We start from the raw sequence: 262,111 nt of genomic DNA, 5'->3' as shown, positions 1-262,111 counted from the left end.
GTTTACATTCCAGAACACCAAGCCATAGCACCAAACTTGGTCTTTTAAAAAATTTGTTTGATCACATAACTAGATTGTTTCTCGGCCTCCCTCAGAGTTACATGCAACAAAGTGACTGAATTTTTGCCAGTGGAAAATCAGCAAAAGGGTATGTGCCACTATCAGGCCTGGACTGTACAAACCTCCATTCAAAACCCACTGTGCTTTCCCATCTATTGGGGTGCCCTTGAACATCACTTATTGAAAATGACAAAGCACCAAGAAAGAAGCAACTGAACTACCATTTGTGGTAAAGCTGTACACTTATCAGGAGTTCCTCTTTTGACTTTATATGAACAAGAAAATAAAAACGAACCATTATATTAAAACCACTGATTTGGGGGGAAAGGGATTTTTCTGGTACTTGTTAGTGCTACCATAGTATTCTGTTCTTTCCTGAAACAATTCCTCATTCCTTTATAGCTGCTCAAACAAATGAAATATATTTCAACATCAAAAAGTCTGTATTCTTTCTGTTACACATGTTTATTATAAAACTGATGTTGGGAGCATTTAATGTGATGAAGCTGTACAGGGGCAAGTTACAGACACAGGTTTGGGAGTCAATCAGACCTTAGTGTGAGTCTCCAATCAGCCATGTACTAACTGTGTGACTAAATCATAGTTTTATTATCTGTGTGATCAGAATATTTACTCTACCTTAGAGTTTTGGTTTTATTTTTTTTAATAAGGCTTGTATAAGACACTACATGGAGAGTGCTTTGCTCAGTATCTTACATGGTAACATTAAAGAGTAGCAAGTACTATTATTCCATCTTCTATATGTTGTTGATGTAGTTCATTTAATAATTTAAACTGTGTCTATTATAACTCAGATATGCCATTGCTAAAGAGTAATTATAATTTAAAGATTTTTATTAATTATTTTTCCTACATGAAAATATGCAGAATATTTTCTATGTAGTTTACAACAGGGTCAACTTTATATGGAACATTAATAAAGTAAATAAACAAAACCTTTCTTTCATAGAAAGGTATCATCAGTTTTAAAATGAAGAGAAAAGTTCAGATGTATTCTTAATTCTGCGGTTTGCAAACTGAGTTGTGGTTCAGTTGAGAGGATTACTTAGGCCTCCAAAGGCCCACCTAGTCTTATCAGGGAAGAGATAACTAGAGTGAGGAAGTGTTTCCATGCCTTCACCTTTAAGTTATAAAAATATTAAAGGGTCTTATCTTTAAAAGTGTCTGCCAAACTCCCTAGTTCTTAAGATAAAGTCCAGTGGAATGTTTGGAAGCTCAGATTATAGTTAAACCCTTTTGATATTTTCCCAAACTATCTCCAGTTGGGCTCTACAGGACTCTGAGTCTAGGCCTCCATTACTACAATTAAAAAGTGTTTTTTAATAGCCAAGCTTATCACTCTGTTCCTATTAACCATATTAAAATGCTCATGTCATTTCCAATATTGGATCCTTCTGTGACTGGAGGATGCATCCAATTATAAGCTGATGAACTAGAGTAATTATTTAAACCATTTCTTATAGTGAACACCACACAAAATAATGTAGAAAAAAATTACATCTGTATTACATCTGTACCTTTAGCACAAACATACACATACATGAGTGTTTTAATATGTTGCTATGAAGTTTTTATCTAGCTATTACATGAGACCTGCAAATGAAAAACAACTTTATTCCATAGGTTATCAAGTAAACAGATTGCACCAGAGGGAAAATGCTGAATTGAAAAGATATGCTCCAAAGAGAAGGTAAAGTTCAGGATGTAGCTTTTTTGGTGTGTGTGTTTTGCGGGGGTGGGGGGAGGAGGGCGGTGGGAGAAGATAGAGAGATAGAGAATATTAATGAATTATAAAGGAATCATAACTTGAAAAATTGTGACTGAAAGGAAATAAGAACACACTGAAGATTATATACTTGCTATTGAGAATTTTCTATAACTTTTTAAAAAGTCCTTCCAGACTGAACTTTATTATTTTTAATGACACTTTTTATTGTTGTTCAAGTACACTTGTCTCCATTTTATCTCCAAGGCTCCTCCTGCCCCACCCATCCCCACCTCCCACCACCATCCTACCCCCTTTTGGCTTTATCCATGTGTCCTTTATACAGTTTCCTTGAAGACCCTTCCATTTTTATCTCCTGTTATCCCCTCCACTCTCCCTTCTGGTTACTGTCAGTTTATTTTTTATTTCAATGTCTCTCGTTATATTTTGCTTACTCATTTGTTCTGTTGATTAGGTCCCACTTATAGGTGAGATGATATGGTATTTGTCTTTCACTGTCTGGCTTATTTCACTTAGCATAATGCTCTCACATCACCAGCCATCAGAGAGATGCAAATTAAAACCACAACAAGATGCCACTTCACACTGGTCAGAATGGCCATCACAAACAAATCAACAAAAAACAAGTACTGGCAAGTTGGGAAAAAAGGGGAATCCTAGTGCACTGTTGGTGGGAATGCAGACTGGTGTAGCCACTGTGGAAAACAATATGAAATTTCCTCAGAAAACTAAAAATGAAACTGCCTTTTGACCTGGCAATTCCATTGCTAAGATTATACCCTGAGAACCCTGAAACACCAATCCAAAAGAACCTATGCACCCCAATGTTCATAGCAGCACAATTTACAATAGCTGGAAGCAACGTAAGTGCCCATCAGAAAATGAGTGGGTCAAAAACCTATAGTACATTTACATGATAGAATGCTACACAGCAGAGAGAAAGAAGGAGCTCCTACCCTTCGTGACAGTATGAATGGATTTGGAGACCATTATGCTAAGTGAAATTTTCTATAACTGTTATGTGGAGAAATTGAAATATTAAAGTAATCAACTAGCGACAATAAAAAATTATGCAATTTGGATTCTTTTATGTAATTAGGTATTCTTCCCTTTGAATAATTGAGGGATTGTTCAAATAATTTAGAAGTGCTGTAGGAGACTTTTTTCCTTTAATAACTACAAATTTTTATTAGACTAGATCTCATCTATACTCAACTATCAGTTAATCAGTTTTTTAATATGTGTTTATAATTTTATGAGATAGTTCAGACAGGTGAATATAAGATAAAAACTCACAAATCAGGGTGAATCCAACTAACTATTCCTGTTTAGTATCAAAGAAGCAGGACTTTTTCTTTCTACCTTTTCTAATAATTAAAACAATTCTGTTGACTGACCCATGTTGTTTTAACCTCTACTTTATACTGTCAAGTAATTCCTTCACTTCAAACTCCTGTTATGAGGGGAGGCGGCCATCTAAGTGTTTCAAAATCTGATGAAGGCTTTAGTTTGACTTAATTTTAAAAACACAAAGATGAGAGTAATCAGAACTAACAAGCTTCCTGTTTTAAAATATTATTGTATTCAAGGAATGAAAATTTTAGGAAACAATAAATATAAAAGTTTATATTCCTGAGTAGTTCCATTTTGAAATTTTTCATTGGGATTTACCTAGCTTCTTGTTTCAAAAAGCAATTTTTAAGAGGACATAAAGTAAAGAAAATAACTGCTCTTTTATCCAATTTAGACTTCAGAAGGCTAACCATGAAAGAACAAGTTCCATATCAAAACCTGCTTATCAACAGGAGGAACTGATTATCTTGAAATAGCTGTATAAGGAAACTAAATCACAGGTTGTTGAAACTAGAGACATTACTTCTATATGAGGATATATATTTAATCAATTATGTTTGTGAATGCACATCTCTCACACACTAGTTTTCTAATTTAAAAAATCAACTACAAATTCTCATGTGTGATTAAAACCACACATAAAAATGGCAAAGTATATGGGAATAATTGGGGCATGTTTAAGAAGAAAAAACTGAGTGGAATATTTTCATTTGGTACCAAGCAAAATCAAGGTAGAGAAAAGTAGGTTCAGCATTTTATAGAACATAATGAATTTAAAGAAAAAATGCTTCCCATCAAAAATGGATAGCTATAAATTGACAGCTAAAAGCCTAAATTATTTCCACATTTTAATAGTTTTAAAAAGGTCACAACAAATCAGTACTAAAATTGGGTTCCTAGAGTAGTTATTATATTACAAAATTGAGATATGAATATCCATTGTTGAGCTCCTAAGTATTTAAGTTAATCACTTGAAAGTTAAAGTTCAAAGTAATTTTTCATGTGAATATCTAAGACCTTTAATCTCAAGCAAAAAGTTATAGCATAAGGTAATATAAGTAATGTCTTTATATATTACAGAAATAGTCATGGAAAGTTTCCTTAGAAGAAAGTCCAAGGATCTCAAAAAAGAACCTCAGTATTTTTATGGAATCACACAGATGAGTTATTATACCAGGTAGGGTTCTCCAGAGAAACAGAGCTAATAGGGTGTGTGTGTGTGTGTGTGTGTGTGTGTGTGTGTGTGTGTGAACGTTCGTATTTATCCTATAAAATTGATTTATGTCATTACGAAGGCTGATTAAGTCTTAAGATCTACAGGGTGAGTCAGCAAACAAGGGATCCAGGAGCGCTGATGGTGCAGTTTCAGTCCAGAGGCTAGCAGGCTGGGGAAGCACGAAGATGAGATATCCCAGGAGACAGGAAGAATTCTTTCTTACCTAAGGAAGGGTCAGCTTTTTGTTTTTCCTGTTCAAACCTTTGATTTATTGGATGAAGCTCATCCAGATTAGGAGGGATAAATCTACTTTACTAAGTTTAACTATTTAAATGTGAAACTTACCTGAAAATACCCTTACAGAAACCCCCAGAATAATGTTTGACCAAAATCTGGGTACTCTGGGGCCCAGCTCATTAACCATCACAAGTGTGATGAGTGGAGTTTTTGGTCACATTTTCTCCCGTCAAGTGTCCCTGCTTTGAAGTGTAGTGCAGTGGGGAAGTTATAATGTGAATTAAGTGTAAAATGTCTGTGTTAGAATCCTGCCTCCATAACTTGTTCCCTTGGTGACCCTGCACAAGCTGTTGCTACATCCTTCTGATTCTTGAATAGTAAATTAGGAATAATAACAGTCCTTACTTCATAATATTATTTTTGGGAAGAATAAATGAGACTTCCAGCCAAGATGGAGATGTAGGTAGACACACTGTGCCTCCTCACACAACCAAAATAAGGACAACAAAAATTTAGAAACAAAAAAACAACCAGTACCAACAGAAAATTGAACTGTATGGAAGTCCAACAACCAAGGAGTTAAAGAAACATTCATTCAGACCAGTAGGAGGGGCGGAGTCAGGGGGCCAAACAGAGAGGGGTCCCAGCAAAGCAGCTGCAGGCAGAACCAGCAAGGCGGCAGATTGTGGAGGGGTGCGACACCCAGGGTGGCTGGCGGACCAGGCAGTCCCACATTTGTGCACAGATAAACCAGGCAAAACTGGGGAGCAAGACAGACCACGCAACCCAGGGTTCCAGCACAGGGAAATAAAGCCTCAATGCACCAAATGAAAACACCTGTGGGGGTTGAGGTGCTGGGAGAAACTCCCAGCCTCACAAGAGAGTTCATTGGAGAGACCCACAGGGTCCTGGAATGTACACAAACCCACCCACATGGAAATCATCACCAGAAGGGCCCAGTTTGCTTGGGGGAAGCGCCGGAAGTGACTGAAATCCGGTAGAGAGTGGAACAAGTGCCATTGTTCCCTCTTGGACCCCTCCCCCACTTACAGCATTAGAACCCAGTCACTGGGTTGACCCACCCTGGTGAACACCTAAGGATCTTCCCTTCACTACATAACAGGAGATTCAAGACAAAAAAAAAAAATGGCCCAAATGAAAGAACAAATCAAAGCTCTGGAAATAATACAACTAGGTGACGAAGAGATAGCCAACCTATCAGATGCACAGTGATCAGTATGCTCAAAAATTGGTTGAATTTGGTCCCAAATTAGATGAAAAAATGAAGGCTACACTAAGTGAAATAAAGGAAAATGTATAGGGAACCAATAGTGATGGGAAGAAAACTGGGACTCAAATCAATGGAGTGGACCAGAGGGAAGAAAGAAACAATCAAACAGAAAAGAATGAAGAAATAAGAATTCAAAAAGATGAGGAAAGGCTTAGGAACCTACAGGACATCTTTAAATGTTCCAACATCTGAATTATAGGGCTACCAGAAGGAAAAGAGGAAGAGCAACAAGTGGAAAAGTTATTTGAACAAATAATAAAGGAGAACTTCCCCATTCTGGCAAAGGAAATAGACTTCCAGGAAGTCCAGGAAGCTCAGAAAGTCCCAAAGTTGGACCCAAGAAGGAACACACCAAGACACATCATCATTACATTACCCAAGATTAAAGATAAGGACAGAATTCTAGAAGCAGCAAGAGATAAGGGGACAGTCACTTACAAAGGAGTTCCCATCAGACTGTCAACTGATTTCTCAAAGGAGACCTTGTGACCTTGCAGGCAAGAAGGGCCTGGAAAGAACTATTCCAAGTCATGAAAGACAAGGACCTACATCCCAGATTGCTCTATCCAGCAAAGCTTTCATTTAGAATGGAAGGGCCGATAAAGTGCTTCTCAGATATGGTCTGAGAAGTTAAAGGAATTTATCATCGCCAAACTCTTATTATATGAAATGTTAAAGGGACTTATCTAAAAAAAAGAAGATAAAAAACATGTATAGTAAAATGACAGCAAACTAACAATTATTAACAACCACACCTAAAACAAAAAGAAAAACAAACTAAGCAAACAACTAGAACAGGAACAGAACCACAGAAATGGAGATCACATGGAGGGTTAGCAACAGGGGAGTGGGAGGAGGAGAGAGGGGAGAAGGTACAGAAAATAAGTAGCATAGATGGTAGGTAGAAAACAGACAGGGGGAGGGTAAGAATAGTATGGGAAATGTAGAAGCTAAAGAACTTATAAGTATGACACATGGACATGAATTAAAGTGGGGTAATGTGGGTGGGAGAGGATGTGCAGGGTGGAGGGGAGTGAAGGGGGGAAAGTAGGACAACTGTAATAGCATAAGCAATAAGCTATATTAAAAATAATATTTTTTAAAAGAATAAATGAAATTATTACATGTAAATCACCAAGAATTACTGGAACATAGTAAGAACTCCTCAATTATGCACTATATTACACAAAATTCTGGGAAATAAAATCCTTTTTAAAAATCATTTTTTACATCTTTTTCTCTTACACTTGACTTTTTACATTTCATACAATAGTCCATTATTTTTCACTTGCTCCAACACTTTTTCCTAAATATTAGGTAGCACATATAATAAAAAAAGTTTGGCACATTTATAACACAAATATATCTTATATGTACATGAATAAAGTAGCTTTGAGTGACCATTACAGCCATTAAGAGAATACAAAGAAAAGAAGAGTAAAACATTCTTTTTTCTTAAAGAATCTCTGGCTCAATTCAGAAAATAAATTAATTTACAGGACTTGAAGAAAATTAGAGCAATTCAAGGCATTAAAGTATAATGGGAACAAGAATTACTAGCTTTCTCTGATACTCTCCAGAGTTACAGATTTGTAAAACCAGATGCTGGGTTTTGTTTTTGTAAATCGGGAGAATGGGTAAAGTAAATAGAAAGCTTAAAAACAATAATAACAAAGCCAGACAAGTTGGTAGATCAACATAAGAAAAAGGAGGGACAGAGAGGAAGAAAGGAGGTAGGGAAAGAAAATTTTTTAAATGAAGCCTCCAGAGTGAGTGGGTGGTAGTAAAGGTCTTGAGAAGCTAAAATATAGGAGATTCAAATGGATGGGCTGGCCATATTCTCTCACAAGTCATCCCACCCTTTCCTGTTTCATGTGTCACCCCTTGCTTCATCTTACACTTTGATTTTGCTGAAACCCGAACTTGAAGTTTGATGCCTAGCTCAACTTGTATTTGTTCCCTCGGTTCTTTGAGCAGACTCATGGTTTGATGCCCTCCTGGCTCAGTGCAGTCACTAATCCGTGTTACTGAGCAAATCATCTATCTCTGGGGTGACCTCAGGTATGAGCATCCTTATATGGCCCTATCTCCACAGTCAGCTCAGGCTGCACTGGGAGGGGAGTGCCCAGACTTTTACCTTTCAAGCCCTGCCCCCAGGTGTCTTGGGTGTCCGAGTGTAAGAACAAAGGTTGATTACTTATCATACAATAATAATACCTTACATTTACTTTTACTGTGGCATACAGTTACAACTGTGTTCTTATATGTTACTCTAAGACATATAGCATTTAAGATGATTAAAGGTGAGAGAAGCTGAAGGGCAAAAGATTGTAATAGTCGATGGGTGAATTACAAAGGCTTGTAAACGGAACTGCTCTGAATGGAAATTGGTGCCTGTCAAAGAGATACTTGTAAAGAGAACCAGTGAGCTTTGTTAACCACAAAGGTAACATAACCAGGAGCACTCAATGGTGACTTGGAAGTTTTATGAAGTAACCAGATAGCATGAGGTCTGGGTGCTTGTCACTGTGTATACACATAACACTAAGATTTATGTGGAAGGAAATAGGTTTTTATTAACAGTGTTTCCAACTTTGGAGGGCTGGGAGCATTTCCTCTCTAAACCCTTCTCTTCCACAAAACACAGAACTTCCGTTGCTCTCCAAAAGACTGCAAACCAAAGCCATGCCAAGAAGTTCCCCATTATCTGTCCTTTTGGAGCTTAAGCCAGTCATACAAACAAGTCTCCATCATCTTTGAGGTACGCACTTATGGGGTTCAGAGTTGCCATGGTTGTCATCACTCAGCAGCAGCTCTCTCTCAGGGTCTGGGGTGCACTGCCAAATCACTCCAGATGGTCGAGCTGGGGAAGCTCCACCCACCAGGAACTTCCTGGCTCACACCTCTCTCTGCTGCTCTGTCTCTGTTTGCTGTTCTCAGGGCGAGGGAGGAAAAGCAGTCCAACCACAAGCCATACTCCATTGGGCCGTAGCATCCCAAAGGCTGGAGCCCGGTGAGGCACACATCCCAGCACGGGACCCTGCCTCCGGGGAGCAGGCTCTCATCTGTGTGGGGTGAAGCAAAGGCCCAAGAAGACAAAAAGCCAAGAAAGCAAAAGCCAAGAGCCCAAGAGCCCAAGAGAGTGAGCCTTTGCTCAGCTTCTGTTTAAAAGTCCTCTCCCAGAATCCCATGAGTTCTGGACGCCAAGTGGCAGTGTCCAGTTTTTCAACCAATGAGGCTGATGTTGACCGTGTTTGCCTTCGCCCCTTTTTCAGCGCCCCTCTCCCAGCCACCAGGTTCTGTAAGGGGACAACATCTGCAGTCTCTCATGCTCTGCACAAGCTCCCTTCTGCCCAGTCCAGCTTCTTGGTTGCTTTGGGCATCTACCCCTCTGGTGCCCCCCCCCCCCCTTTAAAAGGGAAGGCAAGCCGCTTTTAATCTTCAGTTCCACCTCGAGGTGTTCTCCCTGTCCCCTGCCTTCTCCAGCGATTTGGCCTGACCTCTCTGGTACCGTAAAGGCCGACAGTAACATGTGATGGCAGAAAGTGGTAGATTTTGATCAGGGACCAAAACGGACGCAACAAAGTTTGTGCTCCCCATGACAATATCTTGCAGAGCTGGGATTATGTTGGAGAGAGAGAACAAGACAAGCAGATTTCTTTGCATATCTTTCTGAACATTTGCTGAAACCACAGGATGGGAACTGCTCCCTCAGTTGAGGGAAAGCGAAAACAATTCTACTACATCAATGCAATGCCTCTAAAGAGGCATTCCTGACTTATGAAAAGCTACATCAAGACTTTAAAAAGATACGATGGTTTCTGAAATTCCCACAAAGGGAGAACAGAAAATTCTAAGTTGACATTTTGCAGGTACTGTCACTTAAATCCTGATAATTGGCCCATACTCTGTCAGTCTTTCCCATGTCTCTGTTAACATCTCAGCCTCATCACAAAATCATCAAGAACTATGAAGGACCTGAGATTTTATGAAGTTTTTAAGCTAACATGTTAGAGAACTATATTTTTGTGGATACTATCAGAAAATATGAGATTAATGGATCAGAGACAAAGGACAATTATTTATTACTCATAGTAACATCAGTAGCCAAAATACTGGCACTGTTGTGCCAGTCCCTGAGCCTCACATGGCTGTGTGAAGAGAGAGCTGACAGCTGCGCATGCAGGGACTGCATGACAGCAGAGCACCAGCTTAGGAAATCCAGATATTTTATAATGATTATTAAGCCTGACTGCTCTTCCTTTTGAAAGGAGAAAAAGTTGTTCATTATATGATCATTCTTGAAAACAAAAACAAAAACAAAAACTCCAGAATAAAGGGCAGCTAACACCTTGCTTAAAATATGTGAAGAAATGTGAGAGATTCATTTAGAATTGTTTCCCAGTAGTAATGTGTTCTTTGACTCTGGTTGCTTTTATCACTGGTTTTAAAGCAATTTAATTGTGATGTACCTTGCAGTAATTTTCTCTGTAGCTGCTGTGCTTTGATTTTGTAAAGCTTCTTGATTTGTGAGTGTATTGTTCTCACCTAATTTGAAAATAAATTGCCCTTTATTTACTCAACTCTTTTTTGCTCCTTCCCCCAGTCCTCTCTCTTCTCATCTGGAGATCTAGCTACTTACATATTTTGCCATTTAAAGTTGTCTCAAAACTCATAGATTCTTTGTGTATGTATTTGTTCTTTTTAGTCTTTTTTATCTCCATCTCTTTTTGGATAGCTTTTATTACATCTTTAGATTTGCTAGTGCTATCTTCTATAATGTCAAATCCAATGCTAATCCCAAATAGTGTATTTTTTATTTCCAGTGTTGAACTTTTCATATCCAGAAATTTTAGTAAAGTTTTTTTCTTTCAATCTCCCATGTCTCTAACAGTATCAATCTTTCATTTGACTTTTTTTTAAAGATTTTATTTATTTATTTCTGGAGAGGAGGGAAGAGAGGGAGAAAGAGAGGGAGAGAAACATCAATGTGTGAGAGATACATTGATTGGTTGCTTCTCACACTCCTCCAATTGGGGACCTGGCCTGCAATCCAAGCATGTGCCCTGACTGGGAATTGAACTAGCGACAGGCTGGCACTCAATTCACTGGGCAAACTAGACAGGGTTGACTTCTTACATACACAGGTTATAGCTTTAACAACCTTTTAATATCTTTGTTGATAATTCTAGCATCTATGTCAGTTCTGGATTGGTTTCTATTTAATTTTTTGTAGTTGTAATTTTTTTTCTTTAAGACATTTTGATGAACAGTTGAAGTTTCACAGCAAAATTGAGAGGCAAGTACATAGCTTTTTCATATGCCTCCTGCTCTCACACATGTATAGCCTCCTGCATTACCATTGTCCCTCACCAAAGTGGTACATTTGTTACAATTAATGAACCTGCATTAGCACCCAAAGTCCATAGTTATATATGTGTTTATTCTGGGTGTTGTACATTCTATGGGTTTGCACAAATGTATAATAACATGTGTTCATCATTATGGTATCACACAGAGTATTTCACTATCTTAACTATCCTGTTTGCTTTGTCTATTCATCCTATCCCTGCCCCAACCCTTGTCAACCACTGATACTTTTATTATCTCCATAGTTTTACCTTACCCATAATTTTATACAGTTGAAATCATAGAGTAGGTAACCTTCTCAGATTAGCTTTTTCACTTAGTAATGTGCACTTAGGATTCCTCCATGACTTTTCATGGCTTGAAAACTCATTTTTTTTCAGTACCTGGATATGCCACAATTTATCCATTCATCTATTGAACAATATTTTGCTTGCTTTCAAGTTTTGCCAATTATGAATAAAGCTGCTATTAATATCCATATGCAGATTTTTGTGTGCATATGGTATTTTTCAAAATGTTTGGGTAAATACCAAAAAGCATAATTGTTGGATCATATGGTATTAGTATGTTTTGTTTTGTCAGAAACTGCCAAACTAGCTTCCAAAGTGGTTACACTAGTTTATATTTCTGCTAGTAATGAATGAGCATTACTGTTGTTCCATATTCTCATTAGCATTTGGTGTTAGGGTTCTGAATTTTGGTCATTCTAATGGGTGTAGTGGTACCTCATTGATTTTTAATTTACATTTCCCTGATAACATATGATATGGGGTATTTATTTGTATGCTATTTGCCAACTATAGAACTTTTTCTGTGAATGTCTATTAAGCTCTTTGTCTCACTTTTTAATTCATTGTTCTTTTCTTACTGTTGAATTTTAAGAGTTCTTCATTTATTTTGGGTAAACAGTTTTTCATTAGATATGTTTCTTGTGAATATTTTCTCCCTGTCTGTTGCTTCTTCTCACTTTCTTGACATTTTCTTTTTTAATTTTTAAGTATATTTTATTGATTATACTATTATAGTTGTTCCATTTTTTATCCCTTTTTTGCCCCTCCACCCTGCACCCCCCACCAGCATTACCCGTTTATTTCATGTCCATGGATCATACACACAAGTTCTTTGGCTTCTCTATTTCCCATACTGTTCTTAACCTCTCCCTGTCTATTTTGTACCTACCATTTATGCTTCTTATTCCTTATTCTTTTTACCCCATTATCCCCCCACCCACTCGCCGGTGATAACCCTCCAGTGATCTCCATTTCTGTGATTCTGTTCCTTTTCTAGTTGTTTGCTTTGTTTTTGTTTCTTTGTTGTTGTTTTTTTAGGTTCAGTTGTTGGTAGTTGTGAGTTTGTTCTCATTTTACTGTTCCTAGTTTGATCAACTTCTTTTTCTTAGAGAAGTCCCTTTAACATTTCATATAATAAGTGCTTGGTGATGATGAATTCCTTCAACTTGACCTTATCTGGGAAGCACTTTACCTGCTCTTCCATTCTAAATGAAAGCTTAGCTGGATAGAGTATTTTTGGGTGTAGGTCCTTGCCTTTCATAACTTTAAATAATTCTTTCCAGCCCCTTCTTGTCTGTAAGATTTCTTTTGAGAAATCAGCTGACAGTCTTATGGGAACTCCTTTGTAGGTAACTGTCTCCTTTTCTCTTGCTGCTTTTAAGATTCTCTCCTTGTCTTCAATCTTGGGTAACTTAATTATGATGTCCCTTGGTGTGTGCTTCCTTGGGTACATCTTCTTTGGGACTCTGAGCATCCTGGAAGTTTATTTTCTTTGCTAGATTAGGAAAGTTCTTCTTTATTATTTTTTAGATAAGTTTTCAATTTCTTGCTCTTCCTCTTCTCCTTCTGGCACGCTTATGATTTGGTGTTGGAATGTTTAAAGATGTCCCAGAGGTTCCTGAGCTTCTCCTCACTTTTTGGAATTCTTGTTTCTTCATTCTGTTCTGGTTGAATGTTTCTTTCTTCCTTCTGCTCCAAATCATTGATTTGAGTCCCAGTTTCTTACCCTTCACTGTTGGTTCCCATATATTTTTCTTTATTTCTCTTTGCATAGCTTTCACTTCTTCCTCTGTTTTGCATCCATACCCAATCATTTCTGTGAGCATCCTGATTACCAGTGTTTTGAACTCTGCATCTGATAGGTTGGCCATCTCCTCATTGCTTTGTTCTTTTTTTTTTCTGGAGTTTTGATCAGTTCTTTCATTTGGGTCATATTTCTTTGTTTTGGTGCACCTATAAGGGGCAGAGTCTTAGGTATTCACCAGGACAAGGCAACCCACTTGGCTTCATTGTGACACTGTATGTGGGGGAGGGTTCAGGCAGGGGTCAGGGACAATGCTGCTTGCTCTGCTCTCCACTGGCCTTCAGTCATTTCCCCCACTACCCACAAGCAAATTTGGCCCTTCTCGTGCTGATTCCCAGTAAGATGGGTTTGTGTATGTAGTAGGACCTTGTGGGCCCCTCAATGAACTCTCCTATGAGGGTGGGAGTTTCTCCTGCCACGAAACCCTTATAGTTTTTTCCAACCAGAAGTTTTGAGGCTTTAGTTTCCTGGGCTGGAACCTTGGGTTGTGTGGTCTGTTTCACTCCTCAGTAGTTCCTCCTGGCTTATCTGCACCTGAATGTGGGATTGTCCAGTTCAGCTGTGGCTTGCCTGCCTGGTCAGTCTCCTTGCTACATATCTTCTCTGCCCTGGCTGCAAGTCTCTGCTCCTCCTACCAGTTTAGATGAGTATTTCTTCTTTAACTCCTTAGTTGTCAGGCTTCCACACAGTTCGCTTTTCTGGCATTTCTGTTTTGTTTTGTTTTGTTTTGTTTTGTTTTTAATCATTGTTGTCCTTCTTTTGGTTGTTCAAGGAACCAAAGTGTATCTACCTGTGCCTCCATCTTGGCCAGAAGTTCATTCTCTTGACATTTTCTTTTGCAGAATTGTTTTTTTTTCTATCTTAACAAAGCCCAGCTTATCAATTATTTCTTTTATGGATTGTGTTTTTGGTACCTAGGCATTTATAACTGCTTTGTCCTTCACAGACTTCTAGCTTTATTGCTTTAACTTGGTGAGATAGCCAGAGTTTCTCTGGATTCTTTCTGTAGTATGCTCTCAAAACTTTATTCAAAGAGTTAGCTAGGGAAATTGTAGGGTTCACCTTCTGATATCTGTTATCCCTCAAAGAGCTCCAGATATTATTGCTTTATATCCAATAACTTAAAAATTATTGCTTCATGCCATGGCTGGTGTAGCTCAGTGGATTAAGTATGGGCCTTAGAACCAAAGCATCACTGGTTCAATTCCCAGTCAGGGCACATGCCCGTGTCATGGGCCATATCCCCAGTAGTGGGGCGTGAGAGACAACCACACATTAATGTTTCTCCCCCTCTCTTTCTCCTTCCTTATCCCTCTCTCTAAAAATAAATAAATAAAGTCTCAAAAAAAAATTATTGCTTCACATATTTTATTTATTTTTTTAGTTGTTTTCACTAGAAGTTTAAATCTGGCCTCTATTTACCCATTTTGACCATAAGTGAAGTCAGTAATATGAATGTTTCCCTCCACATTAACTCAATTAGGTTCTATTAGCATTAAATTGAAATTTCTTGTGGCTAGAAACCAAATCTGCATCTACTTTAGTATATACTGAGACTGGAATAATTTAATTAAAGATGTTTCTGAACTTCTTGGATGAGGGTAGTTTGTTGATATAAGGGAAATGACTGTGGATGTCGCCTACTGTGAAAGTGGATGTTTACTTTTTATTCGGATTTCAGAAATAAACTTTAGTTCATGCCTAAGAATGTCTCCCACAAAGTTCAATAATCTAGGGCAAGGGAAGATCAATACCACAAACTAGGAAACATTTTAAGTTCTGCAAAACCAGGACTGACTTTTCTGAAATGCTGATGTTGATTCAGTGTATTAGAGAACTGAGTAACTTGTGTGTTAATTAAGGTAAAATCTTTAAGGGTTTAAATCTTGCACTCATGTGCCAGTGCTCTCTGAGAGTAGCAATTTTATAATGAAAAGTCATTTGCTGCTTTAACCATGAGTTATTTATTTTCATGATCAATGAAATTCATTTAAAAATACCTTTTAAAAGATTTCAAAATGACAGTTATGACACACCCCATGTGAAAGTCTCTTGGTGAGTACTTTTACTAAGGGATAAGGTTTTTAAATACTGGTCCTTTACAGTGTAAACAGGAAAGATTGGGAGGAGGTGGATTAATCAGGATGGCACAGGGGAAAGCGTTTGGTGTTGGAGGCTTATCATGGAAGTCTGAAGTGAGAGAAACATTTCTTGGCTCAGTTCCCAGTATTGTTTGCTGGACACAATTTGCATGTGAACTGAGCGGCGTTCACACCCAACAATCTCTACTTTTCCAAACAACTAGTAGTGCATTTAAGTTTATATGTGACAGTGCTTTGGAAATTAAAATGTCAAAAGAGTTTATTAGCATTTGGTATGTTTGCCTAAAGAACAGAAACCGCACTGAAGAGCCTCCTGTCATCTGTATCAAATGAATAGGTTTTGCAAAAGCAAACCAGTAACTTTTCCTTATTCTGCTCTGAAGACTAACTTAGTTCACTGTAAGTGACAATATGTGTCCCAAAATAATTGGCAGTGAGTTGCAAAATGGTCTTCTATGGCGTATAGAAGTATATGCCACGTAAGTTGTATCCCCCAATTGTAAGGCTAATTTTTCATGTCCCTGAACTGTAATCTTATTAAGTTAGGCTACAGGGAAAAAAGGGGGGAGAGAGGAGGAGAATAAATTACATCCAGCTGCAATCATTCTACATACCTCTACTTAACCCTAGGGATGTTTATGAGGCTCAGAGGTTTCAGAGGACATGTGAAAATTGATGCAAACTCTTTCTTGTTTACATTGAATTTCTTAGTAAGAATTTGAGAGTGCAACAACTAGGAGAAAAACAGGAAAAGTGGCCTCTTGTCAACACTTAACCTCTTTTGTAGCTTTCAGTGGCAGTGTATTAGGGGAAATGACATGGGTCATTCATTGGGAGAAGTTTGAGAAAGATGTTTTTACATTTAAATTTAATGTATTCTCTAAAATTACTAGCAAAGATTAGCTCTATTGTGACAAACTATAGAAATGATCCCTTAAAGTATAGTCTTCGATTAGCTCTATTGCAGTAACTAGTATAAAACTGTGATTGTGGAGGCATAAAGACAATTAGGATATAAGATAGAACTGCAAGTTTAATAGATTAAATATTCTATTAACCAGAACAAGAATGCACACTTTAAAACATGGGAAAATATTGTCTGTGTCTAAAGAAAATACAGATGAAGTATTTCCAAAAACCAAACGGACTAGAAATAGGACTGAAGCTCGTCCCTGATACTGCTTCTGAGCTCTGACCCTCTTCCTCCTTGTTCCTTGCTTTATTCCTCAATTTAGGCACAAATGAAGGGCTGAAGTAAGTCATTCTTCTAAATTCATCAGAGGAGGGAGTTGAAGAAGCTTATCAGTTTTAAAATTTATAATCAGTTAAGTTATTGTCCATGTATTCATGGACAATGTATTAAGTCAATTGGTGCTTCATGTACACAAATATTATTTTTCTTAATAAGTTAGGAGTCACTGCTATCAGACCTTCATTAAATGTTGTCAACTAGAGTCATAGTTTCTTTTTAGTTCCTTCCTAAATTAGTGTGAGATAAGCCTACCCAAGAGAGGTTTAAAGCCTCCTCCTCACTCTCAAGGATGCTATTGAATTAGAAAAAGCTGCCGTGACTGAGTATGCTATTTCTTACATGGACTTGAGAAGAGGACTCTTCAAAGACCTGTGCTTGGTGATATTGTGCCAGCTCAGCATTGGCTCTTCTCAAGGGAAAACATTGTGAAACTCCACAAACCTGAGTTAGGGTTAGCCATTGTGGGTGCCAAGTCATAGTTCATGGATGAGTGTTGACACTCAGGGAAGCCTATACCAGGATGAAGGACATTTACGGAGATAGACCACTAAAGCTAGAAGGTGAAGTTCTCCCTCCCAACCCATCACACACATTTAAGTGTTTTTTTTCCCTTAAAAAGAAATTAGAAATGAAAATTTGAAATGCAGAAGGGAAAGTTTCCAGAATAAAGTAAAAATATCCCACACTTTAGAGCATAAAAGAAATAAAACATTTAAAACATGATGAATAAAAATAAAGTTTGGGATGAAGAAAATGATAGGATAGGAAAATGGGAAAAGAAAGAATGGAAAAAATTAGAAAAACAAATAACATACAAACTATTTCTACAAACAAATGTTGCTATAATTCAGGCTTCTTATTTTTGTCTTTTGAGTACTAACTAAATATGAAATATTTCTAATAATGGTCAATATAATATTTTTACTGGAAACTTAAGTTTCTGGCTAAACTTCCTAGAAATATTTATGGAAATTTCCCCTCTCCTGCCTGTAAAAATAACTCCCTGGGGTATTTTTAACAGCAAAGCCTGGATGAGACAGTCCACTTTCTTGACCTGTCATGTACTTGTGGCTGCTTCTGAGGAGCCTCATTTGTAAACCCTTGCTTGTGTTTTCCCCCCTCAAAACTGGCATCATTTTTATTTTTTTTAAATGTAGTAGTATGTACATTAATTTATACTACACATGTCTAGAATTCCACTTTACATAATTTCATGTCACTGCAGGCATTTTGGTTACTTCCAGAAATAATTTTTAGATCTAAGTAATCCTGAAGAAGGATCTGCTTTCTCCATCATGTAAACCAAGACTGCTACTATGTTCTTTTTCTTCAGGCTTCAGCATGGTGTGTGTATAACTGGAGAGCAAAAAGGAAATATAACCAAGTTTTTCATAAAATGAGCTATAGCAGAAGGTTTTAGGGGGGGAGGTTATAAAATACCATTATCTACCTCTAAGCAGGAATGTACTCACATCATATAGATCAAAATGGTAAATAAGTTTCATTGTATGTGTCAATCAATTTTCATTGATCAATTACTAGGTTGCATGGAGAATCATATTGATAAGGGTTCAGAGGTTTAGTTCAAACTCAGCAAGAAACAGTGTTTGTTTTTGAAATCTTCAAGCATTTTTTTTCAAAAATGTTAGTGAATTTAGGGAAGTTATGGTTATATTTGTCAAGAAGAAATGTTCTAGTGGGTAAGCCACAGAGAGACACATATCTCCACTGATCAAATAATATTCTTTTGGATAAATAAACTGATTTTTTAAAAAAATAAAAGGTCTCTAAGACATTGGTCCATCTGTTAACATTAGTCACTCACAGTTTTGCGGTAATTAATAAAGAAATCTCTTTGTTGAGATCAGCTGAGCTCTGGCAATGAAATAAAACTTGATTATGGGAGAAGATGAATAGTGACTTGTGGCCGGGAGATACATTCCTAAAATGTTCAATTCTTTTGAGAGGTTTGGGCACTTCAGGTTGCCAATGTCTTATCTAGGTCACTGACAAAAGTGTCAAGCAGAACCAGGCCCTGGTTTAACACCTGCTAAACATTATTTATGTCTGGCGTCTGACATGAAACCATTTGTAACCGTTCTATTTATTGATATCCTGAGCTCCCTTCTGTGTTTCCAGATCTGGAGTGTAGTAGTGCTCTCGGCGTTCAGCTGATAGATTTGCCTGAATATATAGTTCCCTGAATTAGCATAGGAATCTTCTTTCAATGACTCTATTTGCTTTTATTTATAGTTCTGACATAGTGGAAATTGTATGAGACAAAGATGAAGAGACTTGTATTTTAGCTCTAGCTGACCCTAGCTAATTGTGTAACTTTGTACCAATTGCTTCATCTCTCTGGACCTCAGAACATGAAGGTTAGCCCCGATCAGCATTTCCCAACCCGTGGCCTTCAAATTCCAGACGGTCCTAACTACTGCTAACTGCCCACGACTGCCCAGAATTGTCTGACTGAGTGCTACCGCTGCATGTGAAATATGGTGGACTTATAAGGTTCCTAAGAGGACTTTTGAAAAGGGAGAGAAACACTGGCTTAGGTTATGGGTAAGCTTCTACCTCTCTGTTATCTTTTGACTCACAGACTCTGCTTCTACATTTGACAAAAGTAAGAATATTTGACAAGAGTAAGAATAATCACTTCTATTTTACAGTAAAATAAATTTTAGGCATAGAAAAGTGTAATCAATTAATTTTCTCCATATTATATAATGACTTCTTAGCATTTTCTTTTGAGTAAGTCTGTTTTCTTCAGTTTAGTATGACATATAATCTTTATTATGTTTGGGACCTCTCTCTGACAATTAAACAACCATGGACGTGTGATTATGTATTTGATTTAATTAAAATGTTGTTCTTTAATTGACAAATTTCAATGAGAAGCAGGAGCAGACTATTCAATAAGTTATTTCCATAAAATACACAATTCGACTTCTCCCAGATTTGCGTGGTAGAGTTGCACTGTCATCTAACCGAGCTGTGGAATCCTGGCGCTCTGCGGAGCTACCTGATGCCAGGCCCTCTTTTAATAGGTCAGGAGATATTTCATCTATGATGTCAAAATTCACAAGACATTTGAACTGAGAATGCTTATTACGTACTCAGAAGGACACCAGGTAAATTTGCTTAGGTCAAACAGACAAACTGTATTTGGAATTGACGTCTTTAGAGATCAAGCTTCTATTGATATTTTTAAAACTAACCTTGGTAAAAATCACAGGTAGGACACATTATAGGGAGCTCTAAATACACACTGATGTGGCGTGTGTTGCTTGATGAATGACAGGAACTGTGGCATTTCTTAGCTGCCTGGAGAAGGATACACTTTCTAAAAGCTGGTGAGGTTTTAAAAAAATGTAGCCAGAAAATATGATGTTTTCATCTTAAAAGTGGAAGTTGAGTGGTGTAAAACATAATTTCAATGATTCTCTTCTTTCAGATCCCAGACCGTATGTTGTGGGTAAGGGTTACACTGTGGGTTTATTTTAAGGGGTTCATGAACTTATTTAGGCAAAGTACCTTAACTATTGACTAATATACTTTGTATATTTATACTGATTTATTTTAATCTACAGTATTATGACTAATATAATATTAATTCAATAAAATGTCTCAGTGAAGTTATTGTATCTTTTTACAGTATCTTTTCATGATATAGATAAGTATTTTAATCTACTGATCTTAAGAGTTCAAGAATTATTACTTGAAGGGTCTATGACATTTTATTCGTGAAGGGCCCTCACTTTGAAAAGGCTGGGAACCACTATCAATGTGTTTCAGGTGGAGCGACAGCCGGGTACAGAGCTGTTTTTGGCACAGGGCTCTGCCTCAGCTGCCTGTGTGCGGTGGTACAGACCAAAGTGTGCCTGCGAGGAAGCAGTCTTAACTAGTATCAACAGGCCACAGACTACACTTTAGTTATAAGAACAGTGCTTGGTGTGAGGATTATTTTTCTTCCAAATTCAAAATAAGGTAATGATTTTTTCTTGCAAATTCAAAATAAGGTGTTACCTTATTTTTGAATTACTAGACCAAAATAACAATAAAAACGGCAGATTCTAAATGTTTTATTCAATCTTACACCTGTAAATTACTAGGATTTCAAAGTTAGTGAAACCATAACAGATATTACTGTGGGAGGAAGAACATGATCAAGTATTAGCTGGAAGAAATATGAAACAGCTATATGTATAGGCAGCTATGCTTCAGTGAAACTTTAGTTAAGGCAAGTGAGGGGGCTACTGCCTTCTAGTGGCGCCTTCTCTCTCTCACTTAAGTGCCTTAATTGTTTCCCTAGAGAGTTTCCTCTTGTTTATTCAGAGTACAACCATTTAAAAAAAAAAAAAAAAACAGTCTGCCTTCTATTGTCAATGTAATCTTTTTTAAAAATAATGTTTCTTAATTATAGTTGACATACAATATTATCTTCATTTCAGTGTACAGCATAATGGTCAGACATTTATGTAACTTATAAAGTTAGCACCCTGATAAATCTAATACCCATCTGAGACCATACATAGCTATTACAAAATTATTGACTGTATTTCCTGTGCTGTACTTTAGATACTTGTGACTGTTTTTATAACGGGCAATTTGTACATCTTAATCCCTTCCCCCTTTTCGCCCATTCCCTCAATACCCCTCCGATCTGAAACCATCAGTTTGTTCTCTGTATCTATGAGTTTGTTTCTGTTTTGCTTGTTGATTTTGTTTCTTAGATTCCACATATAAGGGAAATTATATGGCATTTGTCTTCTCTGTCTGCCTTATTTCACTCAGGGCAATACACCCTAGGTCCATCCGTATTGCATACACAGCAAGGTTTTATTCTTTTTATGGCTGAGCAATATTCTATCACATGTATGGGTCCTGCCCATATGATGTCTTTGACCCTCCTGCTACCAAATTCAGTGTGGGTTCTTCTGTATATCCTTAGTTATTGGAGTTTTGTTCAGCTAGTCTTCAGATGGTTCTCAGTAATGGTTGTTCTACCATTTAGTTCTAATTTTGATGTAGTCGTGGGAGGAGGTGTGCACAGCATTTGCCTACTCTACCATCTTGACTAGAAATCTCTCAGTGTATTGAGTTGGCTAGAAATTCATTTGGTTTTTCCCGCAAGTTGGCTCTAGCAGTGCTTAGTTGTCTTGAACTTCATTTGAAAAAATTTTGTTAGCTTCTATTGCAACAGATGTTGTATCAGTGTGCATTTTTTAAAAAATCAAAATTTGTGAATTTTTGTGTAGCCATGTTAGTATTGAACATGGAAGAAAAATAAAATATTTCAGTGTATCACACTTTATTATATCAAGAAATATAAAAATGCAACTGAAATGCATAGAAAGACTTGTACAGTGTATGGAGAAGGTGCTGTGACTGAATGAATAAGTCAAAAGTGGTTTATAAAGTTTTGCGCTAGAGATTTCTTGCTGGTCGATGCTCTATGGCCAGGTAGAGCAGTTAAAGTTGATAGTAATCAAATTGAGACATTAATTGAGAACAATTATCAGTGAGCTTTGTTTGCTGCTATCATAGATTTTTACGTGCAACAAAAAAATATTTGTTGAATATCTGTTATGAAACCACCTATATGCAAGTATTCATAAAAGAAGTACAAGATGATTCTTACCCCTGAAGGAACTTTTTACTTATTTTTTAAAAGATTTTATTTACTTATTTTTATAGAGAAGGGAATGGAGAGGGAGAGAAAGGGAGAGAAACATCAATACATGGTTGCCTCTCACACACCCCCACTGGGAACCTGGCCTGCAACCCAGGCATATGTCCTGACTTAGAATTGAACCCACAACCCTTTGGTTTACAGGCTGGCACTCAATCCATTGAGCCACATCAACCAGGGCCCTGAAGAAACTTTTAATACAGAAGAGGATATGTACTAACATGAAATTTATGGTCATTTTCTTACCACAGAGAACAATGTTTAATAATGTTTTATTTATTAGAAAAATAATTATTTGACATTATGTGCTTGATTCATATTGGTCACTGAGATGGTTTTCAGTGTTTAGCAAATTTATTTTTTAAAAGTTATAATGTTAGAAGACTTACAGTGTTAAATAAAATTGCCATAGGTAAGTGTGATGGGATGAAGAGAGGGGAGAAGTATATTCTTGTCTTAGCTGTGTCCCTTAACTGTCCTATTTACTTTTTTTCTGTCTCATAAGAAGAAGAAAGGCTGTTAAACCATCCCTGATCATTTCCTTTCCTTTCCTAGGTCATTAGAAGAGCATTGAAGGACCAGTTGTCATTGCAGTGCCATATTTAATATGGTGCTCACACTGGTGTGAGCACCTTGTCTCATACAATAAATGAGTGTCCAGAAAATGTCCGGCTTCTCAGTGGAGTTATTTCTCTTGATTTCAGATTCCTTGCTCCTTAGAGATAAAGTTGTATGTTAAGAACCAGAATAGAGATTTTAGAACTATTTCTATAACCATGTTCAGGAAACTCTTATCATGCAAGTAAAAGAATATAATTTGTACTAAATAATGCATTTGAATATGGACCCATGTATTATAGTAGTGATTTTCAACTTTTTTCATCTCATGGCACACATAAACCAATTTTAAAATACTCAGCACACCAAATATTTATTACACTTTTGGCCGATCTGACAAAAAAATTAGGTATAATATTTATTCATTCATACTGGATGGCTCTTGTTGTGTTGGCTGTTGTCATTTTTTATTTGACACCTAAGGAAAATAAGTCAATGTCCCTGACTGAATAGTCAGGTAGTGTATGTTTTAAAAATTCTTGAAGCACACCAGTTGAAAATCACTGTATTATTGGACTACGTAGTGGCAGTCAGATAATAATTTGAAAGGGTACTTGGCAGATTTAAAAATATCCTTAAATATTTTTAAAAGTTTGCCCATGTTATTAATGAGTCTTCTTCCAATTTTAATATGCATACAATTTATTTTTTAAAAATATTTTTGGATAATAATTTATAAACACATTTGAAAGAAAATCAATTTTGAAAATAGCCCAACTTTGAATACCTTAATTAAAATTTCTAAGGTATTTAGTTGTTTTGATAGAATAAATAATAGCTGATCATATGATATAGGAAAAATATGTGATGTAAACATTAACTGAATTAATGTATGTGTGATATTCAAATCATACTGCACTCTGGGCCAGTCAGGCACATATGAGATACTGTGTTCTAGTCTAGGCACCAGAGTTTAATGCTATCAACAAATTACAGAGTATACAGAAACAGAAAATGATGAAAATCCTATGCAAAATAGCTGAACTGGGGCAAAATACTGAAGATGTAGTGATACTTTCACTTTTTCAACTATGTAAAAGACTATAATGTAGAAGAAAAAGGAATGGGAGTGGAAAAAGATATTGTATCTAAATCCATAGAGTTAAAAAATGCCACTGTTTTCTATATAAAATATATCTCAAATTTGTACTTTTCTTTCTTTGTATTTAATGTCTCCTAGATTTGCCCTAGACTCTTTATTCTCAATATTTGTACTTTAATTTGAATTACTGTAATATACATGTATCTGGCTTTTAGTTCATTCCCTGACTTCATTCATCTTAATACTGTTACTCAATGATTTTTCTCAAAATATTGTTGATGTCGTGGAGCTACAACCATTCTGAACTGTGGCTGACCTTTAAAGTCCCCCATTCATAATTTATGCTGATTTGACCCTTTAGTCTTACATTCTACTATTTCCGATGGGCTGTCTACTCAAGTTTGTTCCTTCATTAGCTTACATATATGTTATGTTCTTTGTCAGTTCCATGCCTTTTCTTAAGTTCTATCCCTCATTTACCCATAACTTCCTCCCTATGCACTCAACACCTATCCATTCTTTGAGAGCCATTGCATGTTATTCTTTACTTGAAAGGCTTCTTAAACTAGTCTAGTCATAATAATTTTGTATCATAATTCTTAAAGTGTATTTTAACTATTCTTTAGTATTTGATTTTTTAGTAAGGTGTAGTTACAAAATACTTATTCTGTGATTTTGCACATCAATCTCATTCTAGTTAAATTTTATGCTGTTAGGATAGGTTATTGCAGTGATGACCTCAATTTATCCATGCCTGCTTATATCCATGTCATTGGATAGATGCTCATATTATGACCCTGGATTAGGCCATTTGCTATAATTTAGCCAAAAAGGTGATGAGCAAATGCAAGGGAAAAGAGACTTGAAAAATGTGCACTAATCTACTCCATCTACTCCTGGACTTGAGTAGGTTGGGAGTGTCTTTATTACTGCTTCAGTTTCACTAGGTGTAATCTGTCTATTCAGATTCTCTGTCTCTTCCTGATTTAGTTTTGAAAGATTGTATGTTTCTGGGAATTTATCCATTTCATCTAGGTTGACCAATTTATTGGCTTATAGTAGTTCATAACATTTTCTTACAATCCATTGTATTTCTTTGGAGTCACTTGTTATTTCTTCTCTTTCATTTCTGGTTTTATTTATTTGGGTCCTCTCTCCTCTTTTCTTGATGAGTCTGGTTAAAGGTTTATAGTCTTGTTTATCTTCTCAAGAACCAGCTCTTGGATTCATTGGTCACTTGTATTATTTTTTTTAGATTGTATTTCATTTAATCTACTCTGATCCTTATTATATCCTTTTTATACTCACTTTGCGCTTTCTTGTTCTTTTTCAAGTTCTTAAGTGTAAAATTAGGTTGTTCATTAAGCTTTTCTTGTCTCTTGAGATGGGCCTGTGATGCTATGAATTTCCCTCTGAGGACTGCTGTCTTGTGTTCCACAAGTTTTGGGTTCTTGTGTTCTCATTTTCATTCATTGCATGGTAAAAATGTATTTTGATTTCTTGCTTGATATCATTGTTGACCCACCCAGTGTTTCATAACATGTTATTTAGCTTCCACGTCTGTGTATTTTTCAGTTTTCTTCTTGTGATTGATTTCTAGTTTCATGACACTTTGGTCAGAGAAGATACCTGATATTGTTTCAATCTTAAATTTATTGACTTGTTTTTTGTCCTAATATGTGGTCTAGCTTAGAAAATGTGCACTTAAAAAAAATGTATATTCTGTTGCTTTGGGGTAAATGCTCTCTAAATATCAATTAAATACATTTGATTTAGTGTGTCATTTAAAGCTGTGGTCTCTTTGCTGATTTTTCTGTCTGAAGATCTATTCATTGAAGTCAATGGAGTATTAAAATACCCTACTAAGACTGTCTTTCTGTTGATCTCTCCCTTTATGTCCATCAAGATTTGCTTTACATATTTAGGTGCTCCTAGGCTGGATGTGTAAATGTTTACTAGGACTATATCCTCTTGTTGGATATTACCCTTTATCATTGTGTAGTGTTTTTTTTTTGTCTCTAACTACAGCCTTGATTTTAAAGTCTATTTTGTAAGATATTAGTATTGCTACCCCAAGCTTTTTTTCCCTTTCCATGGGCATGCAATATCTTTTTCCATTCCTTTACTTTTAGTCTCTGTGTATCTCTCATTCTGAAATGGATCTCTTGGAAATAGCATATAGGTGTTTCTTGTTTTCTTATCCATTCAGCTACCCTATGTCATTTGATTGGAGCATATAAGCCATTTAGATTTAAAGTGACTATTGATAGATATGTATTTATTACCACTTTAGTTGAAAATATTTTCCTCCTTTTTTTTCTTTCCTCCTCCTCCTCCTTCTCTACCTCCTCCTCCTCTTCTTCCTCCTTCTTCTTCCTTCTTCTCCTCCTTCCTCCTCCTCCTCTTCTTCTCCCTCTTCCTCTTCCTCCTCTTCCTCTTCCTCCTCTTCCTCTTCCTCCTCTTCCTCTTCCTCCTCTTCCTCTTCCTCCTCTTCCTCTTCTTCATCTTCCTCCTCTTCCTCTTCTTCCTCTTCCTCTTCCTCTTCCTCTCCTTCTCCTTCTCCTTCTTCTTCTTCTTCCAAGCCCTTTAACATTGTTTGCAATACTGGTTTGGTGTTAACAGAATTTTTTGCTTTTTTCTTGTCTGAGAGGTTCTTCATTTCTCCTTCAATTTTAAATGATAGGCTCGCTGGGAATAATAGCCTTGTTTGTAGTTCCTTGCTTTTCATCACCTTGAATATTTCATGCCAATCCCTTCAGGTCTGAAATGTTTCTGTTGAGAAATCATATGACAGTCTAATGAGAGATCCCTTGTAGGTAACTAACTGCTTTTTTTTCCTGCAGTTTTTAAGATTCTCTCTTGTCTTTAAGCTTTCCAATTTTAATTATGATGTGTCTTAGTGTGGGCCTCTTTGGGTCCATCTTGTTTGGGATTCTCTGCACTTCCTGGACTTTTGTGGTTTTTTCCCTCATCAGATTAGGGAAGTTTCCAGTCATTATTTCTTCAAATAGGTTCTCAATCCTTCGCTCACTCTCTTCTCCTTCTGGTATTTCCATGATGCAAATGTTGCTATGCTTCATGTTGCCCAAAGTTTTCTTAAACTCTCCTTATTTTTTAAATTCTTTTTCCTTTTTGCTTCTCTGCTTGTGTTTTTTTTCTACCTTGTCTTCCAAATTACTGATTTGATCCTCTGCTTCATCTAACCTGATGTTTATTTCTTCCAATGTATTATTTACTTCAGATATTGTATTCCTTATTTCTGACTGATCATTTTTTATGGGTTCTATGTCTTTTTTCATGCTGTTAAGCATTCTTATAATCATTACTGTAAACTCTATTATATCTGATAAATTGCTTGCATCCATTTAATTTAGTTCTTCTCTGGAGAATTCTCTTGTTCTTTCAAATGAAGCTCTTTCTTTGTCTTCTCATTTTGGCTGCCTCTTTGTGTTTGTTTCTATGTATTAGGTAGATCTGCAAAGGCTTTGGTGCAGACCCATATCACATGCTGCTTGTGATTGGCCCTGGGCAACCTGTTTGGAACTATCAGTGATCCACAGTGTTTGGCTCCTTCTACTGAGCCTGGATGTATGTTGACAGAACCTTGCTGTGAACCAAGTGTGGTTTTTACCAGCACCGGGTCTGGGGTATGATGAGCTAAAATCTCAAGAGCTCCCGGAGATCTGCCTTGGCCTGCACCCTTTCTGTTACTCTTTGTCTCTGCAATAGCCTCTAGCTGTACTTTTCTAGCTGTACATAGAAACCATAAAAAATGAGCAGCCAGGTTTAAGCTCCATAAGGTGGGGTAAGAGTGATTCCTGTGGGTGGGGCTACTGCTTCTCCCAAGGCTGATGCTTCATTCAGGGAAATGTTGCCTGAGAAAGGTGGCTGCTGCAATACAGGGAATGTCTCAGCAAAGGAATCCTAGCAGCTGACTGTTTGGCTCTGTCCCCAGAGCCACCAATCCCAGATTCTCCTCATGCTTCTCTAGTCAACTTTGCCCTCCCTCTGCCAGTGCCCAGGGGAAGTTGCTACACATGAATTTTTGTGTGTTGCCTTTTTAAGAGACTCTGCATCTTTAGCCTTCTTTCCCTGGTGGACAGAATCCCTACTACTTTTCACAGCTGGATGTTATTTGGTTTCCTTTTCTAGTTCTGGGCTCTGCACTCAAGAGTCCAGCTTGGTTTTTGACCTTACACTTCTCAGGGGGAACCCCCAGCTACTGACATATGCCTCTGGAGCTTCAGCTGTTGTCCATGGGAGCCTAGCCAGGCCTCTCACATCTCTGCACTTCCTACCAGTTTTGTCATGGTAGTGCTGTTTCTTCCATAAGCCCTTTGTTACAAGGCTTCTCTCTAGGTAGCATTCAGTTAGTTTTTCAGGACAATTTTTCTATAATTTAGTTGTAATTCTATTTTGGTCTTGGGAGGAGGTTAGTGTAGCTTCCACCTACTCCGTGGCCATCTTGGATCTCAAAATATAGAATTCATAGTAAGTGTAATCCTGGCTTGCACTTTGGGTTTTTAAAAAAATTTCTATAAAGAAGGATACTGAGACAATTGGCAAGATCTAAATGTGGACTATATATTACAAAATAGTAATTTATCAATGTAAAATTTCCCAAATTTAAGTAAAAGATTTTGTTTATTTATTTTTAGATAGAGTGGAAGGAAGGGAGAAAGAGAGGGAGAGAAACACTGATGTGAGAGAGACATCAATTGGTTGCCTCTTGTATGTGCTGATGTGTTCAACCTGGAACTGAACCTGCAGCATAGGCATGTGCCCTGACTGGGAATCATATGGGTGACCTTTTGCTTTGTGGGAGGATGTCCAACCTGCTGAGCCACACCAGTCAGGGCAAAATTTCCTAAATTTCATAATTAGGTTGTGGTTATATAGGAGAATAATTCAACAAAAATACTAGTACCAAATTTACTAATAATAATTATGTGTATATGTACAAACACACACATATACATATATAGTAATAAAATTACTACTCTAAGAGGGAACAGTGGGTGGAGAAAGAAAGAACAGAGTATGATGAAATGCTAAGAATTTGGTGAATCTTAGGTTAAGGGTAAAAGGGAATTCATTATACTATTCTTATATCTTTTTAATATATTTGGAATTTTTGTTCAAAATAGAAAGTAAGAAAAAAGAGGTAAAAGCCAGTACTCACCAAGAAATTTAAACACTTTAATTTATAAAGGATGTAGGTCACTTGTTTAGAGTGGAATGTCTGTTGAGCACTAAGGATGAGCTTCTAGGTACTCTATCAACTCCAATGTTATCATTCATTTTCCTCAGGAATTTGTTCTTTAGTCCATGATGAAAGACTGGGGAGGGAAAATGGGAAATGTTCAATGAATGCGATAGACTGAGTGGCCAGAAAAAAAACTTGGAAATCTTCAAGCTTACCGGATCTTCTTATAGATACAAAATTTACAAGTAGATTCTAAGAACAAATTTATTCCAACATTGTTTCTAAAAATAGTGTAGCATGACCTATCATTCCACTGGAAGAGTTTGTCTCACTGCAGTGGGAGCTGTTTACTTTACTGTTAATAGCAGATAAAAGAGGAGAGACATTGCACTGCATTTTTTCCTTTGGATAGGAGACCCAGAAATGAAACCTAAATCATTCAGTGGTCTCTAAAATGTTCAGAGTACTTTATTGTGCAGATTGAGCTATGGAATGCTCAGGAATTTAGCATAATGACTCTGGTTAAAATTTATGTGGAATTCTCTGATTTCTTTACCACTGTAATGTGTACAAATATGCAAAACCACTATTTTTCTGGAAAAACTCTGGAATGCTACAGAATAATTTGAGATATTTACTATTTCAGGGAAATGTTTCACAGCAGGAAATTTAATAATTGGTTACAAGATGTTGAAGATACTCTTTCAGTAAAATACACAACTAAAATAAGCACAACAGTATGAAATTAAACTACAAATGTTTAGTTCCAAATACTGTAAGAGGGTGAATACTTTAGGTACTTTAAGTATTGATTTCAACATCTTTTTTCAAAGTACTGATTTTGGTAAGAAGTACAGCCAAAAAAGGTGAACTAATTGCATGTATATGATAAGTTCGTCTCAGTTAAAAATAGTGGCCCTTTTCCTAGATAGTTTCAAATGAAAACATTGGATTGAAAGATAGAAATGTAAAGCTTTGCTGTAATTGAGACTACTTGAGGATAAGAGATAAACACATAGCTTAGTAATAAATTTATTGGTTAAATAAAAATCAAAGAGTAAATTTTGGTTGAAATAGAACTTTCCTTAAAAGTATGCTATGCTTTTTGTTGTTGACAGAAACTAGAGCCACAGATATAAAACCTTCCTTCGCCTTCACTGTCCAACCAGTGTGCTTAGTGCAGAGGCAAACAGCTGCAAAGTACCAGAGTTCTTACTCAGCATCAGTTAACAAAATCATCATCAGAATACGTTTGTGTGAGAACTCTCTTAACAAGTCTGAAGCATGTAGCTCTAGTAAACATAACAAAGAGTTAGTATACAAAGTACACAAAGATTAATGCTCTCTTAAGAAAAAAAATTTTCCTGCAACTTGAACCAGGGTACAGGGGAAACATTTTTCTCTCAAAATGCTCAAAAATCTGACTTTTTGTGTGTTTCTGTGATTTTTTCTTGTATAAATGAAATAACTGGGTCATAGCTTGTCATTTTTAGATATGTTTTATCCTTTCTCACTGAGCCCAGGTGCCATACGATTAACACTCCCTGGTTTAGCCCCATTCCTTAGCACTCCAGACTGTCACTGGTTAGAAGTGATGAAGTGTGTCTTGGTTTCTTCCTATTTATAGAACAGAGGTGATGACCAAAAATGACAGATGGGCTTTATACTAGTTAGGGTTTAAGTGAAAGTCTTAAACTTCAAGCTTATGTTAACATCCCCTTATCCTTTGCTAATTAGTTTCTATTAATTAACCATACATACACCTGGAAACTGGAAAAGGCAAATTATCTTCTTTACTTACTAAATAAGAGCTTCTAAATAATTGTAAAGCTCTAAATTAATGAACCTTAGTATATCCTTGTAACTGTTATTCAGGGAGCTTTCCCCCACACAGCATGAATCATTAAGTTTTAATATTTTATAATTACCTAAGAAGAAAGAGGCAATCCATTATCCTGTTTATATTCATTTGTATCTTATACCATCCTTATATGAAAGATTATAAGTTCTATTAATATCTATAGGTAAAATTTTATTAGGTGCTATGGAAGCATTAAAAAGCCATACAACTCAACCTTTGGAACCAGGAAAACTTCCAGAGAAAGTAATGTCTGAGCTAAGAACCAAAGGAAGTAGGAGCAAGGAACTGAATACCAGAAGTGAAGGGGGAAGGAGGAGTCAAGGACTCCAGATGGGAGAGCATGTTAGTGAGAGTCACCAGCATGAGCAAGACCCGAGATTAGAGACAGCATGGTGTGAGCCTAGACACTGGTGTGGCATGAGAAGAGATGAGCTTGCTCATGTCAAGTACTGAAGGCAACTTCTATCTTTCTTCAGATTTGGAGCTTTACCTTAAAGGCAATGAGCAGCCATTGTAGATTTTTATAAGTATGACAGACAATATTAAAATCACTCTGTCTGCATTTGGAAATGGATCAGAACAATGAAAGAAATACTGTTAGAAATACAGTTGACCTTTGAACAACCTGGGGGGTACCGCCCTCCCCACCCCCACAGTGGAAAATTCACATATTACTTTTGACCCCTAAAAAACTTAACTGTAACTGCAGGAAATTGGCTCTAGTACCCACGCAGATACCAAACTCTGCAGATACCAAACTCTACAGGTGCTCAAGTCCCTTCTATAAAATGTTATAGAACAATGAATGTAACTGGCCTTCTACATGGTGGATTCCCAATCACAGATCAAAACTACTGCTCTCCATCTGCGGTTGGTTGAATCAGAGGATGTGAAAGCCAAGGGTATGGAGGGCTGGCTGTATGTTTATTGAAGAAAATATCCACATATTAGTAGACCAAGCGCAGTTCAAGCCCCTGTTGTTCAAGGGTCAGCTGTACAGTTAAGAAGCTGTTGTACCAATCCAAACAAGGATGATAAAGATTGAAATCAAAGGATGGAGAGAAGTTGGCAGACATAAAAGAGATTTAAAAGTGGATTCTAAAGGACTTGGAAATTATTTGGATATAGAAAGAGAATAAGAGGGTAAAAGAGAGTATGTGTGTGTGTGTGTGTGTGAGAGAGAGAGAGAGAGAGAGAGATTGAGATTAAAAACTGATGTCTACAATTCTTACCAGGGCAACTGGTAGATGGTGGACATATTGCTAGTTATATATGTGGATATGGAGAGAGAGAATTCAGGTTCCAGATAAAGATTTGAATGTCGTCAGCATATACTGTAATTAAAACCCTGAGCATGCATGACCATCTGGGTTGTGTGTTAAGTGACAAGAATAGGCCTGAAACATAAAAGGACAAACATTGAGAGAATGAATTGAGCAAAACAAACCTGCAGAACAAGCTGAGATAGAATGTCCAAAGAAATATGAGGAAAATCTAGGTTCCATGGTGACAAAAAAAAAAAAAAAATCGAAGCCAGTATTATATGGGACTGAGTAATATAAATATCAAAGTATCTTCATGCTTATAGTGGCCCATACTTCGAAGACAATGCTTTTCCAGCCTTGACCATCTACTTGGCCACCTCTTAAGAGCAATATTTCAAGCTAAAAAAAAGTGTTATTCCATCGGTATTTCAATTATGTCACTTCAGTATAGGTTTTATGAGGTTTTTTAAAGAAAATAACACTACCAATAGCCATTTTCATTTGAGCAACCCATTTCCCTCCCTGTCCAGGTCTCAAATTTTAATTAGAGACATTTTAACCCCCAGTACTAAGAAAAGTTGCACTTTACCTACCTACATGACTAGAATATTTTAATTTTATCAATACTGAATTTTGAATTCATCATATTTTATTCTGGGAAATCAAGGAATTTGTGGCTTACCTCCAGTATTTGTGTAAGAACTTAAGATTTCCAGGATATTAGCTTCATCATTGTACTATCCTACTTTTTCTTGCCTTGATTTAAATTTTCTATTTATTTTATAGTCCATTATATACATTTATTTTTGCAGTGTCAATTATCTTTCACTATATATGCATGTATGTGTGTATATGTATTTAATTGTATGTGTGTATATACATATGCACACATATATATATATATATAATTAAATTCCATTTCATCAGTACAGATCTGTGGGATTAATGTCCATTTAATAAGAAAACTGAAATCTATACCTTTCTTTATGTTTCATATGTACTACCTAATTTCTAGAGAGCAATTCATTTTTAGTTCAGTAACCAATGTATTCTTATTTCAGTAATAGTAAATATTTAATAGAAATAGCCACAACTTAGTGCTTCCACTTGAAAAACTCCTTCAGGAAAGAGGTAGACACTGAGCAGACTATTGACGGTAAATTATTTGCCTTCCATTCTATCTGCTTCTCACCTCTGTGATTGAGGAGCCCAGATGCTGCTGCTCCATCATTGGCACAAACTCCTCTTCTCCAAGCACTGCTTTCACCTGCCCTGTTGCCACTCTGGTGAGGTGATGGATGTGCTTCTTCCAAACCTTACAGGCTTTACTCTCCAGAGGCAAGATTGGAATCCTTTCTGCTCTCCATTACATCTCTGAGACTGTTCCCCACCCAATTTCTTAGAAAAGTAATCCTACTTCTTTGAGGCTTCTGAGACTTGGCCTCTATGGCCTGCTTATTTTCTTTGTCATCTATCACTTGGCCACTCTCCTTTGTTCACCAAAAGCTGTGGCACCAGACTCCCAGTCTTGGCTCTGCTCCGATCCCTGCCATCACTGTAAGTTGCTTCAATATCCACAGTGTCCTTTCAACACTCTGGCCTCTCATTTTCTTACCTTCCTCATCTCCATGACCTTTTCTGTGCCATCTCAGCTACAGCCACACTCTGGACCTTTTAATCACCATAATCACTGATTTTCCATATTAGTGGTTTAAACATTGAGCACTCCCACTCCCACCTTTCCTCTTTCTGGCTTGCTTCTTCAACTGCATCTGCCTTGACAATTCTTTGACCTATTTGGACCCTCCGATGAGGGACCAGTCCCCATATCTACAGCTTTCTCTCTGTGTTTATCTTTCTATTCAATTTATTTTCCATTGTCTCTAATTGTAAGAACAGTTTTATCAATGCCATAAACGGTTTCTTTTTTTTTTGTCTTATCTCTTCTATCTGTCCAAAACACGTCCAGTGTGACCTCAGCTCTTCACTTTTTTTCTATATTTTTATCTGGACAGTGGAACAATTATGGAAACAAATCACCAGACAGGGCATATCAGTACCACCAGAGATTTACGGTCACCAACTTCAACTGGGTTGTGTGGCCCTGAAATCCTAGTGTGTTTCCCTATGGAACTTGCTTTCTTATTTGCTTAACTATTTCAAATTTCTCTAGTCTCCTGAATTCCTTAGACTATTATTCCATCTTCCCTTTTAGCCAGATAAAATCTAAACGATCAATTCCTGGTTTCCTCCCCACATCCCACCTACTCTCTGCATTCTTGCCTGAAGCATCTGAAGAGAGTCCTCTTCTCCTGTCTTGACCAATTTTCCTTCTGTGCTCAGAAATCCTCTTGTCTTTCAAGAACTTTTAGATTGGCTTAACCCTCCTCCTCATTGTATCTTCAACCTCTGTGCTCTTAAGGAGATTTTCCAGTTAACATTTCCACTTGATCTAATCATTCCCATCTTTAAAATAATGCTCTTGGCTCAACTACATAGCACATTTTAACATTAACAAGTTCAATCTATAAGTCGTAAGATCAGTAAAATCTATAAAATATTTTGAGGTACAACCTCACCAGCTGTACTTTTCTTGAACATGTGAATGTAACTGTGTTCTAAAATATTATCAAGGTTAACTCTCTACTGCCAGCAGGTGGCTCTCTGTCAAAAGAGACAGAATCATTACTTTCTTCTCACTATAGTTTTGCTATACATATTATCACTATATATATAAAATAAAACTTTATCAAAGTTTATATTTGTAAGTTTCATCCATTTTGAGATATGTATTCTATTGCATAAACATACCACAATGTATTGTTGAACTATCACATTTGATTAATGAAGAACTTAGACCAACTGAATGCAACCAAGGACAAAAAGAATGTAAAATGGATATTAGAAAAAGAAGCTATAAGTACAAATTTTGGCCTCTGATCAGTTGCAAAAATGGTGATTATAGTAGTTATGTATATTTCATCTTGTTATATCATGTATACCTTTTGTGTATCTATGAGAGGAGACCCCTAAATTGAATTATCTTCTGAAGGGTGACCCCTTGTAGTACAGGCTTCCCCCACTAGGTGGCTGTTCTAGGAACCCATCTATATCAAAATACCAGCTGGTGTTGTTGTAAGAGGCTGCATTTGGCTTCAGTGAAATTTTCTGAAGACTCCTTCAATGTGTTTGCCCACTTCATGTTGGGTGATTTATGAGCACACTTGCCCATACCATGCTGAGTGTTCAGCAGCTTTCAACCAAAATGGCATGACCCCCGTGCCCCACTCTCCCTATTCACCTGATCTTGCCCTGAGTGACATTTTTTTGTTTGTTTTCCCAGATGAAAAACATCCTTGAAGGGAAACATCCTGCTTATCTGGAAGAGGTGAAACAAAAAAAAATGGCAGAAGTACTTCCCAAATAATTCAAATGACAAATTATTTGAATTATTTGGGAAATACTTTATAATATAGCAACTTATTAAATTCTCAAAGACATTAGTAAGGTAATAGGTAATGGAAAGTTCTTATAGCCAATATTAAACATGACATTTTATAGGTAAAAAAATCCTGACATTATTATCATAAATTATATTAAAACTCACTTGTTAAAACAGTAACTATAGCCAATATCTACATTGCCACCTTAGAAAATTAAGAATTGGACATTAAATGTTTAATTTTTCTTGCATACATAAGCATGAACAATAAACCTCATACTTACCTTGTCTGATTTACTCAGATAAGAAGAGCACAAATACAGAGCTAAAATCTTTTGCCCAGGGACAAAATTTTCTTCTTTCAAATGAGAAAGGCTTAAATACATGCAAACTGAAGATAACACACCATTGTTTGTATAATCCTGTGAGTCATGCTCAAGCCTCTTGTCTGGACAGTGAGAATATCTCCACCACACGAAAATAGACTGATTCAGGGTTTCTTAGAAATAGTGCTCTAGCTACAGTGCAATAACAATACTGGGGCAAAACTATCAGGTCTCATAACACCTCCTCTTGAGTGATGGGTAAGGTAGTATTTAATTGTTCAGAAGTCCTACGAGGCTGAAGTACTTTTAAAGCTTAGTGCAAATGAACCACACATATTTTTAAGTGAATTAGAGGGAAATATTTTTAGCTTTCATAGAAAATATACTGATGTAAGTAAAATTCTCAACTACTAAAAACATCACTTCTCAAAAAAAAAACAAAACAAAAACAAAAACACCCCAAACCAAATACATGAAAATCTGCTTGGGTAGAAATATCACATCAGATTATATGAACTCATAAACACAGGATTTTGAGTTATTGCCTATTCTCTACTCACAGCGCACTCATTGCCCGCAGATGGTAAAGCAGTTTACATCCTTAAGAAATATCCGGGGGAGGAGATTCTGTAATGCCTCTGGGAATTCTTTTAGTACTTTATAACCCTTGCTGTCAGGAAGCTATTCTTCATATTTACCCTAAATCCCACAAACCAAAGTTTAGACCCATTTCCTTTGGTTCAGTCCTCAGTGGACATGGAGAACAGCTGGTCACCATATGCATAATATTCCTTTATAAATTAGAAGGCTGAAGTCATTTCAGTCTTTTCTATCGGATAATCATCCCATTCATTTAACCTGTCCTCTTATCACCTATTTACAAGTCCTTAATCATTTTAATTCATGCCTGTGAATTTGAAGTTTTTCATCTCTCATAAATTGTGTACAAGACACTTCAATATTTGTACTAGAGCTGAGAGTAATTCTTTTCTTTTTACAGCTATGACCTTAAATCCCTAATATCATATGCACTGTTAAATAATATTATGCATTTTTAATAGGTTATTATTTGTGTTCTCTGTGATTACTGTCTTCTCTTTAGCTAAGCCACACATTCTTGAAATTAATTAGTGTATATTTTCCTCTTTTCCTATTTTCCTGTATTTAGATTACTTAATGAATATAAATCTCTTTTTAAAAATTTTTCAATTACAGTTTACACTCACATTAGTTTGTATAGTTTTAGGTATGCAGCATAGTGGTTAGACAATCATATATTTTACAAAGTTTTCCCCCTGATATTTCTAGTACACAGTTATTACATGTTATTGACTCTATTTCCTATGCTGTACTTTACATCCCCATAAGTATTTTGTGACTATCAATAAATATTTAAACTTAATTTCATTTTTTTTCTGACTGGGACAAATTATCTGATTATAGTGGCAAATATTCTAATTTGAAACTACCTATGATTTTAAATTATGTGCCCTGTATGCCAATGGGATAATCAAATAAAATATAAAAAAATGAAAATTCAACATAAACTGTAAAAAATACATGGCTTACTGGTCAATGATGCCTTTGAAGATTTTTCTCCCTGGGAAATATTTCCATTGAATAGTAACATTAGCTAGGCAATCTTTGGGGGCAAACACACACACTCTGTTTGGGATGTGGATTTCCATTGATGCCACAGTGAGTTCATCCTTCAAGCATCATTATCTTTGTTTGTTGTAGACAGATCAGAAAGGACCCTCTGTGAGCTTGTGCCATTTGGCTATAGTGTATGCTGGCCTGTTCTGCAGTAGGGTTTTATCTGAATTATCTCACTTCTTTTGTGTGCCACCAAACTGGGAATCTGAGCTGCAGAATTCTTGCCAAAACCACAAAAAACAGTGTGTGCAGAAATCTCACTTACAGTCTGACTAGAAACTGAAAGAAAGGGCTGACACTCATGCCAGATGGCATTTTTCTAGGGTCATGGTTTCCATTCCTGAAGTGGTTCTATTCAAGTCAAGATAAATTATAGCTATTCTAAGCACTTCTGTCATTCTGCAAAAAAAAAATGTTAGAGTGGTCCCAAGAGAATTTTTTTCATAAAGCCATACCGCTAATGATTCTGTTGTTCCTAAAGTATTTGACAAATGATTTTCTAATTAAATTTAACTATTTGGAGGGAATTGTTGTTGAACTTTTAAGCCTACAATTTCTAAGACGCATTTGGAAGGAAGAAGCATTAACTCTTAACTTTATAATTTCTAAAGTGCCCCTTTCTTTAACAACAACAAAAAAAGACAGCAAATGCATTGGCTCTTACAACAGAATTTACATTACCAAAGAAATACTAAAATTGACATTTAAAAAACTAAGGAATGAATCATTCTTGATTTTGTCTTTTTAAAAAAATACATAGTCACTTAGTATGAACTTTTGCAGGGTACTTCTCCATTCTTTTTCAAAAGCAGATGTACAGAGAATATCCTATTTTAAGTTGTTTGTGAGTTAGGTAATAGTTCCTCATTGCTCTGAGTTGAAAAATAATCTGTATCTTTTAGTGTTCATTCAGAACTACATTTAACAAAATGACTTAAAAGTCTCAAATTTACTCAAGAAATATTTTTTGAGCACCTTCTATGGACAGGTGATATTCTTTGTTCTTGGGATGCATTGGTAAGTAAAATAAACCAAGATTCTCAAGCAGCTTACCATCTAGAAACAGATAATAAGCATAATAACTAAATTAAATATATTAGAAGGTGACACGTGCCATGGAAAAAAAGAAAAAATAGAAGAGAAAAAAGTAGATCAGGAATACAAATGTACAAAGAATTGGGTAATTTGTAGTATTGATAGGACTTGAGAAATGCCTTAAAAGAGGGGAGAAGATGGCCAAGTAGAGGAAGAGCATTCTAGACAAAGGGAATAGCCTATGCAAAGACCCTAATGCGGGAGCTTGCCAGGCACGCTCATGGATTCCAATACTTCTGAAGTATGGTAAGGGATTGGGGCTGGGGTTTGAAGAATAGGAGTTCAAAGAGGTAATGGGGGTCAGATCCTGAGGGGACTTGGAAGCTATTAAAAAAACTTTGGTTTTAACTATGAGTAAGATGAGAGAAGAGGATTTTAAGCAGAGAAATGACATGGTCTGAACTATTTTTGAAGGATAATTCTGGTTGCTTTGTTGAGACTAGAATGTATGGCAGTAAACAGAGAAGTAGGGAAACCTCTAAGAAGGCTATTGAATAATTCAAGTGAAAAACGATGGTGTCTTAGAACCAGCTAAATGGTCTGACTATGGCTTTTTTTTTTTTAAGGTGAGACACAGGATTTCTAGATGCAATGGATACGTAACATGAGAGAAAGAAGAGTAAAGGATAACACACAAGACTTCTGATACAAATATACATATATAACATAAAAATCTACAGATAAGCCTGAAGTTCAGAAAAGTGGACTGGAATGGGAACATACATTTGAGGGTCCTGGACTATGTTATTTAAGGCCATTAGGTTGAATGAGATCATGAAGGAAATGAGTGTTGAGAATGGTGGAAGACCAAGAACTGAGCCATGTGGTAGACCAACATTTTGAGGTTGGGGCAAAGAGGAATTAAAAACAAAGGAGACTGAGAAAGAGAAACTAGTAAGGAAAGAGAAACATCAAGTGAAAAATTTTATATAAATATTTATGTCAAGGAGGAAAGACTAATCAACTATATTAAATCCTGCTGATATTTCAAGTAAGATAAAGCAGAATTGATCATTAGATTTAGTAGTGTGCAAGTCATCAATAAACTCTTTAATAAAGTCATAAAAAAACAATAAACTTTTGATGTAATGATGGGTAAAAGCCTAATTTTGCAGCACTTAATGGATTAAGGACAGAATGGGAGGAGTCAGAGAAAGCAAATACATATAATTTTTTTGAGGAGTTTTATTAGAAATGAGAGCAAAAAAAGGAGGGTAGTTTTCAGAATGAGTGAGGTTAAAAGTAGGTATTTTTTTAGTGTTGTTTCTTTAATTTAATCATTATTGCATTTTTTCCAAAAAGCAGAGTTTTCTAAATTGTATTTTATTGATTATACTATTACAGTTTTCCCAATTTTTCCTCCTTTGCCCCCCTCCACTTAACAGTCCCCACTCCCTTAGTCAATCCCCACACCATTGTTGATGTCCATGGGTCATACATATAAGTTCTTTGGCTACTCCATTTCCTATTCTGTACCTTACATCCTCCTGGCTATTCTTTAACTATCTATTTGTACCTCTTAATGCCCTCATCTCTTCAGCCTTTCCCCCACATCCCTGCCATCCAGCAACCATCAAAAAACTTTCTCCATATCCATGATTCTGTCTTTGTTCTTCTTGTTTGCCTAGTTTGTTTTTTTAAATTCAATTGTTGATAGGTGTATATTTATTACCATTTTATTGTTCATAGTTTTGATCTTCTTTTTCTTAAATAAGTCCCTTTAACATTTCATATAATAGTGGCTTGGTGATGATCAATTTCTTTAGTTTTTTCTTGTCTGGGAAGCTCTTTATCTGCCCTTTGATTCTAAATGATAGCTTTACTGGGTAGCACAGTCTTGGCTGTTGGTCCTTGCTTTCCATCACTTTGAATATTTCTTGCCAATCCCTTCTAGCCTGTAGTTTCTTTTGAACAATCAGCTGACAGTCTTATGGGACTTCCCCTGTAGGTAACTAACTTCTTTTCTCTTGCTGTTTTTTTTAAAGATTCTCTCTTTATCTTTAACTGTTGGCATTTTAATTATGATGTGTCTTGGAGGGGTCCTCTTTGCATCCATCTTGTTTGGCACTCTCTGTTCTTCCTGGACTTGCATGTCTATTACCTTCAACAAATTAGGGAAGTATTCTTTCATTATTTTTCCAAGTAGATTTCCAATTTCTTGCTCTTCTCTTTTCCTGACACCCCTATGATGCAAATATTGGAATGCTTGAAGTTGTCCCAGAGACTGCTTACATTATCCTTTATTTTTTTTTATTCTTTTTCCTTCTTGTTGTTCTGATTGTTTTCTTTTTTTCTCCTTTATCCAATCATTGATGTGATTCTCACCTTCATCCACTCTATTGTTGTTTGCCTGTAAATTGTTCTTTATTTCAATTCGTGAATCCTTTGTTTCTGACTGGATCTTTTTTATGCTGCTGTGTTCCTCACTACGTTCCTCGAGCATTCTTATAACCAGTGTTTCAAATTCTGCATCTGAAAGATTGCTTATCTCCATTTTGCTTATTCTTTTTCTGGAGTTTTGATTTGTTTTTTCATTTGGATCATGTTTCTTTGTCTCCTCATTTTTGCAGCCTCCCTGTGTTTATTTCTATGTCTTAGGTAGAGGTTGCGATGACTACCTGTCTTGGTAGCATGGCCTAATGTAGTAGATGTCCTGTAAGGTCCAGTGGCATAGCCTCCCCTATCATCCTAGCTGGGTACTTGTGGTATACCCTTCATGTGGGCTGAGTACACCCTCCTCTTGCAGTTGAGGCTTGATTGCTGTGGCAGGTCAGTAGGAGGGATTTACCCAATCTAGTCAGCTGCAGGGATAGACTGTGACCACTGACTACTAACCTCCACCCTCCATGGAGGATCAGCTATGCCGGGGCTGGGATGTGGTGCTCCAAAGTGGTCCATAGCTGTCCATTAAGTGCTCAGGCTTTGGGATTTCCCAGGTGGTGCAGGCCAAGGTCAACCCCCACATGTGTTCTACCTGGGAACACCCTAAATGAGTTTTAAAGCAATCTAGATGGCTGCTACTTGTGCTGGACTTGGAGATTCCCAGGTGAAGCTAAGCTTTGAATCTAGAGAGACTGCTGCCAGTGGTGTGCCTGGGGTCATTTAGTAAGGTGTGTGGGGGCTAGAGGCTCACTGAGGCCAGCTGTTGCATGTTCCAGGGGATTTAGGAACTTGTAAAGCATAGGCCAAGATCAGCCATTCATATGGAAAAGTCTCTGTTAACAGCTTGGGTGGGCCCATAAGTTGGGTGAGACAGTCTCAGGAGATCTCCTGAGTGGTTCACACAGTGTTAGCCAGGTTGATAGTATCTCAGATATGGTACCCTTCTGCTGGCTCTGTGATTCTATGGGGGTATAATGGCCTTTACCACTTTTCTGTCTGGAAAAAACCCATTCCCCAGCTCCCACTTTGATGTCAGACACTTAAGCCCCTCCCTCTGTGCCAATGATTCCTTTCAAGCTGCTACCCCCATGCTGGAGCTCAGAGGAAGTGAGCCTGAATAAGTCTATATGTCGGTTCTTCAAGGGGAACTGTTTGGGATTCCAGAATTTTCTCCCACCAACTCAATCCCTGCTGGTTTTTGCAGCCAGAAGGCATGGGGACTTATGTTCCTGGCACTGGAATCCTAGGCTGGGGGGCCTAATGTAAGGCTGGGATTCCTCCATAGGAAGACATTCCTGCCAAATTTTCTCCCACCACACATGGGTGTGGGACCACCCTGTTCTGTATCTCTGCTCCTCCTACCAGACTGGATAGATGTGATTACTTTAATTCTGTAGTTATCATACTTCCATTTAACTAGACTTCTGATGGTTCTGAGTGATGGTTGTCTTATAATTTAGTTGTAATTTTGATGTGGTTCTGCGAGGAGGTGAGCTGTGTTTGCCTATGCTGCCATCTTAAAAGCAGGTAGTTTTAAGACAGAAAAATATACGACCAGGTTTGGGTACTGATAGGATACAGAAGTACATGGTAGAGAGTAAAAAAAAAAAATTGACTATGTACAAAGGGGTGGAATTGCTATTCTTAGTGCCTGTGTAGGGAGAGAAAGGATGGATATTCATCCAAGCAGAGGAATTGGCTTTCTGCCATAGCATGACAAGTGGGAAAGCAGAGTATATGGTTACATTTATTGGTCAGTAGATATCTGTGGAGGTGGGAGACTGTGGAGACCTGCAGTTATTGGAAATGACAAGGTCTAGTTCATGATCCTAGAAGTTAAGGGCTAAGAAAGGGTGAAGCACAGGATCATTGGAGAAGAGTTCAAGAAACTGAATTTGCTGATTCTGAAATAAAGTGCTGTCACTTTTGTATACATTACTGATGCTGTCTTTGCTTTGCTCTTATTGTATTCTTCCATATATGAAATATTTGTTGCCTATAATTAAGGGAGGGGAAAAGAAATGATCATTAAACAAAACTGGTCATCACTCTTGCTACTCCTATTCTACAATATATCTAAATTCAGAACATTCCAAAAAGGATCAAAACACTCCATTGCTAACACCATTCACAGAAACATGTCTAAGATAGGGAAATGTTGTGGATTTATGGTGCTTTGCTTAAATGGGGCTTCACTGATAGCAAATGTTGGGCTTTTCCTGTATTTGGCACTTTCAGGGATTTTTACACCCTGATACAATGTACGTAGTAAAATTCAGAATGGCTGAACTGTTCACCTCACTTTTTATGCAGTGAAAGGGAAGATGGGAGAGGAAAATTGGCATGACTCCTTGAAAACAGTCATTTCCAGACAGATCAGTTTCAAGAAAAAGTACATATGAAAGCTGAGAATAAGGAAGTTAATTCCCTTAAAACATTTCATGTACACATTCCCCATGAAAAGCCTTGGTATGCCTTGGTTTGCAGACCACTGGTATTGATAGTTGAAAATTTAAAACAACCTGTTCTATCAACTTTCTCTCTGGAAAAAACCTACCACAATTCAACATATTCGAGATGCATATTTAAGTCAATTAAAGCAGAATGCAATTAAAACAAAAGAAAACAATTTGGACCTCTTCAGAAGGGAAGGGGGACTCTTTTGACTATTTTCTAAATGAAGAACTGTATTAGCCTTCAGAGAACATTTCCATTTGCTATTCATTCTTAAACTTTTATGATACTGTGTGGCCCTGGACTGTCCAGAACAGTAGATCCAGGGACGGCAATAAACCCATCCTCCAGAGAAAACCTACCTCAACTATAGTAGTTAATAACACAGATTAGGTCTTGCAGGAAAGCCCGTATGCAGGGGTTTCAAGTCCTTTCAATTACAGTTCAAGCATATACCAGCAAGGGTGTCAGTACAAACTGAAGCACCTGGGTATTCCAACAGGCTGATGGAGCCTACAACAGAGACTGAAGCAAGACTTTTTTGGAATCTGAGTCATACAGAGAATCGCCATCAGGGAAGGGTATCCATGGACCACTGGGCCTCCAGTCAACAAAACCAACAACCTATAACTTGACTGAGAACTTACTTGGCAGCTATAACCAAGATATATTGATCTTTATAAGGAAATGATGACAACTCTCACTGAAAAAAGGAGAATATCTAGTGGAAACTATTTGCTTCAGTTAAAATTGAAATTTCTGGACATCACAGGACATTTCTGTTCTAAGTCAGACCAACTCCTCCTCTGGTAGTGCTCTAGTAATGGAACTAATTAGCGCACATTCTGCTTGAAGGTAACTGATGGGGAACAACTAGTGGCAACAGCCACCATGAATTTATCAGTACTTTGATATTTTATTACTTTTAAGGGCATCTACATAAATTTGAGAATTATTAATACATATGTTTGCAAGACATTATTTATTCTAAATAATGTTAGTGGTTAATGTGCATATAAACTTCTCAGTTTTAAAACCTCCAATGGTCTTATGGACTAGAGACTGAAAGCCACTATTCTAATTCAATTCTTTCCCAGTTCTTGTATTATCTCGCTTCAAGTAAGTCCATTCTTCAATGGTCAGTCTTGAAGTCTGTCATCTATACTCATGATTCTAAAACTGGGGTTCCTGGGAGAATTAACAGAAAACCATCTCCACGTGTTCTGAAATGCAGTAGCAAGTGCATAGTCTCCTTATAAACTCAGTCTGAGGTTTTTATTTGAAAGAGACAGTATGAAATTTATAAACACATAGTTTATAAAATGTTTCAGGACCTGTGTATTAAAAAGTTTTGTCAGGAGTGTCAAAGAAAATTATAAAGATTAAAAATGACAGCACTTTAAAAAATCAGAACATATATTGATTTGTGTGGCATGATGTATAAAAGTAGGTATTTCTTGAGTTAAAGCTGTAGTCTTGTAAAAATGTTTTCCTTCATAGAAAAGAGAAAATTTTATAAATAGTGTACTGGAGGGAAAAATGATTACCAGTGTTTTCTTGTCTTAAATCAAAGCACCACCAGAGAGCTATAAAAGTTTCTTTTGTGCTTATCCAAGCATTGGTAAGAATGTTCATCATTGGAAAAATTCATTTCCAAATACTTTTACATATTTATTTTGCCATATGTTCAAAAAATAGTCTTATAACTATCTCATTGGATGCTCCAATGCACTTATAACAGTGCTTATTTAAAAAAAATCTTGGAGAAGTATAAGAAAAATAACAGTAAAAAACCACACACGTGTGTTTTTCAAATGTAGCTAATGTCAACTGAAGGGCTTGGTTTATTCTCCCTTTCTTAAAGTCTTCAGAATAATTTTAATTGTAAAAATTAAAAAGAACGTCTAATCATGTGTATTAGTGTTAAGACATATGATAGTCTATAAAGTATCTAAGCTTAATGAACAAATTGTGCTTACCCAGGAAAACCTGTTATGCAGTGCTGAGCAGAGATTCTCATTTCCTTCCAGCTGCTGATCTTGAGACATCTCTTCCTCCTCTCCCCCTCAGTACCCACTCCTGCCTTCCACTAGCTAACTCTTCATACCTATCCTCCCAGTACTACTTCAGCACAGAATCTATGGCAAGTGATGGGTGAGGGCAAAGCCAGAAGGGGAGCCACTCCAACAGCTCCTCTTGGACTCCTCTCCTTTCCACCCCTGGGCTTGTGTTATCTGCAGCGTCCCCAGGACTAGTCTAAGATACTCATCCACAGTCTCCATTCAATTATTGCATAATTTCCACTTTAACTCCACAGGTGAAATGCTTAATATGGTTTTCCTTTTTGGAAAAGGAAATGGTTGAGGAAAAGTTCTGAATTTTTCCTTTGAAATGTAAATGATCTTCCTGCTGCAGGACAGGGAGAAAGAGAAACCATGAAACAGAGCGGATGTCTGTCTCAGATCCGTACTTGGTGGTGAAACTGGCTGACCAGCCACTTGCCCTACAGTCTGTTCTTCCGTTGGTTGCCAGAGACAGAGCTGGGAGAATACTCATCCGAAGCAGGTGGGTGAGGATAGAGTACTTCATTTCTGAAGCAGACCATTGCTGGCATACTCCAGGAGTCATTTCCGAACCCTGAGCTGATTGATCTGATCTTCTGTGGCCGTAAGCTAAAGGAAGACCAGACTCTTGACTTCTATGGCATTCAACCTAGGTCCACAGCCCATGTTCTATGCAAATGATTGATCAGAAACTGTGACAGGGTGCAGCCAAGAGGGGGCCCTAAAAAGGGATTTGAAGTGGTGTAGAACTCAAGGTGTCCAGGAAATATTAAAAAAATATACAGGACATCCTCCCGTCCACACACAAGGCTAAGGTGGGGGATGGGACACATGGAACAGGCCCATTGGGAACTGTGTTGTATAGCAACAGCTTTGCAGCTAACCTCTGGTGTGGTCATTTAACATATCTATAACCCTTAACTGGTTTCATAGATATGTTAAATAGCTGTGGCCATGCTTCAAGTCAGGGGGATGGAAGTGACTTCCACCCAAGATGTAACTGGGAGGCAACTGCCCCTGGTTACAGTGCCTGTGTGAGAGCTTGGAGAAGGTTGGCTCCATGCCATGGGGCCACACCTGCCCAGACTTGCTATGGCAGCCTAGTAAAACTGGAAGAATACAGGAATGCTGGCAGGTGTAACCGATTGTAGGAGGAGTCAGAAATGGGGCTGCAGAGGAAGATTGGCGTGCAGGGATTTAAACCCAGGCATGACAACCATGTGAGAGAGAACCACGTGCCTTTGGCAGAGTGGGGACCCAATGTCTTTGGGGTGCTCCCTTTTGCCATGTACCTTAGGAAGCAGGAGAGACTTTGCCTGGAAGAAGAGGGGTGAAAGGACTCTTGCTGGTGGGCCATGAATAGGTGCCACATGGCTTTGGATTAACTGGATATCATGGCAGCAGCACAGCTGATGGTTCCGGGAGACCAAATCACAGACTTCTACTTCTTTTCCTGAGAGAGAAGGTACCCCAGACTAGGGCAGAGGGATAAGGAAGGACTGTGTGTGTCTGTGGGTATTCTAAAAGACTTTCGTATTTTAATGAAGACATTAAGTCACTACTCATAGTTTTTAAGTAAATAATTCTTTTCCTTTTCACAAATCTCTGGCATTGAGAGACGTCTTTCCTCTGGTGGCGGACATAGCGAACCTAGTGGGGGGTGTTAGTATATATATATCATACACCCCCCTTGGGTCTGTTCTGTAAGAAAACCAGTACCTGTGGACAAAGTGGCTGCCCTGCAGGAGTGCTGGGGGCGGCACGCTCCTTGCACAGTAGCTCCTCCTACAGAAAGGTGATCTTCAAGATACTCATCAATAAGGAGTGGTTCAGATCATTGCAGCCACCCAGGCCTCAGCAGTGTCCCCATTACTCTCCATGTTCTCTAGGACAAGGACCTTTTCTCTGTCTTCGCTGATCCCAACATGCTTGGTACCCAACCCTAGTCAATGATATTGTTCTGGTTTTGCACTCACTAGGTGGCAGACAGCGTGCAGCTGTGGGGGTGGGGGGCTAACTCCTCTTCCAGGAGCACTCCTTCCAGCTCATACAGGGACATGTCAGGTGGCTTCCTGTTTGAAGGGCTCTCTGATGATGAGGATGACTTTCACCCCCGTGCCAGGCCCATGCCTTCTTGCAGCACACTCAGTTGCCATTCAGCCTCCCTGGGGTACAGTGGAGCTGCTGGACCCAGGCCCATCACCCAGAGCCAGTTGGCCACTACTCTGGCCAGCTCTCCTGAGAGCAGCTCTCACGTGCTTGCTCCTGGCACCCAAGACTATTCCTTAGGGACCTCATCAATGTTCTTCAGTGTCTAGTCAGGAACTCCCATCACCAATAATCTCTTCAGCCAAGCCCTACAGTCTTGAAAACCACCCTGCCTGGTTTCAGAAGCTGTAACCCTCCATGGCTAAGGCTGAGGGAGCAACCTTCAGACCAGAGGCCACTAAGGAGACAAAGCTTATCTCCCTGGCAGGAGCACCGCTTCTGCTCCTTTTAGTTCATCCATAACTGGCCCCCAATGCTTGGTCAGTTAGCAATGACGGGTAAGATTCCCCAAGGGGGGAATGACCTAAGACAGGCACAATCATGTGGGAGGCCCCTAGAGAAGGACTTGGGGGGCTACAGCAAAAGGGGGTGATGGACCCTTAACCCTTGGCTTTGACATAGCCTGAGTTCTCATTCTGTCCATAAGAAGTCTCCTAATCTTTTGGCTGCCTTGCTTCCCCTGCCTGACTTAAGCCTGAAACAATGACAGAGGGTGGTGCAGCCCTGTGCTGGAAAGGGCAGGTTCCCTAGGGCAATCAGACCTAGGAAAGAATATGTAAAATCCTGTGAAACCTGCTTTGTTTAGAATGCTCTCAATTAAATAAGGGTTCAAGCAAGAAGTAAGTTTGTTCCTCAAAGTTTTACAGCTCTTTAGCTATCTGACCCTGACTCAAAATAGGCTCTCAGAGTTCTTTGTTATCTATTATTTGACCCTTACTGCCTGACAGTGATTAATGGGCTTTACCTGTATTCTTGTGCAAATGAACCCAATAAAAGCCCACTGAGGAAAAGGCTCTTGGCCCTTCTCCTTTGAGAGATTGGCCACCTTTCCTACCCAAGCAGATCATGTCCTGGTAGACTTATTCTCATCCATGGCGACTGAGGGGGGCGGGGCCCTGCGGGTGGAGCCCCCCCACACTACAGTATGCCCTGCAGGCCTCTGGGCTGCCCAGTATTCACAGCTGGTGGCAGCCTCAGCTGCAGCAGCCACGAGATGGGGGCACTCAGAATGCTGAGCTGAGCCTTCAGGCCCTGCAGGCCACTGGCACCAGGGCGGTTTTTTGGGGTGGTGGTGGGGGGCCGGACATCTAAGTGACTCTGAGTTCATCTTTGTGGGACAAAACCCATGAACTTCCTGCTCCTCCTGAACCCGCAACAAACTGTCAAAGCACTCCTGAACGTGCCCCATTTCTCCTCTCCCCAATACACCTGATGGTTGACCTTCAAAAAAAAAAATGTAAAGGATCTTACTTCAATCCTTATAATGTCAGTAAATGCAAATAAGTAAGAGGCAGGAAAGAGTTTTATTTACATAAGAAAAGGTTGAGGGGAACATGACTTAAAATTTAAAACATTGTAGATGGGTTAGAATAATTACTTCATATAAAATATGACGTGATCACTGACTGCAGTGACTGCGGAACACTGTGGATGGCTCGTCAACATGTGAGAAAAACATACACAAAGACAACCAGGCCCTGTGGGGAAGTAGAAACGGGATGGCCACTCTCTCTAGTGGGGAGCACCATTGCCACCCTCCCTAGGGAAGAGCGCCCCTAAGGGAGAGTGCCCCGTTTTCCCACCAGAGAAGGTTTTTATTGGGCTCATTTACATAAGAATTCAGGTAAAGCTCACTACTCATTGCTGGGAAGTAAGGATCAAACAATAGGTAACAAGGAAGTCTGAGGGCCTATTTTGAGTCAAGGTCAAAGGCTGTAAAAAACTTTAAGGAACAAACTTACTTCTTCTTTGGACCCTTTCATTCAATTGAGGGCATTCTAAACAAAGCAGGTGTCACAGGATTTTACATATTCTTTCTTAGGCTGATTACCTGGGGCACCTGCCCTTTTCAGCACAGGGCTGCACCACCCTCTGTCATTGTTTCAGGCTTAGGTGGAGCAAGGGAAGTAAGGCAGCCAAAAGATTAGGAGATTTTCTCTCAAACAATGAGGACTCAGGCTTTGTCAAAGCTGAGGGGTGAGGGTCCATCACCCCCTTTTGCTGTAGCCCCCCAAGTCCTTCCCTGGGGGCCTCCCACATGATTCTGCCTGTCTTAGATCATTCACCCCTTGGGGAATCTTACCCGTCATTGGCTAACTGATCAAGTATTGAGGGCAGTTGTGAATGAAGTAGCAGTAGCAGCGCTCCTGTCTCTTTGGTGGCTTACAGTTCCAAGGTCATTCCCTCAGCCTTAGTCTTGGAGGGGGTTTAAAGCTTCTGATACCAGGCAGGGCGGTTCCCAACAAAAATAAGGAATGAGTAAGTTTACTTGGAGATTATTTCTTCCCTCCCTCCCTCTCTTCCTTCTTTCTTTGTTTTAACAAGTACTTATAGAGATCTACTATAAACCAGGCACTGTGCTCTATTTTAAGTTTATAAAATGAAAAAGGAAAAATTTCATGCTGTATTGGTCAAGATAATTTTTTCAATAACCTAACACAATAGTGATTCATTTCTTACTTATGTCAAAGTCTGACTAGGTGTTTTGGAGGTGCTGATTCAGAGCTTCTGGTCTCTTTGGAGTCCAACCCTGGGTACTTTGCATTTACCACGCTCATAAAGAGAGCAAGGAAGAAAAGGATAGCACAGAATGTCCTGTGCCAACCTGGAAGTTGTGTGCATTATTTCTACTATTCCATTAACCAGAATCCAATTGTGTAGCTGTACTGCAACTGCAAGAGAGGCTGAGAAAAGTAAACTCCCCCCAAATGAATTGGAAGAGAAAGTGAGACTGCCTGAGACTAGCTTGTGTCTGCCACATATGCCTTCAGTAATATATATCATAAGACATTGAAAAAAAAAATAGCTCCTGGCACCTACTATGGCTTTCTGTAACTATCTACTAGATGAAAAAGAGAATTCAGGGAGTGACTAGAGGATGGGGTATGATGAGGTGAGATGGAGAAAAATAGTGTGATAGTGCAAAAATAAGTTGGATAGGTTTTTAATGCTTTTTGATGGTGGACTTGAAAATTTGAGTCAGGCAATTCTTCACTGTCTTAACTCCCCTTTGGACTCCCAGAAGTAGCTCTCCAGGATTCTGTAATAGTTACGTTATTGTGTCATGGCCTAATATGAATGCTTTCTGTGTATTTAGCATAGGTTGTGGTCTTCACAACAATCTCATGTGATAAATATTATTATTCTCATAACAGTAAGGAAACAGATATAGAGAAGCTAAGTAACTTGCCAGTTATGCTTCTAATCATTGTGGAAGTAAAAACATTCACCCACATTTCCACATGCCATCTGAGGGTAGATAACTAACTTGGTTGCTGACAGCTATATATCATTCCACTCTCATCTGGCATTCACTATGGCGGTTGAGAACTCAGTTGATCTGTATATTAAGATACCTACATCTAAGATCTTCCCTTTGGTATTGTGAAATTTCATTATAGTGTGAGAAAGAGTGTATTTCTTTTGACTTTAAATAATTTTTTTATTTTTCCATTGTAGTCGACATAAAATATTGTATTTGTTTCAGTTGTACAACATAGTAATGAGACGTTTATATACCTTGTGAGGTGATCGCCCTGGTAAGTCTAGTGTCCACCTGGCTGCACACATAGTTATTACAATATTATTGACTATACTTCCTGTGCTGTGCTTTAGATACTTGTGACTGTTTTTAAGATGGCAATTTTCACATCTTAATCTTTTCCCCCTTTTTTTATCCATCCCTCATCCCCCCTTCCATCTGGAAACCATCAGTTTGTTCTCTGTATCTATGAGTTTGTTTCTGTTTTGTTTGTTTCTTTTTGCTTTTTACATTCCACATATAAGTGAAATCATATGGCATTTATCTTTCTCCATCTGATTCATTTCACTTACACTACTACCCTCTAGGTTCACATGTCATAAACAGAAAGACTTTATTCTTTTTTATTAGCCATTTTTTAATTAAATTCTCTCTCCCATTCTCTATATTTTCTCTTAGCAAAACTTCCATTATATGTATGTAGGGTTTTCTACCTCTAGCCTGTATTACCTACATTTTTTTTCATATCCTCGAGTCTCTAGTTTACATTTTGGTCATTTCTTTAGCTCTGTTAACTTTCAGTTTACTAATGATCTTTCCCAGCCATTTCTAACCTGCTATTTAGCCAAAACATTGAATTTGTAATGTCAGTATTATATTTTTCATTTTTTGATATTTATTTTGGTACTTTTTACAGATTTTCTTTCTCAATTTTGATAATTACTTGTTCTTTAATTATAGTTTCAATAAATTATTTTGTATCTTTAAACATACTTATTGCATTGTCTCCTTTGCTGTCAATTTTAATATCTATAGTTTTTAAGTTGTGAATACAGTTGTTTGTTATTCTGTTGACTCTCACAGTATCTTGTTTTCATGTGCCTTCAATAATTTTTTTTTTCAACTGATTTTCCTTGGAGAATTTATCTGTGAGAATCCTTTGACACCTAAGTTTAATGTGCTTTTTTTCCAGAGAGCTCTACCTGTAGGATTGCTTTAAAATAAATTTTTGGTCTTTTTTTTTTTAATTGGGGATTGTTGGGGGTACTAAGATAGTGTGAATTTCAGTCAACAAATCCATGTGAGTTCAGGTTTGAGATTACGGATTATTAGAACTTTCCTTTTTTGTCAATTGTCCTAGAATGTAGCAGGCATTTCTCTCTAAAATGATGGTTAATTTTACCCCTTAGTTCACATATTAAGAACACTGTGATTTAAGTGCCCAGACTTTATGCCAAGGTCTCAGGTCTAAACCTTCATCCTGGTAAGGGCCCCAGCTTTGCCTCTTCACCACACAGGTGGTCCATTAAAACCTAGTGCTCACTTTCCACTTTCCCGTTGGTTTTAGCCTATGAAGTTTCCTTAATTCCTCTGCCAGCGTTAATCAGTAATCCTTCTGAAAAATATTTTATGCACTCTTGTTAGGTGTGTCTACTTGGAAGGATTTCTCTAACACCAAGTGGCCCTCTTTCCAGAAACAGAAGTCAAGATTGAGTGTCTAATCAGGGACTGACTGCAGAGTCCTTGCAAGCTGTATATTGTAGACCTGCTGATGTGAGCAGATGGACTTTATAGCATATTTTAGACAATTATAAGTGGACAATCCATGAAAAGATTCTTGCAAAGAAACTCTAAGTGGGAAATACTAAAATGCAAGCACAGACAAAGGAAAACCACAAGGCTGACTTTTCCCCTGCCCTTCTCTGACAACCAAGTTAAGCAAATGATAATCTAATCAGACATGAGAGGAGGAGGTGGTCTGATACAGTTAGTCAGACAATCAGGAAGGCCATCTGAGGCATGAATTTAAACCAGGATGTTTAGCAATAAGTTCCATGCTAAGAGATAATTGTTCTTTAAGATGTTAGATAATTATGGCAATACACATATAATTTTATAGAGAGGAAATTTGTGTACTTAATTTTTTTGGAGACCACTACTGTAATCAACTGCCTTACCTTTATGTAGACAATAAAGGGTTAGTGAAGGTTTGAGGCAAAGAGTAACATGATTATATTGTCATTTAGAAAGATTAATCTAATTGTAAAGGAGCAAGACTGGAGGCTGGAGATTGATCTCTAGCGATCTAACTTAATGATCATGAGGGCTTCCTCTTTCTATATCCTCGAATATCATCTAAGTGGCAATTTCTATCAAACCTGAAAAGTCAGATTGGCAGTTAAATTGGAATTATCATCAGTTATGAGATGTCAATGAGATTGCTTCCTCAATTGTGCTTTTAAAATCACAATCCAAAATTATTTCTGTTAAATTCATAATCTTAAACAAAAACCAATTGATCATATATTTTTAAGTTCAAAGATAATCTAAAAAAAATATTATCAGGCCTGATTATGCAGGCCTGATATGCAGTACATTCTAACTGGTTGAACATTAATTTCACTTTAAGATCATCACTGCTGTAGCCATTGTACTGTGGTCCAGACTAAGAATGAAACTTTAAGCAGAAAATTTAGTAATTTGTTTTTTGTTTCTGTATGGTATGTTTTATATTCATTCACAAAATTTCCTATTCTTTCTCCTACTCTTTTCTTTTGAGGAGATTAAAGTCAGTAGATTAAGGACAAGTGTCCCATATTTGCCCCCACAGCAGTGCAGTGTTGGCCCTTCTTTCCACATCGTGATGCTCCGTCCTTGGGGCCGCCCGCTGGAGATGGGAGGTTGCACTGCTTTTGACCACCACTGTGTTCAGAGACTGAATGTGTTGCTAAGCATCTCCATCATTTCTCCAGAAGAACAGCTATTTTGATGAAAGACTCAGAGTTGGAGAGATAAGATAAAATAATAATACTAAGATGAAATGTATCTAGAATTGATTTTTTTAAAGCATACAAGATAAAGGAGCCAGTAAAAGAGGTGTTGGCTGGACTGAACATGTTTAATGTGACAACAATGAGGGCGGTAACATTCTTGGTTAGTCATTAAGTATTTTGAAAGGCTAAAAATGAGCAAAGCAAACACAACCAACTAAGGAAATCAAGAGGATAATTTACTAGGTGCAAGTGTACACACACACACAAATGTCAATGATTCTCAGTCAATTAAAATATACCCAAATATGTAGATCCAGGACATAAAGATTGTGTTAGTTCTGCAAAAGAGTGACTCTGTAAAGTAAAACACTGGACTACCCAGATAATTAATGATAAAAGTAAAAAGAAATTTCCAAGGGTCTAAAAATGGCCCTTTACTTTAGAAACCAAACTAAGTGATTGCTGTATCTTAATGTATAAGCTAAGTATATTATTGCAAGTATATGATATTCCTCCCATATCACCCACTAAGATTTAGGCCCTTTGTATGTTCTGTGGGTGGTTTTTCTTTATGAGGAAACAGAAATAAAGGCCTTAAACATTATTTCTTTGTAACATGTGGCAGAAATCATCTCTCATTTGTTTTTATCTCTAGAGATTGGCACAGTGCCTGACATACAGAAGTTAAGTGTTTGATAATTTTCCTTTAATGAATTATAACTTTCTCCATTATATTATTTCTCAGCCAAAACAATTATTCAAAATATGTATTATACCAACTAGTTCTTTACAGAAACTAAGTATCTTTGTAAAGGAGAGACCTTTGAGGTCTCCCTGCAGACCTGGGGGAAGAAGTTCCTTGAGAAGCCTGGCAGTCCACATGTGTAAAAGGGGGCAGGGGGGAGGTCTGGTGGGCTTTTCCACCCAAGACAATAATGAGCTTCTGAAAAAATTAACTCCATGATAATTTTTAAAAAGAGGGAAATAATAGAAGTCAACATTCATACACAACAGATGATGTGAAAAGCATTTTATTATCTTTTCTCTTGGCACTTATTGTGATATGTTTCCTCTAAGGAGATATGAGACTTGGAGTCAACTCTGCATGTCTGAATTTTAGAGCAGCCATCTTCTAACCAGGGACCTTGGATGAATCACTTATTCTTTCTGTGCTTCGATTCTCTCATGTGTAATTTATAGATTATATGTGAAAATTAGCATGAAAAGTTTTGCTTCCATGAAGGTAAGGCATTATACCTCAGTGCCTTTGAATTCTAGTTATTGTGACTAAAAATTCAAAGTGCTATTTTGTGTTTAATAACTTGATTAACATAATTTATATAAAGTGATTTTGTATCATAATTGTTTTATTGAAAAATAAATAACATTAACTATAAAGTAAATAAAATAGAGATTGTAATAGTACTAATTTTCTGGAGTCATTTGGAGGACCAAATGAGAAAATACACTTGAAATATTTAGAATATTAGTTGACATGCAATAAACAATTAATAAATGTTAGCTACTACTATTATTCATGAAACAATGGTTTAGATAAACTCACCAATGAACATGTTAGCCATTAGAGTTAAATGCCAAAGAAAACTTCTGAGCAAGTTAGCACTTTATCATTTATCCAAATTATTTTTTCAAGGACACTGAGAATATAACTTCAGAGCACTGTCTCAAATGAACTTTTCCCGGGGAGAACTGATTGCCCCAGCACGCTCTAGACACAGTTGCATAACAGCACCTATGGTCTTTGCTTTCATTAACTCTTCCGTGTCCCTCATCTCCTCTATAAACACTCAGGAAGCAAGGGTGGGCTCTGCTTTGCTTTGTCTCTGAATTCCCAGAGCCTGTCACACTACCTGGCACTTTGTACATGCTCACTAGATGTTTATTACATGGATGATTGACAGTCACATATCTGTCTCACTTTTGAATAGTCTCCTTAGCATGGGACCCACAAAACCTGTCCTATATCAACTGGATGTCTGCCTCATTGTGAATCTCCTAGTGCCTCCTCCTTCTGCATTTTGGACTTACTGGCATGCAACACACCCCTATGGCATGTGTTTTTACAACATCACTGTTTCCCTACCACCTCCAGACTTTGCTTTGTTTTCTCTATTACACTGCAAGTTTCCTCTTGTCTCTGCATCCTCCCCTCAGTCTTTCCAGTCCTCTCTCCCCACTCCAGAGTCCAGTGCAAACTGCCAGAGCACTTGTTCTAAAATGCAAATCTAATCACAACCCTTCTTTGTATAAAATCCTCCAGTGTTATTCAAAAAAAGTTTACTTAAGTTTAATTCTTCAGTATGGCATAGTAGGTGCTGATTTTTCTCTCTTGTCCACCTCCAGCCTCTTCTTTCCCATGTTCCAGCTTACCCAGACATCCTGAGCGAGTTGCAGTCTCTGACCAGGTACTCTACTCTCCAGGATCTGGGACTTTTAAATATGCTGCTCTCACTGCATGGGGCATTCTTCCCTTCTCTTTACCCAGTCAGCTCTAAGGTTTTGTACCATCTCTTTTCAGAAGCATTTTCTGGCCTCTCCATTTAGATTCCATTTTCCATCCTGTGCTCTTCTTAACGCATTCCCAGTTTTATTACTGTTTCTTTTATTTTCCGACACCCACTGTGAGATCATGAGTTCTTGAGGGCAGAGGGGAAAGAGCACTAAATAGGGAATCGGGAGATGTACCCCCCATTCTTGGGCCTGCTGCCAACTCTAAGTTCCACCAGAGTCAAATTAGGAGGAATGCTGGACCTCAGCTTTTATTTCCATTATTACAGTGCTCACCTAGATTATCTTTATATGGACCCTCAATGATTCTATAGGAATGCTTTAAAATATATTTGTGATATCTTTTATTCTATGGCATTGCTGCAGAAACTGATTTCTATATGACAAAGTTGCCCTAGCAATCCCTACTCATTGCTAGTCACAACTGACAAGGAGACCAATACCCAGTAACTCAGAGCAAAGCAACTGAATCAGAAACATTCTCCTACCCTCTGCCATATAATTTTCATTAACTAAAATAAATACTATAAAGGCCCAAAACAAGCAAAACAAAACAGCCAAGAGTCTTGTACAATAATATATGAGTATAGGGTACAAGGAGATGAACACAAAAGATAAATAGATACAGGTAGTAGATTTATCAGGATGTGCTATAGTTTGGGAATTAAAAATAATGCTTTTGAAGACAGACCACCTGGGTTCAAATCCTAATTCTTTTAATTATTAGCTATACAAATGTGGGAAATTCTGCGCCTCATTTTCCTTACTACTAAATAAGGATAATAATAATATATAACCTATGGTAGTGTTGTAAGTATTGAATAAATTAATTCATATTTAGTGTTTATAAAATGACTGGTGCCAGTACATTAAGTAAACTATGAGTATTAATAACAGGAAATAAAGGACAATAATGCAATCAAACTATAAAATGTAGCCACTCTTTCAAAACAGAAAGTCAAACATGATGTTCTGAAAAATTAATCTATTTGACCAGACATCATTACATAGTAACTGATTGAACTGTTAACTAGAGTCATCATCAGCGGTGGTATTCGGCATGATATGCCATTAATTATATGTATGTCATAAGCTACACTGGAGAAGAATACAGGGTTTTCTTAAGGGGGAAAAAACCCTTAAGCATTACTGAAGAAGAATTTGCAATAAACCATTTGAATTTAATTGGATAGTAATCACTTTATATATGAGCAAAACTAAATACACTTAAATTAATAAGAAATACCTATAATCAGTTGAAATTATATTAAATTGGCCATAACAAAAAATTGTTAAAATAAAAACAAAATGAAACCAAAAATTTTATTACTGTGTACCTAAACTCACTGCGTAAGAGCTTATGTCTATCATGAAAAAAATCTTGGAAAACAACACCCTGAGTTTAAGACAGATATAAACCTAAGTCAGTTTTGCATGGAAAATACATAACCACTTGGCTTAAGACTCCTACTTGAGATATTTGACAGCAGCCTCCTGGATCACAGGACCAGTAACTCTGTGTTGAGCATTGATCCCCACAGACTAAAACTGAACATAATTTGGGCTGTGTACACACCTTGGCTCAAAGATGGATAGTGAACCATTAGCCAGTTTTCTGTACAAATATTTTTCATCTGATTTGGACATCAAATAAAGCAGCCCAACATGTTCCAATTAAAAGCAGTCATAGGCTATCTCTGGAGGAGTGATTGTTTGGCAAATACAAATACAAGTATTGAACACATATGCTAGAAAAACAATAGGCATTTTCTTGGAGCTAAAGATAGGACTTCTAATCCAAACTGTGCATTTTGTTTGGACTGTGTATTTATTTACTTATTTTAATGAATCAGTAAGGACATGAGTTATATTTTATGTATCCAATAAATGTTATCCTTCAAAACAAAGCCAAACACACTCAGAAAGATTTTGGCAGGGATTTATGGACCACTGGTGTAGATGTCACTCAAGACTCAAACCAAACAACATACAATGAAAGTTCAAGCTAAGGTTGGAGAAAATTGTCAAATTTGGTTTTATTCAGGATGCACTGTTTTTTTAAACTTTTTTATTGTGACAAAATATGTGTAGCATACAATCAATCATTAGCTGCTTCTCATTGTACAGTTCAGTGTCAGTGAATTCACATTGTTGCGCCACCACCTGTCTCCACAACTTTGCCGTCATCCCAATGGCTGAGTAGTTTTAGAACACATGTAGGTTTGGCTTTTTTCAGACTCATTCCCTAAACATGTCTTTTTGAAGGAAATTTTAGTTAGTTCACAGTTCATTTAAAAGAATGTGTATCTGAGTTCACCACATGAGTTCAATTTATTCAACTGCAAGCTTTACTATTATGTTTTTTAATTCTCTACTCGGGAGCACTAGAAAACAGCCCTACCAAGAATAAGAGGTAAACCAGTCCTGATGAGCAGAAACTATCTTAGATTATGTCTTCATCCAATATAAAACAGTGTAAGAATCAAAAACAGTGATAGCACTTAATGCACATGTATGATCAATATTCCACTTTATCAAATTATTTATCAAATAATTTTTTAATCTACTATCAGAGCGGTCTTATTTTATAAGGAGGTTTATCCTAGACATTTATTTTCATCTGACTTTAAAAGAAATTGAGACACCCATTTCTTGGGTGTCTAAAAGTGTTATATGACCTAGGTAGGCACTGTGCCTTACGGTACCTAATAGAATTATTCAGCCTGTACTTGGTCAGTAAAATTCTAGGTGGTGTTTGCTAGGCTTCTGGGAAACCTAGTAAAAGGTTTGGGGGCAAAAAGAACTTTCGGATGACACCTGCCCAGATATTGTGACCCAGAAGAGAAATCTGGGAGCAGCTGGAGCCTGAAAATGGAGCTAACCGAAAGGCAGCAGAGCTGGGGGGTGGATCTGATCTCAGCTCTGAACCTAATAGCCTCTCAAGCAGAAGTACACAATGACCTATACAATTCCTTTATTCCATGAGCCTGCATAATTTAGGGGTTTTGTTTAAGAGGATGTTCGCTGGAATCAAACTGCTCAATTAAAAAAGAAACAAATATTTTGCTTATACTGTTACTCTAGAACCAGGTAGATTCACATAGACACCTGGTATTATGGAAGAGGCTTTATAATTCTATTTAGCCTTTACAATTGCCCTGGTGTCCTTGAATGAGTTTTCTTATTTCTCTAGTCCATACTGTGATTGATCACAAATAAAAAGCATACTCCTGTCACTTTCTTACATAAAATCCTTCAGTGACTCCTCACTGCCTTGGGGCATGACCTCCCTAGCATTTTTAGACTGGTGGGTCAGGTCCTCTCAGACAGCTGTCTCCACCCCTCACTTCCAACCCATCTGGTGGTTTACATATTAAATGTCTTCTTTGCTCTTCAGTGTCTTTATTCAAACTTTTGCTCTGCCTGTAATGCTTTTCTTCTTCATCGTTACCTCTCATCTTGAATTTGGCTACTTGTATTCAATAAAGGGTAATCAACTTGGGTCACGTCTGAACTCAAAAAAGGGAAAATCGAAAGGGATCTCTGGGTTACTATAAATGACAACTAATGCACTAAGATGTGAATATGCTTGTCCCCATAATTGTTTGTAAATATAAAATCAAAGCTTAAGACACACCCAAGAAACAGTGGTAGAGCAAGATAATTCTGCTACTGGTTTTATTGATGCTGGGGTCATTTGGAGGACTCCCATGCAGATCAATGTCATAGGCTGCCTGTGACTAGCCCTAGGGTACCTGTTTGGACCTACAAAATATTCCCCAGTTTGTGGCTACCTCTGCTGGGCCTGGGTGTACATGGGAGGGGCCTAGCTGTGCACACAGGTGAGTTTCCACCAACACCAAACTCCAGGAGCAAGTCAGCAAAAGGCACAATTCTCCCCAAGATCTACCTCTGCTTCCTTTCTGCCTATTAGGCTCAGTCACTGAAAGAGTCTCTTGTCAATATGTAAGTTGTATGAGGTAGGTTCTCAGTGAGTCACCAGGTAGGGGTGATTGCTGTTCACCAGACTGATACAGGTTCAAACTTAATGCTAAGTGCTGAGTATGGGGCCACTCAGCAACAGTGTCATGGTATACCAAGGTCAGCCATCATGCACTAAGTGCTTGCAGTGTAGCTCTGGGGCCAGCCTGGTCCTACTGGTGAAGAGATCTGGGCAGACCCTGGAAAACACTGAGTTGTGTGGTTCTTGAATGGGTCCATTATATCCTTGAATGACCAACCAGCATCACTGTTCCTATGAGGAGCCCTCCCTTCACAGGGACAAATCTTGGTCTGTTTGGGCCTGATGGATTCTGCTGGCCTCACCCTGATGACTCCTTGTAACCACCACCACAAAGGTCTGTGAGCACTCGGTGCATCACACCCGACCTCGGTGTACCCTGACACTGTTGTTGAATGGCCCCATTCAACAGAGGTGGAATCTTGGGGAGCCTTGTGCCTTTTGCTTACTTGCTCTGGAGCTTAGTGTTGATGGAAACTCACCTGTGTGCACAGCTAGACCCCTCACACACACATCCAGGCCCAGCAGAGGTAGTCACAAACGGTGGGTCATTTTGTAGCTCCAAACAGGTACTGTATTGGACTCTGACTGACCCAGGACCTAGTCTTCTTTACATCAGTTACTTCAATGCCCTTATATCAGGCTTGTTTTGATACATACCTGGGTTATACCAAATTTAGTCTTATGATTAATATATATTTTTAAGTCTTTATTGTATTTTTTCCATCACTATTTAGTCCCCTTATGCCCACTTCCCTTAGAAATCAACACACTGTTGTTCATGTCCATGAGTCCCTTTGTCTTTTTTGCTTAATCCCTTCACCCCCTAGTATCCCCACTCCCAATAGCTGTCATCCTCCTCTCCATCTATGAGTCTGTCCCCATTTTCCGTGTTAGTAGTTTGCTCATTAGATTCCACATATGAGTGAAATCATATGGTATGTGTCTTTCTCTGACTGGCTAATTTCACTTAGCATAATGTTCTCCAGGTCCATCCATACTGTCACAAAGAGTAAAATTTTCTTCTTTTTTATGGCCAAGGAGTATTCCATTGTGTAAATATCCCATAGTTGTTTTATCTACTCATCTACTGATGAATACTTGGGCTGTTTCCTTAACTTGGAGATTATAAATAATGCTGCAATGGACACAGGATGCTTATGTTACTTTGAATTAGTGTTTTGGGTTCCTTCAGATATATTCCCAGAGTGGGATCACTGGGTCAAAAAGAAGATGAATTTTTAATTTTTTGAGGTATCTATATATTGCTTTTCACAGTGGCTGCACCAATCTGCATTCCCTGCAACAGTGCAAAAGGGTCCCCCTATCTCAACATCCTCGCCAACACTTATTTTTTGTTGATTTATTTATTGATGATGGACATTCTGACAGGTGTGAGATGATATCTCATTGTGGTTTTAATTTGCATTTCTCTGATGGTTAGTGATGTAGAACATCTTTTCATACATTTACTGGCCATCTGTATGTTCTCCTTGGAGAAGTGTCTATTCAGCTCCTTTGCCCATTTTTTACTTGCGATTTTATTTTGGTGTTGAGTTTTGTAAGTACTTCATAAATTTTGGATATTAAGCCTTTATCAGATGTATCAGAGAATATGTTCTCCCATTCTGTCGATTGTCTTTTTATTTTGTTGATATTTTCCTTTGCTGAGCAAAATGTTCTTGGTTTGAAGTAATCCCATTTGTTTATGTTTTTTTCTTTCATTTCCCTTGTTTAGGGAGATATATCCCACAAAATACTGCTATGAGCAATGTCTGAGATTTTGCTGCCTATGTTTTCTTCTAGGATTTTTATGGTTTCGTCTAATATTTAATTCTTTAATCTATTTTGAATTTATTCTTGTGTGTTGTGTAAGATGATCTAGTTTCATTTTTCTGCATGCATCTGTCCAATTTTTCCAATATCATTTATTGAACAAACCTTCTTTAGCCCATTTTATGTGCTTGTTTCCTCTGTTAAATACTAATTGACAATAAAGGTGTGGGTTTATTTTTGGGCTCTCTAATCTGTTCCATTAATCTATGTGTCTGTTTTTATACCAGTACAATGCCATTTTGATTACTATGGCCTTGTAGTATACTTTGATATTAGGTAGTATGATTCCTCCAACTCTGTTCTCCTTTGTCAAGGTTGTTATCCTATGCCGGGCTTTTTGTGATTCCATATAAATTTTTGAAATATTTGTTCTAGTCCTGTGAAATACATTATTGGAATCTTAATAGGAATTGCATTGAATCTGTAAATTGCTTTGGGTAGTATGGACATTTTGATGATGTTAATTCTACCCATCCATGAACATGGTATACGCTTCCATTTGTTTGTGTCTTCCTTAATTTCTTTCTTCAGTGTTGTGTAGTGTTCTGAGTACAGGCCTTTTACTTCCTTGGTCAGGATTATTCCAAGTATTTTATTATTTGAAACAATTGTGGATGGATTGTTTTCTTAATTTCCCTTTCTATTAGTTTGTTATTGGTTTATGAAAAGGCAGCTGATTTCTGGATATTACTTTTGTATCCTGCTACCCTGCTGAACACATTTATCAGTTCTAGCAGTTTGTGGTAGAATCTTTGGAGTTCTCAATGTACAGTATGTCATCTGTAAAGACAGTTTTACTACTTTATTTCCAATTTGGATGCCTTTTATTTCCTCTTCTTTTCTGATTGCTGTGGCTAGGAGTTCCAGTACTATGTTGAATAAGAGAGGTAAAAGTGAACATCCTTGTCTTATTCTTGATCTGAAGGAGAATGCTTGTAGTTTTTGCCATTGAATATGATGCTGGCAGTGGGTTTGTCGTATATGACCTTTATTATATGAGGTATGTTCCCCCTATTCCCACTTGTTCAGAGTTTTTATATAAATTGGTGTTGGATTTTACCAAATGCTTTTCCTGCATCTATTAATATGATCATGTGGTTTTTATCCTTATTTTTGTTTATTTGGTGAATCATATTTATTGATTTGCAAATGTTGTACTAGCCTTGCATTCCTGGAATAAATCCCACTTGATCATAGTTTCTGATCTTTTTGATGCATTGCTGTATTTGGTTTGCTAATATTTTGTTGAGGGTTTTAGTATCTATGTACATCAGGGATATCGGCCTATAGGTTTTTTTCTTTGTAGTGTCTTTATGTGATTTTGAAATTAGGATAATCCTGGCCTCAAAAAGTGAGTTTGGCAGTTTTCCCCTATTTTGAATTTTATGAAATAGTTGGAGGAGAGGTGTTAGTTCTTCTCAGGATGTTCAGTAAAATTCACCCATGAAGCCATCCAGATCAGGGCTTTTGGTTGTTGGGAATTTTTAAATTATCACTTGAATTTCACTAGATATAACTTGTCTTTTCAGATTCTCTGATTCTTCCTTATTTAGTTTTGGAAGATTGTATGTTTCTAGGAATTTACCATTTCATCCAGGTTGTCCAGTTTGCTGGGAATAGCTGTTCATAATATTTTCTTGCAATCCTTTGTAGTTCTGTAGTATCAGTTGTAATTTCTCCTCTATTTCTGATTTTATTTACTTAGGTCCTTACTCTTTCTCCTTGATGAGTCTGGTTAAAGGTTTGTAGATATTATTTATCTTCTCAGAAGCAGCTGTTGGATACATTGGTATTTTGTATCAGTTTTTAAGATTCCATTTCATTTGTTTCTGCTCCAATCTTAATTATTTCCTTCCTTCTACTCACTTTGTATTTCATTTGTTTTTACTTTTCAAGTGCCTTTAAGTGTAAAGCTAGATTGTTTATTTGAGCTATTTCTTGTTTTTGAGATAGGCCTATAATGCTATGAATTTCCATCTTAGGATTGCTTTCCCAGTGTCCCACACATTTTGGATGGTTGCATCCTCATTTTCATTTGTTTTAAGGTATCTTTTGATTTCTTCTCTGATCTGGTGGTTGACCCATTCATTGTTTAATAACAGGTTATTTAGCTTCTATGTCTTGCATGTATGTAGTGTTCTTCTTGTGGTTTCTTTGCATTGTGGTTAGAGAAGGTGCTTGATATAATTTCAATCTTCTTAGATTTACTGAGATTCATTTTGTGTCCTAACATGTGGTCTATTCCAGAAAACATTCCATGTACACTTGAGAAATATGTGTATTTTGCTGCTTTGGGATGAAATGCTTTGAAGATATCACTTAAATCCACTTGATCTAGTGCGTTGTTTAAGGCCACAGCCTTCTTATTGATTTTCTGCCAGGAAGATCTATCCATTGAAGTCAATGGGGTGTTAAAATCCCTGAGTGTATTTCTGTCCATCTCTTCCTTTATGTCCATCAAGATTTGATTTACATATTTAGGTGCCCCTATGTTGGATGCATACATGTTTACTAGAGTTATACCCTCTTGTTGGATTGTTCCCTTTATCATTATGTAGTGTCTTTCTTTGTCTCTTACTGTAGCATTGGTTTTAAAGTCTATTTTGACAGATATAAGTACTGCTACCCCAGCTTTTTTTCTTTTCCATTTGCATGAAATATCTTTTTTCATCCCTTTACTTTTAGCCTGTGTGTACTTTTCAATCTGAGATGGGTCTCTTTGAGGCAGCATATAAATGGGCTTGGTTTTCTTTTCCATTCCGGTACTCTATGTCTTTGGGTGGAGTATTTAAACTATTTACATTTAAGGTTATTATTGATAGATATGTATGTAGTGCCATTTTGTTAGGCTATTTTTCTCTTTTTTCCCTTTATCTTTGTTTCCTTTACCTTTGTTCTTCTTCTTAAAGCAAACCCTTTAAATTTATTGCAGTGCTTATTTGTTATTAACAAACTCCTTTAGCTTTTTCTTTTCTGGGAAGTTCTTATTTGTCCTTCAATTTTAAATGATAACCTTACTGGGTAAAGCAGCCTTGGTTGTAAGTTCTTGCTTTTCATCACCTTGAATATTTCACACCACTCCCTTCTGGCCTGAAATGTTTCTGGTAAGTAATCAGATAACAGTGTAATTTATGCTCCTTTGCAAGTAACTACCTGCTTTTCTTTTGCAGCTTTTAGGATTTTCTCCTTGTCTTTAAGCCTTGTCATTTTAATTATGATGAGACTCAATATGGGCTTCTTCGGATCCAACTTGTTTGGGACTCTCTGAGCTTCCTGGACTTGTATGTCTTTCTCCTTCACCAGATTAGGAACGTTTTTGGTCATTATTTCTTCAAATAGGTTATCGATTTTTAGCTCACTTTCTTCTCCTTCTAGTATTCCCATGATGCAGATGTTATATTTCATGTTGTTCAAAATGTTTCTTAAGCTCTCCTCATGTTTTAAAAATTCTTTTTTCTTTTTGCTGCTCTGCCTGAGTGTTTTTTTCTATCCTGTTGAAATCCTGATATGATCCTCTGCTTCATCTAGCCTACTACTTATTCCTTCCAGTGTATTATTTCCTTTATTGCATTCTTTATTTCTGACAGATCCTTTTTTATGGTTTCCATGTCTTTTTTCATGCTGTTGTGTATCCTTATAATCATTACTCAAAATTCTCTATATGGTAAATTGATTGCCTCCATTTCCTCTGTTCTTCTTCTGGAGAATTCTCTTTTTCCTTCATTTGTTGTCCATTTCTTTGTCTTCCCATTTTGGCTGCTCCTTTGTATTTTTTGCCTTAGTTGTTAATCAGTTGTTACACTAATCAAGCTGTAATTAGCAGCCCAGCTTAAGCTCTACAGAGTGAGGCAGAGCAATTCCTGTGGGTGGGACTCTTTCTTTCCTTCAGGCTGTGCCACTTGGAGAGGAGTGCTCTGTCTGAGAAAGATGGCTTCTGCAGTCTGTGCAATGACTCAGCACAGGGATCCTGGTGGCTGTTCCTTCAGTTCTCTCCCCAGAGCCACCAACTGCAGGCTTTCATGTGTCTCTAGTCCATTCTGCACCCCCTCCCCTGCAAGAGAACAGGGTAAGTGGATGCACACAAAATTTTGTTCGTTTGCCCTTCAAGAGGCTCTCTACATCTCTAGCTGTCTCTCTCTGGTAGACAGCTAGATGTTATCTGGGTTCCCTTCCAGCTTTGGTGCTGTAAGCTAGGGAACCCAGTTTGGGGTTTAGAACCTACACTTCTCAGGGGAATGCCCCAGTCTCTGAAATATCCCTTGGTACTTCAGTTGCCCTCCATGGGTGCCCAGCCAGCCCTCTTGCACCTCCTCTGCACTCCCTACCAGTCACATTGTTGTAAAGTGGTTTTCTCTGTCTGTCCTTGGTTATAAGGCTTCTCTCCAGCTAGTGTTCAGTTGGTTATTCAGGATGATTTCTCTACAATTTAGTTTTAATTCTAAATTTGTCTTGGAAGAAGGTTAGTGTAGCCTCTATTTACTTCTCTGCCATCTTGGATCTCTCTCCTTATGATTAATATTGATTGCAAAATGACTGTGATGGCTAATCTTATCTGTCAACTTGACTGGGCCACAGAGTTCTTAGATATTGCCAATTACTATTATGACTACTTCTGTGAGGCTGGCTTTGGATAACATTAACATTTAAATCAGTGGTCTTTGATTAAAGCATATTACCCTATTTAATATGGGTGGGTTCCGCCAATCAGTAAAGAGTCTGAATAGCATAAAAATACTAGTTTATTTGAGGAAAATTCTCCAACAGATGGCTTGTGGACCTCATCTGTAGCATTGGCTCTTCCTGGTCTCCACCCTGCCAGCCTACCAGTCTTTGGACTCTGCAGCCCCCCAAACTGTATGAGCCAATTCTCTCTCTCTCTCCTATGTATATGTTATATATTTTTTGAAGATGTATTGATTGTTCTGACCCTGCCTCTCATACACTCTGGCTACACTGGCTGCTTTGCTGGAATCTCTTACTTCTCTTGCCAATCTTGGCAAACATTTATGGGCAAAATGTTCCTAGGATACCTCTTTCCTTAAAAAGGAGCAGTATTTTTCTATATGTTATTTTTAGTTTTTAAAATTTCTCCCCTCTTTGTAATTAGCTGACAGGATCACATTAATATTTGGAGAAATCCCTCACAATGCTGTTAGGCAGTTATTGCTGCCATACTGTCACATAACAGATTCTCAGATGCATAGCAAATGCCCACAACAAACGTAGTTTCCTCATTCATAAGTAGACTGCAGGGCAGTGGGGCTGGATCTGCTTCAGGGTTTCTATGTTTACATTCTGGGACCACTGGCTACTCAGAGCATGTTCTTTTTATGGCAGAGCACAGGAGTACAAACGGAAAATCCAATCTGCATGCATCCTTAAAGCCTCTGGTTGTGTCACATCTGCTAATATTACATTGGACATAGGAAATCACATAGCCAAGTCCTAAATCAAATGATGGGAAAGTATACTTTAAAAAAAAGGTTATACAAAGATTTAGGTACAAAATATTTACTATGGTGGTGGGGGGATGGCCAAATGAATTGAAGTTCTTTGCTCTCTTGCTTTTGCCTGAACATTATTATTATTATATGCATGCAGGCCTAAATTGATTTTTTCTTCTGTCATATATAATCACCATTTTTGCACAGTGACATACTAGATTACATTTACCAATAAAGTAACAAATTTATCACCAACAACATAATGAATTTTTTTTCTGCAATAAGAAAATATGCCTTTACTGTGAAACATTAAAATATATCTCTACAGGAAGGATAAAATGAGATATAAAAAGAAAGATAAAGTATAAAAAACAAAGAGAAAGGTTATCAGGCAATTTATTTTAAAAATGCTTTCAGGATTTCATGGTGGGACTGTAAAAAGTTTTAATTTTTCAGCATTTTACATAGATTGTAAACCTTAGTACCTAACACACTTTGTCAGGAATTTATTTAGTTGGTGTTATGAACCTGAAATAGAAGGAAAAGATGCGTGCAGCATAATTGATATACAGCATTTTCAAGCAATTTCCAATAAGAAGTGACCTGGAGTGATCAACCAAAGCTCATAATTTTGAGGCAATTGGACAAGCATGTTGGAGGATGGTGGGGGAATAGCTTCCCAGGTGCTGCTAACAGGTTATGGAGGTTGAAACATGTTCAAGAGCATCCCCTCCCACCCCAACATCATCTTACTTGTACTGTGACAGGACATAACTGAGTGGTAGCCATTCTTAAATAGCAGACGTCTAAAGGTCGCATGCTAACTTCCACATTCTGCTTCTGTAAACCCGCCTCCTGCCAGAGACTGTGCTCCTCTCCTCTCCTGCTTCTGCCTTTGCAGCAAGAATATAAGTAAGCACCAGCCTGAGCTCGGGGCCCAGAATTTGGAGACTGCCTCCTCTGGGTCCGCACGCGTGAATAAAACTCCACTTTGTAAACCCTGAAGCTGTCTGAGTCGCCTTTTCTGTAACAGTACCTGGCAACAACGCCCCTCCCCCACTTTTGTATTATCTTCACAAAGCATTTTGCTATGCAGGTTTTTTCCCTCCATACTTTTGTTTTTGATATACTTTTAAAATTAAATTTAGCATGCCTTAAAAAATGCTGGATGTGGCAGAGGGACAAAAGATTTGATGTAAAGTTTTTCCTTCTACGTCTTCACACAAATCCATGCCTCTACCTACCCACCAATTCTTCACACCACCCTGCAACCTCAGCCCAACTTTCCTGAGGGATGGCTCTGCCGAAGTGTTCATGTAGAGCAAACAGGAACTTTTCATATGTGAATATGCAAATTCTATTTAGACTACCTGACAAAGGTTGGTAAAAAATACCAAAAAATATTAAGCTCGTATTTAAATGGGTAGAAATCATACTAAATACTTTGGTCCCAACTATTAGGCAGAGCAAAACTTTCATAAGGAGACAATAAGTTCAGAACACATTAGGCACAGAGAAAAACAGTCTCAGAGGAAATGACTAATGGAAAAAAGATAAGCAACTCTTGGTAAGATCAACAAACATTATTAAGTTTAATTTGTATTTCTCAATTTTTAAAAATTCTCACCAGGGGATATGTTCACTAATTTGAGAGAGAGAGAGAGAAATTCCAGTGCAAGAGAGAAACATCGATCACTACCTCCTGTATGTGCCCTGACTGGGGATCGAACCTACAACATTTTGGTGCATGGGGCATTGCTCCAAGCAACTGAGCCCCCTGGTCAGAGCTGTACGGTATTTCTAAATTTAACTTTGTGTATTTGCAGCTCTAGGGGAAAAAGTACATGTAAAAATATTTATACTAGCCATTACACTTCAAGTTCATCAATCTAATTAAACAATGAAATAATTACAAGTTCTAAACTTGTAAACAGTGTTCTGCAACATGTTTTTCTCTATCCTGAAGAAACTTCCCTCTGTGCAGAGTGGTTGTAAACTGAATCTTTGAGAAGTAGAATCACTAATAGCTGCATTACCTTGAGTAAGCTACTTAATCACTCTAAAGCCTTACATTTTTCATCTGGGTCCAACAATATCCACATTATAGACTTGCTGTGTGCCTTAAGGAGCACCCAACTGTCATTATTGTGAAATAAGCATACCCAATATTTGAGATGACTGTTTTTTTTCACTTTAACTTTTTGTGGAAATTATTTTCCAAAACTACATATTTACAAGAAAAATATTCAATAATTAGAATTCTCAATTTTGTATCTCATATTCTACATGGTCTCTGATTCCCTAAGATTCTCCCTTCTCCTTTTCTTTTAAAAACTAAGGGGTTGGTCAGTCTGCAGTGGGGTTAGAGAAAGGGTCGGGCAACTGGAGTCCATTGATTTCTCTGCTGACTCTTATCCACTCCCCCTTGTTTTGGGTCCTGCATCTCAAGTACACTCCCGTGGGCCCTGGGGCCTTGGTGTCTCATGGGTTCTTCAGGGTTATTGGGATGGCTTCTCCTTAGTGTATGCCCTCCTCCCCAACCTCAGGAACACTTGGGCCATAACTTTGACTGATTGAGTTCCATCGAGTGCCACTCCTCCACTTGCCAAAGTGTTTTTTGAAATGTTCCTTATACTCCTGATGTCTTCCTTTTCTCTTGATGATGGTACCTTTTGCAAGCTTTTACTCTCTTTTTAGTGGGACTTGAGGATGTTACCATGTGTTGTTGATATGTCATGCTTAACCAGCTTGGAAATTTGGAAATTTAGAGTTTGGAAATTTAAACAATAGGATTTAAATAAGATATGAATAATAAGAAAGAGAAAGCGATTTTTAAAATGTTAAGTGAAGGATGTATAAAAATTGTGATTTTTCAGTTTCTGGAGGTCAGTCCATACATTTAATTTGAGCATTTCCTTTAGATTATTCTTAAGACAATGCAGGAAAAATCTCAAATACTTATTTTTAAAGCACATTTTTCAAGAATTTTGCTGTCTTTATTCTTTGAATTTATAAACAAGGCCTAATAAATAAGATCCAAAGAATGGGAACTAAGATGAAACACTCAACTGGCTGAAGGTAAAACTTCACTTTTTGAAGTTCAAAGGGTGTTAAAAGATGCCTTTGATTTAAAAAAAAAGAATGTAAGACTTTACATTTGCTAAAATTAAAAAAAATGAACTGTAAACAGCAGCTTAATCTTGGTAGCACATATGCGTGGCAACCCTGCTTTCTGGAAGTGTGACCGGAAAGGCGGTGCTGTTGTTCGGAGCACACTCCCCTCTGCCCTGCTGTTCTGCAACAGGAAACCAGGGGAAATTTAAACTCGAGGTAGGATTACCACCACATCCAAAGAAATAAAAGACAAAGAATTGATTCTGAACATGAACAAACCATAGTAGCATACTAATATGCAGTTTAAGACAATATAACATAATTTCATATGAATTTCTATTTATTTGCAGCAAAGAAAGCCAGCATTTTCAAGTGGGGCCTAACAAAATGTCTGCAGTTAGTAAATCTCTGGTAAGCTAAGGTCTGCTCCTTAGTTTGCCCATTTTGGAAATTGCATGGGGTCACTCAATATTTCATGAACCACTAAAAAAATAAAATGTAAATTCATTAGAATATACTAAGAAGTACATTTGCCAAATAAATCACAAAATTCTTGTCAGTTGTTTAGCAAATCCTCTTTCCAAGTGTTGCATCAAATTAGAGAGGACTGGGTCGTGTTAACAAAGAGCAGAACCAATAAAAGGGAACACTTTCACCTGTCTGTCTTAGTGATGGAAACCTGAAAATTGTCTTACAAAGTTTTCTTTTTCAAGTATTCCTACCCAACCCCCAAAGCATATGTCATAGAAGCAATCATTACAGGAGATCTCTTGTGGTCTTGGTGTCAGTGTTCAGTACCCACTGGTTGCCTGACTATTAACTGGGTGATTATCTCATGTGTAACAGGGTGAAGCCAAGGGGGGTGGCAAATAGGGATTTGTAATAGGGTCCAGAACTCAAGGTGTCCAGGAAATATTAGAAGTGTATATGTATAGGATGTCCTCTCCCCCACCAGTCTGAGCTGGGGGATGGAACATATGGAACAGGGCCATTGGGAGCTGTGTTGTATAGCAACAGCTTTGCAGCTAACCTCTGGCATGGTCATTTAACATATCTATAACTCTTAACTGGTTTCATAGATATGTTAAATAGCTGTGGCCATGCTTTGAGCCAGGGGGATGGAAGTGACTTCCACCCAAGATGTAACTGGGAGGCAACTCCCCCTGGTTATAGCGCCTGTGTGAGAGCTTGGAGAAGGTTGGCTCCATGCCATGGGGCCACACCTGCCCAGACTTGCTATGGCAGCCTAGTAAAACTGGAAGAATACAGGAATGCTGGCAGGTGTAACCGATTGTAGGAGGAGTCAGAAATGGGGCTGCAGAGGAAGATTGGTGTGCAGGGATTTAAACCCAGGCATGACAGCCATGTGAGAGAGAACCACGTGCCTTTGGCAGAGTGGGGACCCAATGTCTTTGGGGTGCTCCCTTTTGCCATGTGCCTTAGGAAGCAGGAGAGACTTTGCCTGGAAGAAAAGGAGTGAAAGGACTCTTGCTGGTGGACCATGAATAAGTGCCACATGGCTTTGGATTAACTGGAGATCGTGGTGGTGACACAGGTGATGGAGCCAGGAGGCTGAATCACTGACTTCTACTTCTTTTCCTGAGATACAATGCCCCGGACTGGGCAGAGGGATAAGGAAGGACTATGTGTATCTGTGGGTATTCTAAAGCGCTTTAGTATTTTAATGAAGACATTAAGTCACTATTCTGACTCTGTATAGCTTTTAAATAAATAATTCCTTTCCTTTTCACAAATCTCTGGCATTGAGAGATGTCTTTCTTCTGGCAACGGGCATAGCAAACCTAGTGGAGGGGGGCGGAGAAAAAGGGGGATCCTTTTGGTAATACTATATCATTCACCACCTCCTGAGTCTGTTCTGCAACAATGTTAATTATTCATTGATATGTATACTTTTCATTCCTTGTTTGAACAGAAGTACCTGGTGGAGGCAAGTTGCTCTCTTTGAAAGAATATAAAACTTTGAGAGAAAATCAATGGATTTTGATGAAGGAAGGGAATGAACAGATGGCAAAACCACCTTAACTAACAGTTAACCAAAATGCTGTGATCACAGCACCGTGGTGTCTGACTGACATACATTTCATGGGCCATAGAAACCACATGAGTACTGAGGAAGCATTCAGTCCCTTACAGAATCACACTTCCACATCATCTTTCACTTGGTTCACAAATGACAAATCCCAGACAATTTTAGGTCTTTTCCCCAGACTATAGTGGTTCATCCTAAATGAGGCTTGTAGCTTCCCATGAACTACTGAAACTATTTGCATCAACAAAATACACTTACTGCTGGGAAATGCTATTCCAGCCTTTGTGCATTAGGTCCCAGAATTTTGGAAATAGCAGATATTTTCTCTCCATATGGCTCAGACTCATGAAGAAACACAGTACTCATGTAACAAAAATGTATCACAGAGGCCAGAAAAATATTTTTAGCATAAATTTGTTCATTATTTTCTGGATCTTTTTGTTACTCTGGTATAAATGAGAACTGCTTCTTTTTTTCTTAAACAAATTATTTTAAAAATATTCTTGTGTAAGTCTATGCTGTAAAGGACTGAAGCTTCACCTAACTTCTATAGCCGTCTCTCAGAATTCTCCTCCCACTAGAGTTCTGTTTTCCTTACAGGCACAGCGCAGCAGACACTACTTGTGTCAGCAGAAACAAGGCTTCCTTTGTTCTAAGCAATTTCCTCTTTTGGCATTACAGGCCAGTCTGAAAGAATTCTGCCAGAAATCCAAAGGTTTGATATGAAGGCACACAAAATCAATTTCTAGAATAAATGGTGAAAATGTCTGCTTACAAGAAAGAATTTGTATCAGAAATTTACTTGATGTGTATTGTCAGGCTAAAGAGAGTCACATATATATGCAAATATCTACCATTCTCAATTATTGGATCTGCTGCTTGCTGATTTAGGGGACTTGGAAATTTAAAGCATTGAGTGCCAGGTGGAGGATCAGCACAAGTACCAGTGATTGCTATCATTAGGCCCCTGTAGTCCAGGAAGGTTTCTGATACATTCTTATTCTCCAGAATCTTCTCTTTCTGGATTTTATGAGGAAAACACACCTCTTCAGATTAATATATTTTCAAAATATGTGTAACATACAAATATACAAATTTTTAAAATATATATACTTTGGTTGCTGGCCTTCTTGATAACTCTTAGGAATATGCTTTAATCTCACACAAAAAAGTCTCCTAAACTGCACTTTGGTCTGCATTACTTCAGTGCCTGTAAAACAAACGTAAGTCCATGCTGTGACCTGGGATCATCACAGAGGGTGGCCTTCCATTGATCTGAGTATCTTGACTTTGTTGCTAGATCTGGAGACAAAGAACTCTATGTGGCTTTGGATTTAGTTTTTATGTAAGACAATGTCTGAGTTGGGGTGGGGGTTGAGAATTATGTCATTGAATAATAGAGCAGAAAGTAATTCAGAGGTAACTAGGCCAACCCTTTTGTTTTCCAAGAACTCAGGTTGAGAGAGAAAATGAGACTCTTCTGGGTAACAAGACAGAATAAAAGCTGGGGTGGGATTTAATGCATGGTCCTTTCTCCTACCATGAATGTCATAATGATACAGAGGAAACAGTAACTGGTAGTGATTCTGGTAGACTCTTGACAAACAAGTTAACTTACTCTTTTTGCCATTTTTGACAGAAGACTTAAAATGAAATCTCATGAATAAGATTCAAATGTTTGAGAACATACATGCAGAAATGCTTTCAAGACATGCCCTAGTCAGTTACACAACTGTATTCAAGGATATACACACCATTTGTAATGTTGTTTTGTGGCAAGCACTTGGTTCAGTGCCTGGCCCACAGGAAGCAGTTAACAAATATTAGCTATTTATATTACCATTATTTGCTTAGGCTAGTCCTCTTATAGCCAAAAAGCTGTGCATAAAAACATTTACTCACAGCTTTGCAGATAATTACTGTATCATTCTCTACAATATATGAAGGGCTGAATTAAAAAAACAAACGAACAGTATTATCACCATTGAAACCTGGGGAAACACAGACAAAAGAAGATTAAAAGAATACACTGCCACCAAACCAGTGTTGCAAGACATGCTAAAGGGACTGCTTTAAGAAGGTGAAAGCATAGAGCAAGAGAGAGAGGAACACAGGTACAAAAGGAAAAATGGCAATGAATAAGTATCTTTCAGTAGTAGCATTAAATGTAAATGGATTAAGCACTCTGATCAAAAGACACAGAACAGCTAAATGGATAAGAAAACATGACCCACATATATACTGCCTACAAGAAAGGCACCTCAGAAAAAAAAACCCACGCAGTCTGAAAATGAAGGCTCGGAAAAAAATATTCCAAGCAAATGAACAGGAATAAAAGGCTGGGGTAACAATACTTATATCACACAAAGCAGATTTCAAAACAAATGCCATAAAAAGAGACAAAGAAGGCTATTTCATAATTCTAAAAGGAAGAATCCAACAAGAACCTACAAACATTGTAAATATATATGCACCCAACATAGGGGCATCCAAATATATATATAGAAAATCTTGGAGGACTTCAAGAAAGATATAGACAGCAACAAACCTATGCGAGGGAATTTTAACACCCCACTGTCAACAACGGACCAATCTTCCACACAAAGAATCAACAAGGATATTGTGGCACTGAATGACACTCTAGATCAAATGGGCTTAACTGATATATACAGAACCCTTCACCCAAGAGAAGCAAAATATACATTCTTTTCAAATGTACATGGAACATTTTTAAAGATAGACCATGTAATAGGACACAAACCAAGCCTCAACAAATTCAAGAGAATTGAAATCATACCAAGCATTTTCTCAGATTACAATGCCTTGAAACTAGAAGCCAATCTTAAGGAAAAAACTCAAAAATAGTCAAATACATGGAGACTGTATAGCATGTTATTAAACAATGAATGGGTAAACAATGAAATCAAGAAAGAAATCAAAAAGTTTCTGGAAGCAAATGAGAATGAGCACACAATAACCCAAAACCTATGGGACACAGCAAAGGCAGTCCTGAGAGGGAAGTTCATAGCAACATGGGCCTACCTAAAGAAGATAGAAAAATTTCAAATAAACAACCTAACTCTACATCTACAAAAACTAGAAGAACAACACAAACAAAATCCAGAGTGAGTAGAAGGAAGGAAATAGCCAAGATCAGAGCAGAACTAAATGTCATAGTGTGTTGGGAACCACCCTGCCCAATTTCAGAAACTATAACCTCTCTTGGCAAAGGCTGAGTAAAAAGACCTTGGGACCATAAACCACTTAGGAAACAAAGCTTATCTCCCTGGCAGGAGCACCACCTCTCTCCAATTTACTTCACCCTGGCTGGCTCCCAGTGCATGACAAGTTAGCCAATGACAGGTATGATTTTTCAAGGGAGGGATGACCTAAGACAGGCATGGTCATGAGGGGGCCCTCAGGGAAGGACTTGGGGAGCTATGGAGAAAGGGGGTGATGGACCCTCACCCCTTGGCTTTGACATAGCCTGAGCTCTCATTCTGTCTATAAGAAGTCTCCTAATCTATTGGCTACCTTACTTCCCCTGCCTGACTTAAGCCTGAGATGATGCCTTAAGCCTGAAATAATGCCAGAGGTGGTGTGGCCCTGTTCTGGAAAGAGCGGGTTCCCTAGGGTGATCAGGCCTAAGAATGAATGCATAAAATCCTATGAAACCTACTTTGCTAATACCCTCAATTTAAATGATAAGGGTCCAAGCATGAAGTGAGTTTGTTCCCCAAAGTTTTATGGCCCTTTAACTATCTGACCCTGACTCAGAATAAGCTCTCATAGTTCTTTGAATGTTATCTATTGTTTAATCATTACTGCCTGACAATGATTGATGAGCTTTACGTATACACCCTGTATTCCTACACAAATTGAATCCGATAACAGACCATTGAGGAACAGGTTCCTGGTCCTTCTCCTTTGAGAGACTGGCCACCTTTCCTCCCCAAGCAGTCCTGTCTTGGTAGACTTATTCTCATCCGTGGCAGACAGGGAGGCCCTGCGAGTGGATTCCCCCCACAGTAGAGACTAAAAGAACAGTCCAAAGTATCAATAAATCCAGGAGTCAGTTCTTTGAAAAGATAAACAGAATTGATGAGCCTTGAACCAGACTCATCAAGAAAAAAAAGAGAGGACCCAAATAAACAAAATAAAAAATGAAAGAGGTCAAATAGTAACTGAGACCATAGAAATACAAAGGATCATAAAAGATTACTACAAACAACTGTATGCCAAGAAATTTGAAAACCAGGGCAAAATGGACAAATTTTTAGAAACATTTAATCCTCCAAAACTGAGTCAAGAAGAAGCAGAAAGCCTGAATAGGCCAATAACAGTCAGTGAAACTGAAGCAATAATCAAAAAACTCCTGGCACACAAAAGTCCTGGGCCAGACTGATTCATAGAAGAATTTTACCAAACACTTAAGGAAGAGCTAATTCCTACCCTTCACAAACTATTCAAAAAAAAAAAAAACAAGAAGAGGGAAGACTCTCAAACTCTTTTTATGAGGCCAGTTTATCCTAATTCCAATACCAGGTAAAGACATGACAAAGAAAGAAAACTACAGGCCAATATCTCTGATGAACACAGATGCTAAAATTCTTAACAAAACTTTGGCAAACTGCATCCAGCAATACATTAAAAAGAACATGGGTGGGCAGGGATGGGAGTAAAAGAGAAAACTGTACTTGAACAACAATTAAAATAAAAAAAAAGAGAGAGAGAACATACACCATGATCAAGTGGGATGCATCTCAAGGTTGCAAGGATGGTACAATATTCACAAATCAATAAACATAATACATCACATAAACAAAAGGAAATATAAAAATCACATGGTCATATCAATACACATGGAGAAAGCATTTGATAAGGTACAGCACCCATTTATGATAAAAATACTCAGTAAAGTGGGAGTAGAGGGTGCATACCTCAACATAATAAAGGCCATATATGAGAAACCTACAGTCAACATCTTACTCAATGGGCAAAACTTTAAAACTTTCCCCCTAAGATCAGGAACAAGACAAGAAGGTCCCCTTTCACCACCTCCATTCAACATAGTATTGGAAGTCCTAGCCACAGCAATCAGACAAGAAAAAAGATATAAAAGCCATCCAAACTGGAAAGGAGGAAGTAAAACTCTCATTACTTGCAGATGACATGATAGTGTACATAGAAAACCCTACTGACTCCACTAAAAAACCACTCAACCTAATAAATGAATTTGGCAAAATGTCAGTAATAAAAGTCAGCACTGAGAAACTGAAGGCATTTTTGTACACCAACAATCAAATATCATAAACAGAAATTAGGGAAAAACCCCATTTACTATTGCCACAAGGAAAATAACAGACATAGGAATAAACTTAACCAGTTAAACTTAACTTAAACTTAAACTTACTTCTTAAACTTAAGAAGTAATGACCTGTACTCAGAAAACTACACAACACCGAAGAAAGAAATTAAGAGAGACACAAATAAATGGAAGCATATACCGTGTTCAAGGATTGGTAGAATTAACATCATCAAAATATCTATACTACCCAAAGCAATTTATATATTCAATGCAATCCCTATTAAAATACCAGTGATATAGAAGAAACATTCCACAAATTAATATGGAACCATAAATGACCCCGAGTAGCCTCAGCAATTTTGAGAAAGAACAAAGTAGGAGGGATATTACAAGGACACTATAATCAAAATAGTCTAGTACTGGCATAAGAACACACACATAGACTTTATTCTATTTTATTGAATAGAATAAAGTTAATCAGTTAGTATTTGACAAAGGGGGCAGGAACATAAAATGGAGTAAAAATAACCACTTCAATAAATGTTGTTGGGAGATCTGGACAGGTACATGCAAAAAAAATGAAACTAGACCATCAACTTATACCATACACCAAAATAAACTCAAGATGGAGAAAAGACTTAAATATACATCATGACACCATAAAAGTCCTAGAGGAAAACAAAGGTTGGAAATTTTCAGATATCCCATGCAGCAATATTTTCACTGATACATCCCATAGGTGAAGGGATGTAAAGGAAAGAATACACAGATGGGACCGTATCAAACTAAAAAGCTTTTACATGGTCAAATAAAACATCAACAAAATGGAAAGGGAACCAACCATATGGGAAAATATATTTGCCAATGATACCTCAGAAAGAGTTTGATCTCCAAAACATATAAGGAACTCACATGACTTCACACCAAGAAGACAAGCAATCCAATTAAAAGTTGGGCAAAGGGCTTGAATAGACACTTCTCCAAGGATGACATACAGGGCGCCCATAGACACATGAAAAAATGCTCAACATCTCTAGTCATTAGAGAGATGCAAATTAAAACCTCAGTGAGATACTACTTCATACCAGTCAGATTGGTCATCATTAGCAAGTCAACAAATAAAAAGTGCTGGCGTGGTTGAGGAGAAAAGGGAACCCTAGTGAGCTGTTGGTGGGAATGCAGACTGATGCAGCCACTGCAGAACACATTATGGAATTCCCTCAAAAAACTAAACATGGAACTGCCTTTTGACCCAGTGATCACACTGCTGGATTATACCCTAAGAATACTAAATCACCAATTCAACAGAACCTATGCACCCCAATGTTCATAGCAACACTATTTATAGTAGCCAAGAATTGGAAACAGCCCAAGTGCCCATCAGTAAATAAGTGGATCAAAAAATGATGGTACATTTACACAATGGAATACTACACAGCAGAAAGAAAGAAGGAACTCCTACCTTTCATGACAACATGGATGAAACTGTAGAGCATTATGCTACGTGAAATAAGCCAGGAGGTGAAAGACAAATACCATATGATCTCACCTATAAGTGGAGCCTAATCAACAAAATAAATGAGCAAAACAGAACCAGAGACTTGGAAATAAAGAACAAACTGACAGTGACCAGAGGGAATGGGGGGAGCATAATAGGGAAAAGAAGGGGAAGGGGCAAGCAAACGAACACGATAGAGGACTCATGGGCTTGGACAATGAGGGGTGGATTGACTGTGGGAGTAGGTGGGGACAGGGTAGGGGAGAGCAATGGTGAAAAAGGAGGGACAACTGTAACTAGACAATAGTAAATTAAAAAAAAAATTCTTGCAGAAAAAAAAACAGAAAAGAAAGATTCCCAAACAACAACCATCCCCATCAAATTCAGAAAAGCTCACTTGCACTCTGTTAATTGCACAATATATTTGCAGAGTTGGCCTCTTTGGCACTCACTCCCTGATGTGTTCGTCCTTAAAAATTCAAATTTGTTCAGTTTGGATCCTTGGCAAAAAGAAAGAAAAAAAAAGAAATCTAGGAAAGCAACAACACTAAACACTTGCAGATACATTTCAATTACCAAAATATGATAAAAGCAGGAAGGGAAACATATTCTTCATCTCCTGCTTCCTCCTCCTGGGTTTAAGTGCCTTAGTTTTAGATATTTTAGTTTTTCAAATCACTGACTGTGAAAAAGACACAGTGAAGCTGAGTAAAGAACGCTCTGTGGGCTTCTCTTGGAGACTTCCTTCTTTCTCCATCAGCAGAGCAGCCAGACCAAGTACAAGTGGGTTTGTTTGAACACTTCCCTTTTACCAAAATACATAAATAAAGAGGAAATAACATGTGGGCTAATTTTTAATATTATATTAATTTTTCCATTATTAAAGAAATAAGCAATAACCACTAATACTTATGAAGCAGTAAGTGCCTGCCAAGCAATGCACTGAGTGCACTAGCTTTTCCATCCCAAACTCCTGGGCAACTTACCTAATGTCCCTATATCTCTGTTTCCCCATCTAAAAAGTGGTGATTAAACATGACTGAAGAGAGGGCAAAAGATTTTTTTTTTAAGATTTTATTTGTTTATTTTTAGGGAGGGAAGGGAGGGAGATAGAGAGAGAGAGAAACATCAATGTGCAGTTGCTGGGGGTTATGGCCTGCAACCCAGATATGTACCCTGGCTGGGAATTGAACCTGGGACACTTTGGTTCCCAGCCCGCGCTCAATCCACTGAGATACGCCAGCCAGGGTATTTTTTTAATGTAAGTTAAAACTCAGTGAAAGATAATAAATACAATGTGTTAATTTTGTATAGCTCCCTCCCATTCCATTTGTACTTGATTTTGACTTTCACCTATCTGTCTGGCAGGCAAGGGGCTATAACTATGTCTTTGTAATTAAACTTTGTATGGACTAATATTTATATTTACTCCCATGTCTTAATGTTTACAATAAATGGATGTAAACACACTTTCAAAGTGTAAAGTGCTTAGAAATAGAAAATGTTACATTACTGATCAGTTACTATTGTTGCCTATGAGTAGAATTTTCTGGAAGTTGAAAACTAGCCTGTCATTCACATGTTTCATGGATAATCTACAAGTCCATTAATGCACAGGTGGCTGTTTTATTGTATCTTTTCACTGACCTGTCCTAATAGTACAACTGGAATTAATTTTTGCACTAAGGAATAAAAAATGTGTTTTTTTAAAATACATACTTGTAACCTGTAGAAAGATTATCAACAGTATATTGTAATATTCCACTCCAGTTTACTTTAAGCACCATGGCTCTTCTCAGAAATGAGTGTAAATAAAATATACTAGCAGCAATGATCATTTAAAGAGTCCCTGTAACAATATGAATTGTGGGGGAATATAAATTGAGAACATCCATTTATCAAATATATACCATTGCCAACGATGTGACCTGCATGCCTCTCAATTCGGAGGACACAATAGTAAACTAAACAATGGAATGCCTGCCTTTATGAAGGTTACATTGTATTGGGGCAAATAAACACACTGGTTATCAGACACTGTGATGAATAAACATACAGCAAGTAAAGGATAAGACTGTTGGAGGAGGGTTCTGGTGAGGAGGAGGTGAGTCCAGGATTCTCCAAACAGACCTAGTGAAGTGAGGAAGCAAGCCATGTGCACGTCTGTCAAGAGGGTTTATTGGTACTGACACTTCCTCATTCTCCAGAAGCCCATGCACGAGACCTTAAAAATAAATGGGCATGTAGCAATAGACACACATCACACCACTGAATTTGACTTTACCAACTATATGCAAATATGTCAGGTTAGGTATACACAGAGATCCTATAAAATTCCAAGAATAACCAGAAGTCTTTGCAGGCTTGAACTGTTTGGCAGGGATATTGCATCTAAGAAATGAAAGAGACTTAGGTGGAAGTAAGTTGCCTCTTCTCTCATTGGCTTGTGACCATCAGTTACTTATCATATAAACCCAATTTGCAGCCACATACGAGGGCATAGAAGACACTAGAGATTCCACCAAGACACAGCACAAGTAAGTGATATGATTGACCTCTATAAAGATAAGAAATGAGATAGTCTTTACTCCTTACTTTAGGGTTTTATTTTTATTACAGTCATATTCTGTGTGTGACTGAGCGACTGCCTTACTACTTTTTTTTCACCATTTCACTTACTTGGATCTTGCCTCATTTGGAACCTCTCTATGTTAGTGGCAAAGTTGAAATCAAATGATAATTTCTAAAAAAAATGTAAGTATAGGAGATTTTAAAAGATCCTTAAAGTGGATTTCAACAGAGGAAATACTGTCAATGCTGGAGGGAAAATCCTGTCTTAATCAGGGTTTGTGAATTGTTTCGGAACTTTCCCAAGTGATATTTTCAATGTTTGAAGCAGTAAAGAATTTCATAGTTTTTCACTTTCTTTTTCTTTTTTTTTTTAAGTTTAGGGATTTTATTCTTCCCGGTCACCCTGTGTAAGAGTATTATTATTATTATTATTATTTTTGGAAGGAAGAGGGAAGATGGGCATGGGTGGGCAACTTTGCCCTGTCTCTGTGGAGAAGAATTAAAGACTTAACACATCGAACATTCTTAGCATGGTGACTAGCACATAGTGAGTGCTTAGTAAATTTAGGCCAAAACTTTGTTGGAAGTCCTCACCACCAGGGGCAGGACCAGGAGGGGGCTAGTGAAGTGAGTGAGGCACCTAGGACACACAATTTACGGGGGCACTTACTCTCGGGGTAGTCAGATGCCGATCCTGCATGTAGAGGAGACTTGAGTATCTCCTCGAGAGAAGAGCCACTTTTAGGCAAGCAAAAAAGAAAAAACAAACCAAAAACCAGGTATTTTATTTGTAATATTTTCTACCACTTTAAGGCTCATTTTGTTGAAGTGTCCCTATGTGTTGCTGAAAATTGCATCCTATCATCATTTGTTTTTGAAGATCAGTTAAGGCATTTATCCCAGGCCAGAAATTTGAACTCACGGCCCCCTGCCCAAAGATATTTCAATGATTCCTTTTGCTTTGGATTTAATGTCAGGCAACTGTTTTAAATGATTATTTAGTTGGTCTTTGATAGGAAATTAGATAACTTGCCTGGCTAATTCAAAATTAAACATCTGATGTTTGATTAAAATCTATAACTTAGTTAAAAATTCTTATATTTCTCTATTTTCCTACAATTTAACTCCACTTGGCAACTTTTCAGAACTGAACTGGAAATGCTCAAGTACACTGTGAATGAGGGAAATCAGCATTCTTTACCACCAACTGTTAGTGGGTTATACATTGCTGTTATTCAATGTAGAATATGTGCAAGAAATGCATGTGTAGACAATAACATTTCACTTGATCACTGTCTGAATCCAACTGTTGTATTCCAAAACACTCTAGTCTATACAGTGAGAGTACAAACATTATGTTCTAATTATTACCAGTCATGTTAAGATGTTAACAAAGATCTGTTGGCATATTCACAAGTACTTAAACTTTTTTATACTTAAAACTCATAGGCCTTGGCTGGTCTGGCTCAGTGAATTGAGCTCTGGCCTGTGAACCAAAGGATTGCCAGTTCAATTCCCAGTCAGGGCACATGCCTGGGTTGCAGGCCAGCTCCCCAGTAGGGAGTGCGTGAGAGGCAAACACACATTGATGTTTCTCTCCCTCTCTTTCTCCTTCCCTTCTCTCTAAAAATAAATAAATATAATCTTTTTAAAAACCCTCATAGGCATAAAATGTAAAATAAAACTCATAGGCACACATAAAACTGTATCCAGAATTCCCAAGTATGTTTCAAGTTCCTTTTATTTAAAAGTAAGAGCTCACTCATGTAGGCCAACACTTTCATGAATAAAATAAGATAAATAACATTTAAGTTCTGGATTGAATTATAAAATGGTTAATAATTCCTTACTTGTAAGTTTTCTATCCATCAAAATTACTCCAAAATTTTTATCCCTTTTTTTAGTTACCTGCTGAAATCTTTAAAGTGCACAACATAATAATTGAATATGAAAGCCTGCTTTGCCAGAGTTATGTTTGGATTGTCGTCACCCTTCTGGCACAAACACTAGTTTTTTTGAGACTGTTTCACTGTGCTCTTACAACAGTGTACAAAATAAAATATTGGCTTAGTTAAAATAAAATAGTTTTATTATTATAGTTCATATTTTATCAAACTGCAACTACAATAAACTATCAAACTACTACACTGAAATGTATTACTGTTATATGAAGTAAAAAGAGCTACATGCCTTGGAGAAAGAAAGAAAATACCTAAGACAGAACTTTTCAAAAATGCCATTAGTTTCCATGTGAAAGATTTATTTGTGATGTATAATTTTTTAGTCTGACTTGCTTTATCACAATTTTTGCTTTAGTGCAGTGGTTTAGTGATTTGCTTTAAAAGCAAATCCACAACAACTCCAAGCTATGCTTCTACAGGTTCTCATCAAAATCCCACCAGCAAGATGTATGTGTAGATAAGATTATTCTAAAATGTATATGGAAAGATAATGGAGTGAAGTACCTGAAACAATTTTGAAAAAGAAGAATAAAGTAGAAGCAAGTAGTCTTTGATACCAGGCCTTACCGAACAGAGTAATTAATACTGTCTGGTGTTGGTGAAGGTTCAAACATACATCTCAATGGAAGAAAATAGACAACCCAGATACAGACCTACACAGAAATGTTCAACTGATTTTCTTCCAGTAACTCTCTTTTGTCCAACTGGTTGTTATCCTATGTTCTTTTCTATAAGTTTTATCGTTTTTACAATAATTTCAAGTTCATGATGCTTTATCAATTTTGTATGAAACGTGAGACTTATGGTAGATCTAGGTTCATTACTTTGTCTATATATATCCAGTTGTTCCAACACCATGTTCATTGTCTTTGCTCCATGTAACAGATTTAATTTCTAAACTAGCTTTGCATTTGTTAAAGCTAAATCTTCTTTTGCATTCAATGGCTCAATTCATATAAGTTCATATGTGAACGTTTCTATCCAGGGTATCTCTTAGTCATTATTCATATGCTTTTTAAAGAAACTATGTATCTTATTTTTCAGACAGCATTCTAAGAGGGCTTTTTGTTTGCTGAGTCAGGAACTTCACACTACCTTCTCTGGAGTGGAAGGAAGCTAGTGGTTTGTTTTAGGTGTAAAGGAGATCTTTAAGTATGATCAACTTTTTAACGTCCTGTTTCTGTATGATTTCAGGAAATATATGCAGCTTTTCCTATCTACATGGGATTCTTATCACAGAATGACAGTGAAAGGACTCAAAAATGAAGCTAACAGGAAATAAGAGGTCAACATGACACTAGAATTTGCCTAGGCCAGTCAAATCATATCTAGGTCTATAATCTACCCCGAAGTTATTTCCATGTATTATGTAAAGTTGGTATCTAATTAAGTATATTTTTTCTCTTTTGTCTCAGAACCATTTTAGTCCAGTCCCCTCAGGTCCCCACTGTAATGTCAAGTCTATCGTGTATATCTGAGGTTCTGAGATGCTCTGCACCCATGTATGTCTAGTCCTGAATTCCAAGGTTTTCTACCTCTTGCTATCTGGTAGGTCCAGTCCTTTCCTTCTGTTCTGTTAATTTGTCGTGGCTAGTTTGTTCCTTAGCATTTCCATTTGAAATTTAGGATCAGGTTTATCTGTAGACTCTCTTAGATTTTGAATATAGGCAATCATTTTGATTGCAAATGAGGACAATTTTGTCTTTTCTTTTTCACTCCTTACCTATGTTATTTATTGTTACCTTATCTTAGTGAGTTAACCGGGCCATCCAAGACTATGTTGAATAGTAAGGGTGATAGAGCAGTTCTTGTTATTTCTGACATTATAGAAAATGCTTCTGTTGGCTTTCCATTATGTATGATGTTTTGCTCTGAGTGTTTTATAGAGACTCTATTAGGTTTAGGAAGTTTTTCTCTATTTCCAGTTTGCTTAGAGTTGTTTTTTTAAAGATTTTTTTAGCACAAATGAGTGATTAATTTTATGAATTTTTTTAAAAGCATTTATTTGCATCTAGTAAGAAGATAATATAAGTTATTATCTTTCTCTTTTAATCTATTACTTTCATATATTATGCAGATAGGTGTTTTGGAGTTGAAATACCTTTCATTCCTGGGATAAACCCCATCTTGTTATTGTATTTTATTTCTTTTTATACACTACTAAATTTGAGTAGTTAATAAGTTATTTAGGATATTTATATCTATGTTTTAAGTAAAATTAATCTGTAATCTTCCTCTTTTGATTTGACTTTTTTCCATTTTTTAATTCTCTGAAACTGCTTGCAGAAGACAAGGATTATGTTTCCCTTGAAGATTCAGTAAACTTACCTTCCAAGGCATCGAGGTCTTTTTATCTTTCATGGGTGTAACTAATTACCAATGTGGTTTCTTTACTGGTTATTGTTAAATGCAGGCTGTCAGTTTCTCTTTGATTTGATTGTGTTAATTTATATACCTCTTAAAATTTTGCCATCAAGGGTTCAAATTCAGTGACATAAAGTTATTTGTAGTGGTAGCTTATGATTTTTCATGATTTGCTTTATCTGCTATTATGACTTCATTTTTTTAAAAAGATCTTATTTATTTATTTTTAGAGAGAGGAGAAGGGAGGGAGAAAGAGGGAAAGTGAAATATCAATGTGTGGTTGACTCTAGCACACCCCATACTAGGGACATGGCCTGCAACCCAGGCATGTGTCCTGACTAGGAATCGAACTGACGATGGTTTGGTTTATAGGCCCATGCTCAATCCACTGAGCTACACCAGCCAGGGCTATTATGACCTCTTTTTATTTGTAATATTAATTATTTGTGACTTTTCATATATTTTCTTCTTTATTAATTATACCAGAGGTTTGCAATATGACCTTTTAAAACATTTTATAGAAATAGCTGCCAGACCCTAATTTCTAACAATACATCCCTCCAGTGCACCCCTCCCGCCCTTGTGTGTTCGATTTTATTCTCCTTTATTCTGAAGAAGCCAAACTCCTGCCTGGCCCCCACCTCTCAGAATGTGGGGTCCTGTTCACTGTATTCATTTCTGTTCATTTTGGCCCAGGCAAAATTTATCTTGCTTCTAATCCTAATTATATATTTTCTTTTTACATTTCATTTTTTATTTTTATGTGCTTGCAGAAGGTTAGGTTTATTAGAGAAAATGATCTTGAGGATTTGAGTTCAATCAAATCACACAAAGCTGGAGTCTCTCTACTAGGATAGGAACTGTACCTCCCTTTCTTTCTCCCTCCCTCTTTCCCTTTTAATTCTCTCCTTTCTTTTCTTTTTTTTTCATTTTTACCAAGAGGAGTCTCCTACAGGTCATCATGAGGTCTCAGGAAATGAGCTGTCATTCTTAAGAAGTCACGAGGAGTTCACTATCTATTCTTTTAGTTGTATATTGTTTTTATTTATGTTTTAAAATGTATTATTGTTCAGTTACAGTTGTGATGCCTTTTTCCCCATTACTCCCCTCAACCCGATCCCTCCAACTCCCACAGTCAATCCCCAACATTGTCCATGCCCATGAGTACTCTATTCACATTCCTTTGCTTGCCCCTTCCCCCTTTTCCCTCTGTTATCCCCCTCCCCTCTGGTCACTGTCAGTTTGTTCTTTATTTCCAAGTCTCTGGTTCTATTTGCTCATTTGATTGTTTTGTTGATTAGGTTCCACTTATAAGTAAGACCATATGGTATTTATCTTTCACTGCCTGACTTATTTCACTTAGCATAATGGTCTCTAGTTCCATCCACACTGTCACAAAAGGTAAGAGTTCCTTCTTTCTTTCTACTGCATAGTATTCCATTGTGTAAATGTATAACAGTTTTTTGATCTACTCATTTACTGATGGGCACTTAAGTTGCTTCCAACACTTGGCTACTGTAAATAATACTGCTATGAATATTGGGGTGCATAGATTCTTTTGCATTGGTGTTTCAGGATTCTTTTTTACTTGTTTGTTTTAGGATTCTTAGAGTATAATCCAAGCAGTGGGATCGCTGGGTGGAAAGGCAGTTCCATGTTTAGTTTTTTGAGCTAATTCCATACTGTTTTCCACAGTGGCTACACCAGTCTGCATTCCCACCAACAGTTCACTAGGGTTCCCTTTTCTCCACAACCCCGCCAGCACTTGTTTGTTGATTTGTTAATAATGGCTATTGTCATCAGTGTAAAGTGGTATCTCATTGTGGTTTGAATTTGCCTCTCTCTAATGGCTAGAGAGGTTGAGCATTTTTTCATGTGTCTATGAGTCCTCTGGATGTCCTCTTTGGAGAAGTGTCTATTCTCTCTTCTTTTTCAACGTATACTGTGTGTCAAACACTGTATTTTACACACAATGTTTACATTACCGTTTTACAGGTGAGGAGACTAAAGCTAAGAACAGGTGACATGCTCAAGACCATTCAGGTAGTAAGTGGCAAGGGTGACTCCACAACCATACCTTCCCTTCACCCTTGAACTTGTTCTTTGCTGAATCCCTTTGTGGAGGCTGGCATATATTTTACTTCCTTTTAGTCCATCATTCTTATGAAATAAATTCTTCAATACAGTGAAATTATTGTTACAGAGATATAGTGCTAAATGCAATAAGAGGGAAAAATATATATTATTCTAGACACTATCTTCTATACTTATCTTTGTTGTAAATTTTCTTGTCTATTTGCATTGGCCATAGAAACATTTACTGGTAATTCCTAATGTTAGTTTTTATGCAAAAGGTCCACAAAATATAAAAAGGATTTTTAAAATCAGTAAATATCTCCAACTACATTTACCTTTACTCTTTATTTTATTTTATTTTATTTCTTTTTCTTTTTTCTTTTTTGGTTACAAAAATGTGCACATATATCCTGAAAAACAAAAGTCTTCAAGTTTGGGATTTGTAGATGTAGAAATCAAGAAAACACATTTTTGTTCAGTCGAAAATATAATTTTATGAGTAAATACAAGAATGTGATGTGCCAGTACAGCTTCATTAATGAGTTCTGACTGTTGAAAGGATGTTCTGGAAAGCAAGATAAGCATTTGTCAGATGTTCATGGACCTGTGCCAAATCTTAGATTTAAAGGTATATTTGCAGAGAAATGTAGATAACTATGCCAATCTATGCCAAGAGTTTTAAAACATCTTCTTTACTTGAGTGAAATACAATATAAAATAGCATTATGTTGCAAATTAACAATGAGCAACCCCTTTGTTTTCATGCAGAATTCAGGAGTTATGCTTTGATATTTGTGTGGCATTTGACCAAATGAGAAAAAGTTACATGTTTAAATTTTAATGTTGACTTTAATGGACACATATGAATCTATGTATACATAAACTGTTTATAAGAAAAATGTGTAATTTCTTTATTGCCTTGAAACTATTGACCTATGGCAACAAAAGTCGATTTATTTTTTCTTTTTTAAAAATACATTTTATTGTTTATACTGTTACAGTTGTCCTAATTTTCCCCTTTTGCCCCCCTCTCCCTGTACTCACCCATTCCCTCAGGCAGCCCCCACACCATTGTCTATGTCCATGGGTCATGCGTATATATTCACAAAAGTCAGTTTAAAAAAATATGTAAAATGCTTTTCAAATAGAAACCACAACAAAGGATGACACTTGCCCCACTCTGAATATTTGGGGGGGAGGAAGGGGTTGAGATTTAAAACATAGACAAAAGAACTGTAATAACTATGCTTTTTATTTCCTAGATAAGAATTTTTCCTTTATTTTGATTACATAAAATCTTTATTTACAGAAGGAAATCTACTACTTCACATTTTAATTTATATTTTTTTACTCTCATATCTTTTCCACTATTTACTTCTAAGCTCAGCATTTCTAGGGGACTTGAAAATACTCTTGTTGTTGTGACGGGCAATTCATTTAGTTCCTGACTTTGAGCTTCCTGTATGCATGCTTACTCACCAAAGGAATTTAGGGCTGTAAATCTTGGAATACTTGTTAGTTTAGTCCAGTGAATTCTTCTGTCTTTGAGAACATTCCCTCACATGTTGATATGTGTGGCACGCACCACATTTCACTTGGGTGGAGACCAAACTGGCTAATGGGAGTGGGACAGGACACAGAATAACTAGGGCAACTCTTTCTAACAAGAAGCGCCGTCTCCTGTTCATCACATCTGGACATGGAGGACCTGGACCCAGAGAAACGAACTCCATAGGAATCACCATGATCCTCCCTTCTTGTATCCTGAGGGGGTCTAGATAGGCAACCAGACAGTTTTTTCTCTCTATTATCCTCTCCACAGATAGACACCATGAATGCATGAACTTGAAATATGAACTTGGTAATGTAGATTTTTTTGATTTGTGTTTGACCTTTTATGTGATGTGATTTCAGATGGAACTTTGAGGCTTGAGCTCAACTTTTCTTTTTATTAATCCCATTAATATCTTTGAAGACTTACTTAGTAGAGAATAAAATATTTAAATTTGTGGCTTTAAATAATTGTTATTTATGATTTTTGTTTATGAAATTACTATAATTATATTTATTTTTAGTGTGTTGTATTCACAGTGTTTATTCTCACTATAGAACCAGTTCAAAATTATTATTATTAATAGCTAGTAATTACTAAGTGTTTAGCATTGTTCTAAATGCTTTGCATGTATTACCTCTTTAAGTCCCCAAACCCATATTAGTATCTTTACCCATAAAAGGTGAAATTTAAAATTCAGTGAAATTTTGTTGACTAGACCAAAAGTACACAGCAACTAATGGAAGAACTGAATTCCAAATGAAAATGTTTTTTCTCAGTAATTATTATAAAATTACTATACAGCCTACTAGTAGTGCTTAAAAAGAATTAATTGTTTAACAACAATGGAAATGGCATTATACAAGTCACATAACATTCCCAAAATTAAAATGACCTACATCTAGCCAATATAGTTAGTATTAGAAAACTCTGAAATAAAAAGAAACTTTGCTTTCTTTCTTCCTTGCTCCTCTAATGAGGAAATGGCAAAATATGTTCCGCATTGCCCCATCCCAATAGAGGTCCCCAAGACAAGGCATATTTGCATGGTGCAAGCAACCCAACAGAGCCTGAAGCATGGATCAGTGACAAAGAAAAGGGAGCGATGTTTCCCTAAGCCCTTGATTCCTAGAGGGGAAAGCCACGGGTGAGGAGAGAGAGGGAGTCACAGATTGGCATGGCTGGCTCGTATTCCTGTCCCATGTACCCTGCCCTTGCCATCCTTACCCAGCTGTCCTCACAAACTCAGCCATGTCGGCAAAGCAAACTACAATACAAATGTCAAATACCATCCATTACAAGTAACTATAATCAGGACAAAAGCATCTTAAAATAAAAACTTTTGACTCCATCTTCTAAAGGTTAGTTTGCAGATATCCTCCTACTGAGAAGCCTTTTTATAAATAAAATTTGAATGTGGTTATTTCACTGGAATGTTCCAGCTAGTTCTTAAAAAGAGAGTCACAATCTTCTTTCAAGTCATTCCCATATGCTATTATGATGGTGATTTATAATTCTGGTTTTAAAATACCTTCTAATGTCTTCCAGTTATCTCAAAAGATGCCATAAAAGTTTTCAAAATGTTCCCGAACAAAAATGCTGAAACATCTCTAGAGGGCTGTAAAAATAATATCTCCACTTTTCTTTTTCCAGAATTACATAATGCCAAGCTATAAACTCACATATTTTAATATGAGGGGGAGAGCTGAAATCATTCGTTACATATTTGCATATTTGGATATAAAATATGACGACCACAGAATAGAATACGCTGATTGGCCTGAAGTCAAACCAAGTAAGTAGGACAAATAATAGTTAATGAAAATGTAGGGAAAATATGTTTTCAGAACGTTTACTTTCCTCAGGTAAGTGAAAAAAATAAAGGATTTTAATCTCACATAGATTTATATTGAAAAACCACAGTTCAGGCAAGTTAAATAAATGCTATAAGACCCAGAAAATTTCCTGTTAGAGGTAAAAATACAAACATCACAGAAAGAGAATATACAGACAAACCAATATGAAGTTTTGTCATGAGAGCTGAAATGGGGGAATACCAAAGTCAATATCCTTGGCAATGGATATCTACCTGGAGTTGGATGGGGTTTCTACTGATATCTATGTTTTGTCAGTGATCAGATGTGCTGCTCCAGCAGAAAACCAACTCAAAATGGCTTAAATAATAAGGAATGAATTGTATCACGTAACTGAAAATCCAGAAGTAGAACAGGTTTCAAAGGATGGCTGTATCCGTTTTCCTCCTCCGGGTGTTGGCTGCATCACGGGCCTGGTAGCAATGTGTGCACTGCAGCCCCAGCCGCAGAACCCTGAACAGTGGTAATAAGATGATACGTGAGAAAGACTGAGAGAGAAAACTACTGCCGCAAGTGTTTCCAGAGAATTAAGAAAAAACTTTTGCAGAAGACCTCAGCTAATTTCTCATGTTTCACTGGTTCATACTGAGTCACGTGTTTACTTCTGAATCAGTCATTGGGAAAGGGGATGGGAAGAACCTTAGAACCATCTAGTCCCCTGCTGAGTTGGGGATGGAATCAATTTTTATGAGGCACGTGACTGTATGAAAGAGGGGTGGATACGCAAACAAAATTGGGACCTGCTTGATGAGAGAAAAAAGAAACAAACGGGCAAATCAGGCTGGTAACCCAATTAAAACATGCTACTTAGTGCTCAGGACAATGAGGAAGAATTGGAACTATCATTACATTGAACAAACAACAGTGTGCATTCTCAGTAAGCTGTAAGTCATCTATTAGCTATGTTATCTAGAAATACTAACTAAATATTAATTATATGTGTAAAATCTACATATTTCTGACTGGATCGTTACAAAATCACATAAAGAGGAAGATGAAGAAAACAACTGTTGAGTACTCGAAGACTGTTTGGCACTTGGTAGATACTCTACAGACTCTCCTTCATCTAATTTCTCTAGCATGCCTACATGGAATGTATTATTTCGATTTCCTGTTAGAAATAATAGCATACTAGAGAAATTAAATAAAATATTCAGTATTTCAGTTAAATATTTCATAGTTGGGATAACTATAAGCACACAGAGTTTAGGTAATTTTTCCAAGGTCACAGCCCTAGCAAGGTAGAGTTGATTTTTAAACACCTGTCAAGTTAATACTAGGGCCCAAGTTTCTTGCACTAGTAGATACTGCCAATAACAATAATACCATGATAAATGCTATATTAGCAATAAATATTCCTACATTCCCTTTGGAAGCATGAGCTCCTTAAAAGTCATTGCCTCTATAATCACTTTTTTTTCTTAGAATATTTTTTTCTGTCTTAATGAAACTTTGTTATTAATGTCCAAATATTTCTTCCAATATCAGAATTTTTATGTGGGGTTTTTAACTCTGTGAATATAATGAATTCAAGATGGTTTTTGAGTTGTAAAAATAATGCATATAACATTATCCATTTTATTTATTTATTTATTTATTTATTTATTTATTTATTTATTTATTTATTTTAGATTTTATTTATTTTTAGAGAGAGGGGAAGGGAAGGAGAAAGATAGGGAGAGAAACGTCAATGTATGGTTGCCTCTCATGTGGCCCCCACTGGAGACCTAGCTCAAAACCCAGACATGTGCCCTGACTGGGAATCAAACTGGCGACCCTTTGGTTTGCAGGCCTGCACTCAATCCACTGAGTTATACTAGCCAGGGCCAAATTACACATTTTAGATATAAGGTTTTAGAATGCCTTGTATCCTATTTTACCTTAACTTTTCCTTATGTTATTGAAAATGGAATTGCTGTATTTCGTTAATATTTTTATAAAATTGAAAGGGATCTTAAAGTTTGGGATAGCTATGTTATAGTTTCAAATAACAATAACATAGTTATAGAGACCCAACACAAAAATGGTTTAAAGAGGATAAAAATTTGTATCTTTTGCATAAACTCTCAGTTATATACACTATAATTTAGTCTTTTCAAATATATATGGGAAAGCAATTAAATACTAAAATGGTTATAATTATGTGGTATGCTATTTTTATTTATTTTTAATATAGAATATTTCTATAATATGTTACTTTCTGACAAAAATATGACATGTTCAGATTATAAAACAAAGACTTACCAATAAAATATTAATATGATATCTGCTATGAGTCTGTACTATATTTGTACAAATATGTTTACTGCCTTACTCTATAGTTCAAATAGTCCCTCATCAAAAAATGATTTTCTTTTTTATTACTTTATTTTAATATTTTACTTATGCTGTTACAGTTGTCCCATTTTTCCCCTTTAGCCTCCCTCCACCCAGCCCACCCACCCTTCACTTCCTTAGTCAATCCCCACACTGTTGTCTATGTCCATGGGTCCTTCATGTATGTTCTTTGACTAGTCCCTTCATATTCTTTCAATCAGTCCTCACCTCCACGCTTCTCTCTGACCACTGTCAGTCTGTTCCATGATTCCGTGCCTCTGGTTCTATTTGCTCATTAGTTTATTTTTTCATTAGATTCCTCTTATAAGTGAGATCATAGGATATTATCTTTCACTGACTGACTTATTTCACTTAGCATAATAGTCTCCAGTTCCATCCATGCTGTTGCAAAAGTCAGGAATTCCTTCTTTTTTCTGTTGCATAGTATTCCATTGTATAAATATACCACAGGTTTTTTATCCACTCCTCTACTTATGGCACTTAGGCTGTTTCCAAATCTGTTGTAAATAGCATTGCTATGAACACAAGGGTGCATAAATTGTTCTGAGCAGATGTTTTGGGATTCTTAGGGTATATTCCCAGGAGTAGAATTGCTGGGTCAATACAAAATATGATTTTCTAAATCATAACTCAACATAAGTCAAACTCTCCATATTACTCAGACTATGGCTTTAAAGAATAATTAATATGACCCCTGATTAAGGCCTGAAAAATTAATGGAGCATTAAAAAAGGTTTTATAAAGGAAATTAAATGATAAGCATATATAAGTATATGAAATAATATATGATATAATATAGAGTTTCACTGTAAATCTGGGCTTTAAACCTGGTTCTGTCATTAACTTTATAGTAGGTCTTCTAACAAACAACTCTATTTTTTAAAAATTTAAAAAATGTAAAGATTATATTAGCAGGTGCTTTATGTCCCCTTTAGAATAAATATTCAAGAATTCCATGATTTTAAAATCATGTTTTGTAGCCCTGGCTGGATAGCTCAGTTGGTTAGAGTGTTGTCTTGATACACCCAAATTGTGAGTTCTATCACCAGTCAGGGCACATACAAGAACCAACAAATGAATGTATAAATAAGTGGAACAGGAAATCAGTGTTTCTCTCTCTCTCTCTCTCTCTCTCTCTTCCCCCCTCTCTCCCTCTCCCATTCCTCTCTCTCTCCCCTTCCTCTCTCTCTCTTTCTAAAAAAATCAATATGTAAAAATTTTTTTTAAATAAAATTATGCTTTGTTTTCACATTTATCAGTAAACAACGGAAGTATTTTAACTTTCGATTTTATTATGGATCTCGATTCTTTGCTTGTTTTATTTTAAGCTCTCCCATTTGGCAAAATCCCCATTTTGGAAGTCGATGGAGTTTATCTTCACCAGAGCCTAGCAATAGCAAGATACTTGACCAAAAACACAGGTAATATGTTTATTGTGTTTTAGGATTTTTGATAACATATATACACATATATATACATATAAAATACACATATATGTATTTTATATACATATATACATATGTATAGTACATATATACATATGTATATATCCAGTATTCATTAAATAACTTTATTATTGAACACCATAGTGCAAAGAAGAATGGAATCAATGCTAGGGAAGTATGAATGTACCATATGTCCTGATTTAACTTTGTTTTCTTTTTCTTTTTTCCTTTTTTCTTTTTTGTGATTCAACACAATTTATTTCTCCTCTAATTAAGGCACTGACTTTGAAAAAAAACAGTTTTATTAGAATATAAGTAAGTGATGTCTCTGCAAGTAAAAAAGAATCTTACTGAGAAAGTAAGTTTCAGGAGGTAAAAGCAATCTTTAGTTTATAAAGTGAGTTTCCCATCCCATCCCTGAAGGACTTGCCTTTTTTTTGAGAAAGAAAACCAAAAAACTTTGGGGGAAAACGTGTCCTCTGTCAGTTGGAGCTGAGTGACAGAAGCCGCCTATGCAGTAGCTTCTCTGCCTTGCCAAGTCCCACCTCCTGGGGATGAGCACATGCCGTCAGTGGACATGTGGTATTCAGTGACTGCTAGGAGAGTTTGCAGCATTCTGTGTGCCGTTCCCATGTGCACCCTTGCCTGTCAGTTATTGCCCATCTTACTTGTAGATGGGAACTAAGGAGTCCTTTCTTGAAAAGATATAAAAGATGTCCATATGGAGAGAAGTCAGATAGTAATATAACCTGTATAAGGATGTGAAATCTGTTCCAAGCAGTCCTTGTGTAAGTATCTCTTCCTTGTTCTTTTTGGCTCTGAACGTAATTTGCAGCACTTGGTGGGTGGGAGGGGAGGGAGTTGCTCTTTTAGTGCCACCTTGCTGTTCACCCCGAGGAGGGAACATGGATCTGATTGATTAAAATCCATATTATGGTTTCTATGTCTTTTTTCATGCTTTTGAGTATCCTTATAATCATTACTCTAAACTCTCCGTTGATAAATTGCTTGTCTCCATTTCATCTAGTTCTTCTGGAGAAATCTCTTGTTCTTTTATTTGGGATCTGTTTCTTTGTTTTCCCACTTTGGCTGCTTTCTTTGTATTCATTTCTATGTATAACGTAGATTGTAAAGACCCTGGTGCAGGTCTTTCTCATATGATGTTTGTGGCTGGCCCTGGGCAACCTGTTTGAATCTATCAAGGATCCACAGTGTGCACCTCCCTCTGCTGGGCCTGTTTGTGTGCAGAAAGAACCTGGCTGCACACTAAGGTTGGCTTTTACCAGCCCCTCTTCCAGGGGAGGGTCAGCTAAAGTCTCAGAGATCCACCTTAGTTAAAGTTAATCAGTGATGTAGCCTTAAACTGTAATCAGCAGCCTGGTTTAAGATCCACAGTGTGGGACAGAATAATCCCTACAGGAGGAACTACTGGTTCCCTTCAGGCTGGTGCCACTTGGAGAGGAGTGCTCTGCCTGAGAAAGATGGCCTCTGCAGTATGGAAAATGACTCAGCACAGGGATCCTGGGGGCCGTTCCTCCAGTTCTCTCCCCAGAGCCAACAGCCCCAGACTCTCCTCATACAACTCTAGTCCACTCTGCTCCCTGCTCTGGCAGAGCCCAGGATAAATGGCTGCAAACAAAATTTTGTGCATTGGCTTTAAGAGGCTCTCTTAGTCTCCAGCCATCTCTCTCCGGCAGACAGAAACCCTGCTGTCTTTCATAGCTGAATGTTATCTGAGTTCCTTTCCTGGCTGTGTTGCTGTAGGCTGGGGAGCCCAGCTTGGGGTTTAGACCCCACATTTCTCAAGGGATCCCTGTGGCCACTAAAATATCCCTTCAGCACTTTTTTGTCTCTGTGTGATCTTTCAGAGGTTTCTCTATCTTATTTTTAAATAAAAATTATTAAATTAAAATTCTTTAAATTCTATGACTAATCTATTAACCTCACAAGTAGTAACAATCTACTTAAAATTCAAATATAGCAATGATCATATTTCTACATAGGGACCATATATGTTATTCTACACAATCCCCATGAATGTATAAAGTATTGATCATTTAATAAAACAAGACCAATTCTGCTCTTCTTGTCCTTTTTCCCTATAGTCTAAAGTGTATATGTTCATGTGGGTCTCCTTGCAGATGTATGAAGCCACATGTCACTTTTGCTTTTTTTCTCATCTCAGTTTCTGGTCTTGAGATCTGGCATTGAAGTTTCTTCTTTCTTTCCAGATTTCCTCCTAAGTCTTTTCTAATCCTCTATTTCCCTCTCTTCCCCTTCTGCTCCCCATCTCCCTTTCCACGACTTCCATCTAGACCCATCTATTTCTCCTCCTTTTCCTTCAGGCCGCCTAATGCCATATTTTGAGTCCTAGTTCTAGCCATCAGTATCTTGACGAGTTTACCTTATTAGGAGTTGTTTTTGAAATGTGGCTGTCTGGGAAAGCATCATAGTGTCTTTGAAGTTAATGTGATCTTGAGTGCCTGCTTAGTTCAAAGCTTGTTCTAAAGACTAAGTGAGGAGACATCGTTATGTTTCCTTTGCCTGTCCTTGGTTATAAGGCTTCTCTCTAGCTAGTGTTCAGTTGGTTACTCAGGATGATTTCTCTGCAATCTAGTTGCACTTCCAGATTACCATTGGTCCTGGGAGGAGGTTAGTGTAGCTTCTACTTAATCCTCTGCCATTTTGGGTCTCTGTCCTGATTTAACTTTCCATGAGTTCCCCAGACAATTAATTTTATTTTATATCGCCCCCTACCCTTCCTGCCCCACACCTCCTTGCTCCCAGATTCTTGTTGGAATGTAGCTGAGAAATTGGACAAGTGTGTCTGAAACTCCTCTTGCTAGCATGTAGACCATAAGTTATCAGAGGTGATTAACAGGAAATTTATAAGGCATATGAAGTTTGAAATTCTTTAGACCATTTAAATCATGTACTCAAAGTTCTTCATCCTAATCACACTGGAAAAATGAAAGAGGCTGTTTGCTTTGCTTCCACTGAATGCCACCTGAGGCATCCTAGAGAGTAGTTGGCTTCTGGATTGGTTTGTTAGTACTTGTACCCATGGCATTGCAAAGAGAAATTAAACTGTTAGTTCTGGTCTTTGCCTGAAGCCCTTTCTCCCATCCTACAGTCTTTTGACTTCTCTCTCTCCTCATAATGCCCTAACATTCTTTTTGAGTAAAAAGCTACATTTGGCTTCTTTTAAAGTCTTTTTTTCCTAATCAATCTACAGAATCACCGTGCCCTGATTCCAAGCCTACAACCCCGCACCCCTGCTGCAACCATTGTTATCCAAGCCACAGACACACGTTTAGCTCACAAATAAAATAGGTCGTAATTACTGGGCCTTTATTTCTGAACCCAAGTAATGTGTGTATGTTAAAAATATAAAATTTCTATGCACTAACACATATTTCAACAAATGAAATTCTTTGGAAGTTTAGAAGACATGGAAATTACTTCTGACTTTAAGGAAATTTGGCTTTGAAATGAAAATGACATGTGAGTTGAGCATAAAGGATACCTAGAATTTCAAAAGGAAGACTTGGGCTTGGGTAGTGTTTCTCAAAATTTATGTGTGTCAGGATAACCTGGGGGCTCTTAAAACACAGGATGCTTAGCCTTGACTTCAGAGATTGTGATTCAATAGTCGTGGGGTAGGGCCCCACAGTTTGCATTCTTGACAGTTTTCTCCGTGATGCAGAAGCATGCGGCCGGTCCATGGACTTCTCTTCGAGAATCTCTGGGTTAGAATGCTCCAAGCAGAGAGAAAATGGCATGAGACAAAGAACACTTTAAATTTGCAGAGTGGAGTAGCAGAAAGAGATAGAAAAATAGATTGGGATCTGGTAAGAAATATTCAGAGTATGGATGTCATTTTTTAAGCAATTGTAGGTTTTTATAATTGAGACATAACTAGCATTTAACATATTAGTTTCAGGTATATAATATAATGATTCTATAAATTTATATATTGATAAATGATCACCATAATAAATATAGTTAACATCCATCACCACACATAGTTACAAACATTTCTTATGGGACTTGTTGAAGGAAGTTCAGGGGCCAGAAGGATACATGACACACTATCCAAAAGGAGGCTGAGCCGATGGGCCTGGACTTTAGGACTAAAAGTGCTGATGAGGAGTCAGCACTTTTGGCCAAAACTGATGGCCAAAGCCTTGAGCATGGAAGTGAATGCAGGGATAAAAATAGATGAAGAGAATCCATGATGTATTTGGAAGGACTTTTCAAAGTCAGAAAGATTAGCCTCTGAGTATCACATATGCAAAATACAGAGAGTTTGTAGAAGGACTCGAAAACACTAAAGCATTTCTTTCCCTTTAACAGCTTTGCTGAGGTATGATTTATATATAATTCACTCATTGTCAGTATACAGTTCCCTGATTTTTAGTAAATATACACAATTGTATAAAAGCAATCTATTTTAAATTCTTCCACACTGAAGGATTTTGAATTGACACCAGTGAAAAAATAGTTAGGATGACCAATGATTTCTTAGTAAAATGATGATCAACGAATGGCAAGAAAGAAAAAAGAAACACCACTTCTATTATTTTAAATGTATAGCTTCTAGGAACAAATGCTCTTGACAAAAACTGTCTGCAAAAATGAAAATAATTATTTTTTACAAAATAAATGAAAATATATGTATGGGTTATTTATTCTGGTATTTCTTATATTTGCAAAAGATTGGAAGCAACCTAATCAGTGGAGGGTAAATAAATTGTAGCACTTCTACTTAGGGGAACCCCATGGAGCTGATAAAATAGCAAGGATGGCCTTAAGTGACTCGTAAAAAAAAATCTCTAGGAAAAGTGGTAGAGGTACATATGGAGTGGGATATTACTCTTATTTTCATAAAGAAACAATGAAAGCATACAAAGGAAACTAATAAAAACATGGTAGTAAGTAGGAGTAAAATGAGGTGGGTAGGGACGGTGGTGGAAGTTAGTCTTCATTGTCTACTGCTCAACTTGTTTTGAATTTGTGAACTATATGAATATATTGCCTACTTTAAGATTAATATTTTAATGTAACAAATTAAATTGAACATATTTGTGAGCATAAAATGGCCTCTCTCCATTCCACAGATTTGGCTGGGAAAACAGAACTGGAGCAGTGCCAGGTCGATGCTGTTGTGGACACACTGGACGACTTCATGTCACGGTTTCCCTGGGCTGAGAAAAAACAAGATGTAAAAGTAATGTGATCAGTTTGCGATTACCGTTATTAATCATATCCACTTGCCAGACATTATGTTAGGTGCTTTTTAAGTCCCTTTTTCATCAAAGTTAGACAAACCTATAATTTAAAAATGTCAAATTATATTAAAAAGTTTAAAACAAAGTACAGTACAATAACCCCCAAGATGCAATCTTATTTTTAACGCTTTTAGCTGTTTCTTTAAGATTTTCACATCTCCATAATTCTATAAGATATGTAAAATGGCTTACTTTGATTCACTAATTTTAGATTTTATGAACCTGTTATTATAGTAATAAGAATTTCACTCTTACATAGCCATTCTCTTTGCTTCTTATTTCCCTAAACTCCTGATATAGTTGTATTAAATTTTTTTGGTGAAATCACTATTTGATGATGACATTAGTGTCTCCATGCTATTGTTATACAGAGCTGTGCACTGTAGTATGCTTTGATAATATTTCTTCTCTCACTTTCCTCTTCAAAGTTAGTAATTGTCTTTCTTTGCTTTGTTTTTGTTTCCCACCCTTATGATAAGGGTGACATTATACTTTTGTATTAGAATAACAATGCTCTTACATAACATTGACCTCAAAAACATTTTACAGAATATAATCCAAGTTCATGACTAAATCATATGAAGGGATAACCTGTTTCAGAAATATTGGAAATAGCTATAGACTGTTAGATTAATAAGCAGAACCTGGCTAGTATACAGAGAAAACTGCATAGTGCTTTCATTTCATCCCCTAGTCTCCTTTTAGTGGGTTGCATTACTGCCACCTTGTGGTCAGGTAGAATTTTCAAAAGCAGAATATTGATTCAATAAAGATGAGCAATGAATATAGTTCTCTTATAACATGTGCTTTAAAAATCTATCACATGTTTTCAGGAACAACTCTAAAGGACACACAGACAAAACCAAGGAGCGGGGAGGGTGGAAGCAAGGGAGGGAGATGGGTTTGGCTGGGGTAGGGGGGAGTGGTGGGAAGAAAATGTGGACAACTGTAATTGAACAACAATAAAGTAATTTTAAAAATCTATCACATATACATAAGCAAAAATGTTTTCATATTTGTTGTTAATAATTCCATTTCCTATTTTTAAAATTAATTTAAATTTAATTTAAAAGGTAAAATAATGTCTCTGGACATTGGTCACCCTGATAATCCTTCATCTTAACACTACATTTCTTTGGTTTTACAATGTCTGGTTCAGTTTCCTCATCTGAATAACAAGGGTGGGGGTGGGATGGAGGGTGAGCAAGATTGAAGGAATGCTCCTGGCCCATTTCCAATATTCTATGATTTTAGTAATGTGGGTTAAAAAATAATGCTTCTAAAAGTCATTTAATAGAATACTCTAGTAATGCCTTCTCAGGATGAAAGCCCCCCCGCCCCCCACACACACCTCTTAGCTCTCTGAAGGAGGCAGTACATTACAGAGTCCACCAAATACAGGAGTGGCTGTCTAGGATCTGTAAGAAAATGCATTTCAAAAAGTATGCACCTGGGGGAAGAAAGGATGTATAATCCAGTTTCATCTTCACTTAATTTATTTTGGTGAGTATTCTTTAAAATGATTCTTACATACTAATGATGATGCTGTTTGCTTATTCATTAGACTGAGATGACTCACCAAACCTGTACAGGGAGCCTGGGCTGAAGGAGAAGTCAATAGCAGGGAGAGGAGATTTTTACTCCGCACTGCATGTGCACAAGCATCGCTGTCCCTTCAGCCCTGGAAATGCACAGAATTAGAAAAAGCCACAGAATTATCCTGGGGAGCAGACAAGAGGTTTTAGAAAGCTATCCAGCAGCTACATCCCATTCCGCTCAACTCCCTCCTGTTTCTAGCAATTCTGGGACAGCTATGTTGACCGGACATTTCCAGCTGATGCTGAGCTGAGCTGAGCTGCGCTGAGCTGAGCTGAGAGCTGTGGGAAGTGCCACACAGCTCTGGGCCCTTTGTGCCAGCTCAGAAATTCTGTGTAAGGGGCAGGAGAACTCACACTGTTTTATTTAAAACTAAGATTATGTTAATCATGGAGAACCTTATGTACCAAGGTGTTATAGAACAGAGGAAAGAATATAAAGTCAAGATAATGACAAAATTTCCAGCTTCAGTTAGTTTACAAGATCTGGCAAATGTGTATAAATACGTAATGATGCTCGTGCAAATATAAGGCATTATGTTATAGTAATCTGTATTGCCTAGCAAAGTCATCATAATAATAGGAAGTAGATCAGCAAATTGGTGGAGTAGTTATCCACTACCTGAATTACCTTAATAAAGGCTGGATTTTATTACCCTCAGAGATATTGTGCGTTCAGCTCCAGACCTCTGCGATAAAATGAATATCTCAGTAAAGCAAGTCACAGATTTTTTGTTTTTCCAGTGCAAAAAAAGTTATGTTTATACTATACTGTATTCTATTAAATGTGGGACAGAATTATGTCTAAAAACTGTATACACTTTAATTTGAAAAATACTTTTTTGCTAAAAATTGGTGAACATCCTCTGAGTCTTTAGTGAGTCGTAATCTCTGGCTGGTGGAGGGTTTCGCCTTCGTGTTGACGGCTGTGGACTGGCCAGGGTAGTGGCATGGCCGTGGCACTTTCCTACAGCAGACAACAATGAAGTTTGCCCCATTGACTGACTCTTTGCTTGAACTTTTAGAGGCCATTGTAGGTTTGTCAATTGGCCTAATTTCACTACTGTTGTGTCTCAGGGAACAATGAGGCCTGAGCAGGGAGAGAGACTGGGGAGCAGCCACTTGGCAGAGCAGTCAGGACACACAACGTTCATTGAACATGTTAGCAATCTTATTACATGGGTGCAGTTTGGGACACCCCCAGATAAGTGCAGTAGTAATATCAAGGACCACTGATCACCTCAGGTCACCATATCAAACACAGTAATAATGGTGAAGTTTAAAATACTGTGAGAATTGCCAAAGAGGACACAGAGACATGCAGTGAGCAAATACTGTTGGAAAAATGGCGCCACAGACTATTCAACATAGGGTCGCCACGCACCTTCAATTAGTAAAAAGCATACTATCTGCAAAGAGCAATAATGAAAGGTACAATAGTACAAGGTATGCCTATATAGGTCATTTATGAATATTAATACATTACATACATTTTCAATAATATCATTGAGTTGGACTTACTTTTCTTTTTAATTTTTTAAAATTATATTTTATTGATTTTCTATCAGTTGTCCTGATTTTGTCCGCATGGCCACCTCCATCAAGCACCCCTACTCCCTCAGGCAATCCTCACACTGTTGTTCATGTCCGTGGGTCATGCACATAGGTTCTTTGGCTACTTCATTTCCTATACTGTACTTTACATCCCCATGGCTATTCTGTAACCACCTATTTGTACTTCTTAATCCCCTCACCTCTTCACCCATTCCCCCAAAGGCCCTCCCATCTGGCAACCATCAAAACACTGTACCCATGATTCTGTATCTATTCTTGTTTGCTTCGTTTGTTTTTTAGATTCAACGGCTGATAGATTTGTATTTATTGCCATATTATTGTTTGTAGTTTTGACCTTCCTCTTTTTCAAAAATAAGACCCTTTGCATTCATATAATAATGGTTTGGTGATGATGAACTCCTTTAGTATTTTCTTGCCTGGGAGGTGCTTTATCTACCCTCTGATTCTAAATGATATCTTTGCTGGGTAAAGTAATTTTGGCTGTTGGTCCCTGCTCTTCATGACTGAATTATTTCTTGCCAGTCTCTTCTAACTGGTTTCTCAAAAGAAGTTTTTAAGAAAGCTTTTGATGGTCTAAGGCACAGGTGGCAAACACAAGGCCCGTGGGCTGAATCCGTCCCTCCACCTTGTTTTATCCAGCCCACACATTGTTTTTACCCAGCAGCAATGCTGAGCTCTCACTTAACTGTTAAGGAGTAGTTACATTTATCAGTCCTAAAATTACATTTGGCCCTTTGAAGGCAACCTCGAGGCTGATCTGGGCCCCAGTGAAAATGAGTTTGACACCCCTAGTCTAAAGGGACTTCCCCTGTAGGTACCTAACTTCTGTTCTTTGGCTGCTTCTAAGATTCTCTTTTTATCTTTAACCTTTGGCATTTTAATTATGCTGTGTGGTCCTCTTTATGTACAATTTATTTGGGACTCTTTGTGCTTCCTAGACTTGCATGTCTATTTCCTTCACCAAATTAGGGAAGTTTTCTTCTATTATTTTTTTTAAATAGATGTCCAGTCTTTCTCTTTCTCTTCTCCTTCTCACACCCCATATGGTGCAAATGTTAGAATGCTTAAAGTTGTCCTACAGGCTGCTAACACTATCCTCATTTCTTGGACTCTTCTTCTTGTTGTTCTGATTGATTGTTTTTTGCTTCCTTATGTTCCAAATCATTGATTTGATTCTCAGTTTCATTCACTCTACTATCATGTTCCTGTGAATTATTTTTTATTTCAATTAGTGAAACTTTCATTTCTGACTGTATATTTTTTATGCTGTGGAGGTTCTCACTAAATTCCTTGAGCATCCTGATAACCAGTGTTTTGAACTCTGCAGCTGAGAGATTGCTCATCTCCATTTTGTTTAGCTCTTTTTCTGTAGTTTTGATCTGTTCTTTCATTTGGGCCATGTTTCTTTGTCTCCTTGTTTTGGCAGCCTCCCTGTGTTTGTTTCTATGTATTACACAGAGCTGTTATGACTCCCTGTCTTGGTAGTGTGGCCTAAGGTAGTAGGTATCCTGTAGGGTAGAGTGGCATAGCCTCCCCTATCACCCAGACTGGATACTCGAGGTGCACCCTTCATGTGGGCTGAGTACACCCTCCTCTTGTAATTGAGCCTTGATTACTCTTGACAGGTCAGTGGGAGAAATTTACCCAGACCAGTCAGCTGCAAGAACTGGCTGTGATCACTGACCACCAACCTCCTCCCTCCATGAAGGATCAGCTGTGCAGGGGCAGGGTGGTGGTGTTCTAATGTGGTCTATAACTGTCCACTCAGAATGCAGGCTCTGGCTGATGCAGGGCAAGGTCAGCTCCTACCTGTGCTCTGCCTGTGGCCACCCTGCCTGAGCTAGAAAGCAATCTGAGATGGCTGCTACTTGGGCTGCTTCCAAATCTTGGCTATCGTAAATAACACTGGAATGAATGTAGGGGTGCACATATTCTATCAAATGAGTGTTTCGTAGTTCTTTGGATACATTCTCAGGAGAGGAATTGCTGGTTCATAAGGCAGTTACATTCTTAACATTTTGAGGTATCTCCATACTGCTTTCAACAGTAGTTGCCCTGGTCTGCACTCCCACCAACAGTGCAAAAGGGCTCTCCTCTCTCTACATCTTTGCCAGCATTTGTTCTATTGATAATAACACTTTACAAGTGTGAAAGTGTAATCTCATTGTGGTTTTAATCTGTATTTCTCTGATGATTAGTGACGTTGAGCATTTCTTTCATGTCTATGCGCCATCTCCTAAGAGCAGTGTCTGTTCAGGTCCTTTGCCCAGCTTTTAATTGGATTGTTGTTTTCTTTGGTGGTGAGTTGTGTAAGTTCTTTATAAATTTTAGATATTAACCCCTTCTCAGATGTATCATTGGTGAATATATTCTCCCATTCAGTTGGTTGTTTTTTCATTTTGTTGATGGTTTCCTTTGCTGTGCAAAATTAATTTCTTTACCTTCAGTTATGTTATTTAACTTTAAAGGGAATGAGGCTAAGAAAATGGGAATTTTAGAAATGTAAAAACATAGTAAAATCATATTAACAAAAATTAAGATAAAAATCATGAAAATATTTTATGGGTGAAATATTTAGTCATTATATAGAAAGAAACTATAAGAACTGGTGACAAAAGTACTTATTTTTAAATTCATGAAAAATAAAGATTTATTGAGAATTAGACCTCAATCTCTACAATGTCATACATTTAAAAAAAAACACTTAGCTACTTTTCTTCCTTTCTGAACTCACATGGAAAAATAAAGAAAAATCTAAATCTTCAAATCATATTATTTATTTTTCTTCCTATTATTCTTGAAGTAATCTTTTTCTTCCTCTCTTAGGAGCAGATGTTTAATGAGCTCCTTACATGTGATGCACCTCATCTTCTGCAATATTTGGACACATACTTGGGGGAAAAAGAGTGGTTCATTGGTAATTCTGTGAGTATGTTTTACATCTTAAAATATACAAGTAAATTATAATGTCTTCATTTATATGTGAAGATAAAGACTTATAAAACCTTACTGGAAAAAACAAAAAGTTACCCAGAGAGAGAGAGAGAGAGAAAGAGAGCAGTGATAAAAGCTAAAATCCTTTGAATTAAGCTTTTATGGTAGATTTAACTTTAAAACCATAAATTAAAATATTTTATATAATTATATAACAATAGCAAAAACATTTTTAAAAGTTATCTCTGCAAAGCCAAAGCAAAATGAAACAAATGAATGTGTGTCAAATTGCTGCATGGAGTATGTAGGGAAGTACCTCTTTGCCCTATTAGTGAAGAACTACTTTAAGAAATAGTATTACATGTAAAATACAGTAATTTGACTACATATCTCATAGATATACTCTCAGAACAATAAATAAAAATTGTACATCATTTTCAATACTTATATTTTTGGTGGTACTGTGACAGTGGTATTATTTTTCTGATATCAGTGTATCTATATTGTGGCTAAAGTAATAAGAAATTTCAGGATGTCATTGAGAAGCAGGATCTTTTATGTGAGAGAAAGAAAACAGATGTAAGATCGGTGAGGTTAAGTAAGCACTCTATTTCTGAACGTGAACTAGGTGCAACAGTATGAACTCATGATGTACTTTATCCTGGGATAAATAAAAGTGCACTTTGTGTCTCTTTTTCTTGAAACAATGACCAACACAGTTGTCCTGGGCACCGTTAAGCCCGAGATTCTGGTCTTCAAACACTAAAAGGAACTAGGGCTTCCTAGAGAAGGGCTCCTTCTCAATTTGGGACAGGGAATGTGAAGATGAACGAGAATTCCTTGTCATACCAGAGGGAAATAAATTATCAAAGACAACGGGGGCTGTGTCAAAAGGTCTGAGTCAACTTGAAGAGGCTCTTCCTGTCCTGGCCAAAGACAAACCAAACTGCGATGAGAATATTAACTACATGGATTGAAACAAATCAAAATGAATGACTCCATGAGTATGATGTCACCAGTACAACCAAACACACACACACACACACACACACACACACACACCTGGCTAATTTTAGAAGATGCTATGGAGCCAAATTATTGTTCTGAAAACTGTCTAAAACAAACAAAAAAGTGGGAAAAGGGGTTGAATAAAATCCATTGTATCTCAGGATAACAAAAATTGATAGCCAAACTTTGTCTCCATAAAAGCATTTAATAAGTTAGAAGGAGAGATTAAAATACCACCATTTTCCAACCCCTGGTGGCTTAATGGACCTAGGCATTGAGTATCAGTAATTATAAATATAAAAAGTGAGACAACCAGATATTATGGACCGACTGACAGAGGAACACACAACCACCTATGAAGTAGCTATGTCAAAAAATTCAAATCTAAATCTGACATAGATTCTGTGGTAGGTCTGGGTCCTTGCCTTTAAGGAGACTGCATTCTAAAAGACAAGACACAAACTGCTTTTGTGGCTCTTGGTGACCTATTCTGGTCACTGTCTGCCGAGTCCTGGGGTGACAAGCGAACTTTCCACATCTTAACTCACAACTTCCTACCTCACCACACAGCCCTGCATTTCTTCCCACTGACTGCAATAGTCTTTCCTAAAATGTCCCTCTCCCTGCCCTATTGATCAAACAATTTCCGAGGACTTGTCGTGTTTCTTGTTTTGTATGCAATTTCCCTTGTGGACTTTCTCCCGAGTCCATCTCTTCCCGCTCTCTGCCTTCCTCACCGTGTTCCAAACACTCAGGTGTTTAATTTGTTCCTTAGACACAAGTCCTGCTCCCGCCTAAGGGCCTTTATACTTGCTGTCCCCTCTACCTGGAATGTTTAATCCCCAGATGGCTACACATTTGGGTCCTTTTTATTGTTCAAACTGTGGCTTAAGTGTCACTTCTTAAAGGTCTTCCCTCCCTGACCACCCAAGAGTCCCTCTCATACTTCACTTTTTCTTCACGACCGCTATCACCATGTTTGTCTGTCTTCCTGCTTCTAAAATGAAAGCTGCATCAAAGAAGCAGGGGCTGGCATCACCTCTTGTTCTGCCGTTAATCCCAGCACTGGGACCTGAACGGAGCACACAGTAGGCGCTCCAAAAACACGTGTTCACTGAACTCTGACCAACACTCTCCTGGTTGACGGATGTAAGGAAGTTCATAAAATACTAACAATAAGTGTTATCAAATTCTATACAAAAACAAAGCTACTAGTCCAGATTTAAACTTTACTCTTTGAGCGAAAGTAATGTCATTCAGATTAGTTTTAGTCACAAAAGGGGAAAAAAGTATACAAGGGTAGGGTGGACTGTCATCACCCTAATACAGTGGCCAAACCGATGGTTCCACCTACCGCCAGACACCCTCATCTTAAGTCTTCTGATGTGGTGCACCCTAATGTGTGTGAGCCAGAAATACTAACGAGACAGTGAACTCTGCAGGGATAACTTGCACCCTGTTCCTTTACACTCTGTGGTATAAAGGAACAAGGTAAACAAGAAGACAAGATCATCACACGAATCCTGAAGACAGGACATCGTGTAGGACTACTGCAGAATATTCAGTAATTCAGTGACATGAAAGTGCTGTTCTGAGTTAAGAGAGTCGAAGAACAAGATCAGATGAAATGCATGGCCCTGGCATTGATTCTGCTTTGTCCTATGAGGAACATTTTTTTGGAGCAGATGGAAAAGTACTGATTGGGTACTAGGCAAGATGAAAATGTAGTCAGAGGGGTGGAGATTAATCAACTCACAAAGAAATATATACTGTAATATCTCGTTAGTAAAAATGCCCACATACAGAGAATACCTTACACACAGAGGTGTTAATATTAGTAATTTTTGGTGTTAGGACTATGGCGTCATCTGTAATTTTCTATCATACACGTTACCAGACCTTGAATGCCAGATTCTTGAGTCTCAACATCATAGAAACGAGCACTGAAAACTCAGCACAGGGTCGAACAGACCGAGTTTACTGAGAAGAGCTGTGCACAAGGGAGTCGACCTGAGAGGAGAAGCCGAGCTCCCAGAGGGGCTCTGTGGCCGGCTTGCACAGGGGCCTTCGGGTGGGCACAGGACTCAGGAATGCAGATGAGGTCAGTTGTCCCACGATGGTCATTGGTGGTGGTTGGTCCCTGGGTAGTCACAAGGTGTTTTCCACGGTCAATGGACCACTCAAAGGGCCTCTAAAATAATGCTTGCTCAAACATTCTAGTTACCATTTCATTGACAAAACAGCAATGTTACCGCTGTACATCCTTTCCTTTAAGGATGTAATTAGGCTAATTTCAACTACAGGATTTTACTGAAAGCAAGGGGTCATGGGCCTCTACGATGCAGTTCTTTGGGTCTAGATGGAGTCCAGGTGTGGCCCCTGTAACTGTCTCACACACTCCACTTTTGAAATAACAAAAAGGTACTTTGAATTAAGAAGAAACTACTTTTAGATTAAGAAGCTATACCTTTTATGTTCTAATGGAAATTTGTGTTTCCTTTAACCTAGGTAACTTGGGCAGATTTCTACTGGGAAATCTGCAGTACTACACTTTTGGTCTTTAGACCTGACTTGCTGGACGTTCATCCCAGGCTGGTGGCATTACGGAAGAAAGTCCAAGCCATTCCTGCCATTGCTGACTGGATACAACGAAGGCCTCTAACCAGACTGTAGGAGACGCCCGCTGCCTCCACTTGGTTGTTCCTTACAGCTTTGCTGCCCTCAGATAAGAAGCTGCATGAGCCTGCCTGCACACACTGCACCCCCACCAAGGCTTTCACCTCTGCCATATTCTGCTTGAAAAGAAAAAAAAAAGAGCAGTTAGTTGCCAGTATCTTTTTTTTTTCCCTTCCGAGAATAGTTTCACATCATTTACAACTGAGGAAAATTAGTTTAAACCAGGCCTTGCTTTGCACAGGTTCTCACATGCATAAATTTCAGTCACAATAGCTTATTAAATAACATATTCTCCCCCAAAATGGTTTGGACTTCAGTTACCATGGTGTATTAACAGTGGGTAATTGCATCAAGTATAAACTTTGCTGCTAGCTATTCAGTCCACAAATCACTATGTAAATAAGGTGCACAGCATGACCATGACCGCTGAAGTCACTTCTTTCAAAGTCTGCTGTTAGGACTGGGCACTGCACACCTGTTTGTTATTCACGCACCAACAGTCAAGTGTGTGGCAGCACTGTCTGCATGCTTCTCAGTGACAAAGCATCTTGACATTTTATGCAAATGAGTAATTGAAAAAGGGAACTCACCAACAAAGATGAAAGTGCAGAAAAGAAATGAAAAGTGCTAATAATGGGGTGAAATTCAAATTGAACATAAATGGAAAGAGCTGTGAGAATGCTGACACGGATGCAGGTCAACGGCCTCCAGACTCTAGCTGTGCAGCCGGCAGAACTGGGCGAGGCGCCCTCACCAACACAGAGGAGGACAGTGCTTGAGACAAAGACGAAGACATCCCAGGGAAAGTGAGACGGGTATAAAACTTCATATCAAAAGAATAAGAAGATACGCCACAGATTGGGAGAAAATATTTGTAAGACCTATCCTATGATAAAGGACTATTATCCAAAAATATACAAAGAGCTCTTAAAAGTCAACAATAAAATAAGTAATCCAAATACAAAAAGGACAAAACACCCGAGCAGACACCTCACCAAAGATATAGATGGCAAATAAACATGTGAAAAGATGTTCAATATCATGTATTACTGGGGAATTGCAAACAAAAGTGAGATACCATACATACCTGTTAGAATGGCAAAAATTCAGAACACCGCCACCACTGAATGCTGACAGAGATGCAGAGCAACAGGAAGTTTTACTCACTGCTGATCCGATTGCAAAATGGTAGAGATTGCTTGTCAGTTTCTTACAAAACTGAACATACTCTTACCACAGGATCCAGAAATTGCACTATTTGATATTTATTCAAAAAGGAATTGAAAAAATGTCCACATAAAAACCTGCACATAGATTTTGATGGAAGCTTTATTATAATTCCCAAACTTGGAAGCAGACCAAGATGCCTTCAAGTAGGTGAGTAGGTAAGTAAATGTGCCACATCCAAAGAAATATTATCTACTTAAAAAAAAAGAGAGCCACCAGGTCGTGCAAAGAAAAGACACAGGGGAAATGTAAATGCATATTACGAAGTGGAAGAAGCCAATCTAAGGTGACTGCATACTGGCTCACCGTTGCTCTCAGGAGCACACCTGTCCTTTTGCCATCTCTCTCCTTTCCCCTCCAGACACGTTAACTTTGCCTCTCTCCCCTAAGCTCCAAGCACCTTCTGCCTCTGTATCTTATTTCCTAAACCTATGCAGCCCAGACAGGTGACTTCCACCACTTCTGTACTTTACTAAATAAACTTCCTTATAGGTAATTTGAAAAAACAAAATGACTGAATACTGTATAATCACAGCTATAACATTCTGAAAAAGGCAAAACTATGAAGACAGTAAAAAGATCAATGTTTCTAGGGGCTAAGGAGGGAGGGATGAATAGGTACAAAGGATTTTCCCATCAAAATCTTTGAATGAGCCCTGGCTGGCGTAGCTCAGTGGATTGAGCGAGGGCTGGGAACCAAAGTGTCAGGTTCAATTCCCAGTCAGGGCACATGCCTATGTTGCAAGCCATGGCCCCCAGCAACTGCACATTGATGTTTCTCTTTCTCCCTCCCTTCCCTCTCTAAAAAATAAAATCTTTTAAAAAAATTGCTTTGAATGGTGGATTGCTTTGAATGCTGGATTTGCCACTAAGAATGAACCCTAATATAAACTACGGACTTTGGGTGGTTATGATATCAATGCTAGTTCTTGTTTTGTAACAAATACACCATTGTGCCAGGTGTTGAGAGTGGGGGAGGATGGGCATGTGTCAGGGAGGTGTATATGGGAACTCCACTTTCTGCTCAGTTTTGCTGTAAACCTAAAACTTTTCTTTAAAAAAGTCTGTAAAACAGAAAAAAGAACAGGGACATTTTGTGACATTGGAAGAGCAATAAAATGTTGAAAGCTGATCCAAATTTAGGATTATGACAATTTATTTGCTAAGGTGTTAAAAAATGCAACTTACACAAGAAGGCATCTAAAACTATGAAAATTCAAAACAAGATAATCAGTCTCATTTGTTTACACAAATCACTTAAAATATGCAGTCGGTTCAAATAAAGCAGTCACAGGTTTCATAAAAAACTGTTTCATGTCAACAAAGTTTCACCATAACCTTTTAGGGCATCTTTTTTTCATGGAAGGACAACACATTCCATTATCCCATCCTGTACCCAAATTAAATGTCTCCTTATTGAGCAACTGAACAAATGAGAGATTATGAATGAATCAGAGCATAAATTGAATTGCATATTATAATCAGAAAAAACATTTTGGGAAGTTTAAAAATCAATTTCTTAATTTTATGAATCATATAAAATGTCTTGCTTAAGGTCACAGAAATGGAAACCAAATCTGATACTCTTATCTAACCACTATATAGTAACACCAACAACTAGGAACGATATTAATGTTTCAATGTATATATCTACTGGCATAAAGTTAAAAGCCTATGGGGTCAGGAGTACGGTTATGAAAAAGTATGTCTTCTTTTTGTGACTTAAAGTGAAAGTTGCTTCAGTTGGTCAAGATATTACTCCAGCCGTGGCCTCGTATGGTCTTTACTGATTAATGGATTATTTTTACGGACATGAGTCCAGTGAAGGGACTAAGGAGAACAAGATCTTAAGTAACAAATTCCAGTTTATTGAGAACAGACAATAAGCACATAACATGATCTCATTTGTGAGCAATTTTGTATATTTTCAAGGGTAAAGGGAGGGGGGTTAGAAACTATTAAAAAGGGTGTGAAAATACAACTTATGATCACAAATATTTTTATTAAGCCCAAAACGTAATAAAGCATCATAGGGAGAACCCAAATACATTTAAGAATGTGGACTTAACAACAAAAGAAATACCCTATCATTGAAGATACACGAATACAGAAGTCATGAGAAACCCATTGAGAGATTTATTTTACTTTTAACTTTTATTGACGACACTACTACAGATTGCAGATTGTCCCCCTTCCCAGTCCTGCCTTTGCCTACCTGCAACTCCCAACACTTTGACTAAGTGATTTGGGTGCTGCGATGCAGGAGGAAGTGATGATAGTATGTACAGATTCCTTTTAGCTCCCATTATACTACTAAGTGGAATGCATTCAATGTACCACCGGGATTGGGCAAATCTACTTACTGAGTCATGAGTTTTCAGAGTCTATAATATCTGAAGAATCACTTTAAGAGTTTTATTAGCCTTCGAACTCCAGAGGACTGTATTACCATAGCATGTAAGCAAGTCAGGATGCCCTGAAAGTATAACCTCCAATAACTAACAAATCTTTGATTTATAAATAACTTTATTTATAATGGTATTTACATAATAAAAACAAAACACATGAAACTCACAAGTTATACAAAGAAACTGATGTGTAATAAAAACAGCAATATAGACTGACAGGCAAAAATTTAAAGAAAGACAATAAAGAGTTAAATATCAAGTAGACAACGTTACTTCTAAATTTCACTTTGTCACCCACACTGAATTAGAATTGAAAAATGGCTCTCTCTTTAGGAGGTCCAGTACTGGAAATTCTGGAAACTGGTAAATCATATTTTGATAAAGAATGTAAAAGCAATGACCTATTTCCATGCAGTACCTAATGCTTCCTTAATATGAAGTCACATTCAGTCTGCTTTGAAGTGAAATGGCCTGTTAACCTGCTCTGCCAGGCTAGAAAAAAAGGTCACCGACATTCTGCTGATGTGTGAAGATGTCTGTGACAGAAATAAACTACTATTTAGAGAGTAATGAGAACTGGAGCAGAAGTGAGTGGGCAACAGTTTCAAGAGAAGCAAAAGCCAGGAGAGGGAAATCAATGAACATGCACAAGAATAGGCAGAGTAGTATGCACAACAGTGCAGCAGGGAAATGAACAGAAGGAATTAATCCATGGAGCAAGATAAGGGCTTCTTTAGTTACTATTCACTGGAAAACAACTTAGTGCCTAGCCAAACAAATCTGTTTTAACAGAACTACTTGGGAGGACCTGGGGGTGTTAGTATATGGAATGCCACCTTTAAATTCAGGTTGAGTTCTTCTTGGCAGTGGTGAACATCTGCTTCAAATAGCAATAAAATGAAAGCTATATAAATCTATACAGCTGTATTCTTTAAACTAACATAATAAAAAAGAACTTCAAATGAGACAAGCAAAAACAAGACATAAGCATTGTCAAATAAGGCACATGTAAAAATCTACACACATTATCCAGTGAAAGACAATATATATATATTTGGAGGTAGAAATAATTACAAAAATACTGACATTTCTAAAGCATTAGCATATTTGTTACAAACAATCACCAACTAATCCCCATTCAGAAAACTGTTTTGTAAAATGATTATTCAACATTTTTAGGACTACGTATTTGTTGCTTTTATTGAAATTTCACATGTGAGCATCAGAAGAATTCAGTTAGTGGCAAAAAAGTTGTCCATACTATGAGAAATGTAATATGGAAATTATAAAAAGTTACAAATGTTCATAAACCCCATGGTCATAATGTAAATGTCCTTGAGTGCACCAAGTTGATATTTCCTCGTCATCAAAAGTCCACAATTCTTATCTCACAGGCCCATTGATGTTTTTAGTAATGTGGCTATATCTGCTGGCATGCTCCCTTCGTCACCTGCAGATCAGAGAGTGGCATTAGAAGTTTAATAAAAATACTGTATAGAATATATTCTTTTTCTCCAATTTTCTCTACATTTCATGAACTCCTAATCATCTTTTATGGCCTAGTTTGCTTCAGTGTTATTCCATAAAAGGTTCTAAATCCCTATGTATACTGGGCTACTACCTCTGTGTTCATGTGCATATGGACAGCACAGCATCTATGGGCAATGTTTCTGATTTGATACAGGTAAAGATATATAAAGACACAGAGACACAGTTTGGATCACATTATATTCAAATCCTCATAGTATTTACTCCCCAAGTTTGCCAAGTGAAAACACTTATGTAACAAACTGAATAGTAAAAACAAAATCGAAGCTCCCAAATTCCAATCAAAAGAAATCATTTCATCTATACCCTTATATTCAAGTCCAAAGATCTGCCCAGAAAGTATCCACCCATGTACTATGAAAAAGAGACATTTATTAAAGACACAAGAAACACTGTACATAGGACAATGACATCTTAGTTCCCTTCAAAGTAGTCACCTTGGGACCTCACACAGTTGTCCCAGTGTCTGTTCCACTGTTCAAAACACTGCAAAATCCTTTGTTGGAATCACCGTCAGCTGTCCTGTTTTATTTTCCTGAATCTCATTGATGGTCTAGAATCTCTTTCCTTTCAAAGATGATTTTAGTTTTGGGAAAAGCCAGAAGTCACAGGGCACCAAATCTGGGCTGTACGGGGGCTGAATGACCTAGATGATTTGATGTTTGGCCAAAACCCTCTGCATGAGATATGATACATGAGCAGATCACACTGTTGTGATGAAGCTTCCAATCACCAGTTGCCCACAGCTGCAGCCGTTTTCATCTTACTGCATTTCTCAACCAACAAAGAACACTGAGGTAGTACAGCTTATTAGCTGTTTGGCCTGGTGGGGCGTACTTGTGATGGAAAACACCTTCCCAATAAAAAACAAAGTTTTTTTTTTTTTCTGGGTGTGGAGAACTAGGTGACTTCCAGTGGGAAGACTGGGCCTTCATTTCTGAATTATAGCCGTAGACTCCCGATTCATCTTCAGTCATGACCTTCTTGAGGAAATCTGGTTCAGTGGTAGCAGTTGAATCAAGTCATTAGCAACTGCAGCATGATGTTCCTTTTGCTCTGGCAGCAGAAGCCATGGAATGAACTTCACCTCAACACCTTTCATGCCAAGATTTTGAATCAAAATCTCAGACACAGTAGTTTTTGGAATCCTCAGATCAGCTTCTAGTTCTCACACTGCCAGTCGCTGATCTTTGTTGATTGCAGTCCGTATACGTTCAACATTCTCAGGTATTTTGCTTGTTGTAGGCCTTTCAGAGAGTGGACCACTTTCAATAGCTCATTGCTCTACTGGCTCATTTTGAATGTGAAGGCCACACAGTACACATGCTCACTCAACAATGTCTATCATCAGTGTAGACTGTCAGTCTACCAACAGTGTACTAGTCAATACTGACTAGTACAGTGAAGTCATCATTGTTCACACATGTGCATTCTGGTCCACTCACCTTGGCTGCCAGGTTACAATGATGTCATGGAAACCATTCTCGTTATATTAATGGTGGCTGGACTTTTTCCAGATAAACTTCACATAATCACTGACTTAAGACTTAACTGATACATCAAGACAAAATTTTGAACACAGCATATCAGGGAGGATTAAACTGTCCACTGTACATTATCTTTTCCTAATGTTGGCCCCATGTTTCAATCAAATGGGACCTTCAGTATGTCGACACTTATCCAGGAATTAATTATTCATGATTTTCTAAGATTTGAAAACATCGCTGTTAAGGTAGCATAGAATCTAGTCATCCTTGATTAATTCAGTTAATCACTCAGATTGTTTTTAGATGAGATGATTTATCAGTTTACAATAAAATGATAGAGATGGCAATTCATAAGTATTTATTCATTTGTAGCTATGAGTTAACTATAAATCAGAAATGGCTAAAATGTATCAAAGCTAATCACTTCCCTCTCCCTCTGTCACCTACCCCTCCAAGTTATAATCTAAAATTATGAAAGGACGTTTATCTACTCTTCTCCTTTCAGTAAAAATCATATGTACAGAAAGAGAAACTACTCATTAAATTCAGGAAATTTGCACACATCCCTGCCTTCAAACTTGTCCACAGATTTAAAAATAGCCAATTACATCTAAATGGACACTTCTTCTAAATTAACTGACTCCACGAATAAATAACTGAATAATTCCAGAATATAATAAAACAATACAAATCTAAATGACAAGAGAAGAAGGATGAGGATATGCGTCTAAATTCAAAGACACAAAAGAAATAAAACAATAAAGTGCAATGTGTGAATTTTGATTGGATCCTGGTTTGTTTGTTTTTTTAAAGCTATAAAGTATACAAAGGGAGAAACGGAAAATCCAGATATGGACAATATAATAAAATTTTAAAATTAGTGTTAATTTTCTTAGATGTAATAATGGTATTATGGCAATTTAAGAGGAATATGCTGAAATACTAAGAATAAGTGCCGTATCCACAACTGATGTTAAAATGGCTCATTGGAAAAAAAAATCAGAGTGTCATCGTGGAGGAAGCAGACACTGGTGTCCTTGTGGTGGTACCTCTAAGAGGACATCAGACTATAATGGCCAAGGTATTTATGCATTCCCTGAAATGGTCCCAAGCCAAGCAGGCTCGCAAGGACATTTTCACATAAAATAATGAAAACTTTAATGCACCACGCTTAAGGACATCACAGGAGATATACTGTTATAAGCAAAAACATGCCTGTATTAGCAAAATATGGAGCTCTTCTGTGTGATGGAGGTTGGAAAGCATGTTGTCAAACAGTCCAAACAGGACCCTGGAGGTCACGACCAGGAAGGCACTCAAAGCTGAGAAGACAATGAGTGACCTATACTGAAGGGAAAAAAGACCCTTCCTACCCTACACACAATTTTGAGTGGATCAAAGATCTGAGTGTAAAATGCAAAACTAGGACTTTCTGGAAACAACATAGGCCATCTTCATGACCAATGGATAGGCATATGTAACATAAAAAGCACTAACCAGAAAGACGGACAAATTTGATGACGTTAAAACTGGGAGAAAAAAGGCAAAAAACCAAACCAAAACAAAAAAACCTAAACTTGAAAATCCATCATAAAGAAAGGAAAACATAAACCACAGAGTGGGAGGTACCATGGATGCATATGACTGATAACAGTAGTGTCCGTGATATCCAGGAGCCAAAGCAACAGACAGATATCCCCACAGAAAAGTGGGTATAACTCTGAATGGTCACTTTAAAAATGGAGGAATCCACATGGCCAATAAATATGTAAGGTGCTCAAGCTCACTGTTAACACGGAAATACATTAAAACCACAGTGACTGGCTTTCATTGACTGGTTTTAAATGAACTACATGCAATAGCTTGGCAAAAACGAGGAATTCTGATAGCCTTTGGTAGACTAATGGGCATTCTCTAATGGGGTGGCGAGAATGTCCACTGGTATGCCAGTTTGGAAAGCAGTTTTAGGCTTAGACTTTAGGCTTAAATGAAGTTGAAGGTACACTTGAAATCTAACAATTCCATTCCTTGATATTTATCCCAAAGAAAATCTTGCTCAGCTGTAACCAGAGACATTAAAAGAATGTTCTTAGTAGTACTGTTCATAAGAACAAAAAGTGTCTGGAACAACCAAGTGTCTGTCAACATTACAACAGTTCAAAGAAGTGTGGTATCTATGCAGCAATAAAACTATCAAACAGCGAAGGAAAATGGGCTAGTTATACAGCAACAATGAACAAACTACAGCTGCATGAAGCTACCACTAAGTGAGACAACATCAATTTCACAACCATATTGGTAGGTGTAACAAACTAAAGTCAAAAGAACATATCCTATATGAATCTGTGTTTATAACACTCAAAAGCAAGAAATACTATATTGTTTAGGGTTCATTCCCATGTGATAAAACTATAAAAAGAAAGTAATGAAGTAATTACAACAAAAGCCAGAATGGTAATTACCTCTGAGGGAAAAAAGGGACTTCAGTCAGGGAAAGGCAAAGGAGGTATTTCTGAAGTGTTGGCAACATTGTTGTTGTTTTTTTTTAAACTAGGTGGTCATTACACAGTTGTTTGATTTAAAAGAAAAAAAGATCGATGAAGCAAATGTTACAGAATGTTATTACCATGAAATCATTGTACTTTTTATTCATACCATGCATTCAACATTTTTGCATGAAAATTTCATAATGTAATTTACAAAGTTAGATAATTTATTAACATAATCATATTAAGGGAAATTAAAGGAAAAACCCCACACATCCAAAAAACACAATCCTTATTCTAAAGCAGTGGTTCTCTGACTTTAGCATGTATCAGAAACACTGACCAGATTGAACCCCATCCCCTGTTTCTGACTGAGCAGAGGTGGAGTTGGGCTTGGGGATTTATATTTCAAATTAGCAATTTCCCAGGTGATGTTGTCGCTACTGGTCCAGAGACTGCACTCTGAGAACCACTAAGGCAAGCTCTAAAAACACAAAAATCTGACAAGAGTATCTGAGAGCAGTCAGTCTTTAATCTTTCACAGTTTCATGGGAAAGAGGACATACATATAACATAAAGCACATACAGACTGAATTACAATTATACCTTTGATTTAGAGAGGAAAACAACCTCACTGTGAGAAGTGAAAAGAAGTATAAATGTGTAGTCATCAGGTGTCAAATTATTTAAATAAAACCAGGGGCAAAACTAAAGATAAAATCATCATATGTAGGTTAAGAGATTAAATAAAAGATATTACTGTATTCTTGATCTATCTAATAAAACACTTACTGGGAAAACTGACATACAAATAACTTTAGTAAGATAAAGAAGGCACATTTCCCACAGAAAGAATGGTAATTGGGGAACATTCTTCATAACGAAGTAGTTTAAAACTAATGGCCTGAGCCCTGGCTGGTGTGGCTCAGTGGACTGAGTGCCGGCCTGCAAACCCAGGTTGCTGGATGATTTCTAGTCAGGGTGCATGCCTGGGTTGTGGGCCAGGTGCCTAGTTGGGGGTGACTGAGAGACAACAGCTTCATGTATCTCTTGCCCACTGATGTTTCTCTCCCTCTCTTTCTCCCTCTCTTCTCCTAAAAGTAAATAAATAAAATCTTAAAAAAAAATAAAATAAAAACTAATGGCTTGAGAGCATAGCTGAAATAAGTTGCTATTTTTAATGTTTCTATTTCTTTTCTATTATTTAAATAAATTGCTATTTTAACAGACATACCTGACATGAAAATAACAGGTACAATTTTAGACTAAACAAGTTTATAAAAATATAAATAATTTCTATGAATTATAAGTTATGACTGAACATACATTTCACTTCTGTTCTCACCTGAAATACCATTGAAATGCCATGTGGAAAAAAGTGGGGGCATTAAACAGAAGAGAAAGAACAGAAGAAAAAGACAACAGTGGAGAGAGAAAGCAGATGGAAGAATGAAACTGACTAGCGGAATGGACAAAGCAAAACTTAAGTGCCAGCAGGTAGAAATGCAAGGCTACTGTACTTCATGCCCAGATTCTACCCCTACCTCCCTCAGAGCTCAGAACATGGAGGAAGTGGATGCTTCTGAAAGGTCAGAGAGCATATGGAACAAAAAACATTGGTGAGGCAGAAAACCTACAGCTCTCCAACAGAGCCAGTCATGCACCTCAGATGTTCAAAAGGTTTTCTTAGAAAATCTGAATCAAAGGAATGCTGGAAATGGGGGTAGTAGAGGTCAGTGAGGCTATAAGGGAATAGGATAATTAACTATTGGAATAGGACCACAACCCTCGCTCCCCATCTTTCCCTCAGCTCTGAGAATGCAGTCAGTGGGCTTATACTACCTCTCTCACCATGCTCAGGTCACAAGAGGCTGGAGAATATCATTCTGGGAGAAGAAACTAGCCCATGAGAAGTGACCTCTTGTTTTATAAAGACAGTTAAAGATAGCTGGGAGTTTGACAATCCAAGAGCTGAGTCCCTATAATTAACTATGATGGTCCTATTTAAAGACACTGTTAGGATAAAATCTATGTATCTGGATTACTTGCTAGCATTACTAAGAGAATTTAACCTAGGTATTTAAAAGCTTTAAATATGAAAGATGGCCTAATAAAATAATTAGGAAAAAAACATTGCTCAGTGAAATCTGCCGTATGTGTTCACTCTTACTTTTGCAATGGGCAAGTTGCCACATCCCCATAAAGCCCAGTAATTACTGTTAATTGTTCAAATTATGATCATCTGCCTCACCCTCAGTCTTAAAGGTCTAACTTTGTTGTTTCTCATTCAGTTAAACCTTCTCTAGTGCCCACCTCCCCAACCTGGCATAGCACCCTAAAACAAATGCTACAGAGGAAGGATATGTACTAATTTCATCACATATCTTTCTATCTCTGAAGACAGATTAAAATGCATTGACCTCATTATAGTATGCAGTGACTAACAAAATACTGAAATGCAGTAAATATCCAACAGAAGTTTGCTGAATTGAAGTGAACCATTATCAATATTAGGAATATCCTTATTTATTAGAATAAGAATAAAATTGCTTTTTTTTAAAGACTTTATTTATTTTTACAGAGAGGGGAAGGGAGAAAGAGAGGGAGAGAAACATCAATGTGTGGTTGCCTCTCACACACCCCCTACTAGGGACCTGGCCTGCAACCCAGGCATGTGCCCTGACTGGGAATCATCCAGCGACCCTTTGGTTCTCAGGCTGGCACTTAATTCACTGAGCCACACCAGCTGGGACAAATTGCTTCTTTTCCATTAAACAACATTAAATGAGAAAAGCAAATGGCAGCAGACTACATGATAGTCTGTAAAAAAGAGGAAGAACACATATCTGATAAAAAATGGTAATGCACTTAAAAAAAAGCTAGTGAGTCACATTTATGGGGAAGCAGGGTGACAGGATTGGAGTCTTTTGTTTGCGCTTTTATATATTTTGAATCCTGAACTATGCAAATCTGTATCTTTTCATATGTGTATATGTTTAATAACTTTTACGTTATAAAACTTTAAAAATTCTTTTCAGAAAGATGGAACAAGAGGGTTCTCTTATTTGAGTTTTTTTCTGGAACCAATTATTTTAACCTGAAATTATTAAATTTTTGAAATGCATTTTAGTATACTCAGTGCAATAAATATTTGCCAAATGAAATTAATGTAAATAAGTTAATATTACACCATTAATTTTAAAATTCTGATTCATTTATATTACTTATACAGTAAGTAAATAATATAATCATGGATAAGATTATAGATCCAGTTTTAATTTGTTTCTGGAATATTTTGGTGTTAGAGACAAGGAATGGAATAATCAGAATTTTCTAAAATCAGTGTTTATTTGCATCAATTCAAATTGATCTTGTAAAATGATCTTAATTACTGGTAGTACTTATCTTCTCCCATGTTATCCCTAAATTATATGCCAGATAAGAACTTAGGCCATCTTTGTTATCCCCTTGGTACTGCTAATTTGTCATATTTCCACATGAACAACTATTGGAGTTTTTCCTTATAAACAACTTACCTTCATCTACTGTGGTCATATCTTGCTCTAGTTTCAATTTCTGTTGGTTAATTTTTAGCATGGATTCTTCGATTGTCCCTTGGCTTATTAATTTAATAACCAATACTTCTCTAAAAAAAAAAAAAAAAAAAGATATGTCCACTGGTTACTAAATATAAAATTATTTGGATACATGTAAACTATATAAATAATCTTAAGAGTTCTATAAAAATCTTTTGAAAATTGTGTAACAAAAATATTCATAAACTTAAATTCCTTAATTCAAAGGACTTGAGATTGACATTTTCTGAGCATGTCACTTTAAACATCCTTTCCTATTGATTGGAGAGAAGCAAGAAAGGTATCTGTACTTTAAACATACTGGGTTTACAACAAACAGTCCTGGGTTCAGATAAGTATGCCATTTTAAAAAGAAACATGCTTTGATGATGAGGTTCCTGGAAATAATTCAGTACAAAAAGGAAGGAAGTGCAGTAAAGTACAAATACTACATTGGATGCTTTAGTCCCACAATAGTTACTGATATATATATATCTGGCTCATAAATTAATACATTAATGTCTTTACGATATACAGTAAAATAATTCACAAAACATTGCATGCTGTTTACATGTAGAGTTGAATTATAGATATCTTTTATCTCTACATGGTCCTGTGACCAATGTCAAAATTCTTTCACTTAAAATACCTACAACTCGACCTATTTCTTGAAAAGTAGTAATGTAACAAAATTATGTATATTACCAAGTCTATTGGCTCTTTAATGGTCTTTTTAAATTATTAATGTTTCATAGGCAATGGATCATTTATAATACTATCTTTTCACTAGCTGCAGAACTATGTGGGTTGGGGTGGGAGGTTATTTTGTTTTAATTACTAGAAATTGAATAGGTTAAATAGTGGAGTTCACATTCAACACTGCTGGTATGAAATACATCAGTAGCTATGCTTTGATAAAAATACAAAAGCTAAAGCAGGACACCTGACAGACTATATTCTAATATTCTATACACATTAAACTTGCATTTGATTCAAAATAAATTTCAACTGAAAACACTTACTTAGTCTGGCCTACTCTATGGCATCTATCTTCTGCTTGTTTATCATTGTAAGGGTTACAGTCAATATCGTGAAGGATAACAACATTTGCTGAAGTCAGGTTTATTCCTAAGCCACCAGCTTTTGTTGACAGCAGAAACACAAAGATATCCATATCGGTATTAAACTCATCAATTAAATGAATCCTGTAGATAAATATATTAGGTTAAATCTCATTAAAAGCTATATAATTAAAACTGAGAACAATTACATCACATGAAAAATAAACTTGAAGATGTAAATACATGATCTTAGTATTACAGCTATTTTATCTGCAGCTATTTTATTGAAAGACCTTCCCAATTCACCAACATTTTTTCTATACCACTTGTCTCTATTAATTCTTAATTCAACTATTCAGATTTAATTAATTCCTGAAGGACTATTTTGTTCTTTAATGGCTTTTTGGCTTATCGAAATTCTGGATATGGCTTTTCAAACTTTAACCTTCTCAGAAGTCTGTCATCTGCTACTGTTAGACAACATAACTATGAACTGAATCTCAAGATCAAGTTCTATTGGTGTAATCTCTGTTTGCATGACTTCCACCCTCACTCTGATGCAGGAGGAAAAATTCACTCTAGCTGATAAAAATAAACCAAAAGATATAATGCAGTTTAAACACACTAGAAAAAGCATTCTTTTTTAAAGACAATTTTTTTAACCTTTGGAAATGAAAAAAATAACCAAATTTAATTACCCTTAAAATATGAAAGACCAAAATTTTAAAACAATTTTGGTTTAAAGATAAGGTTCTTTATACTTGGAGTGATTTTTAAAGAGAAAAACACTGATAATACATAATTATAAAACTGCTTCAAAATACATTGGTATGCAATTCAGACCAAAAAAATTTAAAAGAAAACATTCCTCATCTTAAGGTAGTAATTTGAAGTAACCACACATGAGACTCAAAGCAATACAATTCTATCTAATGCTCTGCACATTCAAAATTCAAACATTTACTCTTACTTGAGGATACGGTGGATAGATTTTTTGAAACTAAAGTATACCAACCTTTCAGAAATCTGAGTCTTTCCATCTAATCTGAGGTATCTATGCTGATGATGTTTTAAGAGAACCTCTAAAATATCCAGCATCATGGTAAATTGGCTAAATAATACAACTCTATCACCCTGTGAAAATACATGTATGTATTAGATACATGGGAAGAAAAATTATGGTGTAAAGTATCTAATGATTAATTGCTTCTTTAGGAAAAATCAAGTACTTATAACTAAGGTAAAATTCTTATTTTAGATTGTACATAAATTCTAAACTTAAGAATTAAAATTCAATTTTCAGTTTTGATTTTTAAGGACAGTTAATGGGAATAGATATAAAGTATATGGACTGTTCCTTCACATATAAACTGTAGTATTACTTAAATAGGCATTAACATAATATCTTCAAAATACTAATTTTGAAGCAATCATATAGATTGTCATTTACAAAATGATAACACTATTTTTTAAAACCATCAACATAGACATATTCTACTAACTTTTATTTTTCTCTTGGAGATTCAACAGAGGGAAATATATACCCATATACAGTGGAACTCCTTTATCTGAGGAGAACACATTCCAAGATCCCAACAGATGCCTGAAACCACAGATAGTACCAAACCCTGCATATACTGTTTTTTTTATATACATATACATACTTTCTCACTTAAAGGAAGTACTCTACAGCCGTCCTTGGCATATCCAAATTACCAGCATTACTACTCTTGTACTTTGGGGCTACTGATAAATAAAATAGGGGTAACTTGAACACAAGACACTGTGATACAGTCCATCTGATAACCAACAACAGATCCGATAACTGAGAGGGCTACTAAGTGATGAATGGGCAAGGACACAAGGTAAATAAAGATGCTGGACAAAGGGGTGATCCATGTCCAGAGCAGAACACAAGATTTCATCGCACAACTCAGAATAGTGTGCAATTTAAAACTTATGGACTGTTTATTTTTGGAATTCTCCATTTACTGTTATATTTTTGGATCATGTTTGGCTGTTGGTGATTAAGACCATGGAAAGCAAAAGGGGAGATTAAAGGGAGGACTACTGTACATCTCGCAAATGCTCAAAACACTAGTTTCTTAAAACATAGTGCAGACAAAATTTGAAAGTCAATTTGAAAGTCAAATCATGGCAGAACTTGAAGAAGTTTAACTGGGAAAATATAAAACAAAGAGCCATTTTCTTTAATACCTTCTCTTTCAGTTCAGACAAAATGCGTCCCAAAGCTCGGAATTTTCCAGAATCTAAAATCAAGTCCATGTCTAACTGGAAGTTATTAATGTGTCGATACTGTTTACAAAGTACATGTAATTCAAAGTCTGTCATAACTTCCATATCTTCAAAGATCAGGTCAGGGTTAGCTTCACAATGTGTAGGTTCCTCAAAGCAAAGCAAAACAAAACAATATACATACTTCAAAATTAAGATCATTTATATGATCAAAATAATCTAATAAAAATTACTCACATCTGATAAAATGTGTGAATCATAGAACATTTTAGAAGGAAGAAAATTAATACTCATTTTTTATATACAATAAAGGGGTAAAAGTCCTTACTGTTTTAGAATTAACAGTGAAATATCTACAGATAAATAAGGTCTCGAATTTATTTCAAAATAATTTTGGAGAGGGGTCTAGATGAAACAAGGGCAGTGATACCCTTGGACACTGTTGGTGGGACTGCATATTGGTGTAGCAACTATGAAAAACAACAGAGAGATACACCACAACACTAAAAATAGATCTACCAGACTCAGTAATTCTACTGCTGGTATTTATCTAAAGAAAACAAAAACACTAACTTAAAACCCTGGCTGGTGTAGCTCAGTGGATTGAGCGCTGGCTGCAAACCAAAGCATCGCAGGTTCGATTCCCAGCCAGGGCATATGCTTGGGGCCACGGCCCCCAGCAACTGCACATTGATGTTTCTCTCTCTGTCTCTGTCTCTGTCTCTGTCTCTCTCTCTCTCTCTCTCTCTCTCTCTCTCTCTCTCTCTCCCCCTCCCTCCCTCCCTCTCTCCCTCTCTCCCTCCCTCTCTCTCTCCCTCCCTCTCCCTCCCTTCCCACTCTAAAAATAATAAAATCTTTAAAAAAAACCAAACCAAAAAAAAAAAAAACACACTAACTTAAAAAGATATATGCACTCCTATGTTCACTGCAGCATTATGTACAATAGCTAAAATAAGGAAGCAACTTCAGTGTCCATCCATAGAAGAATGGATAAAGTAGAGGTGCTATATACAGGGGTGGGCAAAAGTAGGTTTACAATTATACTACAAATAAACAATAAGAGAATAAACTGTTTCTCATACTCAAAACCATAAGCCTACCTTTGCCCATGCCTGTATGTTCAATGGAATATTACACAGCAATAAAAAAAGAATGAAATCTTGCCCTTTGCAACATCAATGGACCTAGAGGATTTTATGCTAAGCGAAACAAATCAGATAAAGACAACTGCCATATGTGGAATGTAAACAAAACAAATGAACAAACAGACTCATAAAAACAGACTAAAGATATGGTGGCTTAAGGGGAGGGGGAGGAGGAATGAGTAAAACAGATGAAGGGGAATATAGTCAATAATGATGTGATAAATTTGCACTGACAGATTATTACTAGAATTAGTGACCACACTGTGAGGTATAAAAATGTTGAAATGACTATACCATACACCTGAAATTAACACAACTAATATAATATTGTATACCAACTCTATGTAAATAAAAAGAAACAAAGAGTAGTGTTATTTTAGATAAAAAACTGTGGAAACTGGGTGAAGGTTATATGGGCAGAGGGATTCATTATAGAATTCTCTCTTTTTTAACATGTTTGAAATTTTCCATAGTAAGTTTAAGATAATACAAAAATAAATTAAAAAGCAAATGGTTGCTTTCAACAAGGACAAGTGCTAGAGAAGAATGAAGTAAAGATTTTAATGGCTAAAATTACAGACAAAATCAGGAAGAAATAAAATTAAAAAAAAAAAGAAAAAAAAAAGAAAAAAATGACTCACTAACCAGGCTATAAAATCTGAGTAATCTTTTGATACAAATAAATAAGGTAGAGAAGTACATTATGAAGTCTAGATCAAGAGTTGGTAAACTATCTTAAAGGGCCAGATAGTAAATATTTTAGACTCTGTAGGCTAACTGATGTGTTTGGCAAATACTCAACTTTGCCCTTTTACTGAGAAAGCAGTAACAGATAAAACCGAAACAAAAGGGTATGGCTCTGTTAGAATAAAACTTTATTTATAAAAGTAGACACTGCCATATTTGGCCCTAAGGCAATAGTTGGCTGACTCGTGAGGTAGAATATCAGTCTGTCTTGGCTCTTATGTCCCCCAAATTTTCTTGAACTTTGTCTTAAAACATATTTGTTTTTCTTAAATGGGGTTTGAAGGGTTCATGTGCTCATTAGGTTCAATAATCTGATTGTTAGCCTAACAACTTAACCTCACGTTTAACAAAATTAATAGAAGTTTAGTGGTAGCATAAGATGAAATATTTACCTTTAGCATAAGCTGGGACATTTCCTTGAGTTTTTCAGCTGTGTAATATTGGCGATGCAACAAGGGGTGATTGGCCATTTTTCTCAATTGCATCATGACATTGCACATTTCTGTGTTTTTTTCTGTGATCCAAAGAGAGACATTAAAAAAAAAATATGAAAAACAAGCTGATAGCTATTTTTTGAAATATAGCTCAATGCAAACAAAACATTTTAAAATTACTCCAACTATTTTTTTTAAAAAATGAGTAAAAATGAGTAAAGCCTACTATAATATGACTAAACAAAATGCTGCCCCAGTACAGGATTATTTTTCATGTAAAATTGTGAAAATCTGATTATACCCAAGTTATTGATAGATTTTTTCAATCTGTTGAAAAGACCCAAATAGAGTTGCTCCTGCTTCTCTGACATTGCACACAACTCAATTTGATCTTTCTTAGGAGGCAGCTGCTTGAGAACCTGAGAAAAGAAAACAGTTTAAGTAAATCAATCAAGGAAAGAAATAAAGAGATTAAAAAAGCAATCTTAATAAAAATATGCAGACAAGTTACCTCATCTTTTACTCTTCTGAGAATAAATGGTTTTATAATTTGTTTTGCGTGTGCTATTCTCTCCTTTTCATATATGCTTTGTTCATCTGCTGATTTCTAAGTAAAATAAGAACACATCCTTTCAGAAATTTGCTTAAGTGATCATAATGACTATTACACAACAGGAAAATTTGAGTTGTTTTCCACAAAAATTCTATTCTAGATAAAACTTCACATTTGAATCCCAGGCTATAATCTACTTTTTAAAGCTCTGTGTGTGTTTTGAGGTTTCATGACATGTACTTGGGTATTCTGCTGAGGTAATAAAGTTGAACTATACTAGGTTAGTTTTCAGAAGTCATTACTGATTATTTAGAGAGCATCATGAAAAAGTGTGTGTGTGTGTGAGAAAGAGATAGAGAGAGAAGGTGAGGGAAGCAGAGGGGAAGGGTGTGGGAGAGATGGGTAAAAAACTTGTATTTATCTGCGGTAAATGCCCCTAAAAGAAAGCTAGTACAGATGACATGAATCATGTGGTCTAAAAAATGGGGATAGTTGTTAGTCGAAACCTATTAATTTTTGAGAATTAAAAAAGTGGAATTTTATTCTAAAATGTATAGGAATCCTCCATATCCTATGAACTGCTAGGCCATCAAGTGAGAAAAATACAGTAGTGAGAGTTAAAAAAGCAGTTAATTGCAGCAGCAGAATATCGCAGAAAATTCTTGCAAAATATGGGTGAACAGGAGGGTCAAGAATCTATATATACATTGGTGTACTGAAGAATTTAGGAGTTCCTACAAACTATAATGTATTTTGCCTAAGCCAGCAACAGCAAATTAACAAAATTTTCATCCAGAAGGATTTTTTATTATAACTTTTAGAAACTGTTACTTTTGTATTTACAAACTTTTATTTCAAAATATATGTCCCAGTATAGGAATTTTTAATCTTTGCCCAGTTCTACAGTTTACCTATGTAAAATGCTAATTTTCCTGACTGATCTTAATAAAGAAAAAGCAATGATCAAACTACCCCCAAATATATCTGAGCTCTCCACTAATTTAAAATTGTCACTCTTCAAAAATTTAGGATGTTTAAAACCAGTATTTTTGGACACTGATTACATAAGTTACCAATTCATTTCCCATTGTATTTTGGCTGACTTTCCAACTATCCAAGGATAGGAATATCAACTACTTAAATTTCATATTGCATATGCACCATGAAAACAATGAAAAAGACAAAATACAACATGACCCTGTTAAAACACAAAGTAACACTTGGAGAAAATACAAATTTATGCTTACTGTCTTAGAAGAAAACATTCTTCTTATTTCACTTGTGCTACTACTAAACATGTGTGGCATAACAAAATTCAACAGTGACATGAGTTCTAACAGATTGTTCTGCACAGGTGTGCCTGTGAGCAGCAAACGGTTATTTGCCTGTGAATGAAGGTAAAATTAAGATTAGTACTTTTCTTTTAAGAGCCACATCCTTTTTTGTCCACCCTCCTCAGTGGGGGAGAAAAATATTGACTCCATTACTAATAATGTAGCATTCTGTAATGAAAGATTAGCCGTTTGGAAAAATTACCATCATGGTACTTTAAGGCAGAATGTATAAAACTAATGGTTATAATTTTGTAAGTAGGTAACTTGCATCCCCAGGGCACTTTTATGAGGTGGTAAAGGAGATTATATTTAATATTCAGAGTTATCACGATTAATTGAGGCTCATGAGCTATGAATTTTTTTACAATTTTAAAGGCTTGTAAAATAAACTGCTACTACAAAGAACAAGTGACAGAGGGTAAGTGGTTCACAAAAGATTAAATATTTCTTATTGGCCATTTATAGAAAAAGTTTGCTGACCTGTGATATAAGATACTGTATATTGAAATACATAATATGAAATGTTATCATCACTGGAGAAATCCACAAAATACTCTTACATTAATAGTCATAAGGTGCTGGTAGCGAATGGAGCCCATATTCTTCAGCATATGTCCCTCATCAAAAATTGCGTAATTAAGTTTTAGTCGTCGAAACAGACTACGGTCATCAGAACTGCTGATTGCACAATTATACCTGTCATCAAAAGAGAAAAGGAATCTCTAGGGTTATATCTTTAAGAGCTTGGACCCTAGTAAGATTTAATGCTTTGTAAACTCATCTTATTTCTAGACTTCTAATAGCCAGTATCTAAAAAATAACACTAGTTGGTACTCAAATACTAAGGTACTTTATCCAGTAACTACTGATATACATACAAATCAAATTAAGAAAGCTGTCATCCATAACTGAAAGAAAACTTAAATGTTATTCTTCAACCAAACTTCTGGAAAAAGCCAATTTTCATAATTTATATGTATTCTGCACTTACATACTTCACTTCATGAGCTATTTTAAGCAGCACCAGAAAAAAGGACATTAAGCTAAGGCATTTCTATTAAAAATATAATACTACTGTATTAAACTAGTAGATGCAAGATATAACAGTTAATAGCAGTTAGAAGTACAAGACTACATAAAAAAATTGAGTCCATTTTATTAAGGAAAAGAAGAATTTTGAAAGAATTGTTCTAATCACAGCCTCCTATAGGAGTCAGTAGAAACAAATCATCAAAACCTATAGTTGGCTTCTGATCAAGATGGCAGTGTTGGCAGATATGGCTCACCTCTTTGCACAACCACAGCAAAATTACAACTAAAACAATAGCCCCATCACTCAGAACCATCAGAAATCTAGTTAAATTGAAGTCTGACAACTACAGACTTAAAAAAACACGTCTATTGAGATTGGTAGGAGGGGTGCAGAAGCAGAATGGGATGGTCTCTCATCCATGTGTGGTGGATAAAAATTAGGGAGGAATATCTCAGGAGTAAGAAGTCCCAACCCCACATCAGGACCCCTAGGCTAGGGTTCCAGAGCTAGGAAGGTAAGTCCCCACAACTTCTAACTGCAAAAACCAGTAAGGACTGAGTCGGTCAGTGGAGAAATCACTGGAGCCCCAGAAGTTCCTTTTAAAGAACCCACACGTGGACTCACCTACTCAGATTCACTCTCTGAGCTGCAGTACCAGCGGGACAGCTTGAAAGGCACCAGTGGCATACAGGGAGAGGAGGCAGTGTCTGACATCTGGGCAAGGAGAGGCCACTGTCCCTTTTCTGAGCCCTCCTCCCACAGAACCTTAGAGCTGGCAGGCTGGTGCCATATTTGAGACTCCATCAATCTGGATAACCCTAACCTGCCTTGGAGATCCCCAGGGATTCCACCCCACCCAACCTACAGGCCCACCCAAGCTAATTTTTGGTATGAATAACTGGTCTTGGCTCATGCTTCACAACTTCCTAAGTCTTATCAAACAGCCAAAAGCTGGCCTCAGTGAGTTCCAGACCCAGGACTAGCAGTAGCCAGCCTAGATTTACAGCTTGGCTTCACCTGGAAATCTTCAAGCCCAGCACTACTGGCAGCCTTCTCAGACTGCTTTATAGCTCAGGAAGGGTAGACCCATGCAAAACACAGATGGGGGCTGACATTGGCCTGCAGCAGCCGAGAAACCCCAGGCCCAGTGCACCTAGTGGGCAGCCACAGACTCGTATCGGAGCACCGCCACCCTGCCCCTGCATAGTTGATTCTACATAGAGGGCAGAGGTTAGTGGTCAGTGGTTAAAGCCAATCCTTGTAGCTGACTGGCCTGGGTAAAACTCTACCATTGATCTGCCAACAGCAACCAAGGCTCAACTACAAGAGGGTATATTTAGCCCACGTGAAGAGCACACCTCAAGTACCCAGCCTGGGTGATACGGGAGGCTGTGCCACTGGACCCTACAGGACACCTACTACACTCACCCACACTACTAAGACACAAAGTCAAAGCAGCTCTACCTAATACACAGAAAAAACACAGGGGGGCTGCCAAAACAAGGAGACAAAGAAACATGGCCCAAATGAAGGAACAGGCCAAAACTTCAGAAAAAGAGCAAAACAAAATAGAGATAAGCAATATATCAGATGCAGAGTTCAAAACACTGGTTATAAGGATGCTCAAGGAACTTAGTGAGGCTCCCACCAGCATAAAAAAAGATCCTGTCAGAAATGAAGGATTCACTTCATTTTCCCTGTAAATGAAGGATTTACAGGGAAAAAAATCAATTTCCCTGTAAAAATCAATTTACAGGGAAATTGATTTTTACAACAGAACACTGGATGAAGTCAAGAAGTAAATCAATAATTTGGAACAAAAGGAAGCAAAAAACAACCAATCAGAACAGGAATGAAGAATAATCCAAAAAAAAATGAGGATAGTAGAAGCAGCCTCTGGGAGAACTTTAAGAGGTCCAACATTCATGTCATAGGGGTACCAGAAAGAGAAGAGAAAGAGCAAGAAACTGGAAGTCTATTTGAAAAAAACAATGAAAGAAAACTTCTCTTATTTGGCAAAGGAAATAGACATGCAAGCCCAGGAAGCACAGAGTCTCAATCAAGTTGGACCCAAAGAGGACAACACCAAGACACATCATAGTTAAACGGCCGAAGGTTAAAGATAAAAAGATAATCTTATAAGCACCAAAAGAAAAGGAGACAGTTACCTACGAAGGAATTCCCATAAGGCTGTCAGCTGATTTCTCAAAAGAAATTTTGCAGGCAAGAAGGACTGGCAAGAAGTATTTAGAGTGATGAAAAGCAAGGACCTACAACCTAGATTACTCTATCCAGCAAAGCTACCATTTTGAATGGAAGGGCAGATATAAAATGCTTCCCATACAAGGTAAAGCTAAAGGAATTGATCATCACCAAACTATTATTACATGAAATGTTAAAGGGACTTATTTAAGAAAAAGAAGATGATTAAAACTATGAACATTAAAATGACAACAAACTTACAACTACCAGCAACTGAATCTAAAAAACAAAAACAAAAACTAAACAAACCACCAGAACAGGAACATCATCATTGGTATGGGGATCATTTTGAGGGTTATCAGCTGGGAGGGAGAAGGGAGACAATGGGAGAAGTGGTGTATGGATCAAGAAATTTAATTAGTAGGAACAAAATAGACAGGGGGGTGTTAAGAACAGTATAAGAAAGGCAGAAACCACAGAACTTACACGTAAGACTCATGGACATGAACGGAGTGGGTGGGGGTAACTGCTGGAGGGAAGGAAGGTAACAGGTGGGGGGGGCAAAGAAAAAGAATTGGGACAACTCTAACACCGTAATTAATAAAAAATACTTAAAAACCCTACTGTTAATATGCCTGAAATAACCTATATAATAAATAATAATAGTTTAATAGGTTAATAATAACCTATATAATAAAGAACTATACATGCTCTGCTAGATATTTATGCCAAATAGCTACTAAGCGATGATTAACTTATTTAGTTATTTTTCCCATCCTTATTTCACTTAGCATTATATCCTCTTAAGTCCATCCTTGTTGTTGCAAATGGTAAAATTTCAATTTTTTATTGCTGTGCAATATTGCATTTTACATATACACCACATGTTCTTTATCCATTCATCTATTCATGGACACCTAGGTTACTTCCATTTCTTGGCTATTGTTAATAATGATGCAATAAACATAAGAGTGTATGTATCTTTTCAAATTAGTGTTTTTGTTTTCTTTGGATAATACGCAGAAGTGAAATTGCTGATTAGAGAGATCTATTTTTAGTTTTTGGAGAAATCTCCGTACAGTTTTCCACAGTGGCTGCACCAATTTCCGTCCCATGAACAGTGCGTGTTCAAGGGTTCCCCTTTCTACAAATCCATGCCAGAATAGAAAATTGTTGACATTTTGAAAACAGCCATTCTGATTGGTGTGAGGTGGTATCTCATGGTGATTTTAATTTACATTTTCCTGATGATTAGTGATGTTGAGAATCTTTTCATGTCTGTTGGTCATCTGTATGTCTTCTCTGGAAAAATGTCTCTTCATGTCTTGAGTTGTGTGAGTTGAAATACTACTTTAAGTTTAACTAAGAGAGTATTATTATAAAACTATACTTTCAATCAAGTGTACCAAACCTTTTTATAACCACTGTCAGTCACCCGATGTACTAACAAAAAACTGCTATCTTGGTGTTACACATCAAACTGAAAAATGCCTGTATTGTCATAAATCATCTGATTATTTTAGCTTCATAGTGTTTCAAATAAACTTTCCTTCACATTACTATTTTTTTAAGTTTGGGAGCAGAACAAAATTTCTTTCCAAAAATGTTTTTCTCAATACTTACGTGGTCACTATTACATTGTACTCTTCATATTTACTATGAATGTTATATCTTATCTGTTTACGTTCTTCTTGAGAACCTAGAATTTAAAACAATATACACATATTGAGTGTATTTATTGAACTTTACTGTATGTTAAAGTTTTAAAGAAATTTTAAAGTTAAAAGCAAAATGACATATCCTTACCATAGTAACAGAGCACCTTTAGAGTAGGGCACCATAAATTAACTTCCCTTAACCAGTTATCTATGAAACAAAAGAGATATTACTTGCATCTGCTGCAACAGGATATGTGTGTACAATAAAACGAACACCACAGATTGACAAGTTTTGCCCAGAAATTATTCTTTTAGAAAATAATACAAGGTGAAAAAAAATAATACAAAGTGATTTTTAAAAAATCACAGAGCCTTCCCAATTTTACTCTTGATGATTACAATTATTTTGAGGTTTTTAGGTGGCATCAAATAAAGGGCAGAGAAACAAACATTGTATTTATAGGTGATTACTGATTTCCAATTTAAAGAGATCTTTAAATTGGTTATTTTTGGTTACTTTCATAAATACATTCTCTTAATCTATTCTACATTCAATCACTGGAGCAAGAATGTAACAGTTATCCGAGTGTGGAAGAACTTAATACTTTCCGACTTAATAAATGTTTAATTAGAAATTTAAATGCACTTAGTTTCTCTCAGTTATTCATTAAAAATGTATAAGTATTATGAAAACAAAATAAATTTAATCAAATGGTCCTTGCTCTATAATAACTGACCCATATTTGAGTTATGTTCTTTAAAAGTCTATATGACAATTAAATACACATACATACATGAAGGAGAAAAAACTGGTAAGAAGACCACAGAAGTTAATATTCACCTCCACAAACTAAGAAATCACACAAACACACATGGCTTTTCTTCTCCCTACATAAAATAGTATACAGTCAAGTGTGGTTTTCCACAGCACAACAAACCTATTGTTGACGCTGGAACAACGATCAAATGAGGACCTTTATTACCCTCCTGATAGAGGTATGCCAGGAATGCAATGGCTTGAATAGTTTTTCCTAGGCCCTGAAATGAAAAGTTTAAAAGACAATATATGAAATGAAAAAAAAATCCATATAAATATTAAAAAATACAAAAGAAAATATTTCTGGCTTTATTTGATTCTGGTTCTCAGTTCTCAATGACAGATACAAGAAACAAATCTCATATGTAATTACAGCTCAGTTTAATGAGCAAGATGATATATCTTAACTGCAAGTTAATATGTGACATACATTACCATGAAAGACCTTTGTATTGCATCGATAGGATATAATTTTGCTAACTATATAAATAATTATTTAATATATACTGGGTGGAATGAGGACAATGTTCCAATGACTAACTGCAGTTATACATATGCCTATTCTATTATGCAACAATTCCATGCCTAAGAATATGTTCGGAAGACATGAGAGCATATTTCCACAAAAAGACTTTGGTAAGAATGTTCATACTAGTTCTACACTGGAAATAACCTACATGTCCATCAACCCAAGAATGGATAAACAAGTTGTAGGATATTCATACTATGGACTATTATATGCCAAAAAGAAAATGCTGATAGATGTAAAAACTTGGATGAATCTCAGTAACTTTGTGGTGCATCAAAAGAACCAGAAATAAACAGTATAAACTGTGTAGTTTTATTTATATAAAGTTCAAAATCAGAAAAAATTAATATGGTGATAGGCCCCCAAATGGTGGTGGTAATCAGGGAACTTTCTTGGGTGACAAAAATGTTGATCTTGGAGGTGATCACATGGGGATACATACACGTAAAAATTCACTAAGCTGAACATTTGTGATTGTATTGCAACTAAGCTACACATCAATAAAGTATTTTTAAAAAGAGAAAAATAAAGTGTTTTTTTTTAAGGGTATTGAAAAGGTTTAGCTCCTCAGAGGAGATAAACATTATCATTTGTTAAGAACTGAATCCCCCACCCCCAAATTCATGTGTTGAAACACAACCCCCAGTGTAACTGGCTGTATTTAGAGACAGCCCTTAAGGTAGTTACTATGGTTAAATAACATCACAAAGGTAGGGACCCAGTCCCCATCTTAAAAGAAAAGAGAAAACAAGGATGTATGCACACAGATAAAAGGCCATGTGAGGACACACCAAAAAGTTGGCTACCTACAAACCAAGCAGAGTGGCCCTAGGAGAACCCAAATCTGCCAACACCTTATCTTAGGACTTTCAGTACCCAGGACTATGAGAAATAAATTTCTGCTCTTAAAGACACCCAGTCTTTGATTTTGTCATGGTAGCCCCAACAGCTAAGATACTAACTTATCATGAACATTGTCCTTCACAGGTTACAAAAACAGGTTCACATAATATACCTCATTTGATACCAAATATAATCTCTCATGACATAAAAATTATGTTTTATTAATATTGGATCCAAGAGATTAGGTTATTTGGTAAGGGGCAGACAGCCCATGAAAGGCAAAGTTGGGACCTAAAACCCAGATTCAATTTGCAAGTCCAGTTTTTATACAACTGTAATGTTCTATATTCTGTATCTAATTGCTATACCTATTTCAAAATCTTACAGATATTATTCACTTTTTTATGAGTTAAATAGCATCTTTATGATGTAAGTGTGGAAAGAGTCAAAGCACTCAAGAGTACTAGAAGTTAATTAGAGAACAAAGATCACAGTCTGTTAATTTTTATTTTGGAAATCTAACACACAATGTAATACGTATGTATTCAATAAACATTTTATCCACAGAATATGATTCTTTCTTTAAAAAATATTGTATTTATTTATTTTTAGAGAGGGGAAAAGATGGAGAGAGGGAGAGAAACACCGATGGTTGCCTCTCACACGCCAACTAGAAACTTGGCCTGCAACCCAGGCACGTGCCCTGACTGGGAATCGAACTGGTGACCTTTTGGTCTGTGGGCCAGTGCCCGATCCACTGAGCCATACCAGCCAGGGCAAACATGACTCATTTTAAATAAACACGTTAAAAAAAGTATAGCTAGAAAGACAGTTAAGGTTAAATATCAAGCTTCTATGTGATAGTACCTGGACTACTGGCTGTAATAAACTTCCCAAGTCTAGTTCAAGCAAAAGCGATCTGGGAAAGAATATAATCTCTGAGACATCTAGTAAAAATAAAATAGCTGAAATGTTGTTGATGAAGTTGCTGATAAATATATAAGTTTATTTACTAACAAGGACAGGTATCTATGATGAACTTTAAGGCAGCTATGGAAAAGCACATATAGTACAATCTTATTTAGTATTTTACATATATATAAATTATAAAACATATTTTTATTAATTTGATGATGAGATAGACAATGAACTCATATTCACTAGGGGTTAGGGTAGTGAGCAGTCTCAAGCTAAGATAAGCAATAGGAAACTGGAAGGGCAAGAGCAATACAGACAGTGAGGTGAGGAAAGTAAACTACAGAGTCAATGGAAAACTTCATTTTTTAAATGACAGTAAGGATTAAGGATGCCGTTTAATGACAAATCCAAGAAATAGAGTTATTACTTACCATTTCATCTGCCAATATGCCATTGAGTCCATGTTTATGTACCAATGCCAACCAATTCAAACCAACCTTCTGATAGGGCTTGAGTGATAAACTGATAAAGAAAGAGTTACCAAATGTTGTAGACTTATACTTCTATTAGTTCTCTCACATGAGACTTAGGTTTACAATGCACACAAATGCACTGGACTAGGTCTAATTTATTTTTATGAACTATTTATACTTACTTAGGAAAATGAGCCCAAAATAGAATATATTTTTTATCCTGTCAAAGTTTATTCTATGTTTGTTGACTTATTTCATATGGCAATAAGAATTTAAAAAATATTCCGACATTCAGCCATATGTAATATTACCAAATTAACCAAATAACTGTAATATTAACTATAACATATTTCTAAGCTAATATTTATGCCAGAAAATTATAGTGTACTAATTTGATTTTAACACATTATAAAAGTATGAGGACAAAAACTCAAGCATAATCTGCTATTCTGCCAGGCTGATTTAATAAACACTTTCTGAATGAATGCCAAGCACTTCTCATGTCACTGGTACATGCATCTGTATATTTATACTTGAATTATATATAAATGTAAATCTGACAGACATCAATGAACATTAGAGAGGAGAAAGTAGCAGGCAATTGATAAAAATCTTTTTTAACTTGAAACAAGTAAACAAATTAATCCCAGGGAATAATTTGTTTGGAATGTAGTATGGGAGGGTTATAATAGATGAAAAAAAGTTTTTTCTAAAAGTTAAGTGGTTAAAAACTAGTAACAGATATGTACTGAACATCTGTTATATACAGATACATAGATACATCATTTTTAAACATCTCATTTAATCTTTAACATCCCATAAAAATAGCTATTATCATCATTTAAACGGATGATAAACCTGAAGCTGCATAGCTACAAAGTGTATGGCTAAGCTTTTAACACAGGAAATCTATCTTATTCGGGAGCTAACTCACCTCTAATTAGGATGGCATACAACCCATATAGCTGGAAAACCTAGGACAAAGCCATGCCTCCCAATCTCCAGCTTTTTATCCTGTCTCCTTCGTTTCCTCTTACACCATCCTACCTGCTAACAGGGAAGGGGTCTGGACATAAGTATGGCATAATGAATGGTTAAAGGATAGATTCTGAAATCATGACATTTACCCCTTAACTAGAAAAGGGGTAAAGATGTAGGATAGAATGACAGCTTTCTTAAATCAGAATCTGTTTCAACAATGAGGTATACAATACACAAAACATTTCCCATTTGAAAAAATTAAAAGTATACGCAGGGGGAAAATTGGCAGTATTGCTAAAGTCTTTACAGTTCATTTTAAAGTCCATTGCTTTCTTGGACAAACTAATTTCTATGCCACTACAAAACTAATAATAAATATAACACATTATCATGGATATTTTAACTTCCAGATCCAAATGAATTCTTTCTACTTCAGTAGTGGTGAGGATAAATGCTAATACTGGAATGTTTATAATTTTTCAGATACTATGCATCATTACTTCATTTAGTCCACCTTATAAGGTAGACACTATTATCATCCCGATTTCACAGATGAGGAGCTCTATGGAACTCAGAGAAGTTACGTAACTTGCTTAAGGCCATACAGCTATCCAAATCCATCTGTGCAGTGGCAGAGCTGGTCTTCAATTCATTCCAAGATCAATCCAGTGCTCAGCCCCTTGCCACTATACAACAAACATGAAAGATCTCTTTCTCTCTCTCTCTGACCCACCCACTCAATGGTCTAAACTGAGATCCCTATTATTTTTGAGTCCTATACACTTTCCATGAAAATGATAAAACCTGAATTATTACATCCCTTATAAATGCATTCAAGGGCCATCGTGCTATCCCACTGTAAATCACAAACAGCCAAGAAATGTTCCTAACAAATAAAAGTTATTAAATTACATTACCAACACAGGTTAAAAAACAAACCTATTAAAATATTCACTACACACAAAACTTTAAAAAGTGATGAGAGAATTTTGAGAAGAATCTACTACACAGAATTTTTCATTCAAAATTGTTTCATCCACAATTGCAGCACAGCTCTGGTAGCTGTTTCAATCAGGACATTAAATAGCTTTGTTTTAAAAACACAAGTATTTGTATGTGTATATTTGCTCCTCTGCTAAATTTATCTAAATTACAAGCAACAATATCACAACAGTGATGCCTATCACAGATTCTTTCTCCAGAATGTAAAAGGATCAATGAAAATGTAGTTTAAAAGTCCTTTCAAACCCAATTCACTGTGACAAACTTTTAACACAGGGCAGCTATGTTCTTTCCCTAGGGCAGTTCTAATATTTAGATGATATATAATCATACCTTCCATTTATGTTGACATTCTACAGTTTTCTATGATTTTCAAATCTGCATTATGTAAATTCTTATGTAATTTGCCAGGGTTACCCAAATGACAAAAATTACAGCCCAGGCCTTCTGAATTAGTTAAGTGATCTCTTTTCAATAGGGGGACCAGGAGTATCTTTAAGGTCTTGTAACTTCCCACTAAAAAAAAAAAAAGAATTTTCTAAGACCGTAAAAGTAAATGAGGCAGCATGTTATTTTGAAGTTACTTGTTTTATTAGGGAAAACCCATTAAGAGTTACTATGATTTCTCCTCAGTATAAATATTAAATTGGTTTTAAATCTCCTGTCAGAAAAACTCCTGGAATAGGAGGAGGAGTACGCACAAGGTATTAAATTTGAGTTTAAATGCAGAGAAATACCGGGCTAGAGAGCCTGGTTTGAAGTAGTTCATATGAAAGAGATAAAGGATGCTAGTTGATCAAAGGTTTATGGTCCATAAGTATGACGTGGCTGCTGAAAATACTGCCACAACATTGACTTGTACTAAAATCAGTATCCAAGCTACTTAAATATTTATAGTGCTCTGAATTAGTCAAATCACACCTGCAGTACTGATCTACACTCACGGCATTGTCAAATGGTTTCATAGTGACTGTTTAGATATAGAATAGGGAACCACCCTGTCAAGTTGAAAAAAAAAAAAAAAAAAGACCAAAAGAACCTTGTTAGATTTAGCCCAGAAAGACAGAACATATGATTTAAATATGTTTTATACTGAACACTGAAAAATCTTTTCAGTTAAAAGATTTAATAAATTTTAGATAAATTGCTAAAGCTTGAGATGGCTACATATCTACAACTAGAATAAAATAGGAGATGTACTAAGGTTTTTTGTTTTCCTTTTCCCTTATTGTATATTGTTTTTAATGTCAGGTAATTTTAGTTTTGACATTTTAAAATAAAGTTATGAATGTCATGATTTTGAGATACATATGAAATATCTTATATTTTTCCTGCAAAGACCTTATTTTTAATGAGGAGTTATTGCACGCCTGTATTTCCTTTATCTCTAAAAGGCATTTTCCTTCTTATATAATTTATATAAATTTGTAATAGGAAAATAAACAGTTAATATAGTTTTGCTATGAAGAATTTGTTCTGTTAAGACTGGTTTATTCATCAGCACAGTCTAAGATTTTCCTTTGTGCTAATAAATCCTCTCCCAAGGCAAGGTAACTACTTTAAATGTCTGTATACTGAGAAGTACACAGACATCTTGATGCCTGGCCAGAGTAACAAATAAAATTGCCTGTCCAATTCTTACCATGGCTAAAAACAAAAACCACGACAACAAATTTCACCCCCTAAAAGTGCATCTATAAATACTCTATAGAAACTATCTATATAGGTTTTTAGAAGTTGTACTTTGGACTAGATCCAACTAAAAAAATATATGTAAAAAAAACTTTACTTTTATTATCCATTAAATATTCCATTAAAAATCCTCAATCTAATGGAAAGGTTAGTTTATTACCTGATCATACTATTTACAAATAACAGGACTTTGTAAATGTGGATTTAAGAGAGAAATTTTTTTTAAAGTAATGCAATAAAGCACTTGATTGTTTAAAATCCAAATTATGATAAAGTAGACTCAACTGGGTAAGTCTTGTAGAGTGAAGAACTCCCCATATCCAATGCTGTAGAACAAGAAGGAGCAGCTCCAACTACACTTTTAGGAGATGAATTTGCTGACATGGCCATAGTTCTTTCTATGCAACAGAGAAAAGAGCTTCTTTGTGGGAACTGCATCACGTTTCCCTACACCATCCCATAGCACCCTAGAAGGGCACAGAAAAGATTGTAGCTTACTATTAAAGGCCAGTAACCACACCTTGACTTTTAATTAACCAATGATCAGCAAATATGCTTTGATCATGAACTTAGAAAACTACCAGAATAATCACTAACTAAGGTAATTAATTTTAATGAGACCCTAGTGCTAACCTTATTGAATACCTTTCAGAAATATACCCTGAACAGATGTAATTCATTTTTAAATTTTCATAACACTGCATAGTATAGACATACCATAATTCATTCTAAATATTCTGATTTTTGGAACTTAAGATTGTTTCCTTGTTTTTCCCACTATAATTACCACCACAGTAAACAATTTTATACATTTTTTAAAAAGGAAGTATGCTGAACAGGTCTGAGTCCCCAAACCACTTAAAATGAAATAAGCTTTTAAAAGAAGTTCAAAACAATCTCTCACATTCCAATATCCCAACACCATGCAAAATGGGGAGTGTTCACAATTACGGAATGCTATTTTAGTATGTACTGACCGACTGACCAATGTTTTGGTGAAAATAATTTAGTGCCTTTTTTTGTAAGAATTATGACAAGGTATTTACTAAAAGTAATAAATTTGCAGAATATACCTTTTAAAAGTGCTTTTTATAATTTCTTCTTGTATCATCTATTTAATAAAAGTATCTTTTTCATTTGATGTGTTTCTACCCTAAAAAAATATTTACAAATCTGGGCTTTTGAAAGCATTTAAAATATTTAATCACAAACACAGGATATTTTAACCATTTCATTTTATTTACAATTAAAAAGAAATTGAGCTAATACAGAAATTTTTACACCGATGCTATTAAGCAGCTAATTTTTTGAAGTACCAAATTTTGGAAAGGGGTATCTAAAACCACCTTTTCAGTTTTTGTGACTATGAAATTATCTGTCATCAGTCAAGGAAAACATAGGTTATACAAGACCGTAATATTTCCTCTACCCAATTTGTAATGGTATGATGGAGTAAAATATCCTGATTGGAAGGAGGCAGGAAATCAATGAAAACCAATTCATATACCACTTATAGAAGACATTGGGTTTCTCTTTTGACATTAGTTTTCATTTCCTTCCACATAAGTTCCCTAGGCATATTACAGAAATAATTTCAGAAATTTTATGCAACTGAGGTAAAATAATGAATAGGTATGTACAACAAATATTACCTTTGATTCAGAATGGAAGGTTGTTCTATGTTCCATCCACCTCCATTTCCAGTGAGCATGGTAACTTGTTTTGTTAATTTATTTGAAATGTCTTCACATTTGTTCATAAGCCTTATAACTACATCCCTTTCTTGGATCAGGGTTTTACAGTGCCATATCAAATCTTCTGATAGGCCATTAGTTTTGGACATCTTTGTGAACTATGGTATAAAAAGAAAATAATTGAACAATTCAGAGCTAGTAAAGAGAAAGCCAGTACCAATTTCATCATGAGGAAAAAGATTTAATTTAAACTTTTCCTAAAAACCTTAATCAAGTAATAAGAAAACCTGATTCTTCATGTTTACATTTAAATACCCATGTTCCACTTTGATAATCCTGTCACCTCAAACTTTGCACACTGACATAAAATATCTTTCTCCCCAAATGCACAATTCCACACTTGTTACTTTGACCCTGGTAGCTATTCTCTTATAGAAGAAACTCCAAATTGTTAATGTCTCAGGTTTTGTCTTCAAAATCTAAGATTCACCTTAGTACCAAAGGCAATAATATCAACTGTAGTAATCGCATACCTGATCTCTTGATGTTTTTTGTCACTCCCTATGACTATGACATATTACTATAGGATTAATCTCCCTAAAATATATTCTCCATCACCTATCATCAGTACAATCTGTCAAGTTTCAAAACTTCAATTATTATTTGTAACTTGATATTTTATTCTTAAACTGAGAGTGTTACTTGGAAAGATACACTGCATAAATCAAAAGTTAACTATGACCAATTCAATAATCTGATAAAACATTTTCTAAAAATTAATTTCAACACAAATGTTTTGTGTAGATATTCAAAGAATTTCTTTCAAAATGTATTTGTATTCAGCTTTCTAAAGGACACAATGAATACTTCATAATATAACAGAATTAAAAACTTTCCATATAGGTAGCTGAAAAACTATATGCTGAGAAAATCACAAAAAATATTTTAGTGAAAGGATTAGGAAGCCAAATAGCTGTTTGAAAGCATGTGGGGTAGGGATGGGGGGGCTGTTAGGATAAAACCACACATGATTTTGATTCATGTGAATCTTATTTAGCATTTTCTTTCAAGTTACAAAAACCATATTAACAGCTCTAAATAATCCCTATAATTTTATTCTAAATTCGGAGAATCACAAGCAACATAAATTCAAAGTTTATAGGATATACTAAGATAATCTGATAAAAATGAAGTTTATAATAATATATTTTTCATACCCAACCTAGAGTTAAGTTGGTAAAAAAATAAAATCTCTAATCTATTCCAAAACCATGTTATTAATGTACTACAGGGTTGAAAAATAAAAACTTACCGCTTCAAAAAATAGCATTGTGAAATATAAAGTTATTTGCATACTACTTTACATTTTTACAAAGTGACCTTGCACTTTGTGTTTTCCAGAGAAGAGATTTATATGTAAACAGTAGGAAACATGAGAGTCAGCGCCCTGAAGATTTTAAGGGGGGTCCATTAGAACAAAAAAAAAATCTATCTCATACCTACATGTAGTATCTGTGTTTTTGTGATGTGTATGTGTGTGAGAGAACCAACAATAACCAGAAAATAAAGAGGGAACATATATTCTGTACTTTTCGTGTGCAGAAACTACTAGATATCTTTTATTCACTAACTCATTAAATCCTCAGAGCAATTACAAGATCAGTCCACCAATTCTGGATGAATAAACTAAACTTCAATTTCTAAGATCACAAAGCAAGGTTAAGAGATTCTAAAATTGATACTCTTTTCTTTTCAGTATAACTAGTACCTTCCTAAATAATAAAAATTTAAGACCTTAAAAGTTAACCAAAAAGCTTTTAAACTATAACCATCTACCATTTATTATGCTCTTATTTTTAGCAAGTACTACCCTGACAGGTGAAGGTGCCTATTACATAGACAAAGTCCCTGTCCTCATGTGGTTCTGGGTCACTGAAAAAGATGCAACAAATACTTTTAGGTTTAACAACTGGTATTACAAAGAAAAGAAGAAATTTCATGGGCACTTTTTTGCAAGGAGACTAATATAACCTAGCATTTAGGAAGTCCTTTCAGAGTAATAAGGCCAGAAATTGGAAGAACCATTTTGACTCACAAATGATCCATTCATTAGGTCAGAGTAGATAAGTTTCTATTAGCTTATTGGAGCTAATAAAAGAGATAAGCTAACATTACAAAAAAAGAAAAAAACAGACACTATTGTCTCCTGATGAAAAAACACAACACTAACCGTGTTATAGTATTGGTGGGAGCCTTTAACCTTCTAATTATAACTTTATAGAAAATAACTGGTTCAGAAAAACGTGTTCATGTTAAGCTATACCAGGGAGTTTTCACCAGAAAAGTCCAGACTGGGAAGCTAGAGGACAAATGACCCAGATGTCCCACCAAAGATATTACAGGAAAAGAAAGAAAAAAGAGATAGGTGGATGAGGAACCTATAGATTAAAAGAATTACAAGACCTATCAAGCAATCTCAATATGTGAACCTTATTTGGTTCCTAACTCTGTGAAACAAACAAAATACAACTTTTACAGCATTTATGAAAAACTTGAAATGTGAACACCTGAATGGATATTTTCTAACATTAAGGAATTATTGATGATTTTTATCAGGTGTGACAATGTTACTGTGGTTTTGTTTAAGGGATAAAAAACCCCTTTTTTCAGTATGTATTTAACTTTTTAGGGATAAAATGAAGTCTGAGACTTGCTTAAAAACAGTAAAAGATGGAAGGAAGCAGATGAGGGTATAGATGAATCAAGATCAGACATACGCTGGTAACTGAAGCACATCGGGGGGGGGTTGGTTCCTTATACTATCCTGATTTTTATGTTTGTATGGGTAATGAAGGGAAGGGTCAAAGGCAACTCTCATTTCAGAATGTTGCAACACGTTGAGTTGGCTACTGAGATTTTTAACTGAACCCGATGTTTTGGTCAATTTCTGAATTCAAAATTATACCATTTAACTGTCTGGGGTTTCCCACTCTTCCTATATACCTCCTCCCTTACAAGACAGCCATCATTAGAGATGACTCAAATTATTGCTACTGGTTTAAAATTTAGATCTACCTGAGAGGGATACACTGCCCATGAATGTACAACATCAGTAGGTTAATTTTCAGGGAGAAAGTTTCATTGCATGATGAGTCTATTCCAATCAGGTTCAGTTATGAGTGACAGTAAACCCAAAACATTAGAGGTGTAAATAAAACACAAATCTACTTCTCTGTCATGTAAATGAGGACCCCAGGAAGCAGTTCAGATCTGGTATAGTGATTCCAAAATCAGTAATTCTACTTTATTCCTCAAAATCCTCCATATGTGGTTCCCATGATCACAATGACATTTCAACCAGCAGGAAGAAAGGACCTTCTTAAAGATGCTTCCCAAAAATCATAATATATTTATGCTTACATCCTATTGGATAGAACTTTGCTAAATTATCACAAGAGAGGCTGAAAAATGTAATCTTAATATACTATGGGTAATGTAACCGGCCATAATCTGTTTAAAAGCCTAGAGAAGGTTAAAAAGAGTAAAAAAAAAAAAGACTTGATTCAATATGGCTAGAACTGATACTGAGAGAGAATAAGCAGAAAACAACAAATAGTGTACAAGGTCTGTCCAGAAAAGGTCCAGCCACTGTTAATATAATGAGAACAGTTTGCGTGACATCCATGTAACCTGGCAGCCAAAGAGAGTGGACTGGAATGCTCACACATGAACAATAATGACATCACTGTACTAGTCAGTGGTGGAGGGTGGTAGATGACATTGAGTGAGAATGTGTACTGTGTGGCCATCACATTCAAAATGAGGAAGTATAGCAATGAATCTGCATCAAATTTTGCATTAAGCTTGAAATTTCCTCTGTGGAAACTACTGAGATGATTCAGAACACCCCAGCTATAGGCAACTGGTGACTGGCAGCTTCATCACAACAACATGCCCGTTCATGTATCACATCTTGTGCAGAGTTTTTTGGCAAAACATCAAATTACCCCGATGACTCAACCCCCCTATAGCCCAGATTTGGCATCCTGTGACTTCTGGCTTTTCCCACAACTAAAATCACCTTTGAAAGGGAAGAGGTTTCAGACCACAGATGAGATTCAGGAAAGTAGGACAGGGCAGCTGATGGCAACTGGGAGAATTGTGTGAGGTCCCAAAGTATACTGTGTGAGGATACCTTGAAGGGGACTAAGGTATCATTGTCCTACATACAATGTTTCTTATATTCTGTATCTTCAATAGATGTCTCTATCTTTCATATTACATGGATGGATATCTTCTGGTCAGACCTTGTATACAACACTTCCAGTACAAACTATTGTGGCTATCTATAGCTAACATTTTCCAAGAGCCATGCAATTAAATGGGCTTTTACTTTATTTAACCCTTAGACTTCTTCATAGGTCAGTACCATAATTATACCCCACTTATAGATGAAAAAATAAAGGAACAGAGAGAATTTGCTTAAGGTTATATAAACTACTAGAAAATGTCAAAATTGGGATCCCAAAACGGGCAATCTGGCTTCAATCACCTCCTGGAAAATATATGAAGAGGCATGAATGAAATTCAGAAACAAGATTCAACACCAGAAGGACAACAGGGTCCCTTAGGATGTCAAGGAAATGACATCCCAAGGCCACAGCTGACCAGCTGGCCTGTAATACTACTAGTCTAATTCAAAGCAGGTCATAGACTCTAAAAGACACTTCCTTAAGAACATAAAACTGACAGGATACTTGAAGTGTCTAAAAACTGAGGTGAAATTTGGATAGCTGGGGAGGAGTTTAGAATCGAAGTAATAATTATATAGAAAACTAAGCACACAGAAAAACCAAGACAGCTAATAACTAGAGAAAACAAAATGGTGAGCAAGGAAATAAAGTAATCATGTAGTATTCTACACAGCTTAGTTATGAAAGGCATTTATTAGTCATAACAATGTATATACTAAAAAATGATCTCTGAAGTTACCATATTGACTTATGTCAGTAGGGTTGGAAAACTGGAAATGGGCACATGGAGTGAGATGGACCGTGAGAAGAGATCCAACCTTACAATAATGTCATTATGTCCCTGTGTGTCAATGTGTTATGTCAACAGATAAAGCCTGCAACTGAAAAATAAAAAATAGCTTTATGTTTGTATTATCTAGAGATAGGAAGGTGGTAAGAATCAGACTAAAAAAGTTAAAGAAGATATCTGTAGTGTGGAAAGTAGGCTAACGCAGGGAATAGATACGGATTAGGAGGCAGTGAAAGCCTATAGAATTATTTATTAATCTAAATATATGTGTAAATTAGAAAAATCAAGTATTTTTAAAATCCTAATATTTAATCTCACAATATCTTCACTAGGCCTGTGTGTGTGTGTGTGTGTGTGTGGTAGAGACGTCATGGTAACATGGGTGTTGGTACTTAAGGAAAGGTGTAAGAACACTCTACTGTTCTGTTGCTATTTTCTAAAGACAAAAAGCACTTAACAATCCTGTAAGTTACTCTGCTTCACCAAAAAAAGTTTAAGAAATACAAAGTATTTGTAAATGAACAATGTACTAATAAATCTAAACTTACTGATAATATAGAAAACAATCCTATTTACATGATATAAAATATAAAAATGTATGTATAAATAGGTGAATGCTCAATAATTATTAGGTGGTGGGAATCTTTGGTAGAATTTTGACTATACTTTCTTCTCTGTTCTTGCAGGTACTGTTTTAATTTTAGACAAGGAAAACAAATCATTCTTTAGAAAAACAATAAAGTTATTTTTCCAGAGGGAAGAAAAGAAAAAAAAAGCAGTTGCTAGTTGCTGCATAATTAGTTACATTTTCAAAAAAGAACATCATTATGGCCCTGTGTACTAGCTCTTTGATGAGAAACTTAAGTATCACTCTTAAGAACTTTTTCCTTTAAAAATAGTCATAAACTGAAGTACCTCTCTCTTGCCACAGTGTGTCACTCTTATAGTACTAACACTTTGAATTCCTACAGGAAGGGGGAAATTGTTTAAAAGTAGGTTTCATTCCCAATCTAACAAGTAACAGTATTGAGGACAGAGTACTAATTTTATTCATTGCAATAAATACCTGTCAGCAGCCTACAAAGTACTCAGAATAAATTTATCATTTTTAAACGTTTGTCAAACTTATAAAAATTAAAACAAAGCTGAATATTATAATCTTATACACAAATTTACTGACACCATCTATCAGGAAGAAAACAGTAGGCATTGCAATGCTTTATGTGATATATTTAGATAGAACTTTATAATACTAATGAAAATAAAGCAAAAAAAGAAAACCTGTGGTCTGTGTTCTAAGTTACTAGTAGATGGGAACAGCTCAGTGAAGAACATAAATAAATTAAAAAATAAACTCAACCTAGGTTGCTTGGTTAACAGTCAAGAAAAACTGTATCTATACTGATCTAAATGTTAAGCAGATGCATACATGAAGTTTTTAGGTTGAGCTATTCATGAATCAGTTACTCATGAATAAAGCATACAGACATAATAGCATCTCTACCCTACTTTGCACAAAGCAATAAAAAATTAAGTGGTTAGTAAACTGATGCCATCAAATGTATGAAATTTGGCAATAAAAATCCCAATTTTACCACACTGACAGTACATGTTTTAAAACTAATGACATTTTTGGCCTGCTCTATTTCCAAAGTCTACATGATTCAATGATGTGTTTCTTATAATAAACACACACTTTATTGCTCCTAAGCAGAAAAATAAGTAAAATGAAAACATTATGAAAACTTGACAAACAATATTTAAGTGTTCATTCAAAGGAAAAAATGGGTATAAGGCTGCAAACATAAACAACCTAATACAATTTACTGAGTTTGTTAAATAACCAACTTTTCCTCATGTAAAATGATGGTGACTAGAACATGTAAGAGCATTTTATTTAATTTTTTAAAAGTGTAATTCTCTAACAAAAAAGTCCTAACAATGATGTATGACTTCTCAACTTCTGTTTTAAAAGGCAGTGTTAACGTAATTTTCACTTTTGAATTATTTTTAAAACAAAATAGGACAGTAAAATACTAGTGGCTACATTTAGGCTATCAATGTTATAGAGGCATCAGTTTTAGCTAAATCATAATTAAAATGTATGTGTAAATGATTTGTTGGCTCACTATGCATTTTAATGAAATAAAAATTACCAAATTCCAAATCCTTAAAGACTAAATAAGCTTCAACAATAACGTTAAGAGCTTACTAAATTTCTGCATCCTGTTCTTAACATATAATGTAATTTTCATTAATTATGACTGAGTAATATAATTAAAATTTCAACTAATTCTAATAGGAATTTCTAAAAACAGTACCTATGAAAACAAAAGTAAATTTCTTCTTTTGCTTCATTTTGATGTTGTTTACAAGTACATTATCAAATCTCTTTGATTAATAGGGAAGGAGTAAATTACAGCTTTCTACTAAAATATTCAACTTTCTCTTTGATCATTTTGATATTAAATTGCCCTATAATCAGTCATAGTCAAAATTCTAAAGTAATTGAAAGTAGAAGCTTAAAGTTCTAATACAAATAAAACTCAAAGCTTTACCATACATTGACTTGCTAATTTTAACTGTTTATTTCCAAAACCTCTTCATTTACCTACTTTTTTCAGGACAGCAAAGCCCAGTACTCACTGAATTCAAGTAGCAAGTTTACTTTTTAATTGCTACATAAAATAATCAATACTTACATGCCTAGCTAGCAAAAAATACACTTCTTTGTGTTCAACTTTTAGAAAGGGGACGAGGTTTCGGCAGGTAACATAATCTACAAATTCATGTTAAGACTAATTTAAACTATGCCAATTAATTAGTAGGGGAAATGTGTTTTCTACATGTTAAGTTGCTGAATATTTTTAAAACCATTTGGCACATAGAACTCTGCTTTAATTTACTGTTACTATAAGATATTTGGGCAAGTAGTAGCAGTAACCAAACACACTAGTGCAGATAACTGCAATCCTATTAAATAAGTTAGAATCCCAACAAGCCCGAGCAACCCAGCTCTGCAATAACACAGGAGAGACCATTAAAGATGAAAAGAAATAAGAAAAGCAAGAAAAGGAGAACAAGAAAGCCCTTCAGCAAATACTTTAACAAATAAATCATTCAGGCAAAGCTGAACAAGTTTTGAAAGGGCCTGCTTTGACAGATGTTCTCTGGAAAAGCACAGGCTTCAGGCAAAACGAATGTTGTTTTAAAGCTGCGAAATGCTAGTGTGATTCTGTTTCTCTAGTTTTCAAATACTGCAGTTTTTCAAAAAATTATTTTCCAACCATTGTTCAAGGACCCTCCGTAGTACCACACTTCAAGACACCCAGGGAACTAAGGCTCACATAGGTTTGTCGCAGTATAAAATTAATCACAAAAGCAACCTAAGCTAGGGAATAAAAACTTCCTAAACATTCATAAAGCATCAAGAGTCACTTTATCTCTTAAAGCTGTAAATAATAATAATCCATACTGCTATCACGGCAGGTATCATGGCATGGCCTATATATAATCCATGCCATGGAAGTCCACATTCTCACAAAAGTTGAAGCAAAATTTAAAAAACAAGACTTCTTACATTTTTCTGTATGAGTAAGATTTGCTGACTATTGACATTTATAAAACTCAAAATACAGGTATTCTGAATAAAACTTGTTTATAGGAAATCAAATTCCAGAAAATGATCATGCAGAGTGTACTTACCAGTGCTTATGCCTTCCCTTCACCTAACGATTGAATTCTAGGCTTCCACACTTTTCTATCTTTTTAATTAAAAACGCTGCAGCCTGCTACACTCCATAAACTGGCCACGTTGTTTAACCAAGAAAAACATGTTAGAGATTGAGCTGTCACTTTTAAAAGAAAAAGAAAATAAACAATGGCTTCTTTTGTGGTGAAGCATAAAACACTTAGGCTGGCAACTGGAATCATGGAGCTCCTCTGGATGTTGCTACTGCTCTTCAAGTAGTTGTAGTTAATTTTCTGCCACATTCTTGCTTTCTGCATGGTGCCTCGGCAGTAACAGATCAGAACAGGCTAGAAACGACTCCTTCTTAAATGTAAGCTCTAATTTCTTCTTCTGCAGTGAAATGAACCAAGTTTCTATGCAAAAGGATGAGTGACAGTATGCCCAGCCAATCAGCTTGGGTTTTTTCAGGAAAATCACCCCTTAATTCATTCAAAATTAGGTCATATGACACTATTTGAAATACTATTGGCTTACAATGAAAGTAATGTTTGACTCTACACAGGATAAGGCCACCCATGTATGCTTCCCTGGGCTGAAGACACCTTGACTATAAAAGGTACTATGAATTAAACACACACACACACAGAGGGAGTGGGGGAGAAAGAATGTAGCCTTACCAGAGCTTCCCAACTATTAAAGGGCCGGAGTTCTGTTATCTTCTGAGCCTTTTTCTGGGAACACTGAGGAATCAAAGTAAGCTCAGCAACTGAAGCATCTTGAAGGAAGTGAAGAATTTTACCTTTATAGCCATCTTCCATCACTTCTTCGCCACTACTATAGTCCTCGTCTAGTGAACTACCGACATCAGAACCTGAATCATATTCAGAGTCTTCAATAACTCTCTTTGGATTAAATACATTTTTTTTACGTTTCTTGTTAAAACCATTTTGTGGTTTCATGGAACATTTCTGTTTTAGTTTTGCTTTAGCTACATTTTTAGGATAATTTTGACTTCTTGAAGAAACTTCTTTTCCATTTGGAAACTCACTTTGTGAAGCATACTGCATATCTGTGTACAAAGACAAAAACAACTAAATTAGAAAAATGTAAATTAAATGTATATAAAGATGAAACACTTCAAATCAGGTAAGAAAATATTTAAACATATATATAATTTCCTTTTGAATATAGAATTCACTACAACTTATTGTTAAGTCTTGATATACTCCAAAGAGAAACACTGAAGTAGAATCTGAAGTTATACAATATGTTAATTAATTTCAAATACAGGTGATAATTTATATTTCAAAGGATTAAATATAAATCCCCATTTTCTAATGAAGGTCCTGAAAATATAAATGGCAGCTGCATATCCACAACATGTCCCAGATGTTACCTAGCAGCCCCATCACTATGCCAATACTGATGGGCATAGCAAAAAAAAGTTAGGGTTAAGGCTAACCCTAACTTTAAACCTTCCATATTATAGTTAATTTTTTCCTCACCATCTCCAACTAGTCTAAGTATATCATTACTTTAAAAATTATTTAAATATAATAAAAGGCACCACAACTTTATCACTGACTAATGAATCATATTCCACAAATTTCTAAGATGCCTGGTTGAAGATAGTTACTTTATGTACCAGAAAGAAACTATGTACCAATTAATCTTCATACAATATTTTAATACTTATAATGCTTGTTTTACCTACCCAAAGAGCTTTCCGACTTACACATTTATTATTATATACCTTCATTCTTGTGTATATATTAAAAAAAAAGCCAAATAAGCTAGATAAGGTGTTCTTCAACTTTCTTCACATTCATAACCTATCCCTTTTGAATCAATTTTCAGACTCAGAATTGTTGATACCAGTGGCTTTCTTTTCTCCACACAATAAAATTCTCCACACCATCAAAAGAATTTCTAGTAAAGTCTTTCTTAAAAGAAATCATTATTAAAAAACAATAAAAACCTAAAGTCAATATAATGTACTTAATTCTTGCTTAAGGATGTTACTAACCATGTGTGATTCAACTCTTCCCCACTATGTCTCATGCAAAATTTGGTTCCTAAAGTTAGTGTTCCACTACGGGGCAAGGGACTCTCTTTCATGCCAGCAATTCCCATCTTGTAAGTTTCTGATGTTTGTGCTTTTACACTCATGCAAGGGCAGAGTAGGACATCTACACTGCAGTGATCATCAAACGAGCAATCTGAAGATCCATTCAAAGAGTTGTTAAAATGTAAAAAATTATTCTTTTGTATTCAATAACACATGGTAGTTTATAAGTAGCTAAAATTTCAAAGAAAGTTATCGAAAAAGAAAACGATATTTACTGTTTTATTTTAACTGCCATAATTAATAGGCCAAAACATTTTGGGACAGTTCATTTAAAGAAATTTTTGCATTATTATTTCCAACATTTTTACAATCCCATTATCTTATTTGATAATAGGTTTGATATTTTTTTACATACTAAAATTTATTATATAATGGGAAATATGTATTTTCTACATTAATAACATAGAATGGATAATTACCTTGATCTTCTGCAAATACTTTTAAAGATTCTAAGGCTTCTGTGTACATCCATTCATGTTCCTTGAGTACATCCCTTAGTTCCTAAAAATAAGTGATTGATGTTTTTGTTAAAAATCTAACGTTAGAAGCTTGAAGAAAATAAAACTGTTATGTTCCTTTAAAAATTAGAAAATCAACTCCCTGTCAAAACGGTGGCATCATACACATGGCTTGCCTCTTCACACAACATTATAATTACAACTAAAGTATAGAACAACCATCACTCAGAACTGTCAGAAACTGAGCTGAATGGAAGTCTGACAACCACAGAGTTCAACCACATCCATCCAGACTGGTAGGTGGGACACAAACACTGAACAGTGGTGGCTGGTGCCTCACCCACATGTGGCAGATAAAATTTTGGGATGCATTATCTTGGGAACAAGGAGTCTCAGCCCGACACCAGGACCTCAGGCCAGGGTTCCAGGCCAGGAAGATAAGTCCCCAAAACTTTGGTCTGCAAAAACCAGTGGGGATTGAGTTGGTGGAAGAAACTGCTGAAGCCTCAAGCAGTTTCTCTTAAAAGAACCCACACGTGGGCTCACTTACTCAGACTTACTTCCACTGAGCTCTAGAATGGGGGGTAGCAGCTTGAAAGGAACCAGTGGCATAAAGTGAGGAACTGAGGTTTCTAGCATCTGGGTGAACAGAAGCCATTTTCCCTTTTCTAAACCTGGCAGACTGGTGCCATATCTGAGACTCTATAAACCTGGCTAACACTATTTGACCTGCCCTGGAGATCCCAAGAGACTCAGCTCCACCCAACTTATGGTTCCACCCAGATGCTTTTCCATTCAAAAGGCTGGTGTTGGCTTATGCTTCACAACTCTGGCCCCATTGAGCCCCCAGCCCAGTACTAGCAGCAGCCAGCCTAGATTCACTGCTTCGCTTTGCCTGGGAATCTCCAAGCCCAGCATAAATGGCAGCCTTCTCAGACTGCTTGGTAGCCCAGGCAGGGGAGTCCTGGGCAAAACACAGGTGGGGGCTGACACTGGCCTGCACCACCTGAGAAACCCCAGGGCCAGTGTACCCAGTGGACAACTACAGAGCACTTTGGAGCACTAACACCCTACCCCTGCACAGCTGACTCTCCACACAGGGCAGAGGTTGGTGGTCAGTGGTCATAGCTAATCCTTGCAGCTGATGGGCTTGGGTAAATCCCTCCCATTGATCTGCCAACAGCAACCAAGGCTCAACTACAAGAGGATGTACTCAACCCACACAAAGGGTACACCTCAAGTACTCAGCCTGAGTGATAGGGGAAGCTGTGCCACTTGACCCCATAAGACAACTACTACACTAGCCCACACTACTAAGATACAGAATCAAGGCAGCTCTACCTAATATATAGAAACAAACACAGGGAGGCTGCCAAAACAAGGAAACAATAAAACATGGCCCAAATGAAAGAACAGATCAAAACTACAGAAAAACAGCTAAATGAAATGGAGATAAGCAATCTATCAGATGAAGAGTTCAAAACACTGGTTATAAGGATGCTTAAGGAACTTAGAGAAGCCCTCAACAACATAAAAAAGATCCAGTAAGAAATGAAGGATTCACTAATTGAAATAGAGAACAATTTGTAGGGAAACAACAGTACAGTGGATGAAGCTGAGGATCAAATCAATGACTTGGAACATAAGGAAGTAAAAAAAACTCCATCAGAACAACAAGACAAAAAAAGAATTAAAAAAAGCGAGGATAGTATAAGTAGCTTCTGGGACAACTTCAAGCATTCCAATATTCATGTCACAGGGGTACTAGAAGAGGAAGAGAAAGAGCAAGAAATTGGAAATCTATTTGAAAAAAATAATGAAAGAAAACGTCCCTAATTTGTGAAGGGAATAGACATACTACTAGACATGCAAGTCCAGGGAGCACAGAGTCCAAAACAAGATGGATGCGAAGAGGCCCACTCCAAGACACATCATAATTAAAATGCCAAGAGTGAAAGACAAAGAGAATCGTAAAAGCAACAAGAGAAAATAAGTTAATTATTTACAGGGGAGTTCCCATAAGATTGTCAGCTGATTTCTCAAAAGAAACTTTGCAGGCTAGAAGGGACTGGCAAAAAATATTCAAGGTCATGAAAAGCAGGGACCTATAGCCAAAATTGCTCTACTCAGCAAAGACATCATTTAGAATGTAAGGGCAGCTAAAGCACTTCCCAAACAAGAAAAAACTAAAGGAGTTCATCATCACCAAACCATTGTTGTATGAAATGTTAAAGGGTCTTATTTAAGAAAAAGATCAAAACTATGAACAATAAAATGGCAAGAAAATACGTATGTATCAACAATTGAATCTGAAAAACAAACTAAGTAAACAAGAAGAACAGACAGAATCATGGATATGAAGAGCGTTTTGATGGCTGCCATAAGGAAAGGGGGTGTGGGGGAACGGGTAGACAGGTGTGGGGATTAAGAAGTACAAATAGGTTGTTACAGAATAGCCAAGGGGATGTACAATACAGGAAATGCAGTAGCCAAAGAACTCACACACATGATCCATGGACATGAACAATGTGTGGGGACTGCCTAAGAGTGTGAGGGGTGTTGGGTGGTGGGGGGCAATGGGGAAACAATGGGGACAACTGTAACAGCATAACCAATAAAATATGATTTCAAGAAAAAGAAAAAAATAAGAAAATCACCCAAAACTTAATAGAAGTCATCTATTTCACATTTATTTTTATGCTGCTTTACAAATGCTTCTGTGTATGTATTATTTCACCACCACAAACAAACAATAGTCTTCAGAGAGAAGGAAGCTTGATTTTTCTTTTGCATTTTTACCTTTCCTATTAAGTGCTCTGAACAACAGAGCAGCAGTTTTCAACCAATGTGCCACAAGAATTTTTAAAACATGCAATACCTAACTATTTAGTCAGGGGAACTGACCTCTTTTCCCTTAGACTGCCAATTAAAAAAAAAACAAACAAAAAACCCCACAGCTAACACAATAGCCATCTGGTGTGAATAAGCCAAAATTATGTCTATTTTTTGGTCATATTGACAAAAAGTGTATTTTTCATGGCGCAGAATTTTAGTAATTAGTTTGTGTGGCATGAGATGAAAAAGGTTGAAAATCGCTGTACTAGAGGACCAAAAAGTGTTTGCTCCATTATATTTCAACATGCAATGAGGCTTTTATCAACTGTCAACTTCAAACATATAGTTTCAACATATGTAAAGAAGCAGTATAGCAGCAAGTTTTTGCATTCAGCTCATCAGAAATAAGCTTATGTACTACCTGCTCATATACTTGAATAAATCAATTATGCAAGTATAAGTGTATTCTAAGTGTTAAACAAACAGTGTGCTCCTATATACAATCAAAGTGGTCCTTTTAGCATTGGCATCTTGGTATGGGCTTTACTGACTCTTAAAGTATTTTCACTATCAGGCAAATAGAACAAAGTTTATGGATTATTAACACAATGAAATGCACTATTACACTTTAAAATTCTTCATGAGAAATCTGAAGAAAAAGAATATAAAAAAGCTAAAACAGCTGTCTTGGGGTTATAGATGGGTTTCTGGATAATTTACATTTTATGCATAAGTTCAAAATTGTTACTATAGTTATGACTGTTATGGTTATAATACTGATACTATAGTTAGCAAATAAGATAAATAAACAATGTAAAGAATTAACAAGCCATATAAAATATTTTATATTAATAAAGGAAAATATTTAATCAAAAAAATACAAAACTCATCCAAAGCTTTTACATCTCAAACTCTATTTTGTAATACAAATATTTAGTGCACACTGATTAAATTACTGTAAACTACTCACTTGCTTATCCAAATTAGGAAATTCCTTTTGCAATTTCAACACAATACTTTCCTGCTTTTCCCAATTATTGCTAGATTCTGCAGACTCATTTGATTCTTCTCCCTAACGAGGAAAAAATGAGAATTTAAGGATTCATCAATAACCAGAGTCTAAAGACAAATTACATTTGTATTTTGACTTGATTTGGAAGTTACCACATTTGACTAGAAGAATCAAAAAATGGTTCTTTTTGTTCATGTGAAAATCGACACATTTAGGTCTTTAATTTTTTTTTAAATCCTCAGCTAAGGATATGTTATACAGGACGACACACAAACCAACTAAGCCACACAGCCAAGGAGACATTTATATTTTTTTAAGGTTAAAAATATATTGCTGGTTTAAGATCTCTGAGAGACCTTGATTCTATATCTGGTAAGTGACAATTCATACTTCATTCAGAACAGTGCTCAAAATGAGATGTATCTGCTAAAAAACAAATAAACTAGAATGCTTCTCACATTAACTTGAAATAATGCAGGTGTATTGAAGCCTCTCCAACCTAATGGCAAAACAACAACAACAACAACAACAACAAAATGGATTATCTGTGCTCACTGTTTGATATTCCCCTATAGATTTCATATACTGAAAGAAAAGAAGTTTGCTTTTACTTCATCTTGATTCAAAGAAACAACTTATGGGAAACTAAATAATATATAAATTAAGCATCAATCTGGGAATAACAGCTACTCATACACACAATCTCTTTGTATTTCAGTCAATCAAAAGCATTTACCTATCTCTACTCAGCTTACAAATTTACCATATGTTATACAACGAGACAGAGAAAAATGAGTCTCATATTTTCTCTTCTACCTCCTTTCTTATCCAACAAATAAATGCTATTTTTCAGTCACTACTGAAGATAAAAATAAATTGTAAGTGATACCTCATTTGAACACAAGAAATAAGATGAGATTCCACAAGACAGAGACAAATAAAATGTTATGTACAGTACCTGTATATTTATAATTGAAATAAAAGATTCATGAACCACTAAAAATGCTATGGAAGTTTGGAGCAGGAAGAACCACCTTGCATGTATTTCTGTAGTAGTGAGTGGCCCATTTGGGTTGAAGCACAAAGACCATGAATAGGCTAATGGCTAAAAAATAAAACCAAAACTAATAATGCATAAGACATGGAGGGCCAAACTAAGGTCATTAATCAAGAAGCAATAGGATTTTGAGCATGGGACTAATACTAATATTTCGAGAAGGCATTTCGAAGCCCTCAAAATTCATACTGCCATACTCTATAGCTAAAGACACTGAAATTCCAAGAACAAGCCTTTTAGAGGTCACAGATGGATAATAACCAGAAATAAAACCTTAGGTGTCTAAAAGGTAAATCCACCAAGACGAAGAGAAGATTGGTGGCTGCTAGGGGCTGGGGTGAGGACAGAAGAGGAGGAACTGCTTAAAAGGTATGGCATACTTCTATAGGGTGATAAAAATGGAGTGGTGCTTGCACAATATTATGAACATACTAAATGCTACTGAATTGTTCATTCTAATGTGGTTAATTTTATGATGTATTTCACTTCAATAAAAAAGTTAAAATATTTGGAAAATAGTAAATATTTTCTGGCAATCAAATACATGATAGCACAAATTAAACACACAGTAGACAGTCTTCCTTATCATTTGCTGGTTGCTCTCGAATCTCAAGCTTCTGCCAGCTCTGCTAATCCTTGCAATTGAAAAAACTATGCAGGCCATAGGATATATCAGAGCTTTACAAAGTTCCGGGTGATTGGAGTTTGGGCCTAAATCTGTCTCTGTGGATCCAGAGGTTATAATGAATCCTGTGGTTATTTTTCTGGGTCCAGAATGCAAAGTTGGAGCAAACATAATTTGGACCTAGCAGAAATCCAGTATTAGCTCTGTAACTCATGAAATAAGGGCCATTATTGTAGGAAATACCAAATCTAAGTACCCAGAATTGCCCCTCTTACAGCAGCAGCAGCAGCAGCAGCATTATTCCTGGAGGAAAGGCAGAGTTTCACACCACGATCCCATCCCAATATACTGTGCCTCCTTGGCCTCTACAAAAGCTGGACTGGTCTTGGAGAATTATTTTAGGTTAACATAAATAAACAGGTGATGAGACCAACTGCTGATGCTCTACCAGATGCGGCATTTTTACTGGAGCATTATCAATCTGGCAGATACTTTTTTCTTCCCTATCCCAATTAGAAAGGGCAAGTGCAAGCAATTTGTTTTTATCTGCACAAGTCAGTGACAGATACACCTTCACCATCTTAAGGGTTCTGGTAATTCTCCAGCTCTCTTTCATAATATAGTACTCAATGACTTTGTTTTCACAGTTCACAGAACATCACTTTGTTCCTCTACACTGAAGATAACACACTTACTGGACTTGATAAGGAGAAAGCAATGGTGTTTTAGATGGCCTTAGTAAGACAGATACATGTCGGAGTAGGAAATAACCACCCTCAAGTTCTGGGGCCCACCACTTTTAAGGTTTTTATGAAGGTTCAATCTGGAGTATGTTGCAAATTCCACTCTTAAAAAAAAAAAAAAAGAAGACAACCCTTTTCTTGGCCTTTGGACACTGGAGGCAAGGTATACTTCATTGTGGTGGGTGCTGATCTGTTTACAAAATAGCCCTTAAGACGGTCAGTTATGAATAGGGCTCAGATTAAAAGTAGGTTGGGGTGCAGAACAATGTGCTCTGCCACCTGGGATTCATGACCAACAAGCAGAGGCAATGATTCTCAAAGAATCTGTGGTTAATAAGGGTGCTGTGTGAAGTCTCTGGGAAGTCCTAATAGGAAAATCACCACTCAGACCCACATGATTTTGAAACCATGTCTGGTCCATTTCTGTTGACAACTACACTCTGTTCTAACGACATATGCATTTCCAAAAATTACTATGCTGTGCAAAATCATGAAAATAAAAACTACAGTGTTAAAAACAATCCAATTAGAGACACAACATTCCAAAACTTCATCAGTGACACATTAAAAAGAGCAAGGAACCTTTTAAAAAAGGGTAACACACTATCATACACATTAAATGATTAAGAAATAAACACTACAATAAACAGCATGATAAATATGAACTGAAATTTGTTTCGGAATGTTAGAGATGAAGGGTTGCAGTGTGTGAGTTACTGTGAAGTGACAGGAGGAGGACTATCAAAAATGAACAGAAAGTTGCAACACTAACTATGGAAGGCTACAACTCATTGCACTTGTTATCTCTGCTATGCTGGCTGAAAATAATGAATTAAAAATAAAATGAATAAACTTCTGGGGCCTTGCTAGCCTCCTCCTTTCATACAGTTGCCTGGATGTTTCTAATTCAACTGAATACCATTCAAGATTCTCTATTACATTCAGGAGTAAACCCATTTTCTTCGAAGCAGTTTAACTGTTCTCAATAACACTTAGAAGACCCGATAACTTGATGTGTTTACACTGTCATTGTGAAGCCTTTTGGTTTCCTTCCTGTTGTTCTCCATCATCACCATTTCCATCTATATGGCCATTACTGCAACCTGTTTCAGGACTTCTGTGGCTAGATCAGCATGGGACCCTTGACAACTCTTCAACATCTTCACTTACTGACTCCTCAAATCCAAACTGTCTTCTTATGTCAAGGCACTTGTTTTGAATTTTAAAAAATTTTCTGAAGAATCACAAAGGAAGTCAAGGAGAATTTTCCATCACACGCAAGGTAACATTCTAGTAGCACTACAGGCTTCTACAATGGTAGCAATGCAACTCTGATGTTAAATCTCTTCCATAATTCTATAAGTGTATCTACATTCTCACCTACAGTAATAGCAATTAGCATTTTAAATGTTCACTTCAAAAAGCAAGCCATAAATGCTGCTATCACACTTTTATCAAGATGCTGTATTAGAGTGTTGGTTTAGGGAGGCAAAAAGAAAGATTAAAAAGAGAATTTTGGTTAAGCTTTCGTAGAGGGACAGACTTGGTACATTATAAGAATTTTAAAAGTTTCTTTATTTTGAAGTTCTGCTTTTATTTTTGTAATAATCCTCTATTATGAAAAAATTAAGTAAAAATACTAAGTGCAGATTGGGCAGTCCACCTATTTTTGCTGTACCTGCAATAAACTCTACAGCTGACTTTCTTTTAAAAGGCTGTTTGGACTTCCAGCCAAGATGGAGGTATACGTAGACACACTGTGCCTCCTCGCACAACCAAAAAAAGAGCAACAATTTAAAAATAAAAAACAGCCCTGGCTGGTGTGGCTCAATGGATTGAGCATGGGCTCTAAACCAAAGGGTTGCCAGTTCAATTCCCAGTCAGGGCACATGCCTGGGTTTTTGGCCAGGTCCCCAGTGGGGGCCACGTGAGAGGCAACCACACATTGATGTTTTTCTCCCCCCCCTCCCCTCTCCCTAAAAATAAATAAAATCATAAAAAAAAGAAGAGGAGGAATTTTCTAAAATAAAAAATAAAAAAACAAAAAACAACCAGAACTGACAGAAAACAGAACTGTATGAAGTCCAACAACCAAGGAGTTAAAGAAGAAACATCCATCCAGACCGGTAGGAGGGGAGGAGCCGGGCAATAGGAGGGGCGGAGTCGGGCAGCGGGGCCCAGAGAACTCTCCGCAAAGCAGCAGTGGATGACTAAGGTGGGCAAGGCCACGGCTGGTGGACCCAGCAAAGCCATGGAGCGTGAAGCGAGGCTGGCAAGGCTGCAGCTGCCCAGCAAGGCAGTGGCTAGTGGAGCGAGCAGTCCCACATTCACATGCGGATAAACTGGGAGGAACACCTGGGGAGCAAGAAAGACCGACCGGTTCCAGTATGGGGAAATAAAGCTTGAAACCACCGACTGAAAACACCTGTGGGGGTCGAGGCCACAGTGGGAGAAACTCCCAGCTTCATAGGAGAGCTCGTTGGAGAGACCCACAGGGTCCTAGAATATAGACAAACCCACCCACCTGGGAATCAGCACCAGAAGGGCCCAATTTGATTGTGGGTAGTGGGGGAAGTGACTGAAATCCATCAGAGTGGAGCAAGCACCATTGTTCCCCCTCAACCCCTTTCCTACACACAGCGTCACAAAGCAGCGACGGGGGTTACCCTGCCCTGCTGAACACCTAAGGGTCCTAAGGGTCCACCCCTTAAACACAGCAGGCACGCCAGACCAAAAAAAAAAAAAAAAAGGAACCTCCCTTTCATTTTCTCCCAAATGAAAAAACAGATTAAAGTTCCAGAAAAAATACAAGTAAGCGACGAAGAGAGATCTGACCTATCAGATGCACCGTTCAAAACACTGGTAATCACGATGCTCATAGGATTGATTGAATTTGGTCCCAAATTAGATGAAAATATGAAGGCAATGCTAAGTGAAATAAAGGAAAATGTATAGGGAACCAACAGTGATGGGAAGGAAACTGGGACTCAAATCAATGGTGTGGATCAGAAGGAAGAAAGAAACATTCAACCAGAAAAGAATGAAGAAACAAGAATTCAAAAAAATGAGGAGAGGCTTAGGAACTTCCCGGGCATCTTTAAACACTCCAACATCCAAATTATAGGGGGACCAGAAGGAGAAGAGAAAGAGCAGCAAATTGACAACTTATTTGAATAACAAAGAACTTCCCCAATGTGGCAAAGGAAATAGACTGTCAGGAAGTCCAGGAAGCTCAGGGTCCCAAAGTTGGACCCAAAGAGGAACACACCAAGGCACATCATTACACTACCCAAGATTAAAAATAAGGAGAGAATCTTAGAAGCAGCAAGAGAAAAGGAGTCAGTTACCCACAAAGGAGTTCCATAACACTGTGAGCTGATTTCTCAAAAGAAACCTCAGTAGGCAAGAAGCGTCTGGGAAGAAGTATTCTTTCATCCAAGTCATGAAAGACAAGGACCTACATCCAAGATTACTCTATTCAGCAAAGCTATCATTTAGAAAGAAAGGACAGATAAAGTGCTTCTCAGATAAGGTCAAGTTAAAGTAGTTCACCATCACCAATCCCTTCTTACATGAAATGTTAAAGGGATTTATCTAAGAAAAAGATCAAAACTATGAACAGTAAAATGACAACAAACTCAGTTATTAACAGCCAAAACAAATACAAAAACAAACACAAACTAAGCAAACAACTAGAACAGGAAGAGAATCACAGAAATGGAGATCACATGGAGGGTTATCAGCAGGGGAGTGGGAATAGGGGTAGAGAGGAAAAAGGTACAGAGAATAAGTAGCGTAAGTGGTAGGTAGAAAATAGACAGGGGGAGATTAAGAACAGTATAGGAAATGTAAAAGCCAAAGAACTTATATCTATGACGCATGGACATGAACTAAAAAGGGGAAATGTGGGTGGGAGAGGGTGTGCAGGGCGGAGGGGAATGGGGGGGGGGGAAATTGGACAACTGTAATAGCATAACCAATAAAATCCATTTAAAAACACAAGGCTCAGTTTGGTAAGAGATAAAGACTCATGTGAAAAATGGATCGGATCGGTCCTGATTTTTTCACTCTTTGTATTTTAATCCAAATGTAGAACAACCCTTCCTTTTCTTCTATTTCTTTATTTAAAATTTACTTTTAAATTTCAGTATGCAATTTTTTATTGGCTATATTTATTTCAGGTATACAATATAATGATTTGATATTTTTATACCTTACAATGTGATCACGCCATTAATTCCAGTCATCACCTATCACTGTGCCAACTTATAACAGTATCACTGACTCATTCCCTTCCCCTTTTCACTACCCTCCCACCTACCCCATGCCTTCTGGAAACTGTCCCTCTAGTGTGTTTCCGTAAGTCCGTTTTTGTTATGTGCTGTTTTTAGATTCCACATGTAAGTGAAATTACTTGTTGTTCTCTGCCTGACTTATTTCACTATAATACCCTCTAGATCATCCATATTTTCAGAAATGGCAAGATTTCATTCTTTTTTATTGCTGTGTAATATTCCATTGTGTGTATACACACACAGCCTCCACATCACCTTTACCCATTCTCTATTGATGAACATGTAGGTTGCTTCCATATCTTGGACACTGTAAATAATGCTGCAATGAACATAGGGATGCATGTATCTTTTCATGTTAGTGTTTGTTTTCTTTGGGAAAATACCCAGAAATGGAATTGCTGGGTCATATGGTATATGCTAGGTCATATGGTAAAATATCCATTTTCAGTTTTTTGAGGAGACTCCACATTATTTTCCATGGGGGCTACACTTCTATTTCTTTATACCTCTTCTTACTGACTTCACAGCATTTGAAAGTGGTCCAAGCATATACTGTTATTTTGTGACAACGTGGACTCCTTTATGCCTATTCCTCAGGATAAAACACATGGTCTTTTTTCTTTCCAAACATTTGTTTCAAGCTTCTCAATACTTGAAACTTTCCTTTTGTATGCACTGCTAAGTATTTTTGAACCAGAATGGTTAGATACGTTTGAGATGTTGAGTGAGTGCTTTTTTCCAACAGCGAAGTTCACAAATATGAAATAATAGTAAAACATAAACTTGTGGGATAACAAACAGTGAAATGAGGCAGCCAGTAGATGTTCTGAGGTGTGTGCATTTTATGTATTCCAATGTGGTTCAGTTCAGCTGGATGAAATCTTCTGTATTCAGCTGGTATTTATCATGGACAAAATTGCACACAGACAATGCAAATTCAGGTCATGTTCAAACTATTCTCTTACATATTTACTCCATTGGTATAATTAATGTTTTTAAAACAGGGGACTGATCTCTTTTTGTGCAATAGTTGTTGGCTTGATAGGGGCTCCTGAGAGCAGCAGAATGGTTGATCATGCAGTATCAACTGACCATGAGACTTAACCTATTGTATACTTTGGGTAGCTAACCCACCAAACTTATCACGGAGGATGAGGAACAGCAAGCAAAAATGGTCTATGTGAGACTGGACCTGAGGGACAAATAAGTTGTAAGTACAAATAATAAGGTACAAATAATTCTCAGATTTCCATGGTACCTACTTCTGCTTTACTATGCCCCTCCTTCAACCAGTATCAATGGCACCTTGGGAAATTCTTTATGATCAGATGAAGTGAGGGCAAATCTTGAACTTCGTTTTCAAAGGGCTTATGTAATTGTTAGAAGCTGAAAGTGAACAACTATATATACATAATCCCATTTAAGAGATTAGCCCTGCCCACAACTTGGGGCAGTGTACCTGTTGTTCATTTGGTATAGAAAGAGAGATTAGAGGTACAGATTAATGGTATACCATGGGCAGTAGCTAAGTAGAACAAGAGTAGAAGGTCAGTGACCAATGCAAGGTTAACAGTGTTTCATGTGAATGCCCAGCAAAGTACATCTATTGTAGGGCAGATATCTAATAATCAGGTAGATAAGATGACCATTATGTGACCACTAAGATCACAGCCACTTCGATGCTTGCTCAATGGATCTATGAAATAAATGGCCGTTGCAACAGATATTGAGGCTGTACATATAGATCAACAAGGTGAGATTTTCCCACATCAGTATTTATCTGGCTATTTCAACTACTGAGCACTCAACCTGCCAAGAGCAGAGGCCAACAATGAGTTCCCATGATAGTACCATTCCTTGGAATATTAAGCCAATTATTAGGTGGGAAGTTGATTCCTTTGAATCTCTTTCATTATAGAAGAGACTGGAATAGAAACTTGCTCTGAGTATAAATTTACCTTCCCTACTCATCTCCTTCTGGTAAATGTTATGGGTTGAACTGTGTCCCCCGCAAATTCATATGTTGAATAACACCCGGTACCTCAGAATGTGTCCTTATTCGGATACTGGATCTTTAGTGAGGTGATCAAGTAAAAATGAGGTCATTAGGGTGAACCCTAATATAATCACTGTTGTCCTTATATAAAAAGTGGAAATTTGGAGAAAGACATGCGTGTAGAGAGCATGCAATGTGAAGATGAAGATGGATATCCATAAGTCAGCAGACACTCAAGTTGCTAGCAAAGAACCAGAATCTAGGTAAGAAGGAACAGCTCTCAGAAGAATTCAATCCTTCTGACACCTTTATCTTGGACATCTATCTAGCCTACAGAACTGTGAGATAATCTATTTCTGTTATTTAAGCTACCCATTTTGTGGTACTTTGTTATGACAGCCCTTGAAAATTAACACATCTTATATAGCTATACAGAAAACCCAATTCACAGTCATACTACACCATGACACAATATTTCTGACCAGGGAGCTAATTTAACTGGGAGTGCATCAATGGATTCATGCCCAAGAAGTTCACTGATTTTACCATGTGCCTCAATAGCTAGAAACAGTTGGCTTACAAACAGTAGTATTACTTAGTGAAAGTTCAGCATGTGAACCTGTAGATAACACCCTGACATGTTGTTCTACAGAATGTAGAAGGGTAAATGCTTAGGATCAGCAATAAATATGATGCTACTTCCCTTATAATCATTATTTGTAGGTCTCTAAACTAAAATGTGGGCCTATGCTCTCACACTACTGCTGTTCCTCACACCTAAAAACCCACTCACAGAATTCTTTAGTCCCCCATCAGTATTAGTTTCCAATGGAAGAATGCTTCCATGTAGGGACATAAAAATTGTCCTATTAAATTAGGGAAGAGAATGCCACCCGGCTATTTTGGGATTCTTATACTACGTAAATCACAGGCAAAGAAAGAGGTTATTGTGTTATTGTGATTTATTTTGATTTTGACTACCAAGAAAAAATTGCGTTGTCCTACCAAGAAAGAGGTAGGACTATGCCTGGTTTCACTGGCAGTTCTCTTAGTAGTCCTACTCATAAAGTAAAAGTTAATAAAAAAAACTAGAGTAACCCAATAAAAGCGTAAGAACTATTATTTTAAGGTAACCAGTTAAATATCAAGAGTCACCTAGAAGAGTTATGAGGAGATGCCACTGAGGAGGAGGAAATGGTGCTGGAGATGGAAAGAGCTGTTTTTTTAGAGTTATATAACCTCATGTATGTAAAACTTTCATGAAATAACATTTAATTTAAAATTATATCCACTAGAATACTTATAAAAATTCATTTTATAACTCAGAGATAAGCAATTAACACTATATAAATTTAAAAGAAAACAAAACAGTCACAAAAGAATGCAAAAATAAATCCTGACTTGGTAGTGAGAGAGAAGAAAGAAGATTCAGTTAGGTATATTTTCAGGTATGATATCCACGGACAACATACTCTGTACCTAAGCAGCTAATTTTTGATACTGCAATTCAATTGTAACTTACATGATCCAGTCTTTTCTTTTTTATAGATTGTTCATCATTAAATTCATCGTCCTCATATGTCTCTGAAGAAGAAGATAATTTTCTTTTCCTGGGTCCACCACCTTCTAAAACAGAGAACACACAAAATTTGCACACATCAGTATGTAAATCATTAATGAAAAAAAAGGCAAAAATGTCACTATAAGGAATGCATTTGTAGATAGTCCCTTGGCAGCAGTTCCAATGCTGTTTCTTCAACATATGATGTATACTCAACAAATGTTAACAGAACTGAAGGAAAACTGAACAGAGACTCTTCAATCATTCAAAAGAAGAAATCACCATAATCATGTATTTGTAAACCATCACATTTCTTGATAAAAATGTACATCACCAAACTGATAAGCAATTTCTTCAGAGCAATATTGGGAGGAAGGGGTTCTCCCCTGTGACTCAGTGTTCATAGGTAAGAAAAAGTTGAGTCCCATCAGCACAGCTTATCTGAATAGCATAACTGACATCAATAATTGTTTACTAGGTACCAGGCTTTGCAGAGGGCTTTTATAAACTACTGTTTCATTTACTTTCCAAAACAAACCTACAAAGTAGGTTAATATTCGCATTTAATAAATGAGGAGGAACTAAAATAAACAGTTCCAGCAATTAATGCTCTTAACCTAAAAAGAAGGAAGTATAACACAAGAATCTAACAGTAACGGAAATTTGCATATTCTCCCAAGACTAAAAGAAAAGCACACTCACTGTATATGATTTTTAAAAGCTATGTTACATATTTATACTTTGTATACACTGATCTATTTGTTAAATACTTTTACTTTCAGAGGACAAATTCTTGAGACATACTACTGTGCTAATATGAAAGCATCTGCTAAGTTAACAAAGGTTTTACATTTCAGTATTAATTATATTAGCACCCTAACTATGCAGTTAGAAATACAAGTTGTAAGACTTCTGGCAAGATGGAGGCATAGGTGGACGCACCGTACCTCCACCCACAACCAAGATTAGAACAACAACAATTTAGAGGCAGAATAACACCCAGAACTGACAGAATTTATCTGAATGGAAGTCGGACAGCCAAGAAGTTGAAGTAGACCCGTTCATCCAGACTGGTAGGAGGGGTGGAGAGGAGCCGGGTGCAGGTGGTGGCTTGCGGAGAACAGGGAGAACTGGGCGCATAGGGCAATGGGAAGCGTGTAAAGCATCTGGGGCGCACAAGATCGCAGCGGGTGGACCCTGGGTATGCAAGCAGCAGCTGGCGGACCCAGTGAGGCAGCGATTGTGGACCAGGGCAGAGCGCGAAACCCAGGATCCCAGGAAGGGTCTGAGGTCCCAGGAGAAAGGAGCTACCACCATTGTTCCCTCCCGCCCCTGCCCCCACACACAAACGTCACAATCTAGTGACTGGGGTGCCCAGCCCTGGTGAACACCTAAGGCTCTGCCCCTCACCATAACAGGAGTGACCAGACCAAAAGAGAGAGAGGGTGGGGGGGGGGGGACATGTCTCAAACAGAAAAACAGATCAATGCCCCAGGGCTCATCCTTCTGAGCGACCAAGAGATAGCCAATCTATCAGATGCACAGTTCAAAACACTGGTGATCGGGAAGCTCACAGAATTGGTTGATTTTGGGCACAAATTACATGAAAAAATGCAGGTTACCATAAAAGAGATGAAGGAATATGAACGGAGAACCAAGAGTGATGGGAAGGAAACTAGGACTCAAAACAACAGAGTGGACCAGAAGGAAGAAAGAAACAACCAAACAGGAAAGAATGAAGAAATAAGAATTCAAAAAAACGAAGAGAAGCTTAGGAACCTCCAGGACATCTTTAAACATTCCAAAATCTGAATTATAGGGGTACCAGAAGGGGAAGAGGAAAAGCAACAGATTGGACATGTATTTGAACAAATAATAAAGGAGAACTTCCCCATTCTGGCAAAGGAAATAGACTTCCAGGAAATCCAGGAAGCTCAGAGAGCCCCCAAAGAAGTTGGACCCAAGAAGAAACACACCAAGGCACATCATCATTACATTAGCCAAGGTAAAAAATGAAGGAGAGAATCCTAGAAGCAGCAAGAGATAAGGGGACAGTCACCTACAAAGGAGTTCCCATCATACTGTCAGCTGATTTCTCCAAAGAGACCTTACAGGCAAGAAGGAAGGGGCTGGAAAGAAATAGTTCAAGTCATGAAAGACAAGGACCTATATCCCAGATTACTCTATCCAGCAAAGCTTTCATTTAGAATGGAAGGGAAGATAAAGTGCTTTTCAGATAAGGTCAAGTTAAAGGAGTTCACCATCACCAAGCCCTTATTTTATGAAATTATAAAGGGACTTATCTAAGAAAAGAAGATACAGAAAAACATGTATAGTAAAAGGACAGCAAACTCACAATTATTAACAACCACACCTAAAGCAAAACCAAAAGAAACTAAGTAAACAACTAGAACAGGAACAGAACCACAGAAATGGAGATCACATGGAGGGTTAGCAACAGGGGAGTGGGAGGAGGAGAGAGGGGGAAAAGGTACAGAGAATAAGTAGCATAGATTGTAGGTTGAAAATAGATAGGGGGAGGGTAAGAATAGTATAGGAAATGTAGAAGCTAAAGAACTTATAAGTATGACACATGGACATGAACTAAAGGGGGGGAACGTGGGTGGGAGAGGGTGTACAGGGTAGAGGGGAGTGAAGGGGGGAAATGGGACAACTGTAATAGCATAATCAATGAAATATTTTTTAAAAAAGAAATACAAGTTGTAGAAATATTAATATTCAAAGTAAATGTAAACATGTCAGCTTTTAAGCCTGAAAGTTTCATAATTTGACTATAACAAAATAACTGAATGCTAATAACCTTTTAAAGTATAACAAACACATGTTAACATGAATGCTTAAATTTTTCCCTCAACTTATTGATAACATATATGTGCATTATACATATGCCAACTAACTTCCAGCATCCACTTTAAGAAGGGGGAAATATAACCACCACCTCATCATCACCCATACACAGAGTCCGGCAAAAATAATGCCCCCCTTTTATTATAAAATTGTAAGCATGTTAATTCTGTAACATATCACACTCAAGCACATCATATGACATTTTAGGTGAAATGTTCAAATTAAAACTATAGATCATTACACTCATATTATTACCCTACTAACAACACTCAAGCAGGCTTTACTTCTGCTTGACCTTGTCTTTGTTGGTGTTAAGCAAGCACCTTGGGAATAGTCTAAATCTGGAAAAGCTTCAAACTAGATGATTTATGCCATGTCACCTACATGTTTCTTCTGTAAAAGCCCTAGAACTTTGTGTTGTCAATAAAGAATTCTTCAGCCTTAAATATCCGTCTATACATTTTTTTGCACAGCACCAAATCTTTACATGCACATAAAATGGCTAATGGCAAAAATTTGCAATTAAATGTTGGAAAAAATTCAAAACTAAAATTTTAGTACCAAAGTTTATGTAACAGCACACAATACTTGGTTGCCTATCTTTAAACCTATTCTATTTATTGATTAAATATTTGCTATATTATCTAAAAAAACACAAATTAGTATGCTATGCTAAATATCACTTTCAAATTATGTGTTTCATAAATTCTCATCTTTTATTGGGAGCACTCATCACATCAATTTCAGGGGAGAAAAAATAGAGATGTATCTCATACCCAGGTAACAATATATTTCATGCAAATTCAGTATTTAAAAACAAAAGATAAAACATGGGACTGATTAAAAACATATGGACAATGAACACAAATAGGCAGTTCAACAAAAAAAAATGAAGAGAGGCTCAATTTATTAATTAAAGAGAGGGAAAATAAAATTTTTTTTTTCATTCTAAGATTAGAATTGTAATAGCCTTTCTGGAAGGCAACCCAGAAATATACCTCAGAATTTTAGCTCTGTGTCTTCTAGTCCAACAATTCCTTTTCCAGTTATTTATTCCACAGAACTAATGGAAATGTTTGCTTAGACATATATACACAAAAATGTTACCAAAAATGTCTAAATGCCCAAGATATTAGACAAATTAGGATACACACATAAATGCCACTGTTATAAAAAAGACAGACTTTTAAAATAACATAGAAAGATGTCTCTAATAAATGAAAAAGTTACAGAACAGCAGATATGACAGTACTACACTCATGTAAATATGTTTTTACCTATTCTTACACATATATAGAAGTGAAAAAAATAGCTACAGAAACTCCTGACACCATCAATAAATCCCTATTAGTAGCTTCTAAAATAGGGAAAAATTTTGGATATTATTTTTTTAAAACAGTGTTCATAAGTAACTTAGTATCCATAAGCAAAAACTTTCAGAAAGCAATGTATAAAAGATACCACTGTTTAATATGCAAGATGATATTGTCTATAAAAGATTAATTTGTTGTAAAACCGATTCCAATACCATGACTTGTAAAACTGTCCAAGATCTCTTACAGTTATTTGCAAAGGCATTCTGTTGAAAATTGGCCAAATATACCACTCAAAATTTCCCATCTTAATGATACCTTATATCAAAGGCTTATCTATCTTGGTAAGACAAAGCCACCATTCCGTGTATTACCTCAAAAATGTATGTAGTACTAAGGATGAAGATGACTGATACGACTGCCCAGTACATTCCTAGATGAAGTATGGAAGTTTACTTTTTTTAAAAAAGCACACACACATACACACACACACACGAAAACCCTGATTTCTTCTTTCCTTATAACTTGCTGACTGACATTAAAAAATAGTATCAAAATATAGTACAGAATGAGAACTCAGTTGAAGTTCAAATTTAATGACGACTAATAAACCCAGGAGGGCAGAGGTTTTTGCCCATTTTGTTTCCTTCTGTATCCTCAGTGCCTAAAATTGCATCTGGCACATAGTACTAGGTGTAAAATAAACATTTAAGTTTATGAGTTAGCTGAGAGATATAAATTGCTGAAGGAAAAAAGTTAGATACTACTGTGGAATAGTTATTCTACAAATCTTTCAATGGAAACATTATGGAATATTGAGATATTATGAGAACAAGAAAGAATATGCAAAATTTTCCAAACTGTTTTACAGCTCAACAGATGATCATTAAGACTACTAATTTTTAGAAACTTTTATAATTACTGCTAGGGGCACAGTAATGAGGAAGATTGTCAACCTTCTATACCATCTTCTATCATCAGATGCCACTTATAAATAAGAAACTGTAAACATTTATTATGTACTTACCATATGTCCCATACTATAGTAAGAAATTTACACTGACTTTATCACTTACAGCAACCTATGAGTTCAGTGCTATTATTATACCATTATAGTGCTAAGGAAATAGAGAAACAGAATAGTTAAGGAAACACTGCCCATGGCCACACAGCTAATAAGGGAAAAAATCTTAACATTCTGTGTAGCTAGCACCCCTACAGCATAATACTGTTCCCTTGTTCAAACTGGAATATTTTAAAGATTTTAAATATTTCACACAGATAAGATAATATCAAGTTTGGAATCCACTCCAATACAATATACTTTGTGGGGGGCAGACATGCAGTAGATAATTTTTTAAGAGGAATGGCAGGCCAGGGGAACACATTATGTTTTCCGCTTGTGTATTTTTTGAGTTTTGAAAAATTTAAAAGTGTAAAAGACGTCACTTAGGAAAATGGGCATTTATTTATTCACACAGTTAATGAAAGAATAAATTGGCAAAATCTTTTAAAAAGTAACATGTAAGTATATATTAAAATTTTAAATATGCATATCCTTTGATTTAGCATCCTAGTTTGAATTTTAGCCTAAAGAAATAATAACATAAACATTTACTTGTAAGGCTATTTATTTTAGTACTATAATAACACAAAAATGGAAAAATAAATGTTAATTAAATCAACTGGGCTGACGAGTTCATGATGATAAATTAAATGATTTTTAAAAATGCAAACCAGGAAACAGTCATGGGGATGTAAAGTACAGCATAGGGAATATAGTTGATAATACTGTAGTAACTATCTATATATGGTGTCAGATCGGTGCCAAATTTATTGGGGTGATCACTTTGTAAGTTACATAAACGTCTAATCACTATGCTGTACATCTGAAAGTAGTATAATACTGTGTCAACTATAATTGAAAAATAAAGAATTCTTTTATTAAAAAGGCAAACCAGAAGTGACATCAGCATCCTGGCAGAGTGAAAAAACCTTAGAAGTTGTATATTGGAGAACTGTAATTCAACAAGAGATTCCCTGCTCAGCACATAAAGACATCTAAGAGATTTATGCAATGAAACCTCTGAAGGTGAGTATATTGGGGTGAGCAGGGGAAGCAGGACAGGCAGAAGGACAGAGACAGGAACCACAGTCACAGTTTGGTGTTTTCTGTGGCCACAAAGAATGTGGTAGCAGTGGCAGGTGGGATTGCAACCCCCCGCTTGGCAGACCAGAGGGGCAGAGGCAGCATTCTGTACTGCCTGGCTGGTACACACTGAAGCTGAACCCAGGAGAGGGGGTGAAGAAGCTGTGAAGAGAGTGTGCAGAGTGAGTGGCTTTGGTTGAACTGCCAGAATAAAAAACAAACAAAAGACACAGACGTGGGAATTGTCCCCACACCTTCTCCTGTAGCCCACCCACCTTCAGTAGACATGCAACAGTGGAGGCAGGTCATGAAGGGGCAAGAGTAACATTCCAGACAAAGTGGCCAGTACTCACTGTGTCTAAACAGAATGGAATACACAAAGCTGCAGAAGGAAGAACACGCCCCCTAAACCCTTTCCCAACCCGTTATGGCACAACCTGGTAAAGGGCCCACTAGGACACCTCAGTAAGTGAGGGATGGTTGGCAGCTTCCAGTAACAGGGAAGCAGTGTCAGGAACTCAAGGCCCAGAGTCCCATCACCTGCTACACACCACCACGGGGGTCATGCCCTCAGACTCAGGCCAGGCCACCAAGCCATAAAGAGGATGCCTACCACCTTGGGGAATATGACACATTTGCCAGAGGCTTGGGATATTGCCCCGCAGAGATCTCAGAACTCCCAGTGATGCAGGTAGGAGAGAACAAAAACTGCAGTTGTGTGATGTTACAGCACCTTCTACTGGAAAACAAAAGAAAGACCCGTGCTTATTAAAGTGCTAATCAATTAAAAGTAAAAAGTACTTCGAGCAGATTTCAATCCCTCCAATGCTCAGGCAGAGAAATAATCTATAAGTACTATGAATAACCAAGGTAACAAGGTAATTTACAAAGAAAAATTATATACAAAAAATAAAATCAAAGACATGGAAGATTATGATTTAAATGACAGAGACTTGAAAGAGCGCAGTTCTGAAAACACTCGAAATACAAAAAAAAACTCAGAATGACAGTTCAATGAGCTAAAAATAAAATGAGTGACCAAAAGGATATTTTCCAACTAAACTGGAACCATAAAAAAACAATTTTTTAAAAAATCCAAAGAAATTTAGGAGCTGAAGAACTCAATAAATGAGATGAAGAATGAATTAGAGAGCTCAGAAAACTGAACAGACCAGATGGAAAAAAAAGAATCAGTGATCTTGAAGTTAGAAATCTAGAAAGGACTCAGGTAAAGATGAGAGAGAATTGACTTTTTAAAATATGAAAGAATTCTGTAAGAACTATCTGATTCCACTAGAAAGAGCAACATTAAGAGGAATAGGTGGACGCACTGTACCTCGCACAACCAAGATTAGAACAACAATAATTTACAGACATAATATCACTCAGAACTGATAGAGGATTTATCTGAATGGAAGTCAGACAGCCAAGAAGTTGAAGTAGACCCGTACATCCAGACTGGTAGGGGATGACGAGCCGGGCGGGCGCGGGGCTGGCGCGGGTCGGGGAAAATTTGGTGCGAAATCAGCGCGACAGCCATCCAGGGTGCAAGAACGCAGCGGTGATCCCTGAGTGCCCAAGTTGCAGCTGGCGGACCCAGTGAGGCAGCAATTGTACACCAGGGCGGAGCTCGCGGCCCAGGATCCCGAAGAGGTGTCTGAGCCCAGGAGAACGGAACTACTGCCATTGTTCCCTCCCGTCCCCGCCCCCACCCCCACATATAACGTCACAAGCTAGCAACTAGGGTCTGGGGTGCCCAGCCCCGGTGAACACCTAAGGCTCCACCCCCCACGGTAACAAGAGCGACCAGACCGAGGGGGAAAAAAAAAAAAAAGGAGAGACAGGGAAAGAGATAAGACATGTTTCCAGCAGAACAAATCAGTCCCCCAGGACTCATCCTTTTGAGCGACCAAGAAATAGCCAATCTATCAGATGCACAGTTCAAAACACTGGTGATCAGAAAGCTCACAGAATTTGTTGATTTTGGGCGCAATTTAGATGAAAGGATGCAGGTTACCATAAAAGAGATGCAGGAAGATACGGGGAGGCCAATAGTGAAAGGAAAGAATCTGAGTCTCAAAATAATACAGTGGACCAGAAGGAAGATAGAATCAACCAAGCAGGAAAGCATGATGAAATAAGAATTCAAAAAATCGAGGAGAGCCTTGGGAGCATCCAGGACACCTTTAAACGTTCCAACATCCGAATTATAGGGGTACTAGAAGGGGAGGAGCAACAAGTGGAAAAGTTATTTGAACAAATAATAAAGGAGAACTTCCCCAATCTGGCAAAGGGAACAGTCTTCCAAGAAATCCAAGAAGCTCAGAGAGCCCCAAAGAAGTTGGACCCAAGAAGAAACACACCAAGGCACATCATCATTACATTAGCCAAGGTAAAAATGAAGGAGAGAATCCTAGAAGCAGCAAGAGATAAGGGGACAGTCACCTACAAAGGAGTTCCCATCATACTGTCAGCTGATTTCTCCAAAGAGACCTTACAGGCAAGAAGGAAGGGGCTGGAAAGAAATAGTTCAAGTCATGAAAGACAAGGACCTATATCCCAGATTGCTCTACCCAGCAAAGCTCTCATTTAGAATGGAAGGGAAGATAAAGTGCTTTTCAGATAAGGTCAAATTAAAGGAGTTCATCATCACCAAGCCCTTATTTTATGAAATTATAAAGGGACTTATCTAAGAAAAGAAGATAAAGAAAAGACATGTATAGTAAAAGGACAGCAAACTCACAATTATTAACAACCACACCTAAAGCAAAACCAAAAGAAACTAAGTAAACAACTAGAACAGGAACAGAACCACAGAAATGGAGGGCACATGGAGGGCTAGCAGCAGGGGGGGGTGGGAGGAGGAGAGGGGGGAAAAGGTACGGAGAATAAGTAGCATAGAATGTAGGTTGAAAATAGATAGGGGGAGGGCAAGAATAGTACGGGAAATGTAGAAGCTAAAAAACTCACAAGTATGCCACATGGACATGAACTAAAGGGGGGGAACGTGGGTGGGAGAGGGGGTACAGGGTGGAGGGGAGAGAAGGGGGGAAATGGGACAACTGTAATAGAATAATCAATAAAATATATTAAAAAAAAAAAGAAAGAGCAACATTAAAATAATGAGTATACCTGAAGAAGAGAGGGAAAAGAACAGAGAGCCTAATCAAATTGAGAACTTCCCAAACATATGGGAAGAGCTGGACCCTCAAATCCAAGAAGGTAACAGAACACCTAATTATCTCGATGCAAAAAGGCCTTATCCAAGGCACATCATATTAAAGGTGTCAAAAGCTCATGACAAAGAAATAACTCTCAAGGTAGCCACGTAAGATTGTATCCTATAAAGGAAATTCCATTAATTTATCTTTTTTATTTTTATCAGAAACTTTACAAGCCACAAGTGAAATCAAGTATTCAAAATATTGAAGGAGAGTAATCACCAGTCAAGATTAATATATCTAGCAAGATTATCCTTTAGATATAAAGGAGAAATAAAGGCTCTTCCAGACAAACAAAAGCTGAAGGTATTCACCACAAGATCTACACTATAATAAATCTAATGTTAAAAAAGTCCATTCTACCTGTAAACAAAAATACAAAAGGATGTTAATTCTTCCAACCCATGAACACAGTATATGATTCTAGTTATTTGTATCTTCCTCAATTTTTTTTCTTCAGTGTCCTATATTTTTCCAAGTACACGCCTTTTACCTCCTTGGTTAAATGTCTTCCTATGTATTACTTCATATTTTTGGCGTTGTTGCAATAGTAAATGGGATTGTTTTCTTAGTTTCTCTTTCTGATATAGTTCATTGTTGGTGTATAAAAATACTACCAACTTCTGAATATTGACTTTGTATTCTGCTATTACTCAAAGCAATCTATAGATTTGATGTCATTCCTATTAAGATACCAATAGCATATTTCACAGATCTAGAAGAAAATATTCCAAAAATTTACCTGGAACAAAAAAAGACCCTGAGAACCCTCAACAATCCTTACAAAGAATAACAGTGTAGGAAGGATCACAATACCTGATATAAAATTGTATTACAAGGCCACAGTAATCAAAACAGTCTGGTACTGGTATAAGAACATACACATAGATCAACTGAACAGAATAGAGAGCCCAGAAATGAACTCATGTCTCCATGGTTAATTAATATTTGACAAAGAGGGCAGAAGCATAAAATGGAATATAAATAGCCTCTTAAACAAATGGCACTGGGAGATCTGGAATGACACATGCCAATAAATGAAACTAGACCACCAATTTACACCATACACCAGAATAAACTCAAAACTGATAAAAGACTTAAACATAAGTTATGATACCATAAAAGTCTAGTGGAAAACAGATAAATTTCAGATATTCCACATACCAATATTTTAGCCAATGTATTTCCTAGGGCAAGGGAAATAGAGGAAAAAAAATAAACAAATGGGACTATATCAAATTAAAAAGCTTTTGTACAGCTAAAGAAATCATCACTAAAGCAAAAACAGAATTGATTGTATGGGAGAACATATTTGCCAATGACACACTGGACAAGTGTTTGATCCCCAAAATATATAAAGAAATCATACGACTTGTCATGAGGAAGACAAAAAATCCAACTGAAAAATGGGAAAAGGCCTGAACAGACAATTCTGCAAGGAGGACCTCCTGTTGGCCCATAGACATATTAAAAACAAAACAAGCTCAACATCACTAGCCATCAGAGAGATGCAATTAAAACTACAATGAGATACCACTTCACATGAGTCAGAATGGCTATCATAAACAAATCAACAAAATAGACTGGCGAGGATGTGGAGAAAAGGGAACCCAAGTGCACTGTTGGTAGGAATGCAGACTGGTACAGCCACTGTGGAAAACAGTATGAAATTTCCTTAAGAAACTAAAAATGTAACTGGCATTTTGATACAGTGATTGCACTGCTGAGATTATACCCTAAGTAAGGATCCTGAAACATTAATTCAAAAGAACTGATGCACCCCTATGTTCATAGCAGCAGTATTTACAATAGCCGAGATTTGGAAACAGCTTAAGTGTCCATCAGTAGATGAGTGGATTAAACACTATGGTACATTTACACAATGGAATACTATGCTGCAGAAAGAAGAATTCCTACCTTTTGTGACAGCATGGATGGACTGGAGACTATTATGCTAAGTGAAAGAAGCCAGGTGGTGAAAGACAAATACCATACGATCTCACTTATGAGAGGAATCTAATGAACAAAATAAACTAATGAGCAAAAGAGAACCAAAGACATAGAATCATGGAACAGACTGACAGCTCTAAGAGAGAAGGTGAGAGATGGGGACTGACTAAAGCAAAGTGATTAGTCAAAGAACATACATGAAGGACCCATGGATATGGACAATGGTGAGGGGATTGACTATAGAAGTTGGGGGCAGGCTGGGTTGAGTGGGGCAAAGGGGGAAAAAGTGCAACAACTGTAATAGCATGAACAATAAAATATTTTTAAGATATATATATATCTATAAATATACAGATATATATATGGCCTTGGCTGGTGTGGCCCAGTGGACTGAGTCCGGGCCTGAAAATCAAAGGGTCACTGGATGATTCCCATTCAGGGCACATGCCTGGGTTGCAGGCCAGGTCCCCAATAGGGGGCATGAGAGAGGCAACCACACATTAATGTTTCTTTATCTCTCTTTTTCCTTCCCTTCCCCTCTCTCTAAAAATAAATAAATAAAATCTTAAAAGATATTTGTGTATATATACACACATATGAACAGTTAAAAAGATACCATCTTACAAAAAAAAAAGGATTAAGAGCAACTGATGTACTAAATCTCAAAAAAAAAAAAAAAGAAAAAAGGAAGCAAAACTGTAAGATGACAGACAAGAGCAGGAAATTGCAACTCTTGTTCAGAATAGGATATTAAATACTTAAATATAATCTAAATGTTAAAATAGCTAAAAAACACTACTGTTTCCACAGTCTGGAAATGAATACACAGCATAAAAAGGGCTAATTTATGACAACAAAAACATAAAAGAAGGGAGAAAAAGACTGAACTTGCACAGGCAAAGGAACATAAGATGAAATCAGAAAAAAAAGGATTACTGCATATATGAAACTTTTTTTTACATAAACCTAAATAAAGGTAACTAACTACAAAACATAAAGCTGGAATTGAGACACATAACAAAAACAGGAGATGGGAAAAAAAACATAGAATACCACCAAACAAAGAAATGATGGAAACACAGAGCAGAAAACAAAAGATAAAACTATTATAGGAACTCTACATATATCAATAATTGCCTTAAATATAAATGGACTGAACTCAACAAATAAAAGTCACAGAGAGGCAGTATGAATTAAAAAATAAGACCTAACTATGTGTTGCCTTCAGGAGACCCACCTCAGCTAAAGACAAATACAGACTCAAAATGAAGGATGCTCCAAACAAATGGTATACACAGAAAAACTGAGTGTAACTGTACTTATATCAGATCGCTTTCAAGATAAAAATCATAAATGTGACAGTACATCAACAAGACATAATATATATACACCAAAACTGGGAACACCAAAATATATAAAGCTAACAGACCTAAAACGAGAAACTAACAAATGTGCAATTCTAATAGGGGACCTAAATACCCCATTAACAGCAATGAATGTACCATCCAAACAGAAAATACAAGTAAATAAGGAAGTATTAGCCTTAAGTGGCACTACAGATCAAATATACATTAACTGTAGAAGTTACAAGGCCTTTCCATCCCCAGAACAACAGAATATACATTCTTCTCTAGTGCACGAGGAATATTCTCAGAGAAAGACTGTACGTTAGGAACAAAACAAGTATCAATAAACTTAAGACAGAAACCACACCAAGCATATTCTCCGACCACAACAGCATAAATTGAAAATTAATTACAAAAAAGAAAACTGGAAGTACCAAATATATGGAGGTCAAACAACATGCTACTGAAAAACTACTGGAACAAAGAAGAAAATGAAAAGATAGATAGAAATGTGAATAAGAATACAGTATAACTAATTTGTGGAATGTAGCAAAAACAGTAATAGGAGGGAAATTTATAGCATTATAGGCCTCCCTCAAGAAACAGGAGAAAACTCAAATAAACAAACTTATGTGAAGGTAAAGAATTTGAAAAAGAACAAATGAAGCTAAAAGTCAGTAGTGGTAAATACTAAAAATCACAGCAGAATTAAACAAAATAAAAACAACAACAATAACAGAAAAAATTAATGCAACAAAGAGCTGGTTCTTTGAAAAGATGAATAAAACTGACAAACTCTGTCTAGACTCAGTAAGGAAAAGAGAGAAAAAATTCAAATAAACTTAGAAATGAAAGAGACGTTACAATGAACACCACCAAAACACGAAGAATTATACAAAATTACTATGAAAGGATATACACCACCAAATTTGATAACATAAGAAGTATAAATTTGATAAATTCTTAGAAATATATAACCCCCCTAGACTGAACCATGAAGAACTGGAAAATCTAAACAGACTGGTCAACAGTAAGAACATTCTAAGTTACAATGTAATAACATTGACACAGTCAAAAACTTTCCCCAAAACACAAAAGTCAAGGATCAGATGGCTCACTAGTGAATTCTACCATTCATGTAAGATGTAATACCTATCCTTCTCAAATATCCCAAAAATTGAAAAAGAGGGAATACTTCCTAACTCATTTTATGACCCCAATTATTACCCTGACACCAAGACCTGGCGAGGACAACACACACACTCACAAAATATCACTAATGAACACAGATGCAAGAATCCTAAACAACACTAGCAAACTGAATACAATAAAGCATTAAAAAATAATACCATACAACCAAGGGGTGGTCCTTCCACACAAAGATGGCTCAACATGTGCAAATCAATCAATGTGATATACCACATTAACAAAATAAAGATAAAAATCATATGATCATCTCAACAGATACAGAAAAATGCATCTGACAAGGCACAACATCCATTTATGATTAAAACACTCAGTAAAATGGGTATAGAAGGAAAGTAGCTCAACATAATGAAGGCCATATGACAAACCCTAACCTACTATCACACTCAATGCTGACAGCTTTTCCTCTAAGATTAGGAGCAAGAGAAGGATGCATACTCTCGCCACTGTTATTCAGCATTAAGTACTGGAAGTCCTAGTCAGAGCAATCAGTCAAGAGAAAGAAGTAAAAGGCATCCAAATTGGGAATGGACAAGTAAACTCACTTTTTTGAGATGACATGATTCTATATATAGAAGACCTGAAAGACTCCACCAAAAGACTTAGAAACAATAAACAAAAACAGTAAAATTGCAGGATACAAAATCAATGCACAAATATCTGCTGCATTCCTTTATAATAATGATAAAATATCAAAAAGAAATGAAAATTTCATCTGCAATTGCAACATAAATGATAATATATCTAGGAATAAACAAGAGAAGTGAAGGACCTAAACACAGAAAACTACAAGAGTGTTGAAAGAAATTAAAGACACAAAGGAAAGCTATCCCATGTTCACAGATTAGAAAAATCAACATAGTTAAAATGGCCATATTACCTAAAGCAATATACAAATTTAATTAGTGAAATCCCCATCAAAATCCGAATGGCATTTTTAAAAGAAATAAAAGAAAAAACCACCAAATCGGCATGGAAGCACAAAAGATCCTGAATGGCTATAGCAATCCTGAAGGAAAAAATACAAAGCCAGATGTATCACACTCCCTGACTTTAAACTATATTACAATACAATAAGAAATTAACAGAAAGACAGACTTGCATACCAATGGAACAGAACTGAGCGCCCAGAAATAAATTTGTACATATATGGGCAACTAATTTTTGACAAAGGAGACAAAAACATACCATGAAAAAAGGAAAACCTCTGATAAATGTGTTGGGAAAATTAGAAAGCTACATGCAAAAGAATGAAACTAGATCTCTATCTGGTATCATCCACAAAATTAACTCAAAATAGATTAAAAACTTAAATATAAGACCTGAAAAAATACAGTACATAGAAAAACAACACCATTACTAAACTTATGGACCTTGCTCTCAGAGAGGTTTTTATGAACTTGACCCCAAATGCTAGAGAAGTAAAAGCAACAATAAATAAATGTGATTTCATCAAAGTAAAAAGCTACATTAAGAGAAACCACCAACAAAACAAAAAAAGCAACCAATGAATGGGAGAAGATATCTGCAAATGAGACCTTCAATAAGGGACTAATATCCAAAATATGTTTTAAAACCTCATATAACTACAATAAAAAATCCAATTAAAAAATGGGCAAAGGAGCTGAATTGGAACCTCTCCTTAAGAAAACACATCATGCCCAACAGATAAATGTAAAGAAGCTCAAATTCAAAAGTTTATGAGGGAAATGCAAATCAAAATCACAGTATGTTAACACATCACAACTGTTGGAACAGCTCTATTACTGAGACCTGGCTGGTGTGGCTCAGTGGACTGAGCACCTAACTGCAAAGCAAAAGGTCGCCAGTTCGATTCCCATTCAGGGTATATGCCTGGCTTGTGAGCCAAGTCCCAGGTAGGGGGTGTGTGAGAGGCAACCACGCACTGATGTATGTTTCTCTCTTTCTCCCTTCTCCTCTCTCTAAACATAAATAAATAAAATCTTAAAAAGAAAAAAGAATAGCTATTATCAATATGACTAGAAATAACCAGTGTTGGGGAAAATATGAAGGAACCCTCATAAATTGCTGGTGGGAATGTAGATTGGTATAGCCACTCTGAAAAACATTATGAAAGTTCCTCCCCTCTCCCCCCAAAAAATAGAGCTACGATATGATCTAGTAATCCCTCTTTTGGTAATCTACTGACAATTTTAAAACATTTATTTGTAAAGACATATATACCTCTATGTTCTCTGCAGCATTATTCACAGTGGCCAAGACATGGAAACAACCCAAGTGTCCTTCCATAAACAGCTGGATAAAGAATGCATGGTACATATACTGGTATACTGCACAATGGACTACTACCACTCAGCCATAAAAAGGATGAGATATTGCCATTTGTGACAACATGAATGGATCTTTAGAGTATCTGCTCTCTCAAGTGAAGTCAGATGAAAAAGAACAAAGCCTGTATGATTTTACTCATACGTGGGATATAAAACAGAAAGTAACAAGCGAACAAACAAAACAAACTCACAAACAATGCTGTGGCAGTTAACACAGGGTAAAGGTCATAAAGGTATATGACGTCCAAAGGAGATTCTACTTTGGGTGATAAGCACACAATGTAGTATACATATGATGTATTACAGAACTGTGCACTTGAAACTTACATAATGTTATTAACAAATGTTACCCAAATAAATTTAATTTAAAAAATGCAAACCAATAGTGTATTTACATTTCATAACCTAGTGTATGCGTGTTTCATAGTGGTCATGGATAAGCACTGAAAAAGCTGAAAATGATACAAAGCAAATTTAGATGTGGTTAATGGAGCATGGGTTTCCCGTCTTAAACACTTTTTTGGTAGTGAAATTACAGTACTTGTTTGGTATGTACAAGTTAAAAAAAAATCAGGATAGCATTTGCTTTAAAAATTGCTTTATATTACAAGTTCCTTCAAATGCATTTATTTTGTATCCCAAGCCTAGAACAGAGCATAAATAGTTACTAAATGAAGGAATGCTGATTACGAGCTAGGACTTTCCACAAGACATTATGTTCCTACAGACTAAGATTTGTAGACCTTTAAATAAAATCACAATGTAATTAGAAAGGACACTTAGGAAAAAAACATATACCTTCCAAATTTCACTGTTACGAGATCTGATCTGTAGAAAAGAAGAAAAATTACTAATGAAAAGTTGCCCCTTCCCTTTTTTGAGGGGATGGGGGGTTAGAATCAACCTAGAAAACTGGGTTTCCACGTAGCTGTATGACCACAGGTAAGTCACTTCATTATCTAAAAAAAGCTGAAGTTATTCATACCTCATAAAATTCTTGTAAGAATTCATGCAGGAACTTGGTAAATTATAGAACAATATTAAAAATGTGAAGATGACATTACGTTATAAAACAATATCGCTTGAAAATAGGTCAGGCATACCTGCATCACCAAACATCAGCAAGGCAGCAGCAATTGCTCCATCCATTGTGCTGGTTGATTCAATCAACTAACAGAATGAGAAGAGATTGATATTTTTAACTACACTAAGAATTATTTTAGTTATCAAAATATTAAAGAATATATTAAATATATATAAGGTCAGGAAATATGTATGTCATAGTTTTAAGTTCAGTGAGTCCTACAACAAATTTCCAGAAACCCTGGTTTATCTAGAAGTCTGAACTTATCTAAGTATATCTTAAAACATATCAAATTTACTCATTATCATTACAAAGGAAAAATTAAAACATAGTCATATGCAGCATATTCAAGGTTTTTGTTATTTTAATTACAGAATTGTACACTGGAGCCTTAAAAACCTTCCATTTACGTTTCCAGACACTGACTGTGCAGGGGAGGGAAGGGTAGAAATAGGAAGTGAGAGGGGGAGACCAACAGACATTTACATTATTCTTTTTTAATTGACATTTAACAGTGGACTTTGGCATGCTGTAATTCAGCAGTCATTTAAAAAAAATCCCATACTTCCTAAGATGACTGGGATAAGGGGGTTCTTTGTTTCTAAATTGTTTAAATTTGTTCAAAATATATTACTTACATAATTAACATTTCCAATAGTATATTTTTACACTGTTCTGTTAACATTCTGGATCTCAAAAGAAACTAAATATGCCCTATTTTTCTCTTGCTAACATCTCCTATATTTTCAATGGGTTATTTTTAAAAATATTTTATTTATTTATAGACAGAAGGGAAGGGAGAGAGAGGGAAACATCAATGTGAAAGAAGCATCTGTTGGCTGCCTCTGGTACACGGCCTATCCAGGGACTGAACCCACAACCCAGGCATGTGCCCTGACCAGGAATAGAACTGGCAACCTCTCGCTTTGCAGGACAATGCCCAACCAACTGAGCCACACTGGTCAGGGATCAATGGGTTATTTATTTTAGAAAGATCTTACTTTTTAAATTATTTTTGTATTAAATCAGTTGCGTTCCAATCAAATGAGAATGCTGTCTCCTATACTAGTTTCATTAATCTTGGATCCTTACATATCCTGTACAGCCCCTTCTCCTTTTAGAAATAGCCAAAGCATATTCTTAACAAGTCTAAGACTAAATTTGTATTTTGTAACCTGAATTGTTTCATATGGGTCTAAAGCCCTTGAAATGATAGGGATCACTTGAAATCCAGATTACCTTAAGAGAGTACTCTGCTTTGGAGTGAAAGATATGCTAAATCCCAAAACTTTCTGATCAATGAAACATACAAATCAATTCTGTGTAGCAAGCCTATTTTCCCACTGTAATGATAAAATTAGACATAAATATTTCTACAGAAAAATAAATTGCCCCGAACCACATAAAAAGCTAAAAAGTATTTCTAACTGAAATTGGTTTCTTTGAATATTTTAGAAGTCTGTGTTTATGCTGTTGGAAGCTCTTACCAACACTGTAAGCAGCCTGTGTATCTACTGTACTAATGGCTATATTTCTTTTCTTCTAGAAAAGGAATTTTGATTTATTCTAGAGAAAAAAGAAATCACACCAGGCATACACTCAACACTAAAACTTCCTTTGACTAACACTAAGGTATCAAAATGATATGAGGGGGAAAAAGATAAAAAAGGTTTATGCTAAGAATAACAGGAAATTGACCCCAGCTGGTGTGGCTCAGCTGGTTGGGCACTGTCCCACAAAATGTAAAGGTTGATGGTTCAATTTCTGGTTAGGGCACATGGGTTGTAGGTTCAGTCCCTGATCAAGGTGTGATGGATGTTTTTGTCCTTTTCTTCCTCCCCCTCTTCCCCCCTACCTAAAATCAAAGAAAAAGAGGAAAGGAGAGAAGGGAGGGGAAGGGGGAGAGGGAGAGAAAGGGGAGGGAAGGGAGGAAGAAAATTATAAATAAAAAACAAACAACAGGAAATAGGAATAATTTACATTTAAGAGTCCAAACTAGCAGGCCCAGAACACCCTCATAGTTCACACTTTTTTTTGCTTCCCCAATGGTATTTTTTTTTTTAGTTATCATAAAAAAGGGAAGAAGTACTGATAAATATGGATGAACTTCAAAACCTTATGCTAAGTGAAAAGAAACCAGTCACAAAAGATTGTTATTATATTAGCCCACTATAAAATGTCCAGAATAGACCAATCTATAAATTCAGAGACTAGTGACTGCCTAGGGCTTGGGGAGGGAAATGGAGAGTGACTGCTAATGAGTACAAGGTTTCTTTTTGGGATGATTAAAATGCTCTAAAATTAGATTATAGTGATAGTTGTATAACACTGTAAATGTACTAAAAACCACTAAGTTACACAGTTTACACAGGTGATCTTTATTACATTTAAATTATGTCTCAATAAAGATATTAAACTGATGATCAACAATAAATAAAAATCCATCCTTTTCACTTCATTTCAAAAATTAGCATGTCTGAGAAAAAATGGGCTATCACTGATCATCACATGGCCATATCCTGCTGCAGCTCAGGAGCAGCTATTGATTTCAGAAAAAGCATGTCCTATATGGTATGCTAGTGCCCACTACAATATCAAGACCTACCCCTTGTCATCACAAAAATAAAAAGCCTCTTGACATTTGTGAGTTCTTTATGAGACTGGGGGGGCGATGTCCCCATTTTATACCATTCAAGCACACAAAAGTTCACAACTTATGTATGAAAGCTATTAAGGAAAACTCATATTACTATATTGGGTTGGCCAAAATGTCTGTTACATTTTTTTCTGTATGATGGCTCTAGTAGTACTTAGTTGTCTTTAACTTCTTTTGAAAGGATTTTGTTAGACTGTATTGTGACAGCTGTCATATCAGCATGCATTTAAAAGAACTTATCAAAATTGGTGAATTTTTGTGCAGCCATTTCAATATTGAAGACCGAAGAAAACATGCAACATCTTTGGCATATTATGCTTTATTTTTTCAGGAAAGGTGAAAACACAACTGAAACACACAAAAAGATTTATGCAGTGTATGGAAAAAGTGCTGTGACTGATAGAACCTATCAAAAATGATGTGCGAAGTTTCTTGGTACTACTGACATTATGGCCAAATAATTCTTTGCTGTGGGGGCTGTCTTATGCATTGGAAAGTGTTTAGCAGCACCCCTGGCCTCTTCCCACTAGAAGCCAATAGCGGGAGATAGCCAACATACCTAAAATATCCAAATCAATAAGTAAGTGGTAGACATGAAAAATGTGTCTTTTATTTTATGGAAAAAATGTAACGGACTTTTTGGCCAACCCAATATTAACCTTACCTATTAATAAGACCTTCAAGTAAATCTCTGGCATTTCCCTTAATTATTTCCTAAAAGTTAATAATTAACTTAAAACATAAAGTATCTTTATAAAAACGACTAAATATGCACTAGGTACAGGAGAGATTTTAATCATCATTACAGCTATAATAACAAATTACTAAAAAAAGGTAAAACCTTAAGTAAATCATTGTCACTTCTTTGTGGGAACAGTTCCTTCAAAGTCTGAAGTTTAGCATCTTTAAGGTCTTCCAATTCCGAAAGGTCTTCCATTTCTGAAATATCATTATTTCTACCTGCCATAGTAGGAAGGCCTTGGGACTCTTCATCCTCAGAGGGCTCAGAACTAAAAATATTTTCAGAGAAAAAAATTTTAACGTATTGTTAATGTTATTTCATTATAACAATGTATATATATATGTATATGAAATACAGCATATCTGCAGTTGTTAATATTTAAAAAAATCTGTATCTGTTGTCAAAGATTAAAACAACTTTTTTTCATTTCAAAATGTTTACGTTCATAAATCTACATTCCCAAAATCTGCATACTCTGAAAGCATCTCAAATTATCCAAGCTGGGATGAAAATGAACAACAAAATACCTGGCATTTATTTCAAGACACACATACATTTATTGCATGTCCCCTTCTCTTTCCTACTCTTCCTCACCTGCACTCCGCATATCAGATGAGTGCTGTCATGTTACTCCTGAGAAATTATGAAGACTATACAAAGAATAAAGAATTTTCATAGCCTAGGTGATTAGAATCCAAGTGTTAAAAGAGGAATGGTCGATCAACACCAATCTCTGCCATAAACAAAAAATATTTTTGGAACCAAATTATTTCTTTAGCAGACAAAAAACATTTATCCCATATGGGGCTTCATCCTATAACGACTACCTTTAATCCTGTTCCATTTCAGTTTATATGTTTAGCCTATATAAAAGACATTTGGGGCCAAATTTTACTCACACATCTGCCTCTCCCGCCCCCTGAAAAAAATTTCATTTTGAAATTTTGGTTTTCTACTATGGTAGACATTCTGGAGATCAGAATGCAGACTTTGCTATGCAGCTAGTTCTATTTTTGGACAGCTCTCTTTAAGACACATATCCAGGATCTGTATTTTAGTAACTTATCTATGCCTATTCACATCAAAGCAGCTGCATCTATTAGAGCACTGACAGGAATATGTGTTTTAAGCTTCTAGGTTGACTTCCTGAACGTTGCTTGCTCTGAGAAACTGCTCTAAGGTAACAAGGCAAAAATCAATCTCTTCCTTTGTCACTATGCCTATCTTTCAACATTTGAAGACAATTACATTTGTCTCCCTTTCCATCACACCCAGACTTCTCATTCCTAATGTACTCAACTCTGGATTCTCACTTGCCTCACTATGTTCATGCTTCCTATCTGATTTTGTCTCCTAGTTCATCGAGAAAATAAAAAGCATCAGGTTTGAATCCTTTTACAGTTCCTGCCCTGGACAACCCCTTTCAAAGGACCTTCTGTCTTCTGCAGGACAACCTAAAACCAGTGATTAGGCTCAAGACCATTCAGTGGGACAAACTCATATGTCTCTTGATGAGTAAGTTTTCACGCTGATGACGAATCTGATCATGCCTTGAATTTAATGTCCAGTTCACAGGAAATACAAGTGATAGAGAAATAAATTCAATACCATCATGAGGAAACAATAGGAAAAATTTGTTTCTTCTAAAATAGTTAGAATTCTTAAAGAAGAGAGGAGGTGAGTGGAGTTTGCAGTTAAAGAGTCATAACCTCTAAATGCAGTGACATTCCTTGTTGGGATCCTGGTTTGAAAAAAATAGCTATAAAACATATCAAACCTGAATATAAACTGGGAATGATAGTAAAGAATTATTCATTGATAACAGTATTGGTTTTTTGGGAGGAGGGTGATGTATAACCAAGTATTAAAGGAAGAAATGTTGGGATGTCTGTAATTTACTTTATTTTGTTGTTATTTACTTTAATATATGTCAGCCAATAATAATCAGAAATTTTCAACAGGTGTGCCACAAGCACTAATGTGCTGCAAGAATTTTTAACCTCTTTTCCCTTAGGTTGTTGAATAAAATTATTACAATAGCCAACAACAGCCATCTGGTATAAATGAATCAACATTACACCTATTTTTTTGTCATATTGGCAAAAAATGTATTTTTGGGTGTGCTAAAAATTTTAGTATTTTATGTGCCATGAGATTAAAAAGTTGAAAATTGTTAATAATAGATGAAACAAAAAACGTTAATTGTTAAATCTAGGCGGTAGGTATATGGGTGTTCAATATATATTATTGTTTGCCTGAAACTTTAATAATCATAAAAAAATAATCTACAAGAACAACAGGTGACCTTACTTCATGTTCTTTTATCCAGTCTCCAATAAAGCTATTCCCTTCTGTTGAAGGCAAAATCCACTCTCAGTGCTAAGGTATTCTAGGCCTTTCTACCTCCTACCCGGACCCTGTAACTATCAGCTATCCTCTCTCTCCAATTTTTCTCTCTCCCTAAGGTCTTCTTCCTAAGTCTGCAATATGCTGAAGGCTGCATTAATTAATTCAATGACTTTGATGTGCCAGTTCTAGGCACTGTGAGCACTGCAGTGAAATGAGCAAATTCTTCTGTCTTTCACAAATTTTATCAAACTGATTTTCTACATTTTCATTTCCTATATATTTCTCAACTCTCTATTTTATATCTTTTATCTTACCACTTTGGTGAAACTGTTCCTAAGAGCGTTAATTCCCTCTAAAATGTTGAATGGGATAAAAACCTTTTATTATCTATTCCTCTGGTTCCATATACTGTTGACAAATCTCTTTGAAAATCTGGTCCCACCCCACCCCTACCATCACCCCACAGGTTCTCCAACATTATTACTTCTGATTTTCTCATTACCTCTCTGCCTGTGTTCTCAAAACTTATCCAAGGCTTTTCGTCTTTTGTTCATTTTCTTAATCTGCGGGTGTTACCTAGAATCTATTGTCATTTCCTCCAGGTCTATTAATGCTTCCTGGGAGATTTTATCAACTGCCAGAGTTTGTGACTATTGTCTACATCAGTGTTTCTTAAAAGGGGAGAGATTTTTGACCTCAGGGGACATTTGACAATATCTGGGATCATTTTAATTTCTTGACTACAAAGGTACTACTGACATCTAATAGGTACAGGTCAGGGATTCTGCTAAACATTCTATAATGTATAGCATAGTCCCTCAAAGAATTATGTGACCCGACCCAAACTGCCAACAGGGTACAGGTTAAGAAGAGACCCTGATAACCAAATGACTCATATATGAGTACTAATTATAACTATGAAACATTCACACAATGCAGTACTATGGAGCTGTGAAAAAGAACAAGGATTTCTACAAATTGATATGATTTCCAGGATAGTATACTATTAAGTGAATAAAATAAAGAACATATGAATATATACGTGGATGTATGTAGGTATGTATATAGTCTGTTATTTCTCATGTAAGAAATAAGAAGAGCCCTGGCTGGCATAGCTCAGTGGATTGAGTGCGGGCTGCGAACCAAAGTGTCGCAGGTTCGATTCCCAGTCAGGGCACATGCCTGGGTTGCAGGCCAAGACCCCCAGCAACCGCACATTGATGTTTCTCTCTCTCTCTATCTCCCTCCCCTCCCTCTCTAAAAATAAATAAAAATTAGAAATAAGAAGAAAAAAAGATACATTAAAGAAAAACACCCTATATACAGTTTTAATTTTTGGGAACCTTGTTAACATTTTAATTATTCCAAAGTAAAAATTTTTTAAAAGGACAAGGGAAAAACCTTAAAAGGAATACAAACAAAAATTAATAGACTGACCTATATTTCAAATGAATAACAGAAATAAAGTAAATAATCTAAGTACTATGATCATTTACCCTCAATATAGAGACAAAATAAAACTTATAAACAAATCTTGAACACTGTCTCGTGGGCCTAATTGCCAAGTGGTATAATTACAGCAATTCTAAAACTATTTTATGTATACGGAATAATTGTGCCCATGAGTAAATACACTGATACTGGAGGAAGCCAGAGTTCTCACCGTCAGAGAAGGAAATATAGGGAAGACAAGGAAGAGCCTTATAGTGGTAGATTAGAATTGAAGGTACCACAATAAACTCATGATTTAAAAACACAAAAAACATCATCCATACATTCTCCCTCTTCCTCATATTTCCTAGCCCATTCTGCTGAAAGGGTAATGACATAAAACCTCACCTCACTCAAAGCAAGGAAAGAACACACCTACTCCCCACATTGCCAAATACCATTTCCTTCCAAAAGAAACCAGTGCTACTTGGAGAAATGGTAAATTCTGATTTTAGACCTAGAGTAGGGATAGTACAAGTCTTGTGTCAGAAGAGACAGGCTCAAAAAATGATAGAAACCTCTCAAAACTATAGCCTTCCTAAAGAGGCCCTCACCTGACAAAACTGAGCAATGTGAACATTAAAATGGATAATGACAGTAATGGGTTTTAACCCACTGAACAAATAAGTAACTATGATTCCACTTTCTTATTTAATGTACTATATAAAAAATGAATGGGGAAAATGAGAAAAATCTTTACAAAATACCAAATAAAATATTAAGTTCTAGAAAGTGAGTTATAAGAACATCATTTTGCAATTATCATTGTAATAACCCATTCAGGCAAGAACTGCCAAAAAATGCTAATACTGAAAGTCTGATAGGAAACAGAATCATTACTTGGATTAAAGTATCTCCCTATAGATTACTTAATCATTAGAAAATGGGAAATGGTAACGTTATAGGGGAGACCCAACAGGTTTCTGAGTTGTTCAAGTTCATTTCACCAACAATGGCTGGTGTCAATGTACCACCTAACATGACACACTGAAAAGGACACAAATCATTTATATAATATTTCTGTCACTTAACTTAAATTTAATCATGAAGAAACATCAGATGCGTACAAATTCAGACATACTAAAACAAAACAAAACTGACCCGTTATCTTCAGAGTTCAATATGGTAAGGAACGAAAGAAGGCTGAGAAACCATTTCAGAGTAAATGAGATTAAAGAGAAGTGACAAACTAAACACAACATATAATACTGGGGCGGGCAGCGGGGATTACTATTAAAGTACTACTCAAAATATGGTCCAAAGACACTGCTAGCCCTTGAACTCCAACTGTTATCTGTCCATGACTAGACAAGGAATTTACACCAGAAGGCAAAATAACTATAGTAGTAAGCATATTGCTTAGTCTAGAAGATACATATACACATTATTACAAGATTTTCTTGGTGAAGAAATCAGTACTTTGTTTACAAACTCGTACTCTTGAGTACCAATACTACAAAGGACATTACTGAGATTAACTGGTAAAATTTAAATATGGACTATGTATTTAGATAACATTATTATACCAACGTTACCTGGTATTTCTGAATTTGAAATCATACTTTTGTAATTTAAGAGACTGACATTATTCTTACCAGATAAATGTGGATATAAAGGGTTCAATAATAATTCTAATTATTACTTATGAAGGTAATAATGCAAATATAGAGAAATGGATGAGTCTTAGTTTATAATGTTGAAACTTTTCAGTAAGTTCAAAAACTTTTCAAAATAAACAGTAAAAACTGGGGGTAGGGCTAATATATTTATTTTCAAGATTAACCATGCAGAATGAATTTGTTATTTCAGAGTGAATTTCAGGATAAAGGCATGTTCATCATGGTTTATATACAAAAAGTTCATTTTTAAAGGAAATCTTTATCATCAGCAGTGGACAGTCTCAATCTCTTGCTCCTTCTTGTAAAACTTTCTTCACATAGTTTCTGATCACACAACCTTTTGACTTCTCCTTTAATTCCAGGACTGTTCCTTCTTAAAACCTCTTACAAGTTTCTTCTCATCTCCAGGTTCCTAAAAGCTGGAGTTCCCCTGGCCTAAGTCCTTCAATCAGGAGATCTCTTTTCCAGCTATAGTAGTGTCCCTTGGTGATTTCATTTAATCATATGGTTTTAAATATCAAATCTATATTCTGAAATCTGACCTGGGGTGGTGAACATACAATACAGGGTAGTGATGAAGTGTTGTGGAACCGTGCACCTGAAACCTGTATAATTTTGTAACCAGGGCCACCCCTTTAAACTCAATAAAAAGGAAAAGCTTCTATATTCTGCAACTCCTAAAATTAGGTACGCAACCTAGATCTTTCCCCATCACTCCAATGTCACATCTCCACTTATATGTCTAAAGAGTCTTCTCAATTGCAGCATATTCAAGACGGAATCTTTGCTTCAAAAGGAAGACACCACAAAGCGTCTTCTTATCTTAGTCAATGTTAACTCCATCCTTCTAGTTGCTCAGGCCAAAAATCTTCTGGTCATCCTTGACTCCTTTCTCTCCTATCCTACATGAAGTCCATCAATAAATCCTCTCTGCTCTACCTTCAAAGTATAATCAGAATCTCACCACTCTTCATCATTTCCACAAGTATTAGCCAGGTCTAAGCCGCCATAATTTCTTGCCTGGATTATTAAAACAATATTCATGCTTCTACTACTGCTCCCTACAGCCTTAAAGCCCTTTTAAGCATACATCAGATAGTTTTTACTCCTTTGCTCAATTAGCTTCCCATCTCATTCAGAATAAAAGTCAAATAGCCTATGGGTTTCACATGATTAAGCCCCTCTTCTACCCCACTCCTTACTTGGTAACTTCAGTACCTACATTCTGCACCATTTGCCCCCCACTTCCCTCAAAAATGCCAGACATAAACTACTTCAGGGCCATTGAACAGGTGATTTCCAATGCCTGGAATACATTCTCTGCCTCCCTTTCCATATGGTTCACTTTCTTATCCCCTTCAGGTCTTCACTCAATTATCATCTTCTCAATGAAGCCTTTTACTAACTGTGCTCCTAAGAAACCATGCACTGCCCTGACTGGTGTGGTTCAGTAGGTTAGGCACTGTTCTGCCAACCAAAAAGTTGCTGATTCCATTCTCAGTCAGGGCACATGCCTGGGTTTCAGGCCAGATCCCAGGTTGGGGGCGTGTGAAAGGGTGTGCGAATGATGTTTCTCTCCCTCCCTTCCACTCTCTCAAAAAATAAATAAAATAAATAAAATCTTAAAAAAGAAACCATGTGCCTACCCCTGGCCCTGAACTCCCTATTTCCTTCCCTTTTTGCCCCAGTATCTATTATTTGACATAAAGCATTTTTAATGTTTTAAAAATTAAAGATAATTTTTAATTATCTTTCCACCTGACTACAATAGAAACCCCATGCTACGCCACAGAATGTGCCCCAAAAATGTTAAAACTATTTGACTCTGGGACTAAAGAACAAATCATAAGGCAATTATAAATGAACAATGGTATTTGTTAAAATAATTTTTTTTATCTATGGAGAGTTAAAAAAAAATCTGCCCACTAAACTTACTGAAAATAACTACTATCCAGAAACACATATACACACAACCTCTCTACATTTCTAAGTTAGGAAAAAAATAACAAAGATATAATAAGAAAAAGTCAAAAAAGGGGAAAATATTTAAAATTAATTTTTCTCAAAAAAAACTCTTACATAGGCAAATATAATAAATCTTTAAGCTGCTTACACTATAATCACTGTGTCTTTGTTGAATTTTGTCTCTTGAACTGTATTGGAACAGTTTGGAGAAACAATATCTTCACTATCAGAGGACAAATCAATATACTGTATTCCTCCTTCATTCTTGAAATATGATATACTCGGTTTTCTTTCATTTACTGTAGTTTCTGGAACACTAGAATCTTCTGTAAAAGAAAACAGGAGAAAGGCATTTTGAGCAACTTGAAAATAATTAGAATCATGTGCTAAATATCTTTAACTTCATTCACCGTTTCCATTCTAAAACCAAAAATTTCTACCACTTTTTAAAAGAAAAAATTACTCTTCCATCAAGGCTGGTGTTAAATGATTTTCCATTTCACACATTATTTACTAGCAAGTCCCCAGTGAAAACGGCAAAACTGAGGTTTGTGTTTCATATTCTGACCCTTTTCTCTCTGTGCTTCTATCTCCTAGTTCAGTTCTTACCTAACAGAACACAGACACTAGAGCCCGAAAGACTTGAATTTCAATCCTGTCTCTCAGCCAGGTTACTTAACCAGGCTTGTTGAACCTGACACCTGTGGGCCACGTGATCCCAGGACAGCCATAAATGCCGCCCAACACAAAACTGTAAATTTACCTAAAACACTGAGATTTTTTGGTGATTATGTGTCACAGTATATTTAATGGGTGGCCCAAGACAACCCTTCTTGCAGTGACCCAGAGACACCAAAAGGTCAGATACCCCTGGCTAAGCCTAAGTGTCCTCCCATGTAAACTTGAGATGCTTAATAATCACAGGGCTAATTTACATATAAAACCAGATGATATTAAGCATTTAGTTCAGTATTCGCACACAGCCAGTATCCAATAAACATTATGTCTTATATAATGGTTGTGTTATGGGTTAAATTATGTTCTCTTGACATTCATATGTGGAAATTCCAAAACTCAGTACCACAGCAGGTAATGTATTTGGAGAGAGGGCCTTTAAAGAGATAAGCAATTAAAATGAGGCCATTAGGGTGGGGGCCCTAACATAACATGACTGATGTGCTTATTAGGAGGCAGACACTAAAGATGTGCTTGCATGGAGGAAAGGCTATGAGGTTAGAGCAAGAAGGTGGTCATCTGCAAGCCAAAGAGAAAGACCTCAAAAGCCGCCAAACTTGCCAACACTTTGATCTCAGGCTTCTCACCTCCAGACCCAGGGGAAAATAAATGTCTGTTGATTAAGCCACCCAGTCTATAATATTTTGTTGCAGCAGCTCTCACAAACTAAAAAATGTATGCATCGTCTGTCTCTCCAAAACAGGTGAGTAAAGTATTCTACCAAGGTCTTCTTTCTCCAAGGGCTTATTTATTCTCCCTTCCTTCTCCCAGCAAAACCACCATTCCCCTTTATCTATTGGAGGAAGAGATCAGATTTAAGAAATTCACATTAAAGTAAAAGTAGTTGGTTTCTTGGTCTAATGAATATATTTTAAAAAGCAATGACCAGATAACTCTTTAGTTCAAAAGTGTTGATTTTAAAAACAATAGCTACCTGTTAATGGAATTGTGCACCTGAAACATGCATATTTTGTTAACCAATTATCACCCCAATAAATTCAATAAAAAAGAAAAAAATGCTACCATTATCTACATTCTCAGTGAATTTCAAGTTCTCAAGTGAAACATTTTTAATCCTCACAATAATCCCTAGGACACACATTATACCACCATTTTATATATATTCCCAAATTGAAAGAAAGCAACTTGTTCAGTCATACAGCAAAAAGCAGACCTGAAATACAAGCCCCAAAGCCTAAATCCTTAATACTCTAAAACTCTTGGCCTTCCTGGAAGGCAATAACATTTCTTTACTTCTTACAATGAAGTCCTACTATCATTGTTAAAAAGCAAATCGTATTTTCCCAAAACAACAATTTGATAAATGTTGAATGTGCCCTAGGTTAGGAACTCCTCACTGGAACAAACTATAGCTGTGTTAACTGATATAAATGCAAAGACTTTAACAAATTCTGATAATTATGTATAATAAAATTACAGTCCAATTCTATAAAATAACTATAAAGGTACTATGGATTCTGCTTTCACAAAGTGTTCATGGTATATCATAAATCATACATAACACTATAAATTTAGATCTTCAGTGTATCAAAAATTTTACCTAAAGCTAATGCACATCATCTGAACACTTCAACGACAGTGTCCTGCTTTCTTATATTTTAAAAGATCTTAGGACAAAATGATTTGGATTATCTTATTTTCTTTAAAAGTCCCTTTATATATAATGAAGAATAATCTGCCCTGCCTGGTGTTGCTCAGTGGATTGAGTGCAGGCCTGCGAACCAAATGGTTACCAGTTTGTTTCCCAGTCAGGGCACACGCCTGGGTTGCAGGCCACGTCCCCAGTGGGGGGTGTGGGAGAGGCAACCACACACTTGTGTTTCTCTCCCTCTCTTTCTCCTTCCTCTTTCCTCTGTCTGGAAATAAAAAAATAAAATATTTTTTAAAAAATGAGTAATCTTTTCGAGGCTAGTCATTTAAATGCCTTAAGTGCTTGGAGGCCTAAAGATTCTGTAAGTATTAGTAAAACTAGAGTCTCTTGAACTTGATCCATCTTCTTTTTAATTTTCTCCCCTTATTTTAAATAGATTATAGCAGAAAATATGATGTCATACCAATTTTTAAAACTAAAGTTTAATATGTTTAGTTAATAAGACAAAAACAAAATAAAGCAAAAGTGGCTTACTCTCCATCAGGTACTCCATAACTTAGAGCATTTACTGGATATATAATACATGTACCATCAAAATATATACATTAAACATGTATACTGCACTAAACCAAGTGACTTTCAGAAGATGTGACTAACCAAGGAAGTAGTTTGATCATATGGGGGATGAGGAAAGATTATAACACAACAGAATTTCTCAAACTCAGGACCTCTTTGCACTGTTAAAAATTGAAGGTCCCAAAGAGTTTTTGTTTATATTGGGTATATCTATGATATTTATCATATTAGAAAATGGAAACTGAGAAAATGTTTAAATATTAAGCAAAATCATTACATTAATATATTCATGAAAACTATATCCCCTCTTCCCACTGCTATCTCCCAGTGAGAAGAGAGCAGAATTGTTTAACATTTGTGAAAATCTCTGGTTTAACAAAAGACTGCTAGATTCTCTTATCTGTTTCTATAATTAATCTACTGTAGTATTACTGTTTTTGTTTAGGTGTATGAAGAAAATCAGACCTTATGCAGTTATACAATTCAGGAAAGAAAGAGTATTTCCATAGCTTTTTTAAATTACCGTAGATGTTCCTCTTTGATGCTAAACCCAGACTGACAGGTGGTAGTTTTTTAAAGGTTAATTGCAGTTTGGAATAAAAAACCACATGAATAAACTTTTGCCTTTTGTTACATTCACACTCACTAGTCTATCTTGCACTGTAATAGACCTTTAACCCCACATCATTTTGTTAACAGTGCATGCATCGTTCATTTGGAAAATACTGGTTCACTCCCTGATTGATGCAGATCAGCCAAATGTTGACATATTTCATGATATTTTAAAAAAATTAGATTCAATAACATCACCACTGATTTCTAAATTTCTGGTGATTGTAAAACTCGGAATCATGGATATTGATTTTCCAAAATCCAAACTTTCTTTTGAAAACTAGACTTTTATCACTAGCAATAAATACTGTCAGTTGTCTTCCTTGATATCACTGTTCATTTTTGAGAAAACATCTACTAAATACTGAAGTCTGCATAAATGTAGTTTGTCAGTCAATCATCCTTTCACGTAAAAAGTGTTCTGTGAAAAAAACAAGTTCAGCTCACAACTCAAGGCAATCGTTTAAGTGGTTTCCCTTGAAATAACCATTGTATTCTGCTAGGCAGCAAAGGGGAGTTCACATTTTTTCAAAAAATATTTTTTAAATATTTTATTTATTTATTTTTAGAGAGGGAAGGGAGGGAGATAGAGAGAGAGAGAAACATCAATGTGCGGCTGCTGGGGGTTATTGCCTGGAACCCAGGCATGTACCCTCACTGGGAATCGAACCTGCGACACTTTAGTTCACAGCCTGCACTCAATCCACTGAGTTCCGCCAGCCAGGGCTTGTTTCACAAAATATTTTAAAAGTGTCTACTGACAACTTAAGGTTAACTAAAATTTACAATTTTTACTGCTTTATCAGTAACAGTCTTAAGTGAAACTGGCACTTAAAAAATTTTAAGAGTACAAAGACTACTAGAAGAATTTAGTCTTGGCCTTGATTCATGATAAGGCACCCGTACTTTTACCTACCACTGCTTTTGCACAATCAGTACAAGTATCAACATAGTGAAAAGGCAAGTACAGTGAAACCTTGGTTCTTGAACATCTTGGTTCTTGAACAATTCAGTTCTCACTAAGCTGTTCACGGGAAAAATGCCTCGGTTGTCATCACTACTAGGAGACCGAATTCACAAAGAAATAGTCTAAATCATATTGATAATCCATAAAGTGAGTTGCCAAAGTAAAATGAAAACACAAACTTTGATACCTATCTGCAGATTTAACAAAAGGTGCCATTTTTTATATTTGAATTGTGTGCTGTTCTACATGGTTCAATTCTTTTAACATGGCAACTGACTTTCAAGGAAGATCCGTTAAATACCAAGTAAAAGACGTCATATATTTGCTCTTCTTTTAAAAGAGTTATTACCAAAACCATAGATTGTAAAATCTGGACAGTCTTTAATTTGAATGTCACAAGACAGGGAAATGCCTTTATCGCCTTATAAAAGATACCTCAAACTATCTGATAAAAGTGCTAAAACAAAGAGTATGTTGATTACAAGACTGAAGAGTAGTTTCTAACACATCCCTCTAAAATAAATGAGAAAGAACATTTCAAGTTTAAGTCAAAAGAAAAGATAAATAAAAAAAATGTAAGAAAAAGAAACTCATGCTGTCAATACTGGACAAGGCAAAAGTGTTAAATGTGAGAAGTACTTTTAATAACAGAGTGTATATCTAAAATAAAAATATAACTGACATATACCTCAACTACATATGAATAATAAAGTGCTTAAACACTGGAGGATATATAAGGCAAAAAGTTTACAGAGACAAATATGAACATTTAACTCCCTTCTCTAAGCTGTTAATAGAGAAGACAGCACAAAAATAATTAATGTATAGAACAGTTTTTCAAGTATTTTTAATCGGAACCCGCTGTAAGAGACACATTTTAGATTATGATCCTAAACACACAAATAGTCAGACACATATAATTGAAAACTAAAATTTCAGAGCCTATATTATGATATACTTTGATAATTTTCTATTCATTGTACTCCATTAAAAATTAGTTGTACGTATTTAGTCAGGATCCAAGAAAATGATTTATGATACTTTTGTGATCCAGTGAAAAAAATGATATAAACAATAAAACTCAGCTATTAGTTGGCACATCATTATATTTATACTTAAATTATATTATGTCTTCTTTTCAACTACTCTTAGAACTTTTTACAGAAATTGTGTATTAAGCCACAAAGAAAATCTCAGTAAACTCACTAAAGAAATAGTATAGACCATATTCTCTGGTCACAAAATAGTGATATTAGAAATAAATGTTAAAAAAACATTAAAGCAAAACTTCAGCCACTTGGAAACTAAAGACATAAAAACCACAGAAACCACATATATGAAATTTCAGGTCAAAAAGGAAGAAAAAAACATGAAAACCATATCAAAGCAATACATTACATACAGAACATAAAACAAGAATTAAAATAATGTGGTAAACTAATATAAAAGAAACAGGATAACGACTCGTAAGAAACAAATGAGAATTTAGACTCTAATGATGACATTTCAAATATAAGAAAAAATAGCTGTCAATAAATAGATCTGAAACAACTAACTAGTAAATGGCAAGTAATCAGTGAAGGAAAAAACTTTATCGACCTTTCTTTAGTCCTTGTATCAAAATAAATTTCAAATGAGATTTAAGGTTAAAAAAGTCAACACTTGCCCTGGCTGGTATGGCTCAGTGGACTGAGTGCCAACCTATGCCTGCAAACCGAAAGGTCATTGATTCAATTCCCAGTCAGGGCACATGCCTGGGTTGCGGGACAGGTCCCCAGCTGGGGGCTTTGGAGGCAACCAATCGATATATTTCTTGCACATCAATGTTTCTCTCCCTCTTTTTCTCTCTCCCTTCCTGTCTCTACATAAATAAAATCTAAAAAAAAAAAAAAAAAAAAAAAAAAGTCAACACAAAGCCCAACTCATATCCATTAGTTAGTTTAGCTATCAAAAAAAACAAACAAACAAACAAAAAACAGCCAACAGAAAATAACAAGTGTTGACAAGGATGTGGAGAAACTGGAACCCTGTGCACTGTTGGTGGGAATGTAAAATGGTACAGCTGCTGTGGAAAACATATGGTTTCTTACATGATCTAGTAATTTCCTTTCTGAGAATATGCCCCCAACACCTGAAAGCAGAGTCTCAAAGATGTACTTGTACACTTGATTTCATAGCAGCATTAGTCACAAGAGCCAAAAGGTGAAAGCAACTCAAATATCCATCCATGAACGAATGGATAAACAAAATTAGTGTATATATACAGTGGAGTATTTTTCAGCCTTAAAAAGGAAGTTGTGATATGCTACAACAGGGATAAACCTTAAAGACATTATGCAAAGTGAAATAAACTATTCACAAAAAGAAAAATCCTATATGATTCCACTTTTATGATGCATCTACAGTAATCAAATTACAGAGACAGAAAGTACAAGAGTAGCTGCCAGGGGGTGGGAGTAAGAGGTAATTATTCAATGGGTAAAGAGTTTCAGTTCTGCAAGATGAAGAGTTTGAAGATTGGTTGCATAATTACGTGAGTGTACTTAACACTCCTTAGCCTGTAATACTTAAAAACAGTTAAGATGGTAAATTTTATGTCATATATGTATTTTACTGTAATAAGAAATAGGACTTCCAGGCAAAGATGGAGGCATAGGCAAACACACTGTGCCTCCTCCCACAATCAAACGGACAACGACAAATAAAAAACAACCAGAACTGACAGAAAATAGAACTGTATGGAAGTCTGAAAACCAAGGAGTTAAAGAAGAAACGATTATCCAGACCAGTAGGAGGGGTGGAGTCGGACAGCCGGGCGGAAAGGTGGTGGCTGGAGGAGCAGGGTGGGCAAGGCGGCAGCTGGAGGGCCCTGCGAGGTGGCAGATTGCGGCCTGAGTGATCCAACATTTGAGTTCAGATAAGCCAGGAGGAATAAACGGGGAGCCAGATAGACCATGCAACCCAGGGCTCCAGCGAAGGGAAAGAAAGCCTCAAAACCTCTGACTGAAAACACTTATGAGAGCTGAGATGGTAGTGGGAGAAACTCCCATCCTCACAGGAGAGTTCGTTGGAGAGACCCACAAGGTCCTAGAATGTACACAAACCCACCGACCCAGGAATTAGCACCAGAAGGGCCCAATTTGATTGTGGGAGGCAAGGGAAGTGACTGAAATCGGGCAGAGAGCAGAGCAAGCACCACTGTTTCCTCTCAGACCCCTGCCCTATTTACAGTGTAACAATACAGCAATGTGGTTGCCCCGCCCTGGTGAACACCTAAGGCTGTGCCCCTCCCTATGTAACAGGTGCGCCCAGACCAAAAAAAAGGTGGCCCTAATAAAAGAATAGATCAAAGCTCCAGAAAAAATACAACTAAACAATGAAGAGATAGCCAATCTATCAGATGCACAGTTCAAAACACTGGTAATCACAATGCTCACAGAATCGGTTGAATATGGTCAAAAATTAGATGAAAAAATGAAGGCTATGCTAAGTGAAATAAAAAAAAACGTATAGGGAACCAATGGTAAAGGGAAGGAAACTGGGACTCAAATCAACAATGTGGACCAGAAAGAAGAAACATTCAACGAGGACAGAATGAAGAAACAATTCCAAAAAAAAAAAAAAAAAGAGAGAGGCTTAGGAACCTCCAGGACATCTTTAAACATCCCTACATCCAAATCATAGGGATGCCAGAAGGAGAAAAGGAAGAGCAAGAAATTGAAAACTTATTTGAACAAATAATGAAGGAGAACTTCCCCAATCTGGCAAAGGAAACAGACTTCTGGGAAGTTCAGGAAGCTCAGAGAGTCCCAAAGAAGTGGGACCCAAGGAGGAACACACCAAGGCACATCATCATTACATTACCCAAGATTAGAATGAAGGAAAGAATCTTAGAAGCAAGAGAAAAGGAGTCAGTTACCTACAAAGGGGTTCCCATAAGACTGTCAGCTGATTTCTCAAGAGAGACCTTACAGGCAAGAAGGAGCTGGAGAGAACTATTCCAAGTCATGAAAGACAAGGACTTACATCCAAGATTACTCTATCCAGCAAAGTTATCATTTAGAATGAAAGGGCAGATAAAGTGCTTCTCAGATAAGGTCAAGTTAAAGGAGTTCATCACCAAGCCCTTCTTATATGGAATGTTAAAGGGACTTATCTAAGAAAATGAAGATCAAAACTATGAACAGTAAAATGACAACAAACTCAGTTACTAACAACCGAACCTAAAACAAAAACAAAAAAGAAGCAAACAACTAGAACAGGAACAGAATTACAGGAATGGAGATCACATGGAGGGTTATCCACAGGGGAGTGGCGGGGAATGAGGGGGAAAAGGTACAGAGAATAAGGATCATAAATGGTAGGCAGTAGACAGATGGGGGAGGTTAAGAACAGTATAGGAAATGTAGAAGCCAAAGAACTTATATATGTATGACCCATGGACATGAACTAAAGGCGGGGGATTGTGGGTGGGAAGGGGTGTGCAAGGCAGAGAGGAATAAAGGGGGGGAAATGGGACAACTGTAATCAATAAAACAGTAAAAAAAAAGAAAATGAATACAGTTGTACTATAAGAAAACATGGATGAAATATTTATGTGGTAATAGGGAATGAGGAATGCCTGTCTGTTCAGGACCTAAAACCAAAAGCCTTAAAATGATAAACAAACTGACCACATAAAAATGTAAAACTTCTCTATGGCAAACAACAAACAGGAAACTAGAATAAATTAAAAACTTACAAATCATTTTTCACACACACACACACACACACACACACAAAATCACACAGAAAATAATCCAATGGCGAACACATTGAAAACATACTTAACCTTAAAAACAAAGGCTAAAAATAATTGCCTATTGGCCGGATAGAATTGAAAGGGTTCACAATATTTTGATCTAGTATTCAAAACCAGACATCTGAAAACAAGCTGTATTATGGTATAAATTGGTAAAACTTTTCTATAGGATGATTGGGCAATTACTAAAATATTAGTTTTATACTTCTATTCTGATCATTCCATTCCAAGGATTTTCCTACAAGATTGTGCACACGCAAAAATATCTGAGTAAAAGGATGGTTACTATAGTGTTTTTCTGATAAACGAAAAATGAAGACAAAACCAAAACAACCAATGTCCCCTAATGGAAATCTATTATTATATGAACAGACATGAAAACTGTAAATGTTGTCTTCATTACACAGTGTTGTATCATTTAATTTTTAATAACATTTTATTTTGAAGAAAATAGGTAAGCCTGTAAGGTAAAAAGGTATAGAAGGAAAACACAAACAAAAAAAATGTACATTTTAAATATACTTAAGACTTTTATTTAAGTATGAGTACTTCTATTTTTCTATTACAACAATTCAGACTAACTCTTTTATCAGCACTAATTTTCAACACTAGCAGACATTAAGAAGCCAGAATGACTATACAAAGACATAATGATGATTCACATTTTGAACACACACATCTAAAATAGCATGAGTATTACCCAATGATTATAGATTTGTGCCGCTCAATGATATATTCTGCACCATCATTTCAAAGATCATATCCATTTTACTGTTTGCAGGGACCTCAGAAAACATCTAAGCAAAGGAAGTAAAGTCCAAAACTGCTGAGGTACCCAAGATCATATAATCTGTATGTGGCAGAGCAGTACTCTTTGGAAATCTTTTTGGTAACTGGTAATTTTCAAATTTTCTCTCACTTATTGACAACTGTTACAGGATAACCACACTGAAATGGCAACCACTTTTGAAGACATCTATGTCACTAAGAAATTTATCAAGCATATATTAAAACTTTCCTTCATTCCAACCTCAAAAATAACCTACAAATCCATCTATTTTTTATTTCCTTCACTCCCCTCCCCACCCCAGGGAAAATGTCTTTACAAATACACTCAATTTCCAACAATCCTGAAACATCTTTCCTTGACATTGCTTCCCTGTCAAGCTGTTTCCTCTTTCCCTTTTGAAAGAGCAGTCATCTCCTTACGTTTCTACTGAAACAAAGGTTAACAGTAATTTGAATTTCCAAGAAAAGTGGTCCCTGATCAGTCCCTATCCAATCTGACTTCTCCACATTTGATCCTGTTCACTATATAGCAAACTGTAAACTCTTCTTTCTTTAGCTTTCAGAATACTACCAGTTCTATGACTATTCTAGTCATCCTCTGTATCTGTCATTGGTTTACTTTCCTTTGACCATCATTAAATGTTGATGTTTCTGACTACACATCTTGCTTAGGGCATTTATGTCAACTACCACAACAATGACTCCAAAGTTGATTTCTCAGGCCCCAAACTCTGATATACATCCCTCCATTAGACCTCGTTACTGAAATGATAGTGCCAATCACCTAGCTCTCTAAGCAAGGAAGATTTATCTTTAAACTTTGGAAAATACCATAAAATATACATCATATAAAACTTCCCTAAACTGTCCTGTTGTCTACTGTCATTTCCCTACATTTAGGCTTCTAATACAATAGCTCCATTCATTGTCTTCTCATATTGAAATGCTCTATAGTTCATACCAAATTAAGTTCATTCTTCCTTGCACAACATGAAGGCCTCTAAAAACACATGAGTTTATATTTTTATTTTCAGCTTCATCTACATAGCCCTAAACCCCCTTTTCCATACATAACCTCCCCTTCCCATAAACATAGCACATACCCTTTCAAGGAACATGTATTTTCATCACTTCTTCACTGAATAAACAATGATTCATTGGTTAAGGTCCATTCAAAGTCATCTGTCCATGATATTTCCTGATCCTCCCAGGAAGAATAAGTGATCATTTGTAAATTTAATTTTGATCCTACACTCTTAATATCTTCCCCTTGAGTTCACACTGCACTATTTCAGCTATACACAGGGTCCAGCAGATGTAACACCTGCTTGACTGTGGCTGGTAGGGTAATAATATAGGTATAATAATTTATAGTTTTAATTTGAACCTTTCACCTAAAATGTCATATGGTGTGCTTCAGTGTGATATTGTTATGCTACAGAATTATGTGCTTATGATTTTGTAATAAGAGGTTTTGTGCCCTGGCTGGTGTGGCTCAGTGGATTAAGTGCCAGCCTGATTTGCTTCCCAATCAGGGCATAAGCCTGGGTTGAAGGCCAGGTCCCTAGTAGGGGGTGTGTGAGAGACAATCACACATTGATCTTTCTCTCCCTATTTTCTCCTTCCCTTCTCATCTCTCTAAAAAATAAATAAATAAAATCTTTAAAAAAGATTTTTGTAATAAAAAAGGGGTGTTATTTGTGCTGGGCCTTGTATATTTACATGTTCTAGTATATTTACATGATCCTCCTTGAGGATCACAGTCTAATAAGAGAGACAATACATAATGTTGACAGTGATAAATACATATAATAGAGTTAATCTGGGGGTGGAGGGGAGTTGTTACTTCAGAGAGTGATCAAGGGAAGGCCTTCTAAAAAGGGTAACATTTCACTATGCCCTAATGAAATAAAGAAGCTGAGAGTCATATGCAAATATCAGCAAGGCTTTGGAAGCAAGAGGAAAGAATGGACTGCTCTTGACATTTTCAAGAAACAATGTGGCTGTTGGTACCGGCATAAGAACAGACACACAGACCAATGGAACACATTAGAGAGCCCAGAAATAAACCCAAGTCTCTATGGTCAATTAATATTCGACAAATGGGGGTAGAAGCATAAAAGGGAGTAAAAATAGCCTCTTCAACAAATGGTGTTGGGAGATCTGGACAGCTACATGCAAAAAAAATGAAGCTTGATCACCAACTTACACCATACACAAAAATAAATTCATGTAGTATAGACTTAAATATAAGACTTAAATACAAGTCATGGCACCATAAAAGTCCTGGAGGAGACCATAGGCAGGAAAGTCTCAAATATTCCACACAGCAATATTTTCACTGATAATGAAAATTATCACTTGCTCCCTAGAGCAAGGGACATAAAGGAAAGAATAAACAAATGGGATCTCTTCAAAATAAAAAGCTTCTGCACAGCTAAAGAAAACACCAGCAAAATGAAAAGGGAACCAACCATATGAGAAAACATATTTGCCAATGACATCTTGGATAAGGGTTTGATCTCCAAAATATATAAAGAACTCACACAACTCCACTCCAGGAAGACAAGTCACCTAATTAAAAGATGGGCAAAGGACCTGAACAGGCACTTCTCCAAGGCAGACATACAGAGGGCCAAGAGACATGAAAAGATGCTCAGCATCACTAGCCATCAGAGAGATGCAAATTAAAACTGCAGTAAGATACCACTTCACACCGGTCAGAACGGCCATCATAACCAAATCAACAAACAAGTGCACTTGAGGTTGTGGAGAAAAGAGCACCCTAGTGCACTGCTGGTGGAAATGCAGACTGGTGCAGCCACTGTGGAAAACAGTATTAATTTCCTCAGAAAACTAAAAATGGAACTGCCTTATGACCTGGCAATCCCACTGCTGGGATTATACCCTAAGAATCCCAAGACACCAATCCAAAAGTACCTATGCACCCCAGTGTTCACAGCAGCACAATTTACAATAGCCAAGTGCTGGAAGCAACGTAAGTGCCCATCAGTAAAATGAATGGATCTAAAAACAATGGTACATTTACACGATGGGATACTACACCTCAGAAAGAAAGAAGGAGCTCCTACCTTTTGCTACAGTATTGATGGAAATGGAGAGCATTATGCTAAGTGAAATAAGCCAGGCAGTGAAAGAGAAATACCATATGATCTTACCTATGAGTGGAACCTAATCTACAAAACAAGCAAGCAAGCAAAATATAATCAGAGACATTGAAATTTAGAACAAACTGACAGTAACCAGAAGGGAGGTGGCAGGGGATAATGGGGCGGGGAATGGTGGAAGGGTTTTCAGGAACACCTACAAAGGACACATGGACAAAATCAAAAGGGGGTAGGATCAAGGGTGGGGATGGCTGGGGTGGAGGAAAAATTGAGACAACTGTACTTGAACAATAAAAAAATGATATATATATATAAAAAAGAAACAATGTGGCTGTGTCACAGTACCTTAAGGAGAGCGGTAAGAAATGAAATCTTAACTCAAATTAGATAAATAACAGATTAACTAAAAAAAGAGTGATTACAGATCATTTAAAAAAATTTTCTGTAAGCTGATTTAGACCCTAACATACTCTACTGTAAATAAGCAAATACAGAACAGCATCCCACACTGGCAGAATATGAGGTTACCATATGATAAGGGAAGTAAGGTAAATATTCACATCCCACTGATAATTCTCCAATCTCGCTAGTCCTGCTATTAAACATAACTTCAGTATCTTGTCCTCTCCACAGCCCAAGTCCCATACATTAATTCAGCATCTGCATCTCCCTTGCTAAAGTTGTCTTTGGTCTACTTCAATAAGCTAGCTTGGAGCAAGACTTTGATTCGTACTCGAGTTTTTAAAGGTATGCCCAATGGCTTACAGTGTGTACTTCATATCCTGATGTACAAAACTACCATTTTTTTCAATTATCTAAACTAAAATTTTTATCTCATTCCTACCAGCAATCAGGTTTTAAAACCTTGTCCTGGCCAGTATGGCTCACTTCCTTGTAGCATCTCCCATAACCGAAAAGTTGTGGGTTTGATCCCTGGTCCAGGAGTTTACAATCCTGGGTCTGGGAGCATTTAAGAAAAAATAAACTGATGTTTCTCTCTTACATCAGCATTTCTCTTTCTCCCCACCCCCCCTCGAAATCAATGAAGAGATGTCCTCAGTCGAGGCAGACGAGATGGGAGGACCCCTGCCCTTTCTTGTTTCAAAAATTCTCACATTTCTTTCTTCCCCATTTCTACTGCCATCAAGTTAGGATTATGGAAGTGTCCTAAATGAATTCTCCCTCTTCGAACCCCACTCTCTAAAACACACATATAGTACTCGTATCTGCCAGACTGACTTTTTTACCAAACAACTTTCTTTCATCATTTCACCCTTCTACCTGAAATGGATCCATAGTACCTAGTACCTGAAAACTTAGACTTAGTTTTCAAGATTCTTCAAAATTCACAGTACCATTTACAATAATCGCTTCCTAACGTAAGGCTCTCTATTCCTAATAGAATGAATTCTCACCATGCCCAGAACAAAATTAATTTTCATCTTTTCCATTGTCATCAAGACTAATTATGTAATTCCTAAAGGTAATCTCAGTTTCTAAAAGGAATTTTTGTACCAAAAAAAGTTCCAATAAAAAGGAGTGAAGTCACCTCAGACAGAAAAATTCAGAAAAGCATTTTCTGAATGGAAAACGCAATTAAGAATATTACATTACTAGTGTCGCAGGTTCGATTCCCAATCAGGGCACATGCCTGGGTTGTAGGACATGGCCCCCAGCAAACGCCCATTGATGTTTCTCTCTCTCTTTCTCCCTCCCTTCCCTTTCTAAAAATAAATAAATAAAATCTTAAAAAAAACATTACTAATATGGATAAATAACTATAACATTCCATTGAGTTCCAGTTTACAAAGTACTTTTACTTTACACATCAAAAATTTGTGAATCTCAGATTTTAAGTGACTTGTTCAATGTCCCATTTAACTAAAATGATGAACAGAGGTTGCTAAGGACTCAAAAATCACATGTCCTGCTCTTAAACCTCGAAACAACCCTCCCTACCCTAATTACCTAAGAAACAGATTAATGTATTTTCTGTTAAAATAGGAAAGGACCTGGCCCTGGCTGGTATGGCTCAGTAGGTTGAGTGCTGGCCTGCAAACCAAAAGGTTACCAGTTTGATTCCTGGTCAGGACACGTGCCTAGGCAGGTCCCCAGCTGGGACCTCATATAAATGTTTCTCTCCCTCTCTTAAAAAATAAATAGTAAAATATTTTTTTAAAAAGTAAAATAGTTGGACATTTAGACATAAGCTATCACATTATGCAAACAAATCATCTGTTGAAAAATTAAATACAGGGACATCCCTCTTGTGCTTAAAATCCTTCAGTGCTTCTGCACAGAATCAGACAAGTTCAAAACTCTTTAGACACAGCCTTTCAAAATCTGACTCCTAATTACTACTTAATCCAATCAACCAAATCATTGTACCATGTTCCATTTACACCAAAGTATTTAAAAATATTCCAATGATACCTTGAGGGATGTTGCCATCAATGTTACATTGAAACAGAAGAGTAGCAAAGAAAAAAAGATACAAAGGGTTAAGACATACATATTGCTAATCTTGTCAGGTCCACATTAATTTTAAAGCTGCTTGTGAAATGCTAAGTTATGCATTAAAAAGAGTACTACTACAATAAACATTAAAATAAAAGTTAAAATATCCCTTTCACCTTTAAGAATTAGATTGCTTGGATGTGAGTTCTGGTTCTACCTACTTCCTAACAATTTAAACTCCCAGGGTCTCATTTCTGCAAAATGTGGATAATATCTCATAGGATTTTTGTGTCAATTAAATGAGAGAATGCAAAGCACTATGTTGAAACATAGTAAGAAATCAAATATATTCTAATTTTTAACTGTTAGGAGAACATAGATTAAAATGAAAACATGAATTCTGGGCCTCTTCTCAATGCTATTGTCCCTGACAAGCTGCTGCAGATTAAAAATAGTTCCTTCACCATGAAGAATACCAGTTATTCTTCTACACTTTGGGGATCTCCACGAAGTATTGGCAAAATCTGAATGCAATCTGATGTTTTTTGGTTCATACAGGTTTATCCTCAGGCACCCTGAATAAAGTCTAGCTCATGGGAAGTGATCAATATTTTTTGGAGAAATACTGGAATCAGTGTAAACATATGGCCAAATTAACTAGGTGGTTCAAAGGACTGACCTAAAGATGACCTATGTTCTGATTTCTACTGCCATCATTGGGCCATATTCCAAGAACTTATATAAAAGTTAAGCAGATATGGATAGATATTCAGTTGGCGGTATGTGGTGGCTATAGCAGTCCCAAAACTGTATTTAAAAGGGCACGGTGTAAGACAATGCATTAACATATATGACATCAAGATTAAAAATTAGAATTGCTTCTGCCTTTCATCTTTTAAAAATCTCTTGATGCAACATCAAACTGCAACATAACAACTCACCTGTTTTTTCAGTTATATCTGAATCGGGGGTGCCTGCCCTGCTAACTTCCCCTTCAGCGTTCTCCTCTTCAGCACTAAGAGAAATTGGTGAAGAAGGGCCAGGCTGGGAGGGTTGAGGGGTTGCTTCGGGAGCTTCCTCAATCTTACTCCTTTTTTCAAAGCGAAAACGGTCCAGGTTGAAAAGATTCATATTGGTAGAAATCAACACCCTGTGGGATTGGGAGTTTTAAATGAACTATCTGCAGGGAGAAAATACAGAAATAAAAAGAGGCCATGAAAACAATATAAAAGCCATAGCAGATCATTCCCAAGGCAATTAAGAGACCACAAATGTGCCAGTGGCTCAGGATGACTATTATGGCTGCGCTTCATTGTTAGGCCACAAAGATCAGAAGGTAGTCAGAGGTATCTTTTTCTTTTTTTAATCTTTCCACTGCCCTTTTAACTCGCCTTCGTTCCCCAATCCCCAACCCCCTCCTTCCTCAAACCACAAGCTGACCCTCGTGCAACCTCCTCTTACCCCAGCGCGCGCAGGCACGTTCCCCACTCTAACCCCCGGGCGAGCCGCGCGCCCGCCCACAGCGAGAGGCTCCCTGTACTACGGCGCTCCCTGCCTGGAGAAAGGACGTGCCAGGGCCCGCTCCTCCACACCGCGGGGACACAAAGGGGCCAAAGCAGGGGAACAGGGAGGCCGTGCTGGCGGGCACCCGCCCGGAAGTTGACGCGGCGCGATCCCAGCTGAGAGGAAGCTGATAGGATCAAGAAAACACAGGGAAGGCTCTGATGTGGAGGAGAGTGTGCCGAGGCATCTCTTTCAATGCTCACTCGACCGCTTGCTCTCTTTCTTTCTTCTTTCAGTACTTACAGTCTAGCAGTCTTAGTGTGATATAACAAAGGTCGAAAAGAAAAAAATAATTCCTGGCGTGGGGCGACGGGAACCGGGCCGGGACCTTCTAAAACAGCACGAACAAATCCAACGAGCGCGTAGTGATGACGCAACACGCAGCCTAAGCTTTTTCTTCCCTAGCGACGCCGGAGCGGAAAATGGCTGGGCGAGAGCTGTTGTCATGGTAACTCGTATCCGCCTCTGCCTAGGAAGAGGGCTTATGGCCTTTTCTCTGGGTTAGCTGGGGAGGTGTTAACTAGAACAATAATAAACAGCACAATGACAACAAATAGCACAACTATAATATATAATGTTTGATATGTTATAGTCCATATTTTAGATAACATAGATAGCATAATAACAATATTGTGCTAAATGTTTTATGTGTATAATCTGAACTCTTATAGGAAGCCTATTGTTAACCAAATAAGGAAACTGAGGCCTGCAGATGTTAAGTACTTAATCGGCAAAGAGTACAAACCCAGGTGTCTTCAGCTTCAAAGCATATAAATTCCCTCCTCAATGTTGGCTGGATTGTTCTTAAAATGTAATATGACAATGACCTATCTTGATGGAAATATATCAGCTTAAGAATATATACTCCCAGTGTTCTAATATTAGACCAAACAATGTGAAGAGTGGGACCAAAAAAATGGTGCTGGTCTGGAAAGATAGCATAAAATATACCAAAAATGGCATCACTCGTGTCAACCAAGCTGGCTGCCATTCAGGTACGACACTGATTCAAAAAGGAAACTACCTAAGTCACATTAGACACTTCAGGCAAGGAGGCACACCTCAGATATTCATACACATGACCAGAATAGCCATGTCTGTAGAGCAGGACCACCCACAGACAGGCTCCTGAGAAAATTCCCCTCTGGCCATGAGGGGTGCCAAGACACTTACCAAGAGGCCCATAGGGGTGGAGTACACCACCCTCAAGAGTATGACTGAAGCAGGCCTCAGAGCACCGCTGAGACAGCTGAGCTCCACACACCACAGTGCTGCTCTATATCACGCTTCTCTCCCTTGGCGTTGGCCGCCAAGGCTGTGTTCTGCTGGATCAAGACCATACTCTCTCTGATCTGTGAGATGGGTTCTTCCTTGCAAGGTGCCGATGGCTCTCTTGCCCACCATGTTGTCTTACAGACCTATTTACTGAGACTCTGGGACTTGGGCTCGTTATCCCCCTTCGATTGACATGTATGTGTGTTATATCCCTCCTAAGCTGTTAGAATGGGAGTAGAATATTAATGTGATTGATGTTCTACTTTGAGTGAACCTTCATTCAATAAGAGCTCAGTGAATAGCATAGTTACCTTATGTGACTCTTGTCTATTCCTTGATGCTGGTGGTTCCATGAGCAGCTGGCAGAGCAGTTGTCTGGCTGACTAATATGAAAGACTATGTCACAAAACTTATGCTGGCAACAAACAGGCAATTTTCTGAGTTGTAATTTGATCCTCTGGTGAAAAAAGGAATTACTACAAATCATTAATCCCCACATACATTGGTCATTGTAAACTTAAATTGGCATTCTGTTTTATAAGTCAATGTTTTGAATTGTAACACAAACGCACTGATTTATCAAATGTGAGCACACATAAAACAAGCATCTGGACCTATTAAATTCAGAATCAAAGCCTGAAAAATTGGAATTTCCATTGTACCTATCCTTGCTATCCCATTAAATGCACCAGCTTTATACATGCACATTAAATGATGTGTTCAAAGGATGGATGAGCTTATAAGTAGTAAATTATTGTTGGTAATGAAAAATATTTTCTTTAAGATCTCTTATCAGCTTAAAAATATAAAACACAATATTATTGACTATAGTCACCATACTGTACATGTAAATTAAAAAAAATTTGCTATATATTCAGATAGATCTAACATTGGAAATTGGATTCCATTAGGTAAATGACTTCAGACAAATTATATACAACTTTTGTAAGTTTCCTTATCTATAAGTTTTCTTAGTTTCCTTATCTTTTAAATGTGGTTGATAATGACTCTTACGGCAATTTTCTGCAACAGTCCAAACCTCTCTGACCTTTTTGTACAGCTGGAGTAAGAGTGAAAATGAGACCCACATAATATAAGTCTAAATATTTATACATTGTAAATGAAGCTAACAAACTTTAAAAATAAAATATGATCTATTGTCCTATATTGAAATGACCTAGAAAACCAGGTTGAATTTGTGACAGACAAAATGTGAGTGAATCAAGGAGAATTGGTTGGCCCATGCGTCTGCCTTTCCTATGTTACTTTCTCCCACTATAATACCATTAGGGTTCATGTGCTCATGGACACCCAGCTCAAATGTCCAACTCTGACTCCACCTAGGGTTGCCATATTTGCAACAACAACAACAAAAAAGCTGCTTTGTAAAATATGAACTTTTCTTAAATATTATTTTAGATAAACTACTAATACTTTTTTAGTACAAGTAAGTCCCACGAAATATTTGGAACTTAACTAATACTGAAGAATCTTTTTTTTCCAGTTCTAAGGATGGGGTGGTTCTGTACCATTCATAGACCTGGGAAAATTGGAATGACCCATGATTGGGATTTTGCTTGGCAGTGGGTGAAAAGGTAAGAAAGTGTATAACAAAGTGCCACAGACTACCATAACAAAATATCAGACTAAATGGCTTACACAACAGAAATTTATTTTCTCACAACTCTGAAGACTAGAACTGTAATAACGAGGCAGAATTTGTTTCTTCTGAGAACCATGGGGGAAAGATCTGTTCCAAGACTCTCTGTCTTAGAGATGGCAGTCTTCTTCTGTGTCTTTACATAGTCTTCCCTCTGTACTAGCCTGTGTCCATATTTTCTCCTCTAGAAGAATACCAATCTTACTGGATTAGGGCCCACCCTAATGGCCACATTTATAACTTAATTCCCCCTCTAAAGGCCCTGTCTCCAAGTATAGTCACATTTTCAAGTATGAACATAGGAATTTTGGGTGGGACACTATTCTGCCTGTAACAGAGGACAAAAGAATAAAATAAAGGAATTCTCTGTATGGACCTTGAAATCTTCTAGAATGGTAGTCTGCAAGTAAAAGAGATCACTGAATTCAGGGCAGAATCAATCAAAAGAGACTATGAACTAAAAACATCCTGAAGATTATTTTTTTAATTTATAGGAATTTTTAAACTGCATTGCAAGGTTTTTTTGTTTGTTTGTTTGTTTTAGGGGGGAAAAACACCCTATAGCCTACAAAGGAATAAAAGAATCTGTGAAAAGTTATAATTAAACTAAATGCCAGAAGGTAATGATGCAACAGCTATAAAGATCTGGAGGGAAAGTATCATGGCTCTATTTTTCTAGATCAAATATATGTTATTCAACCCATGCACAAATAGCAGCCATCTCAGATTGCTCTATAGCTCAGGCACTGTGGCCACAGGCAAAACATAGGTGGAAACTGACTATGGCCTGCACCTCCCACTGGGTGCTCAGGAAACCCCAGAGCCTGCGCACCCAGTGGGCAGCTATAGACCACATTGGACTACCACCACCCTGCCCCTGCACAGTTGGTCCTCCACAGAGGGTGGAGATTGGTGATCAGTGGTCATAGCCAATCCATGCAACTGACTGGCCTGGGTAAATCCCTTCCATTAATTTGCCAACAGCAAACAAGGCTCAACTGCAGGAGGAGGGTGAACTCAGCCCACACAAAGGGCTCACCTCAAGTACCCAGCCTGGGTGTTGGAAAGGCTGTGCCACTGGACCCTAAAGGACACCTACTACATTAGGCCACACTACCAAGACAAGGAGTCAAAGCAGCTCTACCTAATACACAGAAGCAAACACAAGGAAGCTGTCAAAATGAGAAAACAAAGAACATGGCTGGCCCAGATGAAAGAACAGATAAAAAATGCAAAAAAATAACTAAAAATGGAGACAAGCAATCTATCAGATGCAGAGTTCAAAACACTGGTTATAAAGATGCTCAGGGAGCTTAGTAAGGACTTCAACAGCATAAAGAAGATCCACTCAGATCCAGGAAGCACAGAGAGTCCCAAACTAGATGGATGCAAAGAGGACCACACCAGGACACATCATAATTAAGATGCCAAAGGTTAAAGGTAAACAGAAAATCTTAAAAGTAGCAAGAGAAAAGAGCATAGTTACCTATAGGGGAATTCCCATAAGACTGTCTACTGATTTTTCAAAAGAAACATTGTAGATTGGAATGGATTGGCAAGAAATATTCAAAGCTGGGAAAAGCGGGGGTCTGCGGCCCAAATTGGTCTACCAGCAAAGCTTTCATTTAGAATTGAAGGGCAGATAAAGGGCTTCTGAGACAAAAAAAAACAAAAACAACAACAAAAAAGGAGTTCATCATCACCAAACCATTACTATATAAAATGTTAAAGGGATTTATTTTAGAAAAGAAGATTAAAACTGTGAACAATAAAATGGCAATAAATACACACCTATCAACAATTGAGTCTAAAAAACAAACTAAGCAAACAAGAAGAACAGAGACAGAATCATGGATACACAGAGCATTTTGACAGTTGCCAGGTGGAGGAGGGGAGTGAAGGGCAGTGTATGAAAAGGTGAGAGGATTAAGAAGTAGTAATACGTAGTTATGGAATAGCCACAGGGGTGTAAAGTACAGTATAGGAAATCAAGTAACCAAAGAACTTATACACATGACCCATGGACATGAACAATGGTGTGGAGATTGCCTGAAAGAAGCAGGGTGCTAGATGGAGGGGGGCACAGGGAGAAAATTGGAAAAACTGTAATGGCACAATCAATAAAGTATAATAAAAACAAATACATGTTATTCATTTATGGAAGAAGAAAATCAATTTTATACCTTTAATTCCTGGAAAATATATTTTCCTTAACATGTTTCCAAAGTCATAAATCTGGATAACATGATAAAAAATGAGGATTTCAAGAACAGAGAATACATATTGTAAAAGTATTCTGTTGAGACTAGACACAGTTAAGACTTAATAATTATAAATATGGCATGTGCTTTTTGTAGTATAGCAACCAACCAAAAAACTGTAGTTTCACAAAACAATAATCTTGTTTGGCTTGTGTGGTTCAATTTCAGTATATATTGCCTTTCTACACATAACAGATAATGCTTTAAGAGAAATAGAGTGAAAAGGGAAAGAAAATGAAAAAGAGATAGAAAAATAAATAGATTTCAAGAGAAAATAATCAATATTGAAGATAAGCAAAGGCAGTCCAACATAATTACAATAGGAGTCACTACAGAGAAAAACCAAAGCAAGAGAAAAGAACATAGAATGGAAGAGAAAATAAAAAACTAATTCAAAAATCATTTCATAAAAATTATAAAGACTTGAACTTGAAACTATATTTTAATAGAGAATACTGTTGACCTAACTATATCAACACAGATGTCCAACACCACAACATATTCTAGGAGAACTTAGAATTGAAAGAAAAATTTTAAAAGTTCCTTGAACACTTAGACAAAAGCAAGTAAGTGCCCATAAGAGGGGAAAGAAACTATACTATCATCACAGTTTAAACAGCAAGCTTTTATGCCAGAAGAGAATGGGCCATTGTATTTAGGGTGGTCAAGGAGATAAAACAAGTTCCAAGGATTTTATATTGAGCAAATGTGCCTTCTAATATAAATGTACAGATAAACTATTAACATTATGAAAGAATGTTGCTCTTCTGAGCACTCTCTGTGTCACCTCTACATTTTCTTTCTTCTACTTGATAATCTTGGTTCTCAAAGAAACAGGGAATAATAGAATTATTCATTTGCTTTATCCAAGAACATACAACAGTCTCAAAATAACAATACAGTGGAACCTTGGTTCTCAAACTTAATAATTTTGGAAAACTCTTTGAGAAGCATTTTGTTAAAAGACCAAAACTCCTTTATTTGTTGCCTGAGAAACACGTGACTAATCATACAGATAGCAGCATCAAAGGGTTGTTGAATAGAGAATTGAGCACCAAAGTTTTCTTAGACAACAGAGACATTTTTTCATCAATGACTTGGTCAAGAACCAAATTTTTCAAAAACCAAGATGTTCAAGAACCAAGGTTTGACTGTACTAACACGTTTACTGCAATCAGTTACTGAAAAGTTAAAAAATATTTTTCATATGTTCCTACCATTCTCTTTATTTTAATAGGTATGCATAGACAGATCATATAAGCATTATATACTATAATCTTTTCCTTTTAAACCTTATATTGTCTTTGTTCTATATGTAACTATAGAGTTAATGCTCAATTTCTCCTATTGTTTCTATAAACATTTTTGTTTTATGAAATTCATTCTCTAATAGATTCTTCAGGAGTGCAAATTCTAAAGTGCAGAGTGGTTCTTTATTTGTATTGGAAATATCAGTACAAACTTATGAAGTTTCATACCCACACATACCCACACACAGGCAGACACTATATACCTACACATATAATGTGTGTGTGTATTTCTATCTGTGTTCACTGAAAAGGCGTAGGAACTGACTAGCCCAATATACATCTCTACCTCCAACATTGTGACCTTGGAATATCATTTACCACTAAAGGAAATTAGGACTTCTTGGAAAAAGCACAGATTACAGTCTGGGACAGGAAATGTTCATGATGAGCCTAGTATATCTTCTGTACCAAAAAGCAAGAAAGTTGTCAAAGATCACTAACATCATTGCAAAAGATTCAGGAGTCAACTTGAAGAACCTTCCACCACTGACCAAAGATGGGACAGTTTGAACTTCAATAAGAGTAAAAATTATAATTTCTTGAAAGCCATCAAATACGTGACTTCTTTATGTTATTTTTTTTTCTTTTAAAAACTGGTTGTCTTTGGAGAATGAAAAGAAGGCAATTCATTATTATGGAAACTGGTAAATAGAGGAAAGGAACCAAGCTTTATTCTTTCTTCACTCTGTGAAGGGTTCTACTAAGTAATCAAACAACAAATGAAGGAAATTGTCTTTATAAAAGGTATTTCAACTAGTATATGAGAAAGAAATGATAAAATCTGAATCACACAGCAAGCCTGGCCCAGATTCCTGACCTACAAAATCACGACATACAATAAAATGGCTATTGTTCTTTTATAATTCTCTCTTTCTTATTTAGATTCTAATGCTGTTCTTTCTTCTTCTTTTCCCTCCCTCCCTCCCTCCCTTCCTTCATTCCTTCCTTCCTTCCTCTCTTTTTCTTTCTTTTTCTCCCCCCTCTTCCTTTCTTTCATTTTTTCCATTACCACTTAACCCCCATATGTCCCCTTCCCCACTGCAATCACCACACCTTTGTCCATGTCCATGAGTCTGTTTTCCTTTTTGCTCAATCCCTTCCCTCCTCTTCTCCCCCCAATAGCTGTCATCCTACCCTCTATGAGTCTGTCTATTTTGCTTGTTAATTCAACTTGTTCATTAGATTTCACATATGAGTGAAATAATATGGTATTTGTCTTTTTCTGACTGACTTATTTCATTTAGCATAATGTTCTCCAGGTCCTTCCATGCTATCACAGAAGGTAATATTTTCTTCTTTTTTACAGCCAAGTAGTATTCCATTATGTAAATGTCCCATAGTTGTTTTATCTGTCCATCTACTGAAGGGTACTTAGGCTGCTTCCATATTTTGGTGATTGTAAATAATGCTGCAAAGAACATAAGGGTGCTTATGTTCTTTCAAATTAATGTTTTGGGCCCTGGCTGGTGTGGCTCAGTGGATTGAGTGCCAGCCTGTGAACCAAAGTGTCACTGGTTTGATTCACAGTCAGACCACATGCCTGAGTTGTGGGCCAGGTCCCCAGTTGGGGGATTTTAAGAGGCAACCACACATTGATGTTTCTTTCCCTCTCTTTCTCCCTCCCTTCCCCTTTCTCTAAAAATAAATAAATGAAATCTTTAAAAAAATTAGTGTTTTGGGTTCTTTCACATATATTCCCAAAAGTGGGATTCCTGGGTCCACAGGCAGATCTGTTTTAAATTTTTTGAGGTATCTCCACACTGCTTTCCACGGTGGTTGCACCAGTCTGCATTCCCACCAATAGTGCAAAAGGGTTTTCTTTTCTCTACATCCCCAACAGCACTTTTTATTTGTTGATGTATTGATAATAGCCATTCTGACAGGTGTGAGGTGATATCTCATTAGGGTTTTAAATTGCATTCATCTGGTGATTAGTAACATTGAGCATCTTTTCATATGTCTATTGGCTATCTGTATGTCCTTGTTGGAGAAGTATTGATTGAGGTCCTTTGCCCATTTTTAAATTTTTTTGTGAGTTTTATAAATCCTTTATCAATTTCAGATATTAACCTTTTATCAGATGTATCATTGGTGAATATGGTCTCCTATTCTGTGGGTTGCCTTTTTATTTTTTGATGGTTTCCTTTGAAATGCAAAAACTTATTAATTTGGTGTAGTCCCATTTGTTTCTTTGTTTCTTGTTTTCCTTGCCTGGGGAGATATATCAGATAAAATATTTTTATGAGCAGTGTCTGAGATTTTACTGCCTATGTTTTCTTCTAGGGTTTTCATGGTTTCAGATCTAATGTTTAAGTCTTTAATCCACTAAATAATAAAATGGCTGTTGTTTTAAACCACTAAATTTTGGAGGTTCTTTAGCAGTAATAGACAATTGAAATATATCCAAATACTCTTCTACACTTTTGTCTCAAGCGTATTGATATTTCAAGTTAGAATTAAAATGTTCCCCCCTCCCCCATTTTAAAATACCCTGACTCAGCAACTGGCTGGAAATTTTAGGCTCATGTCCTATGCACCTCATATTAGGAGCAGCTGAGTCCAAACAACATCATTTAATAGACTTTATTTATGTGTCTTCATTCTTCTCTCTGCCTTCTTTGTCAGAAGAATAATTTCTCACAATAATATCCAATTCCTCTTTCTCAGTCATATAAATGAGATTAAAGACATCTCTTTAGCAATATACTTAATCATATAAAATATATATTTAATCACAGAAGTATCATTATTTCTAATTTGTGTAAGTATCATTATTTCTATGTGACTCCACATGGTAGTTAAGATAAAAAGTTGATGTTTCACAAATATAGACTGTGAAATAGAACTTTTTTTTAAAGATGAAATTTCACAGATATAAACCATGAAATAGAACTTTGTGAACAGGACTACACAAATGTGGTGACTAAGATTTCAGAAATAAATTATTGCTTCAAGCGCCCCTAAGGGGATAGAATTCACCTTTTAAATTAAAATGAACATTTATGTAGGGCTGCTGTAATGGTTAATTTTATGTGTCAACTTGACTGGGCAAAGGGGTGCCCAGATTGCTAGTGAAACATTATTCTGGGTGTGCCCACAAGGTTGTTTCTGAAAGATATTAGCATTTGAATTGGTAGGCTGAGTAAAGAAGATTGACCTCACCCATTTAGGTGAGATTCTTTCAATCCATTAAGGGCCTGAATAGAACAAAAAAGGTATTAGAAAGGAAAATTCACTCTCTCTGCTTCAGCTGGACTATCCATTCTCTCCAGTCCTGTTCTCTGGCCTTTGAACTTGGGTCTTGGACTAAAACTACACCACCAGCTTTCCAGCTTGTAGAGTGACTTCTCAGCTTCCAAAATCAAGTGACCCAATCTCTCACAATACAGCTCTTTCTATATAAATACTTACATGTTCTTATTGGTTCTGTTTTTCCATAGAACCCTGACTAATAAAGCTGCCAAATTCTATTAATTACCCATTAGTGTTGAAATGGGCTCAGTGAAAATGTTTGATAGAATCCTCAAATTTCTTTATTAAATAGGAGGAAAGACTTTGTGTAAATTAATTTTTTTCTTTATATTTACCAAAATAAAATCATAAAGCAATTCAAGATAGGAGCACCATTTCCAAACTTGAATTGAATTGAATAAGAAATCAAGCAAAATAATAGACAGAAATTAAAAATGAGATGTGCAAACCTGGATTCTTTCTTGATCTGTTAAAAATGTAAACCACACCTAGTTGGTAATGGAAACTTGTGTAAACTAATCTTACCTCCTACAAACAAATATGAAATGAAAAAGACATGATGTCAGATCATAAAACTAAATAGATCTTTCTTCCTTGGTAACAAATAACTAAGCCAAATGTTACCAGTTTGTGATCAAGTACTTCTTTTCCTAGATTAATCATTCCACCACCACTACCACCGCCCACCTCCCTGCCTCCTGAGTAATCATTCTTAATTTGGGTAAATAGAGAGGATGGATGGTCATGAACTTCTTCTGAGAATCTGATTTATAAGAAGCTATAGAATACATTCCAGAAAATTGCATATGCACACAACAGATTGTACATAATTTCAGGGGGTTCATGGAATCCATAGTGCTCCATGCACTTCATATTAAGAAATCCTGACAAAAAGGTCTTCAGTCTTTGTAACTCGTGGAATCCATGATGATTCCATCCCTGTATGTGCCTTTTAAAACTTTAAACCTCTAGTAACTGCCATTGTAACTGGAAAAGACACTGGCATTTGGGCTGCCTGTCACTACCAAACCCAATAAGCAATGACAGCAATTGAATCCTTTATGGGCACTTTATTCAGATGGCCTGTGATCTGAGAAGATGGCAGGTTCATACCCTAACAAACCATCTAGCCTTCTCTTTTTAGGCCAGACTTTTTTTAACCAGGGAATAAATAAGATGCGGTGAGGCTTTGAGATTCAGGGAGGATTAGGTCATAGACACTGCAACATTCCTGTCCCCTGTAGTTAGTTAGCTGTTCCCAGGGGAGCTGGTCATCTGTCTCTCCCTGGAACAAAAAGGCCCAGATGCCTCCAGTTGTCCACAGGCAGTAATCTTTAGCAGTGCCCCAGGAGGTCAGCTGTTTTCCCAGGTGCCAGGACCAGCCTTATCTGTAGTTTCTGAAACAAAAGCTTTAACATACACATTACTTGCTAAACTTACAACTTTTTACCTTAAGCTAAAATTTTCCAAGTCTTCAGTCCCCTATCACCATTACTAATTTTGGAGAATAAAAAATATTGAGCATTTTCACCATTTTGATAATCACCTGCTATATTTAGCTCACTAACATAATTGCATTTCTGGGGAAAAGTGAGATTTAAATTCTAAATGGAGCATATACAGTAATTTTTGATTTTTCAACACCTTCCCATTAAAGAGCATACTTTATGTTGTATCTTTCCTTACTTGATTTTTTATTCTATTTTTCCCTGTCTTTGCTATTTATGCATGCCTTTTTAAAAAATTGAATTTATTGGGATAACATTGGTTAATAAAATTATATAGGCTTAAGGGTACAATTCTATAATACATCATCTGTATATTGTATTGTGTGTTCACCACCCCAAGTCAAGTCTTCTTCCATCACCATTTATCCCCCTTTACCTTCTTCTACCTCCCCCACTCCCCTTTCCCTCTGGTAACCACCATACTGGTCTGTGTGTATGAGTTTTTTGTTTTCTTTTTTGCTTCATCCCTTCACCTTTTTTCCCTAGCCCTGAAACCTTCCCTCCCCTCTGACAGCTATCAGTCTGTTCTCTGTATCTATGAGTTGGTATCTATTTTGTTTGTTTTGTTCATGAGATTCCACATATAAGTGAAACCATATGGTACTTCTCTTTAACTGACTGATTTCACTTACTGTAAGACTCTCCAGGTCCATCCATGCTGTCACAAAGGCACAGATTTCCTTCTTTCTTCACAGCCAAATTGTATTCCATTGCATGAATGTGCCATAGCCTTTTTATCCACTCATCTGCTGATGGACACTTGGGCTGCTTCCAAATCTTGGCTGTTTGTAATAATGCTGCAATGAACATAGGAATGCATTACTTATACATGTCTTACAGTTGCCATGTTACTATCAATTAAAAACTTGAGTTCACACACACAGGACCTCACATTTTTCTCCCAGTGCCCTTACTATTCAGTTTCCTCATGACATTGCACGGTCACCACTTTGTCGTCTTCACCCACAGTATCAGGATAGCACTTGATGCACCGAATGTTCAACTCACACATCCAGGTTCAAATTTTACCAGACCAACACCGTATTGTACAGATCTCGTTTTTGTTGTTGTAATTCTTACCTTGAAATTATCCTATGTGACTGGCATTTTGCAAATGTATGTTTCACAATATATTTAACGCAAAGTGGATCATTGTCATCAATCCTCTAAATCTATATGTTTCTTTTTGAATTGGTCTATAAAAAAAGATTGCCCCCAATAAGTTATTTCTTTCCTTCAGGCATTTCAAATTCCACAAACATTAAACATAATTCCAAATTATTTTTGTTACTGGACATGCACTGGCCTGGAGCTTATCTTCCTCAGGCTGTCCTGTAGTATGTGGGTTCTTGATTTGGTGTAGGAAAGATTTCACAACACAAGTTGAGGTGATTTTGAGAGTACATTTATTAAGGCTGGGGACAATGAAATGATGGAAGGACTTAGGGTAGAAGAATTAACAGGAGAGGGCTTTGGCTCCCTTAAAAAGTTATAGGAAAAGAGTGAGCCAAGGCAGGGTTGCTTTTAGCTCACTGGAAAGTCAGAGTAAAAGGGGGACTTGGAGACAGGAGCAGAGGGCAAGCCCTGCTTTCTGCTGCTCTCCTATCTGTAAGTCTCATGGGGACTCCTAAAGTTTAGCAGGAAGTAAATAGTTCATGCTCAGGAAGGGACATGGCCCTGCTCTAGAGAGAGCCTGCATTGAGTCTTTGTCCTATGGGCTTTTTATCTTTCTTCTGTGGGTGAGACTCTTAGGGGAGGGTTTCAGCAGAATATGCATCAGCTTCCCAGGTGCATTTTTAATATACTGATGTGTTAAAATGAGCACAGAGTGGGATTTGGGAATATTCTTTCACCTGCTATACTGTTTTACTTTATCTTGGCTCTGTCTGGCTTTTTTGTTGTTATTGTTGCTGCTGTAATTTTCCCTCCCTGACTGAATTTGTCCTTGGTTTAGCTGGCACAAATGACAATTGTGTCTCTGTTCTCCATTTCCCAGACCAGGGAGATTTAAGCTATGTATTCACAGGTTGGGGGGGGGGGGGGAGATGTAAACCATTTGCTCTACAGTGTCCTTGGTTAGGGGAGATAAGGTCTTGTGATTCACCAGCTGGCTGTAAGTTGCTTAGACTGTTTGGCCTTGTTTAATTTTCTTGTCTGTTTCCCTATTTCACTTGCTTAGGAATTTTCCTAGTTTCTTAGTATCCTGTCACATTTTTACTGCCAATCCACTTAGAGTTAATAAAAACACAGTTCTGGGAATAAATTACATATTAATATTTTATATTTTTATACTCTGTGGAGTGTTCTTACTTAGGTATTTGGTATTATAAATGCCTTACATTCTACGTGTCTGTACACTTGCACCAAAAGCATGAACTTCAATAAGTAACCGTGAATGATATGTTTATAGTCAGCTATAATGAGAAAAGTGAACTCTTCATAAAAAATTAATCAAACTGACAAGTCATTGTGAAATAATGTCATTATGTCATTAAAGACATTTGAGTTCAAATCCAACCTTCTTTATTTACCAGTTGTGTGATGTTCTCTAATTTCTTCATCTGTAATATAGTGAACATAGTACCTATACTAAAGGGTTTCTGTGGATTAAGTTGAAAATAATTCCTACTTAGAGCAGGCCTGGCAGATAACTGATACCAAGTAAATATTTATTATTTTAGAGTAAAATTCATCTCACCTGGTAAACAAATTATGTAAATAATCTCTTTTACTTAAAATTATACTTGTAAATTCTATAAATTAATCATAAATTATAGTGTATGTAGACTTGTGTGTATAGTACAAGTTTCATTAATTTTCTAATCATTGTTGTTTGCCAATTCTTTGCCAAGGTCTATGAGAGGTGCTTGGAAATATAAAAACAAACAAGTCTGAAATGATTCCTCAGATAGCTTAAAGTCTCTCAGTGAGAAAATTAACCATAAACTACAAAGTATTACACTATATGCTATGATAGTGAAAGTACAAATAACTCTAGAGTGGCCCTTGTGATTCCGATGGAGAAAGCCAGGGAGAAAGTGACAGCCAGTCCTGAAGGATGAGGAAAAGCTAACCTGCAAAGGAGATAAAGTGCTGATAAGGAGAGAAGAGGTTGATATACTTCAGCAGTCATGTAAAGGAGTTTGAGTTACTTAACCCTCAGGGCAGAAGAAAGGACCAAAGGTTTCTAGGCAGTTATTGTTAAGGAAGTTTACTCTGATGTTTATAAATGTTGAACTGAAGTGTGGCAAGACTAAAAGCCTATATTTACAAACAAATGATGGCTAATATATAGAGAGTAATAATAAACTTGTAAAACTACTACTCTGCAGCTTTAGAATAATATTTTAGGCAACAGTCATTAATGAATGATGATACAAATAGTGGATGAAAAGATGATGAAGAACAGGATATTCAAAGTCTCATCCCACAGATAATTTACTTATTATTCAATGCAAAGGGAGATGTGTTTCCTCAAAATGGAGAGATCTGGAGGACTTAACATTATGAGCAACATAATATAATAAATAGCTGTTGGGCTAAATTGTGTCTCCTCAAAATTCATGTTGACATCCTAACCCCTAGTATCTCAAAATATGGCTGTGATAGGGTTTTTATAGTGTTAATTAAGATAAAATGAGGTCATATGGGTGGACCCTAATTCAGTATGAGTAGTATTCTTACAAGAAATGGACATGGGCACACAGAGCACTAAGAAGAATAACCATGTGAAGACAGAAAAAAGATGGTCATGTATAAGCCAAGGAGAGAGGCCCCCAGAAGAAACCAATCTTTTTTTTTTTTTTTTACATTTTGAAAACATAATTTTATTATTTTTAATTATATTTTATTGATTATGCTATTACAGTTGTCCTATTCCCCCCTTCTCTCCCCTCCACCCTGTACCCCCTCTCCCACCCACGTTCCCCCCCTTTAGTTCATGTCCATGTGTCATACTTATGAGTTCTTTAGCTTCTACATTTCCCATACTATTCTTACCCTCCCCCTATCTATTTTCAACCTACATTCTATGCTACTTATTCTCTATACCTTTTCCCCCTCTCGCCTCCTCCAACCCCCCTGCTGCTTACCCTCCATGTGCCCTCCATTTCTGTGGTTCTGTTCCTGTTCTACTTGTTTACTTAGTTTCTTTTGGTTTTGCTTTAGGTGTGGTTGTTAATAATTGTGAGTTTGCTGACCTTTTACTATACATGTTTTTTTAATCTTCTTTTCTTAGATAAGTCCCTTTAACATTTCATAAAATAAGGGCTTGGTGATGATGAACTCCTTTACCTTGACCTTATCTGAGAAGCACTTTATCTGCCCTTCCATTCTAAATGAAAGCTTTGCTGGGTAGAGCAATCTGGGATATAGGTCCTTGTCTTTCATGACTTGGAATACTTCTTTCCAGCCCCTTCTTGCCTGTAAGGTCTCTTTGGAGAAATCAGCTGACAGTCTGATGGGAACTCCTTTGTAAGTTACTGTCCCCTTATCTCTTGCTGCTTCTAGGATTCTCTCCTTCGTTTTCACCTTGGCTAATGTAATGATGATGTGCCTTGGTGTGTTTCTTCTTGGGTCCAACTTCTTTGGGGCTCTCTGAGCTTCCTGGATTTCCTGGAAGTCTATTTCCTTTGCCAGAATGGGGAAGTTCTCCTTTATTATTTGTTCAAATACGTGCTTAATTTGTTGCTTTTCCCCTTACCATTCTGGTACCCCTATAATTCGGATGTTGGAATGTTTAAAGGTGTCCTGGATGCTCTTAAGCTTTTCCTCGAATTTTTGAATTCTTATTTCATCATGCTTTCCTGCTTGGTTGATTCTATCTTCCTTCTGGTCCACTGTATTGTTTTGAGACTCAGACTCCTTCCTTTCACTATTGGCTCTCCTCTGTGTATTTTCCTGCATCTCTTTTATGGTAACCTGCATCCTTTCATCTATATCGTGCCCAAAATCAACCAATTCTGTGAGCTTTCTGATCACCAGTGTTTTGAACTGCGCATCTGATAGATTGGCTATTTCTTGGTCGCTCAAAAGGATGAGTTCTGGGGCACTGATTTGTTCTTCTATTTGAACCATCTCTCTCTCTCTCTCTCTCTCTCTCTCTCTCTTTTCTTTTGTCTGGTCGCTCTTGTTACGGTGGGGGGTGGAGCCTTAGGTGTTCACCGGGGCTGGGCACCCCAGTCTCTAGATTGTGGCATTATATGTGGGGGCAGGGGCGGGAGTGGGGACGGGAGGGAATAATGGCGGTAGTTCCGTTCTCCTGGGCTCAGACCCTTTTCTGGGATCCTGGGCTGCGAACTCCGCCCTGGTCCACAATCGCTGCCTCACTGGGTCCGCCAGCTGCAGCTTGTGCACTCAGGGATCACCGCTGCGTTCTTGTGCCCCGATGGCTGTCGCGCCAATTTCGTGCCAAGTTTTCCCCGACCTCTGCGTGCCGCCGACCCGCACCAGCCCCACGCCTGCCCAGCTCGTCTTCTCCTACCAGTCTGGATGTACGGGTCTACTTCAACTTCTTGGCTGTCCGACTTCCATTTAGATAAATCCTCTATCACTTTTGAGTGTTATTCTATCTGTAAATTATTGTTGTTCTAATCTTGGTTGTGCGAGGTACGGTGCGTCCACCTATTCCTCCATCCTGCCGGAAGTCCAGAAGAAACCAATCTTAATGAAACCCTGATTTTGGATTTTTAGCCTCCAAAATTGTGAGAAAATAAACTTCTGTTGTTTAAACTACCCAGTCTATGGTAGTTTGTTATGGTAGCCCTGGCAAACTTATGTGAAACTATAAACTTTTATAGATATTCTTGCCAAAAAATGTTAAAAATAATCGAGTTTCGTCTCTACCTTACTTCCAAACTACAGAATATACTGGAGATATAGGAACAAGTTAAACACACTATAAGAGAACAATCTGATAAAATCATGATGTAGAACATTCTATAACAACTGACCTGGATTTGTTAAACAAGTCAAAGTTATAAACAAAACAAAAAAAACATTGGTAGAGGGCACTCTAATCGAAAAGAAATTAAAGTAACCTAATAACTAAATGTAATATGTAAACATAGATTGGATCCTTCACAATCTGTGGGGAGTGAGGACTGGGCGGGGACAAAGATTTTTTCATTCTGTGACAGACATTTTTGGGACAATTGAGGAAATTTAAGTATGGACTATACATTAGATAATATTAAGGAATTATTGTTGAGTTTCCTAGATGTTATAATGGTGCTCTGTTTATGTAAGATGATATCTTTATCAGGATATTCATGCTGAAACATTTAGGGGTAAAGATATCTGGAAGTTGGAGACTTCTGGCTAAGATGGAGGTGTAAGTGGATACGCTTCACCTCCTCACAGAACCAAAGGAAAGACAACAACAAATAGAGAAACAAACAAAAAAAAAACCCAGAACTGCCAGAAAATCAAATTTTATGGAAGCCCCACAACCAAGGAGTTCAAGAAAAAGTAATTCATTCAGACTGGTAGGAAGAATGAGAGGACACACAGCAAGGTGATGGCTAGAGGACTGGGAGGTCCCACATTATTATGCAATTAATCTGGGAGGAAAAACAGGGGAGCAAGACAGACCATGTAACCCAGGGTTCCAGCAGAGACAAATAAAGCCTTAAAACCTCTGACTTTAAAAACTTGAAGGAGTTGTGGCAGTGGCAGAAACTCCTAGCCTCACAGAAGGGTTTGTTGGAGAGAATGTACACAAGCCCACAGTCCTGGGAATGAGCACCAGAAGGGCCCAATTTGCTTGTGGGTAGCAGAGGAAGTGACTGAGGCAGCCGAGAGCTGAGCAAGTGGCACTGTTCTCTTTCAGACCCCCTCCCCCACAAACAGCACTGCAATACATCGATGTAGGTTGCCTTGCCCTCTTGAATACCTAAGGCTCAGGCCCTTAAAACATAACATGTGTGCTGAGACAAAAAAATATGGCCCAAATGATAGAACAGATCAAAACTGCAAAAATAGAACTAAGTGGTGAAGAGATAGCCAACTTATCAGATACAGAGTTCAAAACACTGCTATTCAGGATGCTCACAGAAATGGTTGAGTATGGTTGCAAAATAGAGAAAGAAGTGAAGGCTATGCAAAGTTAAATAAAGAAAAATATACAGAGAACCAACAGTGAAGGGAAGGAAACCAGGACTCAAACCAATGATTTGGACCAGAAGGAAGAAATAAACATTCAACCAGAACAGAATGAAGAAATGAGAATTCAAAAAAAAAAAAAAATGAGGAAAGGCTTAGGAAACTCGACATCTTTAAATGTTCCCACACCCAAATCATAGGGGTGTCAGAAGGAGAAGAGGAAGAGAAAGAAATTGAAAACTTATTTGAACAAATAATTGTTGGGAACCGCCCTGACTGGTATCAGATGCTGAAACCCCCACCTAGGCTAAGGCTAAGGGAACGCCCTTGGAACTGTAAGCCAGCAAGGAGACAAAAGCTTATCTCCCTGGCAGGAGCGCTGCTTCTGCTGCTTTATTCATAACTGAACCCCAAAAAGCTTGGTCGGTTAGCCAAAGACGGGTAAGATTCCTTACGGGGGGAACGACCTAAGCCAGGCATGATCACTTTGGGAGGCCCCCCAAAAGAAGGACTTTGGGGGCTGCAGCAAAAGGGGGTGATGGACCCTCGCTCCTCGGCTTTGACATAGCCTGAGTTCTCAGCGTCGGGGAGGAAAACTCCTTATCTCTCAGTTGCCTTAATTCCCTTGCTCCACCTAAGCCTGAAACAATGACAGGGTGGTGCAGCTCTGTGCTGAAAAGGGCGGATTCCCAGGGTGATCAGGCCTAAGAAAGAATATGTAAATTACTGTGGAACCTGCTTTGTTTTAATGCTCTCAGTTGAATGAAAGGGGTCCAAGGAGGAAGTTAGTTTGTTCCTCAAAGTCTTACAGCTCTTTGACCCCGACTCAAAATAGACCGGCAGACTTCCTTGTTTTCTATGGTTCCTTACTTCCCCCTAATGAGTACTATACTTTACCTGAATTATTATGCAAAATGAGCCCAATAAAAGCAGTTATGGATGGTAAATCAGCGCGCTCCCCACTGGGGGGAGGTGGCCATTTCGTCCCTACTTCTCCACAGAAACTAGTTTGTCTCTGTGCATGTTTTTTCTCACGTGTTTATCGTCGAGCCATCCACAGCGTTCTGTGGTCACTGCTGGCCGGGGACCCACACAACAAATAATGAAGGAGAACTTCCCCAATTTGACAAAGGAAATAGACTTCTGGGAAGTTCAGGAAGCTCAGAGAGTCCCAAAGAAGTGGGACCCAAGAAGGAACACACCAAGGTACATCATCATTACATTACCCAAGATTAGAATGAAGGAAAGAATCTTAGAAGCAGCAAGAGAAAAGGAGTCAGTTACCTACAAAGGAGTTCCCATAAGACTGTCAGCTGATTTCTCAAAAGAGACCTTACAGGCAAGAAGGAGCTGGAGAGAAGTATTCCAAGTCATGAAAGACAAGGACTTACATCCAAGATTACTCTATCCAGCAAAGTTATCATTTAGAATGAAAGGGCAGATAAAGTGCTTCTCAGATAAGGTCGAGTTAAAGGAGTTCATCATCACCAAGACCTTATTATTTGAAATGTTAAAGGGACATATTTAAGAAAAAAAAGATGATCAAAACTATGAACAGTAAAATGACAACAACGTCACAACTATCAACAACTGAATCTAAAGAAACAAAACAAAAAACAGACTAAGCAAACAACTAGAACAGGAACAGAATCACAGAAATGGAGATCACAAGGAGGGTAATCAGGGGGGAGGGGGAAGGGGAGAATGAGGGAAAAGGTACAGGGAATAAGAAGCATAAATTGTAGGTACAAAACACACAGGGGGAGGTTAAGAATAGTATAGGAAATGGATAAACCAAAGAACTTATATGTACAACCAATGGACATGAATGAAGGGGTGGGAATGCTGGCAGGTGGGAAGGTGCAGGGCAGAGGGGAATAAAGGGGAGGAAAAAAATGGGACAACTCTTCGCATAATCAATAAAATGTATTTTTTAAAAAAGATATCTGGAAGTTATTTCCAATAGTTTAGAGAGAAAAATTACAGATGTATAGACAGAGAAAAACAGAAACCTAAACAAAATGTAGCAAAATGTTAACTGGTGAATCAAGGCAGAGATATGTAGGAGATAATTAGATTATTTTTACAGTTTTTAGAGTAAGAATTTTGGGAGGGGGAAATAAATAGCCTAAAGGTCTTCTGAAGTTCAGGTAGTGTGCTGTAATAGTGAAGTGAGAAGCAATGGTGGTTTAGACCAGAATAGTGATAGTGGAGATGGAGAAAGTATGTATTTTGAAACAGAATTATAAAATAGAATTGGCAGGATCTGTTAATAGTTTGAAATGTGGTGGGGGATGTTTGTTGGGGGAGAAAAGGATTCTGGAAGGGACAATGATGTACATTTTGGCTCCCCTGAGATAGGGAATAACGGAGGAGGAGAAAAAGGAGGAGGAGGTAGAAAAGGAGGAAGAAGAGCCAGCTTGGGAGAGATGAGTAAATGAACTTTGGATAATGACAATCACTAATCAGGTGGTTGTTTCTGAACCTTCAAAACTGTCATGATAACCACATCATGGTGCAGACCTGCTTAAAAGGCCACTCATTTTTCCCTAGATGACATTTTAATGTAGTTTGTAGTTAACTGTAAAACAGAGCTATAACAGGCACTTACAAATACATTACACATACAACCATCACAATAGTTCAATGAAATAATTATTTGGCTTTTTATTCTCTGGGCTTTTGTTCCTCACTGAAAGTAAATACTTAGTCATGCTATAATAAACTTCAGGAAAGCAGGTGCCTACTATAATGCCTATGTATATAATAAGTACCTGATAAACATACATTGAACTGAACACAACATCTCTGAACTTTCCCTGTTTACTTCCTTTTTCTCCACCCATTTCATTTTATCTTTGATATTTTATTTTTTATTTTATTGAATTATATTTCATTGATTATACTATTACAATTGTCCTGATTTTTCCCCTTTTCCACCCTCCACCCAGCAACCTCCCTCCCTTAGGCAATCCCCCCACCATTGTTCATGTCCATGGGTCATATGTATAACTTTTTTGGCTACTCCATTTCCTACACTGCACTGTACATCCCCATGGCTATCCTGTAACTACCTATTTATACTTCTTAATTCCCTCACCTCTTCACCCATTCCCCTACAACTCTCATCTGGCAACCATCAAAACATTCTCTGTATCCATGATTCTGTCTCTGTTCTTGTTTGCTTAGTTTGTTTTTTAGATTCAATTGTTGATAGATCTGTATTTTTGGCCATTTTATTGTTCATAGTTTTGATCTTCTTTTTCTTAAATAAGTATGTTTAACATTTAATATAATAATGGTTTGGTGATAATGAAGTCCCTTAGTTTTTTCTTGTCTGGGAAGCTCTTTATCTGACCTTTGATTCTAAATGGTATCTTTGCTGGGTAGAACAATCTTGGCGGTAGGTCACTGCTTTTCCTGACTTTGAATATTTCTTGCCAATCCATTTTAACCTGCAAAGTTTCTTTTCAGAAGTCTGAAAAGAATTTCAGAAGCTGACAGTCTTATGGGAATTTCCCTGTAGGTAATTATGTTCTTTTCCTTTGCTGCTTTTAAGATTCTCTGTTTATCTTTAACCTTTGGCATTTGAATTATGACGTGTCTTGGAGTGGGCCTCTTTGCATCCATCTTGTTTTGGACTCTGTGCTTCCTGGACTTGCATGTCTACTTTCTTCACCAAATTAGGGAAGTTTTCTTTCATTATTTTTTCAAATAGATTTCCAATTTCTTGTTCTTTCTCTTCCTCTTCTGGCACCCCTATGACATGAATGTTGGAATGCTTGAAGTTGTCCCAGAGGCTGCTTACACTATCATCATTTTTTTGGATTCTTCTTTCTTCTTATTGTTCTGATTGGTTGTTTTTTGCTTCCTTATGTTCCAAATTATTGATTTGATTCTCAGTTTCATCCACTCTACTGTTATATATTCCTGTGAATTGTTCTTTACTTCACTTAGTGAATACTTCATTTCTGACAGGATATTTTTTATGCTTTGAGGTCCTCACTGAATTCCTTGAACATCTTTATAACCAGTGTTTTGAACTCTGCATTTGATAGTTTGCTTATCTCTACTTTGTTTAGCTCTTTTTCTATAGTTTTGATCTGTTCATTCATTTGGGTCATATTTCTTTGTCTCCTTGTTTTTGCAGCCTCCCTGTGTTTGTTTCTATATATTGGGTAGAACTGCTTTGACTCCATGTGTTGGTAGTGTAGCCTAATGTAGTTTTTCTCTAGGGTCCAGTGGCACAGCCTCAATATCACCCAAGCTGGGGACTTGTGGTGCACCCTTTGTGTGGGCTGAATAGATACTCCTCTTGTAGTTGAGCCTTGTTTGCTGTTGGCACATCAATGGGAGGGACTTATACAGTCAGTCGGCTGCAAGAACTGGCTGTGACCACTGACTACCAGCCTCTACCCTCTGTGGAGGATCAGCTGTTCAGGAGCAGAGCTGTAGTGCTCTGTAATGATCTGTAGCTGTCCACTGGGTGGTTTCCTGGGTGGTGCAGGCCAATGTCAGCCCCCACCTGTGTTTTGCCCCTGGCCACCCCTCCTGAGTTATAAAGCAATCTGAATGGCTGCTATTTGTGCTTGGCTTGGAGATTCCCGGGTGACACCAACCTGTGAACCTAGGCTGGCTGCTGCTAGTGCCAGGCCTGGGGCTCACTGAGACCAGCTGTTGCTTGTTTGATAGGATTTAGGAAGTTGTGAATCATGAGCCAAGGCCAACCATTCATATGGAAAAGCAGGTTGGGTGGGCCCATAAATTGGGTGGCCGGAGTATCTGGGGATTTCCAAAACAGGTCCAACAGTGTTAGTCAGGTTGATGGAATCTCAGATGTGGTAACTGCTTGCTGGCTCTGAGGGGGATTAGAAAAGGGACAATGGTCCCTGCTTGCCTTGATCCCAGATACTTTAGTTCCTCCCTTTATACAACACTGGTACCTTTCAAGATGCTACCTTAGTATTGGAACTCAGAGGGAGTCAATCTGTGTTGGTGAGTCTGTGTGTGGGTTCTTTAAGAGAAACTGCTTGGGGTTCTAGAATTTTCTTCCACAGACTCAATCCTCACTGGTTTTTGAAGCGGGAAGTTTTAGGGACTTACATTCTTGGCACTGGAACCCTAGGCTGGGGGGCCTAGTGTGGGGCTGGGACTCCTTGTTCCCAAGATATCCTTCCCAAATGTTTATCCACCACACATGAGTGAGAAATCATCTTGTTCCACATCTTCTCCCTTCTTACCAGTCTTGATGGATATGGTTTCTTTAATTCTGTAGTTGTCAGATTTCCATTCAACTCAATTTCTGATGTTCCAGAGTGATGGTTGTTCTATATTTTAGTTGTAATTTGGATGTGATTGTGTGAAGAGGCCAGCCTTGTCTGTCTATGCTGCCCTTATGACTGGACATCACCCATGTTTACTTCTTATTCTGCAAAGAGACAAGCCTGTTCTATGACCAGTTATAACAAAGTTATTGATTTTTTCATGCTCTAAGATAATAATCCAGGATAAATATAATAGAACATATTATGTCTATAAAACATATATAATTTCATTTAATCTTGACTGTAATCATGACAATGTTATTTTTCATGTTATAAAGTAAGAAATTCACTTCTGGAAATATTAAATGTCAGTGACATAGCCCATATTTTCATGGGTAAGAGGCAGAACTGTGACTGGAAAACAAATATGGGCTATTTTCAAATTTATTTATTCATTCATTCATTCATCCACTCATTTATAGAGAGAAGTGAAAGAGGGAGAGAAATTTCAAAGTGAAAGAGAAACCTTCATTGGATGCCTCTCACACACACCTTGATCGGGGACTAAACCTGCAACCTAGGCATGTGCCCTGACTGGGAATTGAACTGGTGACATATCCCTTTGAAGGACGACACCCAGCAAATTGAGCCACTCTGATCAGGCAACACGGGCTATTTTCTGCTGCCCCACAGCAGAAAATGGTGTTGTGGAAAATGTTTAGTTGAAAATTTGAGCAAGAAGAAATGCAACAACTGTGAATTTATGTGATTCTAGATTTTGCTCTAGGTAGTGTACAATGACACTCTACACAGGTTTCAAGTGTCACTTTTAATTTTAGGCTATGGCTTTTCTGAATAGAGACTGACATTCACGAGGGGTACAATGGGTGGTGTGTGTTCATACATGCATAGATATTTACCACCTTTCACTGGCATTTAGGAGTAGAAAACATTTCAATTTATTTTCTGAGACAAATTTAAACTGAAGTCTTTATGGACAGTTAGTGATTCATCCCAACTCTAACTCAGTATCAGTTTAATCTGTTTTCAGGTTACTACCACTTCAAAGGAATTGAAGGATACTTTCTAGATAGATAATTTTAAAACACAGGTAAAAAGATAAGAAATCTAATGTGATAAATACAGATAGGTCAATATGTTTTACATGTTCAGAATTTGGCTCAATTTGAAATTTTTATAGCATACCTCTTCTCTCCTCTTAATAGCAATATAAGATTCTTCTGAGTGTGGCTATAAAAGCACTTTTGAGTTAGTGTACTACGAAGAATTACTTTATATTTGTGAATGACTTGTATGATATTAGAATCAATATTAATGTTGTCTCTGAATGATAGGCAAGTTAGAATAATTTAAGGAATCCCTAGATGTGTCTCTGTTCAGAAATCTCACTGGTTTACCTAAAATGCCCACCATTCAAGTTTATTTGTGCTAAGCATTATCCTGGTTTCAGATGGTACTGAAAAAATATAAGTACTCCTAGAAAATATATTAAGTTTCAGGTAAATATGTCATTGTGTTTTTCATTCATTCCTGTTCATTCTTCTATCCCTATATAATTTTTTTTACCAATATGTGTTTATTGAGGTACAATTTACATACAGTTAAATTCACCCTTTTAGGTATACAGTTGATGAGTTTTGACAAATATATATGCTCATGTAACTACCACCACAACAAAGATGTACAACACTTTCATCACCCCCAAGAGTTCTGTCTTGTCCTCTTGTTTTCAGTTTTCTCCTGTTTCCCCCAGTCACTGATTTTTTTTTGTTCAAATAGTTTTAAGTTTTGTAGGCTAGTTATAATACTTGGTTCTAGGGATACACAGGAAATAAGATCCAGTTTCTTCAAAGGAAGTAACTCTTCAAGTGGTGAAGACAGACTTGTCAACAGAATATTAGTACAGGGTAAATCCTATTACAAAGATATAAATGACATTTTTGGAACATAGAAAGCATACAACTAACTTTGTGGATATTGGAAACTGCTACAAGAAGGAGATGGTAATTAAGTTGAGTCCTGAAAAGATGAATTGAATTGAGCAAAGAAGATGGGACATGATTTTCTGGTTGGAAGCAATACCGGCACATCTGTACTAAGTTGTGAATGCTTCTGTGTCTTCTGAAAAGGGAGTGAAGATAGTGTGCATGAGATCTATCTGTTCAAGGTAGATATAACAAAGTGCTGACATTCCAGTCCTCATGGATTTGCACCCCAGTGTTAGGCGTCTATAATACATTTACTGGATGCCTAAGCCAATGAAGTAGTCTACAGTTAAAACTTCATGAGTGGCTATATCTGCATATATTTTTGCAGTTTAAATTTGATTTTTAATTACATAATGAAAGACTTGTGTGTGGATCACTACCAAACCATTAAGGAGGTTAATTGAATTTGAAGCATCAAAAAATAGATGAAGAGACAATTTTTGTACTGGAGAACATTTTTTTTTGGGGGGGGGTCCTATACAATCATGCCTAAAGACAGCTCTGTGTAACACAGAAGTTTTAACTTTTTATCAGTTTATTCCTTCCTGTCTTCCTTTCCCCCACTTATTTCCTGTTTTAGTTAAGAATGCTTTTGCTGTAAGAAACAGAACAGGACTTCCAGCCAAGATGGAGGTGTAGGTAGGCACACTGTGCCTCCTCGCACAACCAAAAGAAGGACAACAACAATTTAAAGATAAAAAACAACCAGAACTGATAGAAAACTGAACTGTATGGAAGTCCGACAACCAAGGAGTTAAAGAAGAAATATTCATTCAGACTGGTAGAAGGGGCAGAGACGGGCAGCCGGGCAGAGAGGACTCGAGGCAAAGTGGTGGTGGATGACTGGGGCAGGCAAGGCAGTGGCTGGTGGACCCAGTGAGAAGGTGGATTGTGGAGTGGGGTGCATAAGGCTGCAGCTGGTTGGCAAGACAGCAGCAGGCAGATCGGCCACACGGAGGATTGTGGACTGGGCAGTTCCCCATTCACGTTCAGATAAACCAGGAACAACAACTGGGGAGTGAGATAGACTGCACAACCCAGGGCTCCTGCATGGGGAAATAAAGCCTCAAACCACTGACTGAAAATACTTGTGGGGATTGAGGCAGTGGGAGAAACTCCCAGCCTCACAGGAGAGTTCATTGGAGAAACCCACAGGGTCCTAGAACATACACAAACCCACCCATCCGGCAATCAGCACCAGAAGGGCCCAGTTTGCTTGGGGGACGTGGAGGAATCCGGGAGAGAGCAGAGCAAGCACCATTGTTCCCTCTAGGAGCCCTCCCCCACATACAGCATCACAACCCAACTATGCGGGTCACCCTGCCCTGGTGAACATCTAAAGCTCTGCCCTTCACTATGTAACAGGTGCAGCAAGACCAACAACAACAACAACAACAACAAAAAGCCCAAATGAAAGAACAGATCAAAGCTCTAGAAAAAATACAACTAACCGATGAAGAGATAGCCAACCTATCAGATGCACAGTTCAAAACACTGGTAATCAGGATGCTCACAGAATTGGTTGAATTTGGTCGCAAATTAGATGAAAAATAAAGGGTACACTAAGTGAAATGAAGGAAAATGTATAGGGAACCAATAGCGATGGGAAGGAAACTGGGACTCAAGTCAATGGTGTGGATCAGAAGAAAGAAAGAAACATCTAACCAGAAATGAATGAAGAAATAAGAATTCAAGAAAATGAGGAAAGGCTTAGGAACCTCCAGGACATCTTTAAATGTTCCAACATTCGAATTATAGGGGTGCCAGAAAGAGAAGAGAAAGAGCAACAAGTAGAAAAGTTATTTGAACAAATAATAAAGGAGAACTTCCCCAATCTGGCAAAGGAAATAGACTTCTAGGAAGTCCAGGAAGCTCAGGAAGTCCCAAAGAAGTTGGACCCAAGGAGGAACACACCAAGGCACATCATCATTACATTACCCAAGATTAAAAATAAGGAGAGAATCCTAGAATCAGCAAGAGAAAAGGAGACAGTTACCTACAAAGGAGTTCCCATAAGACTGTCAGCTGATTTCTCAAGACACCTCATAGGCAAGAAGGGGTTGGAAAGAAGTATTCAAGTCATGAAAGGCAAAGACCTATATACAAGATTACTCTATCCAGCAAAGCTTTCATTTAGAATGGAAGGGCAGATAAAGTGCTTCTCAGATAAGGTCAAGTTAAAGGAGTTCATCATCCTCTTCTTACCAATCCCTTCTTATATGAAATGTTAAAGGACTTGTCTAAGAAAAAGAAGATGATAAAAAATGTGAACAGTAAAATGACAACAAACTCACAGTTGTTAACACCCACACCTAAAACAAAAAGAAAACCAAACTAAGCAAACAACTAGAACAGGAACAGAACCACAGAAATGGAGATGACATGGAGGGTTAATAACAGGAGAGTAGGAGGGGGAGGGAGGGAAAAAAGGTACAGAGAATAAGTAGCATAGATGGTAGGTAGAAAATATAAAGGGGGAGGGTAAGAATAGTATAGGAAATGCAGAAGCCAAAGCATTTATATGTATGAGCCATGGACTTAAACTAAAGGGGGGAATGTGGGTGGGAGGGGGTGTGCAGGGCACAGGGGAGTGAAGGGGGGAAATGGGACACCTGTAATAGTATAATTAATAAAATATATTTAAAATAATAATAAAATAAAATAAATTAAAAAATAAAACTCCCCCCAAAAAAGAAACAGAACAATTAACAGTGCTTTAAACCATACAACCATCTGTGGTTTTCATATATATATAAAGATTTTACTTATTTTTAGATAGAGGGGAAGAGAGGGAGAAAGAGAGGGAAGGGAACATTGATTGGTTGCCTCTCACACACCCCCTAGCAGAGACCTGGTCTGCAACCCAGGCTTGTGCCCTGACTGGGAATCAAACTGGTTACCTTTCAGTTTGCAGGCCAGTGCTCAATCCAATGAGCCACACCAGCCAGGGCTGTGGTTTTCTTAACAAGAAGCCTACTGGTTGTTGGACTCAGAATTGGTCAAAATATCATCAAGGACCCAGACTTTTCTAACCTTTTCTTTCATGTCATTAGCAACATCCTATGCATTTCATCCATATATAGTTGTCCCATGATTGTTTGCCAGAGAGCTGCACAATTCCAAATATTACATCCACATTCAAGGTAAGAAGAGAGAAGGAGCAGTGCAATGAGCTCTCTTTTGCACTTCCCCCTTTTTAAAAATTACTCAGAATATTGCCACTATCATTTCATTGAACATAACTGGGTCGCATAACTACTCCTAGAAAAAAGTGAGACCAGGAAAATGAGAACCTTGTTTTCCTGGCCCTGTAGTAGAGAATGACAAAAAGAGAGGAGGATTAGGAATGGTTCTACGTTGACAATCAACAGTGTTTTCCACACATCCCAACAGTTTTTAAATTACTATTTAGTAAAGAAAATTACTAGCCTTACTCTGTGATGCCATTTCAAGTGCCACACTTGTTCTCCACATTTGGATAATACCCCCTACATCTTCAATTCCTCCTCTTGCTTTCACTTCCAGAGCCTGGTACACCAGTCTCTAATCCATTTTCCAAAAATCACATCAGCGTTTGCATACTTGTGTGGCTCTCAATGGCCTAGGATAAGGTGTGAAACTTTCAACCTGGCTCGCAAGTTCTAGGTGTTGACCTTTAGATTTCTCTCTAGTCTCATCTTTAGCTATGACCCTCCTACCTCCACTCTAGTCATACTGAACCTTCAGGTCCTCCCAAGTGCCATTCTCCCTCTCCCTTCCTAGCCTTTACACAAACTGTTCTCTTGCCCTGAAAAACTGTTCCTTGCAGTTTGACGATGTCTCAGCCTAGTTCATTTAGCTGAGTGTCATTTCATGCCTTCCCTCAACCATTCTCAGTATTCCTAGACTGTACAGTGTTTCCCTATCAGGTGTCGTTACCACGCTGTATTACCATTGCTTTGTAATGCTCTGTCACCCCTCATAGACTCTAAGCTGCATGACAGAGCCTATTGAGTTCTTAGAGACAGATGCTCTGTAAATACTTTGGGAACAAAAGAATCAGTGACTGAAACTCAGACTGAAATGAACAAAGTTTAACTGAATTAAATGAGAAATAATTAGGAAATAAATAAATATACTTAAAAATTTGATATACCATCACCTTTCATAGTTAAAGTTGTGTTTGGGGATTAAATTATAGGGGGAAATGGGGATCAAAGTCTAATTGGTTAAATGTGAGCTTTTAATGAAAATGCTGGGAAAGGTATGTTAACGGCATAATCCCAAATCTATTTTGCTCTATTCAGCCTACATAACAAACTATTTAAGTGTACTTACTTATTTGATGAAGGAATTCAAAAGTGAGGGGAAAGAAATCATTATTCCAGCAATGGTTTGTCATTACAGGTCTGAAATGCCAGAGGCTCCAAGCCACCCAAAATCTGTCTGGTATGAGTCACAAACTAAACATGTCTTCACTGTGCCTGAATTCCAGTTCCTAATCACAGAGTTAACTATGAATGTGACAGCATTTTAAGATTAAAGAACTGATTATGCAAGGGACATCCCCCGCTACACCTACACACATTTGTGTGTACTTAAAAAAGAGAGTCATAGAATAAGGGATGTATTCAAATAAATAGTTCACTAATATACATTCATATTCTAAATAACCTCTAAGACAATAAAAGATTTTATAATCATTTTTAAAGCATTTTTCTCCCTCCAAAATATTATATTTCTTGTAAGATAAGGAGCAGTTGGGCCTATCGATGGTTTCTGTTTTGGTACATGATAGGTGCACAAATATTTGTTGGTAGGATTAATTGGCTCAAATAAGTATAGATTCTATATCCTGCTTAAACTGTATGAGAGTAGGTAAACTACTTAACCTAACACTATACTATAATTAATTTGTAAATTATGTGGTATATTAGAAAGTGATATTTTATTTTGGAAAGAAAAGGATAAACCAAGATTGAGAAGATCAGGAGTAGGGATGGATGCTTATGTGAGCATATGTGCTTAACATATATAAGCCTTGGATAAAATACTATCATTATTATTTCTTTGGCTCTCCTCTGTAAGTGAAAACATTAGGTTGAATGATTCCCAGTGCTTGAAAATTATTTGTGTTCCATTTTAGGATTTTGTGACTAATGGACTCTGTTGCAAATTCCTTGTGGTTCTAAGTTTCAAAAAGTTATTGTATTTCAATGTTGTTTAAGAATTTTCTTTTATGTTTCTTGTGATTTCTATAAAACTGACTTTAATGATGTGAGGATGATCAAATTGATTTTTAAAATACACTTATTTGGCCCTGGCTGGTGTGGCTCAGTGGATTGAGTGTTGGCCTGGGAACCAAAGGGTTGCAGGTTCAATTCCCAGATCAGGGCACATGCCTGGGTTGCAGGCCAGGTCCTCAGTAGGGGGTGTGTGAGAGGCAACCACACATTGATGTTTCCCTCTCTCTTTCTCCTTCCGTTCCCCTCTGTCTAAAATTAAATAAAATCTTTAAAAAATATATAATTATTTGTTTAAAACAATGTAAACTCAAAATGAAAATTTTAATATATTTAAGACAAAATATGAAGCATCAGATAATAGATTTCTGTCAGTCCAGTTTGCTTTAAATGTTATCTTTGTGGTCATTAATTCATGATTATTTTAGGTCTTTCAACAGATACTGGCACATAGCCCCATTCTAACAGATTCCTATTTGAAATTGACATGTTATCATTATTGTCTTGAAAACATTTGCAGCATATATGTTAGGACCTGTCCCCAAATGTTGTTGAGTATCATTAAAAGTAGGTGTTCTGCATTGCTATAAATTGTAAAGTGGAATCCAGACTGTCAGTTTCAGATCAGTTTCTATGAATATTAATTTTTAGATTAAATGAAAAAAAGAGACAAGAGAAGTCCTTAAATGTTTAAACTAGCTTAACCATCTCTAGTAGAGAACACAAGAAATGACATATATAATGCATTCTGTTTCTATAGCAACCTTACTATTCCCTTGCCTGCTCAAGTATCTGGATTCCAGCAAAGTAAAAGGTACAATAGTCGTAAATGTTGTGATATTCTAATAATCTTCATCTTCTTCCATTTATTTTAGCTGTTAAAATTGTACTTTTATGAGTTCTAGCAGCTTTGGAAGAAAAATACAATAATTTAATTTAAAATAAAATGCATGAGTTATCTACTGGCACATAAATTATTCTCAAACTATAGCAGGTTAAAACAACAAACATTATTAATTCACATCATTTCTGAGGATCAGAATGACTTAACTGGGTCCTGGTGCCAAGTGGGAAAGGACCATACATGGTTGAGAACCAGGAGGTCATTGGGGGACCAACTTAGTACATTGGTACCACAATGTATTTAACTTCCAGTGAACAAACCACCTAGCTGGACTGCCAGGCCAGAGCCTAGTGGCTTTGTACCAAACTTTTGTTGGTGAAATATTTGGGCAAGCAATTATTTCTAAGCATTTTTACCAAGAAACAAGCTTTGAATTGACTTTTCCCTTGCAGAAAGTTTGTAATACAACTTGGACATGCTCATCATTAAATTGTCTAAAACAAACTTTTAAAGGTAATCCCAAAGATGAGAAAAATAAATTTATAATTCCCTGAAGAAACAATTGTTATAAGGGTGATTAGAAAGGTGATGTGACCAATGGCATATCTCATAGATCTAGAACAAATATTCCAAAAACTTATATAGAACCACAAAAGACCCCAAATAACTTCAATAATCTTGAAAAACAAGAATAAAGTTTGAGATGTCACCTGATATCAAAGTGTACTACAAGCCATAGTGGTCAAAGCAGCATAGCTTTGGCACAAGAACAGTTGTATAGGTCAATGGAATAAAATAGAGAGCACAGAAATAAACACACAACTTTATGGTCAATTAATAGTTGACAAAAGAAGCAAGAACATACAATGGAGTAAAGATAGTATATTCAATAAATGGTGTTAGGAAAATTGGATAGATATATGCAAAAAAAAAAATGAAACTAGACCACCAAAAAAAAAAAAAAAGAAAAAAAAGAAACTATATCACCATCTTACACCATACACAAGAATAAACTCAAAATGGATTAAAGACTTAAATGTATGCTGCAAAACCATAAGATTCCCACAAGAAAACATAGGCAGTAAAATATCAGATATTTTTCACAGCAATATTTTTTGCCGCTACATCTCCTTGGCAAGGGTAACAAAGGAAAAAGTAAATGAATGGGACTGCACCAGACTAAAAAACTTTGGTGCAGGAAAAGAAACACTCAACAAAATGAAATGGGAACTACTGAATGGGAGAATATACTTGATAAGGGATTAATTTCCAAAATATGTAAAGAACTTAGATAATTCAACACCAAGAAGACAAAGAACTCAATTAATAAATGGGCAAAAGACCTAAATAGACACTTCTCCAAAGAGGACATAAAGATGGCTGTTAGACATATGCAAAGATGCTCGATGTCACTAATTATCAGAGAGATGTAAATTAAAACCACAATGAGGTATCACCTTACACCTGTCAGAAGGACTAGCATCAATAAATCAACAAACAACTAGTGATGGTGAGGATATGGAGAAAAGGGAACCCCAGTGCACTGTTGGTAGGAATGCAGATTGGTGCAGCCACTGTGGAAAGCAGAATGGAGATACCTCAAAAATTTTTAATGGAACTACTTTTTGACCCAGGGATCCCACTTCTGGGAATTATATCTGAAGAAACCAGAAACACTAACTCAACAGAATATATGCATCCCTGTATTCACTGCAGCATTATTTACAATAGCAAAGATCTAGAAAGAGCCCCAGTGCCCACCGGTAGATGAGTGGCTAAAAAAGCTATGGTGCATTTATGCAATGGAATACTACTCAGCCATAAAAAAGAAAGACATCTAATCTTTTGTGACAGCATGAATGGGCCTGGAGATTATTATGCTAAGTGAAATAAACACATCAGAAAAAGAAAAATACCATATGATCTCATTTATATGTGGAACCTAATGAACAAAATAAATTGACAAAATAGAAACAGAGGCATGGTTCCATAGATCAGATTGACAGCTGTCAGAGGGGAGGAGGTATGAGGGGCTGGGTGAAAAGGTGAAAAGACTAAGCAAAAAACTATATATGTATATATACAAAGTCTGAGTAGCATTCCATTGTGTAATTGTTCCACAGTTGTTTTATGCACTCATCTACTGATAGACACTTGGGTTTCTTCCATATCTTGGTTATCTAACTTTCAAAATATACTTCAATTTTTTTTGGTTACTCTAAGTATAAATGAAAATTTAGATTGTTTTATTTATTTATTTTTTCAGTTGCAATTAACATTCCATATTGCTGGGGTCCAGCCTCGGCAGGTCTCAGGGTCCCCAAAGGAGGAATGGCTCAGGTGAAGTGAATGGAGCGAGACACCAGGTGGGGTGCAGGAGGACAGCCAGGCTCTCTAGGCCTGACTGACTCACCAAGAAAAATCTATTTTTATTTTTATAGGGGAGGTTATACAACATTCAATGCATAGTGTGATTATTAAAACAGAAATGGTTACCATAGAAATAACCTCGAAAAGTTCAGAAGGTTTTATAGATCAATCACGTTAAACAAAGAAGTAACCGAAAAGTACAAGAGGTCCCACAGATCAACCATGTTAAACAAAGGTTATTTTGACCAAGAGGGTCATTAATCTGATAGCCAATGAAGCAATACAGGCACAAACTTTCAGGTGTCAATTAGTAACTAGGTGTCTATTAAGATTCTAGGGATTGGTTTAAATTAAAAGGGTGCAAGGAGTGATTTATAGGTTACGTAGAAATTAGCTATTGTCCATTGAGGTTAGATTTGTCTAGGTTAGGTAACTGGTTTCCTACCTAGGTCTTTTGATTTATACATCTTGGGGCAGCCATATTTTGTATTCGTTTCCATGTATTGAGATTATTATTTTCAACTAGAACTCCTTGCTTCTTTACCCACCTGGTCTCATTAATAAACATTCCTGTCCAGAGTATGGGAGGGGTAGTGGCTGTAATAAATCATGAGCTTTTAAGTGGTGACTTCTTAAGGAGCATTCCTAGCAACAGCTTCCTTCAGCGTTCTGGCAGATGGTCTGCCCATAGTTTAACTTTTTCCTTAACTTCCCAGGTGGGGGAAATAGGCAGCATTAGGGTTGTTAGGGATTTCTGTTCTGTGGTCAGCAAGTCATTTTGCACAGAATCAGAGGCATCGTGCAGATTTTTTGTTATAATGCAGAGGTATCCAAAAATCCTACCACCTATTGCTAGCAGGGACAGGCATACAGGAAAAGATAAACAGGAGATCTGAGCATAGTCACCTCTACTGTGCAGATGCATCTCATCTGACCTGACTGTGTCAAGGGTCGGCTATTGGTCAGCTCTCGACACCATATTATTTTGTATGAGTTTCAGGTGTATAGCACAGTGGTTAGACATTTATATAACTTATAGAGTGTCTCTTCCAATAAGTCTAGTACACCCCTGGCACCATACATAGTTATTACAATATTATTGACTATATTCTCTCCCTATGCTGTACTTTATATCCACATTACTACTGATATTTTGCAACTACCAGTTTGTACGTCTTAATCACTTTACCTTTTCCACCCAGTCTCCCAACTGATCTCCCCTCTGGCAATCATCAGTTTGCTCTCTGTGTCTATGAGTCTGTTTCTGTTTTATTTCTTCATGTAGTAAGTGGTTCTCTTTTGGTTCCACACATAAGCAAAACCATATGGTATTTGTCATCTCTGTCTGATTTATTTTACCTAGCATAATACTACCTAGTTCCATCAGTGCTGTTGCAAACTGTAAGATTTTTATGGCTAAGAAATATACCACTGTATATTACTTCTTATTTACACAAGCATCTATTGATGGGCACTTAGGTTACTTCCATATCTTTCTTATTGTAAATAATGCTGCAATGACAGAGGTGCATATATCTTATAAAATTCATGTTTTAGATTTCTTCAGATAAATACCCAGAAGTGGGATTGCTTGGTCATATAGTAATTCTATTTTTAACTTTTTGAGTAAACTTCATATTGTTTTCCATAGTGGCCCACCAACTTGCCCACCAATTTGCAGTCCCACCAACAATGCTTGAGCATTCCCTTTTCTCCACATCCTCACCAACAACCATTAGTTGTTTTATTGATGATAGTTATTCTGACAGTTTCATTGTGGTTTTCATTTCTATTTCTCTGATAATTGGTGATGTTAAGCATCTCTTCATATGTCTATTGACCATCTTTATGTCTTCCTTGGAGAAGTACCTCTTCAGGTACTCTGCCAATGTTTTAATTGGATTTTTCTTTTAGTGTTGAGTTGTACAAATTCTTTATAAATTTGGGATAGTAACCCTTTGTCAGATGTTTCATCTGTCAAATGTCTTCTTCCTGTCTGTAGATTGTCTTTCTGGTTTGCTGATGGTTTCCTTTGCTGTGCAAAAACTTCTTAGTTTGATGGAGTCCCATTTGTTTATGTTTTCTTTTGTTTCTCTTGCCCAAGGAGATATATCAACAAAAACATTGCTATGAGAAATGTTTGCAATTTTACTGCCTATGTTTTCTTGTAGGAGTTTTTAAATTTGTGATCTTACATTTAATCTTTAATCCATTTTGAATATATTCTCAATGCCATTCATTGAAGAGACTGTCTTTACCCCACTGTATATTATTGCCTCTTGTCAGAAATTAATTGACCATGTAGGCATGGGTTTATTTCTGGACTTTCTATTCTGTTTTTATGCCAGTACCATGCTATTTTAATTACCCATCCTTGTGCTATAGTTTAATAGCAGACAATATGCTACCTCCAACTTTGTTCTTCTTTCTCAAGATTTCTGTGGCTCTTTGCAGTCTTTTGTGGTTCCATATAAATTTTGGAACTATTTGTGCTAGTTCTGTGAAAAATGTGATTGATATTTTGATAGGGATTGCATTAAATCTATTGATTGCTTTGGATAGTGTTGCTGGGGATACCTGAGTTCGGGCCTTCCCTTCCTCAGTTCTAGTCTCACTTGGCTCACAAGAGATGAATTCACATGAGAGACAACACATATAGTGGAAATAAGATGGCAAGTTTATATATGAAATACACTTGAACATGAAGCTGCAAGTGGACACCCAGCTAGTCTGAGTGCACTGTTTATTGTGGTTTTAGGGGTTTTATGCTTGTAGCCAGATTCTAGGTTCCCCCTCCTCCTCCCTTCTCTGGACCTTGTAATTTATACAGTTCCAAAGGCTTTCTTTCCTAGAGAGTGGAAATGACAAATACAGAATTTTAGACTCCCATTGTCCTGCTCTGTCATGGTTTTACTTGTGCTTTCAGAATGCCTGGCAATCTTATCTGACCAGGCTCAGGACTGCTGAATTAATGGGAGACATGTCTCCCTCCTCCTCCCTGCATTGGTTTGCTGTCTATTCTGCCTAACAGATTGTTTGATTTTTAACTGTGTTAATACTTCCAGTGTCGTGAGCATGTTGTACACCTTTGTTTATTTTTATGTTCTTCAATTTCTTTCTTCAATGTCTTATAATTTTCCAAGTACAGGTATTTTACCTTCTTGGTTAAATTTATTCCTAGGCATTTTTGATGCAATTATAACTGGGATCATTTTCTTAATTATTTTTCAAAAAATTTATTTATTTATTTTTATAGAGAGGGGAAGGAAGAAAGGAAGAGAAACATCGATGTGCAAGAGATACATCAATCGGTTGCCTCTTGCATATCCTCAACTGGGGACCTGGCCGGCAACCCAGGCATGAGCCTTGACTGGGAATTAACCAGCGACCTTTGGGTTAGCAGGTCGACACTCAATCCACTGAGCCATACCAGTCAGGGCATTGTTTTCTTAATTTCTTTTTTAATAGTTCATTATTGTTATATAAAAATACAACCAATTTCCAAATATTTATTTTGCATCTTGCTGTTTAATGAATTCATCCATCAGTAGTAATAGTTTTTTTGCTGGACTCTTTAGGGTTCTCTATATACAATGTCATGTCACCTGCAAGTAATAACATTTGTACTTCTTCTTTTCCAGTTAGGATGTTTTTATTTCTTTCTCTTGTCAGTTTGCAGTGGTGAGTTCTAATGCTATGTTGAATAAAATTGCAAAAGTGGACATCCTCGTCTTGCTCCTCATCTTAAGGAAAACCTTTAAGCTTTTCCCCATTGAGTTTAATGTTAGCTCTAGGTTTTTCATACATGGACTTTATTATGTTGAGACATGGTTCCTCTAGTCTCTCTTTTCTCAGAAGTTTTTATCATAAATTGGTGCCAGATTTTTTCAAATGCTCTTTCTGCATCTATTGATATGATCACATGATTTTTACCCCTCATATCATTTATGTGGTATATCATGTTAATTGATTTGTGGTTATCAAACTAACCTTGCATTCCAGGAACAAATCACACTTGGTCATGGTTAATGATGTTTTTAATGTATTGCTGAATTAATTTTGCTAATATTTTGTTGAGGATTTTGCACTTATGCTCATGAATGATATTGGCCTATAATTTTCTTTTTTTTGTTGTTATGTCTTTGTCTGTTTTTCAAATCAGGGTAATACTGACCTCATAAAATAAACTTGGAAGCCTTTCCAACTCTTGAGTTTTTGGAATAGCTTGAGGATGATAGGTGTTTTTTATTCTTTGACTGTTTGCTGAAATTCACCTGTGAGGTCATCCAGTCCAGAATTTTTGGTTTTTGGGAGTGTTTTGATTACTACTTCAACATTTTTGTTTGTAATTGGTCTATTCAGATTTTCTGTTTTTCCTATTAAAAAGTTATTTTCTTTTAATTTATTGATTTTAGAGAGAGAAGCGAGGAGGGAAGGTGGGACGGAGGGAGAGAGAGAGAGAGAGAAACCTCTACTTGTTTTTCCACTTAATATATGCATCATATTAGTTGATTCTTGAATTAGTTGATTTCCTAACTGGGAAGTGAACCCGCAACTTTGGCATATTAGGAAGATACTCTAATTAACTGAGTTATCTGGCCAGAGACAAACTATTTTAGACATCCTCTAAGGACAGAGTAAGAAACTGAAGAGTAATGATGGTTTACCACAGAGTAGGAAACTCAGGAATAGGGTGAGCTTAGTGTAACTCATGCACGTGTTCAGAGTGGGATATGACCTACTGGGATCTGGAAGGCAACAAATGTTTGCTGATAGTCACTACTGCCATTGTCTTTCAAATGTTATTAAAGAAGGATTTGAAATGTGGGAAGAGCCCTGGCTGGTGTGGCTTAGTGGATTGAGTGCTGGTCTGTGAACTGAAAGCTTACTGGTTTGATTCACAGTCAGGACACATGCCTGAGCTGTGGGCCAGGTCCCCTGTTGGGGGTGAGCGAGAGACAACTGATTGATGTATCTCTCACACATCAATGTTTCTCTCCCTCTTTTTCTCTCTCACTTCTCCTCTCTCTAAAAGAAATAAGTAAAATCCTAAAAAAAAAGAAGAAAAGAAGACCTGGCTGGCGTAGCTCAGTGGATTGAGTGCGGGCTGCAAACCAAAGCATAGCAGGTTCGATTTCCAGTCAGGGCCCATGCCTGGGTTGCAGGGCATGGCCCCCAGCAACCACACACTGATGTTTCTCTCTCTCTCTTTCTCCCTCCCTTCCCTCTCTAATAAATAAATAAAATCTTTTTTAAAGGTTTTAAAAAAAAGAAGGAAAGAAAAGTGGGAGGCAAGTTAGCTATTGTAGTCACTGAGGAGGCAGCCACTAAGCATTTCAGCTCCATAGAAACCATAGATTCCATAGATTCCAAATCTTTGAATTTGACTGAAAACAATTTGAGCGACATCAAAAAATTGAGCAAAAGTTTTTAATGAACCCATTCTTGAATAAGGGCTGGGAGCAGAATTTACGGGAAAATAATTTCTACTGCTTCAACAGAATGAAAGGAAATGTATGGTACAACATGATAAAAAACAAACATGATGTCAAAAGACATAAATGAATCAGTACAACTTCTGTGCACTAAGTAGTGTTTAAAGAATAGAAAAACAAATTGAAGGTGGAAGATTCTGACTAAACCAATTTAATTAGAAAAAAATAGAAAAAAGTGCAGTGTTATTGAGGGGTTGAGGCAGCAGAAGGAATCAGACAGGAATATAATTTTAGTCTATTGCTTTTTTTTAAAGTAATTTTCTTCACACTTAGGATAGGAGAATTAGCCTTCATTGCTCACCCTTTCAATTTTGTGTATATGTAATGCCTCTGACCAATTATTTCAGGAGAGTTAAATCTAAATTATATTTTTCACTAAATTATGCTTTTCATTTTATGGAAATAGGAAAAACACTTAGAAAAAAACAAGTATACTAAAGTTTTAAAATTGAATATGTTCTCAAGAGGCAGAATTCGTACTGAGATAGTTTTCTTATCTGCACATCATAATTTCCTTCAAAACCTAGACTGTAGGATTTTTTTTATTACATAAAAAATTTTCTCAAGTGATTTGGATTTCAAATATTTCTGTCTATGTCTGTTTTATGTGATGATTCCTGTAGAAGACATTTCAAAATTGCATTTAATAGGCTAAAAATAATTTCAGGCAATTTTCATGAATTAGAAGAATTTCTGTCCTTTGTATTTTCATGAATTAGAGGAATTTTCATCCTTTGTATTTGCCTAAATTTATAAAGCAATTCTGAAACTACAGTAATTATTACCATTTAAAAACCATTTCCACCCTGGCCAGGTGGCTCAGTTGGTTGGAGCACTGTCCCGTACACTAATAAAAGTCTCTGAAATCGACAAACATATCCTCAGGTGAGGATTAAAAAAAAAATCCCCAAATAGTGTATATGTTTATAACATATATGTTCAATAACAATAACTAGTTTGAACTGGTCTGTAAGATTAAAATATGGAAATGTTTCACTTAAATATTCAGCTATAAGGCATTTATTGCAAAAGAACATTATTTTTTTCACATCTACTTTTTAAATTCAGTATATATTAGGATATAGTTAAATTTTGGTAAAGTGCGTAATTAAAGCATACCTAAGAGACATTTTAAATTAATTGGAAAAAGTAATATCTACTTGTGTTTTGTGCTATTTTTAGTCTAGTCTATTGTAACTTAAGTTCTATTTAAATCCAGCACAGTGATAGACCATGTCTGTAATGTCCAGGGCTTATCTGTAGCCTCTAACACAGGACCTGGCATTTGGGCACCTAAACAATATTTGGTGAATGAATATTTCCAAAACAGGAAAAAATAAAAAGATAATATTTTGAATGACTCTGAAAGGCAGAAATCTTGACTTTTTCCTTCCTTCTTTCTTCTTTTTCTTTCTTTCTTTTCCCCTCCCTTCTCCCCTCTCAACTTCCTTTGTTTCCCTTTTTTAAAAAAGAATATATATTATGTGGATCAGGAATACAATCAAAATAATTTTGTGAATGGAATTCCTGTCCACCTAAACACAAACTGACTAAATTTGCATATTATCTAATAAAAACGGGAGAAATTTTAAACATTTCAGTCAATGTTAGGAGAACTAGAGAATTTTAAGAAACATCAGTCATTCCAAACAGAGCACATTAGTAGATACATTTCCAAATCCAATTCTCTTGTTGGTTACCTAACAAGCACACTTTTTTTTTTTATCTTCCTAACACCAGTGGGTCTAAGTACAATTTAAAGGAACTAGAGATCTGATTACCCAAAGTTGAAAGTCATTGTAGGTAATATACCATTGGAAGAACAGATGTATCATTTTCAGGCTAATAAAGACCTTATTAAGAGGTTTCCATCTGTCTATTTTATTCCATTTGAAGAAGTCAGCATTTAAGTGATTACAATCTACTGCAATTATTTTCAACTGGCATGCTGCAAATATTTTTTAAAACATAAAATACCTGAGTACTTAGTCAGGGGCACTGACCTCTTTTCCCTTAGATTTTCAAATAAAAAAATGACAACAGCTGTTCGGTGTGAATGAATCAAAATTATACCATTTTTTTTTTTGGTTTGGTATGCCACAGAATTTCAGTAATTAGTTTATGTGTGCCATGAGATGAAAAAGGTTGAAAATTGCTGATCTACTGAATAATTTGGGGCAATAGAGATTAATGTTAATCCTTGAATTGTTCTGAAAATCAAATGGGATAATTCTTGTGTGAGTTCTTTATAAATTATTAAGTGGTATGACATTTATAAAGTATTATCCCTTAAATCTAACATTTATTGAGCATTTACCATAGACTAGGCATTGTGCTGAGTGTTTATATCATTTATAATATTAAATTCTGTGTTTTCCAAATCTAGTTGCCCAGTGTAGATCCTCTGGGTATCTACACACATATACTTTTATGAGGTCTCCATTTACAGATTATGAATTAGATCTAGACATTTATATAATTCCAATATTCTGAGAGGGTTCCAACAGGCAGTCAGGTTTTAGAACCACTAATTTAGTCTTTAGCATTACCCTGTAAGGTAATTAATAATTACCATTTCAATTTTCTTCCTTCACTGAGGAGCTTCAATGGGCTATAAAAAATTAAGCTTTCCTCTTTGAAAATTCCTATCATTGTATGTCAGAATAACAAATTTTTACTAAGAAATGGGATAGAATTCTTTGTCATCAAGAGCTTATAGTATAGTGAAATACTAGCATACAGATATAATTATATTAAAGTGCAGAAAGGGCTATGTAAGAGCAAGTTTTAGCTATGGCAGTGATGCAAAGGTAGAATGATTAGTTCCACTCAAAGAGAGTGAAGGAGAGGAAAGCTCTACAAAAGATGAGCATAGTCCAAGCATGTACAAAGGTGAAGTGTGGACCAGCACAGCATATTGAAAGAAGAGCAATAATTTAACATGGGTGAAGGGTTGGGCATACAGTGGAAGCATGGACTATGGTATCTGACAAATGTGGGTTCACATTCTAGCTCTGCAACTTACTAGCTAAGTGACTGTGGGTAAATTCACTTAGTGCTATGATCTAAATACTTATGTCCTCCCAAAATTCATGTGTTGAAACCTAACCCCCAAAGGTGATGATTATTAGTAGGTGGAGTCTTTGGGAAGTGATCAGATCTTGGGGTGGAGCCCTCATGAATGGGATTAGTGCTCTTATAAAAGAGAGCTCTGGAGCTCCCTAGCTCCTTACACCACATGTGGACACAACAAGAAGTCTGTGGCCTGGAAGAGATCCCTCACCTGATCATGCTGGCACTTTTTTCTTAGACTTGCAACCTCCGAAAGTGTATAAAACAAATTTCTGTTGTTTAAAAACCACCCTGTCTGTGGTATTTTGTTATAGCAGCCCAAACAAACTAAGACAACCTTCTTAAATCTCACATTTCTCAGCTAGGATAACAAAACCTCTCTACCTTTGAGGTGTTTGTCAATATTAATGAAAACTTATTAAAATTAACATATATTAATTTATTTTAATTTGACTATCTTACTCCTCTTCCTCGTGCTTTTTTGTAGTCAAATGATCTCACTGCAGTCCTTATGGGGAGGGCTGTCATGGTGTTCCTATGCAGTTACTCCATTATTTAATATGGAGATTAGAAAAAGTTGGTTCATTTATTCCACTTTGGGGGAAAGAAAACTCAAATATTTTAGTAGATTAAAGAATCCTGTAAGCATTATTGCACATCATGGTATTACTCTATGTGCTAGCTCAGCATATTTTGGGGGGAACATTTTTAAAGATAGCCACCATTTTCATCTGTATACAGGTATGCATGAGACTTATGCATTGCTACAGAGTTCATTCTCCAAATCACAAGTAAGACCAACATCAATCTTAAATAACTCATCATATTTGTTGTGGAATTTTATTTAGAACTCCAAGAAGAAAAATATTTTTAGATTCAAGTTAGTAAGCATGCATGGTTCCAAATGCTTCTGGACTAATATATTGTGAAAAGGAATGGCAAAGACCAATAGCTATTAATAGCATATAAACATATGCTTTGAAAAAAAATAGAATCTTTTTAATCTTACATGTGCTTTAAATCATTGACATATACTTTGTCTAGGTAAAGCAAAATTCTCCATAGAAGAAACCCTGGCCAGAAAACATACCTGGTAAATCACAGTCTTCTAAAAGGTGCTGGAGATAAGGGGGAAAATTAGTTATGTAATTGCCCATCTAATTAATGCTGGGAGGGCACTTATTAACAACAATTTTTTTGCTTTTTTTTTGGCAGAAGGGTTTCTCTTTTTCACTAATCCTATCTCAGTTCATTTCAAGAGAATTCCTTTCGCTGTATAGGCAAGAAAACGTTCTTTGCCCCCTTTATGTAACTTAATTTCTCTACTTAAATAAAATGCCTTAAGGAAGAAGAAATTGCAGTGGAGGCAGGAAGAGAGACAAGAACAGGGCTAAAAGGACTTGGTTGTAACAGGCATTTACATGAGAACCTTTATAGCCTAAGAACTTCTGGAGGGTGGGGTGGGGTCATCCTGGGATTAATTATGAAGGGATCCTGTCACCCATGAGTTTGAGCATTTTTTTTTTTTTTTTACCTGTGTCTCTGCAACAAAGAGGCTATTGTGCTTCAAAACAAGTTCCAAACAAGGGCAGGGGAACCACACAAAGGGGGCCAGAGGGGTGGTTGCTTATTGAAAATCTCAGTAGCATTTTCAAGATAATTGGCTTAATTACATGCCCAAACTAAGTTGTTGTAAATTTAAGGGAACCACAATTAACACTGATTTTTTTTAAAGCTTTGTAATTAGCTCTTTGTTCTTTCTTTCCTATAGCTTTGAGGGAGTAACCAGGGCCTAAAATGTTATGGGTTAAGACTTTGTGAAATGAAAGCTACTCTGGACTTAAGAATCGGGACTATGTAGTCACTCTGGCTGTAATAGGTAAGGACTAAACACAATCAATGACAAGATTATTACTTTGTATTTTATACAGTGCTCCAGTTAAAAGCAGTTAAGTGAGTAGTTAAAAGCAGGGCCTTTGGAACCAGACTGCTGGGATTTATTGCTGAATTTTGCCACTAAGTGTGTGATCTTAAGTACAACAAATAAAAAGCACCTATAATCCCACTATTTAAGAAAATACAAAATATTTACAGAATAGGATGAAAGCAAAGCCATAGTTCATTAACCATTTTACATTTGATTTGTATCCTTTTCAACTTTTTCCCTATTACGTACCTACACCAGTGGGTAATAGACACATGCCTAATGCCAATAATGTTCACGTGCAATTAAAAACAATCACTGATTGTTTAAATCACAAACAATGATTTAATATGGACTGTTTTTTAGGTTAGTGCATACAAGTTTATCTCATGAAAAAGATCACTATAGTACTTCTTAATCTTATTAACTATTGGTCTATTTAACGAGCATGTAAGTTTCCATTATTTTGTCATTTTATTGTGACAGTGAATATCTTTATACATAAATATTTGTTAATGTTTTTTTCTGTAGGCTAAACTTCAGACTGGACTCTGAATCAAAGAGTATGCATATATTTAATTTATTTAAGTTTTTTTACAGATATCATTGACATAAAACATATTAGTTTCAGGTGTATAACGCAATGACATATACATGAGACAGCTCTTTTCTTCCCTGTCTGTTTGAAGGTCGACTGCCATCATTGTGAATGACACAATAACTATCCAGACCAGGAAGTTCATGACCAACAGTTTACTTCAGTGGGAACAAATCATCATTGATGTCCCTTACCTTGGGAAGGCAATAAGAAGGTGCTGGTAAAATGAAGGAGTAAAGATTCTTCAGTGACTTTATCTGTGGTGATTGTGCAGCTTTTTCATGAGAGGATTAATAAACTAAAAACTTTAAAAAATAGACATGAGACAGATTACCAGGAGAAAATGTATATATCATGCATACATGAGATATTCAGAGACCCCACATGCAGTAGACATCCAAAGATAGAAAGGGAATGGGTATGTGATTGTAAGACATTCTGAGCTAGGGATGAAGTAAGGTGCCTTGAGGGCTTCGAGG

The 262,111-nt window shown here is 36.8% G+C and overlaps 2 protein-coding genes and 1 pseudogene across 8 annotated transcripts; 2 read left to right on the top strand and 1 right to left on the bottom strand.

The window, feature by feature from the left end:
* The first annotated feature begins 19,108 nt into the window (after positions 1-19,108).
* HPGDS (hematopoietic prostaglandin D synthase) lies at positions 19,109-113,753 on the top strand. 6 transcript variants are annotated; one of them, XM_045820427.1, is made up of 6 exons: positions 19,109-19,287; positions 92,328-92,469; positions 96,214-96,306; positions 101,451-101,560; positions 107,618-107,716; positions 111,242-113,752. In XM_045820427.1, the coding sequence occupies exons 2-6, from the start codon at positions 92,337-92,339 to the stop codon at positions 111,404-111,406; spliced, it is 600 nt and encodes a 199-aa protein (XP_045676383.1). In that variant the 5' UTR covers positions 19,109-19,287; positions 92,328-92,336; the 3' UTR covers positions 111,407-113,752. The 6 variants fall into 6 exon arrangements, with proteins under 6 accessions (XP_045676383.1, XP_045676382.1, XP_045676385.1 ...); XM_045820426.1 differs by lacking the exon at positions 19,109-19,287 and adding an exon at positions 82,572-82,687 and having other exon boundaries at positions 111,242-113,751; XM_045820429.1 differs by lacking the exon at positions 19,109-19,287 and adding an exon at positions 85,947-85,967.
* Positions 46,190-49,187, top strand: LOC123806735 (annotated as a pseudogene).
* A 730-nt stretch (positions 113,754-114,483) lies between the features above and the next one.
* Positions 114,484-216,823, bottom strand: SMARCAD1 (SWI/SNF-related, matrix-associated actin-dependent regulator of chromatin, subfamily a, containing DEAD/H box 1). 2 transcript variants are annotated; one of them, XM_045820325.1, is made up of 25 exons: positions 216,711-216,807; positions 216,366-216,594; positions 215,846-216,084; positions 199,376-199,553; positions 191,903-192,071; positions 188,425-188,491; positions 170,918-171,021; positions 160,638-160,739; positions 156,794-156,875; positions 154,924-155,315; positions 145,471-145,670; positions 140,102-140,192; positions 137,502-137,601; positions 136,712-136,771; positions 136,529-136,604; positions 132,231-132,366; positions 131,584-131,721; positions 130,295-130,390; positions 130,085-130,202; positions 129,742-129,863; positions 127,419-127,607; positions 126,217-126,335; positions 125,163-125,345; positions 124,102-124,211; positions 114,484-116,494 (listed from the first exon to the last, which is right to left on the bottom strand). In XM_045820325.1, the coding sequence occupies exons 3-25, from the start codon at positions 216,033-216,035 to the stop codon at positions 116,433-116,435; spliced, it is 3,084 nt and encodes a 1,027-aa protein (XP_045676281.1). In that variant the 5' UTR covers positions 216,036-216,084; positions 216,366-216,594; positions 216,711-216,807; the 3' UTR covers positions 114,484-116,432. The 2 variants fall into 2 exon arrangements, with proteins under 2 accessions (XP_045676281.1, XP_045676282.1); XM_045820326.1 differs by lacking the exon at positions 216,366-216,594 and having other exon boundaries at positions 216,711-216,823.
* Between the last annotated feature and the right edge of the window lie 45,288 nt (positions 216,824-262,111).

This window comes from Phyllostomus hastatus, unplaced genomic scaffold (genome assembly GCF_019186645.2).
Source record: "Phyllostomus hastatus isolate PE091 unplaced genomic scaffold, TTU_PhHast_1.1 phas_scaffold_39, whole genome shotgun sequence".
NCBI classification, from domain to species: Eukaryota; Metazoa; Chordata; class Mammalia; order Chiroptera; family Phyllostomidae; genus Phyllostomus; species Phyllostomus hastatus.
Note: the sequence above shows the minus strand (reverse complement) of the source record. Positions and strands in the feature narration are given on the sequence as shown.

Excerpts from the sequence above, each read along its gene's own strand:
- HPGDS (XM_045820424.1), top strand. Across the intron at positions 101,561-107,617 it reads AGAAAAAACAAGATGTAAAA|GAGCAGATGTTTAATGAGCT; the intron begins GTAATGTGATCA and ends TTCCTCTCTTAG. Across the intron at positions 107,717-111,241 it reads AGTGGTTCATTGGTAATTCT|GTAACTTGGGCAGATTTCTA; the intron begins GTGAGTATGTTT and ends CCTTTAACCTAG.
- SMARCAD1 (XM_045820326.1), bottom strand. The coding sequence starts at position 216,035 with ATGAATCTTTTCAACCTGGACCGTTTTCGCTTTGAAAAAAGGAGTAAG. Across the intron at positions 131,722-132,230 it reads AGCACCTTATGACTATTAAT|GCAAATAACCGTTTGCTGCT; the intron begins GTAAGAGTATTT and ends CTTCATTCACAG. Across the intron at positions 127,608-129,741 it reads TGTCCCAGCTTATGCTAAAG|GAACCTACACATTGTGAAGC; the intron begins GTAAATATTTCA and ends CTTTGCTTTGAG.